This window comes from Oncorhynchus mykiss, chromosome 7 (genome assembly GCF_013265735.2).
Source record: "Oncorhynchus mykiss isolate Arlee chromosome 7, USDA_OmykA_1.1, whole genome shotgun sequence".
NCBI lineage: Eukaryota > Metazoa > Chordata > Actinopteri > Salmoniformes > Salmonidae > Oncorhynchus > Oncorhynchus mykiss.
In genome coordinates, this window is record NC_048571.1 from 66024548 (window position 1) to 66312905 (window position 288358).

The following is a 288358-nucleotide window of genomic DNA, read 5'->3' on the forward strand; positions in this document are numbered from 1 at the left end:
CTACACACATCATTTATCATAATTTTATTGACTAAGACTACACACATCATTAGTAATTTGATGATTCTAATGTATTTCATTGATGATTCTAATACATTTCATACAATTATATACAGTGCCTTGCGAAAGTATTCGGCCCCCTTGAACTTTGCGACCTTTTGCCACATTTCAGGCTTCAAACATAAAGATATAAAACTGTATTTTTTTGTGAAGAATCAACAACAAGTGGGACACAATCATGAAGTGGAACGACATTTATTGGATATTTCAAACTGTTTTAACAAATCAAAAACTGAAAAATTGGGCGTGCAAAATTATTCAGCCCCTTTACTTTCAGTGCAGCAAACTCTCTCCAGAAGTTCAGTGAGGATCTCTGAATGATCCAATGTTGACCTAAATGGCTAATGATGATAAATACAATCCACCTGTGTGTAATCAAGTCTCCGTATAAATGCACCTGCACTGTGATAGTCTCAGAGGTCCGTTAAAAGCGCAGAGAGCATCATGAAGAACAAGGAACAAACCAGGCAGGTCCGAGATACTGTTGTGAAGAAGTTTAAAGCCCGATTTGGATACGAAAAGATTTCCCAAGCTTTAAACATCCCAAGAAGCACTGTGCAAGCGATAATATTGAAATGGAAGGAGTATCAGACCACTGCAAATCTACCAAGACCTGGCCGTCCCTCTAAACTTTCAGCTCATACAAGGAGAAGACTGATCAGAGATGCAGCAAAGAGGCCCATGATCACTCTGGATGAACTGCAGAGATCTACAGCTGAGGTGGGAGACTCTGTCCATAGGACAACAATCAGTCGTATATTGCACAAATCTGGCCTTTATGGAAGAGTGGCAAGAAGAAAGCCATTTCTTAAAGATATCCATAAAAAGTGTCGTTTAAAGTTTGCCACAAGCCACCTGGGAGACACACCAAACATGTGGAAGAAGGTGCTCTGGTCAGATGAAACCAAAATTGAACTTTTTGGCAACAATGCAAAACGTTATGTTTGGCGTAAAAGCAACACAGCTGAACACACCATCCCCACTGTCAAACATGGTGGTGGCAGCATCATGGTTTGGGCCTGCTTTTCTTCAGCAGGGACAGGGAAGATGGTTCAAATTGATGGGAAGATGGATGGAGCCAAATACAGGACCATTCTGGAAGAAAACCTGATGGAGTCTGCAAAAGACCTGAGACTGGGACGGAGATTTTTGTCTTCCAACAAGACAATGATCCAAAACATAAAGCAAAATCTACAATGGAATGGTTCAAAAATAAACATTTCCAGGTGTTAGAATGGCCAAGTCAAAGTCCAGACCTGAATCCAATCGAGAATCTGTGGAAAGAACTGAAAACTGCTGTTCACAAATGCTCTCCATCCAACCTCACTGAGCTCGAGCTGTTTTGCAAGGAGGAATGGGAAAAAAGTATCTCGATGTGCAAAACTGATAGAGACATACCCCAAGCGACTTACAGCTGTAATCGCAGCAAAAGGTGACGCTACAAAGTATTAACTTAAGGGGGCTGAATAATTTTGCACGCCCAATTTTTCAGTTTTTGATTTGTTAAAAAAGTTTGAAATATCCAATAAATGTCGTTCCACTTCATGATTGTGTCCCACTTGTTGTTGATTCTTCACAAAAAAATACAGTTGTATATCTTTATGTTTGAAGCCTGAAATGTGGCAAAAGGTCGCAAAGTTCAAGGGGGCCGAATACTTTTGCAAGGCACTGTAGTTTCAGGGTGTAATATTATAATCATTCATTTTAACATATAAATTCCATTCACAGCTTAACACCCCGGCCATCCTACAATCTAAGCTTTTCTACAGCTGGCCATGCTTTCCACCTGGGTACCCCTACCCCGGTCAACAGCCCTGCGCCCCCCACAGCAGCCCGCCCAAGCGTCCCCCCATTTCTCCTTCACCCAAATCCATATAGCGGATGTTCAGAAAGAGCTGCAAAATCTGGACCCCTACAAATCAGCCAGGGTAGACAATCTGGACCCTCTCTTTCTAAAATTATCCACCGAAATTGTTGCAACCCCTATTACTAGCCTGTTCAACCTCTCTTTCGTATCGTCTGAGATCCTCAAAGATTGGAAAGCTGCCGCAGTCATCCCCTCTTCAAAGGGGGAGACACTCTAGACCCAAACTGCTACAGACCTATATATATCATCTCTATGGTCTTCGAAAGCCAAGTTAACAAACAGATCACCGACCATTTCGAATCCCACCGATCCTTCTCCGCTATGCAATCTGGGTTCCGAGCTGGTCATGGGTGCACCTCAGCCATGCTCAAGGTCCTAAACGATATCATAACCGCCACCGATAAGAGACAATACTGTGCAGCTGTATTCATCAACCTGGCCAAGTCTTTCGACTCTGTCAATCACAGCATTCTTATTGGCATACTCAACAGCCTTGGTTTCTCAAATGACTGCCTCGCCTGGTTCACCAACTACTTCTCAGACAGAGTTCAGTGTGTCAAATTGGAGGGCCTGTTGTCTGACAATCTCTATGGGGATGCCACAGGGTTCAATCCTTGGGCCGACTCTCTTCTCTGTATACATCAATGATGTCGCTCTTGCTGCTGGTGATTCTCTGATCCACCTCTACACAGACGACACCATTCTGTATACTTCTGGCCCATCTTTGGACACTGTGCTAACTAACTTCCAGACAAGCTTCAATGCCATACAACTCTCCTTCCGTGGCCTCCAACTGCTCTTAAATTAAAGTAAAACTACATGCATGCTCTTCAACCGATCGCTGCCCACACCTGCCTGCCTGTCCAGCATCACTACTCTGGACGTTTCTGACTTAGAATATGTGCACAACTATATGTGGACAACTACAAATACCTAGGTCTCTGGTTAGACTGTAAACTCTCCTTCCAGACTCACATTAAGCATCTCCAATCCACAATTAAATCTAGAATCAGCTTCCTATTTCGCAACAAAGCCTCCTTCACTCATGCTGCCAACATACCCTCATAAAACTGACTATCCTACCGATCCTTGACTTCGGCGATGTAATTTACAAAATAGCCTCCAGCACTCTACTCAGCAAATTGGATGCAGTCTATCACAGTGCCATCCGTTTTGTCACCAAAGGCCCATAGACTACCCACCACTGCGACCTGTATGCTCTCGTTGGCTGGAACTCGCTTCATATTTGTCGCCAAACCCACTGGCGCCAGGTCATCTATAAGTCTTTGCTAGGTAAAGCCCCGCCTTATCTCAGCTCACTGGTCACCATAGCAGCACACACCTGTAGCACGCACTCCAGCAGGTATATTTCACTGGGCACCCCCAAAGCCAATTCCTCCTTCGGCCGCCTTTCCTTCCAGAACTCTGCTGCCAATGACTGGAACAAACTGCAAAAATCACTGAAGCTGGAGACTCATATCTCCCTCACTAGCTTTAAGCACCAGCTGTCAGAGCAGGTCACACATCACTGCACCTGTACATAGCTCATCTGTAAATAGCCCATCTAACTACCTCATCCCCATACTGTTATTTATTTAATTTATTTTGCTCCTTTGCACCCCAGTATCTCTATTTGCACACTCATCTTCTGCACATCTATCACGCCAGTGTTTAATTGTTATATTTGTAATTATTTCACCGCTATGGCCTATTTATTGCCTTACAACCCTTATCCTACCTCATTTGCACACCTTGTATATAGACTGTATGTTTGTTTATTCCATGTGTAACTCTGTGTTGTTGTTTGTGTCGCACTGCTTTGCTTTATCTTGGCCAGGTCGCATTTGTAAATGAGAACTTGTTCTCAACTAGCCTACCTGGTTAAATAAAGGTGAAATAAAACAAATAAAATAAAATGTACAGTTTATTAGATACATGTCCCGAACAATTACATGTTCAGTGTCCTAATAACCAATGCTACTGTATATTCTGTATTTACAAATCCTCTTCCGGTGTTCCTCTAGGAATTCGTGTAAGGTCAAGAAGTATGAAAACCAGTCCCTGGTCCTGAATGTCTGCAATCAGGTGTGTGTGTGTGTGTGCGTGTGCGTAAGTGCTTGTGCAATATCAGTTGAATATAACCTTGCTACAGTGGCACTGCAATGTCTATTACTCAGTAGGTTACCTCACCTACACACACACACACACACACACAAACACACACACACAAACACACACACACACACACACACACACACACACACACACACACACAGCTTCTTTCTTTCATGCTGACAAGTGCATCCCTTTCTCACACTCTCAATATTGTGTCCATAGCACTGCGGTACAGCCCTGGCGTGTTGACAGATGCATGACTCATCACTCAGCACGTGTTTATCAGTCTGTAGATGCCATGTGCCATCATGTTTTATCGCATCCCATAACACTCCAATTGACTATTAAACTACCTCAAGTGAACCACCTAATCTACTACTTTGAGAAACAAAACAAAAATATTGTAGAAATCAAGTGCTATTTGCATGTTAAAATGCATATGGAATCCACCGTGCAATATAATGGCATTGTTTACGTTTTTTGTTGGTGGACTCTCTATGCAGATTTTACAGTGTGGCTCAGTAGTTCCCAGCCCGTGGTTCCCATCCCAGCTTACCAGATGGAATACATTCAATTCAATATAGTAAATACACCACGGGTGTTCTATCTGACTGTAGGCTGACGGTATGCTGACACTCCATTCTCTTGTTTACAGGAAGAGGATGTGGTTGTGTCACAGGTCCAAGAAATGCCCCGCCGCGTTCGCCATGCCACCGATGAGGAAAAGCTGGCTTGTAGTGAAATCATGAGCCAGAAAGCCAAGGAGGAGGCCGGGGTGGAGGTGGAGGAGGAAGAAGACTCAGTGTGTGCCAAAGGCCCAGCTAAAGGCCCAACCAAAGGCCTGGCCATCACAGACAATGTCAAAAGCCAGGCAATGCTGGATGGTAAGTTTGGTTTGGCTCTCAGGACGTTCTTTAGATTTATTCAATGACCAAGACGTAGTCAAAGGGACTCTGTTTAAAAGTCTAAAGGGGCTAGAAAACAAAAAACAAAACTTAATGCCAGCAGTTTTAGACAATCCATTAGATTAGTTCCATTAGATTACACTTTATTTGTATTGCTTTTAATCTTTTTAAGTGAAATTATCTTATTAACACTTTGTTCTAGCTAGCTATTTGTGTAGGTAGCTATCAAGTAAACCCAATGGTAACAGACAGCAGAAAAGCAGTTTCTGGAGAGCCTCTGGGATTGTAGTCCCATAATAGTTTTTACTGCCGTCTATTGGCCATTGAAAATCAGAAGTTGAGTAAATGACTTTTCCATCTCCATCCCCATCAGAGCATGTTAACGGAGTTGAGCGGTTGGAAATCCCGCTCATTGCTCATGGAATCACCGCTCAAGCGCTCCATGTCCTTTCATACAGCACTGCTAAAAACCGCTCAGTGCTCACAAAAGCAAAAAGGAAAAAAAACACTCCAAATTCGCTCCATTCATTAAAATCACAATTGAATCAACACCCATCTATTATTGTGACTGCCTGGACCTACCAATTGGTTTTTAGGTTTTGAAACCAAACCATATGGATTTGAATGAAAAGTATTTTAATATACACGAAAAGGGGAATGTAAGAAGCAAACATAATTTTAAATAGGCTACATGTCATATTAAACAGCATTTAAACACTAAATAGGTCAGCAGACAGACAGAAAAAGGACGTATTAGTGCCTTGAATTAATTTTTAGATGAATTGCTTATATTATCAGCAGCTGATAATATCCTCTCCAAACTTGCAGCCACTGGTCATGCGAAACACCTTTTTGGCCACTCTTGCCAGGCTGGACAGAGACGCAGAGTTGTAATTTTTTTCAGGGTCTGAATACTTAGGTAAATAAGGTGTTTCTGTTTTTTTTAATTTTTCATCCATTTGCAAACATTTCTAAAACCTGTTTTCGCTTTGTCATTATGGGGTATTGTGTGTAGATTGCTGAGGATATTTTTTTATTTAATCAATTTTAGAACAAGGCTGTAACATAACAAAATGTGGAAAAAATCAAGGGGTGTCACGTCCGTTGTTGTAAGAATCGGACCAAAGTGCAGCGTGCTTTGGGTTCATCATCTTTATTACGCGAACCGGCAAAAAACAATAAAGAACAAAACGAACGTGAAGCTATGCAGTGCTCAAGGCAACTATACACAAACAAGATCCCACAACAAACAGGTGGGAAAAAGCTGCCTAAATATGATCCCTGATCAGAGACAATGATAGACAGCTGCCTCTGATTGGGAACCATACCAAGCCAACCTAGAAACAAAGAAACTAGAATGCCCACACTAGTCACACCCCGACCTAACCAAAATAGAGAATATAGGAGCTCTACGGTCAGTGCGTGACAAGGGGTCTTTCCAAAGGCACTGTAAATATTTTGCTACAATGACTCACTTAGTTATCTACCCACCTAGTTCCTTTCTGCTAGCATGTGCACGTAGTATGTACACCATCATGCTGTTGGGATAAGTGTCTTTTCAGATTCCACAATGATTCCTTAGTTGTTGACACTACATCACCGCACTCCCTCTCTTGCTCTTGGTCCTCATCTTTGTAAGTCACCTTGATTTAGGACCTGAGTGTTTTATCACTTTCTTTATGAAAATATTTAGCTCCAGCTCCGCTCACATACTCTGATCCCCATAATACTAATTCATGTATTATTGTCTTCCTCTCAGGGCCACAGGCGAGGATAACACACAATATGAAGGAAAAGGACATTTGCATTTCAGTAAGTAGGCTTAGATCTTTTAATTTGTCTCTAAGATTTGTTATGCTTTTTCAATAGAAGCCAGTTTGCATTAGAGCACAGATTGACATGTTTTGTCCTTGGTGTCTACAGAGTGAAGAGCTTTCAATCACCCCAAGGCCAAAGTTGATTGGCTGCAAGGGACACGATGACAAAGGTAGTCCCTCCTCCATGGATACCATATCGCTAAATGAGATGGACAAAGCAGCGGTGCTCACCTTGATCAGAGAGGAGGTATAGTAACTGACCAATAGTAGTTATTATACCAAATTGAAGAAAACAGATTGAAATAGGGAGGGACTATCTGGATATATCTAATTAGAAATTATAATTTTCGCTTCCCATTGCCTGCCCTAAAGAACACAACCTAGGTTGCACTAAGAGCTAGCCCTCTGAGCTAAAGGCCCAGTTCCCAGATTGCTGACTGTCACTGTAGTACTGCACACTCACTGCAGTACTTCTATTATACCATAGTAAACATACTTAAACTTTCAACAAGTACTGATGTAGGATCTTCATTTTTATCAACCTGTTAAAGGAAAACTGTATTTTAGATTTAAAAAGGTTTCTGAAGTTTGTAATTTTCACTTTGAAATTTCAGACTTCATTTTCCCTTTAAGAAAAAACAACCCCTTACATGTCCATTAATTATGATCAATATAATAATGGACATTTCCTGTTGCTGCAGGATTATTTTCCAGCTGTAGAAACTGGCTCAAATTAAGATCCTACATCTGTAGCAAGCAACTGGATGCCTGCCAAGCCTATGTTAACCACAGTGTTTTCTTCCCAACAGATAATCACTAAAGAGATAGAGGCCAACGAGTGGAAGAGAAAGTATGAAGACAGTCATATGGAGGTGTTAGAGATGAGGTATTATATGGCACTGTTGTTTTAGTTCGACATAATTCAAAGTGAATCATATATCACAGGAAAACTCACAAGAAAGCTTTTAGACTGAAAATAAACCTTTTTCTTTGAATTTATATCTCTCCTCCTGTTCATTCATCTTTTGTAGGAAAATAGTGGTGGAGTACGAGAAAACAGTTGCACAGATGATTGGTAAGTTCTTGAAGAGTTAATTATCTGCGCTGATATGAAATCACAGGATTGGTGAAAGCAATATAGTTGATACCTACCAGCTTATGACTTTCAGCTTATTCATACCCCTAGACTTATTCCACATTTTGTTGTTCCAGCCTGATTTCAAAATGGGTCAAATTAGTTTTTTCCTCCCCTGCTACACACAATACCTCATAATAACAAAGTGAAAACATGTTTTTAGAAAATGTTGCAAATTTATTCATCAGGAAATGGAAATGAATGTATTGACAAATTAACAATTATCTTTGTATTCCCTTTTTGTTATAATTTGATTGAATTCTCTTGTTTTTTTAAACACCAGCGCAAATTCATGGAACTAGACGATGATAGCAAGCCTATTTAGGCTATTGAGACACCCTTGTACCCTTAGTCCTTGTTTGGACGTATCTCAACTTAGTGACCTTTGACCTGTAAACTTTGCAGAGGATGAGCAGCACAAGAGGAGTGTCCTGGGCTCCCAGAAGAGTGTCCAGCAGGTGACTCTGGAGCGGGACCAGGCCCTGGCCGACCTCAACTCTGTGGAGCGCTCACTCTCGGACCTCTTTAGACGTTACGAGAACATGAAGACCATCCTGGAAGGCTTTAAGAAGGTATGTGAGACTAGGGCGAATGTTTAGGAAGGTATATGTTAACGTGAGACTAGATAGAAGGTTTAAGAAGGTGTGCGTGATACCAGTGGAGGCTGGTGAGAGGAGCTATAGGCAGACAGGCTCATTGTAATGGCTGGAATGGAGTAAATGGGACTGAGTCAAACATAATTTCCATATGTTTGATACAGTTTCATGTATACCATTCCAGCCATTACAATGAGCCCATCCTGCTATAGCTCCTCCTACCAGCCGCTTATGCGTGACTTGTGTTAACGTTACACTAGCAAGGTTCTCTCACTGTACTTCAAAGACTGTTGAGTTGAAGTAAACCTTTGTCTGCCCATGTTGTATTCTGTGTTTTACTTCAGGTTTTGATTCTTCTTTATCTTTCATTATCACTACTTGTAATGGAGAAATACCAACCCGCCAAAACAATACATTCGGTTGAATTACATTTCAGATCTGTCTGTGTGTGTATCTAGAATGAAGAGGTGCTGAAGAAGTGTGCCCAAGAGTATCTGGTCCGCGTCAGACAGGAGGAGCAGAGATACCACACACTCAAGATCCACGCTGAGGAAAAACTAGTCAAGTAAAGACAGACACTTACACTTTTTAGTTTAATATAATTTTGATTTATTTTACCCAAAAAGATCATAAAACAATCTTAAATACATTATATATACAAAAGTATGTGGACACCCCTTCAAATTAGTGGATTCGGCTATTTCTTCCACACCCATTGCTGACAGGTGTATAAAATAGAGTACACAGCCATGAACAAACATTGGCAGTAGAATGGCCTTACTGAAGAGTTCAGTGACTTTCAACTTGGCACCGTCAACAAGTCAGTTTGTCAAATTTCTGCCCTGCTAGAGTTTCTGCTGTTATTGTGAAGTGGAAACATCTAGGAGCAACAACGACATCTAGGAGCAACAACGACTCTGCCGTGAAGTGGTTGCCACACAAGCTCGCAGAATGAGACCGCAGAGTTCTGAAGCACGTAAACATTGTCTGTCCCCTATTGCAACACTCATTATTGAGTTCCAAACTGCCTATGGAAGCAATGTCAGTACAAGAACTGTTCGTCTGGAGCTTCATGAAATGGGTTTCCATGGCCGAACAGCCACACATAAGCCTAAGATCACCATGTGCAATGCCAAGCGTCGGCTGGAGTGGTGTAATGCTCACCGCCATTGGACTCTGGAGCAGTGGAAACGTGTTCTCTGGAGTTATGAATCATGCTTCACCATCTGGCAGTCGGACGGCCAAATTGTGGTTTGGCGGATGCCAGGATAACCCTACCTGCCCCAATGCATAGTGCCAACTGTAAAGTTTGGTGGAGGAGGAATAATGGTATGTGGCTGTTTTTCATGGTTTGGGCTAGGGTCCTTAGTTCCAGTGAAGGGAAATCTTAACATTACAGCATACAATGACATTCTACACGATTCTGTGCTTCCAACTTAGTGGCAACAGTTTGGGGAAGGCCCATTCCTGTTTCAGTATGACAATGCCCCCGTGCACAAAGCGAGGTGTATACAGAAATGATTTGTCGAGGTCGGTGTGGAAGAACTTGATGGGCCTGCACAGAGCCATGACCTCAACCCCATCAAACACCTCTGGGATGAATTTGTACGCCAACTGCGAGCCAGGCCTAATCGCCCAACCTCACTAATGCTCTTGTGGCTGAATGGAAGCAAGTCCCTTCATCAATGTTCCTACATCTAGTGGAAAGCCTTCCCTGAAGAGTAAGGCTGTTATAGCAAAGGGGGGACCAACTCCATATTAATGCCCATGATTTTGGAATGAGATGTTTGACTAGCAGGTGTCCACATACTTTTGGTCATGTTGTGTATATTCCTATCATCTAGCCTATTGCTCATTGGGTACAGTACACAGTAGAGGGAAGAGATCTTCCTTTGGAGGTCTTTTATTTTTCATTATTTTCTTTCTCTAACGTTTATCTCTCTGCTGTGTTGCAGGGCTAATGAAGACATAGCCCAGGTGCGCTCCAAGGCCGACTCAGAGAGTGTGGCTCTTCATGCCAGCCTGAGGAAAGAGCAGATGAAGGTGGACTCCTTGGAGAGAGCCCTCCACCATAAGGTACTTGACAACATTTACTTGACTTACTCCACTTGGGGAAATATGTCTGTAGAATCAGGTTGAATACATCCTGAGAATAAATCACTTTCCTCCCAGGTAACCTGGTATTTCCCGCCAAAACTGCAGGTGTCATTCAAAAGCATTATAAAATCATATAAATAGGTTTATGTCTGGATGTGATTAGAGCTTTGATCCAAATTCAAACCTGATGCAACCTGAGCCTGACTAAATACATTTATGAGTCCAAGCCCAAAAAAGGCCAAATGATTGTGCCATTATCAAATACAGCTACCGCACATTACGCACAACAGAAAAACATAAAATCACATACAGTAGATGTAGCTATGCAATGGGTAAATCAATTAATCAAGCTCCAGTAACCTTTGAGTGTAAACTGTATTGCGCTATATTAAATGGAATGGAATTACGCACCTCGTTCAAACCATGATAAAGCTGAGAGAACATGCGATTCTGTTGCAGCACATGCGCCCTACAAAGTTACAAGTATAGGCTAGCGAATATGATTTTAATTGTTCATAATATTTCCCCTAATGTTATTAGCCTACCTCTTTCTCTCTCTAGTGTTACTTCATTCCTTCCTCGCAACAGTTAAATTAAATACGTTTCGTTGTCCTCATCTTCATTATTCTAATGACATCCTTGAATAATATAGGACTAGAATGAGATGCAGAAGGCTTTCAATTATTATGAGTCTGAATTATTATGGGTCTGAATAAATAACTAGCCTGTAACTAGCCCACGATAGTCTACCGCCATCGTGCGTTCGCTCTTCTTTCAGACTACCCCTGAGTACTATTGGCTGCTGTATTTAACATTCAGCATACAAGAGCTTGCGCCACTCTTCGAATAGTTTATTGGTGTAAGAAATGCACCAGAAAAGCCCAGCAAGCTATTCTACTCTAGCTTTTCCTGCATAGGACTCCAAGCGCTAAGGAGCCTTTTTTTCTTTTTACAGCGAGAGGCCAGCGGAGCACAGGTGCGTGCTTATTGCGCAAGAGACAGATAAGTTAGAAGCTTATTATGTGTAACAGTATTAATTTTAAACCGTCCCCTCGCCCATACCCGGGCGCGAACCAGGGACCTCAACAACTGACTCCTACGAAGCGTCGTTACCCATCGCTCCACAAAAGCCGCGGCTCTTGCAGAGCAAGGGGAACTACTACTTCAAGGTCTCATAGCAAGTGACGTCACTGATTGAAACGCTATTTAGCGCCCACGCTAACTAAGCTAGCCGTTTCACATCCGTTACACTCACCCCCCTTTTGACCTTCCTCCTTTTTCCGCAGCAACCAGTAATCCGGGTCAACAGCATCAATGTAACAGTATAATTTTAAACCGTCCCCTCGCCCATACCCGGGCGCGAACCAGGGACCTTCTGCACACATCAACAACTGACACCTACGAAGCGTCGTTACCCATCGCTCCACAAAAGCCGCGGCTCTTGCAGAGCAAGTGACGTCACTGATTGAAACGCTATTTAGCGCCCACGCTAACTAAGCTAGCCGTTTCACATCCGTTACATATGCATAACCTCTCATTATGTAAATATAAGGCTAGGCTAATACTGCATTGAAATGATTACCTGAAAAAGGTAGACTAGGACATCTATATATAGGCTTATACAGTGCATTCGGAAAGTATTCAGACCCCTTGACTTTTTCCACAGTGTTATGTTACAGCCTTATTCTAAAATTGATTCAATATTTCTCCCCCCAATCTACATACAATACCCCATTATGACAAAACAAAAATAGGTTTAGACATTTTAGCAAATTTAGTCAAATAAAAACTGAAACATCACATTTACATAAGTATTCAGATCCTTTACTCAGTACTTTGTTGAAGCACCTTTGGCAGAGATTACAGTCTCGAGTGTTCTTGGGTATGACGCTACAAGCTACTGGCTGCCAGCTCGAGGAAGAGTCTTGTTTTGTTTGTCACATACAGTGTTTTAGCAGATGTTATGGCAAGTGTAGCAAAATGCTTGTGTTTCTAGCTCCAACAGTGCAGTAATATCTAACAACACACAATCTAAAGTAAAGGAATTGAATTAAGAATGTATAAATATTTTGAAGAGCAATGTCAGAGCAGCATAGACTAAGATACAGTATATACATATGAGATGAGTAACGCAAAATATATAAACATTATTAAAGTGACTAGTGTTCCAATTATTAAAGTGGCCAGTGATTTAAATTCTATGTATAGGGCAGCAGCCTCTAATGTGCTAATGATTACTATTTAGAAGTCTGATGGCCTCGAGATAGAAGCTGTTTATCAGTCTCTCGGTCCCAGCTTTGATGCACCTGTACTGACCTCGCCTTCTGGATGATAGCGGGGTGAACAGACAGTGGCTCGGGTGGTTGTTGTCCTTGATGATCTTTTTGGCCTTTCTGTGACATCGGGTTCTGTAGGTGTCCTGGAGGGCAGGTACTTTGCCCCCGATGATGTGTTGGACAGACCGCACCAGCCTCTGGAGAGCCTTGCGGTTGCAAGCGAGGCAGTTGCCGTACCAGGCGGTGATACAGCCCGCGGTGATACATGCTCTCAATTGTGCGTCTCTAAAAGTTTGTGAGGGTTTTAGGTGCCAAGACAAATTTCGGTCGACCTCTATATATATATTTTTTTTCTTCATAAATTTGCTAATATGTCTAAAAATCTGTTTTCCCTTTGTCATTATGGGTTATTGTGTGTAGATTGATAAGGACAATTTGTATTTAATACATTTTAGAATAAGTCTATAATGTAACAAAATGTGGAGAAAGTCAAGGGGTCTAAATACTTTCAGAATTGATGGAGAGAGAGACAATCTGCGAGAGAGTGCTTGCTCGTCCACTGATTTAAAGCAACAATATAGGAGGGTTTTAAAATCTTGCAGCTGCAATAAAAAACTAAAACATCTTTACAATTAAAAAATAAGTTGATCCCCGAAAGCCAGATGGAGATGCGCATTCGGTATTCATATTACTGTAGCATATGCTATGCTGCATCAAATGTAGGTCTACCTGTCACAATAAAACAAGTTATCAGGATGAGATGACAGTTCTACAAACTGAGATGGGCTGTCGGTCCCAAGCCTGAGTTTTTATGATTCATCATGCAGTGACCACAGAGGCCATAGAGAATCCAGATTTAGACATTGATATAATTTAACAGTTACATTCCACGTCATGCTGTTCATATAAATAATTCATTATAATTGACCGGTTTCTCGCAGTTATTTATCCCGTGAAAAAGGAGGGTTTTTGTGCATTTCGGTAAATTTCAGTAAATCTTGGTAACCGGGTTCCCACATTTCAACCCTACTGTAAAAGTAATTTATCGGTAGCTTCCAATGACAAGAGAATCCCTCTATCAGAAGGTAAGAATCACTGATAGTAAAATAATAACTAAGCCATCTAATTAGTTATCTAGGGTTTCAATGCAGAATTTCACATTTGTACCTTGATTGAACAATCTCTCTGATCTCTCTGTTCTACCCAGAATCAAGAAATCGAGGAGCTTACAAAGATCTGTGACGAACTAATAGCCAAGCTCGGGACATCAGACTGATCAGACCTGAAATCATAAACGTCGGAGTTGTTGGATGTACTGTTCCACCAACTTCTCTCCTCTCTGCCTTTCCATTGCAGCCAAGGCTAACCATCCCCACTGCAGCTAGCTGGTAAATTACTGTACACACTTCTATACAATCTGAACCGATCTCTGATTTTATTACTCAAACACATAGCGAGTGAATGCAGTAGTCACCCCTATTGTTTCAGATTGGAACAAATTAACAGCGAAACAGCAATGAGTGTATATATATATATACACAGGTATTATGTATATATATATATATATATATATATATATATATATATATATTATGTATATATATATATATAATATATATATATATATATATATATACACACAGTGGGGCAAAAAAAGTATTTAGTCAGCCACCAATTGTGCAAGTTCTCCCACTTAAAAAGATGAGAGGCCTGTAATTTTCATCATAGGTACACTTCAACTATGACAGACAAAATGAGGGAAAAAAATCCAGAAAATTACATTGTAGGATTTTTAAGGAATTTATTTGCAAATTACGGTGGAAAATAAGTATTTGGTCACCTACAAACAAGCAAGATTTCTGGCACTCACAGACCTGTAACTTCTTCTTTAAGGGGCTCCACTGTCCTCCACTCGTTACCTGTATCAATGGCACCTGTTTGAACTTGTTATCAGTATAAAAGACACCTGTCCACAACCTCAAACAGTCACACTCCAAACTCCACTATGGCCAAGACCAAAGAGCTGTCAAAGGACACCAGAAACAAAATTGTAGACCTGCACCAGGCTGGGAAGACTGAATCTGCAATAGGTAAGCAGCTTGGTTTGAAGAAATCAACTGTGGGAGCAATTATTAGTGGAAGACATACAAGACCACTGATAATCTCCCTCAATCTGGGGCTCCACGCAAGATCTTACCCCGTGGGGTCAAAATGATCACAAGAACGGTGAGCAAAAATCCCAGAACCACAGGGGGGACCTAGTGAATGGACCTGCAGAGAGCTGGGACCAAAGTAACAAAGCCTACTATCAGTAACACACTACGCCGCCAGGGACTCAAATCCTGCAGTGCCAGACGTGTCCCCCTGCTTAAGCCAGTACATGTCCAGGCCCGTCTGAAGTTTGCTAGAGAGCATTTGGATGATCCAGAAGAAGATTGGGAGAATGTCATATGGTTAGATGAAACCAAAATATAACTTTTTGGTAAAAACTCAACTTGTTGTGTTTGGAGGACAAAGAATGCTGAGTTGCATCCAAAGAACACCATACCTACTGTGAAGCATGGGGGTGGAAACATCATGCTTTGGGGCTGTTTTTCTGCAAAGGGACCAGGACGACTGATCCGTGTAAAGGAAAGAATGAATGGGGCCATGTATCGTGAGATTTTGAGCGAAAACCTCCTTCCATCAGCAAGGGCATTGAAGATGAAACGTGGCTGGGTCTTTCAGCATGACAATGATCCCAAACACACCGCCCAGGCAAAGAAGGAGTGGCTTCGTAAGAAGCATTTCAAGGTCCTGGAGTGGCCTAGCCTGTCTCCAGATCTCAATCCCATAGAAAATCTTTGGAGGGAGTTGAAAGTCCGTGTTGCCCAGCAACAGCCCCAAAACATCACTGCTCTAGAGGAGATCTGCATGGAGGAATGGGCCAAAATACCAGCAACAGTGTGTGAAAACCTTGTGAAGATTTACAGAAAACGTTTGACCTCTGTCATTGCCAACAAAGGGTATATACAGTGCCTTGCGAAAGTATTCGGCCCCCTTGAACTTTGCGACCTTTTGCCACATTTCAGGCTTCAAACATAAAGATATAAAACTGTATTTTTTTGTGAAGAATCAACAACAAGTGGGACACAATCATGAAGTGGAACGACATTTATTGGATATTTTTAACAAATCAAAAACTGAAAAATTGGGCGTGCAAAATTATTCAGCCCCCTTAAGTTAATACTTTGTAGCGCCACCTTTTGCTGCGATTACAGCTGTAAGTCGCTTTGGGTATGTCTCTATCAGTTTTGCACATCGAGAATTTTTTCCCATTCCTCCTTGCAAAACAGCTCGAGCTCAGTGAGGTTGGATGGAGAGCATTTGTGAACAGCAGTTTTCAGTTCTTTCCACAGATTCTCGATTGGATTCAGGTCTGGACTTTGACTTGGCCATTCTAACACCTGGATATGTTTATTTTTGAACCATTCCATTGTAGATTTGGCTTTATGTTTTGGATCATTGTCTTGTTGGAAGACAAATCTCTGTCCCAGTCTCAGGTCTTTTACAGACTCCATCAGGTTTTCTTCCAGAATGGTCCTGTATTTGGCTCCATCCATCTTCCCATCAATTTTAACCATCTTCCCTGTCCCTGCTGAAGAAAAGCAGGCCAAAACCATGATGCTGCCACCACCATGTTTGACAGTGGGGATGGTGTGTTCAGCTGTGTTGCTTTTACGCCAAACATAACGTTTTGCATTGTTGCCAAAAAGTTCAATTTTGGTTTCATCTGACCAGGGCACCTTCTTCCACATGTTTGGTGTGTCTCCCAGGTGGCTTGTGGCAAACTTTAAACGACACTTTTTATGGATATCTTTAAGAAATGGCTTTCTTCTTGCCACTCTTCCATAAAGGGCAGATTTGAGCAATATACGACTGATTGTTGTCCTATGGACAGAGTCTCCCACCTCAGCTGTAGATCTCTGCAGTTCATCCAGAGTGATCATGGGCCTCTTGGCTGCATCTCTGATCAGTCTTCTCCTTGTATGAGCTGAAAGTTTAGAGGGACGGCCAGGTCTTGGTAGATTTGCAATGGTCTGATACTCCTTCCATTTCAATATTATCGCTTGCACAGTGCTCCTTGGGATGTTTAAAGCTTGGGAAAGCTTTTTGTATCCAAATCCGGCTTTAAACTTCTTCACAACAGTATCTCGGACCTGCCTGGTGTGTTCCTTGTTCTTCATGATGCTCTCTGCGCTTTTAACGGACCTCTGAGACTATCACAGTGCAGGTGCATTTATACAGAGACTTGATTACACACAGGTGGATTGTATTTATCATCATTAGTCATTTAGGTCAACATTGGATCATTCAGAGATCCTCACTGAACTTCTGGAGAGAGTTTGCTGCACTGAAAGTAAAGGGGCTGAATAATTTTGCACGCCCAATTTTTCAGTTTTTGATTTGTTAAAAAAGTTTGAAATATCCAATAAATGTCGTTCCACTTCACGATTGTGTCCCACTTATTGTTGATTCTTCACAAAAAAATACAGTTTTATATCTTTATGTTTGAAGCCTGAAATGTGGCAAAAGGTCGCAAAGTTCAAGGGGGCCGAATAATTTCGCAAGGCACTGTAACAAAGTATTGAGATAAACTTTTGTTATTGACCAAATACTTATTTTCCACCATCATTTGCAAATAAATTCATTAAAAATCCTACAATGTGATTTTCTGGATTATATTTTTCATTTTGTCTGTCATAGTTGAAGTGTACCTATGATGAAAATTACATGCCTTTCGCATATTTTTAAGTGGGAGAACATGCACAATTGGTGGCTGACTAAATACTTTTTTGCCCCACTGTATAAATGTATATATATATATATATATATATATATATATATATATATATACACTCATTGCTGTTTCGCTGTTAATCTTTTATTATAACCAATTAAGTATTGACATGGCAATTTGTCTTGTTCAATGTGCAACTTTGATGCGCATGTAGGGCCAAATCTGAACTTTTGGATAAATTTGGTAAATGAAGGTCAAGTTAAGGTATGGACCTTTCTGTTGATTTCTACTTATTGTAAGTTAAACTATGTGAAGGAACTAGTAGCTAGTAACCTGTTGTGTTGCGTACTGTGTGTACGGTGTGTTTGTAAAGTGTGTGCCCCATCATGGATTATCAGTGTTGTCAGAAGAGACGTGTGTTCCAGATAGGGTGTGAGGGAAATTATTTTGATACAAAAAGAGATCCACCAACTGTATTTACTTGTGTTCAACAGGTTTACACTTTACACAATCATCCTGCTGCTATTCTAGTTTGTTGTTGTTGTTGATTATATTACATTTCTGTCTCATCTCGTTTGATCTTCTGTTGTTTTGTATGTTTGTTTGCTCCCATTATTTAGGTAGGGCAATGCTTTTATTGGTATGCTAGTATAAATCACATGTTTGTTTTTGATCATGGGACAATATATAGACAATATTTAGGCTTCAATCAATTTTCCTTGTGTTTTACCGCTTAGCCCATGTAGCCTATAACTGAAGAGCACTATTCTCTGACTTCATCACAGCACATAGTATTACACGAACAGCTTAACAAATCTATCTGTGGAGTACTGACATACTCTGTTATCATTTTAGTTTCACTCTCTTTAAGAATGGGTTGAAACTGCCATGTTGTTTTTTCTTCTTTCTTTTAGCTAGACACAGCGTAGGGAGCTGTGGTTACATTGATTGGCTATCTGCAGCGCAGCCACAGTTAAGTTTCTCTCTAGGCCTTGGGAAAACAAGACAAGTGTTTTCCATCATCACCATAATACTTGGGTTGCCAAATGTTCCCCCTCAAAACCTATCACTGTGATAGTGTTCCAGGCTCAATACCAGTCATTATTAGAGATTATGATGGATCTGTAAACTGTTTCAATGCAGGTGTGGATGCTTGTTTAGATATATGTTCTCAGAGCTATGAAAAAGCTAACTTGTTGCCCAGCATAACAACTGTTTGCCTAATGTTATAACAATATATAGGGCCAGTTCTAAACTACCCTTTAGGACTACAAGGACCTATATAGTATGTGGACATGGAAGTTGGAGAAGCCCAGATGAGGTCCTACCAGGGTCATCGTTTGGGAGTCTTTGCCTTATCGTACCTATTTCATGGATCAACATCATCATCATCATCACCATCAGTACAGTACAATCCACTGCCAAATGTTATTATTTTGCCAAATCAAAGGCTGTTTAAAGCTGTTTTTAAATGTCTATAGCTGCCTTAATGTGTACATTTTATATTGTATGAAAAGAATATAATTTTATTTTAATGGCAGTATTTGTAGAGGACAGAGTAACAGAAAAGTGATTTTATTATAGTTTCTGATATACTATATATTGTGTGTAGAAGGCATTCCCTGAATAAAGGTTATCATGATTAATGTTCTACTGTGATCTATGTAGTGCACTGCACAGCAGACATTGTGCCTTAAGCTTAAAGGTCCAATGGAGCCATTTTTATCTCAATGCCAAATCATTTCTGGGTCTTGCTTCAATAACACTCAGTGATAGTCAACTTCAACAGTGTCATAACACGTTCAGAATCGTCCATCAAAATCCCATTGAAGTATGAAATGATTATTTAAAACAAAATATTGTTATATATACAGTATCAGTCAAAGTTTTGGACACACCTACTCATTCAAGGGTTTTTCTTTATTTTGACTATTTCCTGCATTGTAGAATAATAGTGAAGACATCCAAACTATGAAATAACACATATGGAATCATGTGGTAACCAAAAAAGTGTTAAACAAATCAAAATATATGATATATTTTAGATTCTTCAAAGCAGCCACCCTTTTCCTTGATGACAGCAAATTCTTGGCATTAACTCAACCAGCTTCACCTGGAATGCTTTTCCAACCGTTTTGAAGGAGTTATCAGATATGTTGCGCATTTGTTGGCTGCTTTTCCTTCACTCTGCGGTCCAGCTCATCCCAAAGAATCTCAATTGGGTTGTCGGCGATTGTGGAGGCCAGGTCATCTGATGCAGCTCTCCATCACTGTCCTTCTTGGTGAAATAGCCCTTACACAACCTGGAGGTGTGTTGGGTCATTGTCCTGTATAAAAACAAATGATAGTCACACACACACACACACACACACACACACACACACACACACACGAGGTTGGTGGCACCTTAATTGGGGAAGACGGGCTCATGGTAATGGCTGGATCGGAATAGGTGGAATGGTATCAAATCCATCTAACGCATGGTTTGATGCCATTCCTTTCGCTCCATTCCAGACATTATTATGAGTTGTGCTTCCCACAGTTGCCTACACACACACACACACACACACACACACACACACACACACACACACACACACACACACACACGCATGGTCTAACTGTGTGTAACATGAAAACAGATTGACACAAACCCTCAACATACTTGAGTTTTTCCAGTTTTCCATCCTCCAGTCCTGCAGAGATCAGCTTTAATCATGAGTCTCCTGGGTGGTTGTAGCTCAGGTCCAGTTCTCTCAGATGGGAGGGATTTGGTCACAGCCTTCCTCTGTGACCAGGCAGCCTGACAGCCTGTAGAGAGTGTATCATGATTTGTACATGTAGCATATCAAATCACATTAGACTAACAGTGAAATGCTTCCTTACAACAATGCAGAGAGAAAAAAAGCGAAATATTTGAAAAATATACAAATAATGACACAATGAGTAACGTAAACTTGGCTTTATACAGGGGGTGCCAGTACCGAGTCAATGTGCAGGGGTACGAAGTAATTTAGGTACCTATGTACATATAGGTAGGGATAAAGTGACTAGGCAACAGGATAGATACTAAACAGTAACAGCAGTAACACTACATTATTTTATACACATAGTGCTAAAATCTCGAGAGGGAGTATGGCAGCTATCTTTTTTTGTGTCAGCTGAACAATCACAATGAACATTTTACAAAAGCAAATGAGTGGTTTATTGTACATTGATTTGAGTTCATACACCTCTTCCTATAACAAACATGACAAGGATGCTGATTCTTTTTTAGGTTGGATTCTTCTATCATTATGTAGATTGGGAGCAGTGAAGCTCAATTCTCATCACCAAATATATTAGGTTTGTATTGGCCTATATAAACACGTTGAACTATACTCATTTGTTTAAAAAATACATGAATACTGACCTTAGTGTCTGCAATTTCCAGTGTGGACTCTCCAGTCCAGCAGAGAGCAGCTTTACTCCTGAATCCTGCAGGTTGTTGTCACTCAGGTTCAGCTCTCTCATTTGTGAGGAGTTTGAGCTGAGAGTCGAGGCCAGAAAAGCACAACAACTCTCTGTAAGGTTATACCCATTCAGTCTAAATAAAAAGTAGAAATTGGAAATGTTCAGTATTTTGTGTACCAAGTTATTTCTGGATGGCCTACCTGTGTAATAGAGCTCTCGTACCTTTGTCCAGTAGAACCGTCTACCTTTCTGAATACATATAGTCTAAGGGACATAGACTGGTCACTCTTCATGGACACACAGCTGGGAAAAGGTGAATCTGGTCTTTCCTGCTGGATTGGGCTTCAACTCAACAGAGACAGACCTTGAGTCTTTAATTGATGCTGTCTAATGTTGATGATGTCATATACAACGGAACTGTACATATACAACGTGATTGCTTGCTGTTTGGGGTTTTAGGCTGGGTGTCTGTACAGCACTTTGTGACATCAGCTGATGTAAGAAGGGCTTTATCAATACATTTGATTGATTGATTTATTGAACTGTAGACTACGCTGTACACACAAAAACACACACATACTCGCACACACATGCACACAGGGTTGGGTAAGTTACTTTCTAAATTTAATCCGTTACAGTTACTAGTTACACAACCGTTCAAAAGTTTGTGGTCACTTTTGCCCATTAAAATAACATAAAATTGATCAGAAATACAGTGTAGACATTGTTAATGTTGTAAATGACTATTGTAGCTGGAAACTGCAGATGTATTATGGAATATCTACATAGGCGCACAGAGGCCCATTATTAGCAACCATCACTTCTGTGTTCCAATGGCACGTTGTGTTAGCTAATCCAAGTTTATAATTTTAAAAGGCTAATTGATCATTAGAAAACCATTTTGCAATGATGTTAGCACAGCTGAAAACTGTTGCCCTGATTAAAGAAGCAATAAAGTTGAAAGAGGAGTGGGAGGCCCCGGTGCACAACTGAGCAAAACAAGGGCATTTCTAAGTGACCCCAAACCTTTGAACGGTAGTGTACCTGTCCAAAATTGTAATCAGTAATGGAACTTTTGGATTACTTTCTTAGAAGAAGACAAAAAGGATCCATCAAACGCTTTTGGTGTGTTAACATAGTAGTCTCAGACTTGTGGTCAGACTCACTCAAATTTAAACTTGCAACTTTTTTAAATCCCGAATTGAATAACATTAAGAATACAGAAAAGTGACATAATGTATTTTTCCGCAATCATCCTTTCTGAATTTAAAAGTAATCCAATAAGTAATCATCTAGTTTTTCAAAAGTATCTGTAATCTGATTACAACATTTTAGCTGTTTTTTTTTGGTAATCAGATTACATGTAATCAGTTACTCCCCAAACCTGCACGTTCATGAACTTCATATGGGCATATTTTACATAAAATACAGAACTCATACCTTTGCTCAGTAGAACCGGCTCCCTTTCTGAATACGTCTGGTCGTCCCATAGACTGGTCACTCTTCATGGACACAGCTGGAAACAGGTGAGTCTGGTTTCCTGCTGCATTGGGCTTCAACACCACAGAGACCTTCAGTCTGTAATGCATGCTGTCTAATGATAATGTACAAGCTCACATACATTTTGGCTGTACAAAACAGTGTACAAAAACACACGCACACGCTCGCTTGGAAACACACACCCTTTCTCTTTCTTTCTTTCTTTCTTTCTCTCTCCCTTTCCTCCCACCTTTTAGCTTTTGTGTTGGTTTCATGTTCCCAGAGAGATTCATTTTAGAGACAGTGCCCCTGTTCTCTCTCTCTCTCTCTCCTCAGAGACACTTATTGAGCCTGTAACCAAAGACATCCAGAATACAGTATGTTACAGTCAACTAAAACAATAATACAGAAGGTCTTATGATGGTCATAAAACACAACATTTGAAGGAAAATACAATGAAGCACAATAAAATCATCAACATCTGGAAACATGTTGATGGGGATAATTTGGGAATATGGAATACCTTTTCTATGACATTTATATTTACATTTCTAATTCATATTTTTTTTGTTGCAGTTTTTGTGTTTCTTGTTCTCTTCTCATGTTTGTCAATTATTTGTATCTCGGATCCAAGGTCAATGATAAAGTGTCACACCCTGATCTGTTTCACCTGTCTTTGTACTTGTCTTGACCCCCCACCAGGTGTCTCCCATCTCCCTTCATTATCCCCTGTGTATTTATACCTGTGTTTTCTGTTTGTTGCGAGTTCGTCTTGTCCTGTCAAGTCCTATCGGGGTGTTCCCGTGTTTCCTGTGCTCTAGTTTCTCCTAGTCTTTCCAGATCTGACTTTATCCGCCTCTTGTATCTGCATCTGTGTCTTAGCCTGAGCCTGATAACAAAGACTGTTGCCTTCTCAATGTTGTATCAATAAACGTGGTCACAGTCTAGTGAAACAAATGTTCATGTTTGCATAAGCACCTGTTTTACCCTTTAATAGTATTTCTTTACTATAATAATTACTGTAGCCTATAATATTATTTGTAGGTTGTGCTCTATCTAGGTAGAGATTGTGATAATAATTGCGCTAGATAAAGTCCTTATCTCTATTATGCGGATATCTCTCCTTACTTTGTTACTTTACTAGAATCAGACAATACATTTAATATGTTTTCATCATTAGTTGGGTCCTTACCTTGGTGGCCTGGAATCATAACTAGAACATCTCCAGATCAACTCACTGAAGTTTTTCCATTTCTATTCTTGAAGATGCTTGAGAAATGTTGTTTGTGCACCTCTAATTAAATTGCATGCACTTTACCTTCTAAGTGGGGCCACCTACAACTGACCAAAATACCATAAATAAATGAGGGCATGGAATGTTCTGGGTGTGCAATGATATTGTAATGATAAGGACATCTCTTTTGAACTCCTAACCCAACTTTGAAGTGTGCAGAGAGACTCAAATGACATTGCTTGGGAAAGTATTTTTGTGTTAAGTATTTAAAAAATACAGTGCTGGTGAAGGCACTGAAGTGGAAAACATGTTTTTAACCTATCCTCTCACTTCCAGGTCAGTGATTATCTCAAGGAAGGGTGCATTTAAAGGTAGGCCTACTGATAGGACTTATGCCTAGTTTAACTACATGCCAGAATAATTAGAGTCAGATACTGTAGAAACTCAACCAGGTCAGAGTGAGGGGGTATCTATCGCAACCATTTTGCCTTTACTTAACATTGACGTTGAATATGTTGAAAACTTCCATTACAGTCTTCCCAGAATAGAGTTACATTCACTTGTCATTTTGAAACATTATTGTTCACAGGAGTTTGTTCACACCTCTTGAAATGTTTTGTTGTTGAAAGAGTTTGGAGTCTTCTAATATTAGAATGGTTGTGATGGTAGTTTAGGCTAGTCTCTAGTATTGGGTTGTAGCTGGTGCAATCTAATGTAAATTTGAGGGGATCTATATAGCAAACCTTTATTGAAAAATAATTTAGGCTATTTGTTTTGGTGGAAATGTTGTTTTCTTCCCCTAGCAACAGGCAAAATGTATCATAATAGTCCCTAAAACAAGTCAAATGTAGCTGCTTTCGTAATCCTCCTTTGGACACCGGGAAGGAAGGATGCCCGAAGACGTCATGACTGCAGGACTCTCCTTCCATTGATAGGCCTATTACGGGAGGAGGAGGACGTTTCGAGGAATCACTGGATTGAAGGTGGTTATAGGACTGAGGCCGACCTGCTGAGGTAGAGGTGGGAGGCTGGAAAACATACTCTGGAAAACATACTCAATAAAGTGTTAAAATCACTGCTGCAGCCTAGACATTCGATTGAAACGCTGCTCCTTTTGGCGCGAGGGGGTCTTCTGATTTTCTTCAAGTAAGTGGGTCTTTTGTATGCATGTTATAGTTATTATATTGACATTTACATTAAATAACGATCGTGAATAGCCTATACGCGCATTATAATCGTCAACATGATGTTTGATCAGGCTATATGGTTGTTCTGAATAGCAGTAACTTTGACTAAAGGAATGCTAATTGAAGGAAATTATGTTCCATTATTCCCGTAGCTAGTGTATTTCATATTTATAGTTAACTAGTTAGCTGCAATATATAAAGCAATCAAGCAATCAAGCTCATTGTTTTACTGCTGCTGAAGTGATTGCAGTTTTTGAATCTGAATTCAGAGCCACATTGTAGTTGCACACAGATTCACCATGGAGTGGAGTTTAGTTTTCTAGGTCAGGGAAAGATTGAAAGCCAGTCAGAAATGTTGAAAAAGTGCAGACAAATCCCTTTTAATATGTTTCGATATAAGAAACGTCCTGGTTATATATAATATGAAGGGGAAATAATGATATTCATGAGTATTAAGGGGGATTATTTTGAATTTTTCCCCCAACCCTACATTTTGTAATCACCATGACATTGACAGGAAAAGTTGCCCCTGGCTGGGGCTTACAAGGTGCAGGGCTGTCCCCTCTCCCCCCTCAAAGACCACTCACCGTTGACACTTTCATGGCCTGGCTGAAAAGAGAGATAAAGCAAAAATTCCCTTTATCTGGTTCCACAGCCCTGAGGGGTAGTATGAGCTCTGGCCCAGCTAGAGATGAAAAGATAGGAGCATGTAGAACATAGCATGAGCCCACATGTGAAACGCATTAGGCCTACAAAGTTGAGTACCTGTCTGGGGCATGCCATTCCTTCAGCTGAGCAACAGGAGAAACCACTATCTGCGCTGCTGACGACCTTAACACAAACCTCTCTCAGTAAATGGTGAAGCAACACAGTTACATTAGCATAATAATTAGGGAGCAATCGGTTTTTGGGGTCTAAAATGTTTGAGCTGGATGGTGACGTCTTCCCATCCATCTAGCCATCTATCCATCCATCAATCCATCAATCCAATCATCTCTCTCTCTCTCTCTCTCTCTCTCTCTCTCACTCTCTCTCTCTCAAACTGAAATATCTCCTTGCTCTCCGCAAGATAAATCTGTTTTGTTACCACCATACCCAATCCTCAGTCCACCCTGGAATTGTGGTGAAGTCTAGGTTGTCTGAGAAGCCCGTGAGGCTGAGGATAATGTCAAAACATAAGAAGACTCTTATTTCTGGCTGATGAAATGCAACAAACATGCTGACCTTGTGACTCAAACCACTCACCACACAAGCTGTAGCTGGTCCATTGAATAAGCTTTCGTTTTCTGTTGGTATCAGATATTCAATCGGTTCAGATGCCCCTCAATCGTTAAAACATGTAAAAAATAAAATAAATAAATAAACTTTTCATACATGAATATCCCTTCACACTCAACTTTGAATTCAAATATGATTCCATTCATTTCAGCAACTCATAGCACAATACAGTCTTCAAGGTGCCTAAATACATTACCTTGCTTATTTCAGTCATTCATTGGTCATTCTGGTCCGTGTCTGCCTCTTCCAGTTTACATACAGTGAGTTCCCTGCCCTTTCCGAACCATGCCGTCTTGGTGCCCTCTCCTGTGTCGCCTAGCCATGCTACTCTGTGTGTGGGCACCATGCCAGGCCCAGTCAGACACCGAGCTTCCCCCTGGCACCCCCATCATCCAGCTGCGTCTGGCAGGGGACAAACGCAAGCACTACGAGGGCCGGGTGGAGGTCTACTACAATGGCGAGTGGGGCACGGTGTGCGATGACGACTTCTCTATCCATGCGGCCAACATATTGTGCAGAGAGCTGGGCTACGTGGAGGCCGTGTCCTGGTCCCCGTCCTCCAAGTACGGCAAGGGAGAAGGTAAGGAACACAGAAGAGTAGGGGCTTAATTAAAGGGATAGTTCAGTAACATGTTGTAATTGGAAATCCACTTTGACCATTAAGACTTAATTAACGGGATAGTTCAGTGAAATATATGAAAATATACATTTGTTTCCTTTGAGAATCAATGACAGACTGCAACAAGAATTGGGTCTAGCATATTGTAGCATGGAGTGGTCTAATATTTGGAATTAGAATGATCATCATTCTTGTAACGTATTCCAGAGAGACTTTTTCTATTACCCAGGTAAATTAGAAAGATGAGATATAGTATGTCCCTCTTTGCAGGGACTATGATTAGGATTAACGAAGATATGTCTCAATGGGAACACATGAGTCTTTGACGATGGGAGGTTGGGTTAATAACATCTTTCATCTGGCTTTTGTAGAGAGCAGCCAGAGCTCCATACATCTCAATACTGTTCCATTGGCAACCTTCAATCAGATTTATGGAGTTGGGAAAGTCATTAGACACATGACAATACCAGAGATATTCTTACAAAACAAGGGGGATGATGAGATTATGTCTATGTGTCTGGCTTAGTGTTTCCATTTTCCAGTAATTTTCCCCACATAAAGTTTGATTGGTGTGTATCAGCTAGCTAGACTTCAATGGGTAAAACAGTTTTTTTTTGAGGGATTACGGTCCCAGACAGGGGAAACGTGCTGCATTCGTTATGGGATTTTCATGGAACATATGACTCTGTTTTGAGTTGCTGAGATAGAAGTTATATAATGTTCACTGCATGTGCAGCCCAAAGGGTTTCTTGATCTTGAACTATGTAGACTGGAGAGTTGGGAAAGCTAGGCTTTTGTCATAGCCAGTATAGGTAACATAGGAATAGGTGTGAATATCCGCCCAACGTCCCCAGAGCAATTTCTTTATGCAACATTTATAATCACAAAATGCTGAGTTATCAAAATGTTATTTTCTGGGTGTTTCCTGACAGGAAAGGATGTATATATATGATTGATTTAACTAGGCAAATCTGTTAAGAACAAATTCTTATTTACAATGACAGCCTACTTGGGAACAGTGGGTTAACTGCCTTGTTCAGGGGCAGAATGACAGCCTTACCTTTGGGATTCGATCCAGCAACCTTTCGGTTACTGGCCCAACACTCTAACCACTAGGGTACCTGCAGCCCCTGAAGTAATGTTGTAAGTATTAGCTAAGAAGTAACATTTATTGTTGTGGCTCATATTCAGCTTCTGCAGTGTCTGGGTTATAGACTAATTACAGAAAGGGCCTGAGGCCTATTCTGTATTTCCATGATCAATGTGCTGCGTTTAGTTTCCCTCATCCCACACCACTGATTCAGACTGTTCTGGAACACATAGTTGGAGAGCAGACTGACTGATGATCCCCACCATGTAGTTGGATTGGATTCCAACAATGTCATGTGGTTGTAAAGGTCTGTTGTGATTGAATAGACCATTTAGATTAGTCTAAAGAGCCATACACATTTTTTCACAGGTGATGGCAACTTAAATTCTGTAACACATATCTTGCATGAAATGGTCAAATTTGGTCAGTCTAACCTAAGTGAAAAGGTGAGTTGTCATGAACTGTCATGATATAAGTTAAAGGTCCAACGCAGACGTTTTTATCTCAATATCAAATCATTTTGGGGTAAGAATTACAGTTTTTCTCAATTGCTAAAACACTATAACCCATTGGCTGAACAAAGTTCTCAGTTGCCTGGACTCATTTAGCTAATTATGCAGTCTGTTGTCAATACCTTAAACCATTTCACATGGTAAAACACAATTCTCAGATCTCACTTATACTTTTCAGCAAAACTGTAAACACATTCTCATTCTCAAATCACTTTCTGCACTCTAATGCACATGTCATCCATACTGGTAAACACAAGTGGCAACAATCAAATACAAATAGAGAACATATGTCATTGATTGAACACAACCACTCAAAATTGATTTAACCTGTTTCAAATGATGTGACACAACCAATGTAAGCCAGTTCAGAGAGCAAACAGGTTGTTGAAGGTGGGAAGGAGAAAGTCTGAGAATGGATACTGTAGTACAGTGCATTGTAGGCTGTATACTGTACAATGGACAAATTGTATGGCCCTGAACATTGTGCTTTCCATTTATTAACAGTACTGACTGCTCAATCGATTTTGACTGGTTGCAGGTTCATATCAAGAAAGAACAGGAATTAGAGTATCACAGACAAAGGGGTACAAGGAGGAGGAAGAACAAAAAACAAAATTGCAAAGAGCAAAGCAGAGTAGTAATTTCTGATCCATTTTGAGCGACTATGATAGAACATATTTTTTTAGATAAAAAATGTACTGGTCCCTGAGAATTGTTTCTATTTTTCGGTGTATTGTTTACTGACTGCTTGAGAGTGTATATCATATTGATCACTTTGTTTATGATTTGAGAGCAGTGTTTGATTTTGAACACAGGTAAAACTGTTTTGAGGCGAATGTTTCATTTTGCAAGAGGAGTCAGAGGTTATGTAAATAGTGTTTGAAGATGAGGTTTTGTGTTTAATGTTTTCAGGAAATGGAGCAAGGTTTCAGAAATTGTGTTTTAGCAATTGAGAAAAACTGTAAGTACCTTACTGTGATTGTTTTCAAATAAAATGGTCAAAAGAAACAAAAATATATTTTTAGCAAAGAGCAATTTCTCAAGCAAGATTTTGCTTGGACTGTCTGGGAGTGGTCTAAGTAGGGAGTGGACTGTCTGGGAGTGGTCTAAGTAGGGAGCCAATAACTAGCTGTTATTGGCTGGAAGGTTTGGAACTCTCTTTATTATTGGGCTATTAACAAAATTTCAGGCTGGATTTTCAAACAGCTCTTACACTTTAACGGCATTATCAAACTTTTTACAATTTCACAGTATTATTTCAACCTAATAGTGTGGAAATATATATAACACACAGGAAAATCACATTTTTGACTGCACTGGGCATTTTAAAATCTTTAAAAATGGATTTGAGCAATCTCATGCCCACTTTATTAAGGTCCTGGACCCAGATTCAAATCAAATCAAATGAAATGTTATTTGTCACATGTGCAGAATACAACCTTACTGTGAAATGCTTACTTACAAGCCCTTAATCAACAATGCAGGTGAAGAAATAGAGTAACCAAAATATTTACTAAAAAACTAAAGTAAAAAATTATATAAAAAGTAACACAATAAAATAATAATACCGAGGCTATATACAGTGGGTACCGGTACCGAGTCAATGGGCGGGGTACAGGTTAGTCGAGGTAATTTGTAGGTAGTGACTATGTATAGATAATAAACAGTGAGTAGCAGCAGTGTAAAATCAAGGGGGGGGGGGGGGGGGGGGGTCAATGTAAATAGTCAGGGTCAGGCCAATCTTTTTAATTTTTACTTTAAAAAAAAAATCCCATTTTCTCCCCAATTTCGTGGTATCCAATTGTTTAGTAGATACTATCTTGTCTCATCGCTGCAACTCCTGTACGGGCTCGGGAGAGACGAAGGTTGAAAGTCATGCGTCCTCCGATACACAACCCAACCAAGCCGCACTGCTTCTTAACACAGCGCGCATCCAACCAGGAAGCTGTTAAGGAGTGTAGAAGCTGTTAAGGAGCCTTTTGGACCTAGACTTGGCACTCTGGTACCGCTTGCCGTGCGGTAGCAGAGAGAACAGTCTATGACTTTGGTGACTGGAGTCTTTGACAATTTTTTGTGCCTTCCTCTGACACCGCCTAGTATATAGGTCCTGGATGGAAGGAAGCTTGACCCCAGAGATGTACTGGGCCATACGCACTACCCTACCCTGTAGCACCTTACGGTTGGATGCCGAGCAGTTGCCATACCAGGCGGTGATGCAACCGGTCAGGATGCTCTCGATGGTGCAGCTGTAGATCTTTTTGAGGATCTGGGGACTCATGCCAAATCTTTTCAGTCTCCTGTGGGAGAAAAGGAGTTGTCGTGCCCTCTTCACGACTGTCTTGGTGTGTTTGGACCATGATAGTTTGTTGGTGATGTGGACACCAAGGAACTTGAAACTCTCGACCAGCTCCACAACAGCCCCGTCGATGTGAACGAAGGCGTGTTCGGCCCTCCTTTTCCTGTAGTCCACGATTATCTCCTTTGTCTTGTTCACGTTGAGGGAGAGGTTGTTGTCCTGGCAGTCTCTGACCTCCTCCCTATAGGCTGTCTCATCGTTGTCAGTGATCAGGCCTACCACTGTTGTGTTGTCAGCAAACTTAAAAACTTCTTCGTGATCAGTGTCCCTTCCTAGGGACGGTTGAGCTAACGTAGGCTAATGCGATTAGCATGAGGTTGTATGTAACAAGAAAATTTACCAGGACATAGACATATCTGATATTGTCCGAAAGCTTAAATTCTTGTTAATCTAACTGCACTGTCCAATTTACAGTAGCTATTACAGTGAAAGAATACCATGCTATTGTTTGAGGAGAGTGCACAATTTTGAACATAAAAAGCTATTAATAAACAAATTTGGCATATTTATGCAGTCTTGATACAACATTTTGAGCAGAAATGCAATGCTTCATTGGATCAGTCTAAAACGTTGTACATACACTGCTGCCATCTAGTGGCCAAAATGTATATCGCACCTGGGCTGGAATAATACATTATGGCCTTTCTCCTGCTACAGGAAGTTAGATTTGAGTATGTAATTTCAGGCAAAAATGGAAATAAAAGGGACGGATTCTTACCTCTTTGAACCACCCCTCCCGGATCCGGGATAATTGTCATCAGCAACGCTGAATAGCATTGCGCAACAGTCAAATAATATTACTAGAAAATATTCATTTTCATGAAATCACAAGTGCAATATAGGAAAACACAGTTTAGCCTTTTGTTAATCACCCTGTCGTCTCAGATTTTGAAATGATGTTTTACAGCGAAAGCAATCCAAGCGATTGTGTAAGTTTATCGATAGCCTAGCATAGCATTATGTACACTTAGCATCAGGAAGCTTGGTTACGAAAATCAGAAAAGCAATCAAATTAACCGTTTACCTTTGATGATCTTCGGATGTTTTCACTCACGAGACTCCCAGTTACACAGCAAATGTTCCTTTTGTTCCATAAAGATGATTTTCATACCCAAAATACCAATTGTGCACCAACTCACTCTGAGAGCCCCCACCTGTCCACTTACGCAATGTGATCCTTCACGCTCATTTTTCAAAATAAAAGCCTGAAACTGAAGACTGTTGACACCTTAGGGAAGCCACAGAAAAAGGAATCTGGTTGATATCCCTTTAAATGGGCAATAGGGATGCAAAAGAACAGAGCGATTTAAAAAACAGGGGCACTTCCTAATTGGATTTTCCTCAGGTTTTAGCCTGCAATATCAGTTCTGTTTAACTCACAGACAAACTTTTGACAGTTTTGGAAACTTTAGAGTGTTTTCTATCCTAATTATATGCATATTCTAGCATCTGGTCCTGATAAAATAGGCCGTTTACTTTGGGAACGTTATTGGGAATGTTATTTTTCCAAACATAAAAATAGTGCCCCCTAGCTTCAAGAGGTTTTAATGATGGTGTTCGAGTCGTGCTTGGCAATGCAGTCGTGGGTAAACAGGTACAGGAGGGGAATAAGCACGCACCCCTGAGGGGTCCCTGTGTTAAGGATCAGTGTGGCAGATGTGTTGTTTCCTACCCTTACAACCTGGGGGTGTCCCGACAGGAAGTCCAGGATCCAGTTGCAGAGGGAGGTGTTTAGTCCCATGGTCCTTAGCTTAGTGGTGAGCTTTGTGGGCACTGTGGTGTTGAACGCTGAGCTGTAGTCAATGAACAGCATTCTCACATAGGTGTTCCTTTTGTCCAGGTGGGAAAGGACAGTATGAAGTGCGATTGAGATTGCGTCATCTGTGGATATTTTGGGGTGTTATGCAAATTGGAGTGGGTTTAGGGTTTCCGGGATGATGGTGAGTGCTACGGGGCGGTAGTCATTTAGGCAGGTTACCTTCGCTTTCTTAGGAACAGGGACTATGGTGGTTTGCTTGAAACATGTAGGTGTTACAGACTTGATCAAGGAGAGGATGAAAATGGTCCACGCATGCTCTGAGTACATGTCCTAGTAATCCGTCTAGCCCTGCAGCCTTGTGAATGTTGACCTGTTTAAAGGTCTTGCTCACATCGGCTATGTAGAGTGTGATCACACAGGTTCTCGTGCATGCTTCACTGTTTCTTCCCTCGAAGTGAGCATAAAAGGCATTTAGCTGGTCTGGTAGGCTCCCGTCACTGGGCAGCTCGCGGCTGGGTTTCCCTTTGTATTCTGTAATAGTTTGCAAGCCCTGCCACATCCGACGTGCGTCAGAGCCGGTGTAGTAGGATTGAAACTTTGTCCTGTATTGACGCTTTGCCTGTTTGTTGGGTCGTCTGAGTGCATAGCGGGATTTCTTACAAGCGTCCGGATTACTGTCCCGCTCCTCCTGTACTCCCAGCTCTAACCTTTAGCTTGGTGCAGATGTTGCCTGTAATCCATGGCTTCTGTTTGGGAAATGTACGTACCTTCACTGTGGGGACGATTTCATCGATGCACTTATTTATGAAGCTGGTGACTGAGGTAGTATACTCCTCAATGCCATTGGATGAATCCTGGAACATATTCCAGTCTGTGCTAGTCTGTGTAGCATGGCATCCGCGTCATCTGACCACTTCTTTATTGAGCGAGTCACTGGTACTTCCTGCTTTAGTTTTGCTTGTAAGCATGAATCAGCAGGATAGAATTGTGGTCAGATTTGCCAAATGGAGGGCGAGGGAGAGCTTTGTAAGTGTCTCTGTGTTTGCGGTAAATGTGGTGTAGAGTTTTTTTTCCCTCTGGTGCACATGTGACATGCTGGTAAAACTAATTTAAGTTTGCCTGCACTAAAGTCCCCGGCCACAAGAAGCGCCGCTTCTGGATGATCATTTTCTTGTTTGCTTATGGCCTTATACAGCTCGTTGAGTGCGGTCTTAGTGCCAGCATCGGTTTGTGGTGGTAAATAGACGGCTTCGAAAAATATAGATGAAAACTCTCTTGGTAGATAGTGTGGTCTGCAGTTTATCTTAAAAATGTTTTAACCTTTATTTAACTAGGCAAGTCAGTTAAGAACAAATTGTATTTACAATGACAGCCCACCCTGGCCAAGCCCAGATGATGCAGGGCCAATTGTGCGCTGTCCTATGTGACTCCCGAACACGGCCGGTTGTGATACAGCCTGGGATCAAACCCGAGTCTATAGTTACACCTATAGCACTGCGCCACTCAGTTCCCCACTCAGTCATGATGTACTCTACCTCAGGCGAACGATACCTCAAGACCTCATTTAACGGCAGGTAGCCTAGTGGTTAGAGTGTTGTACTAGTAACCAAAAGGTTGCAACATCAAGTCCCCAAGCTGATAAGGATAAAATAAAAACATTAACAGCGCCAGCTGTTATTGACAAATAGACACACCACCCCTCGTCTTACCAGACATAGCTGTTCTGTCCTGCCGATGCACGGAAAACCCAGCCAACTGAATCTTATCCGTATCGACTCGGTGAAACACAAGATATTACTGTTTTTACTGTCATGTTGGTAAGATAGTCTCGAGTGGAGATTGTTCAGTTTATTTTCCAGTGATTGCACATTGGTCAATAGAATGGATGGTAGAGGCGGGTTACCCACTCGCGGATTAATTCTCACAAGGCACCCCGATCTCCACCCCCTGTATTTCCGTCTTTTCTTCATGCGAATGGTGGGGATTTGGGCCTGGTCTCGGAGAAGCTGTAAATCTTTTCCGTCTGACTCATTAAAGAAAAAATCTTTGTCCAGTTCGAGGTGAGTAATCGCTGTTCTGATATCCTGAAGCTCTTTTCTGTTATAAGAGACGGTAGCAGCAACATTATGTACAAAATAAGTTACAAGCAATGCGAAAAAACACACAAAATAGCTCAGTTGGTTAGGAGCCTGTAAAACGGCAGCCATGCCCTTCTGGCGCCATTATTCAGTCTAGATTAATCCTAGTCCTGGATTTTCAATGGAGAAAATACAGTATATTGAAAGTATGTTTTAGTTCACAATGAGACTGGCCCAAAGTGTTACCCAAAGGTGTTGTCTGTTGAAGCTTAAAATTGATATAGGGCGTTGGGGAGGGTTCATTAGATGTGTGGTCATTAGAGGTGTCTCCATCCCCCATTGTTCAAAGGTCGGATCTGGCTGGACAACGTCCACTGTTCGGGGCGGGAGAGAACACTGGCTCAGTGCAAGTCCAATGGCTTCGGAGTGTCCGACTGCAAACACTCTGAGGACGTGGGAGTGGTGTGTAACCAGAGGCGCATCCCCGGCTTCAAGTTCATCAGTAGCTTCACCAACAGTGTGGAGGTAAGCCTAAAACATAAACACACATGTTAGCACATAGAAATACAGACACACACACTTATGTACACACGGCTGCACGGCCGCACAAACACACATACACACAACACACACACACCATACATGATTGCTTCTTTGCTTTTGTTGGATGCTGTTACGGTGCAATTTCACAGAAATGCAAGACAGATGTGGAGCAATAGCTGAGAATATGTGTTTAACGTTTGAAAGGAGTTCTGGATATCAGGGATCTAGTGTCGAAATGTCTTACGGTAAACCCTTTCGTCAAACCCAGTTTCCATGCTCCAAACTGTTGGAGACAGGAAGGGAAGTGGAAGGGTAGAGCAGGGAGGGAGGTGGAAGGGTAGGGAGGTAGGAAGGTGGAAGGGTAGGGAGGTAGGAAGGTGGAAGGGTAAGGAAGGAGTGAGTGGGAAGTGTCGGGAGGGCAGGAGGTGGAAGGGTACACTCTTAAATGTGCTATCTAGAACCAATAAAGGTACTTAGGCTGTTCCAATAAGGTAACTATTTGAAGAACCCTTTTTGGTTCCAGATAGAACCCTTTTGGGTTCCATGCAGAACACTTTCTACAGAGGGTTCTACATGGAACCCAAAAGAGTTCTACCTGGAACCAAAAGGGGTTCAACCTGGAACCAAAAGGTTCTCCTATTGGGACAGCTGAATAACTGTTTTGGTACCGTTTTTTCGAGTGTAGGGAGGAAGAAGGGTAGAAAGAAAGGGAGGTAGAAGGGTAGAAAGGAAGGGAGGTAGAAGGGTAGAAAGGAAGGGAGGTAGAAGGGTAGAAAGGAAGGGAGGTAGAAGGGTAGAAAGGAAGGGAGGTAGAAGGGTAGAAAGGAATGGAGGTAGAAGGGTTGAGAGGAAGGGAGGTTGAAGGGTAGAGAGGACAGGAGGTAGAAGGGTAGAAAGGGGAGGTTTTTATTTTTTATTTCCCCTTTATTTAAACAGGTAGGCCAGTTGAGAACAAGTTCTCATTTACAACTGCGACCTGGCCAAGATAAAGCAAAACAGTGCCACAAAAACAACAACACATTTACACATAAACAAACGTACAGTCAATAACACAATAGAAAGATACAGTGTGCAAATGTAGAAGAGTAGGGAGGTAAGGCAAAAATAGGCCATAGAGGCAAAATAATTACAATTTAGCATTAACACTGGAGTGATAGATGTGCAGATGATGATGTGCAAGTAGAGATACTGGGATGCAAAAGAGCAAGAAGATAAATAACAATATAAGGATGAGGTAGTTGGGTGTGCTATTTACAGATTGGTTGTGTACAGGTACCACTAGTGATCTGTAAGCTGCTCTGACAGCTGATGCTTACAGTTAGAGAGGGAGATATAAGTCTCCAGCTTCAGTGATTTTTGCAATTAGTTCCAGTCATTGGCAGCAGAGAACTGGAAGGAAAGGCGGCCAAAGTAAGTGTTGGCTTTGGGTGTGACCAGTGAAATATTCCTGCTGGAGCGCGTGCTATGGGTGGGTGTTGCTATGGTGACCAGTGAGCTGAGATAAGGCGGCGCTTTACCTCAGCAAAGACTTATAGATGACCTGGAGTCAGTGGGTTTGGCGACAAATCTGTAGCCAGCCAACGAGAGCATACAGGTTGCAGTGGTGGGTAGTATATGGGGCTTTGGTGACAAAACAGATGGTACTGTGATAGACTGCATCCAGTTTGCTGAGTAGAGTGTTGGAGGCTATTTTGTAAATTACATTGCCAAAGTCAAGGATCAATAGGATAGTCAGTTTTACGAGGGTATGTATGGCAGCATGAGTGAAGGAGGCTTTGTTACGAAATAGGAAGCCGATTCTAGATTTCATTTTGATTTGGAGATGCTTAATGTGAGTCTGGAAGGAGAGTTTACAGTCTAACCAGACATCTAGGTATTTGTAGTTGTCCACATATTCTAAGTCAGAAACGTACAGAGTAGTGATGCTAGTTGGGCGGGTGGGTGCGGGCAGCAATCGACTGAAGAGCAGGCATTTAATTTTACTAGCATTTAAAAGCAGTTGGAGGCCACAGAAGGAGAGTTGTATGGCATTGAAGCTCGTTTGGAGGTTTGTTAAACACATTGTCCAAAGAAGGGTCAGATGTATATATAATTGTGTCGTCTGCGTAGAGGTGGATCAGAGAATCACCAGCAGCAAGAGCAACATCATTGATATATACAAAGAAAAGAGTCGGCCCAGGAATTGAACCTCGTGGCACCCCAATAGAGACTGCCAGAGGACCGGACAACATGCCCTCCGATTTGACACACTTAACTCTTTCTGAGAAGTAGTAGTTGGTGAACCAGGCGAGGCAGTCATTTGAGAAACCAAGGCTGTTGAGTCTGCCAATGTGAATGCTGTGATTGACAGAGTCAAAAGCCTTGGCCAGGTCGATGAAGACGGCTGCACAGTACTGTCTTTTATTGATGGCGGTTGGATATCGTTTAGGACCTTGAGCGTGGCTGAGGTGCACACATCACCAGCTGGGAAACCAGATTGCATAGTGGAGAAGGTACGGTGGGATTCAAAATGGTCGGTGATCTGCTTTCAAAGATTTTGGAAAGACAAGGCAGGATGTATATAGGTTTATAACAGTTTTGGTCTAGAGTGTCTCCCCCTTTGAAGAGGGGGATGACCGCAACAGCTTTCCAATCTTTGGGAATCTCAGACAATACGAAAGAGAGGTTGAACAGACTAGTAATAGGGGCTGCAACAATTTCGGTGGATCATTTTAAAAAGAGAGGGTCCAGATTGACTATCACAGCTGATTTGTAGGTAGAAGGGTAGAGAGAAAGCTAGGTAGAAGGGTAGAAAACAGGAGGTCTGGACTGTGATTGTAACTTAGGCTAAATCAAACACGAGTTCCTGTAGAGAAAGTCCACATAGCACCAACAGAGACACATCTTTGGTAATGTTTATTCATTGAGAGGGTGTCTGTGTGACTTTAATCAGCCTGTACACAACACTAATTCTTGAGTTTAGTTTAACTCAAGTTTGACTGTAGCTGTATTGATTTTGGAACTTCTCTGAGTTGGGATCACACTAAGTTTTGACTTTGACTTTTGACTTGGAGTGCCCTGAATTCACAGAAAGAAGCAGTTTTTGCAATTCTGCAAATACTGTTTATTTCAGTTTCACTTATTTAGAATCACTTTAAACGTCTACATAAGGTTAACAACAAACCAGAGCTTGAACATGTTAAATGAAACCTATTAGGGCAACAGTGACATTGAGAAAGTATTTTAGGTTGTGACTTGCTCAGGAGAGAAAATGTGAATGGAACCAGACGATGAAAGGGAATCCCACCCAGTAGGCCAGGAAATGTGACATTATACAACACCAACAGACGTGACACAAGTGGGCCACATTTTTAATCTTCCACTAGTGCGCTCACATTCGCCTACAGCAGGAAACGAGATACATTTGAGCTCAGCGCGCTATGGCCCGTCTGTGGCCTGAGAACTTTACCACAGTAGGCCCTTCTTTCTGGCGTAACCATGGTGACAGCCCAGTTGAGAACCCCTATCTGGTGTCTGGGATGCTTACCAGGTGACTCACAGAGACCCAGACCCCGCTGACTGGTACGGAGGAGATGACGACATAGTGGATGAAACACACACACACACACATACACACACACACACACACATACACACACACAGGGGGAATACCACCCCATCATAATGATGAGAGCACCTCTGTGCTGGGATGGAAAGTCTGCATGGGTTTATAGCACTAAATAAAGGGGGGTGGCATTCCTGGTTTAGCATAGAGTACTTGGACACTAATCTAAAACTCCTGCCGTCCCACACAAACCAATAGTGTTTGTGTGTCCTTTGAATGTGTTTGAATTTAAAAACGAGTTAAATGCATCTAAAACTGAGGCCAGTCTGTGGTTTATCATTTTAACAGTTAGCAGTTGAGAGCAGCAGGATAGTCAAATGCCACTGACTGCGCTAGACTAGAGAATTTGCAGTGTTCAAATTCCAGTGGATTCTTCTCCAGTGTCTGTTTTCACTCGACTTCATAAGATAACAAGACCCTGCAGAACTTCTCAGATCCCTGTGTATCTTTCTCATGAAATGAACGATCAACTCTATGAGAAAGTATGAGGAAAAGGGAGGGAGGAAGAAAGGCATTGGAATCGGAGATGTGATCATGAAATGAACTACTGATTTCAAGGCTTAATGAAGCCTTCATACACCCTTTATAAAACGACATGCTTCATAAATCATTCATAAGCTTCTAGCTTGGAATCTAAATGGGGAAACCTAGTTCAATAGATTAATCCCTATCCTCAAACTTCACTCTGTTCTTTTTATACTATGTCTGCTATACGTGAACATTGGACTTAAAAACGGCGCCCTCCTGCTGTTTATTTGTGCCCTGTTTATATTTACGTCTCTATGGGTGTTATTACAGATAACTGTCCACACTATGCAAATATTTCCCTGGACTGACCAGAGTCTTTCAACTAGCAGGGGAGTGGACTGGGAAAATGTGTCGTTTTGCCTCTTCACCAAGCCTGACCTTGGGTCAGAAACAGGAACAAGTAGCTCCTGTCTTCCATTCATTCCTGGGATGAAGTGGTATTCTATGCAGGGTTTCCAACCAGGTCATGCCCTGACCCAACTTTGTCAATATGTCTTTATGTAACAAGACCCAACCAGACACAACTGTGCTACATGCTAATTCAGTTATTAGTATTTCCCAAAATATTTTCTCCTACAGTATCTTGGTATGCTCTATCCTGTCCCTAAGTTCAACTTTTTAAAATTAAACTCACAGACAAGGTCTATGGGTGTTTTGGGGGTTCTCTGCTTATCAAAGGCTTGTTTGTTGTTTGTGTGTGTGTGTGGTTTACACTAGTTAGCTGTCAAAAAGGAACACAAGACCACACAGATTGGGCTATTATATTAAGCATTTACCACAAATTATAGGTTGTCCATAATAAAAACATCAGTCCTGCAGCTGACTAAAAGTTGTCTTTCCATAATTTCAGCTAAACCGATGCCCCTTTGGTGGTAAAAGTAGACACTGAATTCTCTCCATCTCTTGATAATCATTTCACAGACTCACAGACATGTTTTGTTATTTAAGCAAAACGTCATGATATACTAGCGTATGACCATTTCTTCCATCTCATTTCACACTGGAACTTTCAAGTGTCTCTTAGCATTTAGCCCTTATAAATCATCTCAGTTGTTCAGCTCTGCTCCAGGCAGATTCTCCCTGTATGTGTTAACCCCCTGCTTTCATCTATTAAAAGCAGAGCATGTCAAACCCACACAGAGCTGTGTTTTTACCTTTGACCCCTGTCATCTACAGTGGGGCAAAAAAGTATTTAGTCAGCCACCAATTGTGCAAGTTCTCCCACTTAAAAAGATGAGAGAGGCCTGTAATTTTCATAATAGGTACACTTCAACTATGACAGACACAATGAGAAAAAAAATCCAGAAAATCACATTGTAGGATTTTTAATGGATTCATTTGCAAATGATGGTGGAAAATAAGTATTTGTTCACCAGGCTCCTCTGTCCTCCACTCGTTACCTGTATTAATGGCACCTGTTTGAACTTGTTATCAGTATAAAAGACACCTGTCCACAACCTCAAACAGTCACACTCCAAACTCCGCTATGGCCAAGACCAAAGAGCTGTCAAAGGACACCAGAAACACAATTGTAGACCTGCACCAAGCTGGGAAGACTGAATCTGTTTGAAGAAATCAACTGTGGGAGCAATTATTATGAAATGGAAGACATACAAGACCACTGATAATCTCTCTCGATCTGGGGCTCCACGCAAGATCTCACCCCGTGGGGTCAAAATGATCACAAGAACGGCGAGCAAAAATCCCAGAACCACAGGGGGGACCTAGTGAATGACCTGCAGAGAGCTGGGACCAAAGTAACAAAGCCTACCATCAGTAACGCCCTACGCTGCCAGGGACTCAAATCCTGCAGTGCCAGACGTGTCCCCCTGCTTAAGCCAGTACATGTCCAGGCCCGTCTGAAGTTTGCTAGAGAGCATTTGGATGATCCAGAAGAAGATTGGGAGAATGTCATATGGTCAGATGAAACCAAAATATAACTTTTTGGTAAAAACTCAACTCGTCGTGTTTGGAGGACAAAGAATGCTGAGTTGCATCCAAAGAACACCATACCTACTGTACCTACTGTGAAGAATGGGGGTGGAAACATCATGCTTTGGGGCTGTTTTTCTGCAAAGGGACCAGGACGACTGATCCATGTAAAGGAAAGAATGAATGGGGCCATGTATCGTGAGATTTTGAGTGAAAACCTCCTTCCATCAGCAAGGGCATTGAAGATGAAACGTGGCTGGGTCTTTCAGCGTGACAATGATCCCAAACACACCGCCCTGGCAATGAAGGAGTGGCTTCGTAAGAAGCATTTCAAGGTCCTGGAGTGGCCTAGCCAGTCTCCAGATCTCAACCCCATAGAAAATCTTTGGAGGGAGTTGAAAGTCCGTGTTGCCCAGCAACAGCCCCAAAACATCACTGCTCTAGAGAGGATCTGCATGGAGGAATGGGCCAAAATACCAGCAAAAGTGTGTTTAAACCTTGTGAAGACTTACAGAAAACGTTTGACCTCTGTCATTGCCAACAAAGGGTATATAACAAAGTATTGAGATAAACTTTTGTTATTGACCAAATACTTATTTTCCACCATAATTTGCCAATAAATTCCTTAAAAATCCTACAATGTAATTTTCAGGATTTTTTTCCCTCATTTTGTCTGTCAAAGTTGAAGTGTACCGATGCTGAAAACTACAGGCCTCTCTCATCTTTTTTAAGTGGGAGAACTTGCACAATTGGTGTCTGACTAAATACTTTTTTTGCCCCACTGTAGCTACAGTATTTCTTGTAAGTGATGTCAACATTTCTTTAGTGCTGCCTCATGGTGACCTTCGGTCAATGTTAGCCATGTTTTAACAATGGAACTAGATCAGCTCGGTGGTGGTGTGTCGGTAATGAGAATCTCTCTGCATATGTTTACGCTAGTCTTGTATATATTAGCAGGAGTCGTTGTGTGATATTTGGTCCCTGCTTTGTGTAGATCTGTTTGTCCTCGGTTCCTTCCTCCAAGAAGCCAAAACATTTACTAAATGAAGCCATCTAAGGGGGTCTTCTCTCTTCAGACCAAAACATTAGGAGGTGGGCAGGAAGCCTTGTTTATCAGTAGCTAACTAACAGCATGATTCTACAAGGTTGGCGGCTCACGTAATGCTGCATGTGCAGCTGGGGATAATGGCATGCCACACGTGGAACCAATCGCCAAGAGGCCTGGGGAGTTGGTTCTCAGATGGTCAGCTGGGAGGAGCATGCTGCGGTGACTCGATGTGGAGGGATATTCCATGGGGCCGGGTTACAAACTGTATCGTATGATGTATAGTTTTATTATGAAATTAGGATGTATGTAATGAGGATGCACATGAGTTACCTCCTGATTTTTCCTTGCAGTTTTTTTAATGATCCTTCCTACAGTATCTATAACGTCTTTAATTACGCGACGCTGAACGTGAACGTTGAAATTTCAGCATTGATCTTGGCAGAGACTCACCAGCACCGTGCAATATGAACTTTGTTGAGGACTCTGGTGTGTCAAGCTTTCAGGGCCAGTTTCCTGGACCCAGATTAAGCCTGGTGCTGGACTAAAAACAAGATCAATGGAGAATCTCAATTGAAAGTACCTTTTAGTCCAGCACTAGCCTTAATCTGTGAAATAAGCTCTAAGAGTGTAAAGTCATTGCAGGTTTTGATGAGTTCTTGACCTGAGTTATTGCAGGTCTTGACCGAGAGGTCTTCCCCCAAGTACTTATGAGTTATGACAAGACATGATGTGAAGTCCTTCCATTAGAAGAGCAAAGCAGCAGCTGCTAACACTTGCGAGATAACGATTGTGTCTGTTGCTCCCGGCCAAACATATTTTCAACATACCGCCTAGCGACCGGTTATAATAACCCAACATGATGGAAGTGGGCCTTTGAGGTCCATATACAGCTACAGGGGGAGGAAAGGTTGCATTCCACAAGGCAAACTAAGGTGTCTGTTTCCAAAAATCTGATTCTTCACATTCACCCTGCAGTACAACAAAGGGAAACTCGAGCTTCAGATAACTCAAGTTCTGTGGGACAAGATGGAGTTGGAGGGTTTAAGAGTTGAAGGGTTTGAGGGCGGCAGGTAGCCTAGTGTCTAAGGGCATTGGGCCAGTAACCGAAAGGTTACTGGTTTGAATCCCGAGCTGACTAGGTGAATTATCTCTCGATTTGCCCTTGAGCAAGGCACTTAACCCTAATTGCTCCTTTAAGTTGCTCTGGATAAGAGCATCTGCTAAATGACTAAAATGTCAATGGAAAAATGAGCGAGGGGAGGAAGGGTTGATGCATATTTGGCTGGCCAACAAGGAACATGTATTAGGCGGTGATGGGGCCATCGGACCAAAATGTTTTGCTAGCACAGACTGGAATATGTTCCGGGATTCCTCCGATGGCAGGCATTGAGGAATACACCACATCAGTCATTGGCTTCATCAATAAGTGCATCGATGACGTCGTCCCCAATGTGGCTGCACGTAGATACCCCAACCTGAAGCCATGGATTACAGGCAACATCCGCACTGAGCTAAAGGCTAGAGCTGCCACTTTCAAGGAGCAGGACTCTAACCCGGAAGCTTATAAGAAATCCTGCGATGCCCTCCGTAGTACGATTCGATCTTAAACCCGCTATGCCCTCCGACAAACCATCAAACAGGCATCAATACAGGACTAAGATCTAATCGTACTACACTGGCTCTGACGCTCGTCGGATGTGGTTGGGCTTGCAAACCATTACAGACTACAAAGGGAAGCACAGCCGAGAGCTGCCCAGTGACACGAGCCTACCAGACGAGCTAAACTACTTCTGTGCTCGTTTCGAGGCAAATAACACTGAAACAATCATGAGCGCACTAGCTGTTCCGGAAGACTGTGTGATAACGCTCTCTGCAGCCAATGTGAGTAAGACCTTTAAACAGGTCAACATTCACAAGGCCACAGGGCCAGACGGATTACCAGGACGTGTACTGCGAGCATGCGCTGACCAACTGGCAAGTGTCTTCACTGACATTTTCAACCTCTCGCTGTCTGAGTCTGTAATACCAACATGTTTTAAGCAGAACACCATAGGCCCTGTGCCCAAGAACACTAAGGTAACCTGCCTAAATGACTACCGACCCATAGTACTCACATCTGTATCCATGAAGTGCTTTGAAAGGCTGGTCATGACTAACATCAACACCATTATCCCAGAAACCCTAGACCCACTCCAATTTGCATACCGCCCACAGGTGATGCAATCTTTATTGCACTCCACACTGCCCTTTCCCACCTGTACAAAAGGAAAACCTATGTGACTACAGCTCAGCGTTCAACACCATAGTGCCCTCAAAGCTCATCAATAAGCTTATGGACCCTGGGACTAAACACCTCCCTCTGCAACTGGATCCTGGAATTCCTGACGGTCCAGGGTAGGTAACAACACATCCGACATGCTGATCCTCTACACGCGGGCCCCTCAGGGGTGCGTGCTCAGTCTCCTCCTGTAATCCCTGTTCACTCATGACTGCACGGCCAGGCACGACTCCAACACCATCACTAAGTTTCCAGATGACACAACAGTGGTAGGTCTGTCACCAACGACGAGACAGCCTATAGGGAGGAGGTCAGAGACCTGGCCATGTGGTGCCAGGACAACAACCTCTCCCTCAGCGTGATCAAGAGAAAATAGATGATTGTGGACTACAGGAAAAGGAGGACCATGCACGCCCCCATTCTCATCGATGGGGCTGGAGTGGAGCTGGTTGAGAGCTTCAAGTTCCTTGGTATCCACATCACCAACAAATCAACATGGTACAAGCACACCAAGACATTCATGAAGAGGGCACGACAACACCTATTCCCCATCAGGAGATTGAAAAGATTTGGAATGGGTCTTCTGATCCTCAAAAGATTTTACAGCTGCACCATCGAGAGCATCCTGACAAGTTGCATCACTGCCTGGTATGACATTTGCTTGGCCTCTGATCGCAAGGCACTACAGAGGGTAGTGCGTGTGTCCCAGTACATCACTGGGGCAAAGCTTCCTGCCATCCAGGACCTCTATACTAGGCGGTGTCAGAGGAAGGCCCTAGCAATTGTCAGACTCCAGCCACCCTAGTCATTGACTGTTCTCTCTGCCACCGGACAGCAATCGGTACCGGAGCACCAAGTCCAGGTCCAAGAGGCTCCTAAAGAGCTTCTACCCCCAAGCCATAAGACTCCTGAACATCTAATCAAATGGATACCCAGACTATTTGCATTGCCCCCCTCTTTTATACCGCTGCTACTCTGTTGTTATCATCTATGCACAGTCACTTAAATAACTCTACCTACACGTACATATTTCCTCAATTACCTCAACTAACCAGTGCCCCCGCACATTGACTCTGAAATATCCTTGTTTTCCATGAAAACATACATGAAACTAGTTGCAAAATGAAATATAGTCAAGGTTATAAATAATGATTTTTAATTTAAATAGTAATTGTGTCTTTCAAACTTTACTTTTGTCAAATAATCCTCAATTTGCAGCAATTACAGCCTTGCAGAACCTTTGTTACGGTTTTCTTCCTGGGAAGGAGAGGAGAACCAAAATGCAGCGTGGTTATGGTTGAACATCTTTAATAAAGATGATAACGTGAACAATATACATATACAAAACAAGAAACCGTGAAAAACCGAAACAGTCCTAACTGGTGCAAAACACAGAGACAGGAAACAACCACCCATGAAATACTCAAAGAATATGGCTGCCTAAATATGGTTTCCAATCAGAGACAACAATAAACACCTGCCTCTGATTGAGAACCACTCTAGGCAACCATAGACTTACCTAGAATACTACACTGAACACAACCCCATCAATCTACAAAACCCCTAGACAAGACAAACACATAATCACCCATGTCACACCCTGGCCTAACCACAATAATAAAGAAAACACAAAATACTAAGGCCAGGGCGTGACACCTTTGGTATTCTAGTTGTCAATTTGTTGAGGTAATCTGGTAAGATTTCACCCCATGCTTCCTGAAGCACCTCCCACAGGTTGGATTTGGTTGATGGGCACTTCTTACGTACCATACAGTCAAGCTGCTCCCACAACAGTTCAATAGGGTTGAGATCCGGTGACTGTGCTGGCCACTCCATTATAGACAGAATACCATCTGACTGCTTCTTCCCTAAATAGTTATTGCATAGTTTGGAGCTGTGCTTTGGGTCTTTGTCCTGTTGTAGGAGGAAATTGGCTCCAATTAAGTGCCGTCCACAGGGTATGGCATGGGTGTTGCAAAATGGAGTGATAGCCTTCCTTATTCAAGATAACTTTTACCCTGTACAAATCTCACACTTTAACACCACCAAAGCAACCCCAGACCATCACATTGTCTCCACCATGCTTGACAAATGGCGTCAAGCACTCTTCCAGCATCTTTTCATTTTTTCTGCGTCTAACGAATGTTCTTTGTGATCCGAACACCTCAAACTTAGATTCGTCTGTCCATAACACTTTTTTCCAATCTTCCTCTGTCCAGTGTCTGTGTTCTTTTGCCCATCTTAATCCTTTCTTTTTATTGGCCAGTCTGAGATATGGCTTTTTCTTTGCAACTCTGCCTAGAAGGCCAGCGTCCCGGAATCGCCTCTTAACTGTTGACGTTGAGACTGGTGTTTTGTGGGTACTATTTAATCAAGCTGCCAGTTGAGGACTTGTGAGGTGTCTGTTTCTCAAACTAGACACTCTAATGTACTTACTCTAATGTACTCACCTGGGCCTCCCACTCCTCTTTCTATTCTGGTTAGAGGCAGTTTGCACTGTTCTTTGAAGGGAGTACTACACAGCTTTGCACGAGATCAATTTCTCGCATGGAATAGCCGCAATTTCTCAGAACAAGAATAGACTGACGAGTTTCAGAAGAAAGTCCTTTGTTTCTGGCCATTTTGAGCCTGTAATCGAACCCACAAATGCTGATGCTCCAGATACTCAACTAGTCTAAAGAAGGCCAGTTTTATTGCTTCTTTAATCAGAACAACAGTTTTCAGCTGTGCTAACATCATTGCAAAATGGTTTTCTAATGATCAATTAGCCTTTTAAAATTATAAACTTGGATTAGCTAACACAACGTGCCATTGGAACACAGAAGTGATGGTTGCTGATAATGGGTCTCTGTGCGCCTATGTAGATATTCAGTAAAAAATCTGCCGTTTCCAGCTACAATAGTCATTTACAACATTAGCAATGAACACTGTATTTCTGATCAATTTAATGATATTTTAATGGATTTTCTTTAAAAAACAAGGACATTTCTAAGTGACCCCAAACTTGTGAACGTTAATGTATATATTCTTTCTTTATTTTATTATTATTTTTTTTGTTGGTTAGGGGCTCGTAAGTAAGGTCTACTACACCTGTTGTATTCGGCACATGTGACTAATACAATTTGATTTGAATGTCCTTCTTTATTGCCTTCCCTAACGTCTCAGATGTACGACAGCTGTCCCAAATCCATCAAGGTTTAGGACTTTCCCCGAATTGTGATGCATAGCTAGCAAGCAATGATGTTGTTTCTCATGTTTTCATCCATGCTTGGCATGTTGCATTCATAAACAACCCTGGCCTTATGTCCAGTTGTTATCATAGTGTAAATGAGGTGAGGCAACAACAAGATGTGGAAGTCCATGTGAAGTCTTTCAGACTTATTTTCAGGACTGCTTAGGCCTAGGGGGTAGCGGCTAGGGGACTAATTGGGAATCTTGGAAAGGCTCTGTTGCTAACAAGACTCCACTTGTTAGTTATATTCCTCCTGTTTTTAAATGAAAGTGTGTGTCTACTACTGTCACGTCCTGACCATAGAGAGTCCTTATTTTCTATGGTGGAGTAGGTCAGGGTGTGACTAGGTTTTTTTTCTAGTTTATTATTTCTATGTGGGTGTTCTAGTTTTCATGTTTCTATGTTGGTGTTTTGTATGATTCCCAATTAGAGGTAGCTGGTAATCGTTGTCTCTAATTGGGAATCATATTTAAGTAGTGTTTGTTCCCACCTGTGTTTGTGGGATATTGTTTATGGGTACTCCATTGTCATCACGTTACGTTATTAGTTTATTGTTTTTGCTAAGTTTCACAATTAATAAATTATGTGGAACTCAACATTCGCTGCACCTTGGTCCGTTTCTACATACGATCGTGACAACTACATACAAATAATGGTGATAAGGCTAATATTAGATTTGATAACAGATTTCATATAATTGGCATGACTTTTTTCACTACTACTTCTCAATTCACCATTGACTCATCAAGGCTGTAAGAGCAGTGTCAGAATGGAATGAAGTGATGTACTTTGTGTGGGGTGCTTTCCACTGACTAGACACAATGGTTTAGTCTGCTGGTAGGATTGATGGGTTTTGGCCCTGCTGGGCTTGTGTGAGTGGGGGTTATGGGGGTATTGCGCAGTGGGCCAGTAGTAGCAGTAGTCTAGGCATGTGTCAAGGGTTTCTACTGTTTTCTTTGTACTTTCTGTGTCGCGGGATAGTTACACAAGAGTAGATATTCCAGATGCCAAACACACAAATTCACACGCACACAGACACACACAGATGCGCCCACACACACACACATACTCGTTCCGGTCAGTTAGAGTGAAGGCCTATGAAATGTCAGGGCTAGAGGCATATGTGAAAGCAATTTCAAAGAATGTATTTTTTTCTGACTAGGCCATCCGCTACTAAACTGTGGCAGCATGATTAACATACATTTTCCTATATTTAGTACGAGTTAACCTAACGTAGCAGCCGTAAAAATACGCCTGAGTGGAGTCCCCACATCTGTTTTTCAGGGGAAACGCAAGTTAAGTTGAAAATAATGTAACCCTGAAAACCGTGAACACCACGCAGAGAGTGCGTACGAGTAGACATGCACGTGTTATTCCAATGTGAAGCATGGTCAAGCAGGGGGGAATAAGAGGAAAGTAGTTTCAGGCCTTTTCAATTACTGGAATGACCGTGGCCTGCTTCACACCTGCTTCACGTTCACACAGACACTTACAGACGGACGGGGAACCTGTGGGAGCAAGCTGTACATATAGGGACAAACATAATACTGTACCACAAGAGGAAGATACACTTCCTCTTACCATTCTGGTAAAATGCATTGTCTATTGTATAGGACAGGAAACCAAAGTAAGGCCATGAGAGCATAGGACAGCTGGACATACCAAGGTCAGAGGGACACACAAAGGAGGGGGTCAGCCAAATGACCAACGGATGGACTATAGACATAGGACATATAGTTTTAGGACAGGAAGAGAAGAGACACATAGTCTACTAGTCCTAATAAGGACAGACATACCAAAGAACACACCAAGCTAAACATAAGGGGCCCATAGGATAAGATGGGCATGTATTATTTTTGGGACATGAAGAGGTCCTGTCACCATTATAACTTAACTGAAAGGAGATATGGGCGTTATTGGGCGTGAACAAGCAGGATGCACAGATTGGGATATAATGGTGGCAGATGGACTGAGGGAAGTAACTTCATTTGCATGTGGGATGGACTCGTGTTGTATGTGTATAAATCCAGAGCGAGTGCTCTGGAAAAGGGTGTGTTCCGCGGACCATCTAGGCTTCTGATATGTTTGTATTAAAAGCCTATATTGAATTCACAAGTTCTTGTAAGTGTTATATTTTGTAACGATCCTCCACTACAAACCCAGTCAGAAAAACATTCTGCCCTATTACAAATGGCTGCTGTGGAAATGGTTGAGTAATCACTAGGGTATTGTATTAAAAAATCTTAACTTACATGAGGACAAGTTCCGTCCACTAGTACCACCATTTCCACATTGAGAAGTCCATTGAACTGGCAATGACAATTTTTTGACGTATTTACAGTACCTTCAGAAACTATTCCTTTATGTTTTTCTGTATTTCTGTATTTTATTTTCAATAAATTTGCTAAAATGTCTAAAAACATGTTTTCACTTTGTCATTATGGGGTATTGTGTGTATATAGGTGATACTTAAAAAAAAAAACATTTTTAATGCAGGCTGTAACACACCAAAATGTGGAATAAGTCAAGGGGTACGAATACTTTCTGAAGGCACTGTAATTGTAAGATTTGTAACTCTTAGGATGAATTATACAAGCCGGCTTGTTAGGCCCCTAGGGGTGAAAGGTCAGTTCAGGAACTCCTTCCCACCCACAAACACATATGTTTTTAGTTATGGCAAATAACTCTCTCATTTTAAGCATTTAACCACAAGGGTGATTCAGTTAATAACTTCTTATGGCTGCAGGGGCAGTATTGAGTAGCTTGGAAGAAAGGTGCCCAGGGGTGCCCAGAGTCAACGGCCTGCTCCTCAGTCCCAGTTGCTAATATATGCATAGTATTATAAGTATTGGATATAAAACACTCTGAAGTTTATGTTTGAATGATGTCTGTGAGTATAACAGAACTCAAATGGCAGGCAGAAACCTGAGAAGAAATCCAAACGGGAAGTGGAAAATCTGAGGTTGGTCGATTTTCAACCCAGCCCCTATCGAATACACAGTGGGATATAGATAAAGTTGCACTTCCTAGGGCTTCCACTAGATGTCAACCGTCTTTAGAAACTTGAATGAGGCTTCTACTGTGTTGTGGAGCCGGATGGGAGCTCTTTGAGTCAGTGGTCTGGCAGAAAGCCAGATCCTGGTCACGCGCATTTCACATGATAGCGACCTGCGTTCCATGGCTTCTCTACAGACATAGGAATTCTCCAGTTGGAACTTTATTGAAGATTTATGATAACAACATCCTAAAGATTGATTCTATACTTACTTGGACAGAGAACCCAACTGGCTGAATGGATAGGGATAATATATCCGGAGAGAGCCATGATTCCGTAAAACAAAGTATGTCACAGTCCCTGATGTCTCTCTGGAAGGAGATCCTCACCCTGAGTTCGTCTATTTTATTGTCCAGGGACTGAACTTTAGCAAGTAATATACTCGGAAGCGGTGGATGCATGCCGCCTGAGTCTGACTAGGGCCACACTCCTTCTACCTCTTCTATGGTGTCTGCGTTTTGGTGCAGCCCCCGAGATAAATAGAGCTGCCTCGAAGTTTAAACAAAGGATCCAGGTCAGGGAAGTCAAATTTTTGCTTGAATTTCTGGTGAATGACCACAGATCTTTCCAGCTGTAGGTAATAATACAAGAAACGTTCTGAGGAAATAACTTAAGAAATAACAGAAATAAATACATAAAAATGCTTCTAGAAACAGGGTGACCATGTCTGTCAGTGAAATCATCTAAATCTTGTGATTTATAAAGGTCAGTAGTTTTGAGACATTAGTGTCTGAAACTTACAAAAATTAAGTTCCCAAGCATGATTTCTACATTCGGACCCCTTTCGTGCAGTCAAATGATCAATTCGCCCTCTAGTGGCCTCATGGGTGGAATATTATTAATATTTTTCATAATTTATTTGATGAGACAGTTTTAAGTTAGAGAGAATCCTTGCCCACTTTGCGGCTAGAACCTCCGAGTCCTTTCAAGGCCCTCTGCCCATGACCACATGACCGCACTCACCCTGCTTTGCTCTGCTGTTCTGATGGAAACTCACAGTCATACTGTGACTATCGTGATTACATTTATGAAAGACTGTCTTCTCTCTCCTTTCTCGCCACTGTGGTCAGTAGTCGGGTGACTGGGGTCTCTGATTCAGTCACGTCTTTCCCTCCACCGCTACATTGGTGTTGAGGGGATCCGAACATTCCCCGATGCTGACACCAGGAAATATACTCCCATTTTCATTAAAAGCTAATGTTTCTGGATTCTGGCTTCACACAGAAATGTTGGACTGGCTTTCTCCAGGGGCGAGATGACTGGGTTGTTGGTTAAAAGGCTGAGCTCAGCATTCATGGCGTAGCAAAGCAGTTGTTAAAGGGTTGGCACTCATCACTTCGTGTCCCCACAATACACATTACAGCCCAGCCAGGAGTTAGACTGTGGGTCTATGGCTGTATGGACTTTAATAGGGGGCTGAACAGTCAGAGGTCTATAACATGGATGCGTGAGGGAGCATAGAGCAGTCTTCACGCGCAACCTAGAGGTCAAAGGTGAAGACGCCGCTCTCCTTTAAGGGTCCTCAGGACAGACAGAGGAGGATAATTGAGGACCATGACCCCCCTACTGACCAGTTGGGTTTATAGACCCATTGTATAGGGTTAGGGTTAACATTGACCGGAGGTAGGAGAGGACCACACTCAGCCTGCCTCAGCCTTCAGGCAACAGCTTTTGTTTTTACTGTTATTGTAGCTTGGTGAAAGGGGCAAGTAATTATTCTTCTCTACGTGTTTTTGCAGCACCACCTCTTGGTATTTTACTGATTGATTATGATTGAGAGAAGATCAATGAATTTAATTATTGATTATGCACGTCATTCTCCTAGTCCAATCACTCATATTATCAATGTCTTATTTACTTTCTCAAAAGTTGCATAATATAGGCCTACGGGAACAGAAACTTCACCAATATTTGTATATAATAGATTGATGATGTGTGTGGTTAAAGGTTATCTCCATGTTGAGAAGTCCATCTGTTGATGTATGTTCCTTCACCCTGAACTCACTTCTCTGGTCACGTTGCTGACAGAGCAAAACAAATTCCAGACATTGATATAGGGTTAACTAAAGCAGTGCAGTTTTAAGGCAAATATGCTCTCAAAAATGAAGAAGAAGGGCTCCATACTATGTCCTGAAGCAAATCACATTTGTTTCATTGATAATCTTCACGTGAAATAATAACTGATTGAATTTGACTGTGGATGATCCAGGGTCTATGTATATCACTTTATCTGCAGAGTCTGAATGTCCAGATAGAAGAGGTGCGTATCCGGGCTATCTACTCCCAGCGTAAGAGGGTCCCCATCACAGAGGGCTACCTGGAGGTGAAGGACGGGGGGAAGTGGAGACAGATCTGTGACGAAGAGTGGACAGAGATGAACAACAGGGTCATCTGTGGGATGTACGGCTTTCCTGGAGAGAAAGGATACAACACTAAAGTCTACAAGTAAGCTTTACTGTTACTAGTTCATTACTGTGGACTAACTCATTCAGCCTTACTATTACTAAAACATTACTGTGGACTAACTCATTCAGCCTTACTATTACTAAAACATTACTGTGGACTAACTCATTCAGCCTTAATATTAATAGTACATTACTGTGGACTAACTCATTCAGCCTTAATATTACTAGAACATTACTGTGGACTAACTCATTCAGCCTTAATATTAATAGTACATTACTGTGGACTAACTCATTCAGCCTTAATATTACTAAAACATTACTGTGGACTAACTCATTCAGCCTTAATATTACTAAAAAATTACTGTGGACTAACTCATTCAGCCTTACTATTACTAGAACATTACTGTGGACTAACTCATTCAGCCTTACTATTACTAGAACATTACTGTGGACTAACTCATTCAGCCTTAATATTACTAAAACATTACTGTGGACTAACTCATTCAGCCTTAATATTACTAGAACATTACTGTGGACTAACTCATTCAGCCTTAATATTACTAGTACATTACTATGGACTAACTCATTCAGCCTTACTATTACTAAAACATTACCGTGGACTAACTCATTCAGCCTTAATATTACTAGTACATTACTATGGACTAACTCATTCAGCCTTAATATTACTAAAACATTACTGTGGACTAACTCATTCAGCCTTACTATTACTAGAACATTACTGTAGACTAACTCATTCAGCCTTACTATTACTAGTACATTACTATGGACTAACTCATTCAGCCTTACTATTACTAGAACATTACTGTGGACTAACTCATTCAGCCTTACTATTACTAAAACATTACTGTGGACTAACTCTATTCAGCCTTAATATTACTAGAACATTACTGTGGACTAACTCTATTCAGCCTTACTATTACTAGTACATTACTATGGACTAACTCATTCAGCCTTACTATTACTAGTACATTACTGTAGACTAACTCATTCAGCCTTAATATTACTAAAATATTACCGTGGACTAACTCATTCAGCCTTAATATTACTAGTACATTACTATGGACTAACTCATTCAGCCTTACTATTACTAGTACATTACTGTAGACTAACTCATTCAGCCTTACTATTACTAGAACATTACTGTAGACTAACTCATCCAGCCTTACTATTACTAGAACATTACTGTAGACTAACTCATTCAGCCTTAATATTACTAGAACATTACTGTGGACTAACTCATTCAGCCTTAATATTACTAGTACATTACTATGGACTAACTCATTCAGCCTTACTATTACTAAAACATTACCGTGGACTAACTCATTCAGCCTTAATATTACTAGTACATTACTATGGACTAACTCATTCAGCCTTAATATTACTAAAACATTACTGTGGACTAACTCATTCAGCCTTACTATTACTAGAACATTACTGTAGACTAACTCATTCAGCCTTACTATTACTAGTACATTACTATGGACTAACTCATTCAGCCTTACTATTACTAGAACATTACTCTGGACTAACTCATTCAGCCTTACTATTACTAGAACATTACTGTGGACTAACTCATTCAGCCTTACTATTACTAAAACATTACTGTGGACTAACTCTATTCAGCCTTAATATTACTAGAACATTACTGTGGACTAACTCTATTCAGCCTTACTATTACTAGTACATTACTATGGACTAACTCATTCAGCCTTACTATTACTAGTACATTACTGTAGACTAACTCATTCAGCCTTAATATTACTAAAATATTACCGTGGACTAACTCATTCAGCCTTAATATTACTAGTACATTACTATGGACTAACTCATTCAGCCTTACTATTACTAGTACATTACTGTAGACTAACTCATTCAGCCTTACTATTACTAGAACATTACTGTAGACTAACTCATCCAGCCTTACTATTACTAGAACATTACTGTAGACTAACTCATTCAGCCTTACTATTACTAGAACATTACTGTGGACTAACTAATTCAGCCTTACTATTACTAGAACATTACTGTGGACTAACTAATTCAGCCTTACTATTACTAGAACAGTACTATGGACTCACTCCTTCAGCTGTGGACTTCTGAGTTCCTTCATCTTTTACAGGCTATGAGAGCAGGAGTCAGGAGGGTCAGCTTGTAAATGTTAATATTAGCACTCCTCACCTCCATCAACCCGCCAGACAAGATGATTATACTCATTATCAACACGGTTGAGTTAACCTAAAATGTGCTGTACAGTGGGGTTAGCCAATTCCAGAAGCCATTATACTTTTAGCACAAAATGCAGATGGGCACAACCTTGCTCTTAAAACCGTCAATAAATAAAAGTCTAAAACTCCCAAGTTGAACTGGACAACATATTTATTCAGGAAGGGTAGGGTAATATTTCTGTAAGTGTTTTATGTATTATAAAAAACAAGGTTGTTTGTATAATGTTTACTCATCAGGTACTGTAGAGGGGCGGCAGGGTAGCCTAGTGGTTAGAGCGTTGGACTAGTAACCGGAAGGTTGTGAGTTCAAACCCCCGAGCTGACAAGGTACAAATCTGTCGTTCTGCCCCTGAACAGGCAGTTAACCCAGGCCGTCATTGAAAATAAGAATTTGTTCTTAACTGACTTGCCTGGTTAAATAAAGGTAAAATAAAAAAAGAGAAGATCATGTTTTCATGGCAGGCTAAAATGAGAAAATAACCATTTTAATTTAGTGCACTTCAACAAAATCCAAATCATCTCAATTCAAAGTCTTGTTCTCAGGCTGCTGGCCAAGCGGAGGAAGAAGAACTACTGGGACTTCGGGGTGAACTGCACGGGGAACGAGGCCAGCCTGCATGGCTGTAAGCTGGGCCACAAGGTGGAGCTGAAGGGGAACGCCACCTGTGAGAAGGGGATGCCCGTGGTGGTGAGCTGTGTCCCAGGACGGGCATTTGCTCCCAGCTATACCCAGGGCTTCAGCAAGGCCTACAGGGTGGAGGTAGGTTGAATCATCTGGAACGAGAGAGAGCTTATGATATGATAGAGATGTGAATACTACAGTTTGAGCTGTCTCTGGCCCTGTATCTTGTATTGAAATTGAAATCATTCAGAAGAGGAGAAAATTATGAAGACCCTAGGAAAGTCCTGAGTTGTTAAAGACATGCTTCGGAACTTTGGCGACTACTTTGGGCTGGATGTGTCAATGTGTTGTTCATTTGTGCATAATCTAGGAGTTGAATTAGCCACGAAATCCCTAGTTTGAAAGCAAATATTTTTCTGGAAGCTGTGCTGTGCCATTTTCCCAAAATTTTCCCCCACGTGGGCCAGCCCCTTAACCATTTGAGTTCAAGCCAATGAGCTAGAGGTCTTCACGGATCCACCTGTACCCGAATACCTGAGACCCAAGCGGTTCCGGATCCAGAATTCTAAATAATGACACGTCACAGGTGATTTGATTGTCACGGGTCTCGGGTATGTGTAATTTTAAGTGACTTGTCCGGAAAGGCACATACCAATCCAAACATGACTGCTTCAATAGAGAGAAATGTTATAATTTATGCTGCTGCTCTTGCTTTTTACGAGTGTGGCGCGTGTAGTTTGTTGTTGTTGTTGGCCAATTATAAGTCATCAAAGCAGCCTCTGTGTGTGGCAAAAGTTAGGAGATATTTAATCAATGGAAGATGGAATTAAAATGACAGAATACAAATTTAAAGGAGAATGATAGGCTACAATGACCAAGAGCCAACATCTGGGCTGCTACTTAATATTCTGAATGGAGTTGTTATTTGTAACTGTAAGATGAGAAAGTGCATGCACTGCAGCCTCTTTTAGCCTAGCTAGCTAAGGTACTATGTATTCATATTTGATGATAAATAACCTAGCTATGTCAGCTATTAGTCTATTATAGTGCGAGTCGGCTTTTTGGTTGGTTTCTGTCTGTCATCTCTCCCTCCCTGCTCCCTGTGTCACTCGCTCACAGTACGGACCCTCCCCCACCTGCTATAGCGGCACCTCTCTCTCCCTGCTCTCGCGCTTTATCACAGTTTTACTGTGGCTATAGATACTTTTGTACCTGTTTCTTTCAGCATCTTCACAAGGCCATTTGCTGTTGTTCTGGGATTGATTTGAACTTTTCGCACCAAAGTACGTTCATCTCTAGGAGACAGAACGCGCTTCCTTCCTGAGCGGTATGACGGCTGCGTGGTCCCATGGTGTTTATACTTGCGTACTATTGTTTGTACAGATGAACGTGGTACCTTCAGGTGTTTGGAAATTTCTCCCAAGGATGAACCAGACTTGTGGTCTACAATTATTTTTCTGAGGTCTTGGCTGATTTATTTTCATTTCCCCATGATATCAAGCTAAGAGGCACTGAGTTTGAAGGTAGGCCTTTAAATATATCCACAGGTACACCTCCAATTGACTCAAATGATGTCAATTAGCCTATCAGAAGCTTCTAAAGCCATGACGTAATTTTCTGGAATTTTCCAAGCTTTAAAGGCACAGTCAACTCAGTGTATGTAAACTTCTGACCCACTGGATTTGTGATACAGTGAAGTATAAGTGAAATAATCTGTCTGTAAACAATTGTTGGAAAAATTACTTGTTTCATGCACAAAGTAGATGTCCTAACCGACTTGCCAAAACTATAGTTTGTTAACAAGAAGTTTGTGGAGTGGTTGAAAAACGAGTTTTAATGACTCCATCCTAAGTGTATATAAACTTCTGACTTCAACTGTATCAATATTTTGCTGTCTTGCTAAGTGGACGGTCTCTACAGAAGGTGTAAACGGTACAGCCAAATGGTTACTTGCATAGTAGCAATATAAGAAATAGATATTGTCAATATAAATAAAATAATATACAGTATTTACAAGAACAATATCAATAACGATATCAGTGATAGACGAGGTAATTATATGCATACAATCAGGGGTAAAGTGACTGAGCAGCAGGATAAAAAAAATAGTAGCAGCAAAGTATGGTGTGTGTGAGTCATTTGAATAGAGGCACTGCAGATAGTGCTAATGACTGGTTCGTCCGAACCACGCATGAACAAGGCAATCTATATTCGGAGAGCCTGTTTCTGTCCTGCCCTTGACTTTGGTTTAGGACATGTGATGTCCATAGCCTCTTCGTTGCAAAACTCCCTGATCTTCTCAAAAAAAAATGTTTGTCTAGCTGTGTCCAGTCCAGGTGGTGCTTGTACATGCAGATCATCTATGGGAGGAAGGATGTCAAAATTGCGCAGCAGCTGAAACCTGGTCCCGACAGTCCAAGCGCTCCTTGGCGACAACAACACCAGGCTCCAGAGCATCGAAGATGTTAAACAGGGAATAAAATTAAATCAGAAGACATAACAACATTGCTCAACATCAATTTAACTCCCAAGTTTAGATAAGAAGAGTAACCTCATACAATGCAATGAAAATGATTTTCACCTGAAGTGCTGGTACTGCTTCATCTGTGGCAGCGGCCTGAAGTACGGAGTCAGGTGTTGTTGCCAACCATAGCTTTCCACCAGAACCGTATCATCCTCCAGTCCAACCAGCTGTGGGATGTTAACCCCTGTCACAGTGCTGACTTCAACACTAACAATCTCAGACAAAGTGTTCACTCTGGTCTTTCTGAAGCGCTGCTTGATGAGGCCGAAGGACCAGGGGGCAAACTTGGTGTGGCCTGTGATCAGGAAGTAAAGGTCCAGACTGTTTTCAGGTTCAGTAGGGGCCCACAGATACATAAATAATGTGAGATCAATAAAAGTAGTGCCAATCATGTTGGAGGTCAATAAAATAAATCAAAATGTGTTTATGCATTACATACCAAGTGTTGTCATCAATTCCTTGTAGAGATGCCACACTGCTGCTTTTGTCACATGGGATGACAGCAGCTTTCCACCAAAGTGTTTGTGGTCTGGGTGGCGTCCTGGTAATACTATTGCATTATCCTCTGCGTAGTTGTTGATGAATTTCACCACATGCTGCAAGTCCTCGTGCTTCAGGTATCACCTGTGCTTGCTTGGGCCAGCTCTCTTTTTGATGGGAGGCATTAGAACATTCTCCTTGTATGACTGGGGGAGGAGAGTCAGGTGAATTCTACTGATGCTGAAAGACAAATTCCAGATACAAATATTTTTGCATTATTATACAATAGATGCGAAATGGTATTCTGAAATTTTACTACACAGTTCATACACGTAATGTTAGCTAGCCAGCCATCTAACGTCAGCTAACATTATCTAGCTAACAGCAAGCTTTAACTTGGGGTCTTTTGTTTAGACGTGTAGCAAGCTAAATAATGAACCATAAGCCCAATACGTAGAGTACTAGCAATACAAACTAACTGTCATAGCTAGCTAAAGTTGAACCAAATAAGTTCAATATTAGCTAGTTAGCTAGATAACATTAGGTTATAACTAGCTATGCGAAATGCCATTCTGAGAAAACATCAGTAACGTTACACAGTTCATACACGTAAGCTAGTGTTAGCTAGAAAGCCAGCCATCTAACCTCAGCTAACGTTAGCTAGCTAACAGCAAGCTTTAACTTGGGGTCTTTTGTTTAGACATGTAACGTTAACATTAGCTAGCTAGCTTAACAATGAACTATAATCCCAAGCCATAAAGTACTAGCAATACAAACCCATTGTCATAGCTAGCTAAAGTTAACCAAATAGGATCAATGTTTGCTAGTTAGCTACCTAACATTAGGCTATAACTAGCCATGCGGAATGGCATTCTGAGAAAACATCACTAACGTTACACACAGTTCATACATGTTGATCGCCGTTTCTTCCCCATCACTGTCATCAAAAAAGACTCTACAATGTCTTTTTCAATGATTTTTTTTTAACCTAAATCAGGGATTTCCTCAACGTCTGATTCATTTTTCAGAGTCAGAGTCAGCATGGCACGATCGTCCTCCAGAAAGTAGTCTTTCACCTTTTTCCCATTGACCTTTGTCGATAGCGCCTGATAAATTCAGGGCAGAAATGTTATTGAGAGCAGTAGCAACATATTTGCAGTTCTCCGTGGCTAACGTTATATCTTTTGAAAAAACCTGCAGTAGAAAGGATTATGTACGCATAATGAGCAACTCATTTTAGAGACACAAGATGCTACACTGCAGATCATTCTGAAACTCATTTCTCTGCATGTCCAGCCCACTCATTATCTCAGCCAATCATGGCTAGCAGGAAGGTTCCAACTTTTTCTTTGGCTAAACCAACTAGACAAAATAATTTAACAACTTTATTCGTATTTTTGCGCTCGTGAGCGCTACTTTCAGAACTACTGGCTAAAAAGTATACAAAAATACCGGAGAATCTCTTTAATGTTATGTAAAATCGACTGTCATGCCTGCTCCCCTCCCCCTTTCTGGCGCTCGAGGGCACCAGGCTGCCCATCATTACGCACACCTGTCATCATAGTTACGCACATCAGCGCTTCATTGGACTAACCTGTACTCCTTCACTTTATTGATTCCCCCCTCTATATCTGTCTGTTCCTCAGTTTGAGCCCCGTGTCAGCATTAATGTAGTATTGTTTCCCCTGTCCAGATGCTGTCCATGTTTTGTTTCATGTCCATTGTTAATTAAATGTTCACTCCCTCTTACTTCTCGTCTCCCAGCATCTGTCCTTACAGAATGCTGACACCTGTCATGACATTGGCCTGTGGGTAAGGTTTATGACCCCCCCATAAATACCTTTTCCCCCTTCCCTCTCTCTCTGACTCTTGAATAGCCTTTGTTAAACATAGAGTCTGGGAACATCAAACAAGTGGGGGAAAGGAACCATAATTCGGTAATAGAACCAGTTTAAAATATGCGTTGGTACTTAATGAATATGATGTCAGTTCGGTTGTCATCTGAGACATTATGACTGTTGACAGGACGACATAAACTGTATCTAGGAAAGTCTGCACATTCTAGTTATCAGATTCACATGGAATTGTTGTGCAATTTAAATGTTTAAATATGACACTATTTGTGAAAAGATTAAATGTAATTTTAGCTTCCAAATGAGAGATTTGGGTTTTCATAAAGTTAGAGCTCTGCTCAACCAGTGGCCCGCCCCTGTGAAAAGACATGGGTTATAAACTATGAAACACCCTTCTCTTCCTCCACTATATAAGCCCTTGACGAAAATGTAACCTTCTGTTCCGAGGACGATAGGACGACTGTCCATATGTTGAAAAGGATTAACATGTCAACTACAGAACTAAGCCAACCTCAGCGTGAGCTTTGGTTGTGAATGGTACAAACTTTTAACTCTTATTCACTAAAGAAGTGAGACATCCTAGCAACAGCAGCTGTAAACGTGGGCTAGGAAAGGACGGACGACGTATCCAGTCTAACACAAAACGACGATACTACAACGTATCGAATTTACCACCAATGGCATTCTTCCGAGGACAGGAAGATCTCTGTTGGCCAACATCTACGACCAACCTACCGAAGCGCAGCTCAGAGTAAATATTTATTGCATTTTCCTTTTCCAAATGGGCGGTAATTTAGAATGCATAAGATTTACGATAGCATGGCTTCTCCCTTTGTTCCTCAGTCTTCCCACTCTTTCACTCAAACCCAACCCCCCCTGAGCCCTCTCCTCTACTCCCTGTTCACCCACGACTGCGTGGCCATGCACGCCTCCAACTCAATCATCAAGTTTGCGGACGACACTACAGTGGTAGGCTTGATTACCAACAACGACGAGACGGCCTACAGGGAGGAGATGAGGGCCCTCGGAGTGTGGTGTCAGGAAAATAACCTCACACTCAACTTCAACAAAACTAAGAAGATGATTGTGGACTTCAGGAAACAGCAGAGGGAGCACCCCCCTATCCACATCGATGGGACAGTAGTGGAGAGGGTAGTAAGTTTTAAGTTCCTCGGCATACATATCACAGACAAACTGAATTGGTCCACCCACACAGACAGCATCGTGAAGAAGGCGCAGCAGCGCCTCTTCAACCTCAGGAGGCTGAAGAAATTTGGCTTGTCACCAAAAGCACTCACAAACTTCTACAGATGCACAATCGAGAGCATCCTGTCGGGCTGTATCACCGCCTGGTACGGCAACTGCTCCGCCCACAACCGTAAGGCTCTCCAGAGGGTAGTGAGGTCTGCACAACACATCACCGGGGGCAAACTACCTGCCCTCCAGGACACCTACACCACCCAATGTCACAGGAAGGCCAGAAAGATCATCAAGGACAACAACCACCCGAGCCACTGCCTGTTCACCCCGCTATCATCCGAGGTCAGTACAGGTGCGAGGTCAGTACAGTTGCATCAAAGCAGGGACCGAGAGACTGAAAAACAGCTTCTATCTCAAGGCCATCAGACTGTTAAACAGCCAACACTAACATTGAGTGGCTGCTGCCAACACACTGACTCAACTCCAGCCACTTCAATAATGGGAATTGATGGAAATTGATGTAAAATATATCACTAGCCACTTTAAACAATGCTACTTAATACACTGCTCAAAAAAATAAAGGGAACACTTAAACAACACAATCGAACTGTCCACTTAGGAAGCAACACTGATTGACAATAAATTTCACATCCTGTTGTGCAAATGGAATAGACAACAGGTGGAAATTATAGGCAATCAGCAAGACACCCCCAATAAAGGAGTGTTTCTGCAGGTGGGGACCACAGACCACTTCTCAGTTCCTATGCTTTCTGGCTGATGTTTTGGTCACTTTTGAATGCTGGCGGTGCTTTCACTCTAGTGGTAGCATGAGACGGAGTCTACAACCCACACAAGTGGCTCAGGTAGTGCAGCTCCTCCAGGATGGCACATCAATGCGAGCTGTGGCAAGAAGGTTTGCTGTGTCTGTCAGCGTAGTGTCCAGAGCATGGAGGCGCTACCAGGAGACAGGCCAGTACATCAGGAGACGTGGAGGAGGCCGTAGGAGGGCAACAACCCAGCAGCAGGACCGCTTTCTCTGCCTTTGTGCAAGGAGGAGCAGGAGGAGCACTGCCAGAGCCCTGCAAAATGACTTCCAGCAGGCCACAAATGTGCATGTGTCTGCTCAAACGGTCAGAAACTCCATGAGGATGGTAAGGTGGGGGTTGTGCTTACAGCCCAACATCGTGCAGGACGTTTTTCATTTGCCAGAGAACACCAAGATTGGCAAATTCGCCACTGGCGCCCTGTGCTCTTCACAGATGAAAGCAGGTTCACACTCAGCACATGTGACAGACGTGACAGTCTGGAGATGCCGTGGAGAATGTTCTACTGCCTGCAACATCCTCCAGCATGACCGGTTTGGCGGTGTGTCAGTCATGGTGTGGGGGGCCACACAGCCCTCCATGTGCTCGCCAGAGGTAGCCTGACTGCCATTAGGTACTGAGATGAGATCCTCAGACCCCTTGTGAGACCATGTGCTAGTGCGGTTGGCCCTGGGTTCCTCCTAATGCAAGACAATGCTAGACCTCATGTGGCTGGAGTGTGTCAGCAGATCCTGCAAGAGGAAGGCATTGATGCTATGGACTGGCCTGCCGTTCCCCAGTCCGGAATCCAATTGAGCACATCTGGGACATCATGTCTCGCTCCACCCACCAACACCACAGACTGTCCAGGAGTTGGCGGATGCTTTAGTCCAGGTCTGGGAGGAGATCCCTCAGGAGACCATCTGCCACCTCATCAGGAGCATGCCCAGGCGTTGTAGGGAGGTCATACAGGCACGTGGAGGCCACACACACTACTGAGCCTCATTTTGACTTTTTTTAAGGACATTACATCAAAGTTGGATCAGCCTGTAGTGTGGTTTTCCAATTTAATTTTGAGTGTGACTCCAAAACCAGACCCGCCATGGGTTGATCAATTTGATTTCCATTGATAATTTTTGTGTGATTTTGTTGTCAGCACATTCAACTATGTCAATAAAAAAGTATTTAATAAGAATATTTCATTCATTCAGATCTAGGATGTGTTATTTTAGTGTTCCCTTTATTTTTTTGATCAGTGTATAATGTTTACATACCCTACATTACTCATCTCATATGTATATGTATATACTGTACTCTATATCATCTACTGCATCTTTATGTAATACATGTATCACTAGCCACTTGAAACTATGCCACTTTGTTTACATACCCTACATTACTCATCTCATATGTATATACTGTACTCGATATCATCTACTGCATCTTGCCTATGCCGTTCTGTACCATCACTCATTCATATATCTTTATGTACATATTCTTTATCCCTTTACACATGTGTGTATAAGGTAGTAGTTTTGGAATTGTTAGGTTAGATTACTCGTTGGTTATTACTGCATTGTCGGAACTAGAAGCACAAGCATTTCGCTACACTCGCATTAACATCTGCTAACCATGTGTATGTGACAAATACATTTGATTTGATTTGATTCCTTTGTGTAACCAGAAATTATGTCGGCTCCGTCCACCAGGGACGTTTTCTATATGACATAATTTGCATTTTGTGTATATGTAGTTCTGTGTGATTAGTTAGGTATTTAGAAAAATAAATAATTCAACCCAATTTTGTATTGCTGATTCAACTTGTTAGCCAGGGTTCGTGAAGATAACCAAGAATATACAACTTTCAGATGAGACTGAAATAAGGTGACGATTAATATTGACTGCTATTGATGTAAAATATTACTAGGTCTTTAAGAGTTTATTCGGAAGATAACAGCTCTATAAACACTCTTTCGTGGTGCCCTGACTTTCTAGTTAATAACATTTACATGATTAGCTCAATCAGGTAATATTAATTACAGAGAAAGGATTTTATAGAATAGCATGTCATATCACTTAATCCGGCATAGCCAAAGACACGACACACCAATATTGGAAGCATCAGGGAGTTTTTTTTTGTTTGTTGTTGTTTTGTTTTGGTTGGTGACGTTGGGTCCGGATGCCGCTGCTGAATGTATGAAACAATACAATATTGTTTGTCTTTGTGGTTCTACTAACAAAATCGATATCGACTGCTACAGTAAAGAATACATACAGATGTCTCAAAGTAAATGTCTCATTGGACCTATTCAAAACAGTATTTCAACTGAATGTGAACTATTGTTTCTCAGTAACAGTAGGCCTAACTGTTGTACCATGAATAATTTCCGCAGCAACCCCTGGTGCGTCTGAGAGGTGGGGCCAACACAGGAGATGGGCGAGTGGAGGTGCTGAAGAACGGCGAATGGGGCACCGTCTGTGATGACAGCTGGAACCTAAAGGCAGCGTCCGTGGTGTGTCGAGAACTGGGCTTCGGGAGTGCAAAGGAGGCCCTTGCTGGAGGCAGGCTGGGACAAGGTAGGTCTTCTCTCTCTCTGTGCTTGCCAGGTAAATGCCTTCTACATGCCAACCAAGTACATTCACCAACTGTAATGGAATATGGAATAATTGATTCATAGTCATCCGGTAAGTCTCAGACCAACCACCTCAGACAGCTCTGAGGTGGTTGATGTTGGTGGGATTTGGAGGATGATGGAGGCAACAGGGAAAAGAGCCTCAGATCCACAAAGTCCCTTCCACCAGGTGGCTGATGAGATATGTTGGCACGACTGCCATATTGCATCTCCATCCCAAAGCCCTTGCTTGGAAGTGTACTTCGCCAGACTGCCAGGAACCTTGCCCTCATCAAGGCCAAGGTGGCGAGACATGGTAGTGATGACACCATAAGCCTCTTTGATCTCTGCACCAGACAGGATGCTCTTGCCAGCATACTTGGGGTCCAACATGTACGCTGCGGCGTGTATGGGCTTCAGGCAGAAGTCTTCACGCCTTTTTATTTATTTCAGGACTGCAGTTTCCTCTGCTTGGACCAACAGTGAAGTGGGCAGGGCAGTACATATTTATTCTCTTACATCTGCAAGCAGAGTCTGAACATCAGACAGGATGTTTGTCTCTCTCAATCTGTGCAATGGCTACTGCTATAGGTTTCAGGAGTTTCTGGCTGCTTACCACTCTCTCCCAAAATATATCATCCAGGAGGATCCTCTTGATGGGGCTGTCCATATCGGCAGACTGTGATATGGCCATTTGTTGAGAGACTCCTTCTTCTCCAAGAGACTGTCAAACATGATGACAACACCACACCAACGGGTGTTGCTGGGCAGCTTCAATGTGGTGCTCTTATTCTTCTCACTTTGCTTGGTTAGGTAGATTGCTGCAATAACTTGAGGACCCTTCACATACATAACCATTTCCTTGGCTCTCATGTAGAGTGTATCCATTGTTTTCAGTGCCATGATGTCCTTGAGGAGCAGATTCAATGCATGAGCAGCACAGCCAATGGGTGTGATGTGATGGTAGGACTCCTCCACTTTAGACCAAGCAGACTTCATGTTCGCAGCATTTTCTGTCTCCAGTGCAAATATCTTCTGTGGTCCAAGGTTATTGATGACTGCCTTCAGCTCATCTGCAATGTAGAGACCGGTGTGTCTGTTGTCCCTTGTGTCTGTGCTCTTGTAGAATACTGGTTGAGGGGTGGAGATGATGTAGTTCATTATTCCTTGCCCACGAACATTCAACCACCCATCAGAGATGATTGCAATACAGTCTGCTTTCTCTATGATTTGCTTGACCTTCACTTGAACTCTGTTGAACTCTGCATCCAGCAAATGAGTAGATAAAGCATGTCTGGTTGGAGGGGTGTGTGCTGGGCGAAGAACATTCAGAAATCTCTTCCAATACACATTTCCTGTGAGCATCAGAGGTGAACCAGTTGCATACACAGCTCGAGCAAGACATTCATTAGCATTTCTCTGTCTATGTTCCTCCATTGAGTAAAACAAAACATGAGCTGTTGCTATCGATAAGGTGTCTGATTTTCACCTCGAATAGAAGTAGAGGGAGTTTTGTCAGAGGTTGCTTGTTGTGAGCGCTGAGGGAACTTTATGCACTTGGCCAGATGATTCTGCATCTTTGTTGCATTCTTCACATATGATTTGGCACAGTATTTGCAAATGTACACAGCTTTTCCTTCTACATTAGCTGCAGTGAAATGTCTCCACACATCAGATAGTGCCCATGGTATTTTCCTGTAAAGATTATAAAAGAATTGTATAAAACAATACAATTCCATGTACAGATAAATAGTTAAGCAGTTAGATTAAAACAACTCCTTTGTAAGATAAATTTTTTAAAATGAAACATGTATGGAAACAGGTGAATTAACACTCTTCAGTTAGCAGGCTCAAGCAAGCTAAAACCCACATGGTAGCAAGAACTAACTAGCAGAAATTGTTAACAAGTTCGAAATGATTTAAACACACTTTGCTGTAGGCTACTATTTACTAGTTAACAAATAATCTTGTATGTCATATAAAATATATTCACCCCACCCAGTATTGTAATCAAAACTTACCAGAAAGCATGTCGACCTTGGCTTATACAGTGTAGTAATGTGGGCTCAAAAGCATCTCATTAGTGTGCAAGATCTTGATAATCAGCTGTACATGTGATGGAAGAGTGCAATCCTAGTTAAGATACAGAAATAAACTGCATTTTACACCTTCATTTTTAGCTGAAAGTAATTAATGTTAACAATATTAAGTAGGGATATCATGTAATTTCTCTGGAGTCCAGAGCATGCAGAATCATAAGGCCAACTGGGTAGCCCTTTTCTTCCTCACAAATAGTGTAATTAATTTGCCAGAATATGTAACATCTTGATCCCATAATATTGAAGGCAATGCGATGTTACAGCTACAGTATCTTTAGACATACAGCCAGTAGCCCCCCAAAATATGAAAATGATCAATCAAATTATTCTGGCAAAGATGCCTCCATAGTAGTTTTCTAAACTGTAGGCCTAATCTGTTTTTGTTAGGCAAAACCGGAGAAAAGGAAGCAAGTGTTTTCTGGTCACTAATCTGGATATGCGCCCCCTTTGCACAACAATGCTGATGACCAGTCATTGGTCAATAATCAAGACCCGTAACACATTTTGGAAGGCATATTTTGGTTTAAATCATTCAGTGTGCAATTGACTAGGTATCCCCTTTCCCTTCCCTTTCCCATGCTGCGGCTACTCTCTCTGGCTTTGCGGAGAGTAATCCATGGAGAATCTGTGCCACAAAATGAGTGACCAAACATTACAAAACCTGGCCAGATAGGTCCATAGTCTTGAGGATCCAAGTCTCAAGATATTTTATTTAATATCAAGTTGAGTCTCAAGTCATCAAATTTGTCAAGTCATGTGACTCGAGTCCACACCTCTGGAGAGAACAGTTCAATGTTCCCAAGAGCCCTACTCGAATGGGTCAGAGTTGTCCTAAAAGTGTGATTGTACCCCTGTTACACATCATTGCCATGCATTTAAACATAGTTGGCTGGTTTCCCAGATACAGATTAAGCCTAGTCCTGAACTAAAAAGCTCTTTCAATGGAGAATCTCCATTCAGTCTGTCTCTTGGGGTATTGAAAGCATAGAGATACATATTTAATTCTATGATTGAGAGAATGGGATGGAGCTGACTCCAGGTGTGTCTTCTCTCCTCTGTAGGAATGGGCCCAGTCCATATGAATGAGGTGGAGTGCTCTGGCTTTGAGAAGTCCCTCACAGAGTGTTACTTCAACAGAGATGCCCTGGGCTGCAGTCACGAGGAGGACGCTGCGGTTAGATGTAATGTTCCTGCCATGGGCTTCCAGAACAAAGTGAGTAGGCCTAGTAAATGCCCACCGCTCATTGGTATTACTCATATAGTACTTGTGTATTACTCATATATAACTAGTATATAAGTCTATTGCTAACTGTTGCCAAATGAAAATGAACAAATACACTAAACGTTTGTTTGTCATCTGTGGATGTGCAAAGTTTAGTTGTTGTGATTCCATCATTGATGCCAACTACAAATTTTAGCCAAACTATTTTCATAGTAGAAGAAATGCTTCTAAAAATACTTTAGATAAAGCATTTCACAGCCAAAGAGAGAATTTATGACAAATATTTTCTGTTTTCTCAGTAATTCAGAATACTCAACAAAGATGATGGAATATGCTACCTCTTTGAATCAAGTGTCTTTTTTGGCTCATAATAAACATCGAATCTGTGGCCTAGCAGGTGATCGAGTGCAGTTTTATTTTTACTGGTGTCCGCGGAGGTACTGAAAGTATGTATTATTGCAAATGTATTATTGTAATATTTTTGAAAAATATATTTTATGTGGAGAAAAAAAGCATTTCATGAATATTGCTAGCTGCAACAGAATACCACCGTGGATAGCATTTTTATGTCTCTGCATCCATTAAAAAGGAAGTTCACAAGCCAATGCTAACTAGCGTTAGCACAATGACTGGACGTCTAAAGGAAGAGTTAGCATGGTAGTTGTTCTTGTTCATCCGACTCTGGGGAAGTTGATAAATGGCTTCATTGACAAAATCTCAAACGATACGTTTAATATGGAGGAAGTTACAGTAATTGGAGCTAATTACAGATTTTTTTCTGTATAGAAAACTCTTAGGCAGGCCGTCTAAGTGGTACATTTCTGGATGGGAAAAACTGTTTCAGAGTCAACGTAAACAACTAAAACCAGATAGAAAGCATGCATAAAAGATATTGAACTATATTTATTTTTAGATAATACCGTTTTTGAAAACTAATAATTAAATTAGAGCTAGACATTCAGGGAGAAAATCCCCCCCAAAAATGGCATTCAGGGCATATGCCCATTGATTTAGCTATATTTGAGCAGAGGAACACAGCATTAGCCAATGGCGAAATGCATAGAATTGCAGGAAATTTGCTTTAAAACTGCAAAATTATCTCTCCGTTCCATGCCAAACTGTGTAGAATTGCTAGATATTAGCTTCAAAACTGCAACAATTTATGGGGAAATGTGTAGAATGTGCTTTACAACAGCAATATTTTCTCTATGCCGCCAAGATATCTTTCTAGCTAATAGACTATGTTAGAGTTTACACTTCCTCTCTCAATGAACTGTGGGGAGGTCAAAATAATGAAACTGTCTACCAAGTCTATTCATTTTAAAATGTTGATTACTTCTACTTGCCATTATTATTCAGCTGATAAGGCAAAACCTGATTTTAAATTGTTTTGCTAACAAATGATGGAGGCTCCTTTGTCGCTGGTTTGCCTGTGCGGGAGTCCATGGGCTCGACCCCTGGTATAGTGGTCTAAGCCGCTGCCCCTAAAACACATAAGCATGGATTCCAATCCGGCCCACTGCTATCTCAGCACACTTTCTCCTCCTGTCTTTCCTCTCTATCTCTGGCGTGTCCAATAAACACAAAACATATGAGCAGAATGGGACTGCCTTTATAAACATCTAATCTCTCCTTTACTGTGTTGCAGCTGCGTCTGAGCGGTGGGCGGAACCCGTTTGAGGGGCGTGTGGAGGTGCTGGCGGAGAAGAATGACTCGCTGGTGTGGGGCACAGTGTGTAGTGATAGCTGGGGAACCATGGAGGCCACGGTCGTGTGCAGGCAGCTGGGCCTTGGGTTCGCCAGCAACGCCTTCCAGGTGCGTTTACACACATCAAACGCTCATCCCATTGGCTGGTCAGCCAGATGATCAAAAGCCTAACAATCTTTGACAAATGGTCAATTTCATCTCAAATTTTTTTAATTATTATTTTGAAATTCTGTACAGTAAAACTATTACCATTGTGTTTCCTGTTTCTGTGTAAGTATCGACAACATGTAATAATATCAAGGATCAATTATACCTTTTGTGTGATTGGAACTCACAGATAAGTATAGGTTTTTACCCCAGTGTTATTTGTGTGGATGTTGGGGAAATAGTCAGGTCTAGCACTGGTGCTATTACTTCATAAAACTACCTAATTTGGTCCTACTGTGTTTCAAGTTGGCCTCAGTTATATACATCAGAGCCATGTAATCACCTCCAGTAAACTTCATATATCCATATGGGTCTGATATACTTAGCTGTAAACAGCTGGAGATGCTCACTAAAGGAAACTAGGAAAGTAAAAGGGGCTCTGACCTTAGAGTTTATAGTCTCCACACTGACAGAGGGGATGAAGTGAGGAGAGGCTACAGGTTAGCCTGGGTACCATAAACATTCACATGTACAGGCCTGTGGCGTATGTGAACAGTATACACTTGGTGGTGGGGAGTCCGCTCCCGCTCTTTGAAGTTTCATTGGCCCACCACCATCAGCAATCCCTATATTGGCTAGATACACTTTTCTGCTGATGTACCAGACCTATTAGTGTTGTTATTTTGATTATTTGGGTTGTTTAAAGGATTATATAAGAGCTATCTTTAGTCCCACGGTGTGCGAAACACCACCTCTATGTGCATTCTTTATACATTTTTTTTGGGGGGGAGGGTTCGGACGAGTCTACTGTTTGAGAGTCTGTCATCATTAAATCATTTGTAGTGTATTAACATGCTGAATGCCACTGGCAGTGGTGCTAACAGCCTGGAAAGTATTTATGAATCATGGAAGAACTGGGTTAATGGGAGGGAGAGTTTAATGAGTGGAAATTGGACTGGGCTGATAGAGCTCAGAGTAATTGTGTGATTAAGTGCGACTTAGATTATTGTGTACTAATCCGCCTCTTAATGGCAGTCTACATAACATTTCCATGATGTGTTTGGGGATGCTTTAAATGTACTAGAAAGCACACACACACATGTGCACAGACACACAGACAGACAAACACACAGAAAGACACTTTTATTTGTTACTTGTATTTCTCCTGTGTTTTTGTTCACCTTATGTTATTTGTAGTGCTACATTGATATTGATTACTGCATTGTTGGGTTTGGAGCTTGCAAGAAAGGCATTTCACTGTACTTGTGCAGGTGACATTAAAACCAAAAACTTTCCTGCAGAGATCCAGTAATTTTATGTTAACAGAGGTTAATCTGTTACAAAAGCCTGGTGGAGAGTAGAGCAGAGACGGAAGCAGCAGAGCCTGTCGTGGAAGAGACGGAAGCAGCAGAGCCTGTCCCGTGGAGAGTAGAGCAGAGACGGAAGCAGCAGAGCCCGTCCCGTGGAGAGTAGAGCAGAGACGGAAGCAGCAGAGCCTGTCCCAGATGGTGGAGCAGCAGCAGATTAGAGAACAGTCCATCATCAAACACACACAGCTTCCTGGCAGCCTGCTCTGGTTCCCCTTTCCTGACTTACTGCTCTGGTTCCCCTTTCCTGACTTACTGCTCCTCTGGTTCCTCTTTCCTGACTTACTGCTCCTCTGGTTCCTCTTTCCTGACTTACTGCTCCTCTGGTTCCTCTTTCCTGACTTACTGCTCCTCTGGTTCCTCTTTCCTGACTTACTGCTCCTCTGGTTCCTCTTTCCTGACTTACTGCTCTGGTGCTTCTTTCCTGACTTACTGCTCAGCGCTCTAAGGCTGCATCCCAAATAGCACCCTATTCCCTTTATAATGCCCTATGGGCCCTGGTCAAAAGTAGTGGACTATAAAGGGAATAGGGTGCTATTTGCGACGCAAACTAAGTGTTTCTGAAGGCAGCCGAACAGATGGAAAATATGACACCAAAGTCTAAAACTCCATTCCATAGAACCCCCCCTGCATCCCCCCAAACCACCCTCCCCATCCCACCCACCCACCCCTACTCCTTTTCTATTGGAGATACCAGGAAGAATGAGTTTTTATCCTCTTGGCTTTGGGATTCGATATAGATGCATACAGATGATACAGTATTAAGAGGCTGAGACTGTTTCTTTAAGGATCTTGCTACTTGCTTTATAAAGCCTCATCATCAGAAACATGAAATCTAGAAAACATCCACCAGAGAAAAAGAGGCCTAACCCATATGCTATTCACTTCCTCAATTACATATTGTCTATCTTCTCAAGGAGTTTTGGACAACAACTATCAGAATGGGTTCTACTAGGCAGATGTTCCCATATCTCAACAATAGCAAAATTGGGGTTAAGTGCCTTGCTCAAGGGCACATTCACACATTTTTGCACCTTGTCGGCTTGAGTATTGAAATCAAACTTTATTTGTCACATGCTCCGAATACAATAAGTGTAGACCTTACCGTGAAATGCTTACTTACAAGCCCAAAACCAACAGTGCAGTTCAAGAAGAGTTAAGAAAATATTTACCAAATAAACTAAAGTAAAAAATAATAAAAAGTAACACAATAACGAGGCTATATACAGGGGGTACCGGTACCGAGTTAGTGTGCAGGTGTACAGGTTAGTTGAGGTAATTTGTACATGTAGGTAGGGGTGAAGTGACTATGCATAGATGTCACTGTTGTCGTCAGCAAACTTAATGATGGTGTTGGAGTCGTGTTTGGGCCCTCAGTCGTGGGTGAACAGGAAGTACAGGAGGGGACAAAGTACACACCCTTGAGGGGCCCCAGTGTTGAGGATCGGCGTGGCAAACGTGTTGTTGTCTACACTTACCACCTGGGGGCAGCCTGTCAGGAAGTCCAGGATCTAGTTGCAGAGGGAGGTGTTTAGTCCCAGGGTCCTTAGCTTAGTGATGAGCTTCATGGGCACTATGGTGTTGAACACTGAGCTGTGGTCAATGAAAGCATTCTCACATAGGTGTTCCTTTTGTCCAGGTGGAAAGGGCAGTGTGGAGTGTGATTTGAGATTGTGTCATCAGTGGATCTGTTGGGGCGGTGTGCAAATTGGAGTGGGTCTAGGGTATCTGGGAGGATGCTGTTGATGCCATGACCAGCCTTTCAAAGCACTTCATGGCTACCGACGTGAGTGCTACGGGGCGGTAATCATTTAGGCAGCTTACCTTCGCTTCCTTGGGCCAGGGGCTATGGTGGTCTGCTTGAAACATGTAGGTATTACAGACACTTGCCAGGTGGTCCGCGCATGCTTTGAGTACACATCCTGGTAATCCATCTGGGCCCGCGGCTTTGTGTATGTTGATCTGTTTAAAGGTCTTGCTCATATCGGCTCCTGAGAGCGTTATCACACAGTCAACAGCTGGTGCTCTCGCGCATGCTTCAATGTTGCCTGCCTCGAAGCGAGCATGAAAGGCATTTCGCTCGTCTGGTAGGCTTGCAATCACTCGGCAGCTCGCGTCTGGGTTTCCCTTTGCGTAATAGTTTTCAAGCCCTGCCACATCTTTCGAGTGTCAGAGCTGGTGTAGTAGCATTCAATCTTAATCCTGTATTGACGCTTTGCTTGTTTGATGGTTCGTCTGAGGGCATAGGGGGATTTCTTATAGGCGTCCGGATTAGTGTCCCGCTCCTTGAAAGCAGCAGCTCTAGCTTTTAGCTCGAATGCGGATGTTGCCTGTAATCCATGGCTTCTGGTTGGGAAATGTACATACAGTCACTGTGAGGACGACGTCGTCGATGCACTTATTGATTATGACGATGACTGAGGTGGTATACTCCTCAATGCCATTGGATGAATCCCGGAACATATTCCAGTCTGTGCTAGCATAACAGTCCTGTAGCTTAGCATCCGCTATTTAGTTTTAGCTTGAAAGCAGGAATCAGGAGGATAGAATTATGGTCAGATTTGCCAAATGGATGGTGGGGGAGAGCTTTGTATGCATCTATGCGTGTGAAGTAAAGGTGTTCTAGAGGTTTTTTTCCTCTGGTTGCTCATGTGACATCCTGGTAAAACTGATTTAAGTTTGCCTGCATTAAAGTCCCCGGCCATTAGGAGCGCCACTTCTGGGTGAGCATTTTCTTGTTTGCTTATGGCCTTATAGAGTTGGTTGAGTGTGGTCTTAGTGCCAGCATCTTTCTGTGGTGGTAAATAGATGGCTACAAAAAATGGTAGATAGTGTGGTCTACAGCTTATCATAAGGTACTCTACCTCAGGTGAGCAATACTTAGAGACTTCTTTAATATTAGACATTACGCACCAGCTGTTATTGACAAAAAGACACACACCCCCACCCCTCGTCTTACCAGACTTCTCTGTTCTGCCGGTGCATGGAAAATTCCCGCCAGCTCTATATTATCCGTGTCGTCATTCAGCCACGACTCGGTTAAATATAAAATATTATAGTTCTTAATGTCCCGTTGGTAGGATAATCGCAATGGTAGGTCATTCATTTTATTTTCCACTGATTGAAAGTAGAATTGATGGCAGTGGGAGTTTACTTGCTCGCCTACGGATTCTCAGAAGGCAGCCTGATCTGTGTCCTCTTTTCCGCCATCTTTTCTTCACGCAAATGACGGGGATCTGGGCCTGTTCCTGGGAGAGTAGTATATCCTTCTCGTCAGACATGTTCAAGGAAAAATCTTTTTCTAGTTAGTGGTGATGTTCTTAGGTCCAAAAGTTATTTTCTGTCATAAGACGGTAGCAGAAACATTATGTATAAAATACACTGCTCAAAAAAATAAAGGGAACACTAAGATAACACATCCTAGATCTGAATGAATGAAACATGATTGAATGTGCTGACAACAAAATCACACAAAAATGATCAATGGAAATGAAATTTATCAACCCATGGAGGTCTGGATTTGGAGTCACACTCAAAATTAAAGTGGAAAACCACACTACAGGCTGATCCAACTTTGATGTAATGTCCTTAAAACAAGTCAAAATGAGGCTCAGTAGTGTGTGTGGCCTCCACGTGCCTGTATGACCTCCCTACAACGCCTGGGCATGCTCCTGATGAGGAGGCGGATGGTCTCCTGAGGGATCTCCTCCCAGACCTGGACTAAAGCATCCGCCCAACTCCTGGACAGTCTGTGGTGCAACGTGGCGTTGGTGGATGGAGCGAGACATGATGTCCCAGATGTGCTCAATTGGATTCAGGTCTGGGGAACAGGCGGGCCAGTCCATAGCATCAATGCCTTCCTCTTGTAGGAACTGCTGACACACTCCAGCCACATGAGGTCTAGCATTGTCTTGCATTAGGAGGAACTCAGGGCCAACCGCACCAGCATATGGTCTCACAAGGGGTCTGAGGATCTCATCTCGGTACCTAATGGCAGTCAGGCTACCTCTGGCGAGCACATGGAGGGCTGTGCGGTCCCCAAAAAAATGCCACCCCACACCATGACTGACCCACCGCCAAACCGGTCATGCTGGAGGATGTTGCAGGCAGCATAACGTTCTCCACGGCGTCTCCAGACTCTGTCACATGTGCTCAGTGTGAACCTGCTTTCATCTGTGAAGAGCACAGGGCGTCAGTGGCGAATTTTCCAATCTTGGTGTTCTCTGGCAAATGCCAAACGTCCTGCACGGTGTTGGGCTGTAAGCACAACCCCCACCTGTGGATGTCGGGCCCTCATACCACCCTCATGGAGTCTGTTTCTGACCGTTTGAGCAGACACATGCACATTTGTGGCCTGCTGGAGGTCATTTTACAGGGCTCTGGCAGTGCTCCTCCTGCTCCTCCTTGCACAAAGGCGGAGGTAGCGGTCCTGCTGCTGGGTTGTTGCCCTCCTACAGCTTCCTCCACTTCTCCTGATGTACTGGCCTGTCTCCTGGTAGCGCCTCCATGCTCTGGACACTACGCTGACAGACACAGAAAAACCTTGCCACAGCTCGCATTAATGTTCCATCCTGGATGAGCTGCACTACCTGAGCCACTTGTGTGGGATTGTAGACTCCGTCTCATGCTACCACTAGAGTGAAAGCACCGCCAGCATTCAAAAGTGACCAAAACATCAGCCAGGAAGCATAGGAACTGAGAAGTGGTCTGTGGTCACCACCTGCAGAACCACTCCTTTATTGGGGGTGTCTTGCTAATTGCCTATAATTTCCACCTGTTGTCTATTCCATTTGCACAACAGCATGTGCAATTTATTGTCAATCAGTGTTGCTTCCTAAGTGGACAGTTTGATTTCACAGAAGTGTGATTGACTTGGAGTTACATTGTGTTGTTTAAGTGTTCCCTTTATTTTTTTGAGCAGTGTATATAATGTGTATAAAATAAGTGAAAAAGTAAGTTACAAACAACACAAAAAAACTAACAAAATAGCACAATTGGTTAGGGGCATGTAAAACGTCAGACATCCTCTTCGGCGCCATCTTAACCAGCGACTATTAGGATACTGCGCTCAAACCGCTAGGCTACCTCCCGCCCTATAGCTATGCAGGTCCATGACTTGAAGGGATGGAAATGTAGATAGGGAAACCTCTTGTTGTAAAATGACTAACAGTTTTCCCTCTTGAGTTTAGAGAATGGAAGCTGGGCCTATGTTTGATGAGTTTGCCTGTGTGGTGTTATTTCTCCCTACTAGGAGACGTGGTACTGGCCGGGAGACGTGAGGGCTGATGACGTGGTGATGAGCGGGGTCAGGTGCTCAGGAACGGAGATGACCTTGGCCCAATGCCTCCATCACGGGAAACACCTCCACTGCCCTCGAGGGGGAGGGCGCTTCGCTGCTGGAGTATCCTGCTCCGAGTGTAAGTCACTGATGATAACTACTGTCTGTAATTAAAGGCCTAGATTCAATAAGATCAAGAGTTAACCGGCGATGGCAGACACCCGCATAGTGGATGTTTTGGCGGTGTCTGAGGTAGTCTGAGGTTGCTCTTGTGATCATTGTCACGAAGCCACACCCGGCCCACTCGCGTTAGAAGTTGAAAACAAGAAAGTGTAGGCTATATAGAAATAATGATGCTAAAATTTAAAATCATTAAACAAAATAATGAGGGTTTCTATCAGCCTAATCAAGGCGTAGATTACATCTCACATTCCAGTGTCCAACTTGTAAACAAGGCTGCATGGGATTTCTGTTAATGCAACTCCATGCAGCAAATGGCAATGTCCACTTTTGGTATAATGCCAGGAGCCACTTATGGATTTTGGATTTGGCAGTTCTACCTCCGACACGTCAAAACAACCGCTATGCGGATGTCGACCAAAGCAGATCTGATTGAATAGAGCCCTAAGACCCTGAAAACTCTTGACCAACCCTCAACCCTAATACTCAAGGCACCACATACAACCTCTGCAATAGTTAGATGATTAGTAATGATGAACAATCAAATCACCATTCCACATCACTGTGTCGTGCCTAAGAACAGCCCTTAGCCGTGGTATATACCACACTCCCTCAGGTCTTATTGCTTAAATATATTCCACTCATTATCTGAATTTCATTGATACACTAAGCTGATGAATTTCAAGCAGAGACAGGCGATAGTGTATCAGTTGACTTGTCACGTAGAAAAGGTGATCTTGTACAATGTTGCACGGGGCAGAATGGCATACAACGCTGTGCTACGTTTTTACACAAGCCAAACAACTTGACAATATCCCCATTTCTGATGATTTATCCTACTTATGTACTGTATAAGGATAATGAAACCTTAAGACTGACATGTTTCTCAACATGCTTACAACCTGACATTGGATACAAATGTGTATCTTGTATTTTTTGCTATTAGATTAAATGGTAGTTAAAATGACTAAATGGTGTATTAGTGACAACACTAAACGTTCTCATTGTATTTCATGACAACTTTTTTGTATTTTTCATGAATTACTCCCGGGTGAAAGATGTGTGAAACCCCAATGAATGAACAATTAAATGTTCTTAAAGATAAGGGAATTACAAGTGTTGTCAGTTATATACCACTTACATCTGAACAATGTACCAAAGTGATTGAAAATAAAAATAAACTAACGACCTCTCCCGCCCTGGCATGCAGCGGCCCCAGACTTGGTTCTCAACGCTCAGGTGGTGGAACACACCACATACCTGGAGGACCGGCCAATGTACATACTGCAGTGTGCCAACGAGGAGCACTGTCTGTCCAGCAGCGCTGCCACCGCCACACCGTCCTCCTACCGTCGCCTGATGCGCTTCTCCTCACAAATCCACAACAACGGACAGTCCGACTTCCGCCCCAGGGCTGCACACAACTCCTGGGTCTGGCACGACTGCCACAGGTAAAGTGGAGGATGAATTATTTGGTCCTTCAGTTTAGCAATTTAGTTAAGTAGTGGAAGCTATGATAAAGGGGGCTGGACAATAGCATGCAAAGAAGCATCATGAGCAGGAACTCTTTGTGAGTGTTACATGAGTTGAGAACAATCACAGTGCTGGAATAAAAGTCCTCTGGAGGATGTCATTTTCGCAGTCTTATGAGATCATACATTTGTGGTCATCTTGAGGCAGTGCCTGCTGTGGTTGTACAGAGGCTCGTTATGATGATGAGGGTGGTGGTGATGAACATGATTGACTGTCTATCTCCCGGTCCAGACACTACCACAGCATGGAGGTGTTCACCCACTATGACCTGCTGAGCCTCAATGGCACCAAGGTAGCAGAGGGACACAAGGCCAGTTTCTGTCTGGAGGACACCCAATGTGAAGAGGGTAAAGAGCTTTAATGTGAAAGGGGTAAAAAGGCCTGATTCTCTGCTCTAACACTCTTCACTGTTGTCTCCAACCTACAATAAGACTTCACTGTTGTCTCCGACCTACAATAAGACTTCACTGTTGTCTCCGGAGATAACAGTGAAGTGTGTTACTGTAGGTCAGAGACAAGTGTGAAGAGCGTTAGATCGGAGACAACAGTGAAGAGTGTTACTGTAGGTCAATCTAACGCTATTCACTGTTCTCTCTGGCCGGGCAGGTACTGAGAAGAGGTACGAGTGTGCTAACTTCGGACAGCAGGGCATCACTGTTGGCTGCTGGGATACGTACAGACACGACATCGACTGTCAGTGGATAGACGTGACAGACGTCGTGCCAGGAGACTACATCTTCCAGGTGAGAATCTTAATTGATTTTTTATTCTTTCAAAACTTTTGTTTCCCCCCATACCCCCCAGTTTTAATTTAAAATAACAATTATATTACAATAGGCATGTGATTCTATACATCCAAATATGAAATAGGAGCAAGGTGCTTGTCTTACATGAGAATCTTATAATAAACTGGGAGTAGTTACAGTTCTTCTAATCACTTCTGGTTCCATGGGGATTACAGGAGTCAATTCATTTAAAAGGAATTCACATTTAATCATTCAGCTTGTCACTTTCCCAGCATTTTAATATTGTTACAATTTCACTAATAGTTGCTGCAAACACAGATGGCTATTTTGGTATTAGCAAGAGTATCTGGGTTATCTGATTACATCATAAATAAACTCAGCAAAAAAAGAAATGTCCCTTTTCCAGGACCCCATCTTTCAAAGATAATTATTTAAAATCCAAATAACTTCACGCATCTTCATTGTAAAGGGTTTAAACACTGTTTCCCATGCTTGTTCAATGAACCACAAATAATTAATGAACATGCACCTGTGGAACGGTCGTTAAGACACTAACAGCTTATACAAATAAGGTCACATAATAAGGCAAATAAGATGGCGTAGCAGTGTAGACGTGTTTTGTTCGTCCTCTCGTGTACTTTTGTATTTTTTGTATACATTTCAATTTTTTTTCCCAATCTCTTTTCGATTTTTAATTCTAATATACCTTCCGGTAACCTGCCTCACCCAATGTGATACGGAATCGCTATTATTTTTTAACTTTAGAACACATTCAAGAACCTCCAGAAGCTAACCAGCTAATTAGCTACAAGCTATTCATTGTTAGCCACTGCTAGCGTCTTTTACCTTCTGCACAGATACCAGCCCTGTTCTTAGCCTGGATATTACTCGCCAATCTACCAGTATCGGACTGTCTCTCCACAACAACGCCGGATTCCTGCCGTAATCCCTGGGCCACTACTTCTAATCTTCACAGCTAGCTTGCACCCTCCGTGGCACCCAGTACCGAAGCTATCCCTGAGGCCCACCTCCCGGGCCTACTCAGCTGTACACCCGAACCCCACTCATACACGGCTAGAGCCCAATACTCCACTGGATCCTTGCTGTAAACTCTGGACCTTGGCACCGGATCACTGCTGCTACCGATTGGCTATAGTGGCTAACGCCACTGCCACAAAGCTAGCACCAGTTAGCCGTGAGCCAGCGTCTGGTCTGCCGACGAATACTCCATCCGCTGGGCCTTCAACCGGCCTCCGTCTGAGCAGACCCCCCTACCACCCCCGGGCTACTAACTTTAAACGCTGTGTCGCCCGCGTGCTAGCGGCTTCCCTGTTCCATCTATTGCTGCCCCCTGGACACTATGATCACTTGGCTACATAGCTGATGCCTGCTGGACTGTCCAGTAATCACGGTACTCCATTCTGTTTATTTATGTTTTATCTGTCGGCCCCAGCCGCAAACTCAGGCTCTGTGTGTAGTTAATCCGACCCTCTCTGCCTAGTCATCGCCAATTTACCTGCTGTTGTTGTGTTAGCTGACTAGCTGTCACCTGTTGTTTTAGATAGCTCTCCCAATCAAGACCTGCGATTACTTTATGCCTTGATGAATGTCGCTCTCAAATATCAATATGCCTTGTATACTGTTGTTCAGGTTAGTTATCATTGTTTTAGTTTACAATGGAGCCCCTAGTTCCACTCATCATACCTCTGATACCTCCTTTGTCCCACCTCCCACACATGCGGTGACCTCACTCATTATAACCAGCATGTCCAGAGATACAACCTCTCTTATCATCACCCAGTGCCTGGGCTTAACTCCGCTGTACCCGCACCCCACCATACCCCTGTCTGCACATTATCCCTGAATATATTCTACCACGCCCATAAATCTGCTCCTTTTATTCCTTGTCCCCAACGCTCTAGGCGACCAGTTGATAGCCTTTAGCCGTACCCTCATCCTACTCCTGTGGAGGTAAACCCAGGCCCTGCATGTCCCCAGGCACCCTCATTTGTTGACTTCTGTGATCAAAAAAGCCTTGTTTCATGCATGTCAACATCAGAAGCCTCCTCCCTAAGTTTGTTTTACTCACTGCTTTAGCACACTCTGCCAACCCTGATGTCCTTGCCGTGTCTGAATCCTGGCTTAGGAAGGCCACCAAAAATTCTGAGATTTCCATACCCAACTATAACACTTTCCCTCAAGATAGAACTGTCAAAGGAGGAGGAGTTGCAATCTACTGCAGAGATAGCCTGCAAAGTTCTGTCATACTTTCCAGGTCTATGCCCAAACAGTTCGAACTTCTAATTTTAAAAATGTATCTCTCCAGAAATAAGTCAATCACTTTTGCCGCCTGCTACCGAACCCCCTCAGCTCCTAGCTGTGCCCTGGACACCATCTGTGAATTGATTGCCCCCCATATAGCTTCAGAGTTTGTTCTGTTAGGTGACCTAAACTGGAATATGCTTAACACCCCGGCAGTCCTACAATCTAAGCTAGATGCCCTCAATCTCACACAAATCATCAAGGAACCCACCAGGTACAACCCTAAATCCGTAAACATGGTCACCCTAATAGACATTATCCTGACCAACTTGCCCTCCAAATACACCTCTGCTGTCTTCAATCAGGATCTCAGCGATCACTGCCTCATTGCCTGTATCCGCTACGGGTCCGCGGTCAAACGACCACCCCTTATCACTGTCAAACACTTCTGCGAGAAGGCCTTTCTAATCGACCTGGCCCAGGTATCCTGGAAGGATATTGACATCATCCTGTCAGTTGAGGATGCCTGGTCATTCTTTAAAAGTAACTTCCTCACTATCTTAGACAAGCATGCTCCGTTCAAAAAATGCAGAACTAAGAACAGATATAGCCCTTGGTTCACTCCAGACCTGACTGCCCTCGACCAGCACAACAACATTCTGTGGCGGACTGCAATAGCATCGAATAGTCCCCGCGATATGCAACTGTTCAGGGAAGTCAGGAACCAATACACTCAGTCAGTCAGGAAAGCAGAGGCAGCTACTCGACCAAGCCTCCCTTGCTTCTCCTTTACCCAAATCCAGATAGCAGATGTTCTAAAAGAGCTGCAAAACCTGGACCCATACAAATCAGCTGAGCTTGACAATCTGGACCCTCTATTTCTGAAACTGTCCGCCGCCATTGTCGCAACCCCTATTACTAGCCTGTTCAACCTCTCCTTCGTATCATCTGAGATCCCCAAGGATTGGAAAGCTGCCGCGGTCATCCCCCTCTTCAAAGGGAGACACACCCTGGACCCAAACTGTTACAGACCTATATCCATTCTGCCCTGCCTATCTAAAGGTCTTCGAAAGCCAAGTCAACAAAACAGATCACTGACCATCTCGAATCCCACCGTACCTTCTCCGCTGTGCAATCCAGTTTCCGAGCCGGTCACGGGTGCACCTCAGCCACACTCAAGGTACTAATAACCGCCATCGATAAAAGACAGTACTGTGCAGCCGTCTTCATCGACCTGGCCAAGGCTTTCGACTCTGTCAATCGCCATATTCTTATCGGCAGACTCAGTAGCCTCGGTTTTTCTAATGACTGCCATGCCTGGTTCACCAACTACTTTGCAGACAGAGTTCAGTGTGTCAAATTGGAGGGCATGTTGTCCGGTCCTCTGGCAGTCTATGGGGGTACCACAGGGTTTAATTCTCGGGCCGACTCTTTTCTCTGTATATATCAATGATGTTGCTCTTGCTGCGGGCGATTCCCTGATCCACCTCTACGCAGACGACACCATTCTGTATACTTCTGGCCCTTCCTTGGACACTGTGCTATCTAACCTCCAAATGAGCTTCAATGCCATACAACACTCCTTCCGTGGCCTCCACCTGCTCTTAAACGCTAGTAAAACCAAATGCATGCTTTTCAACCGTTCGCTGCCTGCACCCGCATGCTGCCTGCACCCGCATGCCCGACTAGCATCACCACCCTGGATGGTCGACTAGCATCACCGCCATGGATGGTTCCGACCTAGAATATGTGGACATCTATAAGTACCTAGGTGTCTGGCTAGACTGTAAACTCTCAGACTCATATCAAACATCTCCAATCCAAAATCAAATCTAGAGTCGGCTTTCTATTTTGCCTATTTTATTTCGACTTTGGCGATGTCATCTACAAAATAGCTTCCAATACTCTACTCAGCAAACTGGATGCAGTTTAATCCAGTGCCATCCGTTTTGTTACTAAAGCACCTTATACCACCCACCACTGCGACCTGTATGCTCTAGTCGGCTGGCCCTCGCTACATGTTCGTCGCCAGACCCACTGGCTCCAAGTCATCTACAAGGCTATGCTAGGTAAAGCTCTGTCTTGTCTCAGTTCACTGGTCACGATGGCAACACCCACCCGTAGCACGTGCTCCAGCAGGTGTATCTCACTGATCATCCCTAAAGCCAAAACCTAATTTGGCTGCCTTTCCTTCCAGTTCTCTGCTGCCTGCAACTGGAACGAATTGCAAAAATCTCTGAAGTTGGAGACTTTTATCTCCCTCACCAACTTTAAACATCTGCTATCTGAGCAGCTAACCGATCGCTGCAGCTGTACATAGTCCATCGGTATATAGCCCACCCAATTTACCTACCTCATCACCATACTGTTTTTATTTGATTTACCTTTCTGCTCTTTTGCACACCAGTATCTCTACCTGCACATGACCATCTGATCATTTATCACTCGTGTTAATCTGCTAAATTGTAATTATCCACTGCTATGGCCTATTTATTGCCTACCTCCTCATGCCTTTTGCACACAATGTATATAGATGATTTTTTTCTCTACTATGTTATTGACTTGTTTATTGTTTACTCCATGTGTAACTCTGTGTTGTCTGTTCACACTGCTATGCTTTATCTTGGCCAGGTCGCAGTTGCAAATGAGAACTCGTTCTCAACTAGCCTACCTGGTTAAATAAAGGTGAAATAAATCAAATAAAAAACAGTTATGAAAACTCAAGACACTAAAAGAGGCCTTTCTACAGACTCTGAAAAACACCTAAATAAAGATGCCCAGGGTCCCTGCTCATCTGCGTGAACGTGCCTTAGGCATGCTGCAAGGATGCATGAGGACTGCAGATGTGGCCAGGGTAATAAATTGCAATGTCCGTACTGTGAGACGCCTAAGACAGAGCTACAGGGAGACAGGACAGACAGCTGATCATCCTCGCAGTGGCAGACCACGTGTAACAACACCTGCACAGGATCAGTACATCCGAACATCACACCTGCGGGACAGGTACAGCATGGCAACAACAACTGCCCGAGTTACACCAGGAACGCATAATCCCTCCATCAGTGCTCAGACTGTCCGCAATAGGCTGAGAGAGGCTGGACTGAGGGCTTCTAGGCCTGTTGTTAGGCAGGTCCTCACCAGTGCGTAATTTCCTGCAAGACAGGAATATCAGTGTTCTGCCATGGCCAACGAAGAGCCCGACTCTCAATGCCATTGAGCACTTCTGGGACCTGTTGGATCGGAGGGTGAGGGCTAGGGCCATGCCGCCACCCCCCCCCCCCCCCCAGAACTGTCCAGGAACTTGCAGGTGCCTTGGTGGATGAGTGGGGTCTCTCACAGCAAAAACAGGCAACCCCCCCCACCCCCTTTGTTCAGGGAAACATTATTCAATTTCTGTTAGTCACGTCTGTGGAACTTGTTCAGTTTATGTCTCAGTTGTTGAATCTTATGTTCATACAAATATTTACACGTTAAGTTTGCTGAAAAGAAACACTGACAGTGAGAGGACGTTTCTTTTTTTGCTGAGTTTATGTTGTCTCTCCCCAGGTTGTAATCAACCCCAACTATGAGGTGGCAGAGTCCGACTACACCAACAACATTATGAAGTGCAGGTGTCGATACGATGGCCACCGGATATGGACGTACAACTGTCATATAGGTGAGAGACGATGACAAGTGGCGATTACTGGCTACAACAGTATTGAATGCGATGGACACAATGAACTTTATGTTCAAAGACCTTTTTTCTATGGATAACAAATGACCACATTCCAAAGCAGCTTACATTCATTTAGTAAATAAATTGGTGAAAAGGCATTCGCAAAATTCTAAAACATTTTAATGAGACAATTTACTGATAATACTAATATATTCACAAGGGATGGTCCCCACACGTGTGCTTTAAGGTTAGTCTTACAAACTGGAGAGACAGATTTCTAATTTCCTCTGCTGGATCATAATGTTAGCCATTACAATAGTCAATAAAAAAGAATAATAATAATAATAATATATATATATATATACATACACACACACACACACACACACACACACACACATATACACACAGTTAATAGTTGACACACCTACTCATTCCAGGGTTTTTCTTTATTTTTAGTATTTTCTACAATGTAGAATAACAGTGAAGACATATGAAATTACACATATGGAATCATGTAGTAACCAAAACTGTGTTAAACAAATCAAAATATTTTATATTTGAGATTCTTCGAAGTAGCCACCCTTTGCCTTGATGACAGCTTTGCACACTCTTGGCATTATTATCCCTAGCAGCTTCATGAGGTGGAATGCATTTAAATTAACAGGTGTGCCTTTGTTAAAAGCTAATTTGTGGAATTTCTTTCCTTAATGCATTTAAGCCAATCATTTCTGTTGTGACAAGGTAGGGGTGGTGTACAGAAGATAGCCCATATTATGGCAGGAACAGCTCAAATAAGCAGAGAAATGACAGTCCATTACTTTAAGACATGAAGGGAAGGTCAGTCAATCTGAAACATTTCAAGAACTTCAAGTGCAGTGGCAAAAACCATCAGGCGCTATGATTAAACTGGCTCTCATGAGGACCGCCACAGGAAAGGAAGACCCAAAGTTACCTCTGCTGCAGAGGATAAGTTCTTTAGAGTTAACTGCACCTCAGATTGCAGCCCAAATAAATGCTTCAGAGTTCAGGTAACAGACACATCAACAGTTCAGAGGAGATTGCATGAATCAGGCCTTCATGGTCGAATTGCTGCAAAGAAACCACACCAGTAAGAATAGACCTGCTTGGTCAAAGAAACATGATGGAAATCTGTCCTTTGTTCTGATGAGTTCAAATTTGCGATTTTTGGTTCCAACTGCCATGTCTTTGTGAGACAGAGTAGGTGAATGGGTAATCTTCACATGTGTGGTTCCCAACATGATGCATGGAGGAGGTGTGGTGGTGCTTTGCTGGTGACACTGTCAGTGATTTATTTATAATTCAAGGCACACTTAACCAGCATGGCTACCACAGCATTCTGCAGCGATACACCATCCCATATGGTTTGCGCTTAGTGGGACTATCATTTGTTTTTCAACAAGACAATGACACAACACACCTCCAGGCTGTGTAAGGGCTATTTGACCAAGAAGGACAGTGATGGAGCGCTGCATCAGATGACCTGGCCTCCACAATCACCCGACCTCAACCCAATTGAGATGGTTTGGACCGCAGAGTGAAAGAAAAGCAGCCAACAAGTGCTCAGCATATGTGGGAACTCCTTCAAGACTGTTGGAAAAGCATTCCAGGTGATGCTGGTTGAGAGTATGCAAAGCTGTCATCTAAGAGTGGCTATTTTGAAGAACCTCAAATATAAAATACATTTTGACGTAACTTTTTTGGTTACTACATGTGTGTTATTTCAGTTTTGATGTCTTCACTATTATTATTATACAATGTAGAAAATAGTAAAAATAAAGAAAAACCCTTGAATGAGTAGGTGGGGCCAAACTTTTGACTGGTACTGTATACCATAAAAAACAATGGCATATAACAGAACTCTATATAATAATTGCTTATAAAAATGCTTATAAACATAAAGTAACATTTTATCATTCAGCTTGAATGTTTCAGAAAATGTATGAGTGAGTTTTTAGCATTAGAAATCAACCATTTTATTAATTGCTCAACATGGCGATCCTGAATAGTTTTGTCGAGTTGTAATTGCATCTGCGGACATTTTTTTCTTTCCGTTTGCTACGCAAGTATGCAATGTATAAATTAGGATTAATTAAACAATAAGCCTCGAGGGGGTGTGGTATATGGCCAATATACCACAGCTGAGGACTGTTCATAAGCATGAGGCAACGCGGAGTGCCTGGATACAGCCGTTAGCCGTGGTCTATTGGCCATATACCACAAGCTCCAGAGGTGCCTTATTGCTATTATAAACTGGTTACCAACGTAATTAGAGCAGTAAAAGTAAATGTTTTGTCATACCCGTGGTATACGGTCTGATATACCACAGCTTTCAGCCATTCAGCATTCAGGGCTCAAACCATCCAGTTTATAATAGGAATTATACAACCCGTGTATCAACTTTATCCATCTATGTATGGACGCAACCAGGGTGAGCTAAAATGATCTGTTAAGTGTTTGGGTTATAACAAATTACGAAGTTAAAATACAGTAAGACTTGTCGACACCCCAAACCGCACAGTAACGCAATGCCCCATTCCCTTTGAAACTGGTGCCTGATTTACACTACAGGACCAAAAGGAGCCAACCCGAGCTGTACTGGGTCAGCCTTATTACACGTCCACCCACCATAGTTGTTGGGACCATGATAGAAAATATCCACGCCTGCATAGTATGGTTTGGGTGCGGCCCTATAGTGTTAATCACACACTTGAGTGCTACACTGGCATCAACAAAAAACAATGGGAACTTGAAGAGGAACAAGTCATAGGACAGCAATGGTCTGCCAGTTATTTAAGTAGCAAGGACCTCTGTAGTCGTGTAGCCAAGTTGTAGCCTGACATTCCTGTAAAAGATCATGAAAACAATCAGTTCAAACAGAGAGAAGGCTTGAAGACTTCAGTGAGTGAATTATATATATATTTTCAACTGTAATTATATGGTGCTATCAAACTGTGGCCACTATTGAATGAGTGCAGTTCTTCATGTGTCCCATTCGTCTCTCCTCTTCAGGTGGCTCAGTGAGTTCTGAGTCAGAGGAATCTGCTTTCCCTGGCCTCTTGAATAACCAGCTGGGACACAGGTAGTGTGGATGGACTCAATAGAAAGACTGGGAGGAACATTTTATTTCACGAAACTGATGAGAATGACCAGCAAGACTGTTGTGACATTATCAACCACTAGAGGGAGCGCTGTACTGTGTTTCCTCCCTATTGGTGCTGGATGAAAATGTAAAAGCCTTTCTCACCTCAATGCCAACATTTGATGTAAGGACATTTCAGACAAAAAAAAACCTGTTTTAAAGATCCAGCTTGAAGAAGCATCTGTCTTTACTGATCTCACTAATTTCCTTAGCACCAGCACTCCGCTGTACATGTTATCAAATCAGTCATACATACATATGCATCTAACCTTTCTGGTCCACCATAAGGAGAGAAAAATACATGCTTTTGACACCTGCTGCACTTCGAGACAGTTTCTTACTTATTTTTTGCAAAAAGTGTTGAGACGGAATTTATGCAACTATGAAGTAGGTGGGAAAGTAGCAGAAGTCTTGCCTCCATTGGGAATATATATATATATTTTTTTTACTGATGAAATAAATGAGGAATCATTTGTCAATTTAGTGCAGTTTCATGCCAGTCTGTGACAATGTGGTAGCAAGCCATTGTAAATATTAATAGGAAGAACCCATGTCTTCCTGTACAGTATTCACTAAGGATAAGGCAATATTATTACAACCATACAGCTGCCACTTTGTTTTTGATGATCAAAACTGGATTTGTTTGTCTCTAACGATATTTAAAACCTTTCATCTTAAGATCCTAAGATAAATATACATTTTAGTCTTAGCATATTTCGCTCAGTTTAGTACATTTTATTAAATTATTACTGTCTGGGGACTCTAAAATCGGTTTGTTTTCTCATTTGTATAACGTCATGAATGACATGTGAACATTAATCTTTGCATCATTTTGTCCTGTTTGTGATACAGCAACTACATAGCCCTTCATTTGACAAGGGTACTCTTTACTAGATGGGTGATTATCCTGTACGGTTGAATATGGTTGAATGTGGAAAAGCATTTTGTGCTTGCATGTTTTCTGTAATAAACAATAATGAAACAAGCAAACCATGACGTCCTTGTATTGATTTCTTAAACTGAGACTCTGCACTATGCAGTGATCACAAGCACCAACGTGAACTAAAGACATTGCAGAGTGAGGCCCGGTAGTTTAGTCATCCCAATACTGTGGTTTACTGTATCTCTTGAGAATATGTTAAAAGGCCATCACACCTGCTGTAGCGGTCAGAAACGTTGTGAGGGCGTTCCACCTCTCTGCACTCCCAGGGCTCTGGATACCATTCTGCGGGCCACCGCTGAGTCTGTCCGTGGCCTCTCCTTCACCGGCTGGATAAACTCTGGGAAATACAGAATCATTTTATATTATAGTATGGAATAAAGAGATAACATGCTAATAGTATGGTACCACCAAGTTATAGTTACTTACAATGAAAACATTATTTACCCAAATAGAAGATACCACTTAATTTAAATATGTTTTTCTTAGTGCTACTGTATGGAGTTAACAAGGACAATACCAGCACGTCTTATGGCTTTCCCTTTGGCCTTCTTGCTCCCGTCAGACAGAGTGCACGTCTTCAGGAGAGGGTGCCGAATGGAAAGTGCATGGAGAGCTAAACACAAACACAGGGTTGAATCAGACTCATCTCTGATGTCATAAGAAAGAACACCAACTTCTCCTCACCTAAGGCCAGTAGGTCACACAACCAACTCCAATTTCTAATGTGCCAAAAGAAACTCGTGACTCATCTTGGACTTAAATATCCCTCAAAATATGAAAAATAGATATACTCAAAAACCATACCTGCAGATTGACTGGAGAACACGCCCAGGGCGTGAGTGTTGTCCACCCACTTAATCTTCATGCCTTCGTCGCTGGAAGACAGAGACAAGACTGGGAGAGTTAGACAGCCCTTATGAGTGTGCTGTGGGCTTTAATGAGAGGCTTTCACCTGTGCTGTGGGGCAAAGTTTCCCCTAGGTACAGATCTACGATCAGCTTCCCCTCCCCAATCCTAACCATCAGTTTGATTTTTTTTTAAACTGATCCAAGATCAGCGTCTCGGGGAAACATCACCATACTCTTGAGGCTTTTACCTGTAGTCTGCAAAGGCATCCAGCAGGTCGCCTGTTTTGAACATGGCCGGGAAGTCGTAGATCTCGATGACGTGGCCAAATTCGTCCTGGTTGATCCACACGTTCTCGAAACAAGAGTAGTCGTTGTGGGCGTGTTCGATGGCCACGTCAGTCTCTGTCAAGTGGGCCTTGATCTGACGAGAAATTCAGCCAGTTATTGAGATATAGCAACCTATCCCAAATAAGTGTTTCTCATTAATCCTTTTACATATACAAAATGTGAAATATAGCTTATACATTATCTGTGGACACCCCCCACCCCAGTGTAACACCCCATTCCCTTTAAAACAGATGCCTGATTCACACTATAGAACCTAAAGGCTAGCCTACACCTAAAACTATATAGTCTATTTAACTTGAGGACAATCCATAATGTCACAGTAATTTTTGTACCATTTTCAAACGGATTTACAAAACCAAAAATGTTAAATCTCATAACTGAAGTGTTTTGAAGAAATGAACAGAAATGATATAATCCCCATAGATCAACCCCGCCAGTCCATTGTCATGGAATTAGTCTGAACTTCACCACACTATACCTCTTGGCTAAAATCAACAGCATCGCTAGCAGCATCCTTGGCTGGTGTTGTATGAGAGGCATGGTGTTGGTGGGAGGTCACGTTGCTACTGCCCACAGACGACTCCTCCGTCAGCACCTCCTCCGCTACATGCTCCTCCGCTACATGTTCCTCCTCCTCCTGGGCTTCCCTAGTCTGGTGCTCCAGGGTCAGGGCCATGAAGTAGGACACAGTCTGGCCCCAGGCGGGGGGGTGGGGGCAGGGCTCCTCTGCTGAGAAGCGAATGAAGTCATCCTCCTGCCCAGCGCTAGTGGTATTAGAAGGCACACTGTCCTGGTTGGTGTTGGCCTGCGTTTCTGACAGCGTTCCCTCCGTGGTGTCTGAGGAACAGCAGGAGCAGGACTCTGAGGTGGAGGTGCATCCCGAGGAGGTGAAGCTGAGAGTGGGCAGGGGCAGGTCGAGGTCCACCCCTGCTGGTGGTCCGTGGAGATTACTGCCACTGTCCCGTTGCCTGTCCCTAGCCGCCCTTGGGACGTAGATGGCCTTGTCAGGGCGTTTGGCATTACCTCCGCTCCGCTGGGCCAGGGGTCTGGGCTGGAGGTCCATTCTGCTGCTCTGCATCCCCATACCTCTCCTAGGAGCCTCATTGTAGAAACTGTCTGTGTTGCTTTCATCCCCCAGATCCAGCCTGGCACAGATAACATACTAAACTAAAGTCACCATGTAACGCTGTGAAATAAATGGGCAATAATTCACATTAAGATGCCCCTATACCATGTAGTTACTTTAGAACTACTTTGTCAGCCAGACTTGGATCAATTTAATGTAGTGTGACCTGATAATATGGCATATGAATTTACCAGCTGTTTATCCAGGAAGTCCCATCGAGGTCAGAAGACTTATTTAACAAGAGAACTCAATTTAAGACCTTGTTGTGTGTGCTCTACCTGAGGTGCGAGTAGCAGACAACTACTCTGCGGCTCCAGCCCTCCCCCACGGAGAAGGTGGCGAGGTTACGGTGGTTCTCAGTGGTTTTGTGAATCAGGTAGCGAAGTCTGCTTGATAGAGGGGGGAAGAGTAGGGCACTGGGGAGGGAGGGGACAACACTCAAGCCAAAGCTTATTTAGGGTGACATCCAATATGTGACTTTGGTGACATCAACTCAGATAGACTTTGATCACCTGTAGGTACATTATGATCTGTGACACCTAGCTAAATGCAATTAATACACATTTACGTGAAATGGCGTTGACAGGGAATGTGTCCCACAAAAAAAATGGACAAGCCCTCAACTTATGTTTGTGACAGAATGCAGGAAATGGCAGCTTACCTTTTCTGTTTCTCTCTCTGTAGGTAAGCATCCAGTTCGTGCAGGACTGTGTGAACAAATTCATTTTCTTGCTTGGGAAGATAACAGCCATCAAAACAAGGAAACGCCAGGGTGGCGATGTTGGCACTTTGTAGCTGCAAAATAAGTCTTTCATGATCAACGGTGGTGAGGCAGTTGACTCAGTGCGACAACCGTTCATATATATACACCTCAGTGTGGTTACAAAAACCCAATCCTACATCTATCAAGCACTTTAAGACAACATTTCCAGACTTACGTTAAATTCGCTATCAGCTAAATCCCACATTTACAGGGGACGGTAGCTTTGTCCAATATTATATCCACTGCACTGCCCATACCAGGGTTCTACATACCGGTTCATTTGTTAAACCTTTATTTAACTAGGCAAGTCAGTTAATAACAAATTCTTATTTTCAATGAGGGCCTATGAACAGTGGGTTAACTGCCTGTTCAGGGCCAGAACGACAGATTCGTACCTTGTCAGTAACCTTTCGGTTACTAGTCCAACGCTCTAACTACCATGGAGCGCTACCCTCCTGTAGGTTTTCCAGTTGTTACTGACCTGATTCATTTCATAAACCAGCTAATTATTAGAATCACGTGCGCTAGATTAAGGTTGGAGCGAAACACTACAGGACAGTGCTCCAAGAACAGGGTTGGAGATCCCTGGCCCATAGTGTTCCGTTGCTAAGTTTAGCTAGCTAACGTTGCTATAGCTAGCTAGCAAATGCTGAACAGAAGCTATTCAATCAAGCCGTTTCACTTATGCAGTTATAAAATCTGACATTTTGTTCTAACTTTTAGTTTGGCAGTTAAAAAGATGCCCAAGTAATAAATTACCAAGAAAAAAAGTTGAGAAATTATTCCAAACGCTTGAAGAAAACGCAGCCAGCCCCTTCCAAATAATTATTGCAGGTTCCATCTCAGTGTAATTGTGCCCCCTTGCGAATAGGCGCAGAATGCATTCATAAACTATTTCATTATTGCTAACTAACGATGACTCGCTCCATTGATCGTAGGATATTGTTGACTAAATTAAAAATGTTATTCACTCATTTGCAGTTTGTCTAGCTGTGGTCACTGGTTATCTAGTAAAAAAAAATACAATTATGTAATGTGAGCTATATTTAATTGAGTATGGCTTCACAGCTTATTCAAGAAAATAGTTTATTTGTAGATACACATTACACTACATATAATAACAAGAACAAACAATAGATTGGCTTTTAATTCCTGTCTTGGGATTCAACGCATGCTCAAGGTTTCTGTGGTGGATTTGCGGTCAATAATTATTTACACATATTGGACAATATCAAGGATAGGGGGTAGTCTAGAAACTCCATAATTATGTTGAACCACAGTCAGGGTTGGAGTCACAATTCCTGTCAATTCACATTTAGTCAAGCTAAATAAATTCAAACTAGCTAATGTGAAAACCTGATTCTTATTGGCAATAACAGGCAACCTGTGTGCTTAAACACTGGTGAACTGTCACTATAGAACAGAAACCATAATACAAACCCACACAACGCTGCATACGAAACAAGTTCACATCAAATAGCCTACAAGGTGATCAAAAGTACACACACCAAATCAATATGTTATCTTCTGACAATTATACTGAACAAAATTATAAACGCAACATGTAAAGTGTTGGTTCCATGTTTCATGAGCTGAAATAAAAGATCCATACACAAAAACATTTCTAATTTTGTGCACACATTTGTTTACATCCCTGTTAGTGAGCATTTCTCCTTTGCCAAGTTAATCCAGCCACCTGACACTTGTGACATATCAAGACACTGATTAAACAGCATGATCATTACACAGGTGCATCTTGTGCTGGGGTCAATAAAAGGCCACCAAAATATTGTCAAAATAATGCCACCAATGTCTCAATTGGCATGCTGACTGCAGGAATTTACACCAGAGCTGTTGCCAAATAAGTTAATGTTCATTCCTCTACCATAAGCCGCCTCCAACATTGTTTGAATAATTTGGCAGTACGTCCAACCGGCCTCACAACATGTAACCACGCCAGCCGAGGCCCTCCACATCCGGCTTCTTCACCTACGGGATCGTCTGAGACCAGCCACCCGGACAGCTGATGAAACTGAGAAATATTTCTGTCTGTTATAAAGCCATTTTGTGGAGAAAAACTCATTCTGATTGGCTGGGCTTGGTGGGCCTATGCCCTCTCAGGCCCACCCATGGATGCGCCCCTGCCCAGTCATGTGAAAACCATAGATTAGGGCCTAATTATTTTATTTCAATTGACTGATTTCATTATATGAATTGTAACTCAGTCATTTTGTTGAAATAGTTGTATTTATATTTTTGTTCAGTATACATACAAAAGGAGCAGCAACATTTTAGCAAAAGCTTATAGTTGGTTTTTGAGAAGTACAACTTAGAAGTACCTGAAGTAGCAAACCATAACTCAGAAAATGTGCTATGTTACTGTACATCGTTATCGTTTGTAAACTCCAGGAACGAGAATCCATGAGTTTGGAACATGCTAGCACTGCCCCATTCCCTCTCATTGTATTTGCTAAAGTAAACATCTGAATTGTGGCGGATTACAGTTTCTCCTGGCCCATAGACTGTCAAGGTAAGGAACCATTTGACTAATTATGTACATTTTGGTGAAGCAGAGAGGATATTTTAAAACACAGGTTTAAAAACTGTGGGTGAAATATACCTTTAAGGGCTATTTGCATTGACCTATTACACAGTGCACCTTTAATTACGAGTAAGGGTTAAAAAATGGCAATATAAAACAAAATGGCACCCTTCATACTAAAGGTGTGGTATTGCTTAACTAGAATAAGACTTTTCACGTTAAAATGAATCATCTCAATAAACATGAAAAAACAGGGAGTGTTGGTCTCTCTGGAATATAGGCTACTAGCGCACATTTCCCATCTCGTATGTGAAATAAATAAAAACAATTATATCTACATCCATAAGGAATCATTGATGGTGTGGTGAGACAATTGGGAAGCACCAGATGAAATAGGCCATCCTGCATAAGAGCAAAAACAAAAACACTTCAAATTAACAATAGTGTGAAGGTAGTCCTGACAGCTGGAGGCAGGGAGCAGTGGAATTGTTAAATAACATTGCTGCTCATTAACCATAGGGAATGTAAGTCCAGACATATAATTTGACAGTATCTCCATGTCAATATTATTCTATTCTTTCTAGTTATTTAGACACTAAGCTCTTGTGAGGTTGCTATGAAACTTATTTCCATTGGTATCCCCTGTTAGAGTTAACAGGATGAGAGAACATCTTATTTAAATGAGGTGAATGTCAGAGAAAACACTCACCTTTGGTGTGGTTTATCTTCCGGAGCCAATGCTTCGATCCTCAAAGATGGTGATTTCAACCTGGGGAGGGGTTAGTTAAGGAAGCTGGGATCCAGCAAGAAATGCAAGACAAGTTACACAAGAAAGGTCTAGCTATGCATCCCAAATGGCATCCTACTCCTTTTACAGTGCACTACTTTTAACCAGAGCCCAAGGAAAATATAAAGGGATTATGGTGGCATTTGGGAAGCAACCTTTGATAGTGTGAGCCTCTGGGACAGTAAAGGATACAACCCTGAGACCTCTCTCTATTGGGTCTGTAAGCAGCAGTCCCAGAGGAGCGTAGATCTTCTCATTCTGCTCCTTGATGAACCTAGCGATCTTCTTCAATACCTAGAGACAAAGAAAGTAAGCCCTTTCACCAATTCATGGCTTGGCCTAAAAAATTAATAAAAAAAATACACCCAATATGGCCACGTCATAAAACATAGGTTCAGTCCCAAATGACAACACATTCCCAATATAGTTTGTGCACTACTTTAGACCCTGGCCCACAGGGACTAACCCTTGGCCTGCATACTTCTATGGAGAAGACTGAGGGACCTACTTTCTCATAATGGGTCTCCATACAGAGGAAGATCGTGTAGGCGGTCATGCAGGCCAAGCAGCCCTCCAGGTAAGACTTGCCACCAATTTTCTCAGCCTCAGCATAGAGGTTGTTGAGCGTATGCATCGTCTCCTCAAACTGTTGCCTGTCAACCTGAAAAAAAGTATGCCCATCGACCCCTCAGTAAGAGCTCTGCACGACCAAAGTCACTGAGCAATAATGGAAAAGTACACTGACTACACAAACTGAAGGAATGTATGACAATTCTATTTGAGCAGCGGTCTGCTTAGTAGCTGTGTGTGTGGTCGACGGCCGGGGACAAGATGGCGGAGTGAGTGGTCGCTTTAAACTGAGCTCCTGAACTTTAAAATTGAATTCAAGCCCTAATTTGAGTTTGACGAGGATTACAGTTAAAACATTGTTGCTGTCTTTTTTGCATTTTTTATTAGTTTGATGGTTTACTGAATCACTTTTCCACTTTATTATACGTCAAGCAAGTTCAGCCAACCCTAGCTAGCTAGTATTGTAACATTAGCGGAGATGGAAGCTAGCAAAATGTAGAGGGAGCTGTCGTAAACGAGGTAGATCCTATCAACTATATGGAATATTTTGAAACTACCCCAGAAGTAACGGTACAGAGGTCGGAGGAATTAGTCTTCGGTACAGGTGTCCAAATAACCCCTTCGAAACCCTCCAACCTGAAGAGACTACGAGAAAGTGACCCCGGGCAGGCTCAACCATCCCGGCCTATCACCAATGATAACATCTTCGAGGCAATCCAGGGTTTAAACAAGAAATTTGACGAACAAGATCGGCTTAATGGCTTTGAGAGGTTTCATAAAAATACCCTCCCAATTGCAAACGTTTCCAAAACTACAGAGTTTAATGCAGCGGGCATTAATATTACCAGATGATGCAAAACTGTTGAAAAATAAAGTTGATGCCCTGACAAAAGAAAACGAGGAGCTGCCCACAGCCAGTGCTGAACAGGTTCGATACAAGTGCCGATGAGGGCTGAGACTGAATGGGCTACCTGAAACTGATGGTGAGAATATCAGAGGAATTGTGATTGACATTATTGGGAAGGTTTGTTCCATATCCCCGATACAACATCTACCGCGATGTTCAGGGTACACCGTCTCGGAGATAAGAGAAAGGAGAAGACACAGACAGGTCATCATTATGTTTGCGTTGAGGAACGTGGGAGTCGAGGTGTGGAGAGCTGCCAAACTTACGCCGATCTGCAAGGAGATGGGCATTAGCTTTGCAGAAGATTTGAGCAAGCGCAACAGGAATGCCTTTTCGAAGCTGTGGCCACAAGTGGATGAGGCCAGACGCGGGGGGAGGGCGCCTTACTGTCATTGACGGCCACAAGGTGGAGCTAAGTGACTGACTGATCTTGCTTTACGAGTTGGCCTGCTTATACAGTAGTAGGCTAATGAAACCATATACCGTTTCAACTGGTAAGTTTATTTATGCAATCGTTTATCTGAACACCGCATATATGAGATATTGCATAGGGCCATACATATAAGTATTTATGGTTATTATATACTGCCAAACAATTGTTTAACAGCTATTAGTAAAGTCTTAATTGAGTTGAAAAACAAATATTTTACAGATAACATTTTTGGAGATGATTATAATGTTGCTCTTGATGCTCCTTTCTGATATTTGGCGTTCACAGAATCAAACTTAAAAACAATTTTCTTGGTTCAACTCTACAACTAGCGACAGACAATTAAAATCTAGAATTGATTGTTGGTTGCTATCTTCCAATCTTATGAATCTTGTATTTCCTCAGCTCCTCTGACACACCATTGTTCCATTATTCTTTCCTTTTGATAATGACAAGATATTTACTAAAGCATACTGGAAATGTAACCCTTTTCATTTAAAGAAAAGTCATTTTGTTTATAGACTAAAACTCTTATCAGAGAGACCTGCCTCTATTATGCTCTCTCTTCTACTAACAAATGGGAAATGATTAAATTCAGAATTTGATGTCATGCCATCACTACTGGTAAAATGCTAGCTTAGAAAAGATTATACAAGCAGATGGATATTATTGTTGTTATTAACAGGTTGAGCAATAAACTTGATTTAAATCAAGATGAAAAGCATAGCTTGCTAAATGCCCATGTGAACGACATATACAACGACAAGGCACAGGGTGCCTTCATCCGTTCAAAGGCCAAATGGATTGAAAAAGGTGAAAAAAAAACATCTTATTTCTTTCATTTGGAGAACAGTAGGCAGACTAGGCATAGTATTACATCTATTTATGTAAGTGACAATATATCTGATGATCTTGAAGTGATTAATAAGAAAAATACTCTTTGTACAGTTCACCATATCAATCACATCTTTCAGAAGGCGACTTGGATTCTTTTTTTGATTCAGTTAATAACTCTATTTAGCCTATAGAAAGGTTTAAGAAATTATGTGATTCTGATATAGATATTACTGGAGTTGGACCAAGCCATTAAACAAATGCCTATAGGTAAATCTCCTGGACCGGATAGCCTGACTCCCAGCTACATTTTTGGCCTGATATTAGAGAGTTATTGCTTTGTCTACAAAGTGGGTATTGCTAACGCTATCTTATCTCCTTCGAGACAGGGACTAATAGTTCTTATACCCAAACCAAAGAAGGACTCTTTACCTGGACAATTGGAGACTTAGTCAGTTGCCAACAACCTGATGGAAGTTACTAGCCCATGTCTATGCCAAAAAAACTGAAAAAAGGCCTTGATGATATAAAAATCAGTGAAACTCAAATCAGCCTTCATTAAAGGAAGGAGTATCCATAACCATATACGATTGGTTTTAGATTTGATGATGGCTTTATATTGTTTTTAGATTTATTTTTTTTTAAAGCTTTTGACACTTTAGAACACAACTTTTTTTTATTTAGAACTCTCTACTTTTGGGTTTGGGGAGAATCTCTGTAAAGTGATAAAGGTGATATTAGCAGTTCGGTGGGTATGAGTAATGGCACATCCCCTTGTTTCTCTATTGCCAGTAGAATTAGACAGGGTTGCTCAATATCCCATCTTATTTATTTTAGCCACAGATTTACTAGCTGTTTTTCTTAACAAATCTGAGAATTTAAAAAGGGTTATTTTTGGTAAAGATATAAATATCAGTCAACTTGCAGATGACACTGCTCTTTTCCTAAAGGATAGAGTGGCTATTCCCTTGGCTATTGACAGAATCAAGAAACGTTCTATGGCCTCTGGGTTGACTCTCAACCTTAATGAATTGGTATGAGATCACATTTGTTGCTGTGACTCCGTCAACATTGCCTCCATACCGGTTAAAAGGGAAGTTACATTTTTAGTGAAAACAATTCCTAAATATTTATCAGATAAAGAATCTTTAAACATCGATAACAGGATTAATGCCATGAGTTTCATTAAGTCAGTGGCTGCAATGTGATCTTAAATTTGGGTCGTATTCTTTTGTCCAAGACTGATGGTTTATCTAGAAATATTTACATAAAGGTAAACAACACAAGTCAGTCCCTTTTACTTTCTTCTACAATTAGTGAAAGACTATGATCGTGGAGGTTTACAAGCTATTGATTGTTATTAGTGGGTGCTTTTAGAATTAAATGGTTGAAATTGTCTGTCTAATCCTACCTCTGTGGTATCATATCCCTAACAATCTGTTTATTAAACTTGGTAGACTTGAATTCCTAATGAAATGTGATTGTGAAGTTTCACTAGCAAATTCAATTTTTCAGGAACATTTTCCCCCCATAAAACATTGATTTGCAATAAGTGTTATTAAAATGAATAGGAAATCAATTTTCAAATGCCTTTGGTTTGACAAGGGTATTCATGTTGAATGTGATTTGGTAGACAACAACTGGGAAGTTTTTGCAGTTTGAGTTTGTTGGTAAATTTCAGGTTAATATTACTCAGAGAGAATATATGAAGGTTTGCAAAGCAATTCCACTTAATTTACTTGGACTTATTAAGAACACTTATATTGATGAGGTTGTTCCCTCTTTTCCAAGTTTTCAAAATAATAACTTGAATCTTATGGATTTAAAAAATCCAACAATAAGTGGATACAATTGGGAGTTAATTAGGTAATTTTTGGTGATTATAATTCAATATATTGCTATGGAAGTAACCTCATGCTATGGTCAAAAGTTAAAGAACCTCATTTTAAAATATATTTTTTGCATTATGCAAATATTTATATTTATATTTATATTATTCTTGTGGCCAAATAACAGTCACAAATGTAAATGGGCTGAAACATCCCTTATTTTGTAAAAAAAAAAAAAATCCCATTGAACTGTTACAGTTTTATAAATCCCTCAAAGTTGTGAAACTTAAACATTATTAGAAGTCATGTCTCTAAATGTATGTTAATGTCTCATTGCCTTGTCACATACTAATGATGTCCTGAAATCTAAATATATTTTTTTTTGGGGGGGGGGTTCCTGTAGTCACAGGAATGCCCCTGTATTGATGACTAATATTGTTAGTGTTGCAATTTAAAATAAACATTATATATATATATATTCTTTAAAAAAAAAAAAAAAAAAAAAAAAAAACAATTTTAAAGAACGTAAAAAGTGTGTATGGTCTCATACCCTAGACTCCAGCTCAGAGGGGAACTTGGTCTGGAACCTGCAGATTGTACCCGAGTTGTAGTCCCTCTGGACATACACTTTGGAGGCGACGGCTGCTTGATGTTGTAGGTCCTGCAAGTTGTGCGCCTGAAAGCATGAATTGAATAAATATCATGGGATCATGTGTCCATCATTAGCCTAGTTAAATTAACCTTAAAAGCTATCTAGCTAGCTACACAGAAGGCTCAGTCTGGACATTGGGCTAGCTAACGTTAGCCATATTTGTTGACAACATCTTGTTTGGCTAGTAAACCAAGCACCACAGTACAGGCAGCCACCAAATTGTGAAATGTATATTCAATTAGTTAGACACGGCTTAGTTGTCAATGCCTAAATACAGTTAAAACGATCAATGTAATTTACCTCAGCCATAGTGGACGTTTTCCTTTCAGCTAGCTTCTTCGGGTAGTACTTCCGCACAGACTGAACGCTTCAATGAGTACGCTGCCACTCGTCTTTTTCCTTCTGTGGCGTTTATATGGTGGTTGGCTACCAACTTTACGGTGCATTATCACCACCAAATGGACTGAAGTGTGGAACAGAGACAGTGAAGGTCTAAATCCTACCCAATATTATCATTTATTTTTCCTTTATTTAACTAGGCAAGTCAGTTAGGAAACAAATTCTTATTTTCAATGACGGCCTAGGAACAGTGGGTTAACTGCCTTGTTCAGGGGCAGAAGGACAGATTTTTACCTTTGAAAACTCGCAACCTTTCGGTTCTCCCTAAGGAAATGAAATGCTCCATCCCCTGAAGATTTCTGAAGCAGTTACCTTAATCCTGGCTCGTTGACCCCATTACTCAAATATAATAATTGCTCCCTTTCCCTCCCATATTTCTGAAACTGAAATAGAACATGTTCCACTGTCTCCATCTTCTGATAATGATCACACCTTCCAGTTTGATATGTTCACTGTTCTTATTAACCCCTTGGCTTCTGCTTTACTGATTGACAATTCCATCTCAACATTAGGATGTTTAAGAGCCTGCTTGGGGATAACATCCACCTCCTTCCACTCTACTCCCACGTGAGCTGGCACCCAGAGGAACATCAAATACCACCATCCGTTTCACCCTATACATGCACTGCACAATACATCCGGTCTGCTGAGACAAATTAATTCAAACTCATCAATAGAGCACAGGAGACCAAGCCAACTACTACTCGGTCTGGCCTCACCTCCTCCACACACTAATATGGCCAACAACTCCATTAAGTAAACAGAGAAATTATCCATTGCTGTCACTGCCACCTTAAACTGAGGAACACTAAAAGCTACACCTGACCTTGTTTTAGGGTCCTTCGGTCCATCTGTGAATGTAAAGAAAGTATATTGTGTTCACTTACAACTGAATCTACTCCTTCCTCAACATCTCTTACCCTTTCAAGCAACCCTAGATATATCACTGGCTGAGGGAGAAACCAATGGGCTAGCAGTTCAAATAAAAGCATGATACACACATGTAGGACTGAGGTTAACTAGTCTAGTTTCTGAACTTCATTAATCCTCTGCATAATCCTTGCAATTGCAAGTCTACCCAATGGCATTTGTTTAATTTCTTTACTCATCGACATCTATATTCTTGGGTAGTTTACATATTTTCAGGAATTTTGAAAACTCAATCTTTGCTTTGTCACAGGTTACAAACCTCCCTGTCTTTCTTTCGGGTCAGGATACTCTGAACAGGTAGGGTTTGATGTTTTTCCTTTACCGCATATTGAACAGTCTGACCTGACTAGAACCTCATTCACGTGTTCCATACCAATTAGGTTGTGGCCCAAACATGACTTTACACTCAGCCACTTGGCTAAAAAATTAACACAAAAAGTGGTTTGATTTTCTGGAGTTTTTTTTTATTACATTCAATTATCTTCTTGAATTGGGTCAGCAACCATAAGAGTAGTGTTGGCTGCCTTCTAGTCGAATAGGCCAAAGCCCATGTCGTCGTCCGAGCCCTCCTCAGACTCCTCCTTGGCCTCCTCCTTAGCGGCGGCTGGGGCAGCGGCAGTCTCGGCCACAGCCACAGGAACAGCAACCGCGAAGGCAGTGGGGTCAGCCAGGTAAGCCTTCACCTGGGAAAAGAGGGGGTAGAGAAGCAATGTTAACTCAAATGTAGAAATCTATGGAGATAACGTGCCAATGGATGACCTGGTGTCTGAGACCAAGCGTCCCTGCCTGCCGTGGGATGCAGACAGACAGGGATAGTAGGAGACAGGTTAATGTGTGCAAGGGGAACGACAGAGCAGTACTGAACAAGCTGCACTGTAACTTATCCTGCAGCTGGGACACTCAATTGTGGCCTAATCAAGAATCAAACTGTGGCCCCCTATCCCTATGTAGATGTTACAATCAAGGATTTGACAGGCATAAGTGATGTGGTGAACATTCCTAACCTAGAGGGCAAGGTGGAACCACAACCATATTACTTATAAATTCTTTCAGACTTACAGCAACATCCTGAGGGCTAGGGTTTGTTTGTGGACTGGGCCAGCATTTGATCAGTCATCCATTTCAATATCATGTGGTCAAAATGTGGGTGGGATGCCATACCTTGTCTGCCAGGGGGAAGGAGTAGTCAGTCTCCACAGCAACAGCCAGGACTCTCTTGTAGCCGTTGATGATGGTGTGGGGGATGGAGGCCAGAGTCGGGTATCCGATCTCCAGACACACACTGGCGATGTTCCTCACACCCTGAAAGAGGACAAGTTGTGGCCAGGACAGGCATGACCGCGACTTTCAGCACTTCACTCAAGTCTGACTGTTTCAATACATATTTGCTAAATTTGTGTCTGAAACCAATCGTCCCTGTCAGCTGTGGGATGCAGACAGACAGGGATAGTAGGAAACTAGTTGATGTGTGCAGGGGGAACGACAAGTTGCACTGAACAAGTTGCACTGTAACTTATCCTGCTTCCTCAAACACTAAGAGAATACGTTCCTGAACTTGACAGCTAGAGTGTCGGTCCTTTTCAATGGATCATTTTCACTTGTTTTCAGAACATAAAATATTGAGACAAGACTAAGGAGGAAGGGGAAACTAATTAAGACTTAATGGGACACAGTACTACATTTTAGTCAGTTTCATTTACTATTCAAGGCATCAATAATAATAATAAATAGATTTTGGGTCATGGACACAAAGTATCTTTACAAGGCAGTGTGCACGCGCTTCCTCACCTCCAGGAACCTTGCGTGCAAAGCATCCTCAGTAATGTCGAGCACCTCAGGGCTATAGACACTACCGTTATCATACACCTGCTGGATGAGCAGACCGAAGGAAAAGGGCGAGATGTTCAACATGTTGAGCAGCGTGGCCTCACTGGCTCCCACCTTGTCTCCAGGCTTGATGAGCATCACATCGCTCTGTAGGGAGAAATGAAGGGATGAGACACTTCGTCTACAGTTTATTTCATTTTCCGAAACGCCCCATTGTTTTGTATAGAAGAAAACATTACAATACCAACCCTACACAAATCAGTACTTGTGTATTAGACACATGGAACACAACAAAGCCTAGCAACATGCTCAAAGTTACCTATCCAGCCAGCAACATACTTGATCAAATCAGGAAACCCTTCAGACAAATACCGCAATGTCTTCAACTGAAAAGACACACTGCCCTGGGGAGCTGAACCCAGACACAGAACATGACCCTGACCCAGTGACCGCAGTGAGCCTGTGTCCTGTTCTGACTCGTCATCATCTCATCACTGAAGAACACCTCTTATTTAGAGGATGACAATGTAATTCCACTATCCCACTAGTCTAAAGTAGAGCCCACTAAGCATAGACTGGCTGAGCTACTGCCCGAGGACTTAAGACTGCGGTCGCCTCACTTACCAGGATTTCAATGGTTCCTCTGGAGATCTTGGTGGTGATGCCCAGGGCCTGGAAGAAGGAGGTCTTCTCAGGACCAAGCCCAGTGTTCTGGGCTGGCACAGTCACATCACAGGGGGCAATAGCGCCAGCACGTGCAGCAGCTGGTACCTGAGGGACAGAGGTTTGGAGGTTAGGGGGCAATCCAGCTATGGCTCCGATTCAAACAAAAGAGTGGAGTCCATGGATACATCCCATGAGACTGAGCAAATTCAACAGGAAATTATGTTTGAGACCAAGCGTCCCTGTCAGCCGTGGGATGAAGACAGACAGGGATAGTAGGAAACTAGTTGATGTGTGCAGGGGGAACGACAGAGCAGAACTGAACAAGCTGCACTGTAACTTATCCTGCATCGTTATTTAATCTTTTAAGCAGACTCCTGAAACGGGATTCTACATCAAGGGCTATACCATTTATTACTATTTAATAATATTGTATGTGTTCAAATGGCATCCTATACCCTATATAGTGCCCTGGTCAAAAGTAGCACTCCATAAAAGCAAATAGGGTGGCATTTTGGATAAACCCACCCCCCCAAGTTGACAATTTAACCCGAAGACCTGCGGTTCTAAATCAGTGCCTGGTCAGAAAGAACATTAACCTTGTTGGCCAGCAGCATGTCCCGGATCTCAGCCAGGTCCTCCTTGGTGAAGACAAAGCCCACATTTCCTTTGATGTGGGGCAGCAACCTGTGAAGACAGCAACAATGTCAACATTACACATAAAACCGCAAATGACACAAATAGCAAGAATGAGAAAAAGTGTCTGAGACCAAGTGTCCCTGTAAGCCGTGGGAAGCAGACAGAGCGGAATAGCAGGAAACAAGTTGTGCAGGGGGAACGACAGAGCAGAACAAGCTGCACTTTAACATACTCTGCTTTGCAAATAGTCAATCAGTGGCTAGTTAAATATATGTTTTTTAAAGGGTAGATCTAAAAAAGTTTCACCTAGCCATTCAGGCCAAAATGTGTTAGTTTAAAACGTACTTCTCCAGGGCAGGGTTGTTCTCCAGGTGGCCACGTATGGCTTTGCGCATCATGGTGTTTTTACCCATGAGCACCACAGCCTTCCCACGCAGAGAGAGACGAATGGCCTGCATCTGCTTCGAGCCCACATTGTCTGCACCCACAATGAAGCATTTGGGGTAGTCATCCAGCAGTTGCTGCAAAGAATAGCAAGTTAGTCAAACAAGCTGTTCTAAATTCAGTTTGAGAAAATGTAAACCTCTACCATTGTATAAGCAAAATATTTATCCAGTTCACTACTGTGCACGTGTCTGAGACAAAGCATCCCACAGCCGACAGTCGGCTGTGGGATGCAGACAGACAGGGATGGTAGGAAACTAGTTGATGTTTGCAGGGGAAACAAGAGCAGTACTGCACAAGCTGCACTGTAACTTAACCTGCTTTGTCAATGGCCAATCATAAGATGGGGGTCTATACTTCCAAGCACCATTGTTCTAAGTCAAGTGTTATGTCAACCTACGATGATTTTCATAAAATAGTTGGACTTCCACGTGGTCCTGTCTTCCCTCGGCATCTTTGCAGTGCTTCGAAGGATCGCTTTTACAGCTGGTTTAAAGACAGTATATTATCTAAGGAAAATAAAACATGATTTTAGACATGCAGCAGGTTCAAAATCAAGTAACTAGTAACATAGTAACTAAAGCCATCTACCTGGCAGTCATTCACTCACTAGCTTTCAAGGAATAACGTTTGCTGTTCCACGGCAAAAAAATGATTCTTTAGCATCTAACGTTAGCTGACATTATATCAAGAGTATACCTTATCTCCTTATCTCTATTGCTAGTTACGACTTGTATATGTAGGTGGCTTTATGATGAACCGGTATATTAGTAACAAGCTAACGTCAGCTGAAATGTAACAGAAATAATGGTGGCACATGGCGGTAATCAAAGTGCCAAGGAGGCCGCACAGACAAGATAGTTTATATTCTTAAGAATAACTCATAATTATGTTTCCATATTACTGTAGTTTATTGTAATTAACAAATTATTTATCACCCAATATAGCAAAACATATTTTAACGTATAATAATAGTACATGAAGACTCAAACCGGTGAAAACCCCTTACCTCGCAGTAAGGACGCGTGAAAGAAAGAGAACGAAACAGGAAGCGAAAAAATAATATACAGCACAAACAGCCAATCACAAAAACTATTACGACTACTCTGTTCCACAGACATGATTGGCCACCATCTGTGTCACTCATGTCGGTTGCAGACTCTGGGTGCGTTCGTTTTATGGCCCTGTCCACACCGGCGGTGCTCTACCGGTGCGGAGCCAGCACGGAACGCAGATGAATGGTGACGGGAGCTTGTCAAGATCAAAGGAAAAATAGATGACGCAAATGATAAAATTAAACTAAAAGGTCCATCCATACCCATTTGCTTAGTGTAAGCTCTGAGCATTTAATGTGTGTGTCTTGTGTAATCGAGACAAAATCAATGACAGTGTCCGAAATAAAATGTATTTATTAGCATCCATCACATTTAATTAAAATGTATCAGCAATCAGGTACCATATAGCCATCCCAGAAAACACGACGACGGTACATGGGGAAATAAAACAGGTGAGAGGGAATGTAAAAAAACAATCACACATACATGGGTGGGGGGATAATTTATCTGAAGGGAACTAAGGGGATCAAATGATTAAAGTAAAAAGGCTGACTTTCCAATAAAAGGCAGAGAGTAGACTCCCCAATCAGACAGGATGCCCCCCACATAGGTCTGGAATTTCTGAGACTTCAGAGAGCAGAGAACTTAAGCAAATAAATGTAGGCTAAAAGCATATAAAATGTAGATAAAAGAAAACAATTACAAACCCTGATAATTTACACAGGGTGAAAATAGTACTTTGAAGGGCCTAGAGATACATCAAAGCAAACATGCATTCAAGCCTCTCTTTAAAGGGGCCCAGTTCCATTCCAACATTTGGGCTGGTGCCTAAACCTGAGGCCATAGCTACATTCAAGAAATCTACTCTTTCCAATAATTTGAGGAACTCGTTCAATGTTGAAGTGTAACTGTCCAAGACTAGATTCAGGCACTCTAGATTCAGCACTTACACCGGTTATCATTGTCTGTGTCTCCAAAGCACGGCTATAAAAGGCTACCAGAGTAATATTTCACAGCGCTTGATACATTATTTTGCACACTAACTTGATCATTCACTGAACAATTTAGGATTTACTGTCATAGAAAGAGAGCCTGACTTAAAGTTCAGTCAAAACGAAGTACTATTAACCCTACTTCTGTTACACCTCAGTCTATACATTTCAACATTTAGAATATTACATTAGCAGCATTTCCTCAATAACCAGGCTACGTGAAATGTGGATTCATCATGTTCATGTCAACCCAGTTGCACTACTAGAGATACTCAAGGATACTAATGGCACAGCAAGCCTGAAAGTGCTTAAAAACCCCAAGTCTTCAGAGGGTTAAAGAAACCAAACCTTTCCAAACACATCAGAAATTGCATCCCAGCCTGAGGGCAGACCAAAAGCGTCACCCAATAGCAACATGTAGTAATTTTACAGCAACTGCAGACTATACTGTGCTGTGAGACAACCCTCATTGTTTGCCCCTCTTTTGCTGACCCCCCCCCCCCCCCCCCCCTCAAAACCCAGAGGTGCATCTGAAGTCTAAAATGGCTTCCCTATTTGTCTCTTCTTCATTTACACTTCATTGTAAGCTATTGGCTGAGTGACAACAATATTAAAGGTTGTATTCCAGGTGTTTGTTTTCACCTGTCCAGTACTTTCACATCATATGGAGGAAATTAGATAAGAGGAAGCCACTAATTGTTTGAGGTGCAATCCAGGACACTGGCTGGTGCAGCAATTGTTGTTCTGCTCCATCATAACGGCTTCACCAATCCGATCGCAGCAAGGACTTGGAAGTCCACCATATACAGTGAGCTCCAAAAGTATTGGGACAGTGACACATTTGTTGTTGTTTTGGCTCTGTACTCCAGCTCTTTAAATTGATACAATGACAGAGGCTAAAGTGCAGACTGTCAGCTTTCATTTTAGGGTTTCCTATCATCCAATGATTATATCAAGCATGTGTGACTACAACTTTGTTGGATGCATTTGCTGATTCTTTTGGTTGTGTTTCAGATTATTTACCATACATTTCCTTTGGGCACAAAATGTAGTGTCATTTTAGAGTCACTTTTACTGTAAATAAGAATAGAATGTTTCTAAACACTTCTACATTAATGTGGATGCTACCATGATTACATTTAATCCTGAATGAATCGCAAATAATGATGAGTGAGAAAGTTAGACATACAACATTACAATAACAGGGGAGGTCAGAATTTTTTTGGGGGGGGTTATGATATTCATGCCTCTAACTTCCTCACTCATTATTCACAATTCATTCAGGATTATCCATAATCATGGTAGCATCCACATTAGTTTTTTCCAATTGCTAACACACTAAAATGACATGCACAGCACAAATATTTAAACTGACACACAGAGCAAAACCTCTTCTCAAGTCTCCAAAAGTCTAAACACATTTTCTGCTTTAGACATTTTGCAATTCAAAATGGCACTTCTTAAATGCACTGCACACGGTTCTCTGCATAAGACACAACAATCTGACATAAAGTCACATGTTTGCCATTTCAAAACACTGCCATTCAAAATGACACAACATGAGCTAAGGGAGGGGGGGGGAGAATGAGAGAGGGAGGGTGAGAATGAGAGGGAGGGTGAGAATGAGAGGGAGGGGTAGAGGAGTTCATGGCCAAAGAAGACAACTTTCAAATGAAATCAGAGCAACCTTAGTTGATCATGTCATCAACCATGGGCTGACAATGCAAGAGGCTGGACAGAGAGTGCAGCCCAACTTGAGCCATTTTACTGCCGCCTGTGTCATCCGGACATTTAGACTGGAGTACAGGTATGTAACATTTCTTTCACACTATGTAGTACACCCCATGTCATAGTGTATCAGTTGGGTGACACCTGTTTACTTCATGAATGGCTGATGTCATACACTAACTGCACAAATGTCTTGTAGAATTTACTCTACTGTGGGGGAAATATCTTTAGGCTGCATTGTCCAAGCCCTATATTTTTGTTTTGTTTTTCTGAAGGACTGAGAGACGCAACCATGGTGGAGGAAGGGGCCAAATGTTCACTTAGGTACAGGAAGCTGCCATTGTAAACTTGGTTTTGGAAAATAATGAAATCAGATTACGAGAAATTCAAAGCTACATCACCCAAGACAACACCATATTCAACAACATTCAACGAGTCAGTCTGTCCACTTTGGCTTGCATTCTCAAGCGAAACAACTTTATAAGGCGCCGTTAGAGAGAAACTCTCAAAGAAACAAAGCGGTCAGACGAGCATATGTGGATGTAAGTACAATATTGACTGAAGTACACTACACACAACCTTGTTTCCCAGTGTACTGGATAACACCATATTGACTGCTATTGTTCTTTGTTTTCAGGGAGTACTGGAAATGGATGCTCATGCAATCCCACATGAGTTCATCTTTATAGATGAGGCTGGGTTCAACCTAGCAAAGACCAGAAGAAGGGGGAGAAACATCATTGGCCACAGAGCCATTATAGATGTTCCTGGCCAACGTGGTGGGAACATCACAATGTGCGCTGCCATCTCCAATACGCATGGTGTCCTCCACCGTCATGCCAACCTTGGATCATACAACACAGCCCATATTCTCACATTTCTGGACAGACTCCACAACATTCTCATACCACCAGAGCTGAATGATGCAGACCATCAAAGAACCCGGTACGTTGTAGTATGGGACGTGAGCTTTCATCGTGCAGCCCCAGTCCAAAACTGGTTTGCTGACCACCCACCATTTCTCGTGCAATACCTCCCACCATACTCACCATTTCTGAACCCCATAGAAGAGTTATTTTCGGCATGGCGATGGAAGGTATACGACCGGCAGCCCTTTGTGCTCATGCCTCTTGTGCAGGCTATGGAAGAGGCATGTGATGAGATTGATGTGGGTGCGATTCAGGGATGGATAAGGCACTCTAGGCGCTTCTTCCCTCGATGTCTGGCAAGGGAAGATATTGCCTGTGATGTGGATGAGGCGTTGTGGCCAGACCCAGCTGTGATGTGGATGAGGCGTTGTGGCCAGACCCAGCTGTGATGTGGATGAGGCGTTGTGGCCAGACCCAGCTGTGATGTGGATGAGGCGTTGTGGCCAGACCCAGCTGTGATGTGGACGAGGCGTTGTGGCCAGACCCAGCTGTGATGTGGACAAGGCGTTGTGGCCAGACCCAGCTGTGATGTGGACAAGGCGTTGTGGCCAGACCCAGCTGTGATGTGGATGAGGCGTTGTGGCCAGACCCAGCTGTGATGTGGACGAGGCGTTGTGGCCAGACCCAGCTGTGATGTGGACGAGGCGTTGTGGCCAGACCCAGCTGTGATGTGGATGAGGCGTTGTGGCCAGACCCAGCTGTGATGTGGATGAGGCGTTGTGGCCAGACCCAGCTGTGATGTGGATGAGGCGTTGTGGCCAGACCCAGCTGTGCGGCAAGATGCTGCCTAATTATTTTTCTTGCCTTTTTTTCCTATATATTTTTTCTGCAATTTTCTTTTTCAGTTTACTGTTTTTTTGTGAGCATATTTTTGTTCAGTCCAAAGTAAATATATCTGCTGTGCATATGTTGCACTGACTTGTTTGGTAAAAAATAGAATGTTTCAACAGCATGTGTGTGTCTGAATAATTTTCTACAATTTGAACTATTATGGCAAAGCAAACTAAAGATGAGTGCTTTTCATTATGCCCAACAGTGTGTAGTTGGTTAGGCAAAAATCTGGTAATATGAATGAAGTGTGTTTGATTTTGGTTGCGTGAATTGTGTTAAGTATTTTGATAAAACCAGCCTAGTTTGCAAAAATGTGTTTAAGCAATTGGGAAAAACTAGTGTAGAAGTGTTTAGAAACATTCTATTCTTATTTACAATTAAAGTGACTCAAATGACATATTATTGCGTGCTAGGAGAATGGGACCAAATATAAAACTTGACTTCTTTAATACACAAGTAAATTTGTTCCGATACTGTCGGTCCTCTATGAACAGAAAGTGGTGTAATTTCTAAATGGTTCACCCGATATGGATGAAAATACCCTCAAATTAAAGCTGACAGTCTGCACTTTAACCTCAGTCATTGTAGCAAAGAGCTGAAATACAGAGCTAAAACAACACACGTTTCACTGTCCCAATGCTTTGAGCTCACTGTAACTCAGTGTTAAAGAAATTGCATAAAACATTTGGCATTAGCACAAATATCTTCATTCTTTCAAAGGGTTCAGAAATTAAAATGAAATGTATGTGTATATACCCTTAAAAATGGTTTAGCATAAAAATATAAGCAACATGTGTAAAGATAAAATCTCTTCTTCAATGACGCAAATATGAAACACTACTAGGTCACTTGAAAACAAATCAGTATATCAATTACCAACAAAAACAAGCGCTCAAACCTGCCCCATTGCAGTTATTTGAGATCAGGTTACAAAGAGATCTAGGTGCCATTATTGACTGGTTGGGTAGGTTACTTTTTAAATGTAATCCATTAAGATACTTAGTTACCTGTCCAAAATTCAAATCAGTAATGTAAATTTTGGATTACCCAAACTCCGTAACGTAATCTGATTAGAATTACTTTCCCCTTAAAATGTCCAATGCAGCTGTTTTCAATTAAAATGGTCAAAAATAAACCAACATTTCTTCTTAGCAAAGAGCAATTTGTCAAGCAAGAATTTTGGAAGGACTGTTTGGGAGGGGAAAGTGATGTTTGGAACTCTTATTGGTCTATTAACTCATTTACCATCTGTTTTTCAAACATCTCTTACCCTAAAAAGACATCACAGTATTATTCCAACCTCAGTGTGGAAAAATATATATTAAAAAAAAGAAAATCACAATTGACTGCACTGGACCTTTTAGAGGCATTAGAATAAGAAAAAAAAAGATCAATCAAATGCATCTGGTGCGTCATCATAGTGGTCTCAGACTCACTCAGGTGAAACTAGCTTAAATGTATTTTTTCAATGCTGAATTGAATGTCATCAAGAAAACAAGATGTCATAAGGTATTTTTTCCCTGCAAACATCCTTTCTGAATTGAAAGTAAAGCAAGAAGTAATCTAGTTTTTCAAAATTATCTGTAATCTGATTACAATAGTTTTGCTGGTAATGCAACTTGAGATTTTTTGTAATCAGATTACACGTAACCAGTTCCTACCCAATCCTGATAGGCCCGCACCCCAAATGGCACCTTATTACCTATATAGTGCACTTCTTTTTAAAAGCACTACACTTTATAGGGAATAGGGTGCCATTTGGTAATCAGACCAGGTACTGACTCCAGATCAATGTGTGTCCAGACTACCATGTGACTGAGGACATCACAGGAATCCAGGGTTGTTCGCAAAAGGTTTTGGGGATGGCATGCCTCTCCAGTCCATAAGAAATTGCCCTGTTGCCTGAAACCCAACTGAGTGTGTGTGTATGTATATACAGTCAGAAGTTTACATCCACTTAGGTTGGAGTCATTAAAAATAAATTTTTCAACCTCTCCACAAATTTCTTGTTAACTATAGTTTTGGCAAGTCGGTTAGGACATCTACTTTGTGCATGACAAGTATTTTTTCCAACAACTGTTTTCCAACAACAGATCATTTCACTTAAAATTCAATGTATCACAATTCCAGTGGGTCAGAAGTTTACATACACTGAGTTGACTGTGCCTTTAAACAGCTTGGAAAATTCCAGAAAATTATGTCATGGCTTCAAAAGCTTCTGATGGGCTAATTGAAGGCCTACCTTCAAACTCAGTGCCTCTTTGCTTGACATCATGCAAAAATCAAAAGATGTCCACAAGTCTGGTTCATCCTTGGGAGCAATTTCCAAATGCCTGAAGGTACCACGTCCAACTGTACAAACAATAGTACACATGTATAAACACCATGGGACCACGCAATCGTCATACCGCTCAGGAAGGAGACGTGTTCTGTCTCCTAGAGATTAACGTACTTGGGTGCGAAAAGTGCAAATCAATCCCAGAACAACAGCAAAGGACCCTGTGAAGATGCTGGAGGAAACCGGTACAAAATGATCTATTTCCACAGTAAAACGACTCCTATTTCGTCAGAACCTGAAAGGCCGCTCAGCAAGGAAGAAGCCACTGCTCCAAAACCGCCGTAAAAAAGCCAGACTACGGTTTGCAACTGCACATGGGGACAAAGATTGTACTTTTTGGAGAAATGTCCTCTGGTCTGATGAAACAAAAATAGACCTGTTTGGCCAGAATTACCATTGTTATGTTTGGAGGAAATAGGGGGCGGCTTGCAAGCTGAAGAACATCATCCCAACCGTGAAGCACTGGAGTGGCAACATCATGTTGTGGGGGTGCTTTGCTGCAGGAGGGACTTGTGCACTTCACAAAATAGATGGCATCATGGAGACAGGAAAATTGTGTGGATATATTGAAGTAACATCTCAAGAAATCAGTCAGGAAGTTAAAGTTTGGTCGCAAACATATCTTCCAAATGGACAATGACCCCAAGCATACTTCCAAAGTTGTGGCAAAAAGGCTTAAGGACAATACAGTCAAGGTATTGGAGTGGTCATCACAAAGCCCTAACCTCAATCCCCAAAAAACATTTGTGGTCAGAACTGAAAAAGTGTGAGCGAGCAAGGAGGCCTACAAACCTGACTCAGATACACCAGCTCTGTCAGGAGGAATGGCCAAAATTTACCCAACTTATTGTGGGAAGCTTGAGGAAGGCTACCTGAAACTTTTGACCCAAGTTAAACAATTTAAAGGCAATGCTACCAAATACACTCAATTAGTATGTAAACTTCTGACCCACTGAGAATGTGATGAAAGAAATAAAAGCTGAAATAAATAATTCTCTGATATTATTCTGACATTTCACATTCTTAAAATAAAGTGGTGATCCTAATTGACCTAAGACAGGGAATATTTACTCGGAGTAAATGTCAGGACTTGTGTATGTAAACTTCAACCTACCTACCTACCATACCATACCATACCATACATACATACATACATACACACATAGAACTGGCTCGTTGCATATCAGTGTGAGCTAAAGAGTGACAACACTACGCAATGTCACTAAACCAAATTTTGCTAAAATGTTGTGATTGTATTAGCAATTGGCAGCAAATACATTAAAAGGACCAAGCCTATCTGTATTACTTTGTCTTTAAGTAACTGAGGGAAAACACATTGTCAGTAGCTAAATTTACAGCAAAACATTGCACCAAGAAATGTACTCCCCATTCACTCAGAATTAATTCATTTTAAAACTTGGCTAAATGTGTGGACGAATACAGTAGCAAATAAAAAAGGTAAAATGCACACAATTAACATGTTCTGTTTCAAATAAACATGCTCCAGTATTTTCCTCATAGAAAGAAAAACTAGCCTGGTTACCCCAGACTGAAGAATACTGTGCTCAGTTTGGTTGCCAAGCTAAGAGATGTCTCCCTACCCAAAGCTAATGGAAAGTGAGGGATGAGCATAGTTCCTCCAAAATAAAAAGAGGTGTGGTACCCAAAATGACCCAAACCCCCAACCTCTGTCCACCTAAAGGGTAAGACAATATTCCTTTTGAAATCAGATTCACATGAATGAGAATTGATATGAGAATCAGTGAAGCAAAGACTGAAGTACTGAAATTAGAAAGTGAGAATCCATAGCACAAAAAGAGCAGTAGTCTTGAGTGTGTGTGCGCGCCTCTTAAAACAATGTGTTTGGACAAAATAAGACACACTTCAGGTAAACAAAAAATGAAATCTGTTGCTGAGCAGTCCTCGTAAGTTTATGAAAGTTTCCATAGGAAAAGTGTACAAAAATAGGACACTGATATCTTGGCCATACCAGGCTGTAAAATGTCCCCATGAGGGTTGCAGAGAGGGATCTATGATTGAGTTGAGAATGAGCACCAAGTGTTTAAACTGGTCTTAGAGCAGTGAAGAGAAAGGAAGGAGGGAGAGACCAGAAAGCTTTTCCTCTTCTCAAGTTAAAAATCTGTCTTGTGTGTGTTTTAGATCAAGAGACAGTTTATAGGCATGTATTTGCAATTGCACAGACAGTGTTTTGCAACTACAAAAATATATTTTGGAATGATCACTCCAACTCCTCCAAATAGGCACCTGTAGGGAGAGCTGTGGTGTTTAATGGCCACGCGTATCTCAGCTACATGCACAGTAAAGAACAACCCTGCTTCCTCATCATAGCCACTGACGGCCTTCTATCCCAGTCTACACCTTTAGAAAAACACTCACACGGTGGCCCGATTCTCTTCTTTTTCTCTGGAGCGTGCACCTGCGCACTCCTTCCCACACATTTAAAAAGCATTGGATTGGTATAGGACTGGGCTGGAGTTTCCACCATATTTCTCACACCTGTCATTTCCTTTTAAATTCATGAAGGGAAGTGAGCAAGTGCACACTTAGGGCAGAACAGCAGAGATTTGGAACACAGAACGTGCACACAGCTACACACACGCACAAGCGCGTACACACACACACAAACAGGCTGGGGGAGGCTAGCTTCCTAGCTGAAGAGCTTGATGAAGCAGCCCTGGCAGTAGGGCTTGTCATTCTGCTCTTTGAAGGTGCCCTTGTTGAGCTGCTTGAGGCAGAAGGCACAGACAAAGTGCTCAGGGTGGAACTTCTTGGCCATTGCTGTGATGCAGCGGCCTGTGATGGGCTTTTGGCAGCCCGAGCAGAGGGACCCGCGGCGCTCATGGTAGTGGCCCTCGCAGTAGGGCTGGCCCTCGTGCTCAAAGAAGCTCCCATTTACAAAGGGGGTGAAGCACTCCTGTAATGCATAGAGGTGGGAAGAAAAGGGAAGGAGGCAATCAAGGCTTTCTATACTGTTTTTGGAAATACCTAAAGAACTGTATAATAGGTAGAATCTGCCCACACCCAAAACCGATTGGTGAAGGTGCTGGAGGATTTAAAAAAAAAAATCTGTTTCAAGAACTATATGAAAGCTAATGTATGTCACACCATATGTAAATGAGGGATAATACGCTTAGAATAGCACCACAGCCCACACCCACTTACCCTGCAGACAAAACACTCAGGGTGCCAGAGGGAGTTGAGGGCTGATATGTAGTTCTCCAGGATGGCGCGGGTACAGCCTCCACACTTGGGCGCAAACATGTCAAAGTAGTCCTTCCGACAATATGCCTTCCCATCCTTCTCATGGAAGCCTGTAGGGGGGAGCAGAGAAAGACACTGCCTTAAGACGACAGAGCGAGAGGAGAGGGCAGAGAGAAAGGAAAAAAAGAGGGGAAGAGAAGCGAGACAGAGAGAGAAGAATAGAGAAGGGAGAAAGATAAAGGGAGAGATAAAGGGGGGTAGCTTACCCTCTGGGCCAAAGAAAGCTCCACACTGAGCACAGAAGAAGTGTTCCGGATGCCAGTTCCTGTCCAGTGCCGTCACCACTTTCTGTAGGGGACAAATGTAGTTAGCATATTGAATTTAAAGTATCATATTTTTAAGTATTTTGCCTATTTTATCTATAGCCAGCAGATGGCAGCACTGCTGAGGACAGAGTAGCATAGGGCCGTGTGTTCTAGTGAGAACAGAGTAGCATGTCAGAAGAGAGAGGGAGACCGTAATAGAAAGAAAGGGGAGTGATATGAATAAACCACACAGGACCAATGAGGAAGCTTGTCGCCACTGTGAATCATCTGGCCTATCCTGAGGTGAAAGTTCAGTCGCTCTCCTCTTCCCTGTTTCTGCTGTGGTGCCTCACCCCAGGCAGTGTGTGTGTGTGAGCATGCTTGCTTGCATGTGTATTCATGTGTGCAGTGTGTCAGCGCAAGGAAATGAGTGAGTGTTGATGTGTGGAGTGAGACAGGACAAACTAATGAAAAACAGAGATGGTGTGTGGAAAAGATGGCTCAAAGATGGTCTGTGGGATTCAGAGTGGCATTGTGTGTGTGTAATACTTAAGTCCAGTATCAGTCCGTTGCAGTAGTAACAGCAGCAGTGGGGTGTTTGCGTGCATTCGTTTGTGTGTGTAATACTAACGTCCAGGATAGGTCCGTTACAGTAGTGGCAGCGTGGGGAGAACAGGTTGTGGTAGTCCTTCTCACAGTAAGGTGCTCCGTCCCGCTCAAAGAAGTTCCTGGAGCCGATCTCCTCCTGACAGTGGGTACACACAAAGTGCTCTGGGTGCCATGTGCGCCCCATGGCAGTCACCACCTGGGCACAGGGAGGAGAGGGCAAGACAGACACTTACAATCTAATCTAGCAGCCCCAACCTGAATTGAATTACTGGACTTAGTGAATCTGCGCTTGTATTAATAAACTGTCTAGTAGGAGTGTTGATCTAGGATCAGGTCCCCCCCATCCATGTAATATTAATCATTATGTTCCAAAGGGAAACACTGATCCTAGATCAGCACTCTTACTTTGAGAGTTTTTATGAGTATGGGCCCAGGGTTGAATCCTAACCCGAGATGTGTGTATGACCTGACCTCAGTTTCCCATGCCAATGTCCCATTGACATCAATGCATGATTGATTTACATCGGCTAACAGTGTGTTTCTCCAGTTCAGACTCAGCTCTGTGTGGAACAATTACCTTTCTATGGTGGCAGTACTTAACTTAATTTCCATAAGGAGCTAAAAATGTATTATATTGGAAACCATGCAAGCTTTATAGGCAGCTCAGGACAACAGGGTGTATCAATCAATCCATCTAATCATGACCACATTCACACCTACATGGACTTAGGATATCCAAAAGGAAAAAAAACAACCCCAGAAACATGAAATACATTCAAAAGGGACCAGAAAACGTATGTAATAAGCCCAGTAAAGTGGAATACGAGTGTCTGTGTGCATATAAGTGTGTGAGTGTGTGCATGCAGCCGGTATGTGTTCTGCATGAATGTGGCCTCTGTGTTTGTAAAGTTACCTGTCCAACAATGGGCTTGTTGCAGGCCCCACATACTCCCTTGGCCACAGTCTGGACGCCCAGTTTATGGAGGTCTGACTGGAGGCTGCCCAGCATGTTGTCCAGCTTGTTAGACTGTTTGGGAGGAGCAGTGGCTGAGCTCTTCCCCTGGGCCAGGATCTGTGGACAGGTCACACACAGAAAGACATCTCAGAGAAAGAAACAAATGCACAGAAACACACAGACAATACCCACATACAGAAACACACAGACAATACCCACATACAGAAACACAGACAATACCCACATACAGAAACACACATACAGAAACACACAGACAATAACCACATACAGAAACACATACAGAAACACACAGACAATAACCACATACAGAAACACAGACAATAACCGCATACAGAAACACACAGACAATAACCGCACACACAAACAGTAAAACACATGAACACAACACAGTTACCCAAATAGAGCTCCCTTCCCAATTCATGTTCTGTTCAATTTATCACAGAAACCTAATTAATACATAGAAGAGTCTCTCTTCACCAAACTACCCTGATTACATCTGCCCCTATGAAGTAATTTCCCCTCGGTGTGAAATTATGATTTTTTTTTATTGAATTGAATGTGTCTCCATAGACACAGCAGTAACTCCTGGGGTTTACGTGACATCCAACAGAAATCAGTCTTGTTAATGACTGAAATGGAAAATGCCACTGGCATTGCATTCCAGACTAGAATGAACATGTAAGATTCATCACATAATGCCTTCATAACATAGAGCACTGCAGTCCAACCCTGACACTTCAATCTGACTACTGTGTTCAAGAGTAACTATGCTTATCGGCTTACCTATAGAGCCCATTGATAGTGTGAGACTGAATGTATGCTGTTGATGGGCAGAAGCAAGGCGGGAGGGAACTACACTTCTCCAATGGTGTGGTCATTGGACATTTCTGACCCAGTCTCATTCCACAGAGGGAAAGAAATAGGCAGACTTCAATCTAACGAAAGGCAACCTTCAGTAAACAACAGACCTTTGTAAAAATCAAATTAAAGGGGAACAGGGATGGAACAAATTGGGACTGACTGGAAAATATATCAAGAGATGTAGTGGTATATCAGTATCTTAACAGAAGACTACGCAGTCACCTAATTCACCAGTCAAGTTATTTCAACTTGTTCATATCTGTTAGGGCTTGAATAAAAAGGCTTGTTAAATTAAACAGTCAAAAGTCAGGTTTGGGGGGGGGGGGGGGGTGGCAGAGGGGTCTTGCTTGTCAGGGGGTGGATTTTTGGGCACCAGATAGGACTGCGGAGGGGGGGGGGTGACTTTTCTCTGACGGACAGGCGAGTCAGGAGGAATGATGATCTGGGTGTGGACAGAGACAGAGAGCAGGAGGAGAGACACGTCAAAGATGAGTGAAATTAAACCACAGGAAATAGAACGCCTCAGGTGGTGCAAAGGAAACATGAATTCTCAACAAGTTGTTACAGAAGAATATGGTTGAGAAACTGTTCGCTAGTCATAGTCCATACAGTGGGGCAAAAAAGTATTTAGTCAGCCACCAATTGTGCAAGTTCTCCAACTTAAAAAGAGGAGGCCTGTAATTTATCATCATAGGTACACTTCAACTATGACAGACAAAATGATAAAAAATTAGTCCAGAAAAATCACATTGTAGGATTTTTAATGAATTTATTTTGCAAATTATGGTGGAAAATAAGTATTTGGTCACCTACAAACAAGCAAGATGTCTGTGTGTAACTTCGTCTTTAAGAGGCTCCACTGTCCTCCACTCGTTACCTGTATTAATGGCACCTGTTTGAACTTGTTATCAGTATAAAAGACACCACTCCACATCCTCAAACAGTCACACTCCAAACTCCACTATGGCCAAGACCAAAGAGCTGTCAAAGGACACCAGGAACAAAATTGTAGACCTGCACCAGGCTGGGAAGACTGAATCTGCAATAAGTAAGCAGCTTGGTTTGAAGAAATCAACTGTGGGAGCAATTATTAGGAAATGGAAGACATACAAGACCACTGATAATCTCCCTCGATCTGGGGCTCCATGCAAGATCTCACCCCGTGGGGTCAAAATGATCACAAGAACAGTGAGCAAAAATCCCAGAGAGCTGGGACCAAAGTAACAAAGCCTACCATCAGTAACACACTACGCCGCCAGGGACTCAAATCCTGCAGTGCCAGACGTACTGGCTTAAGCAGGGGGACACATGTCCAGGCCCGTCTGAAGTTTTCTAGAGAGCATTTGGATGATCCAGAAGAAGATTGGGAGAATGTCATATGGTCAGATGAAACCAAAATATAACTTTTTGGTAGAAACTCAACTCGTCGTGTTTGGAGGACAAAGAATGCTGAGTTGCATCCAAAGAACACCATACCTACTGAAGCATGGGGGTGGAAACATCATGCTTTGGGGCTGTTTTTCTGCAAAGGGACCAGGACGACTGATCCGTGTAAAGGAAAGAATGAATGGGGCCATGTATCGTGAGATTTTGAGTGAAAACCTCCTTCCATCAGCAAGGGCATTGAAGATGAAACGTGGCTGGGTCTTTCAGCATGACAATGATCCCAAACACACAGCCTGGGCAACGAAGGAGTGGCTTCGTAAGAAGCATTTCAAGGTCCTGGAGTGGCCTAGCCAGTCTCCAGATCTCAACCCCATAGAAAATCTTTGGAGGGAGTTGAAAGTCCGTGTTGCCCAGCAACAGCCCCAAAACATCACTGCTCTAGAGGAGATCTGCATGGCGGAATGGGCCAAAATACCAGCACCAGTGTGTGAAAACCTTGTGAAGACTTACAGAAAACGTTTGACCTCTGTCATTGCCAACAAAGGGTATATAACAAAGTATTGATAAACTTTAATTGACCAAATACTTATTTTCCACCATCATTTGCAAATAAATTCATTAAAAATCCTACCATGTGATTTTCTGGATTTCTTTTCTCATTTTTGTCTGTCATAGTTGAAGTGTACCTATGATGAAAATTACAGGCCTCTCTCATCTTTTTAAGTGGGAGAACTTGCACAATTGGTGGCTGACTAAATACTTTTTTGCCCCACCGTATGTGTGGTATAGAAAATGGCCTTGGTAAAGTTACTCTAAAAGAACAGCACTAATCAAGAAACAAGCTACTGGAAGGTGCTGTATTGCTCTGCAGGTCCAAATGTGTCCCAGTGAGATGACTTATCACTGGCTCCGGCCACCTCTCTGTACCTTGTCCAACACAGGCGAGGTCCAGTCATCCTGCACGCACTGCGTAACGATGACCCCCTCAGTAAGCAAGTCGTCGGACTTCTGCTTGTGTAGTGCTCAACTGTGTTCGATTCCCAGCTTCCCCTGCAGCTGTGTAATGAGGTGGTTCCGGGTGAAGATGACAGGACCCAGTTTACCCCGCAACAACTGCCCATCTCGGTACACGGGGTGCACATTGGGCATCTCTTTGGTGCGGCGGATAATCAACTTGAGCTACAGAGTTGGGTAAAAGGAGTTAAGCGCGGTGGGGGGGCTGGGTGTGGCTTCCCCATACCAGGTACAAAAAACACCAAGAAGCACAGTCCTTCAAGCAAGGCCCCTTTGCACAAACAGGCTGATCGTGAAAGTCAAAGGGCACTACGCTCGACTCAATTCCACTCTTTTTCGAGGTAGTCCATTTCACATCTGGCCACTCTGGCAAATGGCCATTCTCCTGAATGCAAAAACTGACACAATGTGCAAAACAAACTAGAAAATCTAATGCAATACACAGGCGGACGTAAAATTGCAAGCAGCAAAACCGATGGTCTTTGACTCAGCAGAAATGTCACTGTAGAGAAGCAGCAAGTCCTGCTAATGTCCATAAAAGTAGCTCCTTAAAGATGGTTCCCAAGGCCCATATAAACCTGCTCTACGCCACCTGCATGTTTTCAGTTTGTCCCACCTCCATCCAAACATGTGCACAGATAATGTGTTTGTGTGTGTACAAGGGAAACAAGAGGATCAAGTACCTAACCCTGGGTGACACCAGTAGTGAGACCACAGGGGGCAGATACAGACCTTCTCCACATCACCTGGAAGAAGTGGTATTAGGTCCGCTCTTATTCTCCATTTACACCAAATCTGTGTGTACATGTGATTCATTACCCCAAATTAGATTGAGTTCTGGATTGAATTCTCGCACGACTCAAATCAAGGAAAGAGGCAAGTCTTCAGAAAATCACTTGAGGTCCTCTAACATGTCATGCTCTGCTAAATGGCATATATTGTTTACTAGGACAGATACACTACATGACCAAAAATGTGGACACCTGCTTGACGAACATTAATTTCAAAATAATGGGCATAAATATGGAGTAGGTCCCCCATTTGCTGCTATAACAGCCTCCACTCTTCTGGGAAGGCTTTCCACTAGATGTTGGAACATTGCTGCAGGGACGTGCTTCCATTCAGCAACAAGAGCATTAGTGAAGTCGGGCACTGATGTGGGAGATTAAACCATTTCTGTATGGACTGCGCACAGGGAAATTGTCATGCTGAAACAGGAAAGGGCCTTCCCCAAACTGTTGCCACAAAGTTGGAAGCACAGAATTGTCTAGTATATCATTGTATGCTGTAGCGATAAGATTTCCCTGCCTCCCGGGTGGCGCAGTTAAGGGCGCTGTACTGCAGCGCCAGCTGTGCCATCAGACTCTGGGTTTGCGCCCAGGCTCTGTTGTAACCGGCCGCGACCGGGGGGTCCGTGGGGCGACGCACAATTGACCTAGCGTCATCCGGGTTAGGGAGGGCTTGGCCGGTAGGGATGTCCTTGTCTCATCGCGCACTAGCGACTCCTGTGGCGGACCGGGCGCAGTGCGCGCTCACCAAGGTTGCCAGCTGCACGGTGTTTCCTCTGACTATGGTGGGGCTGGCTTCTGGGTTGGATGCGTGCTGTGTTAAGAAACAGTGCGGCTTGGTTGGGTTGTGTATCGGAGGACGCATGACTTTCAACCTTCGTCTCTCCTGAGCCCGTACGGGAGTTGTAGCGATGAGACAAGATAGTAGCTACTAAAAAAACAATTGCATACCACAAAATTGGGGAGAAAAAGTGGTAAAATAAATAAATAAATAAAATAAAAGATTTCCCTTCACTGGAACTAAGGGGCATAGCCAAACCATGAAACAGCCCCATACCATTACTCCTCCACCAAACTTTACAGTTGGCAATATGCATTTGGGCAGGTAGTGTTTTTCTGGCATCTGCCAAACCCAGATTCATCCTTTGGACTGCCAGATGGTGAAGCGTGATGCATCACTCCAGAGAACTAATTTCCACTGCTCCAGTGTCCAATGGCGGCGAGATTTACACCACTCTAGCTGATGCTTGGCATTGCACATGGTGATCTTAGGCTTGTGTGTGGCTGCTCAGTCATGGAAACCCATTTCATCAAACTCCCAATGAACAGTTCTTGTGCTGACGTTGCTTCCTGAGGCAGTTTGAAACTCGGTAGTGAGTGTTGCAACCAAGGACAGATGATTTTTACGCATTACACGCTTCAGTGGTTCCATTCTGTGAGCTTGTGTGGCCTACCACTTCGCAGCTGAGCCATTGTTGCTCCTAGATGTTTCCACTTCACAATAACAGCACTTACAGTTAACCAGAGCAGCTCTAGCTGGGCAGAAATCTTACGAACTGATGACGATGCCATGTTGAAAGTCACTGAGCTCTTCAGTAAGGCCATTCTACTGCCAATGTTGTCTATGGAGATTGCATGGCTGGGTGCTCAATGTTATACACCTGCCAGCAATGGTTGTGGCTGAAATAGCCAAATCCACTAATTGAAGGGGAGTCCACATACTTTTCTATATATAGTGCATAATCCAGAATATTTACACAGGAGGTGGCAAGCTACACACAGCTGTGCGGTGAAGGTTTGCGTCAACCTTGATTGTTAAAGTGACAAGCTCAAGCTAATCCCCACAAAGCTATGCACACAGTAATAAATGCAATACAGCCAGCCGTAAACAACGCAGAGCGGAGATTTCAACATGGACCATGGTAGGCAGTGAAACCTCTTGACTTTTGCACTGACTTCTATCCTTGAGCAGTTCACAAGTCACCATTCTCCGCTTTACAAGATACAACTTCGACCAGATGCTTGCTTGCTATCTATCTATATATATAAATAATTTGAAAACAGCACAGTAACATACTGTTACAGAGCTAGATGGAACTTGAATGATTGTGGAATGAATGATTGAATGATTGTGGAACAAGCCTGATCATGGCTTTCACCATTCTATTTCATTTCACTTATCAGTCTGGCTAAATCCAATAGATGGGCGTTTTGAATAAGCCAGAAAATTGACGGACCAATCAGCATCCTCTCAGAAACAGTGGGTGGATTTAGGACAAAAGCCCACGCGGTCAAATACTGTGCTTTGAATAAGGCCGTCCTCTGATTGATTGGTGATCCAAATAGCAGACTTTTTTCTCATTTTGAATAATGCCCCTCATTACAGACTCAAAACAGTTTCAATTATGAGAAATCCCATACTGATAAGTGAATTGAAAAAGACTGGCCAACGTAGCGATCAGCCCGATTCCACCAGGCTAGAATGAGCAATCATCTGATAAAAAAAACCTTGAAGAGAGCGTCGTACTTGACCCGACACGGACAGCCTCTCCACGGCCGAAGGCTGGTTCAGGGGGAGGTCCAGCGTGGCATCGGCGGTTCCTGTGAACGTTGACGGGGTCAAACGGATGTCTATCCAGCTGGCCTCGGCAAGGGGAGTTATCATCCCCTCCCGCCTGTCCAGAGGCATGTGTCCAGGGTAAATCCGTTCCTCCCGAGTTCTTTCCTTGTTCCTGCCATGGCATAAAGCTCCTCTTTGTCCTGATGGGTCACCTTGGCATTCTCCACTTCTCCCTCTGGCGGAGTCAACTCATAGGACAGCAATCTGTCGAGGGTGTCCTCCAGCAAGGGCTCCCGACATGGCCACATTATCCCCAAGTCAGTACATGCAGTAGGGTGCTCTGGTGGCTGAGCAGTAGTTGTGTCTGACTGGTTCTCCTTCGGTGGGGAAGAAGGCGCAATGGGGGCTAAGGGAGGAAGGGTGCTTGTTTTCGGACCGGGGCGTCTTGGCAACAGCTACAGGACCGGGCGTCTTGGCAACAGCTAAGGTAAGGGCGCTCTCAAGCGGCTAGATATTCTTTACCATTCTGCCATCGGATTTGCCAACAATGCTCCTTATAGGACACATCACTGTAGTCTATACTCCTCTGTATACCCATCACAAGACCCACTGGTTGGTGCTTATTTATAAAACCCTCTTAGGCCTCACTCCCCCCTATCTGAGATATCTACTGCAGCCCTCATCCTCCACATACAACACCCATTCTGCCAGTCACATTCTGTTAAAAGGTCCCCAAAGCGCACACATCCCTGGGTCACTCCTTTCAGCCCGCTGCAGCTAGCGACTGGAACGAGTTTCAACAAATACTCAAACTGGACAGTTATCTAAATCTCTTCATTCAAAGACTCTCTTGCTGACAGTTGTGGCTGCTTTGCGTGATGTAATGTTGTCTCTACCTTTTTGCCCGTTGTGCTGTTGCCTGTGCACAATGTTTGTACCATGTTTTGTGCTGCTACCATGTTGTGTTGCCATGCTATGTTGTCGTCTTAGGTCTCTATGTAGTGTTGTGTGTTTTGCCCTATATTTATATTTTATTTATTTGTTTTATTTTTAATCCCAGTCCCCGTACCCGCAGGAGGCCTTTTGGTAGGCTGTCATTGTAAATAAGAATTTGTCTAGTTAAATAAAGGTTCAATAAAATAAATAACAGTTATAGGACTAGGCATCTTGGCAACAGTAACGGGACTAGGGGTATTGGAAAAAAATTACTGATTATGCGTCTTGCTGGTTTTTGCATCCACTGCAGGACTGGGGGACTTTTCAACTGGAGCAAAAGGAGGATTGGCGTTATTTGACTAAGTATGGCTTGTGGTGGCAGAGACCACAGTGAAGGACTATGTGGGAGGTCAGTGTAGTTCTCACGCTGGGATCAGTTTCTCCTACCAGCTGTGTGTGGATCTGGGTGTACTGGAGACTCTGGGACAAGGCCAACACAACAGAGGCTGAAGCAGCTGAGAGGGGAGAGGCAGAGCAGGCATCTATGCGAAGTTCTAAAAGAACAGGGTTACAGGAGGGGGCGTGTCACTGAGGGGCTCCAGCTGCAGATCCACAGGCTCAGTTGGGTATCTGGTTAAAACTACTGGGGCAGCAGACTCTCTATGGAGGGGGGTTCTGATCCTTGACTGAGCAGGAGAGGTTCCATATCGACAGACAATTGAGAACAAGACTGGAAATATTAGACAGTAATAATAGGAGACGGAGGGGAAAAAAATTGAAAATGGTTTGAAAAGGAGGTAGACATGGCAAGACATGCATCATGTCAAGTCAATCATGAACATTTCTTTAAAGACTTGTGAAAAATGGCATAATATATCATAGTGATGAATATAACAATAATTCACATTCCTCAACAGTAGCTATGTTTCCATCCAAATCGGGGACATGTTTTCATGCAAATATTCAAAAAATCTGCATATTTTCCCACCAGTCGTGTTTCCACCAAACTGACTTGTTGCGGATAAAAAGCAGTGTGATGACGTAGTGCAAAAAAAAAAGGTACCTTTCCGCTTAAGATTTCATGTAACGAATAAAAATCTAAATTTCAAATGCATTTCCATCACATTTTCAACTATGATAGGTTAGGTCACAAAAACTGTTGCCTTAAATAGCACATGTGCCCACTCTGGTCAGTGTGGGTAGGCTAGCCTACATGAGAATATTAAAGAGTGCAATTTTCTTTTGTCAAATGGCAGCAAAGGGTCAATCATGTCACCAAAAGAAGACCCTCAATATGTACTATAAAGGCTCAAGCTCATTTGTGCACTTTTCACCACCCTGTGAAGTTCATAACTCATCAGTAGCAATAAACTGCATGATTTCCTGAGTTATAGTGGGAGGACTACATGAATATCGTCAAGTGACTCCAAATGTACAAATTCAGGAAGTATTCAGGCCTGGACTTTTTCCACTTTGTTACATTACAGCCTTATTATAAAATGTATTAAATAAATGTTTTTCCTCAGTCTAAACACAATAACCCATAATGACAAAGTGAAAACAGGTTTAGACATTTTTGCAAATGTATTAAAAATTAAACACAGAAATACCTTATTTACATAAGTATTCAGACCCTTTGCTATGAGACTCGAAATTAAGCTCAGGTGCATCCTGTTTCCATTGATCGTCCTTGTGATGTTTCTACGACTTGATTGGAGTCCACCTGTGGTAAACTAAATTGATTGGAAATTATTTTGAAAGGCACACAGTTTCCAGTGCATGTCAGAGCAAAAACCAAGCCATGAGGTCAAAGGAATTGTCCGTAGAGCACCGAGACAGGATTGTGTCGAAGCACAGATCTGGGGAAGGGTACCGAAAAATATCTGCAGCATTGAAGGTCACTAAAAACATTCTTAACTGGAAGTAGTTTGGAACCACCAAGACTCTTCCTAGAGCTGGCCACCCGGCCAAACTGAGCAATCGGAAGAGAAAGGCCTTGGTCAGGGAGGTCACCAAGAACCCAATGGTCAGTGCTCCAGAGATCCTCTGTGTAGATGGGAGAACCTTCCAGAAGGACAACCATCTCTGCAGCGCTCCACCATTCAGGCCTTTATGGTGGAGTGACCAGACGGAAGCCACTCCTCAGTAAAAGGCACATGACAGCCCCTTGGCGTTTGCCAAACGACACCTAAAGGACTCTAACCATGAGAAACAAGATTCTCTGGTCTGATGAAAGCCAGATTGAACCCTTTGGCCTGAATGCCAAGCGTCACGTCTGGAGGAAACCTGGCACCATCCCTATGGTGAAGCATGGTGGTGGCAGCGTCATCCTGTGGGGATGTTTTTCCAGCAGCAAGGACTGGGACACTAGTAAGGATAGAGGGAAAGATGAACGGAGAAAAGTACAGAGAGATCCTTGATGAAGTCCTGAGTACTCTGGAGCAGGTTCTCAGACTGGGGTGAAGGTTCACCTCCCAACAGGACAACGACCAAGACAACGCAGAAGTGGCTTCAGGACAAGTCTCTGAATGTCCTTGAGTGGCCCCGCCAGAGCCCGGACTTGAACCCGATCGAACATCTCTGGAGACCTGAAAATAGCTGTGCAACGATGCTCCCCATCTAACCTGACAGAGCTTGAGAAGATCTGCAGAGAAGAATGGGAGAAACTCCAAGTACAGTTCTGCCAACTCAAGTCTTAGGTATGTAGCATCATACCCAAAACTTGAGGCTATAATCCCTGCCAAAGGTGCTTCAACAAAGTACCTAGTAAAGAGTCTGAATAGTTATATAAAATGTTATAGTTTTAAATGCACTCGCAAAAAAACTATTTATTTTTTGCTTTGTCATTATGGGGTACTATGTGTAGATTAAGTCGGTTTTTTCCCCTCATCAATCTATTATAGAATAGGCTGTAAGGCTGTAAGGCTGTAATGTAACAAAATGTGGAAAAGTCAAGGGGTCTGAATACTTTACTTTGATATTGATAGAATAGCATCATATATGTGCATAAAAGTTGTTTCCACCACCATTTCTCGCATAATACACTTTACAGACACAAAAAGATTCCACTTTGTCAAGCGTATTTTGTTTTGTCAACATTTGGAAAGTTTACAGACAAATTAGCAGTTTCCATCAGGCCTGTCATTAAAAATATATATACTTTACTCGCATAAAAAGTTATGAAACCTGGTTACAGTAAATAACTTGTTGTATTGTGAGATCGATAAGGCAAATGGTAGTAAATGCCCGACTTAATGTACATTACATTCTAGACCACAGGATTCTGTGAAGAACCCACACATCAATGACAAAAATAAATCTTCAACCTACCTTTTTAAAGCAACACATTCACCTAAGAGTTGACTTTCCACCACCTGGTTTCTAATCGATATATTTATTTGAATTCACTTGTCACCCCAACTTACTTCACCCAATCTGTACCTGCATAGTGTCCATCACCCTACCCACCCCCCTCATCCATCCACCCTAGATATTTTGAGTGTATGTAATTGATATGCAAGCTGTGTGCTGTTTGAAAATGTATGTAGTTCTCTCCTTGAGCTGTTGTCGTCCATTGATGTTCTGTATTATGTCATGTTTTATGTCAACCCCCCAGGGAGAGTAGCACTCACCGGTCTCCTTCTCATCCACCCACCCTCAAAAATCTTTCTGTAAAACTTACGTTGCTCTGGACTTTGAAGTCGGACAGCGAGGCCATGAGCTCGTCAAGCTCCCGCGTGGCGGAGGAGGCGGAGATTCTGGCCTGCAGCTGGGAGGGCGTCTCCTCCTCCCCCAACTTCTCTACCACCAATGGGGTGGGGCTAGAGATCAAACAAACAAACAAACAAACATTAGATCATAATGATGAGCGTTAAATGACCAAAGTCCAACATGAAAAACACACAGGATATAGCACAATCTGTGAGTAAGATCAAACTGTCTTCAGGAACTTGAGGTGCAGTGCCATTGCTTTGCAGTTAATTGTCCCCCAATTTATGGGAATATCAACATTTTGGACCAGCCCTAATCCTTACATGGGAGAGGGCACAGAACTTTCTTGCTCGTCAAGGAGGCTCTTGGAGCTGAGGCGCATGTCTTCGATGACTGGTGGCCTGGTGGCCACGCTGCGTTTTGGCTTCTCCATGGTGGGGCGAGGCAACTTGCCTGCCCCAGAAACCCCGTTTGCTTGCACATAATGGGTGGTGCTGCTGGAAGGCAGGGGCGGAGCTGACGCTTCTGCAACACAGGAGGAGAAAAATATATATTTACATATTGGCAAGTTTCAACAACTGCAATGGTCAAGAGACCGTAACTGTTAAATGCTTTTATGTACCAAATAGGGTTTTCTACGTGTGCGCCCTGGTCAAAAGCAGTGCACTATATAGGGAATATGGTGTCATTTGGGATGCACACATAATGGTGTAGCGTACCCTCAGTGGGGAAGGAGGGTGTGTTGTGCTGCACAGCGTTGAGCTCCAGAAGCAGCCGGTCCAGCTCCGACAGGTTGCAGCCCAGGGAGGAGCTCATGGCAGCCTCTGTACTCTTCTGCTTGTTGGGGAAGCTGCAGGACCCAACAGACAGACAAACATCAGTAACAGACACCTGATGTTCATTTTGTCATGTGTCGCTACATAAAGTGTATTGTTTATTATGATCATTACCTGTAGACGTGGTCCTCTTCGCTTTGGGGTAAGGGGGGGCTACTGCTGTCCCTGGACCACAAGCTTTTCTGTGCAGGGCTGTAGGACTAAGAAAGGACAGGTATATATTTAGAAGTGTAGTAGTGTTCTAGGTAAAATCGTAACTGGGTGAGGGTGTCAGGCACAGGCTTTTGCTCAATCTTCAAGATTGTATTAGTTGAATCAGATCGGTTACCAACTTGAGCAAAAACCTGAACCCACACCAGCCTTGTGTGTGTATGGGAACACACGTGTGTGTGTGTGTGTGTACCTGTGTGGACAAGGGGGTTGAATCTAGGGGGTCAAGCAAGGTCCCATTCAGGGCCTCAGCAGAGGGAGGTGGTGGTACAGGGGGAGGGGCCTGTCCTCCCGTGGGGAAAGAGTAGGGTGTCTCGTCCGGCAGAAACACTGGCCGCTTGGAGATGTGGGAGGTCGTTGACTCCAAGTCCGCCAGCAATGCATCTAGGAACATAGACCCTTTTAATATTATGGTGTGATCTCCTATGTCAAACCCTGCATGTGCAGCTAAAAGAACAAGTTATTCGCAACACAAGGTTTCTGAGAACCTGTCTCAGCGGCATGCAAATCTGCCCTTGTTTCAGACCCTCAGTCCCTTTTCTCACCAACGTGTGTGTGGGTTTTGGCAGAGAGCTAGACACAGACAGGGGCCTCAATATTCAGCTATACAGTGAGCATAAGTACAATGGCACGTAAGCAAATTAATAACATATTCAGTCTTTAGAAGACCCCCAAAATCAACTTTAACCCTACACTTATTTGATTGCAAATATACGTTTTTTTTTTTAAGTTGGTAATTCCTAGACCTCTACTCAATCAATAACGGACAACAAGCCAGCCACTAGTCTACTGTAGTTTCAAATTAATTTGTTGTGCAGGTTTATTTTATATTGTCACCTGTGATCCGATCTAGAAGAAAAAGAAACGCACACCTATTAAGACGAGGTGCTGGCTAGCGGAGTAGAAAACTTGAAAATAAAAGAGAGCAGCACACTCTAGGAGCTCAGATGCAAAAATGTAATTACCAACGTTTCAACAGCCAAGCTGTCTTCATCAGGGTATAATCACAAACACTGCGGGATGACTCGTTTATATAGTGTCAAAAGACACAGGTGTCTGTAATCATGGCCAAGAGTGGCCTAATATCATTAGTTAATAATCAAATATTAAAATATCATACAAGGAACAGCATACCAACAACAAATGGATAGCATACGATCATAGATTAATTTGACTACACAAGTTTACAAACAATTACAATGGCAAAGTCACAATAATCACAAGAATGGCTTCAGATCAAAGTCTACGTTGAGACCGAAGGGCGCAAGGGTCTTTAAACTAAAGATCCAGGCAGCCTCTGTGATCCAGTCATCATATATCCTCCTAGTCATCAATAAGTACACTTGACAGCTTTATGTTCCGGCACTTTCCCAACGTGTCCAAACACAGACAGATGTCAGCAACATTTAGATATCTTAGGAGGAGCAGCAGGGTTGTAACCCACTTCACTGAATCATCTGCACTGTTACCACACCTTTGGTTACTCATTTACCCTGCTGCTCACAAAGTTTCACTGTTAATGGATGTGAAGTAGACAGCAGCGAGACATAAGCTTCCGTAACATTTTACAGTCAAAAGTATACTTAATAAACTATTTATATACACCATTAGTAAACGGTTTCTACATTTTCCTAATTAGAAATCCTTAAAATCCCTTTAAGTAGGTCGTCTACCACAACTTTCTCTGGTCAGGTTGTAATCGCTCACTGCCAACCAATTGTTGCTTTCCACCTTGATAGACGTGGTCAATCTAGATCATGTTCATCCCATAAGAAACACCCAACCACAATTTCACACTATAAAATGCAGTCATTCTATCTGGGTAAACAAAATGGCTAGCCAGTTAGCCACCCAGTTGGTGGGCAAGAAGAGAATGAGCAAGGTGACATCATCCACAATAATTCTGTATGAACCACCATAACACACCCATGTTCCTTATACCGAGATTACTTCTCTTAAGCAGTTGCCTCTGATTTCACAAGTGTGTGAAACTGACCATCTTCTGCACTACGAATACGTTCCCTACTCTACTCTCCACTGGACTTTACTTCAGTCATCAACAATAAACAGAACAAACAAGTGCAACCCATAAATTAGCTGTGAACAACATAATGTATGCACCTACACTTCAAGAAGTCAACAATACAACAATACAAGGTCACACTAAACATAACTGATGACAAAAGGTGAGAAATAAAAGGAAACAAGAGAAACATGAGTGGAAACAACATACCCGAGGCGATGAAGACGACTAGCACATACACACCCAGGGAGGACGAAGAGAGAAATGCAAAGGAAGACTGAGGAAGAGAGCAACCCAAACCCACTGGCTGACAGGCAGGAACTGCCACCCTTAACACCAGAGACTGGTAATGAGAGAGGAGGGAGGAAAGGGCAGGAGAGGAGGCGTCACTTTTGGTGGCAGCGGGAGGATTAGGTTTATCCCTAGCTATGCCAATTTGAAGAAGTTTCAGCCTTCTTGGCTCTCTGAAGGCTGAGGTAAGAGTCTGTTCACACTCACACGGCTGCTGCAAAGAACGGTTTACAAACTAGGCAATTAGAGCCAACTCGACGGAGCATTACAAGAACGCCTGAGAAAAACATGAAAAGGTTGTGGCAGTGATGGAAGGAAAGTTGTGAAAGAGGGAGGGAGAGAATGGTAAAAAAGAATGATATGGTCTCTGAGTACAATGCCTACAGAGAGAGTGGTGTGAATGGTAATTAAATTAACCCTTCCTTCACACGGGCTGCTGTTCTGTCGTTCTCAAGGTTCATTCCAAGTGTGCTTGAGTTCAGTGACCAGGTCATTTAATATAACACACTCCTCGGTATGGTGCGGCTGAGATGGAGAGTATCCCATGGCCCAAGGAATCATGGATGCTAAAGACAGACAACGGTGACAGCTGGGCTGGGCACTGGATCCAATTTTGCTAGAGTTGGCGTTAGCATCATTAGCATGCTGGATGATGACAGGGTTACTGAAGCAGAGGGGTTTGCTGACCGACTTCGAGATACTGTAAACATCTGTGGATTTGATTCTGGATACAGCAGAGCCGGGTGTTTATTCTCCTACAGCCAGATACTCCCTTTAAGGGGAAATATATAGCCTAACAACCAACCAACTGCCCAAAGGGTGAGGGAAAGTAAAAAACCTCTGATTCCAAAACGTTAGCCTTCATTCTGGGCAACAGCAATGCTCAAAGATCCATTTACGCTTGATTTCCAGCAGAAGGGGTTTCAACAAGGTTTTTGTGGGGAAGGTAATGTACAAGTACACCTACAAGCAAAGACGTAGAATAGAGAGTCTTTAGACCAAGACCAGCCTCCAGTAATTATTTCTGGTAGTTCTAAGGGCTCAGAACATGAAGGAAACAGATTGCAATAGGTTGTGCACAAAGGAGGCTGGGGTTTTGACATTTCTTGTTGTAGACCTAAGCATTAGGGTGGAGGCCTACAAAAGTGTGTCAGTCCTCTGTGCCAAAGGGCTGATGGGAACATATTACATTTTAGTCATTTAGCAGATGCTCTTTTCCAGAACAACTTACTGTAGTGAGTGCATACATTAATACTTGTTCAATACTAGTCCCCCCTGGGAATCCAATCAGTTGCAAGCTCCATGCTCTACCAACAGAGCCACACAGGAACATGCCATGACACATCAGCTCATAGCCAGCCATTCACACATTCACAAATTTCCTTCAGAATGAAGCAACATATTGGGAATGCATTCTAAGGGGTGTGCTAGTGTGCATATTGGAACTTGGCCAAGGACTGTGCACTCTTGCCTGTTACTAGGCCATCCAGAGGTCGGAGGGAACTGCAGTAGAAGTTAAAAGTACCCTGAATGAGGGAGAGTCTGTGTCTGAATACCCATTCTACATACTTAAACTGTACACTAAGTACTCATCTTTGCATACTATTTAGCACGTACCATTTAGGAAAAATGATGCAGTACGCCATGGCCGCAACACAGTAGCGGATTCGGACTGGCTCAGTAGGTAGGGCTGGGCCGAGTGTTGGTGGATTTTTCCGAATACAACAGACATGCATCGCATTAACCAGCATGATAATAGCTCATTTCCAATTCAATACATTTCTCTGAATAGAATTGGAATGGAGTTCTAGGCATACCCAGACTGTTGAGGCAGACTATCACAGATACCTTAGCCCATCTATCCTACTTAGACAGAAACTGATCACATTGTTCCAGTTCAACATACACTACCGTTCAAAAGTTTGGGGTCACATAGAAATGTCCTTGTTTTTGAAAGAAAGGCAACATTTTTGACCATTAAAATAACATCATATTGATCAGATATACAGTGTAGACATTGTTCATGTTGTAAATGCCTATTGTAGCTGGAAACGGCAGAAGTTGAAGTCAGAAGTTTACATACACTTAGGTTGGAGTCATTAAAACATTTGTCAACCACTCCACAAATTTCTTGTTGTTAACAAACTATAGTTTTGGCAAGTCGGTTAGGACATCTACTTTGTGCATGACAAGTCATTTTTCCAACAATTGTTAACAGAGATCATTTCACTGAATCACAATTCAAGTGGGTCAGAAGTTTACATACACTAAGTTGACTGTGCCTTTAAACAGCTTGGAAAATTCCAGAAGACGATGTCATGGCTTTAGAAGCTTCTGATAGGCTAATTGACATCAATTGAGTCAATTGGAGGTGTACCTGTGGATGTATGTCAATGCCTACCTTCAAACTCAGTGCCTCTTTGCTTGACATCATGGGAAAATCAAAAGAAATCAGCCAAGACCTCAGAAAACAAATTGTAGACCTCCACAAGTCTGATTCATCCTTGAGAGCAATTTCCAAATGCCTTAAGGTACCACGTTCATCTGTACAAATAATAGTCCGCAAGTATAAACACCATGGGACCACGCAGCCGTAATACCGCTCAGGAAGGAGGCACGTTTTTTTTCCTAGAGATGAACGTACTTGGGTGCGAAAAGTGCAAATCAATCCCAGAACAGCAGCAAAGGACTTTGCGAAGATGCTGGAGGAAACCGGTACAAAAGTATCTATATCCACAGTAAAACAAGTCCTATATCGACAACCTGAAAGGCCACTCAGCAAGGAAGAAGCCACTGCTCCAAAACCGCCATAAAAAAGGCAGACTACGGTTGTAACTGCACATGGGGACAAAGATCATACTTTTTGGAGAAATGTCCTCTGGTCTGATAAAACCAAAAAAAGAACTGTTGGCCATAATGACCATTGTTATGTTTGGAGGAAAAAGGGGGAGGCTTGCAAACCAAAGAACACCATCTTAGCCATGCAGCACGGAAATGTTAGCATCATGTTGTGGGGGTGCTTTACTGCAGGAGGGACTGGTGCACTTCACAAAATAGATAGCATCATGAGGATTTGAAAATTATGTGGATATATTGAAGCAACATCTCAAGACATCAGTCAGGAAGTTAAAGATTGTCCATTTGGAAGACCCATTTGCGACCAATGACCTCAAGCATACTTCCAAAGTTGTGGCAAAATGCCTTAAGGACAACAAAGTCGAGGTATTGGAGTGGCCATCACAAAGCCCTGACCTCAATCCCATAGAAAATTTGTGGGCAGAACTGAAAAAGCAGGTGCGAGCAAGGAGGCCTACAACCTGACTTGGTTACAGCTCTGTCAGGAGGAATGGGCCAAAATTCAGCCAACTTATTGTGGAAAGCTTGTGGAAGGCTACCCGAAACATTTTACCCAAGTAAACAATTTAAAGGCAATGCTACCAAGTACTAATTGAGTGTATGTACACTTCTGACCCACTGGGAATGTGATGAAATAAATAAAAGCTGAAATAAATCAATAATTCTCTCTACTATTACTCTGACATTTCACATTAAAATAAAGTGGTGATCCTAACTGACCTAAGACAGGGAATTTTTCCTAGGATTAAAGGTCAGGAATGTGAAAAACTGGGTTAAATGTATTTGGCTAAGATATATGTAAACTTCAACTGTATATTGCTACTATAGCTGTAGTGAGGGAGGGGTCTTATGGCCCTTCCCCTTCTATTAATACAACAAACAATGAATTATTATAATACATCAAACATTTGGTGCAGCCCATATCACGACCCCAAGGTGACCCCACCATCAGTCACCAGAGTTTTAGAGCATATTACTATTGAACTATTTACCAATTTAACTTATTGGTGACAGGGGGCAGTATTTTCACGTGCAGATGAAATGCATGCCCAAATTCAATTGCCTGCTACTCATCCCCAGAAGATTAGATATGCATATTATTAGTAGATTTGGATAGGAAACTGAAGTTTCTAAAACTGTTTGAATCAAGTCTGTGAGTATGACAGAACTTATGTAGCAGGCGAAACCCCGAGGAAAAACCATTCAGGTTTTTTTGTGGTCACTCTTTTCAATGAGTTTTCATTGGGAATCCAGACCGTTCCTACCGCTTCCACTGGATGTCACCAGTCTTTAGAAATTGGTTGAGGTTTTTCCTTTGTGTAATGAAGAAGTAGCCCTCTTCAAAACGAGGGTCACTTCAAGTGTACTGTTAGATAGAGGCGCGTGACCAGAAAGGTAGCGTCAGTTTGTTTTCTTCCTGTATTGAACACAGATCATCCCGTCTTCAATTTTATCAATTTATTTACTTTAAAAATACCTAAAGTTGTATTACAAAAGTAGTTTGAAATGTTTTGACAAAGTTTACAGGTAACTTTTGAGATATTTTGTAGTCACGTTGCGCAAGTTGGAACCGGTGTTTTTCTGGATCAAACGTGCCAAATAAATGGACATTTTGGATATATGTCGACGGAATTAATCGAACAAAAAGGACCATTTGTGATGTTTGTGGGACATATTGGAGTGCCAACAAAAGAAGCTTGTCAAAGGTAAGGCATGATTTCTATTTTTATTTCTGCGTTTTGTGTCGCGCTTGCAGGGTTGAAATATGTTCTCTCTCTTTGTTTACGGAGGTGCTACCCTCAGATAATAGCATCATTTGCTTTTGCCGAAAAACCTTTTTGAAATCTGACATGTTGGCTGGATTCACAACACGTGTAGCTTTAATTTGGTATCTTACATCTGTGATTTCATGAAAGTTAGATTTTTATAGTAATTTATTTGAATTTGGCCCTCTGCATTTTCACTGGCTTTTGGCCAGGTGGGACGTCGTCCCACATATCCCAGAGAGGTTAATAACCAGGCCGTCATACAAACTTGCTATGCTGAATTCTTGACGCACAATCGAACGTGCTGCTCTATGCACACCAAAAAGCAAGTCACAATGGGCAGCCTAAGCGGGCACGCGGCAATTTAACGCTTGCTAGTGTACATGCACCTTACACCCATGACGCGGCCAATCTTTGAGCAAAGATTTGTCAAGTGGAGGCACCGCTTCTGATCAAAACGAGCGGCTTCGCTGTATCACTGCCTCTGGGAGAATCTCAATTGCCTGTGTCCCCTCGTCTTTCCTTCTTCTCAAAACCAATTGGTGGAAAGGTTAGAGGGGCGGGATCTCTGGCTTTCTTTTCCAAAGTGTTATGAAAATGATACGGGATGCGAGTATGCAACTGGGATTCTCCGACTGACTCAGAGTAGCCTTCCATCAGGCTTCACATGTTGTGTTTATATTTTTGTTCCGTATAAGTTTTTTTGCACCCCTACTTTGAGTCAGGCGCCCATGAATCCATATGTTCAAATCAAAAAGGTCTGATTAACATGACATCTATAAACACAGCCACATCCTGACACATTCAGAAATCAAAAGATGGTTTAGTATTTGTTTAAAAGCTCTGACGAAGGCCAAGAGAACAAGAAACCCTCTTCAAATGAGAAAAGTATTTTTACCCAAAGTTGATTAGTTAGGTTTCAAAGATTTATCCTACGAAGCAATACACAATAATTTTAAGGACAATTTAAAAAATATATACTAATCCTACATTTGAACACCACTGCAGAAGCTTCGCTATTCAGTATCTTCCCAATTAAGTAGCCTAGTTGTTGTTTTTCTACAACTAAAGCCAGGGCCGATCACTCACAGCCCACCTCTTCCAATGTATTGTGGAAAGTGTGCATCGAATTCTACTAGTTGAAAAGCCAAAATGAAGTTAACATCCTGGCATTTAAACCATACTTGATTTTTGAAAATTCACATAAAAAACATTCTATTTAAGCATAATGAGAACGTGTCATTTCCTGCTATTTGTTGATTTCAGTAGTGCATCCCCAGGACTCTATTTTCTAAATGTTGCATAATATTAAATGTTATTTTTAGCATACTCAACCTACTATTTAGAACACACAGAGAGATAATGTGTGGGCTGGACATGCAGAGAGATGAGTTTGGATTGGTCTGCGGTGTTGCATTTTGTGTCTAGAAAATGAGATGCTCGTAATGCAGTTAGCTAACATTGAACCTATTGGTAAACTTTAGCTAGCTATGACAATCAGTTTCTATTGCTAGTTAAAGCTTGCTGTTAGCTAGCCAGCTGAAGTTCGGTGGCTGGCTAGCTACAGTAGCTAACATTACCTGTATGAACTAGAGGTCGACCGATTATGATTTTTCAACACCGATACCGATTATTGGAGGACCAAAAAAGCCGATACCAATTAAAAATCGGCCAATTTTTAAAAATCTGTGTGTAATAATGACAATTACAACAATACTGAATGAACACTTAAGTTAATATAATACATCAATAAAATCAATTTAGCCTCAAATAAATAATGAAACATGTTCAATTTGGTTTAAATAATGCAAAAACAAAGTGATAGAGAAGTGAAAGTGCAATATGTGCCATGTAAAAAAGATAACGTTTAAGTTCCTTGCTCAGAACATATGAAAGTTGGTGGTTCCTTTTAACATGAGACTTCAATATTCCAGGGTAAGAGGTTTTAGGTTGTAGTTAATATAGAATTTATAGGACTATTTCGCTCTATACCATTTGTATTTCATATACCTTTGACGATTGCATGTTCTTATAGGCACTTTAGTATTGCCAGTGTAACAGTATAGCTTCCGTCCCTCTCCTCGCTCCTCCCTGGGCTCGAACCAGCAACACAACGACAACAGCCACCCTCGAAGCAGCGTTACCCATGCAGAGCAAGGGAAACAACCACCACAAGGCTCAGAGCGAGTGAAGTTTGAAACGCTATTAGCGCATGCTAACTAGCTAGCCATTTCACTTCGGTTACACCAGCCTCATCTGGGGAGTCTATAGGCTTGAAGTAATAAACAGCACAATGCTTGACGCAAAACGCAAAGAAAGTGCTGTTTGAATGAATGTTTATGCGCCTGCTTCTGCCTACCACCGCTCAGTCAGCTACTTAGATACTTGAATGCTCAGTCAGATTATATGCAACACAGGACACGCTAGATAATATCTAGTAATATCATCAACCATGTGTAGTTAACTAGTGATTATGATTGATTGTTTTTTATAAGATACGTTTAATGCTAGCTAGCAACTTACCTTGGCTTCCTGCATTCGCGTAACAGGCAGTCTCCTTGTGGAGTGCAACGAGAGAGAGGCAGGTCGTTATTGCGTTGGACTAGTTAACTGTAAGGTTGCAAGATTGGATCCCCTGAGCTGACAAGGTAAAAATCTGTTATTCTGCCCCTGAACAAGGCAGTTAACCCACCGTTCCTAGGTCATCATTGAAAATAACAATGTGTTCTTAACTGACTTGCCTAGTTAAATAAAAAGGTATAAAAACAAACTGAAAGAATAAAATAAAAAAAATAAAATGACAAATCGGCGCCCAAAAATACAGATTTCCGATTGTTATGAAAACTTGAAATCGGCCCTAATTAATCGGCCATTCCGATTAATCGGTCGACCTCTAGTAGGAACTGCATATAGTCATATCTCAGAATGCCATTTCACATCCATTGTATAATAATGCTAAAATATTTGTGTCTGTAATTTGTTTTTCAGCATCAAATCAGTAGAACACGCCCAACTCTCATCCACCAGTCATACGGTCATCAAAAATAGAGCTGGCCCAAGCAAGCAAAGGCAGCAGCGCAGTCAGCTACATGCACCATTTCTTCACCAACTACAGCTTTAGGAAAACACGTGTGGAACTGAATTGTGATAACTGCAGTGGAAAAAACAAAAACAAGTTTGTGCTATGGTATTGTGCCTGGTGGACCCTGCACAAGCTCCACCACAATCTGGACCGTCACTTCCTGATCACAGGCAACACCAAGCTTGCCCCTGACTGGTGCTTCGGCCTCATCAAGCAACGCTTCAGAAAGACCAGAGTGAACACTGTCTGAGATTGTTAGTGTTGAAGTCAGCACTGTGACAGGGGTTAACATCCCACAGCTGGTTGGACAGGAGGATGATACGGTGCTGGTGGAAAGCTATGGTTGGCAACAACACCTGACTCCGTACTTCAGGCCACTGCCACAGATCAAACAGTACAAGCACTTCATTGTGTGAGGTTATTCTTATCTAAACTTGGGAGGTGAATTGGTGTTGTGCAGGGTTGTAATATCAGATTATTTTGTTTCCCGTTTTACAGTTTCGATGCTCTGGAGCCTGGTGTTGTCGCCAAGGAGCGGTCGGACTGTCGGGACCAGGTTTCAGCTGCTGCGCATCCTTCCTCCTATAGATGGTCTCATTTGATTGAGAAGTTCAGGGAGTTTTGCGACGAAGAGGCTATGGACATCACGTCCTAAACCAAAGTCAAGGGCAAGACAGAAACAGGCTCTCCGAATGTAGATTCCGTTGTTCTTGCGTGGTTCGGACAGACCAGTCATTAGCATTATCTGCAGTGCCTCTATTCAAATGACTCACACACACACACGTTGCTGCTATTATTATAATGAAAGTTAACCTGCTGCTCAGTCACTTCACCCCTGATTGTATGCATAGAACTACCTCATATCACTGATATCGTTATTGTACACACACACACACACACACACACATTTATATTGACACTGTCTGATATTGCTACTATGCAAGTAACCATTTGGCTGTACCGTTTACACCTTCTGTAGAGACCATCCACTTCAATCAATATTCATTATATATCAATATTTTGCTATGTGGTCATAACATGATTATGTGACATACCCCAACAATATCATGTGACCGTATCAAGTGTCCACCACATAAACATATGGCACATGCATCCGTTTATGTACTGTACATGTGCACCTTACTCAGGTTGCATGGGCTTGACTTACAGTGGGGCAAAAAAGTATTTAGTCAGCCACCAATTGTGCAAGTTCTCCCACTTAAAAAGACGAGGCCTGTAATTTTCATCATAGGTACACTTCAACTATGACAGACAAAATGAGAAGAAAAAAAATCCAGAAAATCACATTGTAGGATTTTTAATGAATTTATTTGCAAATTATGGTGGAAAATAAGTATTTGGTCACCTACAAACAAGCAAGATTTCTGGCTCTCACAGACCTGTAACTTCTTCTTTAAGAGGCTCCTCTGTCCTCCACTCGTTACCTGTATTTTGTTATCTCATTTTGTCTGTCACAGTTGAAGTGTACCTATGATGAAAATTACAAAATCTCATCTTTTTAAGTGGGAGAACTTGAGCAATTGGTGGCTGACTAAATACATTTTTGCCCCACTGTATGTATGGAATACTATGTGATAAGTGCATGTGTAACAGTATATAAAGTAGGCTAATGTACTGGTGTGAAGGAATTTTGGCAGTGGTGTAAAGTACTTGAAAGTACTACTTAATTAAGTTGCTTTTTTGTGGTATCTGTACATTACTTTACTATAACATTTTTGGCTACTTTTACTCAATAGATTTTCCTTGACACCCAAAAGTACTGGTTACATTTTGACAGGGAAATTGTCCAATTCACACACTTATCAAGAGAACATCCCTGGTCATCCCAACTGCCTCTGGTCTGGCCGACTCACTAAACACAAATGCTTTGTTTGTTGGAGCTGGCTGGCTTAAAAAAAAACACAAAAAAACCAAACAACTGATTGTGCCATCTGGTTAAATATAAGGAATTTGAAATGATTTATACTTTTACTATGACAATTTAGTACTTTTCCACCACTGGATGTGACTAGGGGTTATAGCATTTCTTTAACATGACCCATCAATTTAGCCAAGTGTGTCTGGGTAAGTGTCTATAAAATGTATCTGGACACTATGTTAACCTGGAATTGTTCTTTATTGTAGGCTACCACACACACACTACACACTGTTTAGCACATGACCTCACATGTGAATCCTTAAAAGAGCAATGATGGGGCTGGCTGAATGGGTGTAGACAACGGAGAGCACCCCAGTAGGTACCAAAACTTTCAAAGGCTCTTTTCTCAAAAGTGAGTTTACAAGTTGATCAACCTTCAAAGCAGAATACCTTTCACATTGTTCCTCAAATGCAGTGTATGATACCATTTTCTAGCTTTGAGTATCTTTCATCCAATGTAAAAAAAAAAAAAAATAAATAAATAAATACAATTTTGCGAAATAAGACCGATTTGAGCCGGTCAGTCACAAATACTAAACAATAGGCTGACACCTGGATGAAGTGAAGACTAGAGGATAGTTGAAGGGTGCCACAACAGAAGTGGGTTGGTTTGACCGTGGCGACTCCCTCCCAGTACAAATTAACTGTGTTTCTTAATTACGATGTCACTTTGAGCACAGAGTCACTTAGGATTCATTACACATACAGACAGAGAGAGAGAGCGCGACACAGACAGCCATGCTGCCCTGTTCTGAACCAACTTTCGTAAGTCCTTTTTTGTGGCAACTGAAGTTGTCCAGGTGTGACAATTCTAGGGCCTGTAGGACCTTCCTTGTTGACAGTGCTTTTAAGAAGGTAGAGCAGCGCCTTATCATGGACAAACTTCTCCCCATCTTAGCTACTGTTGTATCCGTATGTTTTGACCATGACTAAACTCCAAGCAGTTTAGTCACTTCAACTTGCCCAATTTCCACATGATTTATTACAAGATTTAGTTGAAGTTTAGGGTTTCGTGAATGATTTGTCCCAAATACAATGCTTTTAGTTTTAGAAATATTTAGGAATAACTTATCCCTTGCCACACACTCAACCTAACTGCCACTAAGTGCTGCAGTCATTTCAGTCGCTGTAGTAGCTGACATGTATAGCCTTGAGTCATCCACATACAGTGCCTTGCGAAAGTATTTGGCCCCCTTGAACTTTGCGACCTTTTGCCACATTTCAGGCTTCAAACATAAAGATATAAAACCGTATTTTTTTGTGAAGAATCAACAACAAGTGGGACACAATCATGAAGTGGAACGACATTTATTGGATATTTCAAACTTTTTTAACAAATCAAAAACTGAAAAATTGGGCGTGCAAAATTATTCAGCCCCCTTAAGTTAATACTTTGTAGCACCACCTTTTGCTGCGATTACAGCTGTAAGTCGCTTGGGGTATGTCTATCAGTTTTGCACATCTAGAGAGTGACATTTTTTCCCATTCCTCCTTGCAAAACAGCTCGAGCTCAGTGAGGTTGGATGGAGAGCATTTGTGAACAGCAGTTTTCAGTTCTTTCCACAGATTCTCGATTGGATTCAGGTCTGGACTTTGACTTGGCCATTCTAACACCTGGATATGTTTATTTTTGAACCATTCCATTGTAGATTTTGCTTTATGTTTTGGATCATTGTCTTGTTGGAAGACAAATCTCCGTCCCAGTCTCAGGTCTTTTGCAGACTCCATCAGGTTTTCTTCCAGAATGGTCCTGTATTTGGCTCCATCCATCTTCCCATCAATTTTAACCATCTTCCCTGTCCCTGCTGAAGAAAAGCAGGCCCAAACCATGATGCTGCCACCACCATGTTTGACAGTGGGGATGGTGTGTTCAGCTGTGTTGCTTTTACGCCAAACATAACGTTTTGCATTGTTGCCAAAAAGTTCAATTTTGGTTTCATCTGACCAGAGCACCTTCTTCCACATGTTTGGTGTGTCTCCCAGGTGGCTTGTGGCAAACTTTAAACAACACTTTTTATGGATATCTTTAAGAAATGGCTTTCTTCTTGCCACTCTTCCATAAAGGCCAGATTTGTGCAATATACGACTGATTGTTGTCCTATGGACAGAGTCTCCCACCTCAGCTGTAGATCTCTGCAGTTCATCCAGAGTGATCATGGGCCTCTTGGCTGCATCTCTGATCAGTCTTCTCCTTGTATGAGCTGAAAGTTTAGAGGGACGGCCAAGTCTTGGTAGATTTGCAGTGGTCTGATACTCCTTCCATTTCAATATTATCGCTGGCACAGTGCTCCTTGGGATGTTTAAAGCTTGGGAAATGTTTTTGTATCCAAATCCGGCTTTAAACTTCTTCACAACAGTATCTCGGACCTGCCTGGTGTGTTCCTTGTTCTTCATGATGCTCTCTGCGCTTTTAACGGACCTCTGAGACTATCACAGTGCAGGTGCATTTATACGGAGACTTGATTACACACAGGTGGATTGTATTTATCATCATTAGTCATTTAGGTCAACATTGGATCATACAGAGATCCTCACTGAACTTCTGGGGAGAGTTTGCTGCACTGAAAGTAAAGGGGCTGAATAATTTTGCACACCCAATTTTTCAGTTTTTGATTTGTTAAAAAAGTTAGAAATATCCAATAAATGTCGTTCCACTTCATGATTGTGTCCCACTTGTTGTTGATTCTTCACAAAAAAATACAGTTTTATATCTTTATGTTTGAAGCCTGAAATGTGGCAAAAGGTCGCAAAGTTCAAGGGGGCCGAATACTTTCGGAAAGGCACTGTACATAGACACTGGCTTTCCTCAAAATCAGGGTCATGTCATTAAAGATTGACATGCCACTTTAAATTTTTTTTTTTTAAATGGGCCTATCCATGTAAAAAGGCAGGCCTTCGCCAAGACACTTCTGCCCATCTTCAATTATTGTGTCTTGAATGATCGGGTCTTCAAATATCCCTTGCTTTTAGGTTACGATTAGCATCCCCCTCTTCAAAAGGGGGAGACACCCTGGACCCAAACTGTTACAGAGCTATATCCATCCTGCCCTGCCTATCTAAGGTCTTCGAAAGCCTAGTCAACAAACAGATCACTGACCATCTCGAATCCCACTGTACCTTCACCGCTGTGCTATCTGATTTCCGAGCCGGTCACGGGTGCACCTCAGCCACGCTCAAGGTACTAAACGATATCATAACTGCCATCGATAAAAGACAGTACTGTGCAGCAGTCTTCATCGACCTGGCCAAGGTTTTCGACTCGGTCAATCACCGCATTCTTATCGGCAGACTCAGTAGCCTCGGTTTTTCTAATGACTGCCGTGCCTGGTTCACCAACTATTTTGCAGACAGAGTTCAGTGTGTCAAATCGGAGGGCATGTTGTCCGGTCCTCTGGCAGTCTATGGGGGTGCCACAGGGTTCAATTCTCGGGCCGACTCTTTTCTCTGTATATATATCAAGGATGTTGCTCGTTGCGGGCGATTCCCTGATCCACCTCTACGCAGACGACACCATTCTGTATACTTCTGGCCCTTCCTTGGACACTGTGCTATCTAACCTCCAAATGAGCTTCAATGCCATACAACACTACTTCCGTGGCCTCCCAACTGCTCTTAAACGCTAGTAAAACCAAATGCATGCTTTTCAACCGTTCGCTGCCTGCACCTGCATGCCCGACTAGCATCACCACCCTGGATGGTTCCGACCTAGAATATGTGGACATCTATATGTACCTAGGTGTCTGGCTAGACTAAACTCTCCGTCCAGACTCATATCAAACATCTCCAATCTAAAATCAGATCTAGAGTCGGCTTTCTATTCCGCAACAAAGCCTCCTTCACTCACGCCGCCAAACTTACCCTAGTAAAACTGACTATCCTACCGATCCTCGACTTCGGCGATGTCATACATAAGGGAACATTTCGGCATTTCGTGTATGATCAGTGAGAAAGTCCATATTGCAAATGTACGGTCCCTTACCCGACGTCCGAAATCGTTTGTAAAATTCGCGGTCGGCGTCGGGCCGTGCGGTAGGGCCGGACCTACCGGGAAGTCGTCGAATGAACTTTGTCGGACTTTCGGTTCCCGTTTAAAAAAAAAAACAAGTTTCGGACCGTTTTTTCCGCCGTCCCGGACACTCCCACCAGATGGCATACGGAATCATATGGCAATTTGGCAAAACATCACGAATCGCGACGGGGCCTTATCTCAAAAACTGAAAATATTTCGAAGCCGAAACTTGGCGAGCGTAGGTTTGGCTCAAGGGGCAGTTGGCCCCGAACGGGATGGCGTCTAGGCCTCGACGGTTTTTGAGCTACGGCCATTTTTCTGGGATTAAAGGCTTAAAATGGAAGTAGAGAAATTATTTTTCCACTTCAGGTCAAAGCCAAGGAGCCTCCGGTGTCAATAAAAAAAGAACCAGCCATTTATCTATCGTCATTTAAGAGAAACGGAACAATGACAAATTGGTGATGGTCACAAATAGGCGTTTTTTTTTTTCAACGGTTACAGATCCAGTTGCAGGGTGTTCATACGAATCTTTTTAAAGTGTGCTGCGGAGCTCTGCGACATTTCTGTGATTTTCTATGATTTTCTGAAATAACACAATAACCGACCATTAGAACAGTAGGCCCAAAATGAAGCCTGCACCACAATGTCATTTGCTTTTGAGTGACAGTGAGAGAACCGTTAGGGTGAGAAGAAAAATTCCACCACTTGAATGTTCCTAAGGTCCTCCCGATCTCAACAAGCCTAACCTTGACCGTGTGGCATTAACCCTTCACAGTAAAACAGTGTTTTTTGATCTCACAGATTACAGTGTCATCTCTCCCCATAGGAATACATTGCCTGCACCCCTAATTTCAACCTGAGGCCTATGTGGGTTATGAATGCCGTATGAACCTGTCTTCGGTACCAGTCCATCAGGCCACTATGAGGTCTACCTGTGTCGATTCTAAGCTTCCTGGACCAACCGGAAGTGGTTCAAATGCCCCTAAAAGTGTTTACCCATACACTGCATGCAGTTTGATAGACATAGTGCATTCAACCCTGTGTAGATCAGTCAATTCTTAACGTAAGGACTTAAAACTCAGGATTCTGTAACATCATACCCCAATGAGGATATGTGGTGACTTATAGCTTCCTGTGCCAACCGGAAGTGCCATAATTGGTGTCTCAGGGGCTGTTTCGAAGGGTTAAAAAATTCAGATCTGTCCAAAACTTCATATATGTGATTAGGCAACCCCCATGAACTGTAAATCAGTCATTTTTCCCAAAAAAAATCAAAGGAAAAAAAAATTGCACTAAAACACAACTTGGATGGAGGGACGTATTGGGGTGCGTAGAGACAGACAGTGGCCGCAATAGTTAGCTTTGTTCGAGCTAAAAAAGAACGGTCGGACCTAGAGTTCCGAAACTTTAGAAACCTGTTCTAGACCTCCGGGCCATGGTGCGTGGCGAGTTACGTGGCTCTAGATGGTTCTCGGACCGAGAAATAGCCTCGTACATTCGCAATAACTTCAATTCATTTTTGCATCACGAAAATGACGACGTTTAGAAAAGTCTCAGAGACGCAAGGCTAGGTGCGTTGAAACCGGCTCGGCCCATAGAGACGGACCCCAAAGTTTCTGTCCGATAGCTCGTTCAAGGACCCCGTAGCAAGGCATGGAAATAAGTGGATTTTCAGCACCAATTAGGGTTTTTCTCGGACACCAAATGACCTATCGAGCCGAAACTCGGGATTCGGGGTCGCCTCACATAGGACTTCGCATAATGTCCGAACTGGACCCGCAGCTAGAACGTAACTATGTGTTTTACCTTTTTATTATGTTTTAAACTAGAGGCGCTGTGAATTATGGGACTGCTCTGACATATATGATAGTTGGCATCTAAATGAGTAGGAAACAGTGGGTTTGGTGTCATAATGACATCTAATTGACTGATGGACACTGACTTGCTAGTTGACTTTTGTACATTTGCAATATGTTTAAACAGAGAGGGACCATCACCAAAATGGCATTCTGAAATCAACACAAAAAATGGCATCACCATAGTCTCCAGACTGTGCTGAGTTCAACGAGCTATCCCGCTTGACCGTAGCTCGCTCGGTCTAGGCGCAGCAACCATTAGAATATTAGGCCCAAAATGAAGCCTGCCCCACAATGTCATTTGCTTTTGAGTGACAGTGAGAGAACCGTTAGGGTGAGAAGAAAAATTCCACCATAGGAATGTTCCTAAGGTCCTCCCGATCTGAACAAGCCTAACCTTGACCGTGTGGCATTAACCCTTCACAGTAAAACAGTGTTTTTTGATCTCACAGATTACAGTGTCATCTCTCCCCATAGGAATACATTGCCTGCACCCCTAATTTCAACCTGAGGCCTATGTGGGTTATGAATGCCGTATGAACCTGTCTTCGGTACCAGTCCATCAGGCCACTATGAGGTCTACCTGTGTTGATTCTAAGCTTCCTGGACCAACCGGAAGTGGTTAAAATGCCCCTAAAAGTGTTTACCCATACAATGCATGCAGTTTGATAGACATAGTGCATTCAACCCTGTGTAGATCAGTCAATTCTTAACGTAAGGACTTAAAACTCAGGATTCTGTAACAGCATACCCCAATGAGGATATGTGTTGATTTATAACTTCCTGTGCCAACCGGAAGTGCCATAATTGGTGTCTCAGGGGCTGTTTCGAAGGGTTAAAAAAGTCTGATCTTTCCAAAACTTCATATGTGTGATTAGGCAACCCCCATGAACTGTAAATCAGTCATTTTTCCCAAAAAAAATCAAAGGAAAAAAAAATTGCACTAAAACACAACTTGGATGGAGGGACGTATTGGGGTGCGTAGAGACAGACAGTGGCTCCAATAGTTAGCTTTGTTGGAGCTAAAAAAGAACCGTCGGACCTAGAGTTCCGAAACTTTAGAAACCTGTTCTAGACCTCCCGTAGATGGTGCGTGGTGAGTTACGTGGCTCTAGAAGGTTCTCGGACCGAGAAACAGCCTCGTACATTTGAAATAACTTCAATTCATTTTTGCATCACGAAAATGACGACATTTAGAAATGTCCCAGAGTCGCAAGACTAGGTGCATTGCGAACGTCTCGGCCCATATAGACAGACCCCAACGTTTCTGTCCGATATCTCATTCAAGGACCCCGTAGCAAGTCATGGAAAATAGTGGATTTTCAGCACCAATTAGGGTTTTTCTCGGACACCAAATGACCTATCGAGCCGAAACTTGGGATTCGGGGTCGCCTCAGCTAGGCCAACACATAACATAAGAAATGGACCCGCAGCTAGAACGTAACTACGTGTTTTATGGTTTTTTTATGGTTTGTACCGAAGGCGTTGTGAATTTTGGGCCAGCTCTGAAGTATGTAATAGTTGGCTACTAAACGAGTTGGAAAAAGTGGGTTTGGTGTCAGTTTGTATCAGTTTGGTGGTCAGAATGATATCTAATTGACTGATGGACTCTTGTCCACTTGACTCTTGTACATTTGCAATATGATTCTATAGTGAAAAAACATCACCAAAAGCGACATTCTGAAATCAACCCAAACGAGCGATTGAGATGACCCAGAATCACTGCAAAGCCATCCCGAGTTCATCGGGCCAGTCAATTTCACATTCCTGCAGGATTTTTATAGCATGACAAATTCGTGATGGTACCTGCCCATTAAAACATATTGCAAATGCACAGTGACTTTGAAAAAGTAAGAAACAAAAAAAAATACATCTAAAATTTTTTGAGCATGACAAATTCGTGATGGTACCTGCCCATTGAAACATATTCCAAATGCACAGTGACTTTGAAAAAGTAAGGAAACAAAAAAAAATACATCTAAAATTTTTTGAGCATGACAAATTCGTGATGGTACCTGCCCATTGAAACATATTGCAAATGCACAGTGACTTTGAAAAAGTAAGGAAACATAAACAAATTCGATAAACAAATTCGTGATGGTATCTGCCCATTGAAACATATTGCAAATGCACAGTGACTTTGAAAAAGTAAGGAAACATAAACAAATTCGATAAACAAATTCGTGATGGTACCTGCCCATTGAAACATATTGCAAATGCACAGTGACTTTGAAAAAGTAAGGAAACATAAACAAATTCGATAAACAAATTCGTGATGGTACCTGCCCATTAAAACATATTCCAAATGCACAGTGACTTTGAAAAAGTAAGGAAACAAAAAAAAATACATCTAAAAAATGTTGAGCATGACAAATTCGTGATGGTACTTGCCCATTGAAACATATTGCAAATGCACAGTGACTTTGAAAAAGTAAGGAAACATAAACAAATTCGATAAACAAATTCGTGATGGTACCTGCCCATTGAAACATATTGCAAATGCACAGTGACTTTGAAAAAGTAAGGAAACATAAACAAATTCGATAAACAAATTCGTGATGGTACCTGCCCATTAAAACATATTCCAAATGCACAGTGACTTTGAAAAAGTAAGAAACAAAAAAAAATACATCTAAAAAATTTTGAGCATGACAAATTCGTGATGGTACCTGCCCATTGAAACATATTGCAAATGCACAGTGACTTTGAAAAAGTAAGGAAACATAAACAAATTCGATAAACAAATTCGTGATGGTACCTGCCCATTAAAACATATTCCAAATGCACAGTGACTTTGAAAAAGTAAGAAACAAAAAAAAATACATCTAAAAAATTTTGAGCATGACAAATTCGTGATGGTACCTGCCCATTGAAACATATTGCAAATGCACAGTGACTTTGAAAAAGTAAGGAAACATAAACAAATTCGATAAACAAATTCGTGATGGTACCTGCCCATTGAAACATATTGCAAATGCACAGTGACTTTGAAAAAGTAAGGAAACATAAACAAATTCGATAAACAAATTCGTGATGGTACCTGCCCATTAAAACATATTCCAAATGCACAGTGACTTTGAAAAAGTAAGAAACAAAAAAAAATACATCTAAAAAATTTTGAGCATGACAAATTCGTGATGGTACCTGCCCATTGAAACATATTGCAAATGCACAGTGACTTTGAAAAAGTAAGGAAACATAAACAAATTCGATAAACAAATTCGTGATGGTACCTGCCCATTAAAACATATTCCAAATGCACAGTGACTTTGAAAAAGTAAGAAACAAAAAAAAATACATCTAAAATTTTTTGAGCATGACAAATTCGTGATGGTACCTGCCCATTGAAACATATTGCAAATGCACAGTGACTTTGAAAAAGTAAGGAAACATAAACAAATTCGATAAACAAATTCGTGATGGTACCTGCCCATTAAAACATATTCCAAATGCACAGTGACTTTGAAAAAGTAAGAAACAAAAAAAAATACATCTAAAAAATTTTGAGAGTGACAAATTCGTGATGGTACCTGCCCATTGAAACATATTGCAAATGCACAGTGACTTTGAAAAAGTAAGGAAACATAAACAAATTAGATAAACAAATTCGTGATGGTACCTGCCCATTAAAACATATTCCAAATGCACAGTGACTTTGAAAAAGTAAGAAACAAAAAAAAATACATCTAAAATTTTTTGAGCATGACAAATTCGTGATGGTACCTGCCCATTGAAACATATTGCAAATGCACAGTGACTTTGAAAAAGTAAGGAAACATAAACAAATTCGATAAACAAATTCGTGATGGTACCTGCCCATTAAAACATATTCCAAATGCACAGTGACTTTGAAAAAGTAAGAAACAAAAAAAAATACATCTAAAATTTTTTGAGCATGACAAATTCGTGATGGTACCTGCCCATTGAAACATATTGCAAATGCACAGTGACTTTGAAAAAGTAAGGAAACATAAACAAATTTGATGAACAAATTCGTGATGGTACCTGCCCATTAAAACATATTCCAAATGCACAGTGACTTTGAAAAAGTAAGAAACAAAAAAAAATACATCTAAAATTTTTTGAGCATGACAAATTCGTGATGGTACCTGCCCATTGAAACATATTGCAAATGCACAGTGACTTTGAAAAAGTAAGGAAACATAAACAAATTCGATAAACAAATTCGTGATGGTACCTGCCCATTAAAACATATTCCAAATGCACAGTGACTTTGAAAAAGTAAGGAAACAAAAAAAAATACATCTAAAAAATTTTGAGCATGACAAATTCGTGATGGTACCTGCCCATTGAAACATATTGCAAATGCACAGTGACTTTGAAAAAGTAAGGAAACATAAACAAATTCGATAAACAAATTCGTGATGGTACCTGCCCATTAAAACATATTCCAAATGCACAGTGACTTTGAAAAAGTAAGAAACAAAAAAAATACATCTAAAAAATTTTGAGCATGACAAATTCGTGATGGTACCTGCCCATTGAAACATATTGCAAATGCACAGTGACTTTGAAAAAGTAAGGAAACATAAACAAATTCGATAAACAAATTCGTGATGGTACCTGCCCATTAAAACATATTGCAAATGCACAGAGACTTTGAAAAAGTAAGGAAACATAAACAAAAAAATATCCCAAAAAATGTTGGGTAACCAGCTGCATATTTTAGATCACAAGCTTGAATTTTGAGCATGACAAATTCGTGATGGTACCTGCCCATTAAAACATATTGCAAATGCACAGTGACTTTGAAAAAGTAAGGAAACATAAACAAATTCGATAAACAAATTCGTGATGGTACCTGCCCATTAAAACATATTCCAAATGCACAGTGACTTTGAAAAAGTAAGAAACAAAAAAAAATACATCTAAAATTTTTTGAGCATGACAAATTCGTGATGGTACCTGCCCATTGAAACATATTGCAAATGCACAGTGACTTTGAAAAAGTAAGGAAACATAAACAAATTCGATAAACAAATTCGTGATGGTACCTGCCCATTAAAACATATTCCAAATGCACAGTGACTTTGAAAAAGTAAGGAAACAAAAAAAAATACATCTAAAAAATTTTGAGCATGACAAATTCGTGATGGTACCTGCCCATTGAAACATATTGCAAATGCACAGTGACTTTGAAAAAGTAAGGAAACATAAACAAATTCGATAAACAAATTCGTGATGGTACCTGCCCATTAAAACATATTCCAAATGCACAGTGACTTTGAAAAAGTAAGAAACAAAAAAAATACATCTAAAAAATTTTGAGCATGACAAATTCGTGATGGTACCTGCCCATTGAAACATATTGCAAATGCACAGTGACTTTGAAAAAGTAAGGAAACATAAACAAATTCGATAAACAAATTCGTGATGGTACCTGCCCATTAAAACATATTGCAAATGCACAGAGACTTTGAAAAAGTAAGGAAACATAAACAAATAAATATCCCAAAAAATGTTGGGTAACCAGCTGCATATTTTAGATCACAAGCTTGAATTTTGAGCATGACAAATTCGTGATGGTACCTGCCCATTAAAACATATTGCAAATGCACAGTGACTTTGAAAAAGTAAGGAAACATAAACAAATTCGATAAACAAATTCGTGATGGTACCTGCCCATTAAAACATATTCCAAATGCACAGTGACTTTGAAAAAGTAAGAAACAAAAAAAAATACATCTAAAATTTTTTGAGCATGACAAATTCGTGATGGTACCTGCCCATTGAAACATATTGCAAATGCACAGTGACTTTGAAAAAGTAAGGAAACATAAACAAATTCGATAAACAAATTTGTGATGGTACCTGCCCATTAAAACATATTGCAAATGCACAGAGACTTTGAAAAAGTAAGGAAACATAAACAAAAAATATCCCAAAAAATGTTGGGTAACCAGCTGCATATTTTAGATCACAAGCTTGAATTTTGAGCATGACAAATTCGTGATGGTACCTGCCCATTAAAACATATTGCAAATGCACAGTGACTTTGAAAAAGTAAGGAAACATAAACAAAAAAACATCCCAAAAATTTTTTTTTGGGTTACCAGTTGCATATTTTAGATCACCAGGTGCACATTTCAGGTCACCAGGTGCACATTTCAGATCACCAGGTGCACGGAGGAAAATATTTACTTTTGACTTTGACTTTTGACTTCCTATGACATCATATTGCAAATGGAGAAAACATATGCCTTATGCACAAGTAAAACAAAAAGAAATATGTAATACAAGTTGACCAAGGTATAGTTTGAGCAAAGTAAAGTTTGAATTTTGAGCATGACAAATTCGTGATGGTACCTGCCCATTAAAACATATTGCAAATGTACAGTGACTTTGAAAAAGTAAGGAAACATAAACAAAAAAACATCCCAAAAATTTTTTTTTGGGTTACCAGTTGCATATTTTAGATCACCAGGTGCACATTTCAGGTCACCAGGTGCACATTTCAGATCACCAGGTGCACGGAGGAAAATGTTTACTTTTGACTTTGACTTTTGACTTCCTATGACATCATATTGCAAATGGAGAAAACATATGCCTTATGCACAAGTAAAACAAAAAGAAATATGTAATACAAGTTGACCAAGGTATAGTTTGAGCAAAGTAAAGTTTGAATTTTGAGCATGACAAATTCGTGATGGTATCTGCCCATTAAAACATATTGCAAATGCACAGTGACTTTGAAAAAGTAAGGAAACATAAACAAAAAAAATCCAAAAAATTTTGTTGCACATTTTAGATCATCAGTTGCACGGAGGAAAATATTTACTTTTGACTTAGACTTTTGACTTCCTATGACATCATATTGCAAATGGAGAAAACATATGCCTTATGCACAAGTAAAAAAAATATGATAATAAAGCATGACTAAAGTATGTTGATAAAGTTCTTATACATGTGTTATTGACACAAAAATCAAAAGAATTTTGAAAAAAGGTCAAGAAAGCACTTTTTTAAGGATGTATGAAGTTTTTTACCAAATTTTGACATTTTTGACTTTTGACTTTTGACTTCCTATGAAATCATATTCCAAATGGAGAAAACATATGCCTTATGCACAAGTAAAAAAATATATATATATATGATAATAAAGTATGACTAAAGTATGTTGATAAAGTTCTTATACATGTGTAATTGACACAAAAATCGAAAGAATTTTGAAAAAAGGTCCAGAAAGCACTTTTTTAAGGATGTGTGAAGTTTTTTACCAAATTTTGACATTTTTGACTTTTGACTTTTGACTTCCTATGAAATCATATTGCAAATGGACAAAACATATGCCTTATGCGCATGTACTTAAAAAATATATATATATATGATGACAAAAGTATACTCATACAGTACTTACCCATGTGTAATTGACAAAAAACTCGAAAGAATTTCGAAAAAAGGTCCAGAAAGCACTTTTTTAAGGGTTTTTAAGTTTTTTTTAAAAAATGTCATTTTTCAAAATTTGGCTTTTGGATGTTGACTTGGGTGCCATTTGCAATATGAAATGCCCCGGTGGAACGCACACGCCCCCTATTGGAATTTTGAAGTGTTACAATTGGCAATTGCCATATGGCATTTGCAATATACTTTGCATGAATCAACGCCAAATTGGGTGGTATTGACCATCGTGTATATGGTTTGTCCAATGCCAATATACCGCCATTTGTTTTTGTCCAAATCAGGGGGGTATTCCCTTACATCTACAAAATAGCTTCCAATACTCTACTCAGCAAACTGGATGCAGTTTATCACAGTGCCATCCGTTTTGTTACTAAAGCACCTTATACCACCCACCACTGCGACCTGTATGCTCTAGTCAGCTGGCCCTCGCTACATATTCGTCGCCAGACCCACTGGCTCCAGGTAATCTACAAGTCCATGCTAGGTAAAGCTCCGCTCCAATGAAGCTCCGCCTCATCTCAGTTCACTGGTCACGATGGCAACACCCACCCGTAGCACACGCTCCAGCAGGTGTCTCACTGATCATCCCTAAAGCCAACACCTCATTTGGCCGCCTTTTCTTACAGTTCTCTGCTGCCTGTGACTGGAACGAATTGCAAAAAAAGTTGGCGACTTTTAGCTCCCTCACCAACTTCAAACATCTGCTATCTGAGCAGCTAACCGATCGCTGCAGCTGTACATAGTCCATCGGTAAATAGCCCACCCAATTTACCTACCTCATCCCCATACTGTTTATATTTTATTCACCTTTCTGCTCTTTTGCAAACCAGTATCTCTACCTGCACATGACCATCTGATCATTTATCACTCCAGTGTTAATCTGCTAAATTGTAATTATCCGCCTACCTCCTCATGCCTTTTGCACACAATGTATATAGACTATTTTTTTCTTTCCACTGTGCTATTGACTGGTTTATTGTTTACTCCATGTGTAACTCTGTTGTTGTCTGTTCACACTGATATGCTTTATCTTGGCCAGGTCGCAGTTGTAAATGAGAACTTGTTCTCAACTAGCCTACCTGGTTAAATAAAGGTGAAATAAAAAAAATACAAAATCGATTTGCCACACTAACACAGACAAAATGCTTGATCAGAACATGTCGTCAATTATTCAGCCATGTAAGCCATACATGCTTTTTTACTGGATGATGGATGATGTGTAGCTAACCCGGTATATAAAATAGATAAGATGCCGTCAGCTAATGGGTTTCAGGATTGTGTATTTTTCCCCGTTCTGCTTCATTCTAATCAAAATCAAACAGTGTATGTTGCAGACAGAAGAGGGCGACATTGAATTGTTAAAAGAGAGGGAGGGAGGGACTTGGCAGAACTGTCAACATGAGGGCTTTAAATGTCATTGTGTGTTACCATCTTGAACATAGGCTACTTGATATAGGGAGAAGGGACATGTATTGTAATAGGCAGGGGCACAACTGGGGGGAACAGAATTAGTATTATTTTTTATATCCAGTCGGATAAACACTTCAAAAACACAAGACCACTTTGAGGTGTCCACATGATTCTAAAGCACACCGTTGCCTCGTTTGTATCACCAGGGGGGACAAAAATGCAATTTCAGAATGTGAAAGTTGTACCCGTTAATAGGCCAATATATGTCAATCATCCCAACGAGAGAGTGGACAGAAATCTGCCATGGTTATGTTGAGCATTCCTTCCTGTGTATCAACTGTATGCCCCCTCTCTCTTCATTATCTTATCTGATGGGCAGCAAGGTGTACGGGGAATTTCTGACATGCTATCACCGCCTCGCTTTTTAGATATATTTTGTTAATAAAATAAATGAGAGATGTTGAGCCTCCAGTGTCAGAGTAGGTTTACCAAAACTGACATTTTAACAGTCAGTAGTGGCTTTTGAATATGACATGAGCTGGCAAGCTATTTGAGAGATGCTGCAAACACACACACACACCCTCTCCAGGTCAGTGACAGGCAGCAGAACTCTGTTGGGATTGTGTGTGCATCAGAAATTCCAGCCGCTTCTGCGACAACATTCACAGGTGCCTACCCACTAAAACTAGAGTAAACACATTCAGGCAACCTAATGCATACCAAAAAGTCCCAGAAAAATCTTAAATTGAGCACACAGACACACAAGAGGCTGAGGGTTCAAAAATAAAAAAGGCACACAAAAAATACCAGAGTTACCACAGTCTCAGATAGATTACAGACAACCCAAACCTGGACTGGTCACTAAGAGCCGGGAAACTGTGACAAGTCAGCCAAATACGTATTGCCCCTTTATATACAAAAATGGTTCAGTCAGGCAGGCTAGCCTATTAGGTGCATAAGAATATTTCTGAATGGATTATGGCATGCATGGCTGCACATACTGCTTTCAAAATAATGACGTAACATGACAACAAATGTACACACATAGTCAAGAGAAAATGACCCAGAGTACTTCACTCCTCAGATGGGACAATACAAAACAAACTCATCCTTTATTTTAGGTCACATCTCTTTTTCAAGTGAGCCCTTGAGCACTGCAATAACTTAAGGCTTTAACACATAGACCTACGCTAAGTGGCCAACACTTCCTTTACTGTATTCAAAGTGCAGTAACACCCAAACATTTGTGCCACGCTTGAGCACCAATGCAGCCCTAGTAACAAAGCCCATTAACACTTCCTGTCCAAGACCCTGTGCACATCATGTTTTTTTTGTTTAATATATAACAAAAAACACAAGGAAGGGTTAACATTAAAAGTATTAGAACATGAAGGACAAGCAATACAGCATCAAGACACTATCAAACATGTAACAGAGCCATCATTGTGTGAGGGTGCGTGTGCATGATAGTGATATAAAATGTCAGTTTTTTCATGATAACAACCTTGTGAAACCCGAACGCTCCAAGATCCCCCCCCCCACTCTTGGATTGAGCAGACCTTCCCGTACAATTCTGATAACTCCATGAAAGACATAACTTCCATTCCAAGTTACAATATTGTTTAAGAATTTTACCAACCAGCACATTTTAGTTCAGACATAATACTTGTTCTATCTTTTCAGGGGGATGAAATTGAAGCCAGCTCTGCAATGCTTGTTTGAAAAATTACAGATACTTTTTTCCTTAGTATCATTTTCAATTAATCGAAAATGAGACATGGCAATCTGCACAAAGGCAAAAAGGCAATTTTTAAACAATGGATGAGCTTTTCTTATTAATCTACTTGAGAACAATTTAAGGTTCAAATAAAACTTCTGAATGAGTGAAGCTTTTAGAGAGAGGTTTAGTGCTTTTATATTTAAAATCTCAACCCACCCAATTCATATTCACTATATATATATGCTTGTTTTATTTTGTCTGGTTTAACGTCCCAGATAAAGCTAATAATTTTTTGCTCAAATGATTTGAAAAACGAATCAGGAGTAGGCAGCGCCACAAGTAAGTGAGTAAACTAAGATTTAACTATGGAGTTAATCAGGACAATTTTCCCAAAAATAGACAGACCTCTCCATGGTTGCAGGATCTTGTCTATTTTTACAAGTTTTCTATTGAAATGCATTGTGGAGAGCTTATTTATATACTTTGTGATATGAACACCATCAAATGTACTTTTTTGCATCACAAGATTGAAGTGTAAGAAGCCTCCAGTTTTTTAGATAGACCGGGTCTTTATATTTGCCATCTGGGTCTTTTTTTATATAATAAAGAAAGCAGACCTTCCTACTTAGTACCTGACAGACTACCATTTCTATAAGAGTATTTAAAACAAACTAACAATGGAGCTTTAAGTATATCAAAAAATACTGATACCTCTACCGGTATGCCATCAAGCCCTGGGGGTTTTCCAGACTGAAAGGATTTAATTGCCTCAAAAAGTTATTCCTCTAATTTGGCCTTCGTACCCGATCTTTCTGTACATTTGTTAATTTTCAATTTTTTATATTATTTGGAAATAATTCCTTACCGTAATCTTCATTCAGTGGGAGAGGATGAGACGGAAAAGAGAACATCTGCCTAAAATAACGATCTTCCCCTTTAAAAATATAATTCTGAGAATCATAGATGGCTCCGTCTTCAGTAACGAGTTTCTGCAAATTATTTTTGTTAGCTTTCCTGTATTGGAGTTTCAGGAATAATTTTGTGAATTGTTCTCCATATTCCATCCAGTTTGTAATATATCATTCTTGAAAAAGTTCAAGTTCTTTTTGTTTAACCTCTAACTTATTTTGTTTCTCTGTAGTATCGTTTTTATTGTTATCTACCTGTACTATTAGTTAATGGATTTCCCTTGTTAGTCTTGCCTCTTTAGCCAGAAAATGCTTTTTTATTATTGATGAATATTGAATAACTCCTGGAGGTACATTTAAAGGTATCCCAAACAAGAAGGGGATTTGCTGAACCTATATTATACTGGAAAAATTAAGTTATACATTATTTTGTCTTAGTTATAGATAAGTTGTCCTCCAGTAAACTTTGATTAAATTTCCAATATCCCCATCCACGTGAAAATGTATAAGAGTTATGTGAAGGACAATTAGATGATGATGCGATCGCATTCTGTCTCCTATTGAAACTTTTTTAACCTTTGATGCAAGAGAGAAAGAGACAAGAAAGTAGTCAAGACGACTAGCTTGATTAAGTCTTCTCCATGTATATCTCACTAGGTCGGGTTTTTTTTAGTCTCCAAATATCCACCATTTCTAATGTGTCCATAATATGTGATTTCCTTAAGGGCACGGTGATGATAGTTTGTAGAGTGATTACCTTTACGGTTCGTTGAGGTACTTAACACTGTTATAGTCTCCTACCATAATGATTAGACCATTTGTTGCCTGTAAGTTCAATAAATTGGTATAAATGTTTGAAGAAGTGTGGATCATCCTGATTTGGACCATATAGATTAAATGAGCCAAATATCTTTTTCGTCCACTGTCATATTCAAAAGAATCCACCTTCCTTGCGAATCATTCCAGATTATTTGCACATTCAGATCAACATTTTTGTTAATTAATATCATCACACCCTTTGAGTTCCTTTGTCCATGACAGAAAATTATTTCACCACCCCATTCCTTTTTCCACACAACTTCCTCTAAGGATTTAGAGTGAGTTTCCTGTAAAAAGTATATGTTATATTCCTTTTAGCCATGTAAAGACTGATCTTTTTTTATAATCTGCCAAGCAATTATTACTAGCTATACTTATTTCACCCCTTACCATAACTAGATACTATTCTCAGGCTAAATTGACCATAATTAGTGCTTGTAAAGTTACTTCCATCAGAGGCAGAGCTTTCAAATGTCAGATATTTGGAATTCAAGCAATAGGTTCTAGCAATATTTGTTGTATTCCCTTGCCTGTTTGCCTGTGAGCCAATGCCACAGATGTTAGAAAATTGAGACAAATTATGTGTGTAACAAATCCGAGTAGGTTGATGTGTATGATATTGGATATGATATAATGAGTGTGTATGATGTCTGTATAAGAGTAAGACTATAATGTGTGATGTCCAAATAAATAATAACTCTGCCAATTTGCATGTTTGAGTGTCTGTGTGTAACATGTAGTGCGTATAGCCTTAATATTCATAATTGTAATCAATATCGTATCACCATCATAGTTGCATCATAATTACCTTTAACATCATTGAAAAACACATCCCAGCATTTCCATAGCAATTGACGTTTCATATGATCATGAAAGAGACCTTGCATTACTCTAGAGATGGCTTCACTACAGTACAAATGTATCCCGTACAATGTTATTATTGCCCAATGTCCCTATTTCGATAACTTCCCCTTGCTTGTTGTAAACATATATAAACTTGTAGACAAATACATAAAAAAGATAGAGAAACACATTCAATTCTAAAACAGTTCGACAATAGAGGGAGAGAAGAGAAAAGAGAGAAAGAGTGAGAGATGTGTGTATGTACAAGTCCGAATGTGTAAGCAAGCATGTAGGGGCGGCAGGGTAGCCTAGTGGTTAGAGCGTTGGACTAGTAACCGGAAGGTTGTGAGTTCAAACCCACGAGCTGACAAGGTACAAATCTGTCGTTCTGCCCCTGAACAGGCAGTTAACCCACTGTTCCCAGGCCGTCATTGAAAATAAGAATTTGTTCTTAACTGACTTAAATAAAGGTAAACATTTTTAAAAAAATGTAGTTGAGCATGTGTTCATATCCACTTCATAATATTCACATCATGTTGCAAACAACAACGTAAGCAATAAAAACATCTCAATTAATGACGCACCAGAAAAGCCCTGAGTCGTATTTATAAGGGCACACCGTAGCAAAACGTTTAGCAATGGAAACCAAGTAATCGGTATTTCTCATTGAACGCTAGTTCCGGTAGTCCCTCCCTGTTTAGGTTTGTTTTCTTCTGTTTGGTGCCTAAAGAATACAACACCGGTCAAAAATTCTGAGATATTGTACCAACCCTAAAAAGTGATCAAATATTACTGCACAGGGGGAGACCCACTTACGTTCTCTATACCCTACTCTCAATCCACACATCTACAATGGTCACGATGAGCAAGAGGCTTTACAGTTTCAGTGAGCACTTGACTACACCTAGACTGATACTGCTTCATGGGGAGTGCTGCTGACCAGACCACTGACCAACCAGAGGCTGATGTTTGTGTCTGTCTGGGCTCTGAACGGTTCGGTCTCTGTTCTGGAAGCCAATATGGGTCACGGGGTCCAGGACAAGCCAGTCTTTGTCCCCCTCCACTTGGACACAATGTGAGGGGGAGGAGGGGGGCGGCCCCTGGAACACCATGAAGCTCCAACAAACATTCCACTGGGCCACATCATAGTCTGGAAAACAATCAGTGTGTGAGTGAGTGAGTGAGAGTGAGAGTGAGAGTGAGAGAGAGAGAGAGAGAACATTAGAGAAGGAGAGTGGGGGAGGGAAAGGGTTCAGTATGAGGAAAGGGGATAGGACAGGAGGCTTCTATGAAGTACTAGTTGGCATGGAAACCTGTTTACATTAAAGTGCCATCGTCTGCAGCAATGGGCTATAATTCTAATCCGTAATCAGCATCGTCAGAGGAGCCAACTGGACATTGGTCTGGATTGGTCCATCTCTCCTTATACGTGGATCAAGCGTGTGCATGTTCATCTACAGGCCATAATCTCCATTTATGTATGTACAGTAGAATAATAGTGAAGACATAACTATGAAATAACATATGGAATAATGTAGTAAAAAAAAAAAAAAAAAAAAGAAGTTGAACATAAACATATGTTATATTTGATTCTTCAAAGTAGCCACCCTTTGCACACTCTCAACCAGCTTCATGAGGTAGTCACCTGGAATGTATTTCAATTAACAGGTGTGCCTTGTTAACTCTTTTGGGATAGGTGGCAGCATTTTCACTTTTGGATGAATAGTGTGCCCAGAGTGAACTGCTTCCTACTCTGCCCCAGATGCTAATATATGCATATTATTATTAGTATTGGATAGAAAACACTGAAGTTTCTAAAACTGTTTGAATGATGTCTGAGTATAACAGAAGTCATATGGCAGGCGAAAACCTGAGAAAAATCCAACCAGGAAGTGGGAAATCTGAGGTTTGTAGTTTTTCAAAGCTTGGCCTACCAAATACAGTGTCTATGGAGTCAAGTTGCACTTCCTACGGCTTCCACTAGATGTCAACCGTCTTTAGAAACTGGTTTGAGGATTCTACTATAAAGGAGGGGCTCATGAGACCTGTTTGAGTCAGTGGTCTGGCAGAGTGTCTCAGGCTCGTAATGCGCCCTCCCGACAGAGTTAGCTCTCGTTCCATGGCTTTTCTTCAGGCATAGGAATTCTCCGGTTGGAACATTGATGTTTTATGTTAAAAAACATCCTAAAGATTTATTCCATACATCATTTGACTTGTTTCTACGACCTGTAACGGAACTGAGTTTTTGTCTGGACGAAGTGCTCGCGCCTCATGAAGATGGATTACTGGGCTGAATACGCTAACAACAAGTGGCTATTTGGACATAAATTATGGACTTTATGGAACAAAGTAATTTATTGTCGCACTGGGATTCCTGTTATTTCTAACTTCTGTTGACTACAAAATGGCGGATTTTTCTCTGGCTGGATTGGGCTCTGTTCTCAGATTATGCTTTTTCCGTTAAAAACATTTGAAATCTGACAACGGTTGCATTAAGGAGAAGTCTATCTTTAATTCTATGAATATCACTTGTATCTTTTATCAATGTTCATTATGAGTATTTCTGCAAAATCATCGGATGCTTTGGAATCAAAACATTACTGCACGCAACGTGCCAATGTAAACTGAGATTTTTTGGATATAAATATGCACATTATCGAACAAAACATACATTTATTGTGTAACGTCATCTGATGAAGATCAAAGGTTAGTGATTAAATGTATCTATTTCTGCTTTTTGTGACTCCTATCTTTGGCTGGATAGTGTGTTTTTGACTTGGCGGTGATCTATCATATGTTGTGCTTTCGCTGTAAAGCATTTTTGAAATTGGACACGATGGGTAGATTAACAAGATGTTTATCTTTCATTTTCTGTATTGGACTTAATGTATGAAAGTTACATATTTCTAAAATATGAAAGGTTATAAAGTTCATTTGTGGAATTTCTTTCCTTCTTAATGCGTTTGAGCCAATCAGTTGTGCTGTGACAAGGTAGGGGTGGTATAGTTTTGTACTTTTTTGGGCAAGCCACCACTTATTACAGTAGCTGCATGTTTAATATTGGCCAATCTTAACTAAAACAATAGCGTTACGTTTGGCAACAATAGCAAGCCTATCAGAGATATCGTGACAAGATCCTGAAGCCCAGAACTGAACCACACACCAAAGTGTGCAACAGAACAGTATACTGTCTACACTCAGTTGTTTTTAAGAAAGTTTAAATTAAATTGTTTAAATCATAGCCTAAGTTTGTGTCCCGGATTCCTGTTTAGTAGCAGTTAGATGCTAGCCATCATGAAAACGGAACAGGCTAACGCTAGCAGTGCTAGCCCACTGGTGTTTTTAAATCCACGGATGGGCACAAACACATCAGGTGTAGAGGTCGACCGATTAATCGGAAGGGCCGATTTCAAGTTTTCATAACGATCTGAATTTTTGGACGCCAATAATTTATTTGTATTTTTTTACACCTTTATTTAACTAGGAAAGTCCGTTAAGAACACATTCTTATTTTCAATGACGGCCTAGGAACAGTGGGTTAACTGTCTTGTTCAGGGGCAGAACGACAGATTTCTACCTTGTCAGCTCAGGGATTCAATCTTGCAACCTTACGGTTAACTTGTCCAACACTCTAACCACCTGCCTCACGAGGAGCCTGCCTGTTACGCGAATGCAGTAAGAAGCCACGGTAAGTTGCTAGCATTAAACTTATCTTATAGAAAACAAATCAATCATAATCACTAGTTAAACTAGAAATATCAACCATGTGTAGTTTTATCTAGCATGTCCTGCGTTGCATATAATCGATGCGGTGCGCATTCGCAAAAAAGGACTGTCGTTGCTCCAACGTGTACCTAATCATAAACATCAATACCTTTCTTAAAATCAATACACAGAAGTATATATTTTTAAACCTGCATATTTAGCTAAAAGAAATCCAGGTTAGCAGGCAATATTAACCAGGTGAAATTGTGTCACATCTCTTGCGTTCATTGCACGCAGAGTCAGGGTATATGCAACAGTTTGGGCCGCATGGCTCATTGCGAACTAATTTGCCAGAATTTTACGTAATTATGACATAACATTGAAGGTTGTGCAATGTAACAGCAATATTTAGACTTAGGGATGCCATCCGTTAGTTAAAATATGGAACGGTTCCGTATTTCACGGAAAGAATATTCGAGTTTCCGGATTCGACCATATTAATGACCTACGGCTTGTATTTCTGTGTGTTGTTATGTTTTAAGTAAGTCTATGATTTGATAAAGCAGTCTGAGCGATGGTAGGCACCAGCAGGCTCGTAAGCATTCATTCAAACAGCACTTTCTGCGTTTTGCCAGCAGCTCTTCGCTGTGCGTCAAGCATTGCGCTGTTTATGACTTCAAGCCTATAAACTCCCGAGATTAGGCTGGTGTAACCGATGTGAAATGGCTAGCTAGTTAGCGGGGTGCACGCTAATAGCGTTTCAAATGTCACTTGGAGTAGTTGTTCCCCTTGCTCTGCATGGGTAACGCTGCTTCGAGGGTGGCTGTTGTCAATGTGTTCCTGGTTCGAGCCCAGGTAGCGGCAAGGAGAGGGATGGAAGCTATACTGTTACACTGGCAATACTAAAGTGCCTATAAGAACATCCAATAGTCAAAGGTATAGTCAAATACAAATCATAGAGAGAGAAATGGTCCTATAATAACTACAACCTAAAACTTCTTACCTGGGAATATTGAAGACTCATGTTAAAAAGGAACCACCAGCTTTCATATGTTCTCATGTTCTGAGCAAGGAACTTAAACTTTAGCTTTCTTACATGGCACATATTGCACATAAATACAGTGTAGATATTCTTAATGTTGTAATTGACCAATGTATGGAATATCTACATAGGTCCACTATCAGCAACCATCACTCCTGTGTTCCAAAGGCACGCTGTGTTAGCTAATCCAAGTTTAGCATTTTAAGAAGGCTAATTGATCATTAGAAAACCCTTTTTCAATTATGTTAGCACAATTGAAAACTGTTGTCCTGATTAGAGAAGCAATAAAACTGGTCTTCTTTAGTCTAGTTGAGTATCTGGAGCATCAGCATTTGTGGGTTTGATTACAGGCTCAAAATGGCCAGAAACAAATAACTTTCTTCGGAAACTGGTCAGTCTATTCTTGTTCTGAGAAATGAAGGCTATTCCATACGAGAAATTGCCAAACTGAAGATCTCGTACAAACGCTGTGTACTACTCCCTTCACGGAACAGCGCAATCTGGCTCTAATCATTATAGAAAGAGGAGTGGGAGGCCCCGGTGCACAACAGTGAAGAGGCAACTCCGGGATGCTGGCCTTCTAGGCAGAGTTGCAAAGAAAAAGCCATATCTCAGACTGGCCAATAAAAATAAAAGATTAAGATGGGCAAAAGAACAGACATTGGACAGAGGCACTCTGCCTAGAAGGCCAGCAGATTACATCGCAATCCACGAGGAGACTGCGTGGCAGGCTGACCACCTGTTATGTGAGTGTAGCATCAAAAAGTACCTTGTGGCAGGAAGGAGCCAAGGTAAGTTGGCTCCTTGCAACATATTTTCATAAAACCACACCACAAAATATATATCTTCGCTTATATTTAGCAGAGTTACCTTGTCCTATGAATATCCACACAGTTATCAAAAATTGGCAAGGTGGTGTAAGCCTACACAAAACACAGACCTTGTTTGAAGCGAATCTAAAAAATATCCAATGGAATAAATGAAGGAACTGCTTTTCAGATTTTGCTGAAAGGTGTCATGGGAATTATGACTCCCACTTCAGTAGTCAATTCTTACCATGTCCATTTACTAAAATAGGATTTCCTGCATATAGAAATATGTTTTTGTTTTCAACATTCATCACAGGTAACAAATTCTTGTTTTTCTATTCAAACAGTTGAGCATGTGTGTCCTAAGCAGACACATCAGTATCCTTGTCACTTCAGAGAGCTGTGTGTGTACACAATTATAGTAATTTTACAGATGGCAGAGAAAAGCAGAGCATCAGTGTGGGACTATTACATTGAATTGGCACCAGGGAAAGCATGGGGTCTTATTTGTGATAAAGATGTAAGCATGGGGTGAACAACGGCTATAAAAAAAAAATAAACCACACCAACTTGTGGAATCCCCTTAAGAACACTGACCTAAAAGCCCATAAGGAAGCAATGAAGAAAAAAAAAGCAAACGCAAAATCTTCAAGGGAAAAAAAAAAAAGTGTCAGACGTCGTAGGCTACAATCTTAAAACGTTTTAATAAAAACAAGAAAAATGGCAGGACAAAGACCCAAGAAGATGGACGAAGCAGTTATTGAGAGGATTGCCATAGCAGCGGATTACTCTTGCTGAACCCCAGTACAGGATCAATGATGAACAATTCCATCACACAGAAATGCTAGATAAAACACAAAGGAGTTGTGATGAAAGTGAATAATCTGATAGCACCAGTGAATGCTCCACACATGGCATTCACATCTGACTGCTGGTCAGTCCCTGATGAGCCTTACTGGACATTTAATTGACAATGTCTAGACAAGAAAGCATGTTGTGCTGAATGTCAAGATTATGACTGGCTCACACACAGGAAACTACAGAGAGATGTTTTGGACCATGTTGGGGACAGTGGGGCAAACATGGTGAAAGGTAGGAGACTGTCGGACTTCAGCTACAGCGCACACACCCTACAGCTTGTAATCAATGATGGACTATCCAGTCAGAGCTGTGCTAGACATTATTGCCATGTTGAAGAGCTTTGCAACTCACTCTGATCATTCTGTACTGGCCAAACAGAGTCTGGGGGCCATTCGGGAGGAGCTTGGCCTTCCAAAACACAGCATCAACCAAGCAGTTCAAACACAACACTACATATGTTACAGAGGATGTTTGAACAGAGGCATGCACTGAATGTGTATGCAGGTGAATACGGACACATCAGCAGCTTGTCTGCTACACAGTGGGACGTAGTCTCTTTCCTAATTGAGACTCTAGCACCTATGGAGGAGATGACAGTGGAGATGAGCCACTCCAATGCCACAGCCGCATGCATCATCCCCAGTGTCGGTGCTGAAGCTGATGCTGCAGCAGGTGGGTTCTTCCACTCAAGGCATCAAAACTTTACAGAAGACCATGTTGGACTGTCTGACAAGGCAGTTCTCGAAGGCCGAGAAGACAAAGTGCCTGGTGCTGGCAACTGTCCTGGATCCACGTCACAAGAGCTACGCCGTCACCTCAGGGACAGCACTAGAGAAAGCAAAAGAGTGGCTGAAGGAGGAATTTGACCTAAGGAATCCAAATCCAAGAGCCACAGCAGAAGGGACTAGTGAAGGAGGACCCAGATCCAGATGGAAAGGGGCAAAGAGTCCAGGTAGACAGCCTCTACGCTAGAATCCTTGGAAGCCAAGAGGGAAGGGCTGAAGTCCAGTGCAGAGTTGGAGCGTTACCTCACAGAGCCTGTCATTGACAGAAAGAGTGGCTTGCCTTTGAAGTGGTTGAAGCAGAATGAGGACAGACTTCAATTACTCGCTACACTGGCAAAGAAGTTTCTGTCCCCCACCTTCTTCGGTCCCAAGCGAGAGAGTGTTCAGTGAGGTGGGGATGATTTATGATAAGCGGAGGAGCAGACTGACAGGGGAACATGCAGACAAGCTTGGTTTTCTGCTTTACAACTTCTTAACTGGGAATATTGAAGACTCGTTAAAAAATAACCACCAGCTTTCATATGTTTGCATATTCTGAGCAAGGAACTTAAACGTTAGCTTTTTTACATGGCACTTTCACTTTCTTCAACACTGTTTTTGCATTATTTAAACCAAATTGAATGTTTCATTATTTATGAGACTAAATTGATTTTATGTATTTAGTGTTAAATCAGTATTGTTGTAATTGTCGTTACAAATATACACATATATAAAATAAATTTAGGTCCTCCAATACTCGGTATTGGCGTTGAAAAATCATAAAATCGCTCGACCTCTAGTTGTAACGTTAACCATTGGTTACCTCGAGGCAGCCCACACTCATTGAATATGGAACAATAACAAGTAAAACCTCTCGTGCATGACTTCATTACTGAGCGCAAAGTTAATTGCATGTTCTCACTGAAACTTGGCTGTCAGACTGTAGTGCCGCTCCTATTGAAGTCTCCCCGCGGACTACAGCTTTTCATACACGATCAGAAAAGGGAAAGAAACAGACAGCCTCTGTTTTTACTAATGCTCTCAGCTGTAAGGACATTTCATTTTGTGACTTGTGTTTTGAGCATCCTGCTATACTGTTTAAATATAAGCCACCAGTACTGGCCATAACCAGTAGCCATAGGCCACCAATGCACTGCCCCACTTTATTTACCAATTTATCTGAACTATTGTCCTTAAGGACTATGATAAAATCATTGTGTTGGACGATTTTAATATGTTGACAAAAGCAACTGACTCCTAGGCCATTGAATGTATGAATCTTTTGAGCTCTATGGGACTTTATCTAACATGTTACTGAGCACACCCATAACGGCAGCCATACTCTGGACCTGGTTATTACCAAGGGGCTTTCTATGGACCTATCCTCTATTGTTGATTTTGCTTTATCTGATCCCCACGGTGCATTTTTTACTACATTGTTGCCCATAGAACAGGGTAATACTGAACGCAGTAAGAAACGCCATCTTACCTCTGAAGTTGGCACAGATCGAGTGTATGAACAATACTTCACCACCTATTCTGCCTTCATGGTGATTCAGTTGAACTTTTATTGCAAATTAAGGGAAATCATTGATGCCGTAGCTCCAGTAAAGTAGAAAAAGGTCACATCTAAAACAGAGAGCCCCTTGGATGAGTGTGGAAACTAATCAATTCAAGAGAAAGTGCAGAAAGGCAGAGCAGAAGTGGAGAAAGTCAAAGTTGCAGGTCCATTATGATATTCTGAGAGAGCAACTTGGCATTTATATTAAGGAAATAAGAAATGCCAGATTGTCCCATTTTTCTAACTTGATCACTATTAAATCAGAATAATGAGTGCTCTTCGACCATTGATGGCCTGATAAATCCTACCCCCCCCAAACTTGTGAACGGTCCTCCACATCTAAACGTAATGAATTGTGGCATATTTCAGAGAAGATACCCAGTCTAATGTTGGTTATCAGTCAAGCAAGACCCTATGAGAAGTTTGATGTGCGCTTGCCTACTACGCAAAGGCACTATGGATGTATTTCCCCTGGTTGACACAGACATGCTCAGGAAAGTGACATCAGAACTTAAGCATTCTACCCGCCTTCGATCCTAACCCCACCACCTTCAAAACAGTTTTTAATTGCATATCTGAAGACATGCAAGCCATTTTTAAATCACTCCATTCCGAAGAAAAAAATCAAGTACGTTAAGTGCTAACTGTATAAAAAAAAAAAATCCAGACCTGGTTTTCATGCCCACCACAGCAGACACAGCTTTAGTTAAAGTGGTAAATGATCGTACAGCCAACACAGACACCAAACATCTCTGTCCTTGTACGCTTAGATTTAAGTGCTGCAATTGACTCGGTTGACCATGATTTCCTTCTGGACAGGTGGGATGGCTTCTCCAGTCTAGGACCTATGTAACTGGGTCGAGAGTTGAATCACCCTTGGTGAACAGAACTCAGAGAAAATACATATCACATGTGGCGTTCCACAAGGTTTGATTTGGGGTCCAGTACTGTTCAGTTTATATTCTACCACTTGGCAGCGTTATCAGAAAGCATAGCATTGATTTTTTTCACTGCTTTATTCGTTTATTCTTTCAGTGAGAATTTCTTTCAGTGAAATACGGAACTGTTACGTATTTTATCTAACGGGTGGCAACCCTAAGTCTAAATATTGTTGTTATATTGCACAACCGTCAATGTTATGTCATAATTATGTGAAATTCAGGCAAATTAATTATGGTCTTTGTTAGGAAGAAATGGTCTTCACACAGTTTGCAACGAGCCAGGCGACCCAAACTGCTGCATATACCATGACTCTGCTTACACTGAATGCAAGAGAAGTGACAATTTCAGGCACCGCATTGATTATATGCAACACAGGACAAGCTAGTTAATCTTAACATAATCACTAGTTATTTTATAAAAAACAATCCGTTTAATGCTATCTAGCAACTTACCATGGCTCCTTGCTGCTTGTACTCGCGTAACAGTTGGTCAGCCTGCAACGCAGTCTCCTCGTGGATTGCAATATAAATCGGCATTGAAATCGGCCCTAATTAAATCGGCCATTTTGATTTATCGGTCGACCTCTATCATATTCAGCTACATTCTATATAATCAATACTTGGCACACACTTGGTAAGCTAGAGGTTAGGGTGTTGGGCCAGCAACGGAAATGTTGCTCAATCGAATCCCCGAGCTGACAAGGTAAAAATATATCTTCATGCCCCTGAGCAAGGCAGTTAACCCACAGTTCCCCGGGCGCCAAAGACGTGGATGTCGATTGTTGCAGGTCCCCGCACATCTGATTCAGAGGGATTTGGTTAAATGTGGAAGACATTTCAGTTGTACAACTGACTAGGTATCCCCTTTCCCCACAGCGGTCACCTGATGGTGAGTATTAGAACCAGATGACAGGAGGAGTCTATGCATGTCAGTTCTTGTTTGGGGGTAACTTACCTCACCCAGCCCACTCCTTCCTGTGCACCAACAGCACTTCAAACAAACTGGCCTGTTTTAGCTTTTGATAAAAAGGCATACAGAGCATCACCCAACACTAATGAGCTGAGCGGACAGGAGTATAGTAACGCTCCAGAGCAGATTTCACTCACAATACATTTTTCTAGCAACCAAGCAGAAACAGATTGCTCTCTGGTACATTTTACCCTCCTTTTTCTGCACACAAACTTAGGAGGTATTTTAATTTTCATGTCTTGTTGGTGCATGCCTAGCCAATGGGAGCTGGGCTAGCTGCCTCTGATGTAGGCTGTATCTTGGAAGTAGAGAGAAGAGGGATACTTGTTAGGGCCCTCTGTAAAAATCACATTCCTTAGGCACACAGAGCATCAACAAAATACAACATACAATGATGGCATCACACATTGCATGATCGGATTCTGCAGTGAATCCACAGAGGATGCGTCCCAAATGGCATCCTGTCCGCTATATAGTGCACTTTGGGATGCACATACAGACACATCCCTGGTCATTGGGATTGGCATCTCCAGGACAGAAGAGTCAGAAGAGAAAGGAACCAGCAACAATCACATCTGGTCAGGCCTTCAGCTGTTAACAGGACTGAGCCCACAGCTTCCTGTGAGGTGTACCACAGGAATCCTGCAGAAGTTGAGGGTGGGTTAGTGGTAGGTGCACAGCTGTAGAGATGAGCACGCATGTGCTTTCTTAAAGGCACAATTTGAAGTTTAATTTCTGCTAAAAGGTATTGATTGGCAAAGCAGAATGTGTGTGTGTGGGGGGGGGGGGGGGGGGGGGGTCTTTGAGTGTATTGTGTGCACTCAGTACATCTCTGTGCGCATTGGTTGTTTGTAGATTTTATCCCATGGTCATAGGCCTAGATATTTGAGATTGTAAGTGTATGTCACAGTGCACTCACTGCTCTGGTGGTCCCAATGCTGTGGTATGTGGAGAAACTGGTTTGGAACACCTGTATAACAGAGGAAACTAGTCGAGAATAAATTGAAGTGGTCTGGTGTGTTTTTGCCTTTCACATCCACTCACTAACAAGTCAGCAAACACATTTAAAGAGGAGTAGGATGTGTTCGAATGTGCTAGTGCTAGAAGACGACCGATTAATCGGCATGGCCGATTTCAAGTTTTATAACAAACGCCGATTACATTGCAATCCACGAGGAAACTGTGTGGCAGGCTGACCACCGGTTACGTGAGTGCAGCGACAAAAGGACCTTGTGGCGGCAAGGAGCCAAGGTAAGTTGCTAGCTAGCATTAAACTTATCTTTTAAAAAACAATCAATCTTCACAATCACTAGTTAACTACACGTGGTAGATGATATTACTAGCTTAACTAGCTTGTCCTGCGTTGCATATAATCAATGCGGTGCCTGTTAATTTATCATCGAGTCACAGCCTACTTCGCCAAAAGGGTGATGATTTAACAAAAGCACATTCACAAAACAAAGCACAATCTTTGCACGAATGTACATAACCATAAACATCAATGTCTTTCTTAAAACCAATACACAGAAGTATACATTTTTATTTAAACCTGCATATTTAGTTAAAAGAAATTCATGCTAGCAGGCAATATTAACTAGGGAAATTGTGTCACTTCTATTGCGTTCAGTGAAAGCAGAGTTAGGGTATATGCAACAGTTTGGGCCACCTGGCTCGTTGCGAACTGCGTTTCTTCCTAACAAAGACCGTAATTAATTTGCCCGAAATTGACATAATTAGAACATTGTAGGTTGTGCAATGTAACAGCAATATCTAAATTTAGGGTTGCCACCGGTTCGACAAAATACGGAACGGTTCTGTATTTCACTGACAGAATAAATGTTTCATTTTCAAAATGATAGGTTTCCAGATTTGACCATATTAAATGACATAAGGCTCGTATTTCTGTGTGTTTCTTATAATTAAGTCTATGATTTGATAGAGCAGTCTGAGTGGTGGTAGGCAGCAGCAGGCTCGTAAGCATTCATTCAAACAGCACTTTACTGCATTTGCCAGCAGCTCTTAGCAATGCTTGATTCACACCGCTGTTTATGACTTCAAGCCTATCAACTCCCGAGATTAGGCTGGCAATACTAAAGTACCTTTAAGAACATCCAATAGTCAAAGGTATATGAAATACAAAATGGTATAGAGAGAAATAGTCGACGTGTCATAATTCCTATAATAACTACAACCTAAAACTTCTTAACTGGGAATATTGAACCACCAACTTTCATATGTTCTGAGCAAGGAACTTAAACGTTAGCTTTTTTTACATGGCACATATTGCACTTTTACTTTCTTCTCCAACAAAGTCTGGCTATGCATCCAACATAGTTGCTGGAAGCATTCTGGAAAGGAAAATGTGAAAAGAACAGCATGAGCCAGTACGGTTCAGGTTGTCCCCTATAGTGTGAATCAGGCATAAGAGTCAGTAGACACCATGCTGTTCTTGCGTGTGTCATGTGACCCCGTTTTGCTCAGTCCTCCAAGTGTCAGGGCAGCACTTTTTTTAACATCCAAAATCAGATTACACATTTAAAGAAGGTATCTCACACATCACATGGCATCTTAAATCAATATCATGAGGCATGTTATTCTGGTGCATTTTTTGCATCAAATTAGGTTGTTTTTTTTCTCCAAGATGACTGACTAAATTTGACCTCATGGTTGCCATGTATAACATACAGACCTAAAAACACAATCCCACCCACCCTTCAAATACGATTTGCCCACTACAATATTGCGTTGTTGTGTGAGTTGGGTGTGCAAAACCTGTAAAAACAATACTGTAGATCGGTGCCTCGGACTGTCAAATACCTTAAAACTTGTATAGCCTAGTCAGTTTTGAGACTGCGATACAATGAACTGGGAGTGCTTTCTCTAATGACTGGTTGTGGGTACCTAATGATGATCGAAGCTACATGTTCTACACATACAGTACTACAGCCATTCCATGTTTGCAGCAAACCATAGCATGTAGGCTAGCTATTTTGGGAAGCATGTTTATATCACTATTCATTACTAAGCCCATAATGTTTCTAGCTGACACAGATCTTCTCACATAAACGTAGGCCTGTTCATGTGGAGCAAGGACATTCCATGTAAAAGCAGATTAATTAATTTTTTAAGACAACAGATGGTGTCACATTGTGGACAGCACGCACAATTAACCCCAGCAGTCCAACTGTGGCTGGAGGGGATGTGACTGACCCGTTAGCAGAATGAATGAACTCCCTACTCATCCGCTGTACATGGACAAGATAATTGGCTCAGATCAAATATGACAGGACAGACGAGGGAACCCAGATGCACACACAGTAACAGGTGCACTTGGCAACAACTCCCCAGCTTGCTGCTGTCCTCACACAACTTATCTGGCAAAACGAAGTTACATATATATTCCAGAAAAAAAAGTCAACGTTTAGAGACGAAAATGAGAAAAAAGAACAAGTGGCAGCAAAAAGAGCAGGGGAAGGAACAGATATGTTCAAACCTCAGGCTATAGTGTATGGTTCAAACCAAAGACTATATACCAACGCCCTAACTTATGAAGCAGCAGAGGTGTGCCTGGGGCTACAGATTCTTCATCAACACTGCAACAGTGTTGCTAGATGTGTGTATGGAACGATTTTAGTGACAACAGATACTGTATTTGAATTGAATATTTATTTTGAAACTGAATTGAATGAATATTGCATTCAGTTTTAAAAATGCAATTTATGCTTAAATTCAATATGGTAAACACTGCATTAATTGTCTGTGTATCAAGCTTCCAAATTTATTTCAAGTTCACCAAAGTTGTATATATTAAACTTCTCAGATGCATTCAGATTTCAAATTGAATTCTCTAAATTCAGATTCAAAATCGAGACCACATCCTGGTTCTTTGCAAGGAATCGTAGCATTTGGTCTATAAGCTATGATAAGCACCCAACTTCCTACTTTTTAAAATGATTATTGCTACTACTATATTGCTGAAAGCTAAGGATCTCTGGAACATGACCATGCCTTTGGTTCCCCTCTGATGCTCACAGGAGGAGCAGGAGGGAGTGTGGCAAAAACAGCAATTTGGCCCTCTTAGCAATATGCAGTAGTTGAATAGGCGCGTCATAGTTATTCTCGATTGACTGACTGGGTTTCGAACCAGGTCTCCTGCATGTCACAAGACTGTTAGCCCACTTAGCTAAAGCCCATAGGGATGAGATCACAAAGTTAATGTAAAGGACGACACACTGCTTGCTTAGGAAGTACCACTTCTCCCTCATTCAGCTCATGTCGAGCTTCAAACTCAGGACCTTTGCCTCGAAAACCCACATGACCGCCTTCCAGAAGTTTCGCAACCCACTGCACTATTGAAAAAGCCTTTCTTCAATTGAAGAGGGGTGGCACTTCAAGCTGATGAGTGAGTTTATTTTACCTCCCAGTGACCCCAGAGGTTGAGCTGAGTGAGTAACTTGTCTGAGAGCTGAGAAGGTACATTGTCCCGCACACAGGAGACTTGGGTTAGAACCCCATCAGTCAAACTGACATCTCCAGGTCTCAGGCAAAATGGTTGCTCATCAAGCCACCTCATAGTCCCATAAAGCTCAGCTGGTAGAGCATGGCGCTTGCAATGCCAGGGTTGTGAGTTCGATTCCCATGGGGGACTAGTACGAAAAAAAGCATGAAAATGCACTCACTACTGTAGGTCACTCTGGATAAGTGTGTCTGCTAAAGGACCTAAGTGTAACTGTATAATGTTGCACCCTCATGAAATGGGGTGCACAGATCCTTCTGTCACAGAAAGTGTTGTTGTGCAGGAGGCCTGAGTTTGAATCCAGTCAGCTATATTGGTGCCATAATCTCTAAGTATGATGTTAAAAAGGGGTGAAACGTAACTATGGGCTTTAGCTAAGTGGGCTAGCACAGTCTTGTGACATGCAGGAGACCCGGTTTGCACCAAGTCAGTCACAAGAGAAAGATTAATTAGGGAGTGGAAAAGTTATCCTTAGAAGGGCTATTAAACCATTTCGTAATGGGGACCAAATAGATGTATTTGTCACACTCCCTTCTATTGTGTCCATAGAGGGGAACTGAAGCCTTCAGTAATGGGGTCATATTCACTTGTAGCGAAATGTATAGGAAGAAAATAAATTAAACATGCCACATTGGCTTCAGAAACCTGTTTAACACAGATGGTTTCATTCTATCTGTTCTCCTTTACCTCTCCTGGCTGGCAAAGTACCAGGATGTTGTCTATGGTTTTGAATCAGATTTTAGAGAACTGCATTTGAAAACAATCTGAGAAGTTTAATATATGAAACTTTGTGGTCAACTTGAAATTATAGTTTGAACCTGAGAGACAATGAATGCAATATTTACCATACTGAAAATGACAAATATTGAATATCAGTATTTAAATTCAATTTTAAAGCTGAATTAAATAATCATTCAATTCAGTTTCAAATCATGAAATACAAGTTCAATTTATGAATTCAATGATTCAATTTGTGCATTACAAATTCTAAAATATTACAGTACATTCAAATGCAATATCTAAATACAAATTCAAAAACATTGAATTCAAATAGTTTGTTGGCCGTGAAATCACTCCATAAGTGTGCATGCATGGTCGCGGTCATCAATTTAGTAGTATTTTCCATCAGCAATGTACGGGGCAAAAAGGCTCGAAACAAATTTGCAAATGTCATGAATCAGCTAATTAAAAAGTTGAGTTCAAGTCAACAGATCTGGGAGAGGCGGCATCGATTGAATCCCTGCCTGTATTTAGCTGGCTGTGCACACATTGCTAACACAGAACACATGTGTTATTGAAAACAAATGTGGGAGGATTGCAAAGTATCCATGCGTATTGGCTAGCAATTGATTCAACAATAATCACGAATTAGCTCCTTCCTGACGCCAAGGCAAAAAATCCCGTTTTCAGAGCCACTGCGCGCGGCCTCCAACCTGCCGATTCCCACGCTGTGTAGTAGGCTAGCTGGATAATAATTGGCTCTATAACGTTAGCGACATTTGTGGTCATGTACTATAGTTAGCATTCCTGATGAACAAGTGCTATGCAGGTAATTTGGTAGTACCAAAAAAGTGGAAACAATTCGAACGCTCTACTGTTAGCTAAGAAATAACACCACGGGAACTTACCTAAATCATCCATGGTGGTAGCAGAAGGAATCAGCGCTACACTATGAACGAACCGGGCCGGTTGTCCTTTGATTCGATTGTCGGTAGCTCTACCTACACTGTGGCTTCTATATAGAAATTCCAATAATCTGAATGCAGTACAGAAGTTTTCAGTTAGCTGCTTCCCTGCTACACTCAACAATAAAATGCAGTCATGGGGACAAGCAGCTCACCCCCACCTGGAGCCTTCAAATTTACCAGTAAGAAAAGTCTGGCTGCTGTACTTAAACTTTTAGTTATAGGCTGCCATCTAGCGGAAGTGGGCCAACTAGGTATGTTTAGATTAAATCAACAATGTGGGATTTGTTTTTCAGTGAAATGGAAGACCCCACCACTTGTTTTGAGGTCTTTATTTGGCAAGCTAAATGGCACGCACACAATTCCAATTTACACAACAATGTCTCTTAATTGGATATGTATAACCTATCTATAAACGTAAATCAATTGTAGTTGCATCTAGTCCATGTACAGGTTACCCGATCATGTTTCACCATTCCCCCCAACCTAATGATTGAACAATTGGCATTGCGTCAGAGGTGATCATCATCGAACGATTTAAGAATTCGAAAATGCGTTCTAGAAATCACGTTACTCCATATATCCACAATAGCAAGTGAGGTCAACATAATTGATTTATATTTCTTTATATTTTATAAAGTCAACGTATCATTAGCCTTGTCAATATAATTTAGAAACAGTGGAGACATTGGTGAAATACCAATCATCAGCGAGATAAGTTTAAAAATAATAATTCACAAACTAAGATATCGAAGACTACACGGCCTAGGCCGAAACTGGTAAGTAGTGCTATCTGGAAAATTGTGTGTTTTAGCCCGGTAGGCCAATCGGAAATGAATAATTGATTAACGCATGTGTACCCTTACAAAAAATATTGCAGTTTTGAAACTAGTAACTGCAGACCACTGTGGTATATTGAATGCAGTAATTGCAGAATAACTGCAGTTACACCGCAAAATGACTGCAGTAAAAAAAACGTATTATTTTGGATGCAGTATGTGCAGCATGCTGTAGTTATACTGCACTCTAACTGCAATCTTTTTTTGTAAGGGTAATTCTTGACCAAGTAAAATCAAGAACGAGGTCTGTCCTTTGAATCTGACTGCATAACCATTTGATGCATTTTCCAATGATGTCACACAGGCCAAAATAATGCCCCCCCAAAATCCGAAAAAGACTGACAACCTTCATGAGCAACACCAGCGACTCCTTGTGGATAATGACAGTTACCTGGTTGCCATCCGAAAACAGAAGGAACATCTTGCCAGTCTGGACACCAAGGTACAGTATGGCCAATTAGAATGACTGTTGCTAAATTACTGGCTAACTGACTGTTGCTAAAATCTTGTTTTGTGAATAAAGTATTGTATTGAAGTATTGATTTGTGAATAATAATAATAATAATAGTAAAATGGCACCGGAGGGGAAGGCTGCCATCTTACCGGCTCTTAATAACCAACCATGCTATTTTAATTTTTTTTTTGCATTGTTCGTAACTTGTTTTGTACATAATGTTGCTGCTGTCTCTTATGACCCGAAAAGAGCTTCTGGACATCAGAACTGCGATTGCTCACCTCAAACTGGACGAAGAGTTCTTCTTCAATGAGTCGGACGGGAGGGATATAATACAGACACCCGACCAGGCCCATATGTCCATTATTCGCTGGAGAAGGTAACACAGATTTCGCGGAAAGAGATCAAGGTGCCTTGTGAGGATCATGCGACGAGTGGCTAATCTGCACTTGCCTTCCGTCCTGCTAGCTAACGTTCAATTGCTGGAAAATAAATGGGACGAACAGAAAGCACGTTCATCCTACCAACGGGACATTAAAAACTGTAATATCTTGTGTTTCACCTCGTCGTGGCTGAACGACGACATTAAGAACATAGAGCTGGCAGGTTATACACTCTATTGGCAGGACAGAACAGCAGCCATTGGTAAGACACGGGGCGGGGGCCTATGCATTTATGTAAACAGCAGCTGGTGCACGATATCTAAGGAAGTCTCGAGGATTTCTCGCCTGAGATAGCCAACAGCTTATCCTGAGATACTCTATCTACCTAGAGAGTTTTCATCTGCATTTTTCGTAGCTTTCGACATACCACCACAGACGAATGCTGGCACTAAAAGCGCACTTAATGAGCTGTATACGGCCATAAGCAAACAGGAAAACTCTCATTCAGAGGCAGCGCTCCTAGTGGCCGGGGACTTTAATGCAGGGAAACTAAAATCTGTTTTACCTCATTTCTATGAGCATGTTAAATGTTCAACCAGAAGGGATTTTTTTTTTAGACCGCCTTTACTCCAGACACAGAGACGCATGCAAAGCTCTCCATCGCCTTCCATTTGGCAAATCTGACCATAATTCTATCCTCCTGACTCATGCTTACAAGCAAAAATTAAAGCAGGAAGCACCAATGACTTGGTCTATAAAAAAGTGGTCAGATGAAGCAGATGCTAAGCTACAGGACTGTTTTGCTATCACAGACTGGAATATGATCCGATGGCATTGAGTACACCACATCAGTCACTGGCTTTATCAGTAAGTACATTGAGGACATAGTCCCCACAGTAACTATACGTACATACCCCAACCAGAAGCCATGGATTACAGGCAACATTCGCACTGAGCTAAAGGGTAGAGCCGCCGTTTTCAAGGAGCTGGACTTTAAACCTGGAAGCTTATAAGAAATCCTGCTACGCCCTCCGATGAACCATCAAACAGGCAACGCTTCAATACAAGCCTAAGATTGAACCATACTACACCGGCTCCGACGCTCGTCGGATGTGGCAGGGCCTGCAAACTATTACAGGCTACCAAGGGAAGCACAGCCAAGAGCTGCCTAGTAACACGAGCCTTCCAGACAAGCTAAATATCTTCTATGCTTGCTTCGAAGCAAGTAACACTGAAACATGCATGAGAGCATCAGCTGTTCCGGACGACTGTGTGATCACACTCTCCGCAGCCGATGTGAGTAAGACCTTTAAACAGGTCAACATTCACAAGGCCGCAGGACCAGACGGATTACCAGGACATGTGCTCCGAGCATGCGCTGACCAACTGGCAAGCGTCTTCAGTGACATTTTCAACCTCTCTCTGTCCGAGTCTGTAATACCAACATCTTTCAAGCAGACCACCATAGTCCCTGTGCCCAAGAACACTAAGGTAACCTGCCTAAATGACTACCAACTCATGGCACTCATGTCTGTAGCCTTGAAATGCTTTGAAAGGCTGGTCATAGCTCACATCAACACCATTATCTCAGAAACCATAGACCCACTCTAACTTGCATACCGCACCAACAGAGCCACAGAGGATGCAATCTCTATTGCACTCCACACTGCCCTTTCACACCTGGACAAAAATAACACCTATGTGAGAACCTATTCATTGACTACAGCTCAACGTTCAACACCATAGTGCCCTCAAAGCTCACCACTATGCTAAGGACCCTGGAACTAAACACCTCCCTCTGCAACTGAATCCTGGACTTCCTGACGGGCCATACCCAGGTGGTGAGGGTAGGCAACAACACATCCGCCATGCTGACCCTTAACACGGGGACCCCTCAGGGTGCGTGCTCAGTCCCCTCCTGTACTCCCTGTTCACTCATGACTGCACGGCCAGGCACGGCTCCAACACCATCACTAAGTTTGCTGATGACACAACAGGGGTAGGCCTGATCACCGACAACGATGAGGCAGCCTATAGGGAGGAGGTCAGAGACCTGAGATGATTGTGGACTACAGGAAAAGGAGGACCGAGCACACCCCCATTCTCATCGATGGGGCTGTACTGGAACAGGTTGAGAGCTTCAAGTTCTTTGGTGTCCACATCACCAACCAACTAACATGGTCCAACAAACTAACACACCAAGACAGCTGCGAAGAGGGCACAACAAAAACCTATTCCCCCTCAGGAGACTGAAAAGTCACCGGGGCCAAGCTTCCTGCCATCCAGGACCTCTATACCAGGTGGTGTCAGAGGAAGCCCTAAAAATGGTCAGACTCCACCCACCCTAATCATAGACTGTTCTCTCTGCTACCGCACGGCAAGCGGTACCGGAACGCCAAGTCTAGGACCAAGAGGCTCCTAAATAGCTTCTACCCCCAAGCCATAAGATTCCTTAACAGCTAATCAAATGGCTACCCAGACTATTAAGGTCTGTAAGGTCTACTACACCTGTTGTATTCGGCGCATGTGACAAATCAAATTTGATTTGATATTTATTTATATAGCTCTTTGCATTATACAGAAAATCTCAAAGATGTTTAAAAACATAAGTACATGTAGGCCTAATTCTTGGGCTGGACAATGCATAGAATGAATAGAGTTCAACTCAATTAAACTTTATTGATCCTCTATTCCCCATGGAGATGAAGGAGATGCAGACCAAACTGTTGCAGAGGAAGAAGGAGATGGGTGGTAGGATCCGCAGCCTGAAGAGACCTCTTCATCAGAGGAAGCACATCCGCATCATGGAGGTCCGTGTCAACCAGGTACTGCAGTCATCACCACACAACCCTACATTTACAGTCACACTGTTGACTATTTGGTTTGTTTGGCAGTCATCATCACAGAATACAACATCTATTCAACAACCTTACATTTATCACACAAATCAATCACACATCACAAAACCGTGGCGGTATACATTCAACACTCACAAAATCACACAAACCTACATCCATTCCACACTTGTTGAGTGTTTGCTATGAATCAGTTATGACCAACATAAAAGGATTCTATATATGTAAGATGTACCCAGTATGGCCACGCAATCTGATTGGCCGAGAGCGAAGCGTACATAGCCATGCTAAGACGATGTTTTCCACCATAATTTGCAAATAATAAATTTATTAAAAATCCTACAATGTGATTTTATGGATTTTTTTGCTCATTTTGTCTATCATATTTGAAGTGTACCTATGATGAAAATTACAGGCCTCTCTCATCTTTTTAAGTGGGAGAAATTGCACAATTGGTGGCTGACTAAATACTTTTTTTGCCCCACTGTATTAAATTCCTCATTGATTTGGTTCAAACTGGTTTGCAATGTGTTTTGTGATTTGAGCATCATCTCTATAGTGTTCTTATCCTGTGGTTTTGCAGGCCACTAAAAGCTTTGACAAGTTGCTATGCAGCAACCAGGCATTGCGTGATGAGATTGACCACCTGCGGCGCCAGAGGTGCTCCTTCGCCCTTATGTACCAGCGTCTGAGCAGAGAGCTACTGTCCCAGCACAATGTCATGGAAGACCTTGTGGAGAAGTCTGTCCTTGCCTACGACCAGCGGTCAGAGCCACAAACACTATGTCTGTGTGTGTGTTTGTATGTGGTGTGGAGAAGTCTGTTCTTCTTGCACTCTCCCAGCTTAGAAATGTGGGCTGTGTTTGTGTTCTAGGTCCGAGGCCTTGGCCCGCATGCTAGCTGTGAGGGAGCGTAGCAAGAAGGACACGTCTCTCTGCAACACTGAGATGACTGAGCTGAAGAGGGTCATCGACCACGAGATCAAACTCCGCAGCTTCATGGTCCAAAAGTCCAAGGAGAGCGTCCCCATAGGCGAGGACGAAGAGGCCAAAAAGAGAAGTATGTTTTAGAATCACGCTTAACATTATACATCCTACAGTTGTTCATCGAATGGTTTCTTGTTTAGCCTAGAGGCTAGAGGCCTTTCTCGAGCTTCATCAACCTTCTTGCTTCATGGCAGTGTTTTGTCATTGGTGCAGGGGCCGAGCAGGCTCAGCGTGATCGAATGGGAGGAGAGAGTCTGGAGACCTACCAGGCGGTGCACCGGCTGCTCGTGGAGGTGAGCGGCAACAGCGACCTGCGTCAGCTCGGCAGGACGTTTGTGGAGAACGAGGAGAAGGGCTTTGCTTACTTCAACTACATCAACGAGCTGAACAACAATAGCACCATGCTGAAGGACCGCATCAACAAGCTCAAGGTCAGGGTCCACACACATACACGGCATGCACGCACGCATGCACACACACAAACACAGGATGGGAGTTCATGTGCTGTAAGCTTGTAAAACTAGACAACTTATAAACCTAGACAAGGTTATATGACCGTGTTCTGCTACTATCTCCCCCACAGACTGAGATCCTGCACTTTGAGCTGGAGAACAAGCAGTATGATCAACAGTGGCAGGGCCAGCTCAAGGAACTGGAAGTAAGGTTTTTGTTTTTAGGAAGTTTTAGTTTAACTTTGCACAACTTTTCACTGCTCTAATGTGTCTGCTGGTGCTTCCTTGTGCATTTCTCTGTCTGACCATGCTAGTCAGTTTCTCTCCCCTATATCAATCTGTGTTCCCCTTCATCTTTTGACTTTGATGTTTTGTCTCTGGTCCCTCTCAGAGAGAGCTGGAGCAGCGTCGTGGCCGGGCCAATAATTTGGAGAGCCAGTACACTGTGGTTCTGAAGTTTTTGGACCAGCATAAGACGGCCATCGCCCACCTGTTTAACAAGATGAAGTGTAACCCTGCTTCTATCATTGGCAAGCTGGGCTGCAGCGCTCAGGTCACTGATGACAACGTCACCCAGTTTATCGGTAGGTGGACATTGTTGGACAACCCCTCTCTCTCGCAGCCTGTTGGCAATGCTAACGCTCTCAAAAGGACAAAGATTTTAACGGATTCCAAAGAAAAATTCACACACAAGATATTACCAATTTACTATGCCATTTGTAAATAAATACCTGGTAATTTCTGTACCATAAAATAAACTGTATCCAAATTGGCAGTACAGTATATGTAACACTCACACAGTATCTCACACAGGCAAAGCAAAAGTGGAACTCACCAGACTTCTAGAATGAGCGACACATACTCACCACTAGACACTGACTCATCCCGTCTCATTCTGTCCTGTCCTCTGCATCACCACAGGTATCCTGGAGGAGGAGATGCACCAGCTGTTGATGTTCCTGTCCCAGTGCAGCTACAAGGAGGCCGAGGAGATGGAGCTGCCCCCTCAGAACCTCCTGCTGGTCAGCTGCAGCCTGCTGCCCGCCGTGACCTCCTCTGCTACAGAGGCACCCTCCTTCGACGACAGCACCACTGAAGCACTACTGGGCCTGGGTCAGTACTGGTACAGTAGAGCCTGCACCCCAAATGGCACCATATTCCCTATATTGTACTATGTTGTGCTGTTGCCATGTTGTGTTGCTGCCATTCTGTGGTGTTGTCTTAGGTCTCTTTATGTAGTGTTGTGTTTTCTCCTACATTTCTATTTTTAATCCCAGCCCCCGTACACCCAGGAGACCTTTTACCTCTTGTTAGGCCGTCATTGTAAATAAGAATTTGTACTCAATTGATTTGCCTAGTTAAATAAATAAACAATACAGCATAGTGCATTACTTTGACCAGGGCCAGTGCATTACTTTGACCAGGGCCAGTGCATTACTTTGACCAGGGCCAGTGCATTACTTTGACCAGGGCCGGTGCATTACTTTGACCAGGGCCGATGCATTACTTTGACCAGGGCCGATGCATTACTTTGACCAGGGCCGATGCATTACTTTGACCAGGGCCGATGCATTACTTTGACCAGGGCCGATGCATTACTTTGACCAGGGCCGATGCATTACTTTGACCAGGGCCGATGCATTACTTTGACCAGGGCCGATGCATTACTTTGACCAGGGCCGATGCATTACTTTGACCAGGGCCGATGCATTACTTTGACCAGGGCCGATGCATTACTTTGACCAGGGCCGATGTAGTGAATAGGTTTCCCTTTGGGAAACAGCTTTTAATAAACTGAAGGCAGTATAACAACCTGTTGACAGTGTAAATAATAATATAATATGTATATATGTAATATCAGGTAACATTTTCCTTAAAGTCAACACTAATCGCAAGTGACTTTTAGTACTTCAAGTGGAGTGTGTCTGTGTTGGAGTGTGTCGGTGTTGGAGTGTGTCGGTGTTGGAGTGTGTCGGTGTTGTGCTCCATTAACTTTGTGTGTGGTGTGCCTTACAGGCAGCGAGCAGCCTCTGGACTTCCAGACCCTGCGTGAGCGGGTGCTGCCCCGGGTGATGCATACTGAACAGGGTAAGGTGCCCAAGGCCCCATCTGCCCCCCTAAGAGGAAAGAAGAAGGTGGGCTTCAACCCCAAGTCTGCCTGAGCAGGAGCCTCTGACGCTCACAAGACATGGTGCTCACATACTGCGTTGTTTTAATGTCAAAGAAACCATTACAGCATTTAGCTTTAGTCCTTGGTCTCAGTAATCTGTTCATTGTTCAACGTGTCCTTTGCCCCCCACCCCCACTACTGCTTTTGAACAGGTTTGTTCTCATTGTTGGAGGAAATAACACAGCTCATCTAGGCCCTTATCCCTAGTCTCCCACCCCAGGAAAGATACTTAGTTTTGGGCAATGAAATAACAAATGGTGGGTGGCTCAGGGCTTTGCACCTCTGCGTCAAGGTCTCTCAGCATGGCCAGGCACCACCTCAGTGGAGTAACAACAGGCTTTACGGGGATCACTGGCTGACAGCTTAGTGTCTGCCCTGCCTTTGGGATGCATCATGCGGTGTAACGTTACCCCGTAACATGCACTAAAATAAACACTGGGGCTTTGTCTTTCCAAACCAAACCCCATGTTTTGATGGAGAGTGTTAGGCCCTTCTGTACCTTGAAGACCTGTGTGATGCCAGAAGACGGCCATCTCTGCTACATCACTGGCTCTCATTGCTCCTCTCTAAATACAGAAGGCTACATGCTCTTAGTCTTAGGGGATCCATAATGCTCTCAGCTGCTGGGCAGGACTGCTACCAAAACAAAACTAAAACTCTGAATCAGTTTACAAGCCAATAGAAAAGCTCTCTCTCACTGAACAGATCATTTGAACCTCACAAACTCTCCTCGTGGGCTGTTTGTGCGTAAGCAGCATTCTCCTAATACTATTTTCAACCCATACTGATGTCATTAACCCCTGTTGTAAACTCCTGCTAGTGATGAAACCTTACAGATTAAAAGGTATTGATTTTGTGTATTACTTATTTACAACACAGTGTGGTGCAACAGTTATGTGATCAACTTGGGCAAAATAATTGAGGGAAGCACACACCCATTGATGCATAGACTGGATTTGTTGAGTTGATACAGAATTTCACTTAAGATGACATTCGTTCCAATATGTCATCAGTCATTCAAGTAAATAAAGGACATTGAATATATATTATGCTCTCTAAGGGGATGCTTCAAATTAAACATTTATTGTCATGAGGTGCAAGAAGTGACAAACTGAGGATCTCTCAACAAAAGTTATTTATTGAAAAGTGATCAGATTGTAAAAAAGCTATTGAATATGGATTCAACCGTTTGTCTGACAGACCATTTACACACATCTGGCTTGGTAGTTTGCTTAACCACTGTCGATGACGAGAAAACACAAGCAGATGCATCACAGGTGGCCAGTTTAAAAGTGTCTTGAGCCTTTTGTAGAAGGTAAAGGCCAGTGAGTTTCCCTCTGGTTCTTTCCCTCCTCTTCCACTGTGGGGCTGCAGGTGGTGGGGGCTCTAGCTATGGCCTCTTGGTATAGGTGACCTGAGAGGGGAAGTGTGACTGACAGACAAAGGAGCCAGTGAATTATTCCGGGGTGGTCTACATCACCTGATCTGAGGATGTAAGTGGGCGGGGCAAGCACAAAGGACCGTGGGTGGAGCCTGGAGATGATAGATGACAGCTGACGGGTGTTTTCATGATAGAAATAGAAGCTCTAGAGTCTCCAGTCAAGAGCTTCTATTTCTGTCACTAACAGACACGCTATAGGAGCAGTGAGTTAGTTAGTTACTCCTGGTCCTTCTCTTCTCCATGTATGATGATGTGGACAAGGTTTTTGTAGTCTAGATTTCCTGCCACATCTGGTGGGATGCTGCAAACATTTGCTCCATCTAAGAAAACAATCTAGATGAATTAGTGACTCAATCACTGACACATCATACACGTCACAACAGATTCTAAGCAACACACAACATATTCATATATGAACTGTGTTGTTACCGATTATGAGTTTAATGAAAATTGTTTGTCTGCTGTTGATAGATAGTCTTATGTACAAGGGGTCCAGGGCTTGTGTGTGTGTGTGTGTATATATACAGTATATGGCTTAGTGTATTTAGGGTATGTTGATTGGGCTCGAACCTCTTCAGGAGAAAATCTGTCCGCTTGTGTCGTCAGTATCTCGGTCACACTGAAGAGGAGCAAGAACAATGTGTTTAGGATTACATTAACCTATAATCTATTAGACCTGTTTACACACACACACAGGGTACTCACGAGTCCTTCCTCAGGACCCGTTTTCCTTCAGGATCAAATACTTTAAATGCGTTGAGGATAGTTTCCTCTGGATCAGCGCCTACACCGAGAACACCTCTAATTAGAAAGAAGTCGATGGGAGGCAGACATTTGGATAACACAGACAGTAGTTACAATACAGAAATAAGGAGGACAATGTCAAATTACGATTCAGGCAACTCATTTTGTAAACTTTTGGGAGAAAGTGACATTCAGTACTGTTGCAAAATGTAGTAGGACGTTTAAACAACTGAACACATCCCTTGTTTGCACACCTCACCTTTTAGCTTCTCTCCAAACATGGTGAAGTTGACTGGGCCCAACGCTTCTTTCAGCATCTCATCTATCTCCCTTTGCTTCACGTTGAGACGGCCTGTTACATGGACATGGGTCAGTACCATTTCTTTCATTAGGCCAAGTCGTTATTGTAAATGAGAACAAGTTCTCACTGACCTACCTGATCAAATAGATAAATGATAGAATAGATCTTCAACACACCCAGTGCAGCAAAGGTGTCCCTCAAGTCGTGTTTGTCAATGAATCCTTCTCGGTTTTGGTCCATGATGGTGAATGCCTGTCAACATGGGTTAACATTTAATGGGAGACTCGTGAGAAAGACTCATACCAGTAACTAGAATTCGTCTGTGTGTGTATGTGTTGGGAGGAGAGTGACGGTAAATCCCATGGGCTACAGATGGAACCACTCTGCATATCAAATCAGTCTATGTGCCGGAGTTTAGTGGTAACACTGGCAACTTTGGCCCACACGTTATCCCCATTCCAGAATACCGGGTTCTCCTCCCTTACTGTTCTCCCTTTTTCTTTCCAACTATCTAAATAAATATCAAATATGGGAAAGAGAGGAGGGATTTGTCTATAAATCTTTGTCATAACAATCCTATGGATGCTTTCTGGAACATGGATCCCTGGACATTTTTCCTAAGCCTTTATTCTTAGTTGCTGTATTTATATGATGTTACTCCCCAGGGTTTAAGAGTGGCATCCAGGCCAGGACATGCTTTCCATTCTATCCTCAGCCATGGCTAATCACTGATGACAGGGCCTGAATGCCTGGCAGGGATTGAAAGCGCAAAACCGCTCATACCACACGCCTGGTTAATGCCAAGGGCAGAGAGACAGGTGGACAATGGACAGAGGGACAGGTAAACCTACAGGCTAACAGATGTTGGATTCACGCTATAGGGCCAAGCTGGCCTGGTTACAAATCCACCATCGTTGTTGGAACTGTACTGGAAAGGACAATATGGAAAGAAAATGTCTGCAAGCAGAGTACCGGTCGGGTTGGAACCTATACTGTGAATCAGGTAGTACAGTAGGGGCAGAATGGGTTATGCACTAGGACCCAGACAGAAAGGGTTATCCTTACCTCGTTGAACTCCTGGATTTGAGACTGCTCAAAGATAGAAAATACATTAGAGTTGGCTCCCTCTGCGGACTTCTTCTTTGCCTTCTTGGGTACCTTCGGCGGGAGGTGGAAAAGGAGAAAAGGAGTAGATCCATGAAGGCTGGTGGGTTGATCTACCCTGAATTGATTTATGCTAGCGCCAGTTAAAGACATATATTAAGAGAGTTCGGCCAATGTGATTTCTGCATTATGATGCATTTACATTTTGACACTACAACATTCTACGGCAGCCATGTTAGTTCTCCATTAACATTACAATGGGGAATATTTAAACAATGTTGTGTAACTGAATGTCTGGAATTAGAACAATATTCCAAAAGTTGGCCTCACTCTCTAAATATATGTCTCTGGCGCCAGAGTTACTTAGGACACAACTATTGAGATAACAGTTTTTGACAGGACCACCCCTGAACTAACTAAATGCTATGAATTAAGGGGTTATCCTGCCCAACGTAAAATACATAACACTTTAGCATTGTATTACTTAAACATATAGGATGGAATACTAAACATACACTATGTATGTGTTAATCATGTTCCATCTGTTAGAATCTAACACACTATAAACGACAATGAGAATCATTTTTAAGAAAATGTTTCAGTATATCAACTATGTCAAAACTGAAATATCTTCAGATGGACAGACAAATGTTGTTCTTCGCAATGCAGTTTGTTCATTTCTTCCAGTTTCATATTCAGTATTCATCCTGAGCAGAACATGACATCGGACATCAAATATCTCTATCAAATCAAAAAATCTATCAACATTTGTCTGTTTGATCTCTCACACTCAACTATGTCAAAGGGGTGGGGGTAGAGGCAAGGGAATGTGATACTCCGTTGCATCCTTAGAGTAGACAAATGTAGAGAGAGATAGACAGTATATCATTAGTTTGATGGTTAGCTTGAAGAACAGCTCGATAGACTCTCTTATTGACTCTCCTGCGTATCCCGTGGTGCTGGGCCTACCCTGGTTAGCTTATCATAACCCCACTGTTTCTTGGCCACAGAGGGCTCTCATGGGGTGGTCGCAAGAGTGCTTAGGTAGGTGTTTAGGGGTTTCCGTTGGTGCTACTACGGTGGAAAGTCCAGACCAGGTCTCCTCCGTGCGCATTCCCCCAGAATATGCCGATTTGGCTCTCGCCTTCTGTAGGCGACTCGAAGGCGACTCAATTACCACCCCATCGACGGGGGGATTGTGCAATAGATCTCCTGGTAGACACTGCACTTCCCAGTGTATCCCCTCTCACAGGCGGAGACGGTGGTTATGGAGACATATGTCTCCAAATCCCTGCGTCAGGGGTACATTCGGTCCTCCATTTCACCCGTCTCCTCGAGTTTGTTTTTTTGTGAAGAAGGATGGAGGTCTGTGCCCGTGCATTGATTATTGAGGTCTAAATCAAATCATGGTGAGGTACAGTTACCCGCTACCTCTTATCGCCATGGCGATTGAGTCAATGCACGGGGCGCGCTTCTTCACTAAACTGGATCTCAGGAGTGCGTACAACCTGGTGCGTATCAGAGAGGGAGACGAGTAGAAGACGGCATTTAGTACCACCTCAGGGCATTATGAGTACCTCGTCATGCCATACGGGTTGATGAATGCTCCATCAGTCTTTCAATCCTTTGTAGACAATATTTTCAGGGACCTGCACGGGCAGGGTGTAGTGGTGTATATCGATGACATTCTGATATACTCCGCTACACACGCCGAGTATGTGTCCCTGGTGCGCAAATTGCTTGGTAGCCTGTTGGAGCATGGCCTGTACGTCAAGGCTGAGAAATGCCTGTTCTTCCAACAGTCCGTCTCCTTCCTAGGGCATCACATTTCCACGTCAGGAGTGGAGATGGACAGTGACCGTATTGCAGCCGTGCGTAATTGGCTGACTCCCATCACCATGAAGGAGGTGCAGCGATTCTTAGGGTTTGCCAACTACTACCGGAGGTTTATCCGGGGTTTTGGTCAGGTAGCTGCTCCCATTACCTCACTGCTGAAGGGGGGCCCGGTGTGCTTGCAGTGGTCAGCTGGGGCGGACAGGGATTTTAGCCACTTGAAGGCTTTGTTTACCTCGGCTCCTGTGTTGGCCCATCCGGATCCCTCTTTGGCGTTCATAGTGGAGGTGGACGCTTCCGAAGCTGGGATAGGAGCTGTGCTCTCTCAGCGCTCGGGTACGCCACTGAAACTTTGCCCCTGTGCTTTCTTCTCTAAGAAGCTCAGCCCGGCGGAGCGAAACTATGATGTGGGGGACCGGGAGATGTTGGCTGTCTTAAGGCTTTGAAGGTGTGGAGACATTGGCTTGAGGGGGCTAAACACCATTTCTCATCTGGACTGACCACCGCAATCTGGAGTACATCCGGGCGGCGAGGAGAATGAATCCTCGCCGGGCAAGGTGGACCATGTTTTTCACCCGTTTTGCGTTTACCCTCTCTTACAGACCAGGCTCCCAGAACGTTAAGGCAGACGCACTGTCCCGGCTGTATGACACAGAGGAACGTTCCATGGATCCCACTCCCATACTCCCAGTCTCTTGTTTGGTGGCGCCAGTAGTGTGGGAGCTGGACGCGGACATTGAGCGGGCGTGCAGAGCCCGTTCCCCCTCAGTGTCCAGCTGGGCGTCTGTACGTTCCGTCTGCTGTCCGCAATCGGCTGATCTATTGGGCTCACACGTCACCCTCCTCTGGTCATCCTGGGATCGGTCGGACGGTAGGCTGTCTTAGTGGGAGGTACTGGTGGCCCACTTTAGCTAAGAACGTGAGGGTTTATGTTTCCTCCTGCTCAGTGTGCACCCAGTGCAAGGCTCTCAGACACAAGCCCAGAGGTAAGTTACAACACTTACCCATTCCACAACGGCCGTGGTCGCACCTGTCAGTGGATTTCATAATCGATCTTCCACCTTCACAGGGTAACACCACGATCTTGGTCGTTGTGGATCGTTTTTCTAAGTCCTGTCGTCTCCTCCCTTTGCCACGTCTCCCTACAGCCCTACAAACTGCGGAGGACCTGTTTACACACATCTTCCGGCACTACGGGGGGCCCGAGGATATAGTGTCTGATCGTGATCCCCAATTTACGTGAAGGGTCTGTAAGGCGTTCATGGAACGTCTGGGGGTCTCAGTCAGCCTTACCTCAGGTTTTCACCCCGAGAGTAACGGGCAGGTAGAGAGAGTTAACCAAGATGTGGGTAGGTTTCTGAGGTCTTATTGCCAGGACCGGCCGGGGAGGGGGCGGAGTTCATGCCCTGCGCAGGGATGGCCCAGAACTCGCTCCGCCACTCCTCCACTAGCTTTTCTCCATTTCAGTGTGTATTGGGGTATCAGCCGGTTCTGGCACCTTGGCATCAGAGTCAGACAGGCTCCTCCGCCCACATCCACCTTCAGCGGGCTGTACTGCGCCAAATGGCGCAGACCGTCACCGCAGTGAGGCCCCGGTGTTCACACCGGGGGACAGGGTCTGGCTATCGACCCAAAACCTTCCCCACCACCTGCCCTGCCGGAAGCTGGGTCCGCAGTTTGTGGAGCCATTTAAAGTCATGAGGAGAGTGAAGGAGGTATGTTATAGGTTACAGATTCCCCCCGATTACCATATTAACCCCTCGTTCCATGTGTCTCTCCTCAGGCCGGTGGTGGCTGGCCCACTCCATGAGGCTGAGGTGCGGGAGGTACCTCCGCCCCCTCTGGACATCGAGTGTGTCCCGGCGTACTCCGTTCGATATCCTGGATTCGAGATGTCGGGCGAGGGGCCTTCAGTACCTCATGGACTGGGAGGGGTACGGTCCGGAGGAGAGATGCTGGGTACCGGTGAAGGACGTGTTAGATCCTTCCCTGAGAGTTCCACCGTCTCCATCCGGATCGCCCTGTGCCTCGTCCTCTGGGTCGTCCCCTGTGTCGACGCGCTACTGGAGCCGCGCGTCAGGGGGGAGGGGGGGGGGGTACTGTCATGACTTCTACCGACTTCTCCTTGTTCGGGCGGTGCTCGGTGGTCGACGTCACCGGTCTTCTAGCCATCATTGATCCATGTTTAATTTTCCATTGGTTTTGTCTTGTCTTCCTACACACCTGGTTCCAATCCCATTCATTTACTGTTGTGTATTTAACCCTCTGTTTCCCCTCATGTCCTTGTCAGAGATTGTTTATTGTTAAGCTCATGTTTTATGGATTGGTGTTCTTGTACCCACATTTATTTTATTACAGTACCCCTAGAAAGCATGGCCTACCCCCCTAGCTCTCCTACTTTACTTTAAAAGTGCTGCTGACTGCCCGAGTGTGAGTGATGATGCCTCAATCCCCATATTGGGAGGGTAGACAAAACTCGAGGAACTAAAAACCAGCTGTTGAGTCGTCGTGGTTTTAACAGTGGCATAGCCCAAATTACCCAGCCAGCTACACACTTTTCACACTATTGTGCAGACCTGAACTGTACTGGATCTTCTTCACAATGTCCTTTCCAATATAGTTCCAGCAACAATGGTGGATGCGTAACCAGGCCAGCGCAGTACAGCTCAGCTCTGTGAAAAAGGTTTTTAGCAGCTACTATGCTATCTTCCTCTAGTAGGGTACTACTGCTACCTCTATTCTCCTGGATGAGTTGGATGTGTGCCTATGCCCTGCCATTGATTTTTGTGTTTGTCTAAGGCCAATAAAACAATCATTTCAAAGATGAAAGGGAGTGTGGGCTTATGATAGCTTATTAAGCCATTATTTATTGCCCTGCTGCTGTCAGAGGAGTTTGTCTGGCAGGCTGGGTTAATGATGGAGCAAGCCCAGTCACTTCTCTTCCATGCTTCTGTACATATCACCCACTTACAGTGCACTCCATTTACTCAAACTGTCACCTTTAACTGAGAGGAGACCAGGAAAGGAAGCTGTTCAAAATCATTTGCACCCAGAGTTCCACGTTCCAAACTCAGCAGAAGAACATTAGCTAGGTTCCACATACTCAACTAGGACCCTGGTGACACAGAGAACAGCACCTTAAAATGTGCTAATTATATTTAGAGTTCACAAGTTACCCAATACCAGTCCTGTCATGTCATGCTGGCAAGGGAAACTGCTAAAGTGCCAATCAGTGAATAGGAGGGTACGGGCAGGGAGATGAACTCCCAACAGTGTCTGGGGAGGGGCAGATCTATATTAAGGTCCTGAGTCTGACATGCTAAAAGCCTTCTTCACCTCGTCATTGCCATCCTTATCACGTTCAGCCAGGTGTTTAACAACTAGTCAGTGCCTCAATGGCATATGTCACATCATCTCTGTCTCTTCACAGCATGGGAAGGAATCTCTAGTAACTTCTATGAGGTTGAAAAGTCACATCTTTATTACAGCTGTCTGCATCTAAACGTTAAAGATACATGTATGAAGAGTTTGTCTGCCACTCACTCACCCAGAACAATTGTTCCTGGGCAGTCTTGCTCCTCACAGTTATTCCCAGTTTAATGACAGAAATAGCTGCTGCTGCTCTGCATGCCAGTGGTTGTAGAATGGGATGGCATTGTCACAGTGGGGCTGGGGCTGTTAGTGAATTAGCAGGCTAGTGGGAGCATCAGATAAATACCCAATGTGCATTGTTATCCCAACACTCTGGACATGGATAAGTCACACACACACACACACACACAAAATATATATTTATCTGTCTCTCACACCCAATTCTACATCAGACACACAGGATAAGTGCCACAGTCTGGTGTAGCGGTCTAACCTCCCGACCACATATGTCCCCTCGGTGACAGAGGTTTCAGCCCTCGCTCAGCCGACTGCCTGTGCCCTTAACCACTTCCTGTACCCCTCTCTATATATCCGTCTCCCCATCTGCAGGTACTTACATCTGTCCCATCAAAAACAAGAAAAGTTTACATACACCTTAGCCAAATACATTTAAACTCAGTTTTTCACAACTCCTAACAACATTTAATCCTAGTAAAAATGCCCTGTCTTAGGTCAGTTAGGATCACCACATTATTTTAAGAATGTCAATTGTCAGAATAATAGTAGATAATTATTTATTTCAGCTTTTATTTATTTCATCACATTCCCAGTGGGTCAGAAGTTTACATGCTACCAAATACTAATTGAGTGTATTGCCTTTCAATTGCTACAAACTTGGGTCAAACGTTTTGGGTAGCCTTCCACAAGCTTCCCACAATAAGTTGGCTGAATTTTGGCCCATTCCTCCTGACAGAGCTGGTGTAACTTGAGTTTGAGTTTATTTTATTTTTACAGGGACAGTGCACATTAATCAACGTTTCAGTAAAAGTGCCGGTTTTAGCCAGCCGGCTAATTTTCAACCGCAGTCTCTGGGCAGGATATTAAAAACAATTACAATATAGACAATAATTGAGCAGTGAGCACACGCAGAGCAACATAGGAAAAGCAAGACATAGCATACAGACAGAGCAACATAGGACAAGCAAGACGTAGCATACAGACAGAGCAACATAGAACAAAAAGCAGCAAGACAACTGAGTCAGGTTTGTAAGCCTCCTTGCTCGCACACGCTTTTTCAGTTCTGCCCACAAATGTTCTATTGGATTGAGGTCAGGGCTTTGTGATGGCCACTCCAATACCTCGACTTTGTTGTCCTTAAGCCATTTTGCCACAACTTTGGAAGTATGCTTGGGGTCCTTGTCCATTTGGAAGACCCATTTGTGACCAAGCTTTAACTTGACTGATGTCTTGAGATGTTGCTTCAATATATCCACATCATTTTCAATTCCTCATGATGCCATCTATGATGCTGCCACCCCTGTGCTTCATGGTTGGGATGGTGTTCTTTGGCTTGCAAGCCTCCCCCTTTTTCCTACAAACATAATGATGGTCATTATGGCCAAACAGTTCTATTTTTGTTTCATTAGACCAGAGGACATTTCTCCAAAAAGTACAATCTTTGTCCCCATGTGCAGTTGCAAACCGGCTTCTTCCTTGCTGAGTGGCTTTTCAGGTTATGTCAATATATAGGACTCATTTTACTGTGGATATAAATACTTTGTACCCGTTTCCTCCAGCATCTTCACAAGGTAATTTGCTGTTGTTCTGGGATTGATTTGCACTTTTCGCACCAAAGTACCTTCATCTCTAGGAGACAGAACGCGTCTCCTTCCTGAGCGATATGACGGCTGTGTGGTCACATGGTGTTAATACTTGCATACTATTGTTTGTACAGAAGAACGTGACACCTTCAGGCATTTGGAAATTGCTTCCAAGAATGAACCAGACTTGTGGAGGTCTACTACTTTTCTTCCTGAGGTCTTGGCTGATTTTCCCATGATGTTAAGCAAAGAGGCACTGAGTTTGAAGGTAGACCTTCAAATACATCCACAGGTACACCTCCAATTGACTCAAATGATGTCAATTAGCCTATCAGAAGCTTCTAAAGCCATTACATAATTTCCTGGAATTTTCCAAACTGTTTAAAGCCACAGTCAACTTAGTGTATGTAAACTTCTGACCCACTGGAATTGTGATATAGTGAATTATAAGTGAAATAATCTGTCTGTAAACAATTGTTGGAAAAATTACTTGTGTCATGCACAAAGTAGATGTCCTAACCGACTTGCCAAAACTATAGTTTCTTAACAAGAAAGTGGTGAAGTGGTTGAAAAACAAGTTTTATTGACTCCGACCTAAGTGTATGTAAACTTCCGACTTCAAATGTAAGTTGATCGGAACTCCGATCTCCTCTTCTAAAAAAACGGTAGAAGAAACATCAAAACAACAGGATACGACAGTAAATAAAGACATTGGTTATGTTTAATATTGTGTGACAAAATCTACAGGGAAAGCTAGTAAATCCTTTGTAAGACATCAACATCATCATATCGAGAACAGGGCGACATGTTTATCGTCTAAACAATATCCGCAAAATGTCCGCAAAATGCACATTGGTATTCTGCCGCTCGCAAAGTTTCCAAAAAGTGGAAAAGTAGAGGGATGGACTTAGGTAGCAGATGTTAAATTGATAGGCACGTATGAAATGAAGTCAATTTACAACCTTGTACACTCCCGCCCAGATGCTGAGTAAAAGATGCACATAGAGGATGTGAGCAAAATGTTTATTTCACATGAAGGCTAACCTGTTCTACAAGAATTTGCTACGTGACCTTTCACTGCTACACTGAATTTTGGTCGTCATGGTTGAATATAAATCATTTGTTTGTGTGTGTGTGGGGGGGGGGGGGGCTGATGTTAAGCAAATATAAAGAATAAGTACATCAAAAGTAAGTTGATATATTAAAGTATAAAGAGTAGGCTTATGTGACTGAAAATACCATATGTTTTTGCTGCATGAGGTGTTCAGCAGTAGGAAAATGTCACCCATAAAATGTCAATTTAACGCAAACTAAAACATGTATAAATATATATTTTTTCTATCGCTCACATGCTCCAGTGTTGAATCGCCGTCATTGTTCACTGAAATGAATATGATGCTGAAGAGCATAGGATATTTCTTTTTCATTCACTCTTGTATATACCCCCCAAACTGTTGTTTATGATTGATTGATGAAGATTTTTTTTTTTAGTTCTACTGATTTGTCAACGGCATTGATGTACTTAAATGAAAATGAAAAAGAAATATCCTATGCTCTTCAGCATCATATTCATTTCAGTGAACAGTGACGGCGGTAAAAAATGAATATTGAAGTAGTATGTTGTAAGCTTAATGATCTCTCAAGCCGCATGGTTGCTTTTGCGTGTAGAAGTGCATTACACAAGATGGGTCCAAGGCAAAATGCTCACTTGATAAAGGACGTTTTAAAACAATAATATTCATTTGACATTTAAGAAGACACATACATGTAACAATCACTTTTCGCTTTAACAAAAATAGATGTGGCTTTTCCAGCCTTGAGGTACCCTTTCAGTATCTATAAAAAGCATGGCTCTGTCTGAAATGGTACCCTACTCCCTATATAGAGTACTACTTTTGACCAGATCCCTGTTGGTCCTGGTCAAAGTAGTGCAGTGTATAGGGAGTAGGGTGCCATTTTGGAAGAAACCTAAGTCTGCCTATTTACAGTGTCAATTAGCATTATGGTTATTTATAAAGGTCCTGTTGCAAGAGTCAGTTGGTGCTGGGGATTGTGGGTAGTGCGGTTTTAGTGTGTTTTAGTGTAGTCATCTAGCTCAGGGATGGACTAATCCTAGAAGGCTGCAGTGTGTGTGTCGACTTTATTCCAGATAAGCTCTAACAAACACCTAATTCCACTTGATCTAAATCGAAGACTTTGATTAGTTGATTATTTGAATGAGGCGTATTAGTGCTGAGCTGTAACAAAAGCCTGCACACAGTGTGTCCCTTTAGGACTGGAGATGCCCACCACTGATCTAGCTGATATGCACAGGGGAGAGAGAAAATCCAGGAGAACGTTTAGTTGTGTTTCTAAACTCTGAGATTTATCTGTACATTTCCAGGATTTAATTGAGCAGATATTCCAAGCGTTTATCTCAGTGTTTGTGACAAATGTTGTTTAAGGTGTTTTGGTCCTTGCAGACGTCAAATGTTGGATATAAAAAATGATTTGTTACTGTATATCGACATTGCATTAACCATTATTTATTCTAGTAAAATCCCATAGTTCTGACATTCAACATTGACAGTGGGTCTTCAACGCTTTAGCTGCTTTTCCTATTGGACTCTCTGGGTGATGTAATACTCTGACCAAACTCCTATTCCCTAACCCGGGTAAGGGGGATGTCACTCTTCTCTCTCCTCAAACAGATGATTGATCCCACACCTGTACAGAAAGATCAGAGACAGATCTGGTCAGGTGTTAGGGCACTAACACAGAAGTTAGGCAGAGGAATTTACATTACTTGGTATCATTAAGGCTTGCTCAAAGAAGATTCATCACTGAAATAGGAAAGTCTTATAGAAAAATACATTTTCAAGTAATTCAGCATATCCAAAGAATCTATCAAAATTATGCCATATTGAAAAAGACAGAGCTCTGGTCCAAAGTAGTGCACTAAATAGGGAAAAGGGTTCACAAGTCACCCAATACCACTCATGTTATGTCCTGTAAATCAGGCAAGGGAAATCATTGAATAGGGTATTGGGGCTATTTGGGAAGCATACATAGTCTACTCTCTAACCTTGTTGACTGTGGTGAGGGGCGTGCGTCCGGAGCTGGTGTGGAGTCTCTGACGAACTCCATGCTGCTGCTCCTCGAACCCCCGTCCCGGCGACCTCTCCCTCCTCACATCCCGGTCCATCAACCTCCCTGGGGAGCGACCGAGGCGTAGATCCCCCCCCAAGGCTCTCCCTGGAGACCTGGCCAGACGCGGGTCCATCATCATCCTGCCACTGGGAGACTTTTCCCTCTCCACCGAGTGTGGCCGGCGGCCGGGTGACTTGTCGCGGCGGAACTCGGTGCGGGCCTCGCGGTAGCGGTGTGGCGTGCCCGGGTCACCGTGCAACGCAGGGCTGGCCGCCAGGCGCTTGGTGATGTGCTCATTGTAGGAGGGCGGCCCACGCTTGTTGGGGCTGTGGATGAAAAGGAGGCATTGGAGAGACCCATTGTGGAGATGGAAAGGGCAGGGCAGGGCGCCACAGGACAAAGATCACAGGGTAAACAGCATTGCATAGTGTACTGCTGCCCTGATGTGAGGGGGAGTATCTGGATGAAGTTACTGAACAGAACCATGAAACAGCAACTAATGCATCCATCTTAAAGAAGTGATCTTGGTACAAAGTGGTGCATTAAATATATATATTTATATTAAGCTGATGTCAATCATAATTATGGCTAGTGTAATACTCTCAATAGCTGTGTAAAATGAAATCAAGACAGTGGCAAGCAATGGCTTTGGATGTCGAGAAAGCAATTCTCATTGAAATCACTGAAGATTATGCAAACAGCTAATGGGTTAGCTACTGTCACAGTAGGAGACAAAACATGAGCAAGTGTACAGGACAAAAATGAGATATGGTTGATTCTGTCACTGCACATTTGTATCCATCGATGGATTGGAGAGCCAAAGACATTTTGTCATATCGTCACCATGTTCGCTCCAGAAGTAAAATGTCCCATTTTATATTACACGGAGGATTATGGAATCAATGATATGACAACTCCAGCTGGTCATTTTCCTAGCACTTTAACAAATATACATTTTTCTGTCCTAAATTGCACAGAAAGAGTACGATGTATGGATAATGGCTGAATGACGGTTGACAAATTACATTTTGGATGGCCTTCTGTCTTTTACTATAAATACATTAGAGTACAAACATATTTTTGGTGAAGATGAGAAAAATTGCAATGAACCCTATGCCACTCTTCAACCCTCTCTTCTGTTCTTTAAACATCATGAAACCCACAAGGTCAAACTGTATGGGAGGGTGGTTAAAAAAAAGCTAACTCTAAGCAAACTGTCACTACAATATTACATTAATGCAGCTGTTTGATTGGTAGATACAGGGAGTCTCAGAAAATACAAGTAGTAACCACCCTTTATTTACCATGATGTATTTGACTTATTAAATAGACAATGTCTAAGTAATGCCATGTTTAAGTAAAAGGCACACTTCCTCCTGCAAAGAATAAACACCAGCATTAATCCAAGTCTCAGATATGCATGGTGTATCAGATGGAAGAATACCATTACCAGAAAGCTCACAAGTTATGTATGCCAACCTATGTCACCCGTATGCAGACAGGTGCCACCTAGTATGCCAGACTATGCCACGTGTCTGGCAACTTATGCTATGGAGCAATTTCAGCGGCAACAAAAATTGTATTAGGATATTGAACTTAATATTTTTGCATTTGTAATGCACTAGTAAAATAATTGAATTCATAAACTGAATTTTCATTTCATGATTTGAAACTGAATTAAATTAATATTGCATGCAGTTTTCAAATTCAGTTCTTTAAATTCAGATTCAAAACCAGACAACATCCTGGCACTTTTCCAGCCAAGAAAGGTAGAGGAGAACAGCTAGAATCAAACACTCTCTGTGGTCAACAGAAGCTTCTGCCGGTTTCTGAAGCCAACGTGACATGTTGGATTTATTTTCTTCCTATGAATTTATTTATTTTCTTCCTATGAATTTGGCTTTAGTGTTTGAACCGTTTTGGCTATACACTATTATAACCCCATTCCTGAAAGCTAAGACTCTCTGGAACATGGACGTGTTCTGTTCCCCTCAATTCTGTTTTAACTCATGAAACACAAGTTCAATTTATGAATACAATTTGTGCATTACAAATAAGAAAGCATCACATTAAAATTTAATATATAATATATAAATATACAAATTCAAAATAATGGAATTCAAATTCTGTTGGCACTGAAATCGCTCCAAACTATGCCAACTGAATGCCAACCAGTGCCACCAGTGAGAGGTTCCAGTCCACACCACCAGCTAAATGAAACCTAGAGAGAGGAGAAATCATAATGAAGTCATACTGTAACCACGACCGGCCCAATTCTGCCTCAACTAACCAGTTGAACCACTAACTAGCCCAGCCAACAGAAGGTTTAGCCTTGCCAACAGAATGTTTAGCCCAGCCAACAGAAGATTTAGCCCAGCCAACAGAAGATTTAGCCCAGCCAACAGAAGGTTTAGCCCAGCCAACAGAAGGTTTAGCCCAGCCAACAGAAGGTTTAGCCCAGCCAACAGAAGGTTTAGCCCAGCCAACAGAAGGTTTAGTGACGAAGAATCCCATTGTTCCTCCAATTCCCAATTGTACCACCACCAAACAAGCAATGATGGACTGTATCTCTATGCATGCAAACCCAAGTGGTGTGTATGCGTGTGTTTCTGTGTGTGTTAGGAAGTGAGTGAGTGAGTGAGTGAGTGAGTGAGTGAGTGAGTGAGTGAGTGAGTGAGTGAGTGAGTGAGTGAGTGAGTGAGTGAGTGAGTGAGTGAGTGAGTGAGTAGTGCTTTTTGTGGTTGGTTCGATTTTATTTTATTTTTTAAATCCCGGTTTTCTATTTCAATATTTTTTTTATGCACTATGCATTATGTGGGTTGAATGCTGTAACACAGAATAAAACAATGAATGAAAGCCCCATGATGGTAGTGACGGCTCATTACTCACTCATTAACCATCATTAATTCACATTACTTTAATAAAATATTTCAGGTGTGTATATTACATGTAATTTTATTTGATGACTTTATTTCATGTGATCATCTCATCTCTATAGAGCTGCTGTCTATGCTCTCTGACAAAATCACAATTTTAGTAGTTCTTCAAATTAAATAAGGCATACTTTTATGACTGCTGAAAACTGTCACGTTCTGACCATAGTTCTGTTATTTTATTCTGTTTTAGTATGGTCAGGGCGTGAGTTGGGGTGGGCAGTCTATGTTTGTTTTTCTATGTTGGTTTTTGTGTTCGGCCTAGTATGGTTCTCAATCAGAGGCAGGTGTCGTTAGTTCTCTGATTGAGAATCATACTTAGGTAGCCTGGGTTTCACTTTTGGTTTATGGGTGTTTGTTTCCGTGTGAGTGTTTGGGCCACCCGGTACTGTTTTGGTTTTGTAAATTCACGTCATTGTTTATTGTTTTGATTCAGTGTTCAGAGCTTTCTTTAATTAAAATCATCATGAACACTTACCACGCTGCGCTTTGGTCCGATCCGTACTCCTCCTCAGACGAAGAGGAGGAAATCCGTTACAGAAACACCCACCACCAGAGGACCAAGCAGCGTGGTTACGGGCAGCAGCAGGTGAGGCAGCGATATTTGGAGAACTGGACTTGGGAGGAGATTCCGGACGGCAAAGGACCCTGCACACAGCCAGGGGAATATCGCCGCCCCAAAGCAGAGCTGGAGGCAGCGAAAGCAGAGAGGCGCCGGTATGAGGAGGCAGCACGGCAGCGCGGCTGGAAGCCCGAGAGGCAGCCCCAAAAATGTATTGGGGGGGGACCACATGGGGAGTATGGCGAAGTCAGGTAGGAGACCTGCGCCAACTTCCCGTGCTTTCCTGTGAGCGAGAGGGACCCGGGCAGGCACCTTGTTGTGCGGTGGAGCGCACGGTGTCCCCGGTGCGTGTGCATAGCCCGGTGCGGTACATTCCAGCTCCTCGTATCGGCCGGGCTAGAGTGGGCATCGAGCCAGGTGCCATGAAGCCGGCTCTACACATCTGGTCTCCAGTGCGTCTCCTCGGGCCGGCGTACATGGCACCAGCCTTACGCATGGTGTCCCCGGTTCACCAGCACAGCCCAGTGCGGGCTATTCCACCTCGCCGCACTGGCCTGGCTACGGGGAGCATTCAACCAGGTAAGGTTGGGCAGGCTCGGTGCTCAAGAGTTCCAGTGCGCCTGCACGGTCCGGTCTATCCAGTGCCACCTCCAGCTCTCCGGTGGCAGCCCCCCGCACCAGGCTGTCTCTCCGTCTTCTTCCTACAGGTGCTACCGTCTGTCCTGAGCTGCAAGAGTCTCCCGTCTGTCCTGAGCCGCCAGAGTCTGCCGTCTGTCCTGAGCCGCCAGAGTCTCCAGTCTGTCCTGAGCCGCCAGAGTCTCCCGTCTGTCCTTTTTTTAATTTGATTTTTTACCTTTATTGAACTAGGCAAGTCAGTTAAGAACAAATTCTTATTTTCAATGACGGCCTAGAAACAGTGGGTTAACTGCCTGTTCATGGGCAGAACAACAGATTTGTACCTTGTCAGCTCTGGGATTTGAACTTGCAACCTTCCGGTTACTAGTCCAACGCTCTAACCACTAGGCTACCCTGCCATCCTGAGACGCCAGAGTCTGTCCTGAGACGCCAGAGTCTCCCAGTCTGTCCTGAGCCGCCAGAGCTGCCAGTCTGTCCTGAGCCGCCAGAGCTGCCAGCCAGCCAGGAGCCGCCAGCCAGCCAGGAGCCGCCAGAGCCGTCAGCCAGCCAGGAGCCGCCAGGATCGTCAGTCAGTCAGCCAGGCGATGCCAGAATCGCCCTTCACTCCGGCGCTGCCGGAGTCTCCCGCTGCTGGAGTCTCCCGCCTGTCCGGCGCTGCCGGAATCTCCCGTCCTTTCGGGACCCGTGGAAAGGGCCCCCAGTCCAAGATCATAAGAGGCCACGGGAGCGGTTGAGGAGGCGGACAAAAACTATGGTGAAGTGAGCTCCACATCCCGCGCCAGAGCCGCCACCGCGGACAGACGCCCACCAAGACCCTCCCCTATAGGTTCAGGTTTTGCGGCCGGAGTCCGCACCTTTGGGGGGGGGGGGGGGGGGGGGGGGGGTCACGTTCTGACCATAGTTCTGTTATTTTATTATTTGTTTTAGTATGGTCAGGGTGTGAGTTGGGGTAGGCAGTCTGTTTGTTTTTCTATGTTGGTTTTTGTGTTCGGCCTAGTATGGTTCTCAATCAGAGGCAGGTGTCGTTAGTTGTCTCTGATTGAGAATCATACTTATGTAGCCTGGGTTTCACTTTTGGTTTGTGGGTGTTTGTTTCTGTGTGATTGTTTGGGCCACTCGGTACTGTTTCGGTTTTGTAAATTCACGTCATCGTTTATTGTTTTGATTCAGTGTTCAGTGCTTTCTTTAATTAAAATCATCATGAACACTTACCACGCTGCGCTTTGGTCCTCCTCTCTTTCTCCCGAAGACATCCGTTACAAATACAAACTATCAATCATGTATTGTCAGGTACAGATACTGTACCTCGTCAAGCAACTGCTTTCTATCCCTCTGATCACTCAGTCTTCTCTCTTGTGTCTGCCCGACACTAACCTCATGTAGCAGGTGTAAAAGAAACATACCGGCGCGCAATGGATTTAGTAATTACCATGTTTTCTGAGCTAAACTATGTAGAATTTTGTCCTGTTGGAAACTACAACTCCTTAGTACATCACATAGTTCGGGCTTGATCAGATTTTTCTCTAGAAATTAAGCAATGTGCGCATTGAGCTCACAGGAAAAAAACGAAGGAGATGGAATTCAAATAATTTAACAAAGGTCTGTCAATTGGTTGTTTAAAAAACAAAATATTTGTACCAACATTTCAGTTAATCGCTCAGCATTGAGGAGGAATGAGTGAGTGAAAGAGAGAAATAAAAGTAAGAGCCATGTACCTGCGTCCAGAGCCATTCCTCTGCAGCTCCCCCTCCTGTCCCAGGTTCCCCTTACAGCAGATGACCCGGAGCTTGTTCTGGTAGGATGAAGCCAGGTAAATGGCCCCGGAGGAGATGGCTGGGCCCAGGTAGCGCGGGTTGGGGATGTCTAGGTGAGCGTACGAGTGGGCCCTGAACAAGACACAATACCCCCATTGAAAAATCTTACAATGTTATGCTAACTCATTCAGGGTTTCAGTAAACTAAAGGATCAGGGAGGTGGTATTACCCTAGAGCAGAGTGGCCCTGGACCTCAATCACATCCAACGAGTTGAAATAGGTCACAAACAGGTAGGGTTCTCTGTAGGCTGAAATGGAGAGGAGCACTGTGTTATAAGCATATATGAGCCCTTATAATGTCTTATAACACTTTTCTAAATGGCAATGCTTCAATCCTTCCGAGATGATCCTTATAGTGGTAAAACATGATTTGACTTACCAAATGAGAGAGGCAAACAGCTCCATTGGATGTCCTCACTTCGACTCCTGCGGCCATGCTCGTCCACAAACACCCCAAACTCTGGACATTGAATCACCACAAGCAGAAATTAGCAATCATTCTTGCAGGTAAACTGTGTGGAAATTGGTAGTAACACTTTCACTAATCATAATGACAGCAGAAACTCTCCCTCTCTCACAACCAGCCGCGCACACACACAAACACGCACACACACACGGCCTATAGAATGTGTATGAATGTGAAAGAAACATCTGTCTGACCGTGGAAGCAGAGCAGGTACTCGTCTTTCTGCGGTGCCTGGGTGACCTGGATGATGGAGATGGGGAAACTGTGGGAGGAGGCTGCAAAGATGGCCGAGGCCAACGTCACATCATTCTTATCCAGGAACTCTGCAAGAGAGAGGTCCCCACACCAATCAATCAACCAACGATACAAAAATGTATTTTTGGACAAGTCCAGGTAGTCCTTTCCTGTTTCAGTCCATTTAACCCGAGATAAGTGTCTACCATTAACTTGCATCCTGTGTGAGGAGTCATTGACCAACCTTCCAGCATGTACTGCTTCATCTCGATCTCGTAGAACTTGTTGGTGCCGATGATGATGCTGTAGCCTGTGAAGTGGATACAGCTGCAGGGCTCTGACGTCTCAATCTCCTTCTTGATACAGAACTTATTGAGGTTGTCGTTGTAGCGCAGTATGGTGATCTTGTTGGGCATGGCTGCACATATACACGTGCCATTCTCAATCTGCACAAGGGACAAAAGCAAAACAGTCAGACAACAATCACTCCAGAGATAAATCAGTTGTGTCTACAGTGTCAAGGAATTTAACAGACATCTTGATGCATTATCAAAAGGTGTGAATAATTTGCTATGCGCTATGACTATGACTAAGACTCATTATTTTAACAGAAAACAATGTTGCGTTCTATTTCGATAAGGTGAAAACAATCCATGAAGAGAAACGTAAATTGGTGGCTCACACCTTGCCAGAGGAGAAGAGGTGGCATCCCTTGACCGTCTCAAAGATGTATGGGCTGAGATCTGGCTGGGCCGGGAGGTGGGACTGAGACAGTGACTGCTTCACCTTCTTGATCTCCACCAGACACAGAGCCCGCTCCTCTCCTGGACCAGACATGGTATAGACATAATCAATCATTTATTTATAAAGCCCTTTTTGCATCAGCAGTTGTCACAAAGTACTTCTACAGTAAGCACAAACACCTACAGTACAAACTGCATACTCCCTCCCACACACAATAACAGATGGGATAATAAACAGATATTACACTGTATTAACATTCTCTATAATCGTGGTATTAATATACTGTAACTGTTTCGGTGAACTACGCTTGCATGCTACAGCAACCTTGCCTGGACACAGTTTGTCCCAAACACTGACCAGTAATTATGAGCAGCTTGTCGTGCTCCTTGAGGATCCGGATCTGGAAAACGGAGGCCAGGCCGGGGATGTGAGTCAGACTGTTCTTAATGACGTTCAGGGCATACAGGCCCTCCTCAGAGCCCACCAACACTATCTATGGAGAGGGAGAGAGAAGGCCACACAGCTCGAATGGGGAAATAGCAACATAACCCATCGCATACATATTTTGCTGTTGAGAATTGAGCAAATAAAGCCATGTTTCTTTCACATTCTTGTGAGTGATCTATTTAGATCGCCAAGTTTTAGTCCATCCATGATAAAAGGTATACCTCAAGGCCGTAGCATGGTTTAGTTGCAGGTCTTACCTGGTCGGTGAGGGGCAGGGTGCAGTTAATATCCAGCCGGTCGTCTCCCTCCAGCTTCAGCAGAGAATTCCCTAGAAGTTTCTGTCATCATATAGGGGAGGGAAAGCAACAGGTCAGCAGGTTATATGCACAATGGCTGTGACAAGAGGCAAGAGTGTGCCAGGACAGAGCAGGTGACAACACAGACATGACTGTTAGCTGCTGGATATGGACACTTGGGGGGGGAAATAAGAAAATAAATCTAAATTAACAACAGACACTTGAAACAACTATAAAGACATAGCAATGGATGGTGAATCTATCAATCCCTAAACAATAGACGAAGCCAATTGATCAATCGTTGGGCTGCATTGGTGGGGCGTAGAGTACATGACCTTTAACATGGAAGTGCATGCATGAAGCCAGGGGACAAAGCTGCACAACAGTGCCATCTCACATACAGGCGCTGCATGAGTGCTGCATGTGTGGGCATGTGGCTGCCTTTCAGGGCGTGAGAGTGTGTGTTTGCATTTACTGTATGCGTGATAGTGACGTGTAGTTTGTGTGCTTGGATATGTCTGTACGTGTATACAGTAAGTGTGTGTGTGTCTGCATGCTCTGTTGGCCCAAGCATAAGGCAGGCTCATGCAGATCTTTACCTGGACCAATGGGGAGAGGTTCTTCTGTTTTTTAGGAACAGCTGTCTACAGTGTGGTCAACAACACCTCAGTATATTTACACATACAGTGTAAAATATGCGTAAAATATGTATTCATACATAAAAATCATTGACAACAAACACAGATAGTAGAGGGACAACATGCAGACAAAAAGAGAGGGAAAGGGGTGGGAAGAGGAGAGAAAGAGACTATTGAGTGTGAATACACCTGACCCTACTCTCCAGCAAACACCAAGCAAGTCTTGCTCTTTCATGTTTGAGTGTGGTTCATTTATAAACTCTACTGCACTAGCAGGAGAACTCAGATGGAGACATTAAAAGTTACAACAATACTTCAAATATCAACTGACTAGAGATTGAAGATGGCTCTTGAGATATGCACAGACACACACTCACCGCGTCAGCCTCAACCTTGTCCTTGGAGTTCCTGCTGCCAGCTACAACTGACTCCAGGACAGCCACCCAGCGCTGCTTGTCTGGGAAGCTGGGAGCCATGAAGTATAGAGACTGGCCAGGCCAACAGGTGGTGTGGGGGTGAGACTCCAGCTTTAGGATGTATGGGATGTCTGCACAAAGAGTATCAACACAACAAGATGACAGATTGAAGAAACATGACTTGATCACACACCCACACCTGATTAAGCTACTTAAATGAGTAATATCTGGAGGAGTCATCTATAACTTTTGTTAGGTTTAATGTCGGGAACATTAACTTTGTTTGTTCCAGATGGCGGAATTTTGAGACAGGTGGAGACAGGTGAGACAGGTGGACCCGTACCAACACAACCTGTACCAGCACTTTGAGAATTTCTTCTAAAGCCCTTTTTAAACTAAACTTATTTTTCCTTCCCTACTCCTCCTTAGACAGGCGCACTGTAACTGTACCTGACTTAGCCGTGTTGATGAGCTCCGAGGCTCCCACAGCTCCATGGATAGTCACCTCTCCGTCAGGGAGACACAGTTCAAACTCCTCCTCTGGCTTCAGAGAGTCTGGTAACACACCAGGGTCATATTCATTAGAGAAAACCGCAGAAAAACGTTTTGCAATGCTAACCAAATAATTATAACTTCCTATTGGACAAGTCCCAGCAGACCATGGTCATGAAAACACTGCCAAAACAGTCTGTTGAAAAAACACAAAAGGAGAGTCAAATCAAGGAGCAGTACCTTCTCTGGGTTCAGAGTCATAGATGGACACCTTGGTCCCATCCAGAACCACATACTTCCTCTCCCAGCCTTGCTGGCCCCGCCTGGAGTTCCTGCAGACACACACACACTATGAAGCAGAATATTCACAGGTGTTACATTTTCCCTGTGTAGCGCCATACCCAGAGCTCATGCCCAAGGAGGAAGAGGAGGAGTAGGGAAGGAAAAACACGTTTAGTTTAAAAAGGGCTTTATAAGAAATTCTCAAAGTGCTCTACATAAGCAAGGTAAGGCAGGTAAACAGAAGAATGTCCATAATAAAGTGGTTACTATTGTGACGTGGTAAGGTTGGACCCAGGTGCAGAGGAGACCAGACAAGGAATCAGTGGTTAAGGATAAACAGTACACTTGAAAAAAAAAAAAACACTAAGTCTCGCAAACTCACTCAGGAAATGAACGCACACGGTAAACAATTTAAGCTTCTGCAAAGAGAAACAGAAAACACACCTATTTTAAAGGGGAAATCGTAATGAGTAATAGAACACATCTGACTGTCATAATTGTCTCTTGGATGGTCTGTCCAGATGTAGGCAATCATGGCCCAATCGGTGTGGAACGAGGAGGACTGTAGCACGCACAGAGAACACTGAGCGAGGAACCCCTTGCATCCTCCCGGGTGGCCGTCGTACCGCTCGGCGGCTGGGATCTTGTGTTCCTGGTTCAGGTTCCCTGGAGGAACTATGGCGACGCCTGTAGCACTGGGCAATGAGACTTGGGTATTGGCTCTTTCTGGGTTAAGGTTCGACTCTGGTTGGAGGGAGTCGGTAAGTGCCTGGAGGGTCTCTGATATTTGGGAGAGTTGTTCATACTGCCGCCCCAGCAGTGCTCCTTGGTGGGTTACAGCATTCTTGATCTGGGGGATCTCTGTTGTGTCCATGTTTAGGCAGAAGCTTGCAGTGACGTGGTAAGGTTGGACCCAGGTGCAGAGAAGAGCACTTTTTACGGTAATGTCCCACCTGGCCAACATCCGGTGAAATTGCTGAACGCGAAATTGGACAGAGAGAACTTGTTGCGAAGGGGAGTGCCTCGTGATACATCAGAGAGAGTGTATTTTGTTACAAAATACAGCACTGAAGCAGAGAACATTAAAAGAATCATTAAAAATAATTGGGGAATCATCCAAAGTGATACACTACTATGCCAAGTCTTTCCTGAGCCAACAGTCATAAGCGTTAAGAGATGTCCTACCCTAAATGACAAATTAGTCCACAGTTATCTTCCGGGTGACTCTCAAAAAACTTGGCTTGACCACAAACCCAAGGGCTCTTTTAAATGTACCCATTGCAACCATTGCAGTAATATTGTACAGAAGAAGTATTTTGTTGACACAGCTTCCAAAATGGAGTATTACATCAAGCATTTCATTAACTGTAAAACCACTCATGTCATCTATAGATTGCAAGTGTTCTACATTGGACCGGACAAAGAGACGCCTTCAAGACCGCTTAGCGGAACACAATACGCCATACGGGTAGGCAATGAAGACTACCCCATGGCAAGGCACTACAAGTCCCTACACCATGGCAAGGCACTACAAGTCCCTACACCATGGCAAGGCACTACAAGTCCCTACACCATGGCAAGGCACTACAAGTCCCTACACCATGGCAACCCTGCCTCCCTACAAGTTATGGGTATTGATCATATTCCGGCCTCTATTAGAAAAGGGGACCGTCTTAAACAGTTAAACCAAAGGGAAAGTTTTGGGATTTACAAACTACAGGCCACTAAATACCCTGGTTTAAATGAATATATGGATTTCTCACCCTTCCTGTAGGGTCGTGATGGGTCCATTTGCTGTCATCCAATGGACATTTTGCTTAATTTGCCCTCAGCTATGGTTAGACTGTTGTTGTTCATGTTTTGTTGTTCTAGTGTACTATGAAATATATTGCTTTCTTATTCTTGACACTTCTCCCAGTATTATTTAAGGTTAGAACTACCTTTTAGTCTTCTGATACTTCTAGCTTGGAGTTGTATTTTTATGATAACTTAGCTACAGTATTTCACCTTTTAATGTGTATAGTATTGCTTACTACGTGTGTCCAATCAATTTTGTAATCACTCCCTCTTCCAATTAGGGATAATTGGAAAAGCTGTTCAAAAGAGGACATTGTATTCCTTTTTTTGTACTCCCTGACAAAGGCCATGCAGCCGCGCGTCGGTTTAAAAAAAACTTTGTTTCTATTGAACATGCCATACTAATAAAGGCATTTAAATTAATTATATCAAGAGTGCCTTGGTCCTCCTTTCTTTTTGGTTACTAATAAACTTTTCCAAACAATTCAAACAACATTTATAATCAAACCATAGGTACCCTAATAAGTAGATAAACAATTAAATTTAAGACGGAGAATCGTTATTGTCTTTACCGGAGAAAAATACTAAAGAACGCGCTCTCTTCCACACGCTTGGAAACACTACAGCTAAAATGGGAGCCACCTAGAAAAACTAGCTAACTGTCCTCGGGGTTTAGCCTGCCATATCTGTTCTGTTATACCTCAGACATAATTTTAACAGTTTTAGAAACTTTAGTGTTTCCTATCCAAATCTACCAATTATATGCATATCCTAGCTTCTGGGACTGAGTAACAGGCAGTTGACTTTGGGCACGCTTTACATCCGGATGTGAAAATACTGCCCCCTACCAAAGGGAGGTTAAGGATAAACAAAATACTTTACTGAGAAACGGTATCCGCAGGATCACAGTACACTTGAAAAAACAACAAACACTAAGTCTCGAAAACTCACTCAGGAAACGAACGCACACGGTAAACAATTCTAGCTTTTGCAAAGAGAAACAGAAAACACACCTCTTTTGAAAGGGTAAATCATAATGAGTAATATAACACACCTGACTGTCATAATTGGCTCTAGGATGGTCTCTGCCGCCCTCTGGTGACAGGTGGAACCATGAAAAATATAAGTACACAGACCTGGGTTGTTTCATCCAGCCCTCCAGGCGTACATGGCCAGCAGCCTCTTTGAGCTGCAGGGGAGGGGAGTTGGCCTTCTCCCGACACAACACCTCTGAGAAGTGGGTAGCATACTCTGCCGGCAGGCCGCACGTGGCAGGGAGGCAGGGCGAGCACTTGGGGTGGCACAGGGTGTGGCACTCTACAGTAGACCAGGAAGAGAGAGAAGAAAAGGCATTCATTCTGTAGGATTGATTTCAGAGTTATGGTGGCTGAAAACAAGTACTCTGAGAAGTTGTGTTGTCAATCCATTTTATCTTCATACCTGTATACGAGTGTCAGGTATAATTTAAAAAAATTTAATAGAAAATAATGACCACAAGCTAGAAAAGTTTGATTTCAAGAAAAAGTTTAAATACAGTATGGGCTCCAGACTAACATTTCCCCCTGGTGGCACTGGTTGGTGGCACCAGCCCATTATTTGGTCCCACCAATTTTTTTGTGCAGTGTCACACAATATGATTTTTTTAAATATCATTTTAGAAAGTCATTCACTGTGCTTTATTAAAACAAAATTATAGACTACTGAGATTGTATTCAAGAAATAGGTTCTTTCATCATCTTTTCATGTTGTGATTCTAAATACTTAAATTTGGTTCCTAATCCAGTGATTGTCATCTTGGGTTGACAATTAGGCTTTTGTTATAATTTAGTGTTGCCTTTTTGATTTTGTTCAATAGAGATGAATTTGCCTGCACGAATATCATAGGCTAATTTTTTGGGGGCCAATTCATCACTCGAGTAAGTGGAAACTCAAAACACATTAGCTCAATCACTAACTCCAAATATAATACCCACTGTTAGTAGCCATGTATTAATCTAAAAGTAAATGTAATGTCCCAATTTTTTTTGCAGTTGTAGCCTACGGCCCAATGAGATCTATGCAATCGCAATGCTCAATGCACATAATAATTTTGCGCGCTCTGTGTCTCAAAGCTATATCAAATATTTCAGTTGTGAAATAGTTGCTAATCAGCACAGAGTTAAAAAACTGAAATTATAGCTACAGAAAGCTGAGAACCCCCTCTCTCCAGCAATTGGATTTCAAAATGTTATACAATCAGAACACCTTTCTTTCTCCGGGATCATTTTTGTTCCCCAAGAAAGGAGAGCGTGGCTCGATCAAAACATCAGAGGTATCCGGGCAGGTAGACACAGTCTGGAGCCCTGGTAATGAACATAATGCAGTGGTTTGGGACAATGCTCATGAGTTCAACAGCAGTGCTACCACAACAGTGATGAGGAAGAAAGGCAGTGCAGTACAGTAGGACCTACTAACCTAGGCAGGTGGCGGCCTGCCGTCCAAAGTGCACGGTGTCCAAGCAGACAGCACACTTGGTGGCCCTCATGTTGAGTCCGAAGTTGAAACGATGGGGTATGTTGCTGTGCATCCTCTCCTTCACACGACGCCCATACTCTACAACAAGATGAAGGGAGAAAAATAGAGTGAAAATTTGTGAAAACTAGAATGAATGAGTTTTTCAGTGGTCTTGCACATACAGTGAATTCGGAAAGTATTCAGGCCCCTTGACTTTTTCCACATTTTGTTACGTTGCAGCCTTATTCTAAAATGGATTCAATAGTTTTTTCACCCTCATCAATCTAGACACAATACCCCATGACAAAGCAAAAACAGGTTTTCATTAAAAAAAAAATGTTTTTAATCAAAAATCAAAAACTGAAATATCCCATAAGTATTCAGACCCTTTACTCAGTACTGTCTTCTTGGGTACGACACTACTGGCTTTGCACACCTGAACTTGTGAAGTTTCTCCCATTCTTCTCTGCAGATCCTCTCAAGCTCTGTCAGGTTGAATGGGGGGCGTCGCTGCACAGTTATTTTCAGGTCTCTCCAGAGATGTTTGAATGGGCTCTGGCTGGGCCACTCAAGGACATTCAAAGACTTGTTCCAAAGCCACTCCTGTGTTGTCTTGGCTTTGTGCTTAGGGTCATTGTCCTGTTGGAAGGGGAACATTCACCCCAGTTGTAGGTCCTGAGCACTCTGGAGCAGGTTTTCATCAAGGATCTCTCTGTACTTTGCTCCGTTCATCTTTCCCTCAATCCTGATTAATCTCCCAGTCCCTGCTTCTGAAAAACATCCCCACAGCATGATGATGCCAGCACCATTCTTCTCCATATGGATGGTGCCAGGTTTCCTCCAGATGTGAAGCTTTGCATTCAGGCCGAAGACTTCAATCTTGGTTTCATCAGACGAGAGAATCTGGTTTCTCATGGTCTGAGAGTCCTTTAGGTGCCTTTTAGCAAAGTCCAAGCAGGCGGTCATGTGCTTTTTGTTGAGGAGTGGCTTCCATCTGGCCACTCTACCATAAAGACCTGATTGGTGGAGTATTGCAGATATGGTTGTCCTTCTGGAAGGTTCTCCCATTTCCACAGAGGAACTCTGGAGCTCTGTCAGAGTGACGTGTTCTTGGTAACCTCCCTGACCAAGGAACTTCCACCATGATTGTTCGGTTTGGTCGGGCAGCCAGCTCGAGGAAGAGTCTTGGTGTTTCCAAACTTCTTCCATTTAAGAATGATGGAGGCCATTGTGTTCTTGGGGAACTTCAATGCTGCAGAAAGTTTTTGATAACCTTCCCAAGGACTGTGCCTCGACACAATCCTGTCTCGGAGTTCAATGGACAATTCCTTGGACCTCATGGCTTGGTTTTTGCTCTGACATGCACTGTCAACCATGCACATGTTCAATCAATTGAATTTACTAGAGGTGGACTCCAATCAAGTTGTAGAAACATCAAGGATGATCAATGGAAACAGGAAGCACCTGATTTGAATTTCGAGTCTCACAGCAAAGGGTCTGAATACTCATGTAAATTAGGTATTTTTTATTTTTATATAGAACATTTTATATAGAAATTTCTAAAAACCTGTTTTCACTTTGACATCATGGGGAATGGTCCAAACACACCAAGACAGTAGTGAAGAGGGCACGACAAAGCCTATTCCCCCTCAGGAAACTAAAAAGATTTGGCATGGGTCCTGAGATCCTCAAAAGGTTCTACAGCTGCAACATCGAGAGCATCCTGACTGGTTGCATCACTGCCTGGTATGGCAATTGCTTGGCCTCTGACCGTAAGGCAATACAGAGGGTAGTGCGTACGGCCCAGTATATCACTGGGGCTAAGCTGCCTGCCATCCAGGACCTCTACACCAGGCGGTGTCAGAGGAAGGCCCTAAAAATTGTCAAAGACCCCAGCTACCCCAGTCATAGACTGTTCTCTCTACTACCGCATGGCAAGCTGTGCCGGAGTGCGAAGTTTAGGACAAAAAGGCTTCTCAACAGTTTTTACCCCCAAGCCATAAGACTCCTGAACAGGTAATCAAATGGCTACCTGGACTATTTGCATTGTGTGCCCCCCCAAACCCCCTTTTTACACTGCTGCTACTCTCTGTTTATTATATATGCATAGTCACTTTAAATTTACATTCATGTGCATACTACCTCAATTAGGCTGACCAACCAGTGCTCCTGCACAGTGGCTAACCGGGCCATCTGCATTGTGTCCCACCCACCACCCGCCAACCCCTCTTTTACGCTACTGCTACTCTCTGTTCATCATATATGCATTGTCACTTTAACCATATCTACATGTACATACTACCTCAATCAGTCTGACTAACCAGTGTCTGTATATAGCCTCGCTACTTTTATAGCCTCGCTACTGTATATAGCCTGTCATTTTACTGCTGTTTTATTTCTTTACCTACCTATTGTTCACCTAATACCTTTTTTGCACTATTGGTTAGAGCCTGTAAGTAAGCATTTCACTGTAAGGTTGTATTCAGCGCACGTGACAAATACATTTTATTTGATTGTGTGTAGATTAATTAAATGTTTTCCTAATCTATTTAGAATAAGTCTGTAACTTAACAAAATGTGGAAAAAGTCAAGGGGTCTGAATACTTTCCGAATGCACTTTATACCTTGCAAATTGTTCTTGTCACTTAAATGTTCCTGACATAAGCAGCAGTTTTTTGACTGCAAGATTAAGCAAGTATACAAGGCATAGTATACCCCAAACATGCTCTGCACTTGCATGTTCTCTGTTCTAGTGACATAACCATGACTATGAGTTGGATCATGCAGATTTGTTCCTTTGTGAAGAATCAACAACAAGTGGGACACAATCATGAAGTGGAACGACATTTATTGGATATTTCAAACTTTTTTAACAAATCAAAAACTGAAAAATTGGGCGTGCAAAATTATTCAGCCCCCTTAAGTTAATACTTTGTAGCGCCACCTTTTGCTGTGATTACAGCTGTAAGTCACTTGGGGTATGTCTCTATCAGTTTTGCACATCGAGAGACTGAAATGTTTTCCCATTCCTCCTTGCAAAACAGCTCGAGCTCAGTGAGGTTGGATGGAGAGCATTTGTGAACAGCAGTTTTCAGTTCTTTCCACAGATTCTCGATTGGATTCAGGTCTGGACTTTGACTTGGCCATTCTAACACCTGGATATGTTTATTTTTGAACCATTCCATTGTAGATTTTGCTTTATGTTTTGGATCATTGTCTTGTTGGAAGACAAATCTCCGTCCCAGTCTCAGGTCTTTTGCAGACTCCATCAGGTTTTCTTCCAGAATGGTCCTGTATTTGGCTCCATCCAACTTCCCATCAATTTTAATCATCTTCCCTGTCCCTGCTGAAGAAAAGCAGGCCCAAACCATGATGCTGCCACCACCATGTTTGACAGTGGGGATGGTGTGTTCAGCTGTGTTGCTTTTACGCCAAACATAACGTTTTGCATTGTTGCCAAAAAGTTCAATTTTGGTTTCATCTGATCAGAGCACCTTCTCCCACATGTTTGGTGTGTTTTCAGGTGGCTTGTGGCAAACTTTAAACAACAATTTTTATGGATATCTTTAAGAAATGGCTTTCTTCTTGCCACTCTTCCATAAAGGCCAGATTTGTGCAATATACGACTGATTGTTGTCCTATGGACAGAGTCTCCCACCTCAGCTGTAGATCTCTGCAGTTCATCCAGAGTGATCATGGGCCTCTTGGCTGCATCTCTGATCAGTCTTCTCCTTGTATGAGCTGAAAGTTTAGAGGGACGGCCAGGTCTTGGTAGATTTGCAGTGGTCTGATACTCCTTCCATTTCAATATTATCGCTTGCACAGTGCTCCTTGGGATGTTTAAAGCCTGGGAAATCTTTTTGTATCCAAATCCGGCTTTAAACTTCTTCACAACAGTATCTCGGACCTGCCTGGTGTCTTCCTTGTTCTTCATGATGCTCTCTGCGCTTTTAACGGACCTCTGAGACTATCACAGTGCAGGTGCATTTATAGGGAGACTTGATTACACACAGGTGGATTGTATTTATCATCATTAGTCATTTAGGTCAACATTGGATCATTCAGAGATCCTCACTGAACTTCTGGAGAGAGTTTGCTGCACTGAAAGTAAAGGGGCTGAATAATTTTGCACGCCCAATTTTTCAGTTTTTGATTTGTTAAAAAAGTTTGAAATATCCAATAAATGTCGTTCCACTTCATGATTGTGTCCCACTTGTTGTTGATTCTTCACAAAAAAACACAGTTTTATATCTTTATGTTTGAAGCCTGAAATGTGGCAAAAGGTCGCAAAGTTCAAGGGGGCCGAATACTTTTGCAAGGCACTGTATATTGCACCTACCCCACATTTTCCATTAATATTCTTATGTTACTGAATGTATCCAGAGTATTTTCAGATTTCGTTATCAACAAGTGCAGCGAACTGTAAACCAGAAGTCCTGAGCCTCACCCTCTTCTTTGCGTTTTGAAGGCATTTGACAAAGAATAAAATATAACTCAGTGGCAGTTACATTTGCCAAGACCCACCCACATCTTGTTGACCAACTGATGGAGCATTTCCTCAGTGGATTCTGAATCATTCTCTATTTTTTTGCCCACTGATACTCTAAACATTTGTTCCTTCAGCCAATAACCCTGACAGCATCACATCATGGTTTATTTTAGGAAACTTTGGCACCGGACAATGTGACTGGAAAGATTTCAATACACAGGACATTTGAGAAATGTACCGGACATATATGCATCGGGTGCTTAACGCATTAGGGCGTACACCCAAGGTGCTCAAAATCACATTTAGATTCTTGAAATTCATTTTTTCCAGAATATAAATTAGCCTGTAAAGTTTTAATAAAATAAAATAGAACAATGTTCTTATACCGACATGACAAGTTTTATTGAAAAGCAAAACATTGCCAATTGCATCTTCATCCCTGTTATAGATCAATAATAAATATAAAAAAATATACACTACCGTTAGAAATGTCCTTGTTTTTGAAAGAAAAGCTAATTTATGTGTTGGCTAATCCAAGTTTATCAAGGCTAATTGATCATTAGAAAACCCTTTTGCAATTATGTTTGACCAGCTGAAAACTGTTGTCCTGATTAAAAAAGCAATAAACTGCCTAGAAGGCCAGCATCGCGTAGTTGCCTCTTCACTGTTGATGTTGAGACTGGTGCTTTGCAGGTACTATTTAATGAAGCTGCCAATTGAGGACTTGTGAGGCGTTTGTTTCTCAAACTAGACACTATAATGTACTTGTCCTCTTGCTCAGTTGTGCACCGGGGCCCCCCACTCTTCTTTCTATTCTGGTTAGAGACAGTTTGTGCTTTCATGTGAAGGGAGTAGTACACAGCATTGTACGATATCTTCAGTTTGTTGGCAATTTCTCATATGGAATAGCCTTCATTTCTCAGAACAAGAATAGACTGATGAGTTTCAGAAGAAAGGTCTTTGTTTCTGGCCATTTTGAGCCTATAATCGAACCGACAAATGCTGATGCTCCAGATACTCAACTAGTCTAAAGAAGGCCAGGACAACAGTTTTCAGAAGGCCAGGACAACAGTTTTCATCTGTGCTAACATAATTGAAAAAGGGTTTTATAATGATCAATTAGTCTTAAAATGATAAACTTGGATTAGCTAACACAACGTGCCATTGGAACACAGGACTGATGGTTGCTGATAATGGGCCTCTGTATAAATATTAGATATTCCATTTTTTTTTTTTTATCTGCCGTTTCCAGCTACAATAGTCATTTACAACATTAACACTGCATTTCTGATCAATTTGATGTTATTTTAATGAATAAAAATGTGCTTTTCTTTCAAAAACAAGGACATTTCTAAGTGACCCCAAACTTTTGAACGGTTGTGTATATAACATTTTAAAAAACATAGTAATAAAACCCAACTTCAAAATATTATATTTATTTAATATAATTTGCGAACAACCCTATAGGCTATTTGTATGAAATTGTCATTAATAAATAAACAGCTTTTTTCAATTACAATCTAGGGCTCTCTAATTTAATTTAGATTAGTCATGAACATTTGATTTAGGCCTAATAAATAACACAATATGGTTGTCTAAAAACACCTGGACCAGCAGGTCTGTAACGGTTCTCTTGTTGTGAAGTAGAAGCGGCCCAAAAAGCAGCGTGGTGGTTGTTCATTGTATTTTAATGAAGACACGATACATGAACAAACTAACGAAAACAAGAAACGTGAGAACTCAAAACAGCCCTATCTGGTGCAAACACAAAGACAGGAACAATCACCCACAAACACACAGTGAAACCCAGGCTACCTAAGTATGATTCTCAATCAGAGACAACTAATGACACCTGCCTCTGATTGAGAACCATACTAGGCCGAAAACATAGAACTGCCCCAAAACATAGAAAAACAAACATAGACTGCCCACCCAACTCACGCCCTGACCATACTAAATAAATACAAAACAAAGGAAATCGAGGTCAGAACGTGACAGTACCCCCCCCCCCCCAAAGGTGCGGACTCCGGCCGCAAAACCTTGACCTATAGGGGAGGGTCTGGGTGGGCGTCTGTCCGCGGTGGTGGCTCTGGCGCGGGACGCGGACCCCACTTCGCCATTGTCTTAGTCCGCCTTATTGTCCGCCTCCGTGGCTTACTCACCATGCCCACCCCTCTCAATGACCCCACTGGACAGAGGGGCTGCTTGGGACAGAGGGGCAGCTTCTCGGGACAGAGGGACAGCTGCTCGGGACAGAGGGACAGCTGCTCGGGACAGAGGGACAGCTGCTCGGGACAGAGGGACAGCTGCTCGGGACAGAGGGACAGCTGCTCCGGGCGGAGGGGCTCTAGCGGCCCCTGGCTGACTGGCGGCACTGGCGGCCCCTGGCTGACTGGCGGCACTGGCGGCCCCTGGTTGACTGGCGGCGCTGGTGCTGGGCTGACTGGCGGCCCCTGGTTGACTGGCGGCACTGGCGGCCCCTGGCTGACTGGCGGCACTGGCGGCCCCTGGCTGACTGGCGGCACTGGCGGCCCCTGGCTGACTGGCGGCACTGGCGGCCCCTGGCTGACTGGCGGCACTGGCGGCCCCTGGCTGACGGGCGGCACTGGCGGCCCCTGGCTGACGGGCGGCACTGGCGGCCCCTGGCTGACGGGCGGCACTGGCGGCCCCTGGCTGACGGGCGGCACTGGCGGCCCCTGGCTGACGGGCGGCACTGGCGGCGCAGGGCAGACGGGCGGCACTGGCGGCGCTGGGCAGACGGGCGGCACTGGCGGCGCTGGGCAGACGGGCGGCACTGGCGGCGCTGGGCAGACGGGTGGCACTGGGCAGACGGGCGGCACTGGCGGCGCTGGGCAGACGGGCGGCGCTGGCGGCGCTGGGCAGACGGGCGGCGCTGGCGGCGTTGGGCAGACGGGCGGCGCTGGCGGCGCTGGGCAGACGGGAAGCTCCGGCAACGCTGGGCTGAGTAGCTCTCCTAGCGCCGAACAGGTGGGAGACTCCGGCAGCGCTGGAGAGGAGGAAGGCTCTGGTAGCGCCGGAGAGGCGGGAGACTCCGGCAGCGCTGGAGAGGAGAGAGCCCCTGCAAGGATGGGCCGGAGAGACAGCCTGGTACGGGGAGCTGCCACCGGAGGGCTGGTGTGTGGAGGTGGTGACGGATAGACCGGGCCGTGCAGGCGCACTGGAGCTCTTGAGCACCGAACCTGCCCAACCTTACCCGGTTGAATGGTCCCGGTCGCCCTGCCAGTGCGGCGAGGTGGAATAGCCCGCACTGGGCTATGCAGGCGAACCGGGGACACCGTGCGCAAGGCTGGTGCCATGTAAGCCGGCCCAAGGAGACGCACTGGAGACCAGATGCGTAGAGCCGGCTTCATGGCACTTGGCTCGATGCTCACTCTAGCCCGGCCGATACGCGGAGCTGGAATGTACCGCACCGGGCTGTGCACCCGCACTGGGGACACCGTGCGCTCCACAGCATAACACGGTGCCTGCCCGGTCTCTCCAGCCCCGCGGTAACCACAGGAAGTTGGCTCAGGTCTCCTACCTGGCGTAGCCATACTCCCTGTTAGTCCCCCCCCAAGAAATTTTTGGGGCTGACTCCCGGGCTTCCATCCACGACGCCGCGCTGCCTCCTCATACCAGCGCCTCTCCGCTTTCGCCGCCTCCAGTTCTTCTTTGGGACGGCGATATTCTCCTGGCTGAGCCCAGGGTCCTCTTCCGTCTAATTCTTCCTCCCATGTCCATACCTCCTCGCGCTGCTCCTGCTGCTGCTTTTTCCGTTGCCCATTACCACACCGCTTGGTCCTGTTGTGGTGGGTGATTCTGTAACGGTTCTCTTGTTGTGAAGTAGAAGCGGACCAAAAAGCAGCGTGGTGGTTGTTCATTGTATTTTAATGAAGACACGATACATGAACAAACTAACGAAAACAAGAAACGTGAGAACTCAAAACAGCCCTATCTGGTGCAAACACAAAGACAGGAACAATCACCCACAAACACACAGTGAAACCCAGGCTACCTAAGTATGATTCTCAATCAGAGACAACTAATGACACCTGCCTCTGATTGAGAACCATACTAGGCCGAAAACATAGAACTGCCCCAAAACATAGAAAAACAAACATAGACTGCCCACCCAACTCACGCCCTGACCATACTAAATAAATACAAAACAAAGGAAATCGAGGTCAGAACGTGACAAGGTCATGGCGAGTAGGGATCCAGCATTCATGTCATATTTGACTTTTTGTAGCAGGTTAGGAGAATTTACGCAGCAGGTTAGGAGAATTAATGTAGCAGACTATGATAATTAGGTTAAGGTTAGGTAAAGGGTTGTGGTTAGGGTTAGCTAAAATGTACACACACAAAAAAAACTTTTGAAATTTGTTTAACAAAGGCACGACCCTTAGATAGCCATGACCGGGTCGGCCAGTCACACTCCCACTGCAGTTCAGCGCCACAGCAGTGGAAAGAGATATTATCAAACTGATGTTCGACAATCAAATTCGATATGTAAATAAACAAAATTCGTTAAGGCTGGTTCATTGAGAGAAAGCTTATTTTACAATGCTCCTGTGAAACGAGGCCCCCACCATGCCTTTTTCAAGATCAGAAAATATCTCCCTCTTACAGTTCTTATGGATGATGTTAATGTTATGCTTATTGTAATTTGAATTATCGCGGGGTCATGACTTGTGTAATATACGTGGCTTATTGATAACAACTCTGTGCCTGGTGACTTCAACTCTCCGATGTGAATAGTTGGCAACGATGTGTTGTTTCCAAATGTTACTGAATTAGCTCAACTGAAGTGCACCAATTGCGCATGATACACATCATTACTCTAGTCTATCAATCCATTCCAATCTTCATACTATTAACATGCATTGCTGGCCCAAAACCTAATATACTACATGACACAGAGGCGGCATATGTTGATCTTGCTTAGGGTGGCAGTAGAACTTCTAGGATCGGGCCTGACGAATACAAGAATTTGCCTCTAATTTACTTGCGTTTGCGGCAGACGATGACCTGCTCAAAGTGAGCCGCTGCTGTTGGGAAGTCAAAACTGTCCAACTCCTTGGAGCACCCTGCGATGCGCATCAGCCACGTTACTTTGTCCTCAAGAAGGCGTGATCTTGAGGCAGTCTTTACTCTGTTTTGGAGAAAGAATCCCCTCACACTAGAAACATGGATAATCAACACAATCTTCGTGAATTTTTCCCAGTACACTTAGCTGAAGTCCCTTATGAGGACCTTATGTCTTTTGTGTGAGTAAAAATAGAAACACACACCAGACACTAATTTCCAAGCAGCTTGATGATTTATTAGCCTATGAAGCATATTTGCTTTTGAAGTTGAAGCCCATCTACTGGTATTTCCATCAATTAATAAAAAGCATTCTTTTGCAATGGATTTTTTTTAGGACAATTTGGCTGGCAACAATTGTATTTATTTGCTTAAAAAAAATGTTTCGGGCTAAAAGACAGCATTTACCGGCTAATGGAAACCCTGCATCACATGCACCTCAGAAGTAGGCTAGCGTTGTAAATGTGCCCCATGAACCAGTTGCAGTGAGGAGATGAACACAAGCACAATGAGGTGGAAGATGGTGACCTCTTCAAATAACATTTTCAAACTGGGAATACACTTACTTTCAAAAGTTACTCTTCGCTTCTCTGTGAGCAGAATAAGAGGGAGAAAAAAAGAGTTCTAAAAGTGGCTAGATGACAGCAAAAGATAGCAAGGAGAGCAAGAAAATTAGAGCGAGAGAGAGAGCAGGGGCTGTAGGACTTACCCTCGGGCGTGGAGCTCTCCTTGCAGCGGGCAGAGCTGGATGGTGCCAGTAGAATGCTGGGGTTTGGCTGGAGCTCAGGGGACTTGACGATGGCTGACATGAGTATCTGCTGGCGGGCAGAGGCAGGCGTGGCCGGAGCATGCTCTGGGGCTTTGAAATGGGCCGCTGGGGGGGAAAGGGTAACACCTAATCAGTTGTACAACAATGTGTTCAAAGGAAATGGGTCTTCTGCATTTAACCCAACCCCTCTGAATCAGAGAAGTGCGGAGGGCTGCCTTAATCGACATCCACGGTGCCCGGGGAACATTGGGTTAACTGCCTTGCTCAGGGGCAGAATGACAAATGTTTACCTTGTCAGTCCGGGGATTCGATCCAGCAACCTTTCGGTTACGGGCCCAACACTCCTACCCGCCAGGCTACCCGCCACCCCCAGGGAGGAAGGCAGGGGAAACGTTAGCCTTTGGGTACATATCTGGTACACTTCGACACACCAGAAATGTTGCTTCATGTCCCCATCATCAATATACAATGACCGTGTTCAAATACTTCAAAAACGTATTCTCACTTCCCTGAATTAAGACATCTTTCCACTGGACTGCTCTCCCCAATATTATGTTAGATCAGTGAGAAGTTCAACGAAAGGACAGAATACAGTCCAGGATTTGAACCAAACACTATGACAACCATCAGGGCATATATTCCCTAACAACTCACAGTAAGAGTGCTAATCTAGGATCAGTTTAGCCTTTTAGATCACAATGAATAATATAGCATGGACAGGGGGGAATATGATCCTAGATTAGCACTCCTGCTCTGAGAGGCTTTATGAATATGGGTCTAGATCCTGCAATAGGTTGTTGGCGACACCACTCTTACCCTCTTCTCTTAGTGATCTCAGCTCTATCCTCATCTTCTGCAGAGCCTCCTCCAGGTCTGAGCAGCGTGTCCTCTCCTTCTCCAGGGCCACCTTCATGTCATTGTACTGCATGGGCAGCGCCGGCTGAGCCTGGGCCCCAGATCCCCCAGCTCCGTTCCCATTGGGCCCCAGCTCCTCACGACGACGCCCAAAGATACCCTGGCAGGAGAAAGAGAGAGTTAGACGGAGCTTCAGAAAGAGTTAGCATCACTCTCACACATAGTAACATTACAATGTATTGTCTCTGTTTTCATTCTCATTCTCATTGACATAACTTACTTTTTATTTTTTACATTTGAGTCATTTAGCAGTTGCTCTTATCCAGAGTGACCTACAGTAGTGAGTGCATACATTTTCAGATTTGTTCCTACTGGTCCCCCATGGGAATCGAACACACAACCCTGGCATTGCAAATGCCATACTCTCTCTACCAACTGAGCTACACAGGACCACAATAAATGAAAAAGCTGTGTGTAGTCAGTGACCTCTGGAAGAAAAATAAATATCTGCTTCTATACAGACTCTGCCATTTACCACATTTCCAGCACTAAGTTCTTTCACCTTCTTTTTCTTGGTGGGCAGGTCCACTTTGGCCTGTAGAAAGTCAATCAGTTTGGTCTGCTGAGAAATGGTGCCCTCCATCTTGACTTTCTCATGAGAATAGACAGCCTGTGTGTGGTGGGAGAGGAGCAACATCTCAGAATCAGCCTCAATATAAGAGTACCAGCTAACATCTCAAACTGAACTAGCTGTAGCAGCTGCGTTCCAGCAACTATGGCGGATGTGTGCGTAATCTGGGTCATATTCATTTGGGAACACAACAGAAAAGTTTTCAAAGTGTTTTGCCACAGAAAACGAAAATGAGCGTTTCTTATTGGAGAAGACCACGTAGTCCTTCCCTGTTTCAGTACGTTCGGTGCGTAATGAATACCTCCCAGACCAGGCCAGTACAGCTCAGCTTCGCAGTGTAATAACAGTCTAAGTGGGAGTGAGCGTAATGTCACCTGAATGTTCTCCAGCTGGTACTCCAGGTCAGTCCTCTCAGTCTTCAGCAGGTCAGTCTGGTCCAGAGCATCCTGCAGGCCCTGGGTCAGACGGAAGATGTGGCTCTTCTGTAGGTCCATCTGCTGCTGCAGCTTGCCTTGCTGTGGTGGGCAGATCACCACACAAACACATTCCAAGACAAGCTAAAAGCTATTTTGTTAACTCTTTATTTTACAGTCCTATCTCAATGGGGCTCGTCTTCACAAAAGGTTTCAGAGTACAGGTGATCTAGGATCATCAGCCCCCCTATGTCCATGTCACCTTATTCATTATGATTTAAAAGGCTAAACTTATCCTAGATGAGCATTGTGGGGTACTTTCTACCTCATCCATTAGCCTCTGCTTCAGCTCCCTCTCGGTCTCCAGTTTCTGCTGCAGGGTGCGGGCGTTCATCTCCAGCATGGCGTGCTTCTTCTCCAGGTCATTCAGCTGACAATAAACATTCAGATTCAAAATATGTGTAAAATAATCATAATAATATAACATGCCATTTAGCAGACATTTTTATCCAAGTGCCTTACATTGCATATTTATTTTTGTATATTTGACCCCAACAGGAATCAAACCAACAAACCTGCCGTTGCTAGTGTCACGCTCTACACAAGACTCACCGTATCAGAGAGACTCTCAGCCTTCAGTCTCTGTTCTTTCAGAGCTTGCTGCAGAGACACGATCTCTGCCTTGTGCTCCCTGACAGCTAGCTCCACTGCCTGGCGAGACTCGGTACTGCGCTGGTCTGCACGCAGCCTGAGCACACAAACATAAAATTCACCGTGTGTGCACAGCTGTGTGTTGGTAGGAAGCTATGTTTGTATGATTAGTCTGTGAGATGGCAGTGTGTGTTTTGTGTGCTGGCCTTTGCGAATGTCAATATGACATGAGCACGTGTGTATGTACTATGTATGGGTGTCTGTATGTATGATGGTATGGGTGTGTATGACACATGTGAATTTGTGTACATATTAACGCTTGTGCGTATAATGCCTGCTCATGTGTGTGTATGATACCCGGCGTGCGTGTGTGTATCTGCCTGTTCTGCTTCTCGTTGTCCATCAGGCGTCGCATGTCTCGGGTCCTCCTCTCGGCCTGATTCTTCTCGTCCTCCAGGGCTCCCCTCCAGGCCTCCCACTGTCTCTCCTTCTCCAGCAGCTCATCATTCAGACTCTCCAGCTCCACAACCTGTTCCTCCAGCATGCTGCATGTCGTCTTCAGAGTCTCAATGTTCTACAGGCACACCAGTCACTTGTTTTATTTTGTTTTTATTTAACCAGGTAAATCATTGAGAACACAATCTCTTTCGCAATAACGACCTGATTTACTTGTTGCTTCCTATGCTGAGTCTGTATACATCTCAAGCCCAGCTAGGGCTGGGCGGTCTCCCGTTAATTACTATATACCGTTATTGATGCATGGACCGGTTTGGGTTGTTACTTTACCTTCTAGAACTGTTCAATTAAGGTTGTCCCGTTGGGTTGCAAACACCCGGCGTTGAAACAGGTTATGTCATTTCGGCGACAGGTGTTTCTGTTTTTGGACTCACCGGAGCAGACTTTAGAGTTATCGTTTAAAATCAAGTATAACAATAGACTGTATATGGCTTATGCTAGTACGGGTAGTCAACGGTGTTTTGAGTGTGGTGATGTTGGCCATAAGCGACATGCTTGCCCGAAAAGGGAGAAGGCCTTGGGCCCACTAATGTAGGGAGAGGTGGACCGACAGCGGTAGAACAGCCACAAGCACCTGTTGCTGAGGAACAAGTTATCAGTGTTGAGGGCACAGAGTTGCAACTTGTATTAGAGGGAAATGTTATGCAGCAGAAAAGTATTGTTGTAGAAGGTAAGGATGTATCTGAAGAGCCAGTTCCTCAGACTGGTGAGCAGGTGCCCAGTACGAGTGCTGGGGTAAAGGAGGGGGTTCGTGTGGAGCTAGGCTCCCAGGTAGTGGAGGAGATGCCCACTGCGAGTAATGGGGTACAGGAGGGGGTTCATGTGGAGCTATGCTCCCAGGGAGTGGAGGAGATGCCCATTACGAGTAATGGGGTACAGGAGGGGGTTCATGTGGAGCTAGGCTCCCAGGTAGTGGAGGAGATGCCCACTACGAGTAATGAGGTTCAGGTGGGGCTAGTCTCCCAGGTAGTGGAGGAGATGCCTGGTACGAGTGATGGGGTGCAAGTGGGGAGTGTTGAAAGGGATGTGGTAGAGGGGAGTCAGTTGTCTGTGGCCTCAGCTGAGGAGGATCAGGAGAAGGATATGGATATCTCTTTTGATATGATAGCAGCTGGTGAGGACTCAATTTACGATCTAGAGAAGGTAAATGGTTTTCTGGATCAGACTTTTAGGAAATCTGTCAAATTGGCAGATTATTTTGATGTTGATAAGTTTGTGAGGTCAGCTGTGATGTTACAGAAGACGGTGGGGTTAGACCAATTGAGTGAGAAGAAGCGGTTTTGCTTGAGGAAATTTGTTACTGCTGTTGCAGCAGCAAAATGTGGTGGGAAATCTGGTCAGGTTAATAAGAGAAGATTAAAACAATGATGATGATCATGCTTCATAGGGTGTCTTTTCTCTTTGGTTTCTCTGTGGTTTCTTCTGCTTTTCTTTTTTCTATATGGAGGTACTAAGGGTAGGTCTCTCAATATTAATGGGGGAAGGGACAGGAATAAGAGGGCTTGGGTATTAGAAGTAATACAACAGAAAAGGCTTAATGTAATTTTCCTACAGGAGACACATAGTGATGAGGAAAATGAGGTTGACTGGGGTTTGTGGTGGGAGGGGAAGCATATACTCAGTTATGGTACTAATTTCAGTGCTGGGGTGGCCATCTTGTTTTCCTCAGATTTAGGGGGGACTGTGGTATCTACAACAGAGATTGTCAAGGGTCGAGTTTTATTGGTCAAGGTGGATGTTATGTTTTTTAATTTTTTATTTTGTATGTTTATGCTCTTAATGAGGGTACAGAGCGTATTGCTGTATTTGATCAAATAAAGCAAACATTAAGACAGTGTGATCAAGAGGGGTGTATGGTTTTAGGGGGTGACTGGAACTGTACAGTGGATTTTACTGTTGATCGCACCGCTGAAGAACCTCACCTGCAGTCAGCCACTTGCATGCCTGGCCTATTAACTGAGTTTGAGCTTTCTGGTGTGTGGAGAGTAAGGAATGCAAAAGTTAGGCAGTACACATGGCTAAAAGGTTGTATGTATCTGAGCAATACTGTAGTAGGGTTGGAAAGTGTGCCATTACTCCTGTGGGTTTCTCTGATCATCATATTGTTACTGTTGATATTCACTTGTCCTGTCCACGAAGGTCATCACCTTACTGGTATTTGAATGTTAAATTGTTACATGATGTCATGTTTTGTGACAGGTTTTTGTTGTTTTGGGAAAAATGGAGGGTTACAAAAGGGAATTTTGAGTCCTTGAGACAATGGTGGGAGGTTGGGAAGGCCCAAATACGAGTATTTTGTCAACATTATACTGCTCTGTCTCAAATTGAAGTTAAAGAGACTATCAAAGCCCTTGAACAAGTCTACTGAATTGAAGCTGCTCACTCAGAACGACCCTGGACTAGTCATGAACTTACAGGACAAGAGACATAAACTGAGGTCGTTTCTGCATGAAAGAGTGAATGGTTCCTTGATTAGGTCTCATTTCGCTTCCCTCAAGGATATGGATGCTCCTAGCGCTTAAAAAAAAACCTAGGACAGTCGACATTGCAACGTAAACAGATGGCCTGCCTTCTCCCTGATGGGAAGGTGACCACGGATGACAGTGAAATGCGAGGATTGTGACTCTCTGTGTACTGAACAGTTGTTACACGGTCTTCCTCAATTGGGACCTGAGCAGAGAGTCGCATTGGACTCATTGACATTACACTGCAAGAGCTGTCCAAAGCAGTTATGCAGCTTTCAACAGGCATCGATGGTTTACCATCTGAGTTTTATAAGCACTTTTGGGGGTCTATTGGGGAGGATTTTTATGAAGTGGTGTGTGAATCCTTTCATGAGGGTTCTCTTCCTGTATCCTGTCAACGTGCGGTGCTTTCACTGTTGCCAAAAAAGGGGGATTTGGCTCTCATAAAAAATTGGAGAACTGTTGCTTTGCTGTGCGCAGAATACAAAATTGTTTCTAAATGTCTCTCAAACAGGTTGAAAGAGTATCTGGGATTGTTGATCCACAAGGACCAGTCCTACTGTGTACCTGATTGCTCTATCGTTGACAACTTGTTTCTGATAAGAGATATTTTAGACATTTGTAAACTGTCTGATGTAAATGTGGGTTTACTTTCTTTGGATCAGGAGAAGGCTTTTGATTGTGTGGACCACCAGTACTTGTTTAAAACGATGAAAGCCTTTGGGTTTGGGGATGTTATTTTGTCTTGGATGAATTTACTGTATGCTGGGGCCTCGTGTATGGTGAAGGTGGGGGGTGGTTTGAGTTGCCCTATCCCTGTCCAAAGGGGCATCAGGCAGGCAGTTATATAGTCTGGCGATTGAACTAATGCTTTGTTTTTTAAGAGCGAAGCTTACTGGTTTCTCTGTGCCAGGTGTAATGAAGGGTCCGACTATAGCACTGTCTGCGTATGCAGATGACGTGACAGTTTTTATTACAGGGGGTGAGGATGTTAAGGTTCTCTCAAACGCTTTAAAGGTGTATGAGGGGGCCTCCTCAGCTAGAGTCAATTGGGGAAAGAGTGAAGCGCTGTGGGCAGTTCAGCTTCAGATGGGGTCCGCTCCACGGTTACCAGGGTGGCTTCAGTGGGGAAGTGATGGGATGAAGACAGTGTTTTTTTTCTAGGCTCTGATGTCTTTCAGAAAAAGAACTGGGAGGGTGTAGTGGAGAAGGTGTGTGCCAGACTGTCACGATGGAAATGGTTGCTGCCCCAGCTGTCTTATAGGGGAAGGGTACTGGTAGCTAATAATCTTGCTGCCTCTACCCTGTGGCACAGACTAATGATTTTGCAGCCACCAAAGGGTCTGATACAAGAGCTTCAGAGGACCCTTGTCAATTTCTTCTGGTCTGGACAACACTGGATTAAAGCTGCAGCCCTGTACCTTCCACTGCACGAGGGTGGGCAAGGATTGGTGAACATTTCCTCTTGAATGATGGCTTTCCGGCTTCATGCAGCCCAGAGACTGTTGTACAGTGACGGTTCTAGCTGGGTTGACACAGCCTACACACTGATGAGGAGAGCGGGCTGTTTGGGCTTAGACAAGCACCTTTTCCTCTTAAAGCTGGAGGGGGGTGAGTTGCCTGGCCTGACTCCATTTTATCAGTCTGTTATGCAGGTTTGGAGGGTTCTTGCCAAATCCCGTAAGGTCTGCACGCCACCAGGAATGTGGCTTTTTGAAGAGCCTCTTTTTTATAACACTGCCATCCAGTCCCGTGCTCTGGGTTCAGCCAGCCTGCGTTCATGCCTGTTAAGCGTGGGGTGTACCAAGCTGGGTCATATGATGCAGAGCAGGAGCAGGTCGTTGGAGAAGCTGGGAGAAAGAGCAGGGATCCGATTATCTCGCCTACTGAGGAAGGTCGTCGCTGAGGTCTGCGACTCCTTGCCAGTGCTTCATCTGCAGTTTGTGACTGACATTTCCAATTCTGATCGGTGGAAGGAGGGTCTGGATTATATGTTCCCTGCACTGATTGTTAGTGCTGCGATGGGGGCATTCGAGGAGGATGTGGGGATGCTGCTTTCCTTCGATACCCCAGAGCTGGGGGAGTTCAAGGTGGTGGGAAAGAAGGCCATGTACAGAATATGTGTAAAGGTGTCCCATGCCTCTTCCCTGGAAGGGGTAAAATCGACGAGGTGGGCGGGTGTGCTTGGTCCAGGTGCCTCCCCAAAAGGATGTTGGCGATCATTATACAAACTGCCTATTGATAAGAGGACAGCTGACCTCCAATGGAGGATAATACATGGAGCCATAGCCACCAACATGCATCTGGTACACCTGGATCCTACTGTTGGGGAGGGGTGTCCATTCTGTGCTGAGTCTGAAACTCTGGTACATCTGTTTTTACAGTGTCCCAGGTTGGTCGGGATGATTGACCTGATCACTAATTGGTTCTCAGTGTTGGGAGAGGTTTTCTCTTCCCAACTGTACATATTCGGGCCAAAGTACAGGTTCAGTCAAAAGGGTGTAGTTGTGTTGCTTAATTTTGTGTTAGGGGCAGCAAAATTTGCGATATGGAAGACCCGAAAGAACAGTATTCGTGGACAGGGGTCTGTGGATGTGGTTGGAATGCTGGAGGGAATGTTGGCAGTGAGACTGAGGGTTGAGTTTACCTATTATAAACTTGTCAACAATATTGATCTGTTTATGAGTATATGGGGTATTCAGAGGTTGTTGTGTTTAGTTACTGGGGAGGAGGACTTGGAGTTGTGTTTTTAATTGATGTGTAACTATGGTTTTGTATGAGTATTTATGTGTTGTGTGCTCTCAGACCCAATAAAGATGATTTAAAACTCTCTCTCTCTCTCGCTCTCTCTCGAGACCGAGTCCCACCCCCTGTCACTCTTGGAGCGCATTTGTTGTTGCTTGACAACGAGACACTTTCATTCAGTCTGCATGGTCAATGCAGCACATGCAACAATGTTGTTTCCAATTTGATCTTATTACAAATCCACAAGCGTTCCATACTTACAATATTAGTTTGTAAGCAAACGTAGCTACCTAATACGGAACATCACTTTGGTTCCTACCCTGTCACAATAACTCGTCCATGGCATTTTCATTCATTCATATGTCAAGCAACACTGTATTCAAAGTGCCCACTATTATTTATGTTCTAACTATATAATTATAATAAACATTATATTTCCATGATTCCAAAAGTTCACCCAAGTGTTTTGGTCTAAATCGCAATTGCAACATTTGGTTAAAAATAAGGCCTAGTATTTTGTCCATATCGTGGCAGTGTGGAAATGATCTGAAATGAGTGCAGGAAATGCAGAAATGTATGGAAATGCAGGAAATGATTTTAGGTTGAATTGAACAGTATAAAACAATCAGAATGGAGAAAGACCCATTGAAATTACTTAGAATATGTGTTGCCACCCTAGGGTCATAAAGTACATTCAGAACTTTTGTTAATCTAAAACACAAAATACTGTAAAAAATGTGAAAAATACCATGATATGATATTTTGGCCATATCTCCCAGCCCCAGGTACATCTGTTCTTCAGTCATTGAACGTAGTATCACAAACATTCAACAAACATTCAGGAAGTTAGAGAGAACAAATGATGAGCAATCAGCAAAGTCTGTCACCTGTTTCTGGTTGTTGAGGTGCATCTCTCGGTCGGCCACCTCGCGGCGGAGGCAGTCCACGTCCTGCCCCAGCTGCAGGCGGTCGTCCGTCTCGTCCGTGGCCTCATCCAGCTGCTTGGATAGGTAAAAGTTCTGTCGGTTCAGCTCGGCGTTCTCCTGGCTCAGCTGGGTCAGCTGCTCCTCTAGGTCTGTTATCACCTGATGGGGGGGGGGGGGGACACACACAACTGAACAGAACTCAATAAGTAGTAGTGTTTCATTGCTTTGCTTGAACGCACAAAAAAGTCAACATGCTATACCACCATTTCCTGCGTTTAGAATTTGTTGGAATTCCACTTACTGAGCAACTGTCTCTCAGGGCATCAAACTTGCGTTGGATTTCATCTCTGTGAGCCTGAAAAAACAAAAAGGATTATGAGTTTGATTCCTGGGGCCACCCGCGACTGAAATGTACTCACACATGACTAAGTCACTTTGGATAAAAGCATCTGCTAAATGGCATATATTATTATGTATTATTATTCTTGACCTCTGGTGTGATTTACATGAGGCAGGTTGGTTGTGTATGTGTGTGTATGGCTGTGCAGGTTGACTTGTCTGGTTGTCCTGCCAACGTCCTCTCATATCCTTTCCTACCCTGAGGGCGGTGATCTCCTCCTCGGCCTCGGCGGTGGTGTCCTCCAGCTCTGTCTTGGCCTGCTGCAGCTGGCTCTCCAGGGCATGGCGTGCTGCTTGCAGCCCACTGATCTGGGACTCCCGCTCCTGCAACGACAATGTCAGCTCCGTCACCTGACGCTTGATCTCCAGCTTCTGCTCATCGTGCTCCAGGCCCATCTAGAACACCAAAGGTTAAAGGGTCAGAGGTTAAAGGGTCATCGCTTTGCTTTGGTTTTTATAATACATGGGTGTGGGTCTAATCAAGTATTAATTGTTTCTTTGGAACAGAGAAAGTTGCTTGAGGTGATGTATCACTTGAAACAGCAACTGAAGTTGCATGCAAGTAGCTTGGTGTAAATGTCAGCCAAAGTCAACACTTTTAGGGCTGGTTTCTCAGACACTGATTAAGTCTGGTCCTGGCCTAGAAATCACTTTCAATGGAGATGTTCATGGTTTTTAGTCCAGGACTAGGCTTAATCAGTGTCTAGGAAACCAGCCAATAAAGTCTTATTGTTGCACCATACAAGGGGCCCCTTCTCCTTTCCTCTGGATCCTCTCCCATTTATCAAATTTCCCCTCTGGGGATCAATGAAGTTTATTCAATTCACTTCAACTCTGACCTCTCTGAGCCTGGTCTCCATCTCCAGCAGACGGCTCCTCTTGCTCAGCTCCTGCTGGTTCATCTTCTCAAGGTGCTCCTCCAGCTTGGCGTTCTGGGCCTCCAGCTTCCCCGCCTGGGACTCCAGATAGAACTTCTGCTGCCTCAGCTCTGAGATCATCTCCTCCTGGGCTTTCCTGCCACACACAGAGAGAGAGAGAGAGAGAGAGAGAGAGAGAGAGAGAGAGAGAGAGAGAGAGAGAGAGAGAGAGAGAGAGAGAGAGAGTGAGAGATACCATTGAGGTTTCAACCCAAAATGCATTGTTTGGGGATAATAGTAAACTTATTTGGCATTATATGCAACTTTGGTTCTCTAAAGGGATGGCATGAGGGTTTAGTTGGGTGTGGAGTCCCAGTTGAAGGCCACCATACTCACACATTTTTCTGGGTGTAGATGCTACTGTTAGCGGCTAGCTTGCTGGCCTCGGAGAGCTCGGCGATCCGTTGTTCCAGATTCTTCATCTTGGAGTCCATAGCGTTGATAGTCTGGAAAAAAGGGAAGTGCATCACACTTTGATGTAAATATTTTAAATAATATGTGAAATAAAAAACACATTTAATGCATTTCTACCTTTCAATTTAAGGGAACATAAATTGAGAACTGTGCCAGGGCGGGTGTGAAAAAATGTCACAAGGCAGCACTGTATCACAATAATTGAGACGTGTCTGCAAAGTGATCCTATCTATTTATGAAGCCAAACGCTTTCATCACACACAAAAAAATTGGTTCATTGTTCATCACTTCCATCAAAACACTGACATTTGAAACTGTTTAAGAAATGGTAGAAGATTGTAGCCAGACCCATATGTTCAGACTGGGACTAAATATAAAAGCCATATAAATTAAACATATGGCTCTGATTGTAGGTGCCGTATTGAAACGCTAGAAGAATAGAATACATAGGCTAAAGCTACATTTAGGTGCAGGCCAGAGTCCCTTTCTGTCAATGTCAAACGTCGTCTGGCTCTGGTCCAAAAGCCTATTAGCGGGAGCTAACTCAAGTCTATCACATCAATGAGATTACAGACTTAATCCAGGACTTTGCAGAGTGACCCGGTGTAACAGAATGCTCTAAATTATCCCAGCCTTTAACCTCCACAAGATTCCCATTGACAAATTGAGCGTAGCGCCAAAGAAAACAAACAGAACTTAGCCCATAAACATGTCAGAGAATCTGTCCTCAAACAATCACAAGCTGTAGCAGAGATCTCTGAGGCTCCTGCCTACATGGCCCCTTTTATTCAGCTTGCTCACTTAAATTGGCTTGCCCCTGTTCTATAACATGCAGCTTATGATGCGTTTCATTCAATGCTCTCATCTCCACTTTTATCTACAGTCTCGCGACTGACCGACTTACACACAAGCGAATGAATTCATTAATGTTCACTTTGCACAGAATTTTCCTCTCCAAAATGCAAGCACTGTGGCACTACACAGTCCTGCACCTACTGTATGGACAATCAACAAAGCTTTGTGCAGAACATTTTTAAACAACTAGATTCAAAGTGCAGTCAGTTAAAAAGTGCAGAGTTCGCTAGTTACAACTTTTTCGGCAGCGCCTTGTTTCATGTTGGTTTCTTAACACTGTTTGATCACTGAATTGAACAGGAGAAATAAGGCTGGAGCAGAATTGATGAGATTGAGTTCTACTTGTTTCTCTGACAATGTATTATTTATATACATCTCTGTGAAAATGGTCCTTACTGCTTTCTGTTCACTTAGGAGCTTGCACTTCTCCCGGGCCTCTTCCTGGTGGTGGGCCCGTCTGAACTCCAAGCTCTCCTTGTCTGCCAGGTCCACCTTCATCTGGGCCTCAAGGACCTGGGTAGTGTTCAGCAGGGAGAAAAACTGAAACAGTGAATGCGGCGGTACTACCGGACCATTGTTTTGCCACGGTCTACCGTTTTGAACATGACCCCTGGTTGAAGGGGATCAACAAAGCCAGGTGACCAGGAAGCTGACTTGTCCACACTTTTCAATATAGAAAGACAGCCTGCTCATCATGCAGGTCGCAAGGATGACTGAAAGTCCACTCTACCTTAATTTTGTCCTCGTAGAGCTTCTCCTTCTGCACCAGGTGAGTCTCCATCCGCTGGGCTGTGGACTGGGTCTCCCTCAGGTTCTCCTCCAGCTCCTGTACCAGCAAACACACACAGCCATGAATATCCACAATGTACACAATATAACAAGAAGAAACTACAAAATGAACCTAAAAGGAAACACAGTATGGATGATGAAAGCACAATCTACACTGTCACTAAGTTCATGACAGAGAAACTCGCTTGCAAGAGCTGTTTGTCCATGACACAGTGGTAGTGGTGGCCTTTCATGCTGGAGTGCAGCCCAGCCAGTGTGAATGTGTAAGGAAAGATGTCCCCTGTGTGAGCGGCGAATCTGTTGTGGCTTGTGACAGCAGGCGGGACATCCCAAGAGAAAGAAATGTGTGTGTATGCGTGCCATGGGGCAGCAAGCAGGGTATTCCCTGTGTGTGTGTGTGTGTGTGTGTGTGTGTGTGTGTGTTTGTGTGTGTGTGTGTGTGTGTGTGTGTGTGTGCATCCGACCGTGCATATGTATACGACTGTGTGTGTGTGTATGTGCCCACTCTACCCTGTGTTCTGGGATAAGGGGGTAAGGAAGAGAGGGATAGAGGAATGGAGGGGAGTCAGCGTATTAAGAGGAACTTTATCCCTCAACTCTCACCAGGATCTTATCAGCCATCTGCTGGATCTGCTGGGATTTGGTCTGGATATCGTCCTTCAGCTTGTTCTCCCTCCGCTCCACCATCTCCAGACGCTTCACCTGGTTCTCCAGGGTCTTCTTACCCTCCTGCAGGACACACAACGTTCAAGTTCATAATAATACCCACAGGACAGTCAACGACACTGAAATACATGGATATTACAATGCAAACAATAAAACAAACAATCACAAATATGACTGTCTAGTCTGTACCTCGGTCTCTCTGAGACGTCGTCGGAGGGTGTCGCTGGGGTCGGCCTTGCTTCGCAGGCGCTCCAGCTCCCGCTCCAGACGTTCTTTAGCCTGCCGGATGTTCTGCAACAGCTCTGTGGCTTCTGTGCTGGCTTTCACCGCCTGGGGGTCAAGGGTCAAATGAAACAGAGTGTGGAGACAACAAAGCCCCTTAGACTTCATTACTTTTTAATGTCAAGTTTTCCAACACACAGCGAGCAAAGGTCATGACACAATGCAAATAGATGGCTTTTTATTTTTGGATTTAATCTTTATTTAACTAGGCAAGTCAGTTAAGAACAAATTCTTATTTTACAATATCGGCCTACCCCGGCCAAACCCTCCCCTAACCCGGACGACGCTGGGCCAAATGTGCGCCGCCCTATGGGACACCCGATCACGGCCGGTTGTGATACAACCCGGGATCAAACCAGGGTCTGTAGGGACGCCTCTGGCACTGAGATGCAGTGCCACTCGGGAGCATTTAGCCAAGAATATTTTTTTTTATCACAACTGGTGTCAATTGTGAATGTCAATGACTCATTACATCAAAACTATTCAGCGCTTTGTACCTATTGGACCACAGTGATGACAGCTGATGACTAACTATTAATTTGGGTCCATTAAAGGGATAGGTCAACCTTTTTTGGCAAATATCTAACAACATTTCTAATTATCAGTTCAAGCAATTCCCATAGTGTGTCTCGTCAGAAGAAAACAATAGAAAATGTACCTTTGAAAGTTTGTCTTGGAGTTCCTGGATTTTCACTTGCTGTTCAGCATTGGTCTGAAAAACAGTATGAAAGATTAGCTGACTAATGTCAATGTGTGAAATTGATCTATTAATAATGGGACCCAATCTCTGCATGCTGAAGAAGGCGGAGGCCAAAATGCATCAGTGCAAGGCAATACATACATTTGTGATATTATCCCTTTCATTCCCTATGGACTTTACAAAACGAGGATTCAGAACCCAACCATTTTAAAGAGTATGGGTGAGCACATTGCCTATTATCTCCTCAGCAATACAGTTCATCCATGGACATGACATTAGAACATACCTTCTCCAGTTTGCAAAGAAGCTCCTCTACCTCGGTCTTCCCTTGCTCCTTCGCCTTGAGGAGACATGCAGACATGTTAGCATTCACAGTTCACAACAACTGTAGATTACTTTCAGTGGCAACACAGGAAAAACCTCCTCTCCTGGCCTACTCAGTTTCACACACACACACACACACACACACACACACACACACACACACACACACACACACACACACACACACACACACACACACACACACACACACACACACACACACACACACACACACACCTTTTGGATTCTCTGCTGGTAGTCCACAGCCTTCCTCTTGAGTTCCTCGCTAGTGTTCCGGGAGTCTCGAAGCTCTGACTCGTACAGGTCACTACGGCGCCGGGCGGCCGACAGGTCCTCTTCCAGCTGTCTGATAGTGACCTGCATTTCCTCCAGCTGGGCATGGTACTCCTGAAGCAGAAGGCAAAGGAAGAGACATAATATACAGTGTTGTGTTCGAGACCACCTAAAGCAATACCTAATCAAGACCGGAGCGAATCGAGTCAAGACCAAGACCCGGAGAGGGGGGTGAGACCGAGTCAAGACCGAGACCGGGAGGGAGACTAGCGGTCCGAGCCCAGAAAATGACAATGGCTGTAAGACCATGACTGTAATTTTGTCAAATCGTTACCACAATAAGAGTTCAGAATGTGCAGTATTTCTGTGTTCATATTTCAGAAAAACATATGGATCTTTTAAACATTCAGAATGGTGAAAAAAAATGCATGCTGAGGGCAAACAGAGCCACTCTACAAATGTTTACAAACTCAAACACAGTGGGGAACAATAAGAGGTTGCAACAATCACTACCTAGTTCCAAACTGCCTCTGGAAGCAATGTCAGCACAATAACCATTCGTCGGAAGCTTTATGAAATGGGTTTCCATGGCTGAGCAGCCGCACACAAGCCTAAGTTCACCATTTGCAATGCCAAGCATCGCCTGGAGTGGTGTAAAGCTCACCGCCATTGGACTCTGGAGCAGTGGAAATGCATTCTCTGGAGTGATGAATCATGCTTCAAAATCTGTCGGTCCGACGTCAAATCTGGGTTTGGCGGATGCCAGAAGAATGCTACCTGCTCAAATGCGTAGTGCCAGCTGTAAAGTTTGGTGGGGGAGGAATGATTGTATGGGGCTGTTTCTCATGGTTTTGGCTAGACCCCTTAGTTCAAGTGAAGGGAGATCTTAACGCTACAGCATACAATTACATTCTAGACGATTCTGTGCTTCTAACTTTGTGGCAACAGTTTGGGGAAGGCCCTTTCCTCTTTCAGCATGACAATGCCCCCGTGCACAAAGCGAGGTCCATACAGAAATGTTTTGTCGGGATTGGTGTGGAAGAACTTGACTGGCCTGCACAGAGCCCTGACCTCAACCCCATGGGATGGATTGGAACGCCGACTGCGAGCCAGGCCTAATTGCCCGACCTCACTAATGCTCTTGTAGCTGAATGGAAGCAAGTCCCCACAACAATGTTCCAACATCTAGTGGAAAACCTTCCCAGAAGAGTGGAAGCTGTTGTAGCAGCAAAGAGGGGACAAACTCCATATTAATGCCCGTGATTTTGGAATGAGATGTTCTTCGAGCAGGTGTCCACATACTTTTGATCGTGTAGTGTATCATAAGTAGAAATACCAACCAGCTACCGATGTCATTCTTCTGTGAGCTGCTCCATGTGACAACCAGTTGAGAGCTACACGCTCTTGCTGCCTGCAGATAATATAATGCTGAAACTAGGCTGTGTGTGCTGTGCGCATGTGAATATATTTGACGTGTTTTGCGAATGTGTAGGCTACGTTGTGCATGATTTCGCTATTGTACTACATCATTAATATGTCGTATACCTCCACTACACTACTTTGATACACAACAGAAGGGATTAAGAAGTAAGTATACGCAATGCCCACTGAAAAAAAGTGTGTATCGGGCATATACCTGTTTATAGCCACTAGCCCTTTTGTGTTTTACAAAAAGTGCACTCTCCTACATGATTTCTGGAATTACGGTTGCTGTCCTTTTATCATCAAGAGCCAGTCACACACCGAAGGCCTATGTCCAATAGGTTCGCCAACATGTCTATAATAGATCTAAAGACTTTTGTAACAATTTCCCCGTCTCCCCTTACTAATAGTGAGCACACAACTTTCTGAATGGAAGCTGATAATTGAGTTCCTTACTCCGCTGGTCTGGTTACAAGTACTCACTGTTCGAGACCAAGTAGAAATGTATGCTAAAATTTATGAAATAAAAAACTCTGAAATCTACAAACACAATAACCCATAATGACAAAGCGAAAACAGGTTTTTCATATTTTTTGATAATTTATCAAAAATAAAAACAACTCTTGTTTTCATAAATATTCAATATTCCTTTGCTATGAGACTGTCCGGTTTCCATTGATCATCCGTGAGACATTTCTACAAGTTGATTGGAGTCCACCTGTGGTAAATTAAATTAGTTGGACATTATTTTGGAAAGGCACACACCTGTCTATATAAGGTCCTACAGTTGACAGTGCATGTCGGATCAAAAACCAAGCCATGAGGTCAAAGGAATTGTCCGTAGAGCTCCGATTCAGGATTGTGTCGAGGCACAGATCTGGGGAAAGGTACCAAAACATTTCTAAAGCATTGAAGGTCCCCAATAACTCAGTGGCCTCCATCATTCTTAAATGGAAGAAGTTTGGAACCACCAAGACTCTTCCTCGAGCTGGCTGCCTGGCCAAACTGAGCAATCGGGGGAGAAGTTCCTTGGTCAGAGAGATGACCAAGAACCTGATGGTCATTCTGACAGAGCTTTAGAGTTCCTCTGTGGGGATAGGAGAACCTTCCAGAAGGACAACCATCTCTGCAGCACTCCACCAATCAGGCCTTTATGGTAGAGTGGAAGCCACTCCTCAGTAAAAGGCACATTACAGCCCGCTTGGAGTTTGCCAAAAGGCACCTAAAGACTCTGACCATGAGAAACCAGATTCTCTGGTCTGATGAAACCAAGATTGAAGTCTTTGGCCTGAATGTCAAGTGTCACATCTGGAGAAAACCTGGCACCATCCCTACTGTGAAGCATGGTGGTTGCAGCATCATGCTGTGGGGATGTTTTTCAGCGGTAGGGACTGGGAGACGAGTCAGGATCGAGGGGAAGATGAACAGAGCAAAGTACAGAGAGATTCTTGATGAAAACCTTCTCCATAGCACTCAGGACCTCCGACTGTGGCTAATGTTCACTTTCCAACAGGACAACGACCCTAAGCACACAGCCAAGACAACACAGGAGTGGCTTCGGGACAAGTCTCTGAATGTCTTTGAGTGGCCCAGCCAGAGCCCGGATTTGAACACGATCGAACGTCTCTGGAGAAACCTGAAAATAGCTGTGCAGTGACGCCTGAGAGCTAATTTTAAATTATGAAACATTGCGAGCTACTCATACATTTTACCCTAGCTTTCAAATAGGCTTTCTTTGTATTTTTCTGAATTCTGTTTTTCCTCGTTTGGGATTTTTTCAGTTTTTCACTCTCAAAATTACTACTATTCATAGAGAAACAATACAATTTGATGTTCTGAGTCCATGTCCATGCTTAAATCAGAAATGGAAAAGCATTTTAAAGGGCTGAAAAAAAATCTCTCTCTCACGAATTGAATGAGACATGCGCGCACCACAGACATGCAGGGGCAACGTTGCTGAAAATTATTTGGGAGACTGTGGTAACTTTAACTTTTTAATGCCAATGTTGAATTGACTGGATAGTAGCCGGGAGCTTGAGGTGTCTTATACCTGTGATATTTTTTCATGACATTTTGCGCTGGAACACATGAAAAATACATACACTTTCAGAATTGTTTGGTGAGCTACTCATAGGTGGGCTGTGATCAACCTATTGGAGATCCCTGCTATACTTACATCCAGCCTTCAGGATGGCAAACCGCTTCCTTATAATCATTATAAGCCAAGGCTTTTGACTCTGGCTTTCGACTCTGTCAATCACAACATTCTTATTGGCAGACTCAACAGCCTTGGTTTCTCAAATGATTGCCTCGCCTGGTTTACCAACTACTTCTCTGATAGAGTTCAGTGTGTCAAATCGGAGGGCCTGTTGTCTGGACCTCTGACAGTCTCTATGGGTGTGCCACAGGGTTAAATTCTCGGGCCGACTCTCTTTTCTGTATACATCAATGATGTTGCTCTTGCTGCTGGTGATTCTCTGATCCACCTCTACGCAGACGACACCATTCTGTATACTTCTGGCCCTCCTTGAACACTGTGTTAACTAACCTCCAGACGAGCTTCAATGCCATACAACTCTCCTTCCGTGGCCTCCAACTGCTCTTAAACGAAAGTAAAACTAAATGCATGCTTTTCAGTCGATCGCTGCCCGCACCTGCTCGCCCGTCCAGCATCACTACTCTGGACGGCTCTGACTTAGAGTACGTGGACAACTACAAATACCTGGGTGTCTGGTTAGACTGTAAACTCTCCTTCCAGACTCACATTAAGCATCTCCAATCCAAAATTAAATCTAGAATCGGCTTCCTATATCGCATCAAAGCATCCTTCACTCATGCTGCCAAACATACCCTCGTAAAACTGACCATCCTTCCGATCCTTACTTTGGTGATGTCATCTATAAAATAGCCTCCAACACTCTACTCAACAAACTGGATGCAGTCTATCACAGTGCCATCCGTTTTGTCACCAAAGCCCCATACACCACCCACCATTGCGACCTGTACGCTCTCGTTGGTTGGCCCTCGCTTCATTCTCGTCAAACCCACTGGCTAAAGGTTATCTACAAGTCTCTGCTAGGTAAAGCCCCGCCTTATCTCAGCTCACTGGTCACCATAGCAGCACCCACTCGTAGCACGTGCTCCAGCAGGTATATCTCACTGGTCACCCCCAAAGCCAATTCCTCCTTTGGTCGTGTTTCCTTCCAGTTCTCTGTTGCCCATGACTGGAACGAATTGCAAAAATCTCTGAAGCTGGAGACTCACATCTCCCTCACTAGCTTTAAGCACCAGCTGTCAGAGCAGTTTACAGATCACTGCACCTGTACTTAGCCTATCTGTAAACAGCCCATCTATCTACCTACCTCACCCCCATACTGGTATTTATTTATTTATTTATTTTGCTCCTTTGCACCCCAGTATCTCTACCTGCACATTCATCTTCTGCCGATCTACCATTCCAGTGTTTAATTGCTATATTGTAATTACTTCGCCACCATGGCCTATTTATTTCCTTAACTTACCGCATTTGCACTCACTGTATTTAGACTTTTTGTTTTCTTTTGTTCTACTGTATTATTGACTGTATGTTTTGTTTATTCCATGTGTAACTCTGTGTTGTTGTATGTGTCGAATTGCTACGCTTTATCTTGGCCAGGTCGCAGTTGCAAATGAGAACTTGTTCTCAACTAGCCTACCTGGTTAAATAAAGGTGAAAAAATAAAAAATAATAATACAAATGTATTGTCAAAATAAAAAGTACGCTTTTCCATTTATGATTCACCAACCTATTTCTAATTGATAATATCCGACCAGGGCTGGTTTGTTGTACTAACAGCCGTAGAATGAGCCTCTCATTGAGACGGTGGGGTTAAACGGCTTGTACTAACAGCTGTAGAATTAGCTTCTCATTGAGACAGTGGGTTTATACGGCTTATTGTACTAACAGCCGTAGAATGAGCCTTTCTGCTGCTGGACAGTATATGATGATGAATCACAGACAAAAAGCCTGATCCCTGCTAAGCCTGATCCCTATGGTGGGTGTGGAACTCTCCCTCTCTCATACTGCTTACTGCCACAGAGGGCATCATCCACTGGCTCCTAGATGTCCTACCACAGAGATTCACACCAGACCAGAGAGTTAGACTGCAGAGCTACGCCAGGCTAGTTTCTACAAAGGATTGTGTGTGTGTCACAGAATTGAGTTATAAGAAAGATAAATACTGTCGTGAGAGGAATTGGTAATGAATGCAATGTACTGCATTAAAGTGTATATGCATTGGAAATGTGAAAGAGTTTCCTGTATGATGGATGTTCCAATGATGAACTTATAATGCATAATATGAGGCAGAGATGGAAGAGCAGAACAGTAACACTGGACTGGCTAGGCCTAGGCTACACAATGAACTAAAATGGTTCTCATCAACCATTCAGTGATTTCAGGAGTCCTGATCATAGATATACATCATTGGTTCTTACTAGAGTGAATTTTATTTGTTCTGGATTTGGTAACGTCTACAAAATGGTGTTTCCTTTAGAAGAACATCTAACAAGGGGATATGTCTTGAGTTTTGGACACAACCTTAGTTTGTGTTACAACTCAAAGGCAGAGGGTTAGTTAGTAGGTTTGGTGCCGTATGTATCAAGTGTCTCAGAGTAGGTGCTGATTTAGGATCCGTCTAGCCTTTTACGTCATACGGATAGGCTAAGATGGATGGACAGAGGGGTCTGATCCTAGATCAGAACTCATACTCTGAGATGCTTGATGCATACGACCCTTGGTGTGAGTTTAGTAAGCATGATGTTCACCGTAGGGGAGTATAATTCTACCTGTTCCTTGATCTCCTGCATCTTGTTGCCCTGCTCTCTGATGTCATGCAGCAGCTGCAGAGCCTTGTCATCCTCCTGAGACACCTCCACACGGGCTGCCTCCAGGCTGCGCTTTAAGCTCTGTTCAAATGCATATATCACACACACATACATGCATGCACAAAAAAAACGCACAAAACACATGCGCACGTGTCACTTTGTAATTTAATCACAATGCATTAAAATATATCACCTCAATGTATTTTACTGCAACATTGATGTAACAGTATACACGCTATAAGGTAGTCACACTGAACTCTGATGTACTGTATGTATAGATGTAGATAAGAAACCAACACACTGACATATTTTGAGATCATGCACTATAATAAGGTACTTACGCTGCACTCTGTGATGTAGGTGGCCAGGTCCTGCTCCAGGATGGTCCTCTGGGTCTCAGAGGCCTTAAGCTCCACATCCTTTTGGTGCAGAACTGACTCCAGGTCAGTCATCTTGCGCTGAAACCTAGAGATCTCCTGCTCCATCTAGGGCGTAAGCCACAAGAGACAGCGGAATGTTGTACTGTCACTCAAAGGTTTCTCAGAGTTGTATACAATTTTATCAAAGGAGAAGGGATATTGTCACTCAAAAGGTGCTTATATTTAAAGTTTGCCCTATATAACTGTCAATGTCACAAGATAGGGCAGGTGATATCTGGTAATAAATACATAATTAATTAACTGTTATTGATTGGTTTAAAAGCTGATTCTAGATAAGACTATATTGTTTATAGTTGCACTGAAATCAATACCCAGCTAGAGAGTCTGCCATGTATGCTATGCTGCGCATCATCCACATTCTAACTCCACTACAATCTCCTAATTTCTCCGTGATTTTCAATGAGTTATTAAAATAAAGATAAAATGCTCATTAACATGTGGCCCATTTCCAGGGGAAAAAGCTAAAAAAAAAAAAAAAGAAGCTGCACATTACCTTGTGACATTTGTCTTGAGTTTCAACTAGTTCTTTGCTTTTTAATATGAAGCTTTTTCTCCATGGAGTTGGTTTTGGCAGGAGAGTTGAGGCCTGAAGCCACTGGCCTAGCCACTGGCCTAGGAAAAGACATAGGGGAGAACACATTTAATACACCATTCTCACCATTCAAAAATAAATACATTTTGAATTGAACGCAAAGACATATGCTACTTGAGTTTGACAAATATGTGTAATTCTTATTGGCACTCAATAGCTTATTTCATGACTGCCATTCAAGCTAAAAAATTATGCATTTATAATACCATTTCATTTAGCTTTGCTTGAAAGCAACTAGGCTTATTTCTTCTCTCAATATAATTTGGTGCAGCGTCTATCTATTCTAGACTATGTTGAGTCAATCTGAAAAGTCAAGACCGAGTCGGCAGACATTGAATTTGAAGTCAATCCTCTAATGCTTAGAAGGTTCATTTGTGGTAATTAGATGACTGATTGAGAGGATTAAGATATTAAAGGGAAGGTACAATAAATCCACCGCTTGATGTCGGAGGACGGAACTATCGACTTCAAATAAGACTTTCTTCACTTGTTTTTTTATCATAGGCTTCATTGTTTTGGGGCTTGTGCTTTTGTTGTCATAGGAGTAAACAAATGATGTCTAGACCTAACTCTTAAAAAATGAAGACTTATCTTGCTGTCATTCCTTCACCACTACAGATCACAATATATCATAGAAATTAAGCGCTATGTGTAAGCTTAAATCTCACAGGGATCCATTTAGTTTTCTGGCCAGCTCTGATGGAAAACGTGCTTTTATAGATTCAATCAAAAAGGATTATGTTTGAACCATTTTGTATTTTCCCTGACTACTATAAAAAGATGTGAATGACATTAATGAATATTTGCATATGCATATAATATAGATTCCACTTTCACCAATATCTATCACAGAGAATCTTGTTTACATAACGACAAATGGTCTGTCAAATTATGAACATACAAACCATGAGAAAATAGTCAAATGTCTAAATAGAAATCTGCTGTGTAAACACAACAGCACATTTCCTAGAGTTATCAGTTTCACCAACACATTAATACAGATTGAAACTGACTGATACATTGAAATGACAGAAATGGGTACATGCATCCACCAAAATCAGCACCAGTTTTCCTTGAGGGCGTACTGAGCGAGATATATCCCTCATCTCAATGCCCCTGGGAGAGAAGGAGGCTGGCGAACAGCGAACACACAATGGGTATTGCTGCCGGCATCACACTGTACAGAGAGGTAATAGATGGATGGTCAGTGCTGGCTACATTGTCTAAGATAGCCAGGACTGATGGCTGGGCAGGTTCTGTGTGGTTACATGTTTGCCCAGGTCAGCTACAGGAGATCCCATCTGCTCCAAGTCTGCTAAACAGATGTCCATTTGCATTTTGCCTAGATTGATCTGCATTTTCCCCTCATTGGGCATAACGAGCATTTTAATAAATTCTGCATAGGCAACACAAACTTATATCTTGATTGAGCTGCTTGTTTGTTATCCTTAAAAGCAGAGCAAAAAAGAAAACCTAAAACAGATCACTGTTTGTTAGAGCACTACAGCACCTTGGGAGAGAAGAAAAACATGTGAATGTAAAAACAGGGAAGAGAGCGGGGGAGAGAGAAAGAAAGGGAGAACAATGGGGGTGGGGACAAATAACATCCCGGTTTCCATAGAAATACATTATCTTCACCAATCTGCATCCCTCCTTTCTCTGACTAGCCCAATCTTGCTTTTTGTTTAGTATTTTTTTTGTCTTTTTGTCCTCCTGCTCCTCTGCATCTGCAATTAACCTGCCACAGGGAACAGTTAGTGCTAGAAATGCAGCTGGTGCATTATTAGGGAATTAGCATTTATCAAACCCCTAACTAGTTGAGTCAATTACCAACCAAACCACCCCACTGACAAACTGGCAAAGCCGTTATACACCAAGGGGCAATAACAAAGACAGAGTCCTTTAACATGCACACAACTGGGGAGAAGAGGGAGAGTCTCCTCTACCTCACAGCAGTGCACGACATCACACACTCACCGGAATACCAACCAGCTCTGTGAAGGTTCAATAATAGAAGAAAGCTACATTCTCCTACCACACAGCTCTGATCGGTCTGATCTCCACAGCAGTCGAAGAGGTAGACAGATGCCAACAAACCACTGGCACTCCTCTTATTCTCAATCCCAACATGAATTTCTCAATCAGACAGCTGTGTTTCAATGGTAAAACGGTCAGTTAGAATGCATGAAATAGGGGCTTGTCTCCAAGGAGACAGGAGAGAGGGGGGGAATCCCCTCATTCTGTCTGACAGCACATCGCCAACAAGCCATTATAAAGCCACCAGCCAAGCACTGCCACTGCAGGATGAGAAAAAACAGCCAATAGACCCAGGCAGCATATAGAAAGACTTGGTTGGAGGATACCTGGAGAGTGTTGCTGTGGAGTTGCTGTGGCAATGCTCAATTTCAACCCACAAGGCAAACCAGCCACCACCTGTGACTGACACTTATCAAGGGGAGAGGAGAGGGGTTCGACTGACTGACGCAGCTCAAGGTACAGTACTTACTCAGACTTGGCCAGTGCTGTCAACTCCCTGCTGAAGAACCAGCCTAGAAAGGGCAGGTCCTGGCCCTGGAAGCTCGGCCGCACAGGGTCTCGCTAGGCGTCCGCTGGCCAGGGCCGAGGCTTCTCCGGAGGCTCCTCAAAATTGGAGGTATCATCTTCGGCGCGGAGCGTCGGAAGTAAGGGAGGGAGGGCTGCGTGAGGAGGGAAGGGAGAACGAATGAGGAAGAGAGGGGAGAGTGTGAGAGAGGTAAGCCGTGAAAGAGGCAACAGATTTTTTTTAAATGGGGGAAGTGATAGAAGAGTGAGGCAGGAGAGGGGATGTAGCACAGCAACTGGCGTACACACACACACGCACACACAATCTCCTCTGTCTCCCTCCCCCTCTCCCATTAATACATACTCTGTAGTGTCTCCCTCTCTCTCTTTCACTGCAGCAGCTCGGGCTAATCAGCTGGAGCCCTATAGCCTAGCACTCTATCTGCTCTGCTCTGCACTCACTCAATTGTCAACAAACACAGCCCCACAACACACAAACACAAACCAATCACACAAACCCACACACAATTCTCTGCATTTCAGACACACCACAATCACACCATCCAATGATAATCTTTAACAGTATTTTATCCTGATGAAGTATTTGGATTCACTAACGTTCCTTTGATTATAGCATATTTGACAAATAGCCCATTTAATCTAGGCGGGTGAACAGCCACCCAGGCCACATCTGATATGATAGACAATTAACAGAACATGTCAATTAAACAAAGGATCCTAATACAGTAGCTCTATGATCAAGTGCCTGGACAGGTGACACTCAAAACTGAATTTAGCAACAATTTTATTTCCATCAGGGTCAACACATCAGAGTTCTTTCATGGAAGGAAAGACATTCCAGTAAATCCTCTTATAAAATTTGAATTGCTCACAGTAATTCTAATTTCACAGGTTTGTCTATTTACGCTGACAACAATCGTAAATAGTGACCATCAATGAGGAAATTTGCCATATCTGGTCAATTAAAGGCTCTTGCCATCTTCTAATCACATCTCAGTGCTATTCAGTGATTCTGAACTCTAACACACAAGCTTTTCTCTCATGAATATGTTACCTCATCCTAGTGTAATGAATAGGCTATACATAGAGTGTGTGTGTATATATATATATATATACAGTGGGGCAAAAATGTATTTAGTCAGCCACCAATTGTGCAAGTTCTCCAATTTAAAAAGATGAGAGAGGCCTATAATTTTCATCATAGGTACACTTCACCTATGACAGACAAAATGAGAAAAAAAATCCAGAAAATCACATTGTAGGATTTTTTATGAATTTATTTGCAAATTATGGTGGAAAATAAGTATTTGGTCAATAACAAAAGTTTATCTCAATACTTTGTTATATACCCTTTGTTGGCAATGACAGAGGTCAAACGTTTTCTGTAAGTCTTCACAAGGTTTTCACACACTGTTGCTGGTATTTTGGCCCATTCCTCCATGCAGATCTCCTCTAGAGCAGTGATGTTTTGGGGCTGTTGCTGGGCAACACAGACTTTCAACTCCCTCCAAAGATTTTCTATGGGGTTGAGATCTGGAGACTGGCTAGGCCACTCCAGGACCTTGAAATGCTTCTTACAAAGCCACTCATTCGTTGCCCGGGCGGTGTGTTTGGGACCATTGTCATGCTGAAAGACCCAGCCACGTTTCATCTTCAATGCCCTTGCTGATGGAAGGAGGTTTTCGCTCAAAATCTCACGATACATGGCCCCATTCATTCTTTCCTTTACACGGATCAGTCGTCCTGGTCCCTTTGCAGAAAAACAGCCCCAAAGCATGATATTTCCACCCCCATGCTTCACAGTAGGTATGGTGTTCTTTGGATGCAACTCAGCATTCTTTGTCCTCCAAACACGACGAGTTGAGTTTTTACCAAAAAGTTATATTTTGGTTTCATCTGACCATATGACATTCTCCCAATCTTCTTCTGGATCATCCAAATGCTCTCTAGCAAACTTCAGACGGGCCTGGACATGTACTGGCTTAAGCAGGGGGACACGTCTGGCACTGCAGGATTTGAGTCCCTGGTGTCGTAGTGTGTTACTGATGGTAGACTTTGTTGCTTTGGTCCCAGCTCTCTGCAGGTCATTCACTAGGTCCCCCGTGTGGGTCTGGGATTTTTGCTCACCGTTCTTGTGATCATTTTGACCCCACGGGGTGAGATCTTGCGTGGAGCCCCAGATCGAGGGAGATTATCAGTGGTCTTGTATGTCTTCCATTTCATAATAATTGCTCCCACAGTTGATTTCTTCAAACCAAGCTGCTTACCTATTGCAGATTCAGTCTTCCCAGCCTGGTGCAGGTCTACAATTTTGTTTCTGGTGTCCTTTGACAGCTATTGGGTCTTGGCCATAGTGGAGTTTGGAGTGTGACTGTTTGAGGTTGTGGACAGGTGTCTTTTATACTGATAACAAGTTCAAACATGTGCCATTAATACAGGTAACGAGTGGAGGACAGATGAGCCTCTTAAAGAAGAAGTTACAGGTCTGTGAGAGCCAGAAATCTTGCTTGTTTGTAGATGACCAAATACTTATTTTCCACCATCATTTGCAAATAAATTCATTAAAAATCCTACAATGTGATTTTCTGGATTTTTTTTCTCATTTTGTCTGTCATAGTTGAAGTGTACCTATGATGAATATTAAAGGCCTCTCTCATCTTTTTAAGTGGGAGAACTTGCACAATTGGTGGCTGACTAAATACTTTTTTGCCCCACTGTATATATATATATATACTGCCTTTTCCCAGCACACCTGAGGATCCCACACACAGTGATCTGTCATCAACACCCCCCCCCCCCCCCCCCCCCCCCCCTCTGGAGAGAGCTGACTGTAGTGAATCCTACTACTGCTACTACTACTGTGGGTGTGTGTGTGGATTACGCTGTGAACATATTGTTTTCTTTATTTGAAGCACAGTGAGTGGTGGGTCTGTCTATAGTCAAAACACATTTTCTCATGCTCTCTGCAGCAGACATGGTGAGCAATATGTTTGGAAAATCAAATTGCAACAAAATCTCAGTATCGAATCATATAGAATTGTGAGAATCCATATTGTATTGGCACCTATGTATTGTGAAAATATCATATTGTGAGGTCCCTGGTAATTCTAGCCCTCGTGTATATTGGAAAATGATCTACCTGGAAGTTCATGATATTGTGGGAGGTCTTGGTGGCGGTGCCATCAGTGAAGGGAGACTTGATGTAGATGATCTCGTAAGCAATGACCCCAGTCACACTCCAGGCCGTAGCCACACTGGGACACCCCCTTTCATAGCTCTCAACACCTCAGAGGACAGGTCCCAACAGGTGTCCCTGTGTCCCAACAGGTACCTTGGGGGTTACCACCTGCAAAATGGACATCAGAGTTACTGTCACCTTAGTCATCATCTCCACATGAATCAATGTTACTATATGAAAGTTATAACTGCTATTATATTTAAGCAATAAGGACCGAGGAGGTGTGGTATATTGGCCAATATACCACGCCTAAGGGCTGTTCTTATGCACGATGCAAAGTGGAGTACCTGGATACATCCCTTAGCAGTGGTAATTTGGCCAAATATCACAAACCCCAGGTGGTGCCTTATTGCTATTATAAACCAGTTACCAACATAAATATAACAGTAAACATGTAGTTTTAATGTCACATGCACAGTGAAAGGCCTTTCTTGCAAGCTCCAAACCCAACAATGCAGTAGTCAATATCAATGTAGCATTACAAATAACATAAGGTAGAACAAAAACACTCCAGAAATAAGAACATAAGAAAGTAAGAAGATATATACAGGGTCAGTTCCAATTAGGGCTGTGGCGTTCACAAACTTTCGTCAGCTGGTAATTGTCAAGCAAATAACTACTGGTCTCATGGTAATGGACCATTTTTACTTAACATAAACACATTTAGCATCTCCTGGCTTCCACTGGTACAAACCTTTGGAACATCTACATTTTAAAAAGTCTAATAAATCCATGTAATATAGCTTACACCTTCCCTATAAATCCATTATTTATTTTAAACAGGTCTAAAGAAACATGATATGAAGAAAATGTGGTCTATTTCAGAAGAACAGAAACGCATAATCCGAGTTGTCCTCATGTTTGGTCCTGATCTGGCTATGCCATATGGCTGTGGTCTGCACTAGTTCATTTAGCAGACAAGATTTGCTTAGAATTCCGTGGCATTATTTTATAGCATGAAGAATACAATTGAACAAAGCTGAATAAAAGCGGTTAACAAAGAAACAGGTACTCCTATATACTTAATTTAGAGTTATTTATGTAACTTTAGTTGTGATACAAACGTTGGGCTATATGTTTAGATTTGTATTACATTCTAAGGCTGCATTGTCACACCCTAATCTGTTTCACCTGTCTTTGTGCTTGTCTCCACCCCCTTCCAGGTGTCACCCATCTGCCCCATTATCCCCTGTGTATTTATACCTGTGTTCTCTGTTTGTCTGTTGCCAGTTCGTCTTGTTCAGCCTACCAGCGGTTTTGCCATACTCCTGTTTTCTCTCTAGTCCCTGTTTTCTAGTTTTCCAGGTTTTGACCATTCTGCCTGCCCTGACCCTGCCGTTCGGTACCTTGTGACAGTGCCCTGGATTACTGACCTCTGCCTGCTGTTCTGTACCTTTCGGACTCTGCTCTGGATTACTGACCTCTGCCTGCCCTTGACCTGTCGTTTGCCTGCCCGCTGTTTTTGTAATAAACATTTGTCACCTCGAATTGTCTGTATCCTGGTCTTATCCTGAGGTCTGATAGCATGATGCAACTCTAATGACGATTTAGTAAAAAGTTGCAAGAAAGGGATGAGCTCTGCTTTGTTTTTTTTGTACTGGCTGTACACACTTCATCATTCTCTCACTCACAATTTGACAAGGACTTGATAATGCCTCGAATTTTCCAGCAGCATCCCCTTTGTGTGGCCGTAATGCCCCCTAAAAAAATCCATGCTTTTTGCAGCCAGAGGCCGTTGTGCCCTTAGGCTGAGTATAATAATTATAATTCCCTTCTCCCTGCATGCTGTGTGCTCCGAAACACCTCTCACTCACATGGCTCTCCGTCACGTGATTGGGTCTTTCTCACAGGCTACAAGTGAAGACAGACACATTGGGGACACAACTGCACGCATCCTTATCCAATTCTGAGGCGCATGTTGGAAGAACTGTCCACATTTACTTTTTGTCAGCCAACAAGATGAGTAGGCCTAACAAACAGCAAAAGCACTAGCCGATGTCAATCTACTTTCCCCATAGTACAAAAGTTGATGTATTCTATTGTGCGAGAAAGAAATATTCCAAACATAGTCTGGGACAGTTGTGGGATGTGATAGATCCCAAATTAATACAACCACTAGCATCAAAAACTTTTTTTTATGCAATAAGGCTAACGCAACAGATCAGAACATTTAGCTTAACATGTTGATAAACTATTAGGCTATTTCTTCACATTAAAAATGCAGCAATGCACACACCATAGTAGGCTATAAGCTAAATGTTCCATTTAGCGGAAAAACACCATCAAAAGTGACCGGAAATGTGATTATGCATGTAATGCTTTTATTATCAAAGGTGCATTTTTATGGTGAAAATTATCATCCCCAAACCTGAAACTCATGTACTGCATACAGTTGAAGTTGGAAGTTTACATACACCTTAGCCAAATACATTTAAACTCAGTTTTTCACAATTCCTGACATTTAATCCTAGTAAAAACACCCTGTCTTAGGTCAGTTAGGATCACCACTTTATTTTAAGAATGTGAAATGTCAGAATTACACTAGAGGGAATGATTTATTTCAGCTTTTATTTCTTTCATCACATTCCCAGTGGGTCAGAAGTTTACATACACTCAATTAGTATTTGGTAGCATTGCCTTTAAATTGCTACAAACTTGGGTCAAACGTTTCGGGTAGCCTTCCACAAGCTTCCCACAACAAGCTTTTTGTGAATTTTGGCCCATTCCTCCTGACAAAGCTAGTGTAACTGAGTCAGGTTTGTAGGCATTCTTGCTCGCCGCACTTTTTCAGTTCTGCTCACAAATGTTCTCAGGGCTTTGTGATGGCCACTAAAATACCTTGACTTTGTTGTCCTTAAGCCATTTTGCCACAACTTTGGAAGTATGCTTGGGGTCATTGTCCATTTGGAAGACCCATTTGCGACCAAGCTTTAACTTCTTGACTGATGTCTTGAGATGTTGCTTCAATATATCCACAGAATTTTCCTTCCTCATCCAGCCATCTATTTTGTGAAGTGCACCAGCCCCTCCTGCAGCAAAGCACCCGCACAACATGATGCTGCCACCCCCGTGCTTCACGGTTGGGATGGTGATCTTCGGCTTGCAAGCCTCCCCCTTTTTCCTCCAAACATAACGATGGTCATTATGGCCAAACAGTTCTATTTTCCTTTCATCAGACCAGAGGACATTTCTCCAAAAAGTATGATCTTTGTCCCCATGTGCAGTTGCACATGCAGTTGCAAACCGCAGTCTGTCTTTTTTAAGGCAGTTTTGGAGCAGTGGCTTCTTCCTTGCTGAGCGGCCTTTCAGGTTATGTGGATTTAGGACTCGTTTTACTGTGGATATAGATACTTTTGTACCTGTTTCCTCCAGCATCTTCACAAGTTCCTTTGCTGTTGTTCTGGGATTGATTTGCACTTTTCGCACCCAAGTACCTTCATCTTTAGGAGACAGAACACGTCTCATTCCTGAGTGGTATGACGGCTGCGTCGTCCCATGGTGTTTATACTTGCTTACAATTGTTTGTACAGATGAATGTGACACCTTCAGGAATTTGGAAAAGGCTCCCAAGAATTAGCCAGACTTGTGGAGGTCTACAATGTTTTTTTCTGAGGTCTTGGCTGATTTATTTTGATTTTCCCATGATGTCAAGAAAAGAGGAACTGAGTTTCAAGGTAGGCCTTGAAATGCATCCACAGGTACACCTCCAATTGACTCAAATTGTGTCAATTAGCCTATCAGAAGCTTCTGAAGCCATGACATTCTGAAATTTTCCAAGCTGTTGAAAGGCATAGTCAACTTAGTGTATGTACACTTCTGACCCACTGGAATTGTGATACAGTGAAATAATCTGTCTATAAACAAGTGTTGGAAAAATTACTTGTCATGCACAAAGTAGATGTCCTAACCGACTTGCCAAAACTATAGTTTGTTAACAAGAAATTTGTGGAGTGGTTGAAAAACAAGTTTTAATGACTCCAATCTAGGTATATGCAAACTTCCGACTTCAACTGTATGTATGCCAGTTAGGTTCTCCACCCATTGTTAAGTGGATTAATGTGCTCAATTTTAAAAAGTTATTTGGCCACTTTAGTTGTGATACAAACCTTATCAAAACATATAGGCCTATGGGCTAGGTTACATGAGGTGTGTGAATATGATTGATTTTAAAAGAGTCGCAACAAAAAGGCATGCATTGTTTCTTGCCTTATGCTGGGCATCAGTGATAATATATAGTTCAAGAGATAATATTAGCCTATCACCCATCAGACTTTTCTTGATTTAATCTCGTCTTCACATATACTAAATATTATATTTGTGAAAATTGTTTTGATTTAGACTGGACCATTATTATGCACCTATCTCGAAACCGGGGCAGGGGAAGAAAATAGATGTTATCTATGCACTTGAATAGCAATTGGAGGATTATTTTCCTGTGGTTCATTTTCATGCCAGCCAGGTAGATTATACTCCTGTTGTAAAGAGAAGCCATGTGCTTAATATTAGCAAAGTTGAGAAATAAATATTGTAGGCCTAGCCTATAGAAAGCTAATGGGATCCTCTATTTAATAGAGGCCATCACTGTTTTCTCACACAATTGCATAGCCTATTGAAATGATACGCAACATGAGCTCATGGGCTCTCATGAAGTGTTTGATTAGATTTTTGAATACATTTGTATTCAAGTCAGAGTGATTAGAGGGACAATAGAGTGCTGAGTACCAGACAGTTAGCAAGTTTGGTAGGCTTCTATGACCATCAGCAGCATCAGAGCTTGTAGAGGCCTTATTACCGTGACTAAACAGTCACGTGGAATTTGACTGCTTTCATGACCGCCAGTGTGGCGGTAATACGGTCACCACAACAGCCCTAGTTCCAACACCATATTTACAATGTGCAGGGATACTACTTATAGAGGTAGATATGTATAGGGGTAAGGTGACTAGGCATCAGGATATATGATAAACAGAATAGCAACAGCATAAATGATGATTGTATTTGAGTGTGTGTGGAGTCAGTATAAATGTGTGTGCATGTTTGGGTGCATGTTGGAGTGTCAGTGTGCAGTGAGTGTGTTGAGTCCTGTGAGTGGGCATAGAGATGATACAAAAAATAGTACAAGGTCAACTCAGATAGTCCCCGTAACCATTCTGCTAGCTATTTAGCAGTCTTATGGCTTTGGGATAGAAGCTGATCAGGAGCCTGTTGATGTCAGTACTGCTTGCCATGTGGAAGCAGAGAGAACAGTCTATGGCTTGGGTGGCTGGAGTCGTTAACGATTTTCCATTGCATTCCGTTTGTGTTAAAATGAAAATGCGGAACCTTCTCCACACATTCAAAATGAAAAATAAGGAACCATCTTTGGGATATTTATTACATTTGGTATTTACAATTGTGTCACTATCTGATGTGTGATCATTCAAAGTAAAGATTTTAACTTATTATTAGCAGTGAGCTTGGCAGCTGAACCAAAGTCTACTAGATTGTTGTATCCCATGCAATCAATGAGAACATTCTCTGGTTTGACATCTCTGCAACAGGAAAGAAGTGAGGATGTGAGAGAATGCAGGAGAAAGCAAATGGGAATGGAAGGACAGGGAGGAGCCGAGACCAGAACAAACAATTTGACAACCCAGGTGAGAGATCTAACAAAGAGTGACTATTATTTGGCTCTTATACTTGTAGCAACCTTATTTGAACCTTGACTCTACCAGTCACAATGCTATTCTGGGATTCACATAAGCAGTACACAGGTGTACAGCACATTTGAGCGTGTTAAAATGCCCATCTGATGCACAGCGTGGAATGGCAGCCCACTTATTCGATCAGGTAAAACTGGGCCATAGCATCATCAAACTGCTCTTCATATCTGTTCATCAGAGCCATCAGGTCTCTACCCGATGGTACTCAATCGCCTATCAACACATACATGGAAATTAAACACAAACACGCATAGTACCGTGACAATCATATCTCGGGGTGGCAGGGCCCAAGTGTTGGGCAGGTAACCGAAAAGTTGCTGGATCGAATCCCTGAGTTGACAAGGTAAAAATCTGTCCTTCTGCCCCTGAACAAGGCAGTTAACCCACTGTTCCCCTAGTAGGTCGTCATTGTAAATAAGAATTTGTTCTTAACTGACTTGCCCAGTTAAATAAAGGTGGTAAATGTCACATGTTATCAGACCGACTGGAGCCTTGTGTGACCAATGGCTAGGTTTATTTCAAACCAAGCAAAAAGACAAGCATTACCACAACACCCAGAACATACAGTTTATATGGTCATTGGTCATATATTAAACCACCAAGAGCTCCAAAATATATCTGTAAAGCAACAATGTCTCTTGTATTCCAGCAGTGCTGCTGTTGGTCCATGCATTCTAAATATAAACAGGAAGCAATGAAGGCAGCAGCTACTAGTCGGGATGTTAATAAAAGTTCTGCGAAGAGAGGCATACAGCAACGCATGAATGGTCGGGAAGTCTGAATGAACAGCAGCATTCTAAACACGTTACCTAGCAACAGGGTACTGAGAGACACTTTGGAGCAGTCTGACACTTGGATAGAGATGGATTCTTTGTATTTTCACTGGGCTCAGTATGGAAGTGTGGGCAGAGCAGAGCTGGGGGTGGGGACTGACTGAGCTGAAGAAGACATGGAAAATCATTTATTTCTAATTTGAACCACTCAGCTCCCTGATAATATCTATTAGGCTGCAGCAATGCATTGCTCATTTGGCATTTGTATTGGATATTTTACTCCCACTAAATTCCCAGGAACAATCGGATAGAGCGATCCAGCCACAGACGGAGTACAGAGAGGAAAATGCACAATAGTAGGGATGAGGTCAAGTGGGAAAAAACATGTAAACTGCCAATTTCAAGGGCCACATTTGGGCTTTAGAAATTGAATGACAGTCCATAACCTTTTAGGACTAGGGCTGATGCAGAAGGTTTTTCTATTTATAATGATACACATGGAAATCTACATGTGACTGCAATGCTTTGTCGATTTCTATTACTGAAAGGGAGAATTGCCCCGATTTAAAGATAGCTTTTTCATATTGTTCAGCCCTGTGGCTCAAAAAAGGCTGTGAAGGAATGGAAGTTAAACCAATGAATGGTGCTTGGACAAAGCAAACTTTACTCTGGTCTATAGATGCTATTAATGCATTCATTCTGTCTATATACTTGTTTTTGTTATCAAAAACCCTGCAAACATTATTCATAAATAACATGTTTTGAAAATCTGTAGTATCTATAGTAGATATAACTGTACTGTGTATCTTTGGGGAATCAGACTGAAACAGATGATATATGGAGCCATCTATTGGATATAGAATGTATTACAATAGAATACCGAGATAGGCAAATTGCATCGAAACCCGGTCTTTCAGGACTGACAAAGCACAATGCAATGATACATAAAATGTACTCTTTACAAGAGGTGCTGGGCCAGATTAAAGTATAAAACAGGCTAGCTAAGGCCAATGTTTCCCTACATCTGTACATCTATAGAGATCCCTAAAATATCTGGAAAAGGATTGGTTCCCAGCCAAATTGCCTGGGCCCGAAATGAATAAAGCATGTTTTTATTTCACCTTTATTTAACCAGGTAGGCCAGTTGAGAACAAGTTCTCATTTACAACGGCGACCTGGCCAAGATAAAGCAAAACAGTGCGACAAAAATAACAACGCAGTTACACATAAACAAATGTACAGTCAATAACACAATAGAAAAATCTATGTACAGTGTGTGCAAATGTAGAAGAGTAGGGAGGTAAGGCAAAAATAGGCCACAGAGGTGAAATAATTACAATTTAGCATTAACACTAGAGTGATAGATGTGCAGATAATGATGTGCAAGTAGAGATACTGGGGTGCAAGTAGAGATACTGGGGTGCAAGAGGATAAATAACAGTATGGGGATGAGGTAGTTTGGTGTGCAATTTTTAGATTGGCTGTGTACAGGTACAGTGATCGGTAAGCTGCTCTGACCGCTGATGCTTAAAGTTAGATAGGGATAAGACTCCAGCTACAGTGATTTTTGCAATTCGTTCCAGTCATTGGCAAGCACAGAACTGGAAGGAAAGGCGGCAAAATGGAGACAAAATGGATGGCACTGTGATAGACTACATCCAGTTTGCTGAGTAGAGTGTTGGGGGCTATTTGGTAAATGGCATTGCCGATGTCAAGGTTCGGTAGGATAGTCAGTTTTACGAGGGTATGTTTGGCAGCATGAGTGAAGGAGGCTTTGTTGTGAAATAGGAAGCCGATTCTAGATTTAATTTTGGATTAGAGATGCTTAATTTAAGACTGAAAGGAGAGTTTACAGTCTATCCAGACACCTAGAATATGTAGACAACTACAAATACCTAAGTCAGAACCGTCAAGAGTTGTGATGCTAGTCGGGCGGGTGCGGGCAACAATCGGTTGAAGAGCATGCATTTAAAAGCAGTTGGAGGTCAAGGAAGGAGTGTTGTATGGCATTGACGCTCATTTGGAGGTGTGTTAACACAGTGTCCAAAGAAGGGCCAGATGTATACAGAATGGTGTCGTCTGCGTAGAGATGGATCAGAGAATCACCAGCAGCAAGATCAACATCATTGATAAAAACAGAGAAAATAGACTGCCAGAGGTCCGAACAGCAGGCCCTCCGATTTGACACACTGAACTCTACAGTTGAAGTCAGAAGTTTACATACACCTAGTACATTTCAACTCAGTTTTTCACAATTCCTGACATTTAACCATAGTAAAAATTCCCTGTCTTAGGTCAGTTAGGATCACCACTTTTAATTTTAAGAATTTGAAATGTAAGAATAATAGTAGAGAGAATGAATTATTTCAGTTTTTGTTTCTTTCATCACATTCCCAGTGGGTCAAAAGTTTACATACATTCAATTAGTATTTGGTAGCATTGCCTTTAAATTGTTTAACTTGGGTCAAACATTTTGGGTAGACTCCCACAAGCTTCCCACAATAAGTTGGGTGAATTTTGGCCCATTCCTCCTGACAAAGCTAGTGTAACTGAGTCAGGTTTGTAAGCCTCCTTGCTAGCGCACACTTTTTCAGTTCTGCGCACACATTTTATACGGGATTGCGGTCAGGGCTTTGTGATGGCCACTCCAATACCTTGACTTTGTTGTCCTTATGACATTTTGCCACAACTTTGGAAGTATGCTTGGGGTCATTGTCCATTTGGAAGACCCATTTGCGACCAAGCTTTAACTTCCTGACTGAGATTCTTGAGATGTTGCCTCAATATATCCACATAATTATCAATGCGTATTCCTTCAAAGCTCAGTTGTCCTGAGTCTGCACAACTCTGCCAGGACCTAGGATCAAGAGAGACACTCGTGTTTTAGTACTAAATCTCGACACAACAATGAAAATAATTATGGCCTCTAAACCTTCAAGCTGCAGACTAATTCCAACTGAACTATTCCAACTAAACTACTGAAAGAGCTGCTTCCTGTGCTTGGCCCTCCTATGTTGAACATAATAAACGGCTCTCTATCTGCCGGATGTGTACCAAACTCACTAAAAGTGGCAGTAATAAAGCCTCTCTTGAAAAGCCAAACCTTGACCCAGAAAATATAAAAAACTATCGGCCTATATCGAATCTTCCATTCCTCTCAATTTAAAAAAAAAAAGTTGTTGCGCTGCAACTCAATGCCTTCCTAAAGACAAACAATGTATACGAAATGCTTCAGTCTGGTTTTAGACCCCATCATAGCACTAAGACTGCACTTGTGAAGGTGGTAAATTACCTTTTAATGGCAAGGCTCTGCATCTGTCCTTGTGCTCCTAGACCTTAGTGCTGCTTTTGATATCATCGATCACCACATTCTTTTGGAGAGATTGGAAACCCAAATTGGTCTACACGGTCAAGTTCTGGCCTGGTTTAGATCTTATCTGTCGGAAAGATATCAGGTTGTCTCTGTGAATGGTTTGTCCTCTGACAAATCAACTGTAAATTTCGGTGTTCCTCAAGGTTCCGTTTTAGGACCACTATTGTTTTCACTATATATTTTACCTCTTGGGGATGTCATTCGAAAACATAATGTTAACTTTCACTGCTATGCGGATGACACACAGCTGTACATTTCAATGAAACATGGTGAAGCCCCAAAATTGCCCTCGCTAGAAGCCTGTGTTTCAGACATAAGGAAGTGGATGGCTGCAAACTTTCTACTTTTATACTCGGACAAAACAGAGATGCTTGTTCTAGGTCCCAAGTAACAAAGAGATCTTCTGTTGAATCTGACAATTAATCTTGATGGTTGTACAGTCGTCTCAAATAAAACTCTGAACCCTGATCTCTCTTTTGATGAACATATCAAGACTGTTTCAAGGACAGCTTTTTTCCATCTACGTAACATTGCAAAAATCAGAAACTTTCTGTCTATAAATGATGCAGAAAAATGAATCCATTATTTTGTTACTTCTAGGTTAGACTACTGCAATGCTCTACTTTCCGTCTACCCGGATAAAGCACTAAATAAACTTAATTTAGTGCTAAATACGGCTGCTAGAATCCTGACTAGAACACCAAAATTTAATCATATTACTCCAGTACTAGCCTCCCTACACTGGCTTCCTGTCAAGGCAAGGGCTGATTTCAAGGTTTTACTGCTAACCTACAAAGCATTACATGGGCTTGCTCCTACCTATCTCTCTGATTTGGTCCTGCCGTACATACCTACAGGTACTTTATGGTCACAAGACGCAGGCCTCCTAATTGTCCCTAGAATTTCTAAGCAAACAGCTGGAGGCAGGGCTTTCTCCTATAGAGCTCCATTTTTATGGAATGGTCTGCCTACCTATGTGAGAGACGCAAACTCGTCCTCAACCTTTAAGTCTATACTGAAGACTCATCTCTTCAGTGGGTCATATGATTGAGTGTAGTCTGGCCCAGGAGTGTGAAGGTGAACAGAAAGGCTCTGGAGCAACGAACCGCCCTTGCTGTCTTTGCTTGGCCGGTTCCCCTCTTTCCACTGGGATTCTCTGCCTCTAACCCTATTACAGGGGCTGAGTCACTTTCTTACTGGTGCTCTTTCTCCCATCTGACTTGACCAAATTCAACACAGTAATCCTTCTCTTTCATTATTAGAGGGGGTTATGTTCAGGGCATATTCATAGCTTTTAGCTAGCTCCCACAAATTTGGAGGAAAGGGTTACATTGGCTGGTTAGCTAGTTATTATTAGCTTCAATTTAAATGGTGGTGTCATCAATAAAGCTAGCCAGTTAGCAAACAAAGCAACACAAGTATAATTTTATGGCATTTCATGAAGCACATTTGATGTTTTTCAAATCCCAAATCCCAGATTGCCCCTTTAACAGTTACAGTTGTTTTGCTATGTGCATCAAACTATTAAGACTACTTAAACCAGGCCTACATAGTGTGAGAGCAAAGCAATGTTCTGAATGATGCAAAGGGCCTCCTGGGGTTTGCTGTGACAGTGGATGGATCTTCTCTGTGTGTTGTTCTCACGGGAACAGAGGGACGTGTAGTGCTGCTGCGTGCTGGCTACCCTACGCCTCTCTGTGCTTCTGTAAATAGTGAAGCATTTGTGGCCTTGTCAATGAACCCACCGTAACTCTTATGTCATCGCCTGTCTCTCAGCCCCATGAGTTAGCCTATATGGCCCATTATCATCGCACTTTGCTCAGTTTCATGCTCTAAGTAGACACTTTCCATAACCATACAGATCTAGGATCATGTACCGGTCTACCCCCTAACTTATCCTCATCATCAGGAAGGTATAAAGAATATCTGTCCCTGTGTCAGACAGTGGTGAGGGGTAACTTGTTAGTTTCACTCCTCCTTGGTGACTGACTGCTGCTCCCTCTCCCTTCCACCACAGGGCTGTGCTGTCTGTTGAGGTCCAAACACACAGTGCAAAATCCCTCCTTTTCTCCACATTCTCTCTTCGGGTATTGTGATGCCATAGTTTCCCAACTCATCCATAATGATTTCTAACATTATAGAGAGCGACCGGCTGGATTCCATTTCTAAGGATATTTTGTATAGAAACAAGTCTTAAGTTTTAAGAACTGGTTTAATAATCATATCCTGCTGGTGAGGCAACTCTTTTATGTAGAAGGTTTGTTACTCAATTATGAGGATTTTTTTTATTGCGTTACAATATCCCTGTTACACAATAGAGAGTTCGCCATAGTTTGATGCTATTCCATCTGGACCTCTCATGTTGTTTAGAGGTGTAACCAGACCTCACCTTTATGACCTACCCTCGCTTAATCCAGTTGAATCTCCAATAGGAAAAATGTATTTCTCCTTGCTCCATCAGAACAACAGATCGATATGTGCTTTATTTCAAAGGGATATTGTATCCATACCTTATGCCACAACTTACTGGAATTCATTTGTCAATAATATCTGTTAGAAAAAGTCTGGTTATTGCCACACAAATGCCTGTTTGTTAACAAGGTCAAAGAGGTCTCTTTCAGAATGATCCATAAATTCGACCCTGAGAATCGTTACCTGAAGAAACTCAAAAAAGACATTAACATTAACTGTGCTTTTTGTGTTGAGCATCCAGAAACAGTTTTGCATTTATTTTGGCATTGTCTACATGTAAAGAAATTATGGAAAGATATTCATAGTTTTATATTTGTTCGTATTCTTGATGACTTTTGTTTTTTTTATGGGAGAATGTGCTGCTTGATTCCTTAACTATAAAAAGGATAAAGAAAAACAATTTTCCCTCTTAAATCTAATTGTGCTACTGGAAAAAAGTAATATTCATAAATGTAAATTCACAAATAAAAAAACTCAAACGTGTTTTCTATAAGGAATTTGAGCAGTAGATTAAGACCTTTCTACATTCTTCCAATAAGAAAGCTGTTACAAAATATGTGTGCATCTTTTATGTCTTTGTGTAATCTGTCATTTGTTGTACCCCCTAGCATATGTTATCATTGTCTGTGTTTGCAGGGCCTGCAAACCAATAGACTACAAAGGGAAGCACAGCCAAGAGCTGCCCAGTGACACGAGCCTACCAGACAAGCTAAATCACTTTTATGCTCTCTTCAAGGCAAGCAACACTGAGGCATGCATGAGAGCATCAGCTGTTCCAGATGACTGTGTGATCACGCTCTCCGTATCTGACGTGAGTAAGACCTTTAAACAGGTCAACATTCACAAGGCCGCGGGGCCAGGTGGATTACCAGGACGTGTGCTCCGAGCATGTGTTGACCAACTGGCAGGTGTCTTAACTGACATTTTCAACATGTCTCATTTTCAACATGTCTCCTTTGGCAGTTCTATCTTGGTTGGAAAATGTTGTAGTTGGGGATGGAAATTTCAGAATTTTTGGTGGCCTTCCTAAGCCAGGATTCAGACACGTCTAGGACATAAGGGTTGGCGGAGTGTGCTAAAGCAGTGAAAAAAACAAACTTAGGGAGGAGGCGTCTGATGTTAACATGCATGAAACCAAGGCTTTTACAGTTACAGAAGTCAACAAATGATAGCGCCTGGGGAATAGGTGTGATGCTGGGGGCTACAGGGCCTGGCTTAACCTTTAACCAGGCGATCAAAGGAGGAGTAGGCTAAGGGTATGGCAAAAGGCTATAACAAGTGGTTGTTTAGTGCGTTGGGCACAGAGAATAAAAGGAGCAGATTTCTGGGTGGGGTAGAATAGATTCAGGGCATAATGTACAGACAAGGGTATGGTAAGATGTGAGTACATTGAGTGACGATGAGAGATGTTTCATCTCTGGAGGCACCAGTTAAGCCAGGATGAGGTCTCCACATGTGTGGGGGGTGGGACAAAGCGCTATCTAAAGGCACTTTGAGCGGGACTGAGGACTCTACATTGAAATAAAACAATAAGAACTAGCCGAGACAGCAGTAGACTAGGCATATTGTATTCAGGGCACGTGACAAATAAACGTTGATTTGATACTTCTTGTAAGTATACTGTTTTTTCTGCAATTAAAATAAAATAATTATAATTATAATTATTATTGTTATAGTATTGCAAAAAAGGTTTGAATGGTCCGCTGGCTCCCAGAGGCAAGATTTTGATTGGATGTTACATTTCAAGAACCCTCCCCCCACACGCCGGTTGAAGGGGGTGGTACGTTTTATGTTCGTCACTGTTTTCCGACCAGGTAGGACACATTTTGTAGAAAGTTGGTCCTTATGCTAGCCAGTTTGCAACATTGCAGAAAATGGAAGAAAACATGGAGAATTTTTTAAATTCTGTTTTGCCAGAAATGTGCTCTACACACAACATTTAGTCGATGAAGGCATTACAACTCTGCTTGAACACTCTACAAAAGAAAATATACATTTTGGCGTGTCAAACCTACAGGGTACGGTAAATGTTTAGTGTATCAAGTGTGGCGACAGTCTGCGATTTATTGAAAGTGGTTAAATTGATGGTAGTAGTAGATTCTCCTCTGATAATCGAGGATCGGGTTTGTGTTCTGAACTCTCAAGGAATCGTCACTGCATACGTGGGTCAAATAGCTTGGGGACACATCGCAAGTCTGTGTATTAGTTGGACTCCCTGAGTTGTGCAATGTTCTGGTGACTGGTGGCAGAAAATAACGCTACCACAATATAGCCGGCTTCACCAAAAAACGTTTCCTGTCAATAAAGGAATGTATAATCTCTAGGAGCTCTACTTTTTATATATTTATTTTCTTTATTTCACCTTTTATTTAAACAGGTAGGCCAGTTGAGAACAAGTTCTCATTTACAACAGCGACCTGGCCAAGATTAGGCAAAGCAGTGCGACAAAAACAACAACACAGAGTTACACATGGCATAAACTCCCTTGCATTAAATGCTACAGGCGGCAACAATGTCATACTCTTTTTTGACCAGACAGCATCAGATGGCCTACACATACAAAGACAGAGGGTGAGAAACATACAGCTTCTTTCAAATTGAAGGACAATTATGAAACACAGAGACGAAAGATAAATTAATAATTTATTTTTTGGTAAATTTTTTGTGGGCAGCCTGGCTTCCCTTGGCAACCATGAATACACGCCACTGAACATTATAAAAATAAATATACATTTTGTGAGTCTACATTGTCATTGGTTTCAGTACTACTTATTCTTTCCCATTACTTACATCACTTCTCTAACTGTGGCATTTAAGATAACAATTTATATTCTAGGGTCTCAGCACTACAGCTGAAATCAACTGTCAACTTTGGGCCTCTGTCTGCGTGCCAAATGAGCAGACAGTTTGTTCTTCTCACAGTGTGATTTCAGTTTGGGGTTGCTGATCCACAACACTAGTTTCTCATAGTCCAATTTGCGCAACAGGTTTATTTGGATGTTCTGGAAGCTTTGGTAAAACCTGACAGGTGTCAAAGTAATCTTGATCAGGTACACACCTGATCAAGAAGCACACTTACTATATGGTTGATATCCTCAGATGTCCTTGAGATTGAGTGCTTTCCAGACTCTGGCTTCAGCCAACAGTCTTCATCAAATCTCTGCATGAGGTCTGGCTGGTCTCCAATGGTCCTGCTAACTTTATTTGCAATGTCAAACTGGACAAGAGCCTCTTGATGTTGGATGAGGTCTTTTATGAGACGCATATGGTATTCGAAGCCCTTGCATCAAATATATCCGTTACTTCAATGTCAAGGAAAAAACTAAATATGTATTACGTAGGCAACAATTGTCAGTCACTATGATCAACTGAAGATATTATTACATTTAACCTACAAATGTAAGCCTGTGGGACTTGTGCAAACTGTTTTCAACCTATATGATACATCTATGAAGAGTGTAATGATTAACACTGGGATAATAAACAATCAAACAAAAGTAGGCCCGGCACCTGTGGCTGCCGGCCGGGCAGCGGGAATGGAAATAACAGAGAGCACACCCACAAAGTGCCTCGGAAACCTAAAGGTTAGTGTCTCCGTGTGGGTGTGTGTGTGTGTGGTTCTGGTTCAGGCCTCAGGGCTCCATTTTACATGTGCAGCAAAGTGTCTCTGATTCTGGAGAATGTAACTAGGTGTTCAGGTCTCAGTGTCTGTAAGTAGAGGTGGGGTATAGGGCAAATAGGTTTTGAACCCTTTATAGACTGTCTTCCACACGGCTTTGTGTGTCTGGTAGGGACCCAGGAAGGGTTAGGGGTGGAGCGAGGGGTGTGTCTGGTAGGGACCCAGGAAGGGTTAGGGGTGGAGCGAGGGTTCTGTCTGGTAGCGACCCAGGAAGGGTTAGGGGTGGAGCGAGGTTTGTGTCTGGTAGCGACCCAGGAAGGGTTAGGGGTGGAGCGAGGTTTGTGTCTGGTAGCGACCCAGGAAGGGCTAGGGGTGGAGCGAGGGGTGTGTCTGGTAGGGACCCAGGAAGGGTTAGGGGTGGAGCGAGGGGTGAGTCTCGCATTGTTGCTGTTGTATGCATTGTGGTCTTCTTTCTGCGAGAGAGCAGCAGGCTGCCCTGAGTGAAGGAGGAGGAGAAGGACCGTCGTCGTGACGAGGCGCTGCGTATGACCGCTCTAAAGGACTCCCCGGAGTAGTAGTACAACAGAGGGTTAACCGCACTGTTGGCCGCCGCTAGACACAGCGTCACCACCAACACCCGCTGCAGTGTCGCCGTAGCAACACAGCCCCACCTGCCCACCACCGCGTGCAGGTGCAGTGAGCGAGCCACGTGATAGGGCAGAAAGCACAGTAGGAATGTGCAGATCACCATGGCGACCAGACGCAGAGACCGGCGCCGGCGCCGACGTCTCCCCTGGTTACGTATCTTGTTCCTGTTCAGGCTACCAGTCAACCCTAATGCTGACGAAATTGTAGCTGTCAGTCGGTGGATGATGCAGCCGTAGCAACCGAGGATGGTGAGGAACGGGATCAGGAAGCCGAATGTCATGCCCACGTAGTTGAGAATGAAGATCATCTTCCAGGAGGCAGGGTTACGTGGCTCGAAGCAGCGTGTTAGTCCCGCCCTCACCCTGGTCCCCGAAAACAGGAATGGGACTGAAGCGCCGCCCACAAACAGCCAAATGCCCAAGCAAGCCAATAAGGCACGAAGGGGCGTGGCCAAGGCTCGATGACGGAGAGGCTTCAGCACGGCCAGCCAACGGAGCACGCTCAATCCAGTAAGGAAGAGAACGCTGTAGGGAAGAATAGTTAAGACATAGTTTATTAGTTAAGTGTCTTTCTGGGCAACCAGTGTCAACTCACATTCTGATAATTAGGTTGTGTGTGTGTGTACTGTACCTGGTGTAGAGGTTGAGATAGAAGCAAAACACACACAGTCGGCAAAGCCAATCAGGGAGGTCCCAGCGAGCGCCTCTGAAGTAGTAGGCCAATCGCAGCGGCAGGGTAAGGGAGAAGCATGCATCTGATAGGGCGAGATTGGTCATGAGGACAGAGGACGCAGACCGTTTGGGCATCAGTCGCAGGAACACAAACAGCGCTCCAATGTTGCTAAGAAACGCCATAGGGAACACCAGTAGGTAGGTGACAGTGTAGGCTCGGTACTTAAAGATCTCGTCATCACCACTACAGGACTGGTTGCTATTCAATGCTGTCGTCGTGTGGTTACCAAGGTGAATGACCACTGGTGGAAGGGTGTAGTCGAGCGAGTGGGACGTTTCAAGCCACGGAGCTGGGGAGAGACACAGAGGCATCATCATAGGCGTAATTATCACTATCACCATAATCATCTTCATCATCATTACCATCATCGTTATTATTACCCTCTTTATCAACACTATCACCCCCATTATCATAATCGCTATCACCATTATCACAGTATTCAATATCGTTGGCATCATGACCATTGACCATCCTTTTAATCATAATCATCATCATTATCAGCAGAATCATTTATATTATGTTATTTAACTGTTAGGGAAAGGTGGCACTATTACCATGTTGCTTAGACCTGCCTAGGACCTAGGTTTTAAGGGTGTGTGGTTGTTTCTGGACAGGACCACCATACCCAAAATAGCACTAGGCATTTACATTGGAATGAGGAAGTGTGTCCTCAGGTGAACACGAGTTATGTTGTTCTGCTCGTCTAGGTCTGTTCGCTGATGCAAATGTTACAAACCACAGGAAAATGATCAGTTATACCTGCCAGCATGAGGCAACGGCTATGTTAACAACAACAAAATCCTATATATACAGTACTACAGTCAAACAGCATTCTGCTGAAAACAAATACTTCAGCCTTATATGCGAGTACAATGACCTCTTCCAAGAGGTCTGGACCTTTATGCCACAGGATGTAGTGTGCTCACCTTATAGTGAGCACACTACAAGTAACTGTTTCAACAGATGTGTGTGAAGCAGCTGCAGTTACTCACTTGTCATTCTGTCAGAACATGCTCCTGCATTCTGTTGAACATCGTTCGTGGGACAAATAGTGTCTGCCTGTCGACCTTTGCTGTGTTGTTATCAAATACTACAGTACTGGTAGATTATTGTTAGAAGACTCTAACTACACACATCTGGAGTCTTCTGAGTATGTCCAGTCAAGACACCCCCGATAATATAAACTATGTCTTCATAAAAAGTCCCTCTTCTCTTCTCTTCTCTCCTCTCCTTTCCTCTTCTCTCCTCAGATACGTCAGTAGTTGTGTTAGTCGGTTTGTTTGAGTCTGAATAGTTTGTGCACTCTTTATGCAGAAGTGGGGGTGGGTTCATGGTGGAGTTCCATGGAACACAAACGGTATGACGACTGGGCAGAGTGCCAACTCAACGACCCGCCTCTCTCTATTTCAAGTTTGAAGATTTAGTTTTCATTTGAACAAGTACAGTGAAATGATAAACTTGCAAGCCTTACCCAACAGTGCAGTATTCAATATAATAATAATAACCAAAATAAATCTAACATGAGAAATAAGAAAGGGAGCTACAGTTGAAGTAGGAGGTTGGAGTCATTAAAACTTGCTATTCAACCACTCCACAAATTTCTTGTTAACAAACTATAGTTTTGCCAAGTCGGTTAGGACATCTACATTGTGCAAGACACAAGTAATTTTTCCAACAATTGTTTACAGGCAGATTATTTCACTTATAATTCACTGTATCACAAATCCAGTGGGACAGAAGTTTACATACACTAAGTTGACTGTACCTTTAAACAGCTTGGAGAATTCCAGAAAATGTCATGGCTTCAGAAGCTTCTGATAGGCTAATTGACATCATTTGAGTCAATTGGAGGTGTACCTGTGGATGTATTTCAAGGCCTACCTTCAAACTCAGTGCCTCTTTGCTTGGCATCATGGAAAAATCAAAAGAAATCAGCCAAGACCTCAGAAAAAAACATTGTAGACCTCCACAAGTCTGATTCATCCTTGGGAGCAATTTCCAAACACCTGAAAGAACCACGTTCATCCGTACAAACAATAGTATGCAAGTATAAACACCATGGGAACACGCAACCGTCATAGCGCCCATGAAGGAGACGAGTTCTGTCTCTGAGAGATGAACGTACTTTGGTGCGAAAAGTGCAAATCAATCCCAGAACAACAGCAAAGGAACTTGTGAAGATGCTGGAGGAAACAGGTACTAAATTATCTATATCCACAGTAAAACAAGTCCTATATCGACATAACCTGAAAGGCCTTTCAGCAAGGAAGAAGCAACTGCTCCAAAACCGCCATAAAAAAGACAGACTACGGTTTGCAACTGCACATGGGGACAAAGATCGTACTTTTTGGAGAAATGTCCTCTGGTCTGATGAAACAAAAATAGAACTGTTTGGCCATAATGACCATCGTTATGTTTGGAGGAAAAAGGGGGAGACTTGCAAGCCGAAGAACCCCATCCCAACCATGAAGCAAGGTGGTGGCAGCATCATGTTGTGGGGGTGCTTTGTTGCAGGAGGGACTGGTGCACTTCACAAAATAGATGGCATCATGAGGATTGATCATTATGTGGATATATTGAAGCAACATCTCAAGACATCAGTCAGCTAGTTAAAACTTGGTTGCAAATGGGTCTTCCAAATGGACAATGACCCCAAGCATACTTCCAAAGTTGTGGCAAAATGTCATAAGGACAACAAAGTCAAAGTATTGGAGTGGCCATCACAAAGCCCTGACCTCAACCTTATATACATTTTGTGGGCAGAACTGAAAAGGCGTGTGCGAGCAAGGAGGCCTACAAACCTGACTCAGTTACACCAGCTCTGTCAGGAGGAATGGGCCAAAATTCACCCAACTTATTGTGGGAAGCTTGTGGAACGCTACCCAAAACGTTTGACCCAAGTTAAACAATTTAAAGGCAATGATACCGAATACTAATTGAGTGTATGTAAACTTCTGACCCACTGGGAATGTGATGAAAGAAATAAAAGCTGAAATAAATAATTCTCTCTACTGTTATTCTGACATTTTACATTCTTTAAATAAAGTGGTGATCCTAACTGACCTAATGGTATATTTACTAGGATTAAATGTCAGGAATTGTGAAAACTGAGTTTAAATATATTTGGCTAGTGTGTATGTAAACTTCTGACTTCAACTGTATATACTGTACAGGGTAAATTTACAATGTGCAGGGATACTTTGGTATTTGAGGTAGATATTTACATGTAGGCAGGGATTAGGAAAAGTGACTGGTAGCAGGATAAATAATAATAATAATAATAATAGTATGACAGCAGCATAGTGGGTGGGTGTGTGTGTAGTGGTGCTTGTGTGAGTGTGTGTACAGAGATGGCCGCCTCGCTTTGCGTTCCTAGGAAACTATGCATTTTTTTTTTGTTTTACGTGTTATTTCTTACATTGGTACCCAAGGTCATCTTAGGTTTCATTACATACAGTCGAGAAGAACTACTGAATATAAGAGCAGCGTCAACTCACCATCAGTACGACCAAGAATATGACTTTCGCGAAGCGGATCCTGTGTTCTGCCTTTCACCCAGGACAACGGAATGGATCCCAGCCGGCGACCCAAAAAAAACGACTTCGTAAAAGGGGGAAACAAAGCGGTCTTCTGGTCAGACTCCGGAGACGGGCACATCGTGCACCACTCCCTAGCATACTTCTCGCCAATGTCCAGTCTCTTGACAACAAGGTTGATGAAATCCGAGCAAGGGTAGCATTCCAGAGGGACATCAGAGACTGTAACGTTCTTTGCTTCACGGAAACATGGCTCACTGGAGAGACGCTATCGGAGTCGGTGCAGCCAGCTGGTTTCTCCACGCATCGCGCCGACAGAAACAAACATCTTTCTGGTAAGAAGAGGGGCGGGGGCGTATGCTTCATGGTTAACGAGACGTTGTGTGATCACATCAATATACAGGAACTCAAGTCCTTCTGTTCACCTGATTTATAATTCCTCACAATCAAATGTCGACTGCATTATCTACCAAGGGAATTCTCTTCGATTATAATCACAGCCGTATATATTCCCCCCCAAGCAGACACATCGATGGCTCTGAACAAACTTTATTTGACTCTTTGCAAACTGGAATCCATATATCCTGAGGCTGCATTCATTGTAGCTGGGGATTTTAACAAGGCTAATCTGAAAACAAGACTCCCTAAATTGTATCAGCATATTGATTGCGTAACCAGGGCAGGAAAAACCTTGGACCATTGCTATTCTAACTTCCGCGACGCATATAAGGCCCTGCCCCGCTCTCCTTTCGGAAAAGCTGACCACGACTCCATTTTGTTGATCCCTGCCTACAGACAGAAACTACAACAAGAAGCTCCCGCGCTGAGGTCTGTTCAACGCTGGTCCGACCAATCTGATTCCACACTCCAAGACTGCTTCCATCACGTGGACTGGGATATGTTTCGTATTGCATCAAACAACAACATTGACGAATACGCTGATTCGGTGAGCGAGTTCATTAGAACGTGCGTTGAAGATGTCATTCCCATAGCAACGATTAAAACATTCCCAAACCAGAAACCGTGGATTGATGGCAGCATTCGCGTGAAACTGAAAGCGCAGACCACTGCTTTTAATCAGGGCAAGGTGACCGGAAACATGACCGAATACAAACAGTGTAGCTATTCCCTCCGCAAGGCAATCAAACAAGCTAAGCGTCAGTATAGAGACAAAGTGGAGTCGCAATTCAACGGCTCAGACACAAGAGGTATGTGGCAGGGTCTACAGTCAATCACGGATTACAAAATTAAAACCAGCCCCGTCACGGACCAGGATGTCTTGCTCCCAGGCAGACTAAATTACTTTTTTGCCCGCTTTGAGGACAATACAGTGCCACTGACACGGCCCGCAACCAAAACATGCAGACTCTCCTTCACTGCAGCCGACGTGAGGAAAACATTTAAACGTGTTAACCCTCGCAAGGCTGCAGCCCAGACGGAATCCCCAGCCGCGCCCTCAGAGCATGCGCAGACCAGCTGGCTGGTGTGTTTACGGACATATTCAATCAATCCCTATCCCAGTCTGTTGTTCCCACATGCTTCAAGAGGGCCACCATTGATCCTGTTCCCAAGAAAGCTAAGGTAACTGAGCTAAACGACTACCGCCCCGTAGCACTCACTTCCGTCATCATGAAGTGCTTTGAGAGACTAGTCAAGGACCATATCACCTCCACCCTACCTGACACCCTAGACCCACTCCAATTTGCTTACCGCCCAAATAGGTCCACAGACTATGCAATCTCAACCACACTGCACACTGCCCTAACCCATCTGGACAAGAGGAATACCTATGTGAGAATGCTGTTCATCGACTACAGCTCGGCATTTAACACCATAGTGCCCTCCAAGCTCGTCATCAAGCTCGAGACCCTGGGTCTCGACCCCGCCCTGTGCAACTGGGTACTGGACTTCCTGACGGGCCGCCCCCAAGTGGTGAGGGTAGGCAACAACATCTCCACCCCGCTGATCCTCAACACTGGGGCCCCACAAGGGTGCGTTCTGAGCCCTCTCCTGTACTCCCTGTTCACCCACGACTGCGTGGCCACGCACGCCTCCAACTCAATCATCAAGTTTGCATACGACACAACAGTGGTAGGCTTGATTACCAACAACGACGAGACGGCCTACAGGGAGGAGGTGAGGGCCCTCGGAGTGTGGTGTCAGGAACATAACCTCACACTCAACGTCAACAAAACAAAGGAGATGATTGTGGACTTCAGGAAACAGCAGAGGGAACACCCCCTATCCACATCGATGGAACAGTAGTGGAGAGGGTAGTAAGTTTTAAGTTCCTCGGCGTACACATCACAGACAAACTGAATTGGTCCACCCACACAGACAGCATCGTGAAGAAGGCGCAGCAGCGCCTCTTCAACCTCAGGAGGCTGAAGAAATTTGGCTTGTCACCAAAAGCACTCACAAACTTCTACAGATGCACAATCGAGAGCATCCTGGCGGGCTGTATCACCGCCTGGTACGGCAACTGCTCCGCCCACAACCGTAAGGCTCTCCAGAGGGTAGTGAGGTCTGCACAATGCATCACCGGGGGCAAACTACCTGCCCTCCAGGACACCTACACCACCCGATGTTACAGGAAGGCCATAAAGATCATCAAGGACAACAACCACCCGAGCCACTGCCTGTTCACCCTGCTATCATCCAGAAGGCGAGGTCAGTACAGGTGCATCAAAGCTGGGACCGAGAGACTGAAAAACAGCTTCTATCTCAAGGCCATCAGACTGTTAAACAGCCACCACTAACATTGAGTGGCTGCTGCCAACACACTGACTCAACTCCAGCCACATGAATAATGGGAATTGATGGGAAATGATGTAAAATATATCACTAGCCACTTTAAACAATGCTACCTAATATAATGTTTACATACCCTACATTATTCATCGCATATCTATACGTATATACTGTACTCTATATCATCTACTGCATCTTTATGTAATACAGGTATCACTAGCCACTTTAACTATGCCACTTTGTTTACATACTCATCTCATATGTATATACTGTACTCAATACCATCTACTGTATCTTGCCTATGCCGCTCTGTACCATCACTCATTCATATATCTTTATGTACATATTCTTTATCCCCTTACACTTGTGTCTATAAGGCAGTAGTTTTGGAATTGTTAGCTAGATTACTTGTTGGTTATTACTGCATTGTTGGAACTAGAAGCACAAGCATTTCGCTACACTCGCATTAACATCTGCTAACCATGTGTATGTGACAAATAACATTTGATTTGATTTGATTTGATTTTATGTTTATGTAAGAGTGTCAGTGTAGGCATGATAGGCGGATATACAGCACAACCAGGGATGAAAAGTGACTGTAGCAGGAATATAGAAATACTTTTAGCTATGTACTAATGGTAATATATACATGTAAACAGGATCAATAGTGACCAGTAGCAGGATAAATAGATAAATACCTATGATAATGGCAATCAATAATAAATGAACAGCAGCGTGGTGGTAGTAATAAATGGAATCAATAATAATTTTAGTAGCAGCGTAAGTATAAGGGGGAGCAGTAGTGGTTAGCCGTTTAACAGTCTTATGACCAAGGGTTAGAAGCTTTTTATGAGTCTGTTGGTCTGAGCCTTGATGCACCGGTACTACCTGCTGGACGGGAGCATGGAGAACAGTCCATGTCTCAGGTGGCTGGAGTCTTTGACAATTTTTCAGGCCTTTCTCAGACACCTCCTGGCATGTAGATTCTGTCTTCTCTGTCTTTATCTATGTCACCACATAAGCAAGTATGAAGATAACATATTATAACATATTTTTTGTCAGATGCAAATGTCAGATGCAAATGTACACAGTGAGGGAGAGAGAGAGTTCACCGGTATTGACTGTCATTCCTGCCTCAGGTCAGCTGGTGGGAAATGTGCCAGCTTTCTTTGGAAAGGAATGTGTTTTGGTATTTATTGAAGGTGAAAACTTGGGCTAAGGGCTGACTATTTGGCCGGGCCCTGTGTCATTGTTATTGAGCAGCCGGCCACAAATAAGGGGTTGTCACGACTCCTACCGAAGGTGGCTCCCATTCCTGTTCGGGTGGCGCTCAACGGTCGTCATCACCGGCCTACTAGCTGCCACTGATCCCTTTTCCCCCTTTTCTGTTTATTAGTTGCACCTGTGTTTAGTTAGGATAAATGGTTGGGCTTTATTTACCAGCCGGCCCGCCTGCTGGTTGTGCGGGATTATTTTCAGTGTACGGTTGTACACGACTGTAGGTCACGGTTGTCCATGTGTGTGTATTTTGCTGAACTGTTTAAGTTCCCCGTGTTTGGGGCGTTTGTTTGGGTTGGCGTCGTTTCACCGGTGTGGTGTATTAAAAGTAGCGCTACCCTGAACTCTCTGCTTCCTGCGCCTGACTTCTTCCTCCACTACACCCCGGGCATTACAGGGGTAATAGGCTTAGGTGAGATGATGATCAAGATATCAGAGGTTATGACCCCAGACCTGTAGGCTCCAGTGGGAGATGGGTGCTAGAATGCAAGAGCTCGGGGGTCTGTGAGCAGGACTGTGCACGCGAGGACAAATGGTCCATACAAGTGAGGACGAATGAACGGGGGTGCATCTCTGTAGCCTACCACAGTATATCGCTGTAGAATGTTTGGGTCACTACACTTATAACCTGGAGTGGATCCTTAAAGGGTACAGTGAGCTGAAATAAGCTAATAAAGGTCCAACAGATTTACCATGACCATCTTCCTTTTAATTGGCTGCCCCGCTCCTGTGACTCTTGGGAAGCTGACCTGACCATACCTTGTCAGGTGGGTAGTGGACCAGTGAAGACACAAAGAGACCCTGCAGCCGCTGGCTCAACAATAGATTAATCTGAGGCACAATGACCAGAGAGAGAGGAACCTGGATTGAGATCTAAACACCTCCTCCTCCATGCTTCATGGTGGGAACCACACATGCAGAGATCATCCGTTCATCTACTTTGCATCTCACAAAGACACGGCGGTTGGAACCAAAAATGTGGACTCATCAGACCAAAGGACAGATTCCCACCGGTCTAATGTCCATTGGTCATGTTTTTTGGCCCAAGCAAGTCTCTTCTTCATATTTGTGTCCTTTATTAGTGTTGTTTTTTGCAGCAATTCAAAAATGAAGGCCTGATTCACGCAGTCTCCTCTGAACTCTACATTTATTTTGGCTGACATTTCTGAGGCTGATAGTTCTAATGAACTTATCCTCTGCAGCAGAGGTAACTCTGGGTCTTCCTTTCCTGTGGCAGTCCTCATGAGAGCCAGTTTCATCATAGGGCTTGCTGGTTTTTGTGACTGCATTTGAAGAAACTTTCAAAGTTCTTAAAATTTTCCGTATTGACTGACCTTCATGTCTTACAGTAATGATTGACTGTCGTTTCTCTTAGCTTATTCTTGCTTTAATATGGATTGATATTTTACTAAATAGAGCTATCTTCTGTATACCACCCCTACCTTGTCACAGCACAACTGATTGGCTCAAACGCATTAAGAAGGAAAGAAATTCCACAAATTAACTTTTAACAATGCACACCTGTTAATTGAAATGCATTCCAGGTGACTACCTCATGAAGCTGGTTGAGAGAATGCCAAGAGTGTGCAAAGCTGTCATCAAGGCAAAGGGTGGCTACTTTGAAGAACCTCAAATATAAAATATATTTAGATTTTTTTACACTTCTTTGGTTACTACATGATTCCATGTGTTATTTCATAGTTTTGATGTCTTCACTATTATTTTACAATGTAGAAAATTGTAAAAATAAAGAATACCCTTGAATGAGTAGGTGTGTCCAAACTTTTGACTGATACTGTACATGTTGGTTGTTTTTCTCTAGGATGCCCACAGACCTAACAAGATTCATGTGGAGGTCCCCCAGTACCGGTTAAAAACATTTATGGAAGTATATATGAAGACTGTTTAGTGACAAAAATATGGGGTTCAAATACATGTCAAAAAATAAAAATAATGTTTCTTGATCTTTCTTATATCTCTCAGATAAAGCATAGACGCGTCAGAACAAACTTTCTTTAGATTTATTTTGAGGGGGGACTATCTGTTGTTCCATGTAGTGAACATGTTATTCAATACATTTGTATGCGCTAATAGCAGTAAGGCCAAATGCTTTTTTTTCATCAAATATATAAATAAAAAATAAAAAATGATACTTCAAGGGGTTTTAAAATTAAAAATCAATTAGTAAAATGATCCTTGGTATGACCTTCTTAAAACAATGTCATATAGCTTGGTAGTACCCCCCATCCTCCCCTGGCTTAGACAGGGCTTATACTCTTATGGGTTAAGGTGGGGTAGGAGAGGTGGAGAGTGAGACACAGCTCTGTGTATAATAGGTACTGTATAGAGACTGGGGAGATCATGGCTCCTCAGCTCAAGCTCAGCATGTACACAGAGGAATCAACCGCACTAGAAATGATCGAGACAGGTGGGAATTAATTATAATATGAGTGAGAGACACCAGTCTCTAGTCTATTTTACCATTACCTTATGGGATACCATTATTTTCTTATGGAGTTATCAAGAGTGTAATTCTAAGTTGATTAGTTATTATAATTTGTTTATGTTTTATTTAACATGCAGTGGTGTTTGTTTTTGAATCACGAAGGAAAGATGATCACATGTTGGCAGGCACTGATAAGGGTGGAGAGATGTGGTTTAGTGAGGAAGGGGGCCGAGGTTAAGGGAGAAGAAACAGTTTATTGCCCGCGTCACTTAATTTCCTGCCTAGCAACAAAGATGCAATGTTTAGAGAGAAGGAGGAGATTTCACCCCAAATTGGGGTATATATACTACCACTGGTGGATGACCCAATTAGTGAATAAACTTGGTTTAAGCTTTACTAATTGTCCGTGAGTTTTACTAGGTTCATTTAGAACCTAACAAGTGTTACAAAATCCTCTTCTTACACTAGTATTCCCATAATTATCCACAATGCTTCACCTGAGCCTACCAATCATATATCTTCTGTGCCCAGAGTTGAGGGACAGATGTCTTATTTCCCCTCTTTCCTCATCTGCCCAAACAGGACTTCCTGTAGCTCAGGAAACTACAGATGAGCCACAGGGCCTCCAGGTCAGTGTTCTAGGGGTCAGCTGCTGCTGTAAACAACGGATGCCCACTCTTCCCTTCTGTCCTGTAATTTTCTTTTCAGCATAACCCAGGTACGACTGTCTGTGCTCCATTATACCAGTTCAACATTTACTTTTCATCTTCTCATCATCTACCCCTTGTTCTGTGTCTTTCTGTTTCTCTGTGTGTGTGTGCAGCAATGTTCCCTCTAAACTGCGTGCCTGTGTAGCTCTCCCGGGGCTGTGGCGTGGATGAATAATTTCCCCATTCGTTTGAGTTGAGTTGTCCCCATTAGTTAACACTATCAACACTTCGCTTCACTGTTGGAATTGTGATTAAATCAAAGCAATATTAACCCCTTTCAATGTAGACTAAACAAACTATGCAAGACTTACTATGCAAAACTCAGTGGCGTGTATTCATGGATGCCAAGGGAAGCCAGGCTTCCCCAAAAAATGGACAGATACAATTTTTTTATAAAACGTAATGTATTTTTAGTCTCTCTGTGTTTCATAATTTTCCTTCAATTCACAAGAGGCTGAATGTATCTCACAGGAGAAAGCATCTGAGCGAGTGAAACAGCGCCCCTCTGTCTCTCTACATGTAGGCCATCTATCTGATCCTGTCTGGTCCAAACCAGTATGACATTGCTTTTGTTTACCCTCTGCAGGCTGGCTACACAAACCAATGACTGACCTCTCAATCAGAGAACTTCAATCACTCCTGAAAAACCTACAGGGGAAGAGTATGAGCTATTCATTTCTTATGCATTTTAGTTTTGGTTCTTTAATAGGACTGTCCAAATCAGTTAACCAGTGCATGTATTACTATAATGACGCACTGCAAGTCTATTGTCAGACCTGAAAATAAAGCAGTGAAGTGTTGCATATACACTTGATTTAAATCAAGATTGGGATTCCTAAGAAAGGTGGCTGAGTTTGTCTCTGTGATTCATTCTAATGGAGAACACTAATAATTAAGATTAATTTGACTTGATGTTGATTACAGTAACATGGATTCCTCCAAGTTCTTACAACAGAGGCCAGATGGCTGATATCCAGCGTTACCATGGTGACCTCCATCCACGCTCATCACAGGGACTCAGGTAAGAGTCTGACCTCTTAATGTAAAAATTACAAATGGCCTTTGTCAATGTATGAGACCTATAGAAAAAGCATTGTCTCAATCAGTTTTTGACAGATACAAAATCTTGGTGTATCACCGTTATCAATTTATACTCCATACAGTACATTCAGCATTCATTCGATAGGGCATATCCAGTTTATACAGATTAGTTTTTGGGAAATTCCAACTGTCTTTGTGTCTGACATGAAAAACTCAGGCCCTGAACATCTGAAAAGACTTTCAAATGTCTCTTCAGGACTTGGTCTTTTACCAAATATGGCTATCTTCTGTATATCAACCCTACCCTGTCACATCACAAATGATTGGCTCAAACGTATTAAGAAGGAAAGAAATTCCACAAATTGACTTTTAACAAGGCACACCTGTTAATTGAAATGCGAGGTGACTACCTCATGAAACTGGTTGAGAGAATGCCAAGAGTGTGCAAAGCTGTCATCAGGGGCAAAGGGTGGCTACTTTGATAAATCTCATATAAAATATATCTTTTTAACACTTATTTGGTTACTACATTGTTCCATATGTGTTATTTCATAGTTTGCCTTCACTGTTATTTTACAATGCAGAAAATAGTAAAAATAAAGAAAACCCTGGAATGAGTATGTGTGTCCAAACTTTTGACTGGTACCACATATTATTTTAAATGTATATATATTTTTTAAATATATTTTCCATCTTTATTATTTCCCCCTAACTCGACCACCCCTCGCCTAATTGGTGTAACCTAATGGACAACAGTACTTAGGCTTCCACTTCCAGCTTTTTCATACTACATAACTTTCATGGACAGTATATTTTACATTAGTTATCTTTTGTTTGTTTTTAGTCTCAGCCTTCAGCTACCCTAAACCCCTCCCACTATCTCTGAAGACCATCCAGTTTGTAGCTGCCATATATTTTTCTACTGTGCTGTTTCACAAAAGTTCTGAACCTTTCTATTCTCATAGTTTCTACAGATTGTAAATGAAAGATAAATACCTTTTCTAAGTGTATTATTGATCAATTGACTAGCACTTTTTAAATCACTCAGCAGTGCTATTTGCAGAGTTGGCTCCAAATAAATATTGCAGCCATTACTTAACCTGCAACCAAAAACAAGCTACATATGGGAAGTACCAAAACAAGTGATCTAATGATTCGGTCTCTTCGCAGCAAAATCTGCAGAGCTGGAATGGTTGTATACACATAACATTATATTGGTTGCAAGCATTTTGTATAATCATTTAAATTGAAAAACTAAAGTTTTGAATCTGGCGTCGTTTTGTATATCAATTCACAAACCAAGTGCCATGGAATCGGTACATCGAAAATCTCCTCCCAACTATTTTGCAACCTGTATGGCAGCTGTCAATTTTTTGTTCCTTAAATTAAAACGGGTATACTTTATGTATCACTTTTTTTTTGCCAGTTTTAGTATTTAATGCAGGGCACATGGTTTGATATTTTTGTGTCAGTACAATTTATTATGCGAGAAATGTCAGTGGAAACGCTTTTATGGGCAAATATTTATATTATAACCATCACATTGAAGTAAACTTGGGAGTCACACGATGACATGTTGTGTGGTCCTCCCATTATGACTCATCAGGAAACCATGCATTTTATTAGTCTACAGAAGAAAGTTATGATGAACTTCAAAGGAGGTGAAAGTGCAAGGTGATGAGCTTGATGCTCCTTTCCAATAAATATTGAGGTTCTTATTCTGGTGACATGATCACTGATGCTTGGCTGCTGTTTGACAAATAAAAATAATCTTGCTCTTTTGTCCATAATAATCTGATCACATAGGCTATGCTCGCACTGTATCTGTGAGCTGTTGGCTAGAGCCATTTGCCAACACCAGAGATGGCACACTCACTATATCACGGAATAACATATTTTGTGAGAAAGCCATCAGTAGAGTTGAACGTGATGGAAACCCATTTAACTTGTATTTTTTATTCGCTACATGGGAATTTAACCACAAAATACATAGCCTTTTATCCCCAACAAGTCAATTTGATAGAAACACGTCAAAAATTGGAATGGATGAGGAGTGTAGGTTGGATAAGGATTTGTTTCTTGTTGGGCTGCATTTTTAAATAAGGATGTGTATCTGGGAAACCCGTTTGAGGTATCGAAGAAGGTGAAGCATGTTTTGGGAAAAGTGGAATCAATCGGAGTGACCAGGAGTGGGTTTTTGCTGGTTAATTGTGTCACTGAAGAGCAGAAGAAGAATGCATTGGGAATCACAAGAATGTCAAATTCTGAAGAATTATACTTTGAACTGAAGGAGTAGAGCACCTGTTAAAATTCATAGCCGGGGTGTCGATGGAAGTAGATATTGAATTCTTCAAGAGAATCCAAGTTGTGGTTGGTGCTCGTCATCTGAAACGCATGGTGAATGGAGAAAAAGGAAGCAAGTCTATTGGTTCTTTAGTTTTTTGATAAAGAGCACATCCCCACACATATAAAGTTAGGTTATGTAAAGTATGCAGTAAGAGCATTTGTCCACAAACTACTACAATGCAATAACTTTAAAGGATTTGGCCATGTTGCAAATGTTTGCAGGCGGAAGGAGTGTATTGAAAATCAAAGTGAAGAAGGTCAGTGTTGCAACTGTGGTGGGGATCATGATCCAGAGTTATTGGAGTGCCCCGTAAAGGTGAGAATAGAATCTCCTACGGGCAGTCGAAATAATTGAGAACGCAAGTGGCGCTAGTGTTGATGATATGGTAGTGAATACGCCCCAACCATTAGTGAATGTTTGTCAAACGAGAATCGTCAGAAAAGTGTTTGGGCCTGAAATAATTCTCAGTGGAAGACCTGCAAGGGGTACTGGCAAGGGAAGAAGTACCGCCCTCCCAGGCCAAAGACTCAATCATGGACACTCTTACTGACAGTTGTGGATGCTTTTAGTGATGTATTGTTGTCTCTACCATCTTGCCCTTTCTGCTGTTGTCTGTGCCCAATAATGTTTGTACCCTGTTTTGTGCTGCTGCCATGTTGTTGTCATGTTGCTACCATGCTATGTTGTTGTCTTAGGTCTGTCTTTATGTAGTGTTGTCTCTTGTCGTGATGTGTGTCCTGTCCTATATTTGTATTTAATTCATTGTTATTTTTCATCCCAGCCCCCTTCCCCGCAGGAGGCCTTTTGCCTTTTGGTAGCCCCTCATTTTGAATAAGAATTTGTGACTGACTTGCCTAGTTAAAAAAATATATTTTATTTTTTATTAACAGAAGTATAATTAATTTTGGTTAGTTTTTTTTGCGCATATTGTTTTTATGCCGATTTTATAATATTTGCATGAAAATCTGTTTCCAACTGGATCGAAACCTAGCTAATGAGACCAAAGCTAAAACTACATTTCCCATGCACCCCATGTAGTCTTGTTTTTGTGAGCGCAAGCAATTCGACCAGATTCGATGCAATCACACACCTCCCAAGCTTTGTGTGTGGAACAGGATATTTTGCTACCTTGAACGGTGAGTATTATTGCAATGAATTGTCCTATTAAACACCCATCGTGTTAATATACAGATTTTGTTTTAGTTGTAAGTGGCTGGGTGTAATTTGTGGAACGTTCCAACAGGAATCTGTTCCAAAAACTTCGTAAAGTACAAGGTTGCCAACAAACGCATACAAAGTAGCATTATCAATTCAACTAGCTAACTAGCTGCCGAATAGGCATCAACTCACCACAACTTATTCTTAATGTTTGTCCATAGGCTACCATAGTGAGGAATTTTCGGAATAAACGTTGTGCGTGAAAAACGTAATTAAATAGCCCACACCCGACCCGGTATCTGATTATGCCGCTGTACAACTTTGTATGCGTTGTTTGTTGGCAACCTTGTTATTTACGAAGATTCCTGTTGGAATGTTCCACAAATTATACTCACCCGTTGTAAAATAGCTACTTAGCACTGTCAGTGACTGCCCTGCGTATTGTGTCAAAATAGCAAGGCTGTCAAAACGCTTTCTCAGAACACATCAACTCTTCAAGTTAACGGTTTATGCCTGGCTGGAGCGATAAAGCAATCTCTCATGGGTATTACAAAGACTAGTTGGGTTAAAGTTTGTATGGTATAATTAAGCAATAAGGCCCGAGGGGGTGTTGCATATGGCCAACATTCCGCGGTTAAGGGCAGTTCTAAACATGACGCAACGCGGATTGCCTGGATACATTCCTTAGTCATGGTATATTGGCCATATATCACAAACTCCTGAGTTGCCATTTTGCAATTATTAACTGGTACCAACGTAATTAGAGAAGTACAAATACATTTTTTTGTCCTACCCCTGGTATACGATCTGATATACCACAGCAATCAGCATTCAGGGTTCGAACCACCCAGTTTATAATATATTTTCTTCACTCAACAAGTGGACATTTTATATTTAGGGTGGGGTTACTAAAATAAACACTAACTTCCTTGCTGTTATATCTTGTGAAACATTCATGGTTCCTGTCAGTACTTTGTTTATTTCACACATACATTTGCACAACCCTAGCTGATAGCAAATCAGCTGAAATGACAACTAGTAGGCCTGACCTTCACAGACCATTGACCAAAAAACATGATTCATGCATTTTTTGGTATCACCACCTTGGCTATCACATGTAGGCTAATGCTTGTGCTATGTTGGGTCTGGCAGCCACAGCCTGTTAATGTAAAATCCATTGCTTACCCTTCAAGATTAGTTGCCGTTCACATTGATGTTAAAATCCATAGCAAGGCTGGTTGAACACAGAATTAGACCATTAGATTGCTAATTAACTACTATTATCGACCCCCAGCAGCACAGGCAGGCTATGAAGGCACACCAGTTAGGAATACCAGTCAGCACGCAAGAGGTTTCAGAGAGAGGCAGACAACAGATATCACTGGGCCTGGTGCATCTTGAATTGAACTTCTCTCTGGATTTGTCCTGGTAACTAACATCAGCCATGTAATGGCCCAGAACCACCCTGTCTGCTTAGTTTGGGCCTACCAGGGAAGGCCCTTGAGGATTTGTGTGTGTTTGAAGCTTCTATGTGTTTACATATGAGTCAGCGCATTGGCACGCTCTTAGCTCCTGGTTTGATGATTAGTCCCACCTACCCCCATGGCTGAGTGGAGTTGTTGCTTTGGTTACACATTTCCCTTAACTTGCACTAATGTGGTCAAAGGTTCCGTGACTGGCATTATATTAACTTAGTGCGACAGGATGTTTTGTATGTGTGCCTCTTATTGGCTTTCGTGTGGTTTTA

General features: G+C 42.6%; 10 protein-coding genes, 3 non-coding genes and 1 pseudogene across 29 annotated transcripts in view; 4 read left to right on the plus strand and 10 right to left on the minus strand.

The window, feature by feature from the left end:
- The window catches only part of tacc1 (transforming, acidic coiled-coil containing protein 1), a 36495-nt gene extending 22082 nt beyond the window's left edge, over window positions 1–14413 (plus strand). For all 3 annotated transcript variants that reach the window (XM_021610236.2, XM_021610234.2, XM_021610235.2), the window contains 10 exons: window positions 3952–4012; window positions 4698–4926; window positions 6707–6759; window positions 6871–7011; window positions 7574–7650; window positions 7796–7839; window positions 8305–8471; window positions 8954–9060; window positions 10451–10571; window positions 14076–14413. In XM_021610236.2, coding sequence (XP_021465911.2) covers window positions 3952–4012; window positions 4698–4926; window positions 6707–6759; window positions 6871–7011; window positions 7574–7650; window positions 7796–7839; window positions 8305–8471; window positions 8954–9060; window positions 10451–10571; window positions 14076–14144 — 1069 coding nt within the window. In that variant the 3' untranslated portion in view covers window positions 14145–14413. The remainder of the gene's footprint in view (window positions 1–3951; window positions 4013–4697; window positions 4927–6706; window positions 6760–6870; window positions 7012–7573; window positions 7651–7795; window positions 7840–8304; window positions 8472–8953; window positions 9061–10450; window positions 10572–14075) is intronic.
- Window positions 14414–24739: 10326 nt separating this feature from the next.
- On the plus strand, window positions 24740–90011 carry LOC110528290 (lysyl oxidase homolog 2A). Its single transcript, XM_021610237.2, has 14 exons — window positions 24740–24960; window positions 26530–26859; window positions 35043–35218; window positions 53150–53358; window positions 56108–56324; window positions 65440–65623; window positions 68819–68970; window positions 70628–70795; window positions 77453–77618; window positions 78870–79110; window positions 79424–79539; window positions 79799–79935; window positions 85747–85858; window positions 88892–90011. Exons 2-14 carry the CDS (start codon window positions 26565–26567, stop codon window positions 88963–88965), a joined length of 2247 nt encoding a protein of 748 aa, XP_021465912.1. The 5' UTR covers window positions 24740–24960; window positions 26530–26564; the 3' UTR covers window positions 88966–90011.
- On the minus strand, window positions 56209–93926 carry r3hcc1 (R3H domain and coiled-coil containing 1). 7 transcript variants are annotated; one of them, XR_005052643.1, is made up of 11 exons: window positions 93225–93400; window positions 92948–93081; window positions 92565–92702; window positions 91639–92305; window positions 91061–91233; window positions 90769–90839; window positions 90482–90577; window positions 90177–90301; window positions 59150–59430; window positions 58768–59005; window positions 56209–56338 (listed from the first exon to the last, which is right to left on the minus strand). XR_005052643.1 is itself a non-coding variant. In XM_036983877.1 (9 exons), the coding sequence occupies exons 1-8, from the start codon at window positions 93252–93254 to the stop codon at window positions 90189–90191; spliced, it is 1422 nt and encodes a 473-aa protein (XP_036839772.1). In that variant the 5' UTR covers window positions 93255–93400; the 3' UTR covers window positions 71622–72330; window positions 90177–90188. The 7 variants fall into 7 exon arrangements, 3 of the variants coding, with proteins under 3 accessions (XP_036839772.1, XP_036839769.1, XP_036839770.1); XR_005052645.1 differs by lacking the exons at window positions 56209–56338; window positions 93225–93400 and adding an exon at window positions 93809–93926 and having other exon boundaries at window positions 58005–59005; XR_005052642.1 differs by lacking the exon at window positions 56209–56338 and having other exon boundaries at window positions 58005–59005.
- A 192-nt stretch (window positions 93927–94118) lies between these two features.
- On the minus strand, window positions 94119–102331 carry golga7 (golgin A7). 2 transcript variants are annotated; one of them, XM_021610241.2, is made up of 6 exons: window positions 101901–102331; window positions 101499–101624; window positions 96887–97039; window positions 96571–96672; window positions 96301–96360; window positions 94119–95081 (listed from the first exon to the last, which is right to left on the minus strand). In XM_021610241.2, the coding sequence occupies exons 1-5, from the start codon at window positions 101907–101909 to the stop codon at window positions 96313–96315; spliced, it is 438 nt and encodes a 145-aa protein (XP_021465916.2). In that variant the 5' UTR covers window positions 101910–102331; the 3' UTR covers window positions 94119–95081; window positions 96301–96312. The 2 variants fall into 2 exon arrangements, with proteins under 2 accessions (XP_021465916.2, XP_021465917.2); XM_021610242.2 differs by lacking the exon at window positions 94119–95081 and adding an exon at window positions 95231–95993 and having other exon boundaries at window positions 101901–102316.
- Window positions 102332–103371: 1040 nt separating this feature from the next.
- Window positions 103372–107653, minus strand: LOC110528292 (60S acidic ribosomal protein P0). Its single transcript, XM_021610240.2, has 8 exons — window positions 107512–107653; window positions 106903–107011; window positions 106404–106579; window positions 106019–106106; window positions 105381–105527; window positions 104718–104903; window positions 104091–104231; window positions 103372–103612 (listed from the first exon to the last, which is right to left on the minus strand). Exons 2-8 carry the CDS (start codon window positions 106954–106956, stop codon window positions 103457–103459), a joined length of 948 nt encoding a protein of 315 aa, XP_021465915.2. The 5' UTR covers window positions 106957–107011; window positions 107512–107653; the 3' UTR covers window positions 103372–103456.
- On the minus strand, window positions 103692–103820 carry LOC118965413. The gene has a single exon (XR_005052739.1). It is a non-coding gene; the product is annotated as a small nucleolar RNA SNORA63 (small nucleolar RNA).
- LOC118965411 lies at window positions 105114–105256 on the minus strand. Its single transcript, XR_005052737.1, has one exon. It is a non-coding gene; the product is annotated as a small nucleolar RNA SNORD15 (small nucleolar RNA).
- LOC118965412 lies at window positions 105642–105770 on the minus strand. The gene has a single exon (XR_005052738.1). It is a non-coding gene; the product is annotated as a small nucleolar RNA SNORA63 (small nucleolar RNA).
- Window positions 107654–115681: 8028 nt separating the features above from the next.
- LOC110528295 (paxillin) lies at window positions 115682–179766 on the minus strand. 2 transcript variants are annotated; one of them, XM_021610243.2, is made up of 11 exons: window positions 179531–179766; window positions 131983–132173; window positions 131694–131779; window positions 131463–131593; window positions 131067–131268; window positions 130715–130853; window positions 119425–119583; window positions 118534–118707; window positions 117864–117945; window positions 117559–117707; window positions 115682–117310 (listed from the first exon to the last, which is right to left on the minus strand). In XM_021610243.2, the coding sequence occupies exons 1-11, from the start codon at window positions 179541–179543 to the stop codon at window positions 117044–117046; spliced, it is 1593 nt and encodes a 530-aa protein (XP_021465918.2). In that variant the 5' UTR covers window positions 179544–179766; the 3' UTR covers window positions 115682–117043. The 2 variants fall into 2 exon arrangements, with proteins under 2 accessions (XP_021465918.2, XP_021465919.2); XM_021610244.2 differs by lacking the exon at window positions 179531–179766 and adding an exon at window positions 134023–134126.
- Window positions 179767–179889: 123 nt separating this feature from the next.
- LOC110528296 (coiled-coil domain-containing protein 63) lies at window positions 179890–189086 on the plus strand. Its single transcript, XM_021610245.2, has 10 exons — window positions 179890–180366; window positions 180731–180868; window positions 183966–184088; window positions 184702–184883; window positions 184993–185177; window positions 185318–185535; window positions 185688–185762; window positions 185948–186140; window positions 186478–186669; window positions 187573–189086. The coding sequence occupies exons 2-10, from the start codon at window positions 180740–180742 to the stop codon at window positions 187716–187718; spliced, it is 1443 nt and encodes a 480-aa protein (XP_021465920.1). The 5' UTR covers window positions 179890–180366; window positions 180731–180739; the 3' UTR covers window positions 187719–189086.
- Window positions 189087–189313: 227 nt separating this feature from the next.
- Window positions 189314–191469, minus strand: LOC110529002 (annotated as a pseudogene).
- A 7575-nt stretch (window positions 191470–199044) lies between these two features.
- LOC110528298 (citron Rho-interacting kinase-like) lies at window positions 199045–251086 on the minus strand. Of its 3 annotated transcripts, none has more exons than XM_036983879.1 (40): window positions 250732–251086; window positions 248127–248233; window positions 247535–247678; window positions 247155–247274; window positions 240849–241019; window positions 240574–240627; window positions 240246–240299; window positions 239495–239635; window positions 239243–239368; window positions 238581–238676; window positions 238247–238363; window positions 236918–237027; window positions 236504–236678; window positions 235863–236060; window positions 235567–235620; window positions 235227–235424; window positions 228994–229187; window positions 228575–228710; window positions 228288–228392; window positions 227924–228064; window positions 227481–227588; window positions 226880–227078; window positions 226004–226168; window positions 225861–225884; window positions 215682–215819; window positions 214364–214544; window positions 211389–211480; window positions 211107–211211; window positions 210618–210787; window positions 210202–210246; window positions 209564–209644; window positions 209217–209352; window positions 208800–208939; window positions 208360–208561; window positions 208076–208204; window positions 207795–207875; window positions 207585–207663; window positions 207317–207487; window positions 201406–201796; window positions 199045–201047 (listed from the first exon to the last, which is right to left on the minus strand). In XM_036983879.1, the coding sequence occupies exons 3-40, from the start codon at window positions 247676–247678 to the stop codon at window positions 201024–201026; spliced, it is 4995 nt and encodes a 1664-aa protein (XP_036839774.1). In that variant the 5' UTR covers window positions 248127–248233; window positions 250732–251086; the 3' UTR covers window positions 199045–201023. The 3 variants fall into 3 exon arrangements, with proteins under 3 accessions (XP_036839774.1, XP_021465921.2, XP_036839775.1); XM_021610246.2 differs by having other exon boundaries at window positions 248127–248245; XM_036983880.1 differs by lacking the exon at window positions 250732–251086 and adding an exon at window positions 250203–250349.
- Window positions 251087–268738: 17652 nt separating this feature from the next.
- LOC110529003 (cysteinyl leukotriene receptor 2-like) lies at window positions 268739–272661 on the minus strand. Its single transcript, XM_021611154.2, has 3 exons — window positions 272337–272661; window positions 271243–271633; window positions 268739–271136 (listed from the first exon to the last, which is right to left on the minus strand). Exons 1-3 carry the CDS (start codon window positions 272341–272343, stop codon window positions 270098–270100), a joined length of 1437 nt encoding a protein of 478 aa, XP_021466829.2. The 5' UTR covers window positions 272344–272661; the 3' UTR covers window positions 268739–270097.
- A 13802-nt stretch (window positions 272662–286463) lies between these two features.
- myorg (myogenesis regulating glycosidase (putative)) overlaps window positions 286464–288358 on the plus strand; it is an 8197-nt gene continuing 6302 nt past the window's right edge. The window contains exon 1 of one of the 5 annotated variants that reach the window (XM_021610247.2): window positions 286464–286589. The gene's annotated coding sequence lies outside the window, so the exon portion shown is untranslated. Of the gene's footprint in view, window positions 286590–287893; window positions 288040–288300 lie in introns of those variants that run through there. The other 4 variants (XM_021610248.2, XM_036983881.1, XM_021610251.2 and 1 more) reach the window with 4 other exon arrangements.

Excerpts from the sequence above, each read along its gene's own strand:
- LOC110528290 (XM_021610237.2), top strand. The coding sequence starts at position 26,565 with ATGCCGTCTTGGTGCCCTCTCCTGTGTCGCCTAGCCATGCTACTCTGT. Across the intron at positions 65,624-68,818 it reads TGGAGGCAGGCTGGGACAAG|GAATGGGCCCAGTCCATATG; the intron begins GTAGGTCTTCTC and ends TCTCCTCTGTAG. Across the intron at positions 85,859-88,891 it reads GACGTACAACTGTCATATAG|GTGGCTCAGTGAGTTCTGAG; the intron begins GTGAGAGACGAT and ends TCTCCTCTTCAG.
- r3hcc1 (XM_036983877.1), bottom strand. The coding sequence starts at position 93,254 with ATGTGGGATTTAGCTGATAGCGAATTTAAC. Across the intron at positions 92,703-92,947 it reads CAGAGAGAGAAACAGAAAAG|TGCCCTACTCTTCCCCCCTC; the intron begins GTAAGCTGCCAT and ends CTCCCTCCCCAG. Across the intron at positions 90,578-90,768 it reads GTTCTCCAGTCAATCTGCAG|CTCTCCATGCACTTTCCATT; the intron begins GTATGGTTTTTG and ends GTTTGTGTTTAG.
- golga7 (XM_021610241.2), bottom strand. Across the intron at positions 97,040-101,498 it reads CCTCTGAGCTGGAGTCTAGG|GTTGACAGGCAACAGTTTGA; the intron begins GTATGAGACCAT and ends ACTTTTTTTCAG. Across the intron at positions 96,361-96,570 it reads TAGAGAGAGGTCTCAGGGTT|GTTGAAATCACCATCTTTGA; the intron begins GTATCCTTTACT and ends ACCCCTCCCCAG.
- LOC110528292 (XM_021610240.2), bottom strand. The coding sequence starts at position 106,956 with ATGCCGAGGGAAGACAGGACCACGTGGAAGTCCAACTATTTTATGAAA. Across the intron at positions 104,904-105,380 it reads GAGGAACCATTGAAATCCTG|AGCGATGTGATGCTCATCAA; the intron begins GTAAGTGAGGCG and ends TTCTCCCTACAG. Across the intron at positions 103,613-104,090 it reads CCTTCCCCCTGGCAGACAAG|GTGAAGGCTTACCTGGCTGA; the intron begins GTATGGCATCCC and ends CTCTTTTCCCAG.
- LOC110528295 (XM_021610243.2), bottom strand. Across the intron at positions 130,854-131,066 it reads AGTTCTGTGCCCTCTCCCAT|CCCCACCCCATTGGTGGTAG; the intron begins GTAAGGATTAGG and ends TTTGATCTCTAG. Across the intron at positions 117,708-117,863 it reads AGCTTTCTTTGGCCCAGAGG|GCTTCCATGAGAAGGATGGG; the intron begins GTAAGCTACCCC and ends TCCCCCCTACAG.
- LOC110528296 (XM_021610245.2), top strand. The coding sequence starts at position 180,740 with ATGCCCCCCCAAAATCCGAAAAAGACTGACAACCTTCATGAGCAACAC. Across the intron at positions 180,869-183,965 it reads TTGCCAGTCTGGACACCAAG|ATGAAGGAGATGCAGACCAA; the intron begins GTACAGTATGGC and ends TTCCCCATGGAG. Across the intron at positions 184,884-184,992 it reads GTCCTTGCCTACGACCAGCG|GTCCGAGGCCTTGGCCCGCA; the intron begins GTCAGAGCCACA and ends TTTGTGTTCTAG.
- LOC110528298 (XM_036983879.1), bottom strand. The coding sequence starts at position 247,678 with ATGGAGCAGGAGATCTCTAGGTTTCAGCGCAAGATGACTGACCTGGAG. Across the intron at positions 240,628-240,848 it reads ACCAGCAGAGAATCCAAAAG|GCGAAGGAGCAAGGGAAGAC; the intron begins GTGTGTGTGTGT and ends TGTCTCCTCAAG. Across the intron at positions 239,369-239,494 it reads GACGTCTCAGAGAGACCGAG|GAGGGTAAGAAGACCCTGGA; the intron begins GTACAGACTAGA and ends TGTGTCCTGCAG.
- LOC110529003 (XM_021611154.2), bottom strand. Across the intron at positions 271,137-271,242 it reads TATCTCAACCTCTACACCAG|CGTTCTCTTCCTTACTGGAT; the intron begins GTACAGTACACA and ends TCTTCCCTACAG.